The sequence below is a fragment of the Rhododendron vialii genome, chromosome 9a (genome assembly GCF_030253575.1).
Source record: "Rhododendron vialii isolate Sample 1 chromosome 9a, ASM3025357v1".
NCBI lineage: Eukaryota > Viridiplantae > Streptophyta > Magnoliopsida > Ericales > Ericaceae > Rhododendron > Rhododendron vialii.
The window spans coordinates 22223341-22511698 of NC_080565.1; the positions used below are offsets into that span (position 1 = coordinate 22223341).

The 288358-nt window shown below is 40.3% G+C and overlaps 9 protein-coding genes and 1 non-coding gene across 37 annotated transcripts; 6 read left to right on the forward strand and 4 right to left on the reverse strand.

The window, feature by feature from the left end:
- The first annotated feature begins 6974 nt into the window (after window positions 1–6974).
- Window positions 6975–48904, forward strand: LOC131301488 (protein MOR1-like). 5 transcript variants are annotated; one of them, XR_009191292.1, is made up of 13 exons: window positions 6975–7720; window positions 7898–7973; window positions 8658–8747; window positions 10953–11088; window positions 11926–12977; window positions 13094–13399; window positions 13631–13867; window positions 13947–14074; window positions 14164–14219; window positions 14301–20872; window positions 23308–24171; window positions 24346–24581; window positions 24667–24986. XR_009191292.1 is itself a non-coding variant. In XM_058327827.1 (13 exons), the coding sequence occupies exons 8-13, from the start codon at window positions 41810–41812 to the stop codon at window positions 48848–48850; spliced, it is 636 nt and encodes a 211-aa protein (XP_058183810.1). In that variant the 5' UTR covers window positions 12753–12977; window positions 13094–13399; window positions 13631–13867; window positions 13947–14074; window positions 14164–14219; window positions 14301–14411; window positions 40072–41344; window positions 41430–41809; the 3' UTR covers window positions 48851–48904. The 5 variants fall into 5 exon arrangements, 1 of the variants encoding a protein (XP_058183810.1); XR_009191293.1 differs by having other exon boundaries at window positions 23308–24084; window positions 24192–24581; XM_058327827.1 differs by lacking the exons at window positions 6975–7720; window positions 7898–7973; window positions 8658–8747; ... (2 more) ...; window positions 24346–24581; window positions 24667–24986 and adding exons at window positions 40072–41344; window positions 41430–41875; window positions 42102–42212; ... (2 more) ...; window positions 45405–45516; window positions 48702–48904 and having other exon boundaries at window positions 12753–12977; window positions 14301–14411.
- LOC131299700 (protein CHROMATIN REMODELING 19-like) lies at window positions 26832–35847 on the forward strand. The gene is given in 15 exon segments (XM_058325279.1): window positions 26832–26904; window positions 27485–27505; window positions 27508–27524; window positions 27629–27879; window positions 27957–28111; window positions 28114–28140; window positions 29391–29486; window positions 29489–29571; window positions 29680–29823; window positions 29937–30095; window positions 32615–32692; window positions 32812–32948; window positions 33980–34198; window positions 34586–34599; window positions 34602–35847. Coding segments are annotated over 15 exon segments (1626 nt in total). The 3' UTR covers window positions 34754–35847.
- Window positions 48905–48962: 58 nt separating the features above from the next.
- Window positions 48963–53103, forward strand: LOC131301486 (uncharacterized). 5 transcript variants are annotated; one of them, XM_058327823.1, is made up of 4 exons: window positions 48963–49146; window positions 49326–49373; window positions 50285–50498; window positions 51716–53103. In XM_058327823.1, the coding sequence occupies exon 4, from the start codon at window positions 51733–51735 to the stop codon at window positions 53089–53091; it is 1359 nt and encodes a 452-aa protein (XP_058183806.1). In that variant the 5' UTR covers window positions 48963–49146; window positions 49326–49373; window positions 50285–50498; window positions 51716–51732; the 3' UTR covers window positions 53092–53103. The 5 variants fall into 5 exon arrangements, with proteins under 5 accessions (XP_058183806.1, XP_058183804.1, XP_058183805.1 ...); XM_058327821.1 differs by having other exon boundaries at window positions 50285–50334; XM_058327822.1 differs by having other exon boundaries at window positions 50285–50325.
- Window positions 53104–59049: 5946 nt separating this feature from the next.
- Window positions 59050–103042, forward strand: LOC131301490 (uncharacterized). The gene is made up of 10 exons (XM_058327829.1): window positions 59050–59131; window positions 66379–66461; window positions 67188–67289; window positions 68877–68939; window positions 69090–69187; window positions 79688–79743; window positions 79847–79896; window positions 97276–97386; window positions 101309–101382; window positions 102302–103042. Exons 4-8 carry the CDS (start codon window positions 68903–68905, stop codon window positions 97344–97346), a joined length of 312 nt encoding a protein of 103 aa, XP_058183812.1. The 5' UTR covers window positions 59050–59131; window positions 66379–66461; window positions 67188–67289; window positions 68877–68902; the 3' UTR covers window positions 97347–97386; window positions 101309–101382; window positions 102302–103042.
- Window positions 103043–123846: 20804 nt separating this feature from the next.
- Window positions 123847–123954, reverse strand: LOC131302160 (small nucleolar RNA snoR100). The gene has a single exon (XR_009191634.1). It is a non-coding gene; the product is annotated as a small nucleolar RNA snoR100 (small nucleolar RNA).
- A 2185-nt stretch (window positions 123955–126139) lies between these two features.
- LOC131301489 (uncharacterized) lies at window positions 126140–129390 on the reverse strand. Of its 6 annotated transcripts, XR_009191297.1 has the most exons (5): window positions 128840–128958; window positions 127730–127798; window positions 127213–127298; window positions 127037–127120; window positions 126143–126905 (listed from the first exon to the last, which is right to left on the reverse strand). XR_009191297.1 is itself a non-coding variant. In XM_058327828.1 (3 exons), the coding sequence occupies exons 1-3, from the start codon at window positions 129080–129082 to the stop codon at window positions 127087–127089; spliced, it is 363 nt and encodes a 120-aa protein (XP_058183811.1). In that variant the 3' UTR covers window positions 126142–127086. The 6 variants fall into 6 exon arrangements, 1 of the variants encoding a protein (XP_058183811.1); XR_009191296.1 differs by having other exon boundaries at window positions 126140–127120; window positions 127213–127355; XR_009191294.1 differs by having other exon boundaries at window positions 126141–127120.
- A 601-nt stretch (window positions 129391–129991) lies between these two features.
- On the forward strand, window positions 129992–156864 carry LOC131301482 (protein ACCUMULATION AND REPLICATION OF CHLOROPLASTS 3, chloroplastic). 13 transcript variants are annotated; one of them, XM_058327809.1, is made up of 17 exons: window positions 129994–130545; window positions 132200–132258; window positions 136786–136850; window positions 144486–144620; window positions 146297–146345; window positions 147372–147484; window positions 147570–147641; window positions 148318–148428; window positions 150246–150427; window positions 151649–151930; window positions 152036–152124; window positions 152320–152669; window positions 152902–152994; window positions 153299–153403; window positions 153488–153634; window positions 154594–154760; window positions 156541–156864. In XM_058327809.1, exons 1-17 carry the CDS (start codon window positions 130211–130213, stop codon window positions 156611–156613), a joined length of 2427 nt encoding a protein of 808 aa, XP_058183792.1. In that variant the 5' UTR covers window positions 129994–130210; the 3' UTR covers window positions 156614–156864. The 13 variants fall into 13 exon arrangements, with proteins under 13 accessions (XP_058183797.1, XP_058183796.1, XP_058183792.1 ...); XM_058327808.1 differs by having other exon boundaries at window positions 129994–130539; window positions 132200–132252; window positions 152269–152669; XM_058327803.1 differs by having other exon boundaries at window positions 129995–130545; window positions 152269–152669.
- Window positions 137843–142251, reverse strand: LOC131301487 (uncharacterized). The gene has a single exon (XM_058327826.1). The coding sequence runs from the start codon at window positions 140774–140776 to the stop codon at window positions 139856–139858; it is 921 nt and encodes a 306-aa protein (XP_058183809.1). The 5' UTR covers window positions 140777–142251; the 3' UTR covers window positions 137843–139855.
- Window positions 156865–160432: 3568 nt separating the features above from the next.
- On the reverse strand, window positions 160433–169321 carry LOC131301425 (uncharacterized protein At4g15970-like). The gene is made up of 4 exons (XM_058327720.1): window positions 168934–169321; window positions 166645–167010; window positions 161226–161707; window positions 160433–160853 (listed from the first exon to the last, which is right to left on the reverse strand). The coding sequence occupies exons 1-4, from the start codon at window positions 169195–169197 to the stop codon at window positions 160790–160792; spliced, it is 1176 nt and encodes a 391-aa protein (XP_058183703.1). The 5' UTR covers window positions 169198–169321; the 3' UTR covers window positions 160433–160789.
- A 3181-nt stretch (window positions 169322–172502) lies between these two features.
- LOC131301260 (protein FAR1-RELATED SEQUENCE 9-like) lies at window positions 172503–176993 on the forward strand. 3 transcript variants are annotated; one of them, XR_009191219.1, is made up of 6 exons: window positions 172503–172588; window positions 172672–172732; window positions 172862–172916; window positions 174082–174174; window positions 176553–176617; window positions 176708–176993. XR_009191219.1 is itself a non-coding variant. In XM_058327445.1 (3 exons), coding segments are annotated over exons 1-3 (1203 nt in total). In that variant the 5' UTR covers window positions 175325–175339; the 3' UTR covers window positions 176710–176993. The 3 variants fall into 3 exon arrangements, 2 of the variants coding, with proteins under 2 accessions (XP_058183428.1, XP_058183427.1); XM_058327445.1 differs by lacking the exons at window positions 172503–172588; window positions 172672–172732; window positions 172862–172916; window positions 174082–174174 and adding an exon at window positions 175325–176475; XM_058327444.1 differs by lacking the exons at window positions 172503–172588; window positions 172672–172732; window positions 172862–172916; window positions 174082–174174 and adding an exon at window positions 175325–176475 and having other exon boundaries at window positions 176553–176993.
- The last annotated feature ends 111365 nt before the right edge of the window (window positions 176994–288358 follow it).

Consider the following 288358-nt stretch of genomic DNA (forward strand, 5'->3'; position numbering starts at 1 on the left):
TTTTAAAAAAATGTTTTTCAAAACAATTTCTGAAATTAATATTAAAGAAAATAATTCTGAAAATACTTTTTGAAATCAATCTCAATATCATCAAAATATTTTTGAAAACAATTCCTTATTTGTTAATCCTAAGTAATCCCACTTCCCCCCCTAGGATTATTTAGTACCCCCCATATAGGGATAAAATTAATCCTGGAATTAATAATCCTGACAGTCATTTCGGGAACCAAACGTGGGATAACTCAGGATTAGGTCCATTTAGTCCTATCCCAAGCAGTTAATTCGCGAATCAAACAAGGCGTATATTATACAATACATAGCTGTTGATATTGGAAAATTAACCCAAGGGTGAATCAGAGGCCATGAAACCAACACCCGACCAAGGATGGATTGAGATGTGTCTAGACTGGGTAGCTGATGTGTTTGGATAGGGTAGCTGCCCACTGCAATTTTCAAAATCTCAATTTGTAAAGTATGATTCGTTCATCGTATTTTACCTACGATACATACTAATCTTAATTAACATACTTGTTAAAAAAATTTAAATTGAATACAAATTCGCTCTAGTAAATAAATATTCTTAGCGTAACTCTGTGCCCGGTTGTGACTCTACATATAGCTATCTACCACCAAATTTTAGGTGAAATTACACTAAGACCTCTCATTTGTACATGTTTGGATAAAGATGAAGGGATCTCTATGTAATTTCACCCATATTTTACTGTTGGGTGATTTGCTCATCAATGGTGAAAATGGCCAAATGGGGTGTGAACTGTGAGTATTTTTTACTCTATTTTTTTCAGTTACCAGATGCATTTAGCTCTAGGTGGTCACCTCAGCATCAAGAAGAAAGGGGGTAATTAAGTCATTTCTCCAAAAAGTAAGAATCACAATCATGACCCACGAAAAGACCTAATCCAACCACTAGGGATAAAGAATCAAACCCTTAAATCGAGAATCCAAAAAAGTTGAGCTAATTAATTCTCTGTAATCACAACCAAATCATGGCAATGTGGTATACTATAATATTACTCCAAAAAATGCCCAATCAGAAGAATTATGCACTTAGGGCATTTTTAAGTGGCTTTATTCTTTTGTTTTTATTCAAAATTTTCAAAATTTTTAATTTTGCATTGATTTTTTGTGAATTATTGTATCATTGTGACAAGGAGAAATCTAAAAAGTAACAAATTAAAAGCGAAATCCAATTTTTTTAATAAAGACAAAAAAATTGGCCTTTTTTTTGTCTTTATTCAAAACAAATTTGGGTTTCAATTGTAATTTTTTAATTTTTCGATTTCTCTCGCTATCACGAAGCAATAATCCACAAAAAAAAATTGACGAAAACTAGCAAATGCGAAAAGAGATTGAATAAGGACAAAAAAAATCATCCAAATTGCTTACTTAGGCCAAAAAGGCCCAAAATGCCAAAAAGGGTGGTTTGTGTGTGTATTCCAGTCTCTCTTGATTGTGATTCTTATATTTCCTAATAATAATAACATGATGCTTTTTTGCATTCCAGCTGCAAATGTTTTTTTTTCTTAAGAGAGAGAAGGTGTGTTGCTTAAAAGGATTGGAATGGCCATGGCCATTCGTTTAATAACATACAAATTAAGTACAACGACGGCTTAACCATAAGCCCGTGACTGTTTTTCAATGAATCTTTTCTTTTTGTAAATTAACGCGCATGTTCGAACTATTTTACGTGCACTTCACTTCCATTTATCTTTGAGGGACTAATTAATTCCACCATCCATTTTTTTTATAACTCAGGTGTCCCGGCTAGCTCACGCGCTCCTCGACTAATTTTGGAGAACCGATCCCCCTGCTTATAGGCGGAGATCCTAATTAAAGACGAGAAAAAGTATTGTAAGGCCAAACCCTTAATCCCACCGTCCATAGAGGGAGCCTCGATTAAAGCCGTAAAAATTTTCGTATGGACTAACTCTACCATGTAAAGACATTTCGAATGAGGAATCTATATATGAGGCAATAATTATAATCCTCACGTCTCAGGCTTTTGAAATTTGTTGTGAGTCATCTCCTACACAGGCTCGGCCGGGGGTAAGCCCCACAAGCTGGCGGGCTTGGGTAACCCCTGGCATGGAGCAACCAAAAGACAAAAAAAAAAAATGTAAATATAAAAAATTATAAATCCAACAAAAAAAAATGGAGTACGTATAGTTTCCATCAAAAAAAAAAATTAGAAAGTTTCTTGGAATACAAATAACATCGTCATTTTTATGGGGATGAGTTTTTTCAAGAACTTGACATTTGAAACCAATATTGCTGAGAGAAGTAACAAAATCGATTGACAGCATTTGATTTTACAAGGTCTTATTCATTGAAAATATGATGGTTTAATTCCAAATGGTATGGGTTGTTTATTAAATTTTGTTGACTATACCGGTCATAGTTGCTTCGGCGGAGAGAAGCTTTTCAAAATTGAAGTTGATAAAAACTTACCTCACTTATGAGAGTGAATTAGATATGAGCTCGATTGAAAATGAGTACTTGGATAAATGAAAGTACAATAATTTAATTGAAGATTTTGTTTCAAAAAATACAAAGAGAAGTTATTTTCTCTGAATGAGATCGTGCTAATCATAAAATACTATAATCAGGGTTGCATTTTGATTTTGATTCGTTGATGTAATTCAAGCTTAAAGCACAACGTAACCCTATTTCTTGTAATTTTGTAATTTTTTTTTAATTTTTTATGACTTAATAATCAGTGGGCAACCAAACTTGAATGTCGGGGCCAACACTGCTCCTATATTAAGCCTAGTAACCCTTCTTCTTCTTTTTTAACAACAAAAAAAAACCCATTATTAATCATTGTAAAAGATACAAAGATTAAAAGGAGCAAGAGCAATGACAATATTAAGCCTTGTAATTAACTTGCTATAGTGGGGTAACCATGCATTTCAGAAATTTTCACAAATATTTTGTGTTCATCTCTGTATTGTTTCGAGGTTGAGGTTTTTTGTGTTTATCGGTGGTCGGCTAGCTGCTGGAAGAGATCGAAACATTGCAAATCTCATAACCAGACGATCTAGAAATTTTCAAAACATGAGCTAAAGTTAATTTAATTTGAAATTTTCAAAACATGAGCTAAAGTTAATTTAATTTCCCAAAAAAAAAAAAAATCAAAGTTGCTTTAATTGGAAAGATTAGCTAGAATATTATATTGCCGTAAAACAAAATCTTTTTTTTTTTTTATAGAGAGAGAGTTAAAATTCAAGAGGGAACATGCAAAAATTGATCGAAGGGGAAAATAATAAATTAGTGCCATGCCAGATCATTTCTTGTGTGAATAAAAAAGTCGATTAAATAAAATGCAAAATGACGAGGTAAAACACAATTAAACGTTCGTGTGTATTTGGGCGTTAATTGATTTTAGTTTGGTCGAAATTTCAAAAGTGCACTGAGCTTTAGAGTAAAAACAAAAGAATGGTTAGTTATGGGAAAGGTTCCAAAAATTAATGGAGGCTAATTCAAATTTTACTCAAGTATGAAAGAGGAAGAAGAGAAAAAGAAAGCAACCACACGACAGTAGTACGTACTTTGTAGTAGTAAATTAATTAAAAACAAAAGGCCAAGGAAATTAATTACTAGCACCTAAAAAAAAAAAAAAACAATTTTATTAATTACTACTTCGTTACAATCATATCCGAAATGATTATGCTTCAATGAGGTTTTGGATCATTCCCAAATTTGTTCGTCTCATGCATGGTCATTCATCTTAGAGCATCTTTATCAGAATGATGAATTTTTGTGGTATATATATATATTCTATCAGATCCTTCAAGTCATTAAACAATTGGTCAAACTAACAAACACATAAACAACGAAGAACAATTAAATTAATCGATCATGAAAGAAAATTAACGGCGAACCCAAGGCACACTTTTTTCCGTGGTTCCCCAACTCTATAGTTGAGGGCATTTGGTTTTTTACCGTGTATTATGTGAAGAGAGTACAAGAGTTACATCGGCTACTGCGGAAAGAAAGTAAGTATTTCTAACATCGGATTTAATTCACCAATTACCATAATACTCATGTCTAGGTTGAACCTGAATTGCGAGCGAAACTAAACCGAATCAAATCAGACTTTATAAACCCAACAATTTCTGATGAATTTTTAATTAGGTGAGTATCGATCTCATTTCATTGAGAGTTAAAAACCGTTAACAAATTAACTAAAGAAATTGTCACGTACGGTTCTCATCGTCCCTTTTATCTCAACGCACTCCAAATTGCCATTTATTAGTGGATCCTCCCCATATCATGTCAACCCAGTTAAAAAGTGCATTGTTTCCAGAAAGACAAATTATATAATTCAAAAACAAAAGATCCCTGGCCTAAATGCATGACATTTAGAATCTGGGAAAGTTAATTAAGCTAGCCTCTACGCAGATGGGTACGTACATAAGTGTTAGGTAGGAAGAAATTAAGTTTTTCAGTTACAAGAAAATTTGTCCACACTCGATCATTTAGAGCAACAAAGACTTCAAAAAATGAGCTGATCGAGCAAAAACAAACAGAGAGACCAGTATGTGACAACACAGCAGTACTCTGTTGCAACACCAAGACAATGTTTTGTTTGCTAAAAACCTAGACACTGAGCATTTTTTTTCAACAGTACTACTGATGCATGGCATCTCCTGCAGCCCCCACCCCCCCCCCCTCGGTTTTCCAATGATTACCCTAATACTTTTGTCCAAATTCCTTATTTGTCCTCTAACTAACTGATTCCCTAGTGTCAGTTTCTGGTCCCTATTGCATTTAAAGTGGTCAATTTTATTCCAATTCAACCGCTTTGAAATCATGCAATTGCCTAGTACAGGTGGTAAGGGAAATTACTCTCTCACTCTTCCGTGTTAAGAAAAAAATATTCCCTCCCGTGTTATCGACTCCTTCGGGGCCACTCCATATGGAGCATTTACTTTGGCTTCAAGTGGACACCCCTACTAGTGGGCGGTCGGCTTATGGTTCCCAGGGTTAGTTCTATTGCGCGTAAATTAACTAAGACACCTGGTTACAAAAAAAAAATTAATTTGAAAGTAGACCATTTCTGTTGCAGTTTCTCAAACATGTAAAAAAGTTGGTTTTGGGCTGGCCAGATTTTAGGGGAGAGAGCAATCTAACTGGGCTCTGGTCTTGATATGGTTTAGTTTGATGGGCTTGAAACGTTTGGCTTCTCTTCATTTATGAGAAAAACATTGGGCTGCTCCATGGACAGGCTTTTCTTTTTTTTTTTTAACGTATCTCTCTGACTCTCTCCACAGCAATACAGCATTTAGTACTACTATTTACAAATTCTGTTCAACCAAATTTTTAAAGGATGAAAAATAAAATTCAGTGAAAAAGACAATATTCCAGTAAAAGTAATTTGAGGTGTTCGTTGTACTGCTTGCAATTGAAGTGTTGGAATTTGTAAATACTAGTTTGAAAAGTGAACTTAATTAAGCTTGAATTAATGAACAAGAAATATTACGTTATTGGATCACTTTAGTTGATCTAATATGCAACACATTCCAATGATTTAACATAAGTTTTCATGATATTAGCATGTTACTGTAATTACTAATATGTATCATCTTGCGATTTATGAACTGACTTCGCCCAAAAACTTGTTGCGTAAAGAGGTTGCGATGAGAAACTACAAAATAAAGACTTGCAACGCCAAAGATGCTTGCGACTAGAGTGATTAAGTTCAAGTTGACCTTACTTTTCGAGTTTTCCATTTGTTTGTTCTTGAATATAAAAGAAAAGTAGATCTGATAGGGCATTACTTGTTAAGGACTCTGGTTTTTGAGAGAGAGAGGCGAACGAGAGAGAAGGAGAAGTCGTTGTCTTTTCTGGTGCAGTGATCCCCACCGCCCAATGACTTTACCAACATATCCCTGCACTAAAGGACGAAAAACAAGGAGAGGAAGAAGAAATTTGGGACACAGACGGAATTGTAGAAAAGTAACAAAACCCATTAAAGTAAATTTAAATTCGTGTGAACAGTGTAAAAAATAGAACAAAATTACAAGTATGCCCTCATTCTGCCCCAGCATATGTCGAGAATATTCCAAATCGAAGGACAAAATTAGAAAAATCAACCAAATTTGTCCAAATCGATATAAAGCATTAACATCTTCCTTTAGCCCAGAGGCAAGATTACTACCCAATCGGCCATAGGGCCTAGCCCAAAAGTCCACCACCTAAGGCCTGGCCCCAAGTCAAGTTATGTAATGGGAAAATAACGACCAATGACGTGTTTTTGATAATTAATATTCGTCAAGAACATTTTCAGCATTAATAAATGTTCTCAGCATATCCTTGACAGGATATTAATTATCAAAACACGTCATGGGTCATCATTTTCCCTTATTTTATAAGAGCAACTCCAACTAAGCTCTATAATGATCTAAACTCTATAGACAACTCATTCTCCCTAACTTTATTGTGGTATTGTTGTCAAAATAATATTTTTGGACCCATTTTTTCTTCATGTTAAAGACAACTCATTCACCTAATTTTTGATAATTTTCGGTATCATTTACTTTTTGTAATTATTTTTAGCTTTTTATTGTAATTTTAAAGACAAACTATTCGTCTCGACAAGAGAAATTAGAAAAGTATAAAAATGTGGATTGAAGTTAAAAATAATTTAGGTAAGACGACACTAAAAACTAAAAATGTGGATCTCCAAGAATTTTTTTCTATTAACTTAAAAAGTGATCTCCCTAAATTGTTTGTTCATGATTCTATCAGTTAACAATAAAAAACAATTTGAAAGGGTAATGTTAGTAGCAGTAAAAACTTACACAACGATATAATAAATAATTAAATACTACAGAACAACTACAGGATACTGTAGGATAGTGTTTCAAACCATTCAAAATTTAAATGCACAGGGACTCATTTAAGGAAGAGAGATCATCATTAATTATACCGAAACAATTGCCCCAACGGCCCAACGTCACACACCAACGTCTCTCTCTCTCTCTCTCTCTCTCTCTCTCTCATGCGGAGGACGAACAGAGCTGAAACAAACCCTTTGCGTGTTTTCCCGCCGCTGAAGACGGTGGCCAAGGCCGGAATCACGTGTTTGTACGTTACTGATTTTAATTTGGGGTGGGTTTGTTCGAGCTTGGGGACAGGTGCGGCCATGGTGGTTGAGGGCGTTCCAGAGGAGGGTTTCGTGGGTTAGCCGAAGACGAGGAAGTTGCAGTTGGGGCGGCGGCGGAGGGCGGCGGCGAATGGGCAGTTGTCGTTCGTGAGGCGTAGTGGAGGAGGGCGTCGAAGATGGGTTTGGGTAAGGAGGTGCCGTCGGCGACGGCCGTGGTGGTTTCTGTTTATTGGGACTCTGATGTTTCTGTTTCTGGGTTGTGTTAATGGCGCGGATTTGTAAACAGCAATAACGGGTTGACAAGGGTTCTTTTTCCATTCCATCACTCTAATCTTGTTGAATTCTTGATCTGAGAGAAAATCAGAGATGGGTTTTGTGAGTACTGTGATGGGTTTTTTTCGGATTTGTCTTGTTGGTCAAGGGACCTCGGTTCCATCAAGAGAATTCAATTCAGTCAATTACCGCCTAAAGAAAAAACCACGCAATGTATACACTACTTCATCCAAGCCGTGTATCGTCACCAAAATAGCGCAGCACGTGGAAGGTTCAACGCTCCATTCCTGTTTCCTGGGCAAGCCTGGGGATTCTCAATCGGTATCCTCTCTATTTCTACTTCGTGTTCTGCAATTTTCTAGGGTTTTGAATTTAGTTTCTAGTTTGGTTCCATTTATACGATTTTAACGTTGGTAATTTAGTTTCTAGTCTGGTTCTTGGGAATTTAGTTTCTAGTTTGTTTCTAGTTTGAATTCCGTTCCCTATGTGTTATGGCAGGTGATTCTTTATCGGTAGAAGATAGTTTTGGGTTGAATAGATGTTCTTGTTCGCCACAATACGAATACTAATTCAGGTTCCTTTATCGTTCGATTTTTTTGATTTTTTAGGGGTTTCCCTTGCTATTACCTAACAACCTGTGCTTCGTTTGATGGATATGCAGCATATGCTGATGGAGTACTTTCAAATTCTTTCTTTCAAATTGCTGGTTTATTGGCTTGAAAAATCTGCATAGTTTCTACGATTCCTTGTTAGGGGTGATTACTAGAACCCAATTTCGATGAACTTAACATGAGGCTATTACGTGAGGATATAATTAACCCTACTGTTCTTTTGGATTGAGAGATTATTGCAAGGCTCAATAATCTCGCAGGAGTGTTTGTCTCAATGATGTGCTATTGTTCTTACAATTCTCCCATGTGCTTGCTTGTTCGAGTCATGTATTAGGATTGGTTCTAGCTGGGAGTGATACTGGCTTGTCATGGTTTGCTTTATGGTTTTTCCCTATTGCATTTGGTTTGCCTAATATGAAGTCTCATCTATTTTTTGGTTTTTTTTTCTTCAAGTTTCAAGTATATGATTGTTAAGCACATTGCTATTGTGTCGTCGGCTATGGTGCTGTGCTTCTTCCTTTTTTGTCACCTGTCCTATTGTAATCTATTTATAGAGTATTATCTGTAGATTGTCATGCAGTGTCAATTTTTTTTTATTGTTCTTCTTCCTTCTTACCGTGTTTTCCGTTGCTTTGTGGGCAAGGCAGAAGTACAATTCAACTGTTGTAGCATCTGTTGCTGTCCTTGAGAGACGCTTATTGCTCCATTTATGTGTTCCCAAGGCTGTACGAACTGGGGTGAGTAATTTCTATGGTTTCAATCATGAGTATTAGGTGTGTTTCTTGTTCTCTATTTCTTCCAATAGCTGATCGATGAACCTTTGTTCCCTACTGAATGTCCGAGCTTTCGTCCAATTCCTACCTCATTCAGGTTCGATTAGTTCTTTCCAATCTATTTGGGATGAAATTTTGAGGTATTTTTTGGGATTTTTGTAATTCAGTGCATTGTTTGTGTCGTGGTTATGAAAATGGGGATCTGATTTTTCGATGTTATTTTTCCATTTCTGACCTAAATTTGTTATTCGTTGATTTTGCTACGAGGCTGGTTTGTAATTTTGATGGTTTTCTTCCTCGGTAATGTCGAAAGATCCTGCTTTCTTTGAAGAAACTGATATTTCTTGTTTCATGGATTGATGATTTTCGTAATTTGGTTAGAGTTGCTGTAAGTGGCGTGCACAGGATTTGTGTTAGGAGGGGCCCAAATCACGTGTATTTATTTTCATGTTGATAGTAAGAAATATATTTTATACGTATACTTTGCTATTTTAAGAAATGTTCTTCACTCAAGGAACTTGCAGGGGCCAATTCCATAGAAATTTTCCTGAAAATTAGTATAATAGGCGATAAATTTTTTGAATTTGTGCAGGGGCCCGGTCCCGCTAGCACCCCCTTGGGACCGCCCCTAGTTGCTGTGCTTCTGTTGGTTTTACCCATGTTTTGAGCGGTTAATTTTATGACCCATTGATGCTATTGTGCATTGAAAAATGCAGATGTTAAGTGTCCGTCTTTTTCTCTTCCTTTTTTTGTTTTGGTCTAAAATACGCATAGACAGTATGGTTCTGTGCCTATTCTTTTACAATATTTTTCTATTGGTAGTGTGTTGATAGTGAAAACGCTGAATCGAGTTCATAATTATTTAGGGCTCTATCATTGAAGAAATCAACTGCGAGTGCATATTTCCCTATTCCATTAAACAGAAAACCAATCTTGGCAAAGAATGATGCCAGGCCCTTAATGCGGACTTGATTGGGAGTACTTTACATACTTAAGGATGTCTTCAATAAATTTATTCGTATCCCAAAAAATAAAGAAAACATAGTTAAGTGTGTGATGTAGTATGCTTAAGGGTATGTATGTCATTTTGAGTCTTTTGTAGGAGAGGGTCTATAAATAGGAGTCTAGAGTGCTCATTAGGTAGCTTTTGATTATAAATAATATTGAATATATTGATTGAAACATAGTTTCTCTCCCTACCCTTTGGGGTTTATCCCCTTGAATGGGATTTTGCTCATTACGTTGAATCTTTGATTCCCCTTTGATATTTTGATTGCATCAGTGTGGCACTTGGTTGGAAAGTCAAGTTGATTTGGTTTGATAGCATTGTCTTGCTTGTGTTTAAGTTGTAGGTCTTGCCTACTTTTATGTTTTTAAGGGGTTACGTTGTTCCTTTTTTAGGAGACCATATGTTAGTGGATTTTGGGACAATGAGATAACACAACAAAGTTTTCTCTCAGTTATTTGGGGTTGGTTATGTGAGTCTGTTTAGGCTCACTCCGGTCTGTCCGTCCACCCTCTATCTTGTCTTCCTTTATGCCAATAATTCATGTCTGCATAGGATTTTGCATGTTTTTAAACGAGTTTTTAGTTGCCTAATAGAACTCTCCATTTACTGTGCTACTTACCGATCTTCCCTTCTTCTTTCATTGTGGAATTCCATGGTGCGGAATTGAGAATATATTCTGAATTCGCAAACTGCTTCAAATCTTATTCGCTTCTCATCCCAGGGGACTTTTAGATGTTCGGTCGGTAACGTTACGAGTTTAACGATGTCTGTCCATTGTACAAGATTACGACTCTATTTCATTCTCGAATCATTACAAAATGCCGTTTTCCAACGACTTATTAATACGAACTTTTAATTGGCGGTCTTATTGGAGTGTTGTTTTGGATGCTTTGGTTAAGATAAGCCAAACAATGCAATGCTTGTGGGCTCTAGCCTAATGGATACCCATAGACAAACCTCCAAACATTATATAGTTATATCTCGCATGCTTTCCTTAAGTATTAGACTTGATAGACACAATACTAGATAGTTCTGTGTAGTTTCCTTTTTGGCTTCCAATCTTATTATGTTTAACCTTGCATTTGACCAATGTTTTCCTTTATGGTTTCAAACTGTATCAGGTACTTGGAGTGAGCTCATGTATTTCTGTTGTAATGTAGGTGCTATCATGTTGTCGCTATTGACATTGATCCTCAAAAAGTGGAAATGGCATTAAGTAACGCAAAAGTCTACGGCATGGAAGATTATGTTGATTTCATTGTTGGAGACTTTATCCAACTTGCTCCTTCTCTAAAGGTATGCTTTTGCTCTCCTGGAATGAGAAAATATTGGAATTTAGAAGTAAAGGAAGTCAAGATGTTACTTATAAAAAAAAGAGTGTTTTTATTCTTTTACCTGGATGCATTCTAACAAGGCTTTTATTATGATGGTGAAAATTTGAGGTCAACAATATTTTCAGCACCTCTGCCCCCACCCATCTCTGAAAGACACAAATGAAAAAGCTTGTACCAATGCCATGAGCTCATTTTACTGTTCGGAGCATGGTGTTGTTTTCATGTTTCTGTATATTTAAAGCGAGTTCTTATCTCTATTTTGTGCACACACATATACAGGGATTGCTTAAGTTCTTCGATGTCGTGAGATATTTGATGGCATGTCACATCTGTAACTGTGTAAAATGAAGTGTTTTGGGTGGATCCGTCTAGAAGCAACCTGCCATAGTTTTGTTATCCTACTACTACCTATTGATTTCTCTATAAAAATCAGTTGAATAAAACAGTAAATGGTGTTCAAGAGAAATGGAAAAGAAAAAAAAAAGGCAGAGGAAAGGAGTGGACTATAGATGTTATACATGTGACACAATTGTTTGCTAACAGGTTGAGGGTTCGAAAGTCCTAAAAGTGAGCCCTGGAACACATACCTACCTTGTAAACAGAACTTTGAGCTGTGCAAAAATCTAACAAACATGGAGAAACTCAGCTTTATCATACCTGGGAGATGTAAGGCAGGGATGTTGTTAATCGAAGCTAAAAATTAGACCAAATTGGACTATCCTTTGACGTTTAATATTACTGCTTTTCCTCCTTTTCCTCCACGTAGATAGATTTTATATTCCAGTGTTTGTTTTGTTAGGGGCACGCAGTATTTCTCTCTCCACCATGGGGAGGTCCGTCATATAAAGCAACGAACAATTTTACCCTTGATTTATTGAAGCCAAAAGATGGGTACGTGCTGATGCCCATACGCTATCTTCACAATGGAGCCTGAGTAAAACGATACACTGTCCTTCATTTGTGCTGTATATTTAGACTGCTAATAAAGGATAAATTAGGGAAGTGGAACAGAGACCAAGGGCGTTGGCGCCTTAGGAACATCTGGCATTTAGACTAAACTGATTCAAAATGAAAGAAATTAATCTTGGGGATGGACTAGGAGAAAGGCCATGCGGCAACTTATGTGGAATGATAAGATCCATTGCTTTTAGTTTATGTAGGATGAAGCCATCAGTTGGGACTTAGGAGATTGCCATATGTTTTATTAATTGAAGGGGTGTGGATTGAGAGAAAAATACGCAGATAAGTTGAGTTGGGGAAGAGAGAGAGAGAGGACTTAGGAGATTGCCATATGTTTTATTAATTGAAGGGGTGTGGATTGAGAGAAAATACGCAGACAAGTCGAGTTGGGGAAGCGATTGAAGTGGGGCAGAGAGAGGAGTTAAGGACTTACGGGTATAACTACTTTACCACTGAGTATTTGATATCTTGTTCAACAGCTGACAAAGACAAGGAATTCTTTGAAGATAACCTGTTGGTCCAAGGAATTCTTTGAAGATAAGCTGTTGTCCAGTGCATTAGCTAATTTGCACGACCAGATGAAGACTTTGTCTTTGAAATTAGAGTCGTTAGAAGAAACTGTTAGAAATTGTAAGTTATTCATGTTTTGTTGTTTCACAAGAAATTTCATATACATTTCGAAAATAAGGAAGCTGGTGAGGTGGAAGCTTATCATTTTTCAGTAGGAACCAAAGATTTCTGCTCTGTACTTCTTTAATTCATGGTTAATATGTGTTTGAGTTATGAATGTAAGCGAAAAAGAGTTGAAAGAACTCAGCATTGAGAAAGATGAGGCGGAGAAATCCTTTAGAAACGAACAGTGCAAAGCTGCCAATCTTATCAACGAAAAAGGTAAGAATCTTCATGGCCATTTGTTGTAGAGACAGTTCACAATTTACTGAAGTTTTATGTGTACGAGATTCATTGCTTCTGTTGATGGTCTCTTTCTGGATTTGTGACTCTGGCAGCGTGTTGAAAAGAGAAGTTTACTGTTGGAAATTAATCAATGTGGGTGAAAAAAGAACGCGATAAAGGATTCAAACTATTGCATCTTGCCTCAAGTTGGTTAAGGAGAAGAAAGACCTTGGTTCTCAGTGTGTTTAAAAATAATATGATCAACCCCACAATATGACTTTGCATGTTACACAGAGACAAATGCACTTCAAGTGGTGAATAAGGAGTTAGACAATACGATCATTGAACTGCGAAAAAGTCAAGAATTTGCAATGTTACAGCATGCGAGGAATGCCTTTAGCAGAGGAGAGAATTCGGAGGTTGGAATCTGAAGCAGAATTGTTCTTTCTACGAAGTCTGAAATGGAATTGTTGCTTAACAAATCGGGGCGGGGGGGGGGGGGGGGGGGGGGTGGTTAATGGGGGAATTAAAACTTTATCAGAAAGTTCAAGATTTGAGAGTGAAATGTTAAATATATTAATCTACATGACTTTTTTTTGGTGATATGCTGATATGCTCAACAAAATTGTCGCTTTCTTTGAAACTTGCAGCAAGACTCGTTATTGAAAATTTCAGCATTGGAATCTGAGAGCAAAGATTCTACAGAAAAACTACAGGAAGAGGCGGAGGAAGTGGAAAGATTACAAGAAGAAGTTGATAAGCATGAGCAGCATCGAGATTCACTGGAGATGCAAGTTTGCCAACTTCAAACTATTCTAGAGGAGAAGGAACAACTTGTTCTGCGATCAAAGGACAGAGAGAAAGAGTTGGAAGATCAAAAAACAGAGGTTTCCAAGATTAGAATGACTGCATACTGAAATAATTTTTACCTCTAGCTCAGTGTACTGAATAAATTTACCTTTGCAGCTTCAGGCGGCACTGGTAGATGCTGAAAGTAAACTTTCTGAAGCAAGATGCATTAGGATTCGATGCTTGAAAGTAAGCAATTAGAATTGTCAAGACATTTGAAAGAACTATCTCAGAGAAATGATCAGGTGCCTCCCTTCTCCTTTTACCTTATATGATGTTCTAAAAGTGCTTGGACACGTTTCTTTTGATTAAAACTGGGAGGAGTTGTCATCAGGCCATTAATGATATCCGGAGGAAGTTTGAGGTTGAGAAACCGTTGAGAAAGAAAAGGTTTGGTCATAATCCTTGTCATTTACATCATCTGTTGGTCATTAATAATCTTGCTGACGTGGTAGCATTCTTGACGTTCAGGCTGATAAAGCTGTTCAAGAATTGGAAAGAAATTGTGACCAAAAGCTTGCAGAACACAAGGAGGAATCCCTGTTGTATTTGATGCATATACAGGAGGAACATGCTGCTTTGGTATGTATCCAACTGCAATGCTGGTTAAATGTAAATGGTTGATCATTATCTTCTATCTACTGTTTTAGCTTTTGACAGATTCAAATAGTTTCATAGACGATTCAAGCTACAGTTAAATGGCACTATTAATCATTGTACGTCTTATTGTTTACGAGATTAAATGTCAGAAGTTTTGTGTTTTAGATCTTTTAGAATTTCAACTTGTTCCAATGCTTCCAAAAGTTATTCTTCTTGTCACAAAATCACTCTTTTTCTTTCTCTAATTGCCTCAAACATGTATTCCAAGAGATGGTATATAAATTCCTTCTTCCTTTTAGCATTGCTTATACCAAGTGAAGCCATGGTTTTGTATATCAGAACATACATGAGCTTAGTGTTTACATACTGTCAGTTTATCACCTCTATATCAGCCAGAAAACATTAATGATTTTGACGGGACATTTTTGATGTTTTTGAGCTCGGTATTGCTCAAAAGTTGTTTCTAAGAACTTTTGAACAAAATTTTGCTGTTACGTACAGAAGTTTGACTTTTGTAATATCCATTTGGTAGATCACCCGTATCCAGTATGAGCATAGTACAAAGGAATTGAACCTTAAATCCAACCACAATGATGAGCTTGTTAGCGCATGTTTTTGATGATGAGATTTTTAATGAGTTATTACACAAAATGAATACATGATATTGCTAAACTCGTTGTATGTAAAAGTGTGGTTCAAAGGCTTTCAGAATTTCGGAATTGGATCTGATGCAGTGTCCAGATCTCACGTTTGGACGTCATCAGGTTCTGGTTCTTAGTTTTGGATCTCATGGACTTCATCAGAATTGGACCTCACCAAGTTCTGGTCCTTACTTTTGGATCTCATGGTGTCGTCCGTTTATGCAGTCCAGACTTACCTGTCCTCTGTTTTTACTCTGATGGATCTCACTTTTGGATCTTAAAGTGAAGTCCAATATTGAGGACCAGTTTTACATTACTCTGTTCTCACCCAACTCTCTCTCTCCTACTTTTCACATGGGTCCAAATCTTTTAACTTTGTTTTTTGGGCTATTTAATGACTCTTAAGACTTTGTATATCATCTGAGATTTGGTGTGGACAAATCTTTTTTGTTGGATTAACCTTGTTTCACAGGTATCAACCTTGAGTCGTTCAAGTTGAAAAAGGGGAACAGAGCATTTATTTTGAGAACGTTGAAGCTGTCTTTTAGAAGATTTACCAAGATTTGATTTTGGCTATATGTCAAGAAGTCTTCTCCAGGGATTGATACTAAGAGAGATACGCACCACGTATTCAATATTCAAAAGCACTCATTCAAAATATTCAAGTCTGAGATTTTCACTGTAGATTACCTTCTTCAGACGTTCAAGAGAGTTTAGCTTCCACCGTAGTATTCTTATATACTCTTTGTAGTGTTGAGCCACACTTGTATTTTTCATACAAAGGACTACACTTATTATCCCACCTTGTGAGTGAGAGAATCCAATCCACTGTGTTTTTCAGTTAGGATTTTGTTCCTCTAAAAAGTGTGGGTTGCAAAACACAAGGATTCCTTTAGTGGTGTATCTGGTCTGCGTGTACCAGAGAGATTTGAGATTGTCGTGAAAAAGCTTTGTTTGTGAAGGAGAGTTGGCTCCTGTGAAACCAATAGTGTTGTACGTACATAAGACATAGTGGATGCCAATGATAGTTCAAGGGAACTTCGTTGAAGAGTGGACTAAGCAGTTAGCTGAACCACTATAAAAATCTCTTGTCTCATATTCTTTTGCTCTTCAGTACTTCATTTCATTATTATTTCTAACAATTTCTATTGAAGGCAGAAAAATTAGGTTTCAACCTATTCACCCCCCTCTAGGTTGCTTTATCAATTGGTATCAGAGCGAGGAGCCTTCATTTAAAGGGTATAACAACCTGAAGGAGATCCTATGGCAACCAACAGTATGAATCAGATGGAGGAGGGAGCTGGAACTGGGAGACCACCACTATTTAGCGGGACTCACTACAGCTATTGGAAAAGTAGAATGAAGATCTTTATTGAATCCATTGAGTTCGATCTCTATGGACAATAGTAGAAGAAGGATACACAATGCTAACCGTTACAAATGAAGGTATCACTACTGAGAAACCCAAATCTAAGTGGAGTAATGATGAAAAGAATAAATATACTTTGAATTCGAGAGCTATGAATGCTTTGTTTTGTGGGCTTAGTCCCGATGAACAAACCAAGGTTTCTGTTTGTAAAACTGCCAAAGAAATTTGGAAGACTTTGGAAGTCACCAATGAAGGTACTAGTCAGGTGAAAGATTATAAAATTAGTACACTTTTGCACAAGTATGAGATGTTTAAAATGAAACCTGATGAATCCATATTGAAATGTATACTCGTTTACAAATATTGTGAATGGACTAACATCACTTGGTCGATGGTCGAGAAACTCCCTCTATGGAGATAGTGAGAAAGATTTTGCAGGCTCTACCGGCCAAGAAATGGAGACCTAAGGTCACAACAATAGAAGAAGCAAAAGACCTCAAGACTCTCTAGGTCGAGCAATTAATTGGATCACTCATTACTCATGAAATGGTACTAACAGAGGAGGAAGATGAGAAGCCCAAAAAAGGAATTGCACTGCAAGCTACAAGGATGAAGAATCTGAAGAAGACGAAGAAATGACGCTTCTAACCCGCAGATTCAAAAAATTCATAAAAAGAAAAGAAGTTAGGAGAACAGATCAAGGAGATAGAGAAAGAAAACCCAACAACAGAGAAGAGGAGAGAAGGTGCTTTGACTGTGATAAAGTTGGACATATAGCCGCCAACTGTCAAGTAGAACAAAATAAAGGAAAGAAGGCCTTTGCTGCTACTTGGGATGACGAGGATGATGAGTTGGATATCTCCGACTCCGAGGTAAACGAATTTGGATTTATTGCTTCTATTGATAATGAGCAAAATGATTACTTAGATGAGCATGTAACTGATGGTGATATTTACACGGCCTTTGAAAGTTTGTATAATGAATAAAAAAATATCAATTTAAAAAATAGTCACCTCAAAAAGAAAATTGTCTCTCTTGAAGAAGAAAATAGCATTTTAATCAACAAAATCTCTAGCCTTGAAAAAGATTTGAAACAAAAGAACATTGATTTGGAAAGATTTAACTTCAGTTCAAAAGATTTGACTACTCTTCTTGGAAATCAAAGGTTGTTTGGAGATCGAAGTGGCATCGGGTATAATACATCTTTTGTGACTAATTTAGTAAAGAAGAGAATTTCGAATTGTTTTACTCCTAGAGAATCGCTTCGTAATGTCGTGCTATTTTTGTTTTGATAAAGGTCACATTCAAATAAACTGTCCCAAAAGGAGAACTAATGTTCAAGGACCCAAATTAAGATGGGTACCAAAAGGAAGATGTTATTTTGCAGGAACTATGGGATTAAAAGTAAACATTTGCGATTCCATGTGGTACTTGGACAGTGGGTGCTCTAGACACGACTGGAGGAAAGGAAAGATTCTCACTCCTATCTAAGCACAATGGAGGGATTGTGACTTTTGGAGACAACAGGAAAGGTGAAATAGTAGGAAAAGGTACGATTGGTAATCCTAATAGTTCTTGTATTGAAAATGTGTATTTAGTTGATGGTTTGAAACATAGCCTTCTTAGTATTAGCCAACTTTGTGACAAGGGAAACTGAGGCCTCTTTTACTCAAATCACTGTGAAGTACAAGACATAAACACTAATGAGATTGTTTTCACTGGAAAAAGAACTAACAACACTTATGTTGTCAAAATGAGTGAGATTTCAAAAAATAGTGTTAAATGTCTTGCTAAGTTTTGAAAATGAAAGTTGGCTTTGGCATAGAAGACTAGGACATGCCAACATGAAACTCTTAAAACAGCTTTCTCAAAAGGACCTTGTCAAGGGAATTCCTAAGCTGGATTTTTCAAAAGATAGAGTTTGTGAAGCATGTCAGTTAGGGAAACAAGTTAAACGCTCTTTTAAATCTGTCAATATTGTTTCCACCTCTAAACCATTAGAACTAATTCACATGGATTTGGTTGGGCCCACAAGAACTACTAGCATTAGCGGTAAAAAATATTTTTTGACTATGGTAGATGATTTTTCACGTTTTACTTGGGTAAGTTTTCTTACTCATATAAATGAAGCTTTTAACCACTTTGTGAAGATCATTGCTAGAATTCAAAAAGAACAGGGACGTGAAATTCTCAAGATAAGAAGTGATCATGGAAGAGAGTTTGACTACTCAGAGTTTGAAAACTATTGTGACAAAAAGGGAATACAACACCGGTTCTCTGCTCCAAGGATTCCACAACAAAATGGAGTAGCGGAAAGAAAAAATAGATCACTTCAAGATATGGCCAGGACCATGCTCAAGGACAAAGGTCTGTCTTTTTACTTTTGGGCCGAAGCGGTAAACTCAGCATGTTACATAGGTAATCATGTTTTCTTAAGATCTATACTTCATAAAACTGCCTATGAATTATGGTATGGTAGAAAGCCTAATATTTCTTATTTTAGAGCTTTTGGATGCAAATGTTACATTTTAAATACCAATGACAATATAGGAAAATTTGATTCTAGATCTGATATTGGCATTTTCCTTGGTTATTCTTCATCTAGTAGAGCATATAGGGTTTTCAATAAAAGAACTCTAGTTGTTGAAGAATCTGCAAATGTCACATTTGATGAAATTGGTGAAGAAAATCATGGCATGCATAATATAGATAGATGATGATATCTTTCCTACTGTGATGCATGATAATAATAATAATAAAAGTGAGAAGTGCCCCAGATTACTATTGAATCATCCTAGTGAACAAATCATTGGGGACCCCCAATCTGGAATTACCACTAGATCACATGCTAATATTTGTTCGCATCTTGCTTTTGTTTCTCAAATTGAACCAAAGAATTTTGAACAAGCTGAAAAAGATGAATCTTGTATGCTAGCTATGCAAGAAGAGTTAAATCAGTTTGACAGAAAATAAAGTATGGCATTTAGTTCCTAGACCAGTTGATCACCCTATTATTGGCACTAAATGGATCTTCAAAAACAAGTCGGATGACAAAGGTATTATCACTAAAAATAAGGCTAGGCTTGTTGCTCAAGGATATAATCAAGAGGAAGGAATAGATTATGAGGAAACATTTGCACCTGTTGCACGATTAGAATCTAATCGCATGTTGTTAGCCTTTGCACGTTACAAGAACTTTTCCTTATATCAAATGGATGTCAAAAGTGCTTTCTTGAATGACTATGTGAATGAGGAGGTGTATGTTGAACAACCACCTGGTTTTTCTGATTCTCATTATCCTGATCATGTTTTTAGACTTGTTAAAGCCTTGTATGGACTCAAACAAGCCCCTAGAGCTTGGTATGAAAGGCTTAGTGGTTATCTTATGCAAAATGGATTTACTAGTGGCCTTGCGGATTCCACGTTATTTATTAAAAAAGGAAAAGATGATATACTGCTTGTTCAAATTTATGTTGATGATATTATCTTTGGATCTACTAACAATCACTTGTGTGAAGAATTTGCAAAGATTATGCAGACTGAGTTTGAAATGAGCATGATAGGGGAGTTGAAGTTCTTTCTAGGACTTCAAATCAAGCAAACTGATGGTGGTATATTCATCAATCAAGCTAAGTATACCAAAGAACTTCTAAAGAAATATGGTATGACTGATTGCAAAGAAAAGAAAATCCCAATGGAACAAGCTGTCAAGCTGGAAAAGATGAATCAGGTAAAAGTGTTGATAAAAAGACCTATTGAGGTATGATTGGAGGCTTACTCTATCTAATGGCTAGTAGACCTGATATTTTATTAAGTGTTGGAATTTGCGCTTGATTTCAAGAAAATCCTAAAGAATCGCACTTGAAAGCTGTTAAGAATATCTTGAAATATCTAAGAGGTGCTATTGATTTGGGATTATGGTTTTCTAAAGATACTACGTTCGATATTATTGCATACACTGATCCGGACTTTGCAGGTAGTAAAACTGACCGCAAAAGCACTAGCTGTACCTGTTTCTTTGCAGGACATTGCTTAGTGGCGTGGATGAGTAAAAAACAAAATTCAATTCCATCTCACTGTCCACTGCAGAAGCTGAATATATAGCCGCCGGAAGCTGTTGCACGCAAATTTTGTGGATGAAACAAGTCTTGAAAGACTATGGAATTGATGTTGGGACAGTTCCAATTCTTTGCGACAACACAAGTGCAATTAACGTTTCAAAAAATTTGGTCATGCATTCCCGAACCAAGCATATAGATATTCGGCACCACTTCTTGCGTGAACAGGTATCTCATGGTACAGTAAAATTAGAATATATTCGTACTGACGAGCAATTGGCAGGTATATTTATGAAGCCGCTCGGCGAGGAGCAATTTAACAAGCTTCGCAGACAATTGGGAATCGGAGACCTTCCAACCCAATAGCACATTTCTGTTAGTCCCTCTCTTACTTTTTCTCTCATCTCTGGTTTTAGTCATTTCATTTTTTTTCTTCATTTGTTGTTGTTCCTATTTTTTTCAATAAAAATACTCAAAACATTTTTTAATCCACAAAAAAAAAAAGAAAAAAAAAGGAGAGGGTTGTTTCTATTCCCATCTGTGTCTATACAGGCAAACTTGCTCTAGTTGTTTTGTTTGGTTCTGGACGTCAATTAAGGAGGTCCAACTTCGTCCAAAATAAATTGGTCCTCAGTTAAATCCCCTATCGTTACTTCGTTTCTCTCTCCTGTGCACCGATTTCACCGACTATATCTCTTGCTTTTCGTTACTTCGGACACTCTTGCTACTATTGGTGATCTCCATAGCCCCATCCTATTTTTCCAATTTCCTTGCTATCATGGTTCGAAACGAAAACCCCAATGTTAGAAGATCAAACCCTAAACCTGCTTTGAGGAGACGTCGATCAAACCCCAACCCCAACCCCAACCCCACCCCTTCGATTCCTCCTATTCGACCACGGCGATCAAAAAATGCAGCACCCTTTGATGAATTTCTGTTCAGAACCCTTACCCAGGCTAATCAATGGGAGGAATTTAAAGAGAGATCTTTTTGCACAGACCGTTTGGTTGCTCTTGCGCCCTCTTTCCGATCACATATTTCGGACCATTTGGATGCCCTAAATTGGGAAGGTATGCTTGACATTCCTACTACTGTTTATCCTTCACTAGTAGGCTACTTCTACTTGAATATGACCGTTGATGAGGAGAATGAAAACTTGGTTCTTCACCTATGTCAAAGGCGTTCACATCACCTTAGGTGTAGAGGAAATTGCAACTTTGTTTCACATTTCCACCATTGGTAAGCAAGTGATTTTACACTGTGGCAGGACACGTTGAAAAATATTGCTGATAAGGAGGATTATTATGGCACCCTTACTGGAAATCGACATCATCAGGGGATTCTTAAGTCAAAGACTTTATTGCCTGAGCTTTGCTTGCTCAATCATTTTATAATGGATAATTTGCTTCCTCAAGCAGGACATTTTGATGTAGTTACCCCTTTTCAAGCGTTTTTGCTTTACAATATGGTAAAACATGAACCCTTGTGTCTTCCTTACATCATCCTGAAAGAAATGGCTATTTGTCAGTCCAAAACAGAAAAGTTTACCGTATGGTGCTATGATTACAAGAATTTTTGAAGCTTATGCTATTAATTTGGGTGGTGAAGCCTCTACTATTCTAAAGGATCCAATTGACTCCTACACTGTTAAATGTATGAAACTTCTGGACGTCACTAAAGGAGAAGCAGAGGAACACGGAGAAGAACTACAAGAGGCCCCTATAGCGAATAGTGATGCTGCTGCTCATTCTCGGGCAGTTCATTTCACTGCTATGGGTGGCCAGACTCAGGGGGGAGCAACACCAACCATACTTTGGTTTTTCTCGCTTTAGTACAATGGGTGCTCAAAGAGATATTGGACCATCTCATCTTTCTCTTTCAGATCTCTGTCGCCGGCAAACTGAGTTAGTACACCAGTTTGAGCAATTTCGGTCGGACACTCTTGCTACTATTGGTGATCTCCATGGAAAAATGGATCAAGTGCTGCACTTCTTTCGATGTTATCCACATCCACCTCCTCCGCCTCACCCTTAGCCCTTCTTTATACCTTGCCCCTCTTGCTCCTTTTCTGGTTTTGATCATGTCACAGGGGGAGAAATAGAGGCATTATGATAGTGGGATAATTGTTTGGACCTACATTCCCTATGGGTTAGCTCTTTATCCTTGCTTAGTCTAAGTTTGTTATGTGGATCATTTTATTTACTTGATGGCTTGGGAATTATATTATGTTTATCATCCATATCATGTTTATTTTATGCCTTATTGTGTCATCATCAAAAAGGAGGGAGATTGTTATCGCATGTTTTTGATGATGAGATTTTTAATGAGTTATTACACAAAATGAATACATGATATTGCTAAACTCGTATGTAAAAGTGTGGTTCAAAGGCTTTCAGGATTTCACAATTGGATCTCATGCAGTGTCTGGATCTCAAGTTCTGGATCTCACGTTTGGACCTCATCAGGTTCTTAGTTTTGGATCTCATGGACTTCATCAGAATTGGACCTCACCAAGTTCTGGTCCTTACTTTTGGATCTCATGTTGTCGTCCATTTATGCAGTCCAGACTTACCTGTCCTCTCTGTTTTTAATCTGTTAAATCTCACTTTTGGATCTTAAAGTGAAGTCCAATATTGGGGACCAGTTTTACATTACTCTGTTCTCACCCAACTCTCTCTCTCCTACTTTTCACATGGGTCCATATCTTTTAACTTTATTTTTTGGGCTATTTAATGACTCTTAAGACTTTTTATATCATCTGAGATTTGGTGTGGACAAATCTTTTTTGTTGGATTAGCCTTGTTTCACAGGTATCAACCTTGAGCTGTTCAAAGTTGAAAAAGGGGAACAGATCATTTATTTTGAGAATGTTGAAGCTGTCTTTTAGAAGATTTACCAAGATTTGATTTTGGCTATATATCAAGAAGTCTTCTCCAGGGATTGATACTAAGAGAGATACGCACCACGTATTCAATATTCAAAAGCACTCGTTCAAAATATTCAAGTCTGAGATTTTCACTGTAGATTACCTTCTTCAGATGTTCAAAAGTGTTGCGCTTCCACTGTAGTATTCTTATATACTCTTTGTAGTGTTGAGCCACACTTGTATTTTTCATACAGAGCACTACACTTATTATCTCACCTTGTGAGTGAGAGAACCCAATCCACTGTGTTTTTCAGTTAGGATTTTGTTCCTCTAAAAAGTGTGGGTTGCAAAACACAAGGATTCCTTGAGTGGTGTTTCTGGTCTGTGTGTACGAGAGAGATTTGAGCTTGTCGTGAGAAAGCTTTGTTTGTGAAGGAGAGTTGGCTCCTGTGAAACCAATAGTGTTGTACTTACTGAAGACATAGTGGACACCAGTGATAGTTCAAGGGAACTTCATTGAACAGTGGACTAAGCAGTTAGCTGAACCACTATAAAAATCTCGTCTCATATTCTTTTGCTCTTCAGTACTTCATTTCATTATTATTTCTAACAATTTCTATTGAAGGCAGAAAAAATTAGGTTTCAACCTATTCACCCCCTCTAGGTTGCTTTATCAGAGCTAAAACGTGTTCAACTTCAAGCTGAAAATGAGTAGAGAGAGGTATATGTTGCTGCTGCAGTCTTGGCTATTCCTGCCAAGATCTGAATCAATTCTCATGCCAGGCTTGGAGTTCTAATCCAAATTTTGGTGTCCTTCTCCCACGCCAGAGTTTGGAAATATTCTCCAACTTTTGGCATGCCTCTGAGTCAGATGCTGATCCTCGAGCTGTTTTGTGCCTGTGGATGTTCTTTTGGATGGCAATTCTGTGCTGGTTTGGACTATCCATGTCTGTCATGGAACCAATTCCCCCCCATTTTTTAGGCCAGGATGGAGCCCTCCCCAATTCCTGCTACTTAAATGCTCAAATTCAACTAGACCCTATCACTGATTTTGCTGACGGATTGGATATTCATCACTGATTAATGCTCCTGGATTTATCTTTTGGGATCTTATATGCTTCATGCCTCCAACCACTATGTCTTTAAGCCATGTAGGATTCCTCTTAACTCCTGGATTAAAACTTTATATCAGAAAGTTCAAGATTTGAGAATAAAATGGTAAATATATTAATCTACATGGGTTTTTTTTTTGGTGATACGCCGATATGCTAAACAAAATTGTTGCTTTCTTTGAACCTTGCAGTAAGAATTGTTATTGAAAATTTCAGCATTGGAATCTGAGAGCAAAGATTCTGCAGAAAAACTACGGGAAGAGATACAGAAAATGTCGGAGGAAGTGGAAAGATTACCAGAAGAAGTTGATAAGCACGAGCAGCATCGAGATTCACTGGAGAAGCAAGTTGGCCAACTTCAAACTATTCTAGAGGAGAAGGAACAGCTTGTTCTGCGATCAAAGGACAGAGAGAGAGTTGGTAGAGCAAAAAACAGAGGTTTCCAAGATTAGAATGACCGCATACTGAAATAATTTTTACCTCTAGCTCAGTGTACTGAATAAATTTACCTTTGCAGCTTCAGGCTAGATGCTGAAAGTAAACTTTCTGAAGCAAAGATGCATTAGGTTCGATGCTTGAAAGTAAGCAATTAGAATTGTCAAGACATTTGAAAGAACTATCTCAGAGACATGATCAGGTGCCTCCCTTCTCCTTTTACGTTATATGATGTTCTAAAAGTGCTTGGACACGTTTCTTTTGATTAAAACTGGGAGGAGTTGTCATCAGGCCATTAATGATATCCAGAGGAAGTTTGAGGTTGAGAAACCGTTGAGAAAGAAAAGGTTTGGTCATAATCCTTGTCATTTACATCATCTGTTAGTCATTAATAATCTTGCTGACGTGGTAGCATTCTTGACCTTCAGGCTGATAAAGCTGTTCAAGAAATGGAAAGAAATTGTGACCAAAAGCTTGCAGAACACAAGGAGGAATCCCTGTTGTATTTGATGCATATACAGGAGGAACATGCTTCTTTGGTACGTATCCAACTGCAATGCTGGTTAAATGTAAATGGTCGATCATTATCTTCTATCTACTGTTTTAGCTTTTGACAGATTCAAATAGTCTCATAGACGATTCAAGCTACAGTTAAATGGCACTATCAATCATTGTACGTCTTATTGTTTACGAGATTAAATATCAGAAGTTTTGTGTTTTAGATCTTTTAGAATTTCAACTTGTTCCAATGCTTCCAAAAGTTATTCTTCTTGTCACAAAAATCACTCTTTTTCTTTCTCTAATTGCCTCAAACATGTATTCTAAGAGATGGTATATAAATTCCTTCTTCCTTTTAGCATTGCTTATACCAAGTGAAGCCATGATTTTGTATATCAGAACATACATGAGCTTAGTGTTTACATACTGTCAGTTTATCACCCCTATATCAGCCAGAAAAAATTAATGATTTTGACGGGACATTTTGATGTTTTTGAGCACGGTGTTGCTCAAAAGTTGTTTCTAAGAGCTTCTGAACAAAATTTTGCTGTTACGTACAGAAGTTTGACTTTCGTAATATCCATTTGGTAGATCACCCGTATCCAGTAGGAGCATAGTACAAAGGAATTGAACCTTAAATCCAACCTCAGTGATGAGCTAAAACGTGTTCAACTTCAAGCTGAAAATGAGTAGAGAGAGGTATATGTTGCTGCTGCAGTCTTGGCTATTCCTGCCAAGATCTGAATCAATTCTCATGCCAGGCTTGGAGTTCTAATCCAAATTTTGGTAACCTTCTCCCACACCAGAGTTTGGAAATATTCTCCAAGTTTTGCAAGCCTCTGAGTCAGATGCTGATCCTCGAGCTGTTTTCAAGATCTTGTTACGATGTATGCACCATGTGTATGTTATTTAATTCAGTGAAAATAGACTCATAGCTGGTTGACTGATTTAGTAAGAGTTTTTGGACTAGTGCTATTTGATGCTGAAGAGATGTAGTCCTCTAGACACATTATGTTGCTAGTGGACATGAAGAGTGCTCCATCTTCTCAGATTAAAACTTGAAAAAACTTGAAGAGAAAAGCCTTTGCTAACTTTTTAACAATCCTAGGAAATCATGCGGAAATCATAGTAGGAAGAGTGCAAGATTGAAGGATTTAGAGCAAGAAGGCTTGTGTTTGGCATCTCTGTTTTTGTTGTAAGATAGGTTGCATCAATATATATATATTTTTTGTTATTTTTTTTTTGCATGGTTGGGGGCCTTGTTTTATCTATGTAGCTGTTTGGGCGGTGTCCTAAACTTCATTCTATATCAATCTTTTGTTGTGATTAAACACTTGCCCCACCCCAAAGAAGAAAGTTTAAAGTTTTAGTCTTTATTTTATGTGGTTGAATCGTGGAGATTTGAGGATTAGTATAATAAACAATGCAGTATCGTGTAGTTTCAGTATCAAAGTTTGTATGGAACTCAAAAGTAACTACTACTCCAGAGAACAGTGGTGAGTGTCGTCCTGTAGGGATGAATGGCTAAGTTACGCTAATTCCAACTAATTCCGATATCTATTCAAGAAAAGATTGGAGTTTAAAAATTGGTACTCGTAACTGGTGAAAGCAAGTAAAATAGTAAATTGAGAATAAACTATAGAGAGAAGTTCTAAGGCTTCGAATCCACTTCCTCTGCAAAGTACAATTTCCTCTGGGTGGCCTTTGAGAGGAAATCAAGTTTCATCTAGTGATTTGGGATGAATTTTGTTGACCATTGAAAGAAGGGTTTGGGAAATGTTGGGCATCAATGGAGTGGGTCTGTGGAAGGCGATTAGGAGAGGGCGGGAATTCTTCCTTTGTCAGGCTTGTTGGGTGCGGTTCGGGACATGAGTTTTCCCACCATAAGCTATATGCTTACTAGTTGATGCTAATTGGCTTATCATGTTAGAATGGAGTGGGTCTGGAACTATTTTGACGTGTATACAACTGTATTGAGCTGTTGATTGATTTTTAGATATGCAGTCAACGCAGTGTTGATGATTCTACCCAGGTTTTTATGTGCAACTGAATCATTCGTTTTACTTTTCCATGCAGCCATATTGGCAGATGAGATGGGTCTGGTAAGACAATACAGGTAGTTGAGCTCTGTAGTCCGTGCTCAATTTTTTACTTTGTCAAACTTGTGTCTGGATTTTAGCGTCCATGAATTGAAGACTGCAATGTTGCTATTTTTAACAGGCTATAACATATTTAACCTTGCTGAAACACTTGGAAGGTGATCCAGGACCCCATTTAATTGTATGCCCTGCTTCTGTTTTGGAAAACTGGGAAAGAGAGCTGAAGAAGTGGTGTCCCTCATTTTCTGTACTCCAGTATCATGGGGCTGGGCGGGCAGCGTATTCAAAAGAATTGAGCTCTCTGGGCAAGACTGGATTTCCACCTCCATTTAATGTTATTCTCGCGTGTTATTCACTTTTTGAGCGATGCAGGTTTGCTTTGTCTTGTTTTTAAGCCTAAACTTTACTGTGTTCATTTGGCATTGTTCTCATTGTTATGATCTTTCCAGTGTTCAACAGAAAGATGACTGGAAAGTTTTGAAACGCTGGAATTGGAGTTGTGTGCTGATGGATGAGGCTCATGCGTTGAAAGATAAAAGCAGCTATAGGTGGAAAAACCTAATGTCCGTTGCCCGGAAAGCCAACCAGCGCCTGATGCTTACAGGGCCCCACTACAAAATGATTTACATGTATGCTTCTGGTGATAACCTTTCTTTAAGTTACTAAAGCCGGATATTGTGCAGTAACTAACTAACCAAAGACAAAGTAATGCTTGCTTTGCAGTTCGCAGTTCACTCTGAAATCTGATGTAATGAAGTAATTGTTGGCTTGTTGCTATGCATTTCTGTTATACAGGAACGTATATTGTGCACAAATAGCTTGTATTGGAGTTAGAGCTACAATAGAGTGACCATCATGTGTTGATACCAAATAGACATTATGGGAAATTTTTACAAGTTTGATCATTCATCTATTCCATTTAAATCAGTGCTACGAGTTTGTTCAATTATTTTTTAAATTCGATGTGTATGTGCAAAATGGTAGCTAAGTAATCAGCTTGTAGCCCTCATGTGTCTGACATTGTCAGTAAAAGCGTTATTCTGCAGCTGCCTCAGGTTATATTCCAATGTCTTCATTTCTTTTAGAATATTCATTCTCTTTTAGGTTTTAGAACCAAAATGAGGTACTACTACCTTTAATTGTTTGGTTCAAAGCTTTTTTCTTCTCTAATCTGTGCCATGTTTATTCAATAATCTGCTTTTTGGGTTGGTGTGCTGTGATTAGCATAGGGGGTGTAGAAACTTTATATCCATCTCAAAGCCAATTGGCAATGAGTGGAGAGGTCCCAGATGTTATTAAGTGATCACCCATTCCACTCCCAAGCAATGTGGGATTCTATTTCCTTAACATCCCCCCTCACGTGCAGCCGCATTTGAGGTCTGTCACGTGTGGCCACTTTTGGGTCCTATCATCGTGCAACCTTTTTGTTGGTCTGTCATCGTTGGGTGTGGATTGTTAATTTTTAAAATGTGGGGTGGAACGGGCCCCGCTTTGATACCATGTAGAAACTTTATATCCATCTCAAAGCCAATTGGCAATGAGTGGAGAGGTCCCAGATGTTATTAAGTGATCACCCATTCCACTCCCAAGCAATGTGGGATTCTATTTCCTTAACAGGGGGATCTCATCCTTGTCAATTGGTTGGCCCCCTAAAATACCTCGGCTTCCTTCATTAACTTTTAATGGTGTTTAGTGCAAAGGACCTGATTACATTTTGTGTTTGAGGATTCAGTATGCAAAATTGGAATGTGCGACCAAAGTGCCACAGATTGCATACTTTGGAGACCGATATTATTTATCCTTAAGTTATACATTGAATTTTGAAGTTCATTATTTCTGTTTATATGGTTATGGAATGCTTTGGTTCACTTGGATTGCAGGAGTATGGTCATTGTTGGAGTTTATGATGCCTGATCTATTTGACACTGGAGATGTAGACTTGAAAAAGCTTTTGAATTCGGGAGATACGGATTTGATTTCTTTATGAAGTCCATAATGGGCCCTTTTATTTTGAGACGTTTAAAAGCTGATGTAATGGAGCAACTAGTCCCAAAGATTCAAGAGGTATACAAGTCTCAAGCCAGAAGCCCTTCTCTCTATTATCAGTTTTGAACTAGACAATTCCTTTTTCTGTTTCACCTGTTATTAAAGAGCTAGAATATGTTGCTGCAGGTTAAGTACGTGGAAATGGTTAAGCAACAGGATGATGCTTATAAGGAAGCCATTGAGGAGTGTCGTGCTCGTACGTAGACTAATAATGGTACTAGCACTCTCCCTCAGCGTCAGATTTCCAACTATTTTGTCCAGTTTCATAAGGTGCCCCAGTTTTTTTTTTTATTTTTTTAAGTTGCATATTTGCTTTTAATTCTAAATTCTTTGGATCTGACTGCCCACTGTTCCGTCTGGTAATTGTGTTTCTTATATTCTAGATTGCAAACCATCCTTTACTGGTGAGGCGTATGTATACTGATGAAGATGTTGTCCGGTTTGCTAAAAAGTTGCATCCTATGGGTGTGTTTGGCTTTGAATGTACCTTGGACAGAGTAATTGAGGAGCTCAAGTGCTACAATGACTACTCTATTCACCGGGTATTTTCCTGACAATGCCTTTTTTTGGCCTTGTTCGTTTGACAGTCTTAATTAGCACATCTGACATTTTACTCCTATTTCGTTTCTTGGTCAAATGGTTGGAGGGCATTTTCAGATTTTCTAATCTATTTATCGTATGTACTTCAGATGGACCCTGTTCTTTTGATGCCTATTAAGGATGATTTAGTTCTTTCGGTGATTAGTAGTCGACAAAAACCGCCATAAAGGTGGTGTACTTTGAAGTCTGAACATCCACCAAAAAGCATAAGTATTTGTCGGAAGCTAGTATGTCACATATGAACTGCACAGAAGAAATATAAAACAGACAATCCTCTCGAGCCCAATAAATGGAGAAAGGAGCAACGATCTTTTCTTGCTACACCAAGGACGCTCCACGGCTTCGTGTTGGATCTTCTATCACATTGTCTTTATTTGGTCTTAAGAATGCATAATGCCGCCATCTGCTCTTTCTTTGTCCGGAATTCCTGGGGCAATATAAGCTTAAGAACACCAGAAGCTCTCCAACTAAAAAGTGCATGACCTAAACGGTTCCAAACATCGACTCAATCAGATTCTAAAGCTCCCTAGCCACTGTTCAATGTCGTAGAAGATTGGTGATACTCTGCCTATCCCTTTCGCCCATGTTGGTCCACCCAATCAGAAATATGTGCCTCATCCTTTGATTATTAATACTCCACCTGTAAGAATAGTCGCTCATATGCTGTGATCCAGGCAAAAACAGTGACCTTAGGAGGGGCTTCTTCTCCATATTGCCCTTCCAAAGCACAAGTTGGTTGTCCACCTGTGCATAAAGCTTGGTAGAATGAGCGCTCTGTTCTTTTTTGGGATTAGCCAGGATGTTTCCTTCCTCGACAACCTCCAGAAAAAGTATTGTTCATGTTGATTAATGATAGTGTCATAAATCATCACATTAAGGCCTCCATGGACTACATCTTCCATTCTTCTTTCGGAACCGAACATCCCCGTCCACTCCACGCAGCTAACCTATGTAGCCTAGATACAGACACGGACATAGATGTGGGACATGACAATTATTTTAAATTATTTTACCACTAAATAATTAGGTTAGTATTCCTATTGCCATATCAACCGATATATGCTTATACAAACACAAATGTTTTGTATTCCACTTTTGGCCCTATACTTTTGAAGTTATAATTATTTTACCCTTGTAAAAGCTTTGAAAATCATAAAAATCATGTGTCCCTATCATGTCACCATGTGTGTCCCTAGCGTGTTGGGTAGTGTACCCGACATGCCCCGCCATTAATAATTTGAAACTTAATTGACATGCTATGTGGCGTGTCCCATATGTGTCCCTAGCATGTCGTGTGTCCCCATAGTGTCCAAGAAAGATATGGGACTCTAGGAGTGTTGGTGCTTCATTGCTGCTAACTATACTAATAGTTGGATGAGGGTTTTCTATTGTGCAACACAAGTGTAGAAAACTTGACGATACCATTTCCCACTTTAAATAGGATACTTTTTGATATCATTTCTACGCTTGTGATGAACTAAGCCCCACTCCAAACGGCCCAACAACCCTACTAGCTTGGTCTTCCCAACCTGAACCATGTCTGTTAACCAACAACTGCCTTCATTCGAGCATTCCAATGGGTGTGGTATCTAGTGTATTAGTGCAGTGTGCTAAGAACTAACAAACAAATATGTGTTTTAAGTGCTCCAATGATTGTCTTATGTAGTGTGTTAGAGTGTATTAATTTTTGTGCGTGCTAGAAAGTGTGCCAAGTTTAGGGACCCTCTTAGCACACTCTAAACTCTAAAGGTGAGGGAGAGGAGAGACAGAGAGAGGGGGAGAGATGAGGGAGAAAAGACCATCATTGAGTTATAAATTTTTATATGCATCTAATTTACTCTAGCATACACTTTAACTACACCAACGTAGTACCTATTGAATCTCTAAACCAACACATGCCTAACACACATATATGGGTCCCACTTTTAATATATTCTATAAGATAATACACATTTTAGCACGCATTGTCTAAGAGCCCATTGGAGATGCTCTAATCTAACTATGAAGGAGGTGAGGAGTTCACCTCCTCTTCCAAGGTGCTGCTAATCTAACTATTTACCATTCTAACATTGTTGACTTCCACTGAAAAAGAAAATAACCTTCTTCATACCTATCTAAGCTATCTTCTCCGCCAAAAGCAACTTCCCCAATTCCTCAAATTCGACTTCTGTAGCATCGAGCAAACAAATCTCCTCTAAGAAGTGGAGCAACAATATTAAGACCAATTCTCCCAAAGACCTCCTTGTCATCTCTACTGGACCTAACCTGGTGGTCGTATTGGTCTAAGTGTATGGGTATATGATCAAATCATCGATAGGAATGTGCCCTTTTATCACAGTTGAGTTTCTAATGCTACTTTGCTACTATTATATTTTATGCTTGACTGGTTTTTAGAGAATTCAACTTCTAGTATTATTTACCTTATGTGACATTGAGATGTGTTCCAACTACCTCTTTGCAGCTTTTACTTCATCATGGTGTGTCTGATAAGAAGGGAGTTCTTTCAGATGAGCATGTTATGATTTCAGTAAAATGTCAGGTACTTTGTTTAGGTGATGTATTGAGGTTCAGAATACTTTGACAAAACAGCACTAGACGGGGGTAGCGTATGACATCTTGTGCTCACATTTTTTTTAATACTGTTTTTGTGTGTCATAGGAACTAGCCAATCTTCTACCATCACTAAAAGAAAGTGGGCATTGGGTTCTTATTTTCAGTCAATGGACATCCATGCTTGATATCTTGGAGAGGACTTTGGATGTAGTCCGGGTTACTTATAGGCGCCTTGATGGAAGGTACCATTGCTCCTACCTTTTGTGGCTATGTCTACTTCTTGGCTTGGCTGCAAATAGTCTTGGTGGTATAAGCCATATCAATTTGGCCAGTATAATGCTCCGATTTTGGAAATCTTTTTCCTTGCTAAGCAGACTGATGATATAACTATACCATCTGTTGACTTCATAATTACTTCGAAATGTTCATGTCTGATCTCTTAGGTAACCGTTGTATACTTGTCTCCATTTACGGCTTCTTTGTGATGAGACCATGTTTGAGAAAATGAATGAATGAATTGATTGTGCAGGGAAAAAAAAAAAATTATCAACTTTGACAGATTTGTTAGCCTTACAATTTCTACCAACCACTCCTACGTACACTCCTTCCGACCACTCCCCCACCACTCCTCTCTCACGTATGTGTAGCCCCCACACATTTAATTGTGGGATGGACCCAGCCCCACACATTTAATTGTGGGATGGGCCCAGCCCCACACATATGTGAGAGCGGAGTGGTCGGGTCGGTTAGTGGTCGGTAGGCGTGTCCGTAGCATTATTGTTATACTTTTCCTGCTGCAGCTTGTATAAGAAACACTAGTAGAGTCCAGTTGGTACTTTGTGGGCAGTATGGAGTGAAGGTGGTTCTTCTCTGAAAAATCGTTATCTAGATCAAAGTTTTGTTTCGATGTGTTGTTTTCAGCTTGCACAGAAACAGGAACATTTCAAAAGTGATCAAAGGAAATTGAAAATAAAAACAATGTTTAGAAACATGAACCTAAACCTATTCAAGTGTGGGAAAATCTGACAACTGAAGTAAAACTCATAAAAGCCTAATAGTTGATTTGCTAGTTTGGAAAAGGGAAAGTATATTGTCAAACAAAATTTCAAGTCTAGTTTGACAAAACTTTTGTTTTGCTACCTTTCATTATTTATCTTCGTTGTACTATGTTGTGTGTAAAATCACTAGAGTCGTTTTGGTCTCTTGGGAAGTAGAGTTCCTTGATCATTATGCATGCCGTAATATGTTCCTATTTTCCTTTTCTAAATTTCAGTACTCAGGTTACGGAGAGACAAACAATAGTAGATACATTCAATAATGACACATCAATATTCACATGCTTGTTGTCTACAAGAGCTGGAGGGCAGGGCTTGAACTTGATTGGAGCTGACACCGTTGACATCCACGACATGGATTTCAATCCACAGATTGACCAACAAGCTGAGGATCGATGTCATCGTATTGGTCAGACAAAAGAGGTTACGATGTATAGGTGGGGGACTCTCTCTCTCACTCTTAAAATTTCAATTTGGTATGTTGTTTCCATTTGTTAGGGAAAGAAACGTTTCAGAAATATTTTGAGAATGTATCCTGAACATAGTGGAAAGAATCCGAACTTGGGGACCTATGAAAGATTCATTGTCGTATATTTCTAATAGGTGAACCCAAACAAGTCAATATTCTGTAGAATTTCGACATGTTGTTGCATGTGTGGCTGGAGCCTTGGTATTTTGAGATTCCAGAGACTTTTTGTGTTGGTCTCCTAGGAAACAAAATTTTGGGCCGAATACAAATTTTTTTTTTTTTCCTATTTCCCTCTCTCTCGACCTCTTCCTCCAAGCAATTCATGATTTTACGGTGTTTTTTTATTCTTTTACAGGTTGGTGACCAAGGGTATGATGAGAATGTATATGAGATTGCAAAACAGAAATTAGTATTGGATGCTGCTGTGCTCAAATCCGGCGAGGAAGTGAAAACTGAAGGTGGAGATATGCCCGATAATAAGACCATGGGAGAGATATTGTCGTCACTGTTGCTAGGATCATAAGAGGGGCTGGAGAAAGGTATGTCGGAGTACAACTTTTACATGACTGTTATTGTTTCTATTAGTGAGGGCTATTGTCCTTCCCAGGGAAAAAAGAAGTAAGAATAGGTAGTCTTCTTGTTGTAATAGTTCGGTTTCTATGAGGGAACACTATTTACAGTTGATAGTGCTTTGTGGCTCTTGCAATGCCAATCAAATGACTCTAATGTAGGTTTTGATATTTTATATTGAAAAAAACAAATGACCATCATATAGACCTTGTTATAGTCCTCGTGAACATGGTTATGGGATAGTTCCAACGAATATAAGAAATACTATATCCTTGACTCCAAAACACAAAATCACAAAACATGTTTGGTAGTATCCTTGACTAGGAAACGTTTTTTAAGTTGTTTTTTGGAATTTTTTTTATAGACCTTGAAGGTGAGAATTTTATTTGTCATTGTTAGGAAACAAGTTTGGAAAAATATGTAAATTTGTCTACCGTCGTGTTTGGAAGTTGTGAAAGACAAGAAAATAGAAGAGAAAGTGAGGGAGATAAATTATGAGAAAAATGTTGACAAGGACCAAATTAGTGTAAAACTTTTTTTTAGGAATAATAAAAAAGGTTACAACAAAAACAAAACAAAATACAGTAAAAAACCAAAAATAACAAAAGTACAAAGAAAGAGGAAAATGGCTTGGGTGCAAACCCATCGATCTGCTCATGGAGTTGGGTGGAGAGTGAATGGATATTTGGAGTTACAAGCTTGTTCCTGTCATTGGATCACTAGATCTGCTATAGATGCCTTCACCGCTACCAGTGGAAAGCTTAGAATTCCGTCGCCAAACCGATTGAATTCAAGAGTTAAAACCTACCAGATCTAGGCCTCTGTAGTCCACAAATGATGGGGAGAGTGAAGATCTTATAACTAGGGGAAGAAAATTTCAACCATCTCACAACCATAGAGGTGGTAGGAGATGAGGAGTAGAGAAGAAAATGAGGAGGAAAGAGGTGGAAGGGCCGCCATGGGAGAGAGAAGAAACGAAGAGGAAGGCAGGTGGAGGAAAAGAAAAATGGGGGAAGAAAGCTCTCTCCTAGAGAGAAGCTCTCGAGAGCGATCTCTTGACTACAGTGACACTTAGAACCAAAACAATTCTTCCTAGCCCCAATTTTTTTCCAATACCCTTATTTTCAACAAATGTTAAAACCTTATTTTATTTTTTGCTCACATACTATCCACCACCAAATCCGCCCCTCAAACCTACTCTCTATGTTAATGATCTCCACCAACCAAACTTGCACTCCCAAACTTGACATCAAGCGTCCACGAGAGCATGAAAACAGAAAAATCTATGAGTTTCTCGATTGGTTTCTTTCATTTACAGAACATGTACCAGTGGTTTTGTTTGCGACAATATTTCACCATCGGAAAACTTTAGGTAGTCTGAAGTCTAAACAAAGTACGTTATGTGAGCCCCTCTCTCTAGAACTTTCTAAACCCTAGCCTGGCACTTCCCTCCTCTTCCTCTTCCTCTTCCTCTCCCTCCCCCTAGGGTTTCTACTAGGGATGACATTTGGGCCAGATATGGAAAATTCTGTACCTGATCTCCGAAACCGAAAGACTACCCAAATCTGCCCCGATACTCGAACGAGGAGAGAGGAATGAACCATAACCTAACCAAATGGGATTTGGGTAATCCCCGAACTGATTGGATAACTGAATTAAACTATAGATTTTAAGGGAGTAATCAATTAGAAATAAATAAAAAAATTGAAAAACATATTAACGTTGAGATTGTTATGGATTGGGGAATCGAAGCGGTCAGAGAGAGAGGATTGAGGTTACCGGCAGACCATTTGAGAGTGACGGTGTCAGTAAACATGGACCAAAATGCCAGTAACAGTGGCGAAGATAATGTTTTGCCGATGAACATGGACCGAAACCCCAAATAGGAAAAATCCACCACCACCACTAATATTAACTCCATTAACGCCCTCCCTTACAAGTGGCGATGTTAGTGCTTCTTCGGCCTTCATTTCAGTCACTCTAGAAAATTGATACTATAGAAGCTTTCTACTCTAAATGGGACGGCAAGAGGGGGGCTTGTCTTTTTCTCTTCTGCGGGACTCTCTCCCCTGCGTGGGACTCTCTCACCCCTTGTGAGTGTTGACTGTTGTTTCTCCTTAAGGATCTCTTCTACCATTTCTTAGACCAATCTCTATTCCTCCGTTCCATTGGAGGTTTTGATGAGGTCGAGGTGAAATTGTTGAAGAGGAGTGTTTTCTTCCACCTCTCCTTTCCAACCCTTGATCACACTTGTGTTCCCCAGGCGCTATGAAATGGGGGTCTTTCCTTCGCCTATCATACGTATCGGCTTGGCTTCATCCCGGACCAAGGAGGCATTCTGGCGGCGCGTGCGTGTAGCTAGGAAGGCCGTACGACTACAAGCCAAGCCAGAAGTGACTCGGTTCTATTCTCGTTGGGATTGGATATGGATGGTGAATCATTTCCTTAAAAGCGCTTCTCGGAGACTTTGGACATTTGCGGTAGTAATCAAGCCCAGGTTGTAGGACTTGGGAGTTTAGTCCTCTTTGTGGCTTCTATCTTCCCTCCATGGGGATGGATGCCCGTTTAGATGTTTTTCGTTGCTATCATTTCTAAAATCTTATCCTACCATTTGACCAAAAAAAACATCCATTATTCACTATTTAAGGAACTTAATTGGGTTTGAGTCTCATCTCTTTCTATCCCTCTTTGGAAAATTCTGTCCCTAGCCATCAGAATCTTGAAAATTGTGAATTGGTGAAACTTGATTCTTTATGTTGGAATATTAGGTCCTAAAAGCACATAACCAGTTTTGGTGTGGCAGACATGGCGGCAGGGCGGCGGAAGATAGGAGCACGGCGGTCAATGGTGGTGAGCATGGAGAAACATTTGGTTTAGAATTTGTTAGGTACGTATTTCGTTATTAGTTTAAAATTTTTAAATGGTGGGTGTGCAAGAAAATTTGGGCAAAAATTTTATTCTGTTCATATAGAATCACTAGAAATAATTCTATCCCCCTTCGGAATAAAAAAGCAAAAAACGAAGTGGATTTGTTTTAAAAGTTTTTCCTTCTTTATCTCTTTCCCTAATCTTCTTACAGCCCGTTTGTTGCAAGGATAAGCCACCCGGATAAGGGATAGGCTGGATAGGCTTATTCTAGGCCCATCCATTGTTTGTACAAGCCATCATGGACAGCTTATCCTGGTGGGATTACTCAGACACTTGCAATAGGATAAGGCAAGCCCACCCCTACCCCAGTCATAAGCTTATCCCCTTTTCTAATTACTTGGTTGTCCTTGTAACTAACAAACCAACAGTGGGCCTGTAGCTTCCAATCAAATGTTGCCCTGTAGCTTCAGTCCGGCGTTGCTAATTATTAAGACCATTTGAAAGATTGTTTTTTGTTTGACTTACTTCGTTTGTTTCAAAGTAAAATATTTTTCGATGTAAACAAAATTTTCATGTAAAATCATTTTTTTTTTCCTGGTGTTTGGTTGATAGTTGTAAAATGATGTATGTATGTATGTATGTACGTGTATATTCCATACATAATTTTGTCGTCTTTGATGAGAAAACACATGGTTAGGTCATATGTGGAAGAGATTGGGGTTAAAATACTGTAATTATTAGTTGAGCAGCGAAGCCAAGTTCGGAAAATGACTTACCACCTCTTCAAGCGGAAGAAATTGTCAACCATATGAAGTAAAATGTTTTACCTGGTAAAATATTTTCCTGTCTTTTGTACAACGTAAAACATTTTTTAATAAAATATTTTACGCCTAAACAAACGGAGCCTTAATTTATTCTATTTTACTCTATTATATACATTAAATATTAAAACGTATAAATAAACTTTGTGTTTAAACTTTGCCTTGTAACATATCCACTCAAACGAGGTTTAAACTAATCCCACTCCTAAACTAAGCATCCCTTGTAACATATTCACCTCTTATCCACTCTTCTTTTTTATTTATCCAAAACTTTATCCGTCTGACAAAGGTGCCATAAGATTTCTTTTGGCTTGGTTCAACTAGGCTGGATCCACTGGGCCTAACCAGAGGTGCAAAAGACTAAATTTTTTGTAACATCAAAATTGTTCTTTTAATGTCAAAATTTGTAATGTATACAATTATTGTACAACTACCAATTGGGGTTTGCTTAGTTTGTTACCCTTGTACATTTTCATAGGAGAGGTCAGAAATAATTTTTTATAGTAAAAATAGAAATATGATTATTAGAAATCTAATTCCTAGGAACTTTCTTCTTGAATAGGAATAGAAATATCATTGTTAGGAATTAAAGGAATAATTCCTAGGAATATAATTCCTGATGTGATTTCATTCTAGTGTTTGCATTAATTCAGTAATGTTATGCATGAAACAATTATTTTAAAAATTTATCAAAATCAATATTTCTTTTTTTTTGTTTTTGTTTTATTGATCGAATCAAGAATTTGATATCATCATGGGCTAAGGGAGGGATTTGATTCCCACTCAATCTTGGAATGAGATTATCATGGAATCAGGCCTTTTCTGTTTTTGATCATGTCACAGGGGGAGAAATAGAGGCATTATGATAGGGAGAAATAGAGGCATTATGATAGTGGGATAATTGTTTGGACCTACATTCCCTATGGGTTAGCTCTTTATCCTTGCTTAGTCTAAGTTTGTTAAGTGGATCTTTTTATTTACTTGAAGGCTTGGGAATTATATTATGTTTATCATCCATATCATGTTTATTTTATGCCTCATTGTGACATCATCAAAAAGGAGGGAGATTGTTCGCGCATGTTTTTGATGATGAGATTTTTAATGAGTTATTACACAAAATGAATACATGATATTGCTAAACTCGTATGTAAAAGTGTGGTTCAAAGGCTGTCAGGATTCCGCAATTGGATCTCATGCAGTGTCTGGATCTCATGTTTGGATCTCATCAGGTTCTGGTTCTTAGTTTTGGATCTCATGGACTTCATCAGAATTGGACCTCACCAAGTTCTGGTCCTTACTTTTGGATCTCATGGTGTCGTCTGTTTATGTAGTCTAGACTTACCTGTCCTCTCTGTTTTTACTCTGTTGGATCTCACTTTGGGATCTTAAAGTGAAGTCCAATATTGGGGACCAGTTTTACATTACTCTGTTCTCACCCAACTCCCTCTCTCTCCTACTTTTCACATGGGTCCATATCTTTTAACTTTATTTTTTGGGCTATTTAATGACTTTTAAGACTTTGTATATCATTTGAGATTTGGCGTGGACAAATCTTTTTTGTTGGATTAGCCTTGTTTCACAGGTATCAACCTTGAGCCGTTCAAAGTTGAAAAAGGGGAACAGAGCATTTATTTTGAGAACGTTGATGCTATCTTTTCGAAGATTTACCAAGATTTGCTTTTGGCTATATATCAAGAAGTCTTCTCCAGGGATTGATACTAAGAGAGATACGCACCTCATATTCAATATTCAAAAGCACTCGTTCAAAATATTCAAGTCTGAGATTTTCACTGTAGATTACCTTCTTCAGATGTTTAAAAGTTTTGAGCTTCCACTGTAGTATTCTTATATACTCTTTGTAGTGTTGAGCCACACTTGTATTTTTCATACAGAGCACTACACTTATTATCCCACCTTGTGAGTGAGAGAACCCAATCCACTGTGTTTTTCAGTTAGGATTTTGTTCCTCTAAAAAGTGTGGGTTGCAAAACACAAGGATTCCTCGAGTGGTGTATCTGGTCTGCGTGTACGAGAGAGATTTGAGCTTCTTGTGAGAAAGCTTTGTTTGTGAAGGAGAGTTGGCTCCTGTGAAACCAATAGTGTTGTACGTACTGAAGACATAATGGATACCAGTGATAGTTCAATGGAACTTCATTGAAGAGTGGACTAAGCAGTTAGCTGAACCACTATAAAAATCTTTTGTCTCATATTCTTTTGCTCTTCAGTACTTCATTTCATTATTATTTCTAACAATTTCTATTGAAGGCAGAAAAAATTAGGTTTCAACCTATTCACCCCCTCTAGGTTGCTTTGTGAGAGCTAAAACGTGTTCAACTTCAAGCTGAAAATGAGTAGAGAGAGGTATATGTTGCTGCTGCAGTCTTGGCTATTCCTGCCAAGATCTGAATCAATTCTGCCAGGCTTGGAGTTCTAATCCAAATTTTGGTAACCTTCTCCCACGCCAGAGTTTGGAAATATTCTCTAACTTTTGGCATGCCTCTGAGTCAGATGCTGATCCTCGAGCTGTTTTGTGCCTGTGGATGTTCTTTTGGATGGCAATTCTGTGCTGGTTTGGACTATCCATGCCTGTCATGGAACCAATTCCCCCCCATTTTTTAGGCCAGGATGGAGCCCTCCCCAATTCCTGCTACTTAAATGCTCAAATTCAACTAGACCCTATCACTGATTTTGCTGACGGATTGGATATTCATCACTGATTAATGCTCCTGGATTTATCTTTTGGGATCTTATATGCTTCATGCCTCCAACCACTATGTCTTTAAGCCATGTAGGATTCCTCTTAACTCCTGGATTAAAACTTTATATCAGAAAGTTCAAGATTTGAGAGTAAAATGGTAAATATATTAATCTACATGGGTTTTTTTTTTGGTGATATGCCGATATGCTAAACAAAATTGTTGCTTTCTTTGAACCTTGCAGCAAGAATTGTTATTGAAAATTTCAGCATAGGAATCTGAGAGCAAAGATTCTGCAGAAAAACTACGGGAAGAGATACAGAAAATGTCGGAGGAAGTGGAAAGATTACCAGAAGAAGTTGATAAGCACGAGCAGCATCGAGATTCACTGGAGAAGCAAGTTGGCCAACTTCAAACTATTCTAGAGGAGAAGGAACAGCTTGTTCTGCGATCAAAGGACAGAGAGAGAGTTGGTAGAGCAAAAAACAGAGGTTTCCAAGATTAGAATGACCGCATACTGAAATAATTTTTACCTCTAGCTCAGTGTACTGAATAAATTTACCTTTGCAGCTTCAGGCTAGATGCTGAAAGTAAACTTTCTGAAGCAAAGATGCATTAGGTTCGATGCTTGAAAGTAAGCAATTAGAATTGTCAAGACATTTGAAAGAACTATCTCAGAGAAATGATCAGGTGCCTCTCTTCTCCTTTTACGTTATATGATGTTCTAAAAGTGCTTGGACACGTTTCTTTTGATTAAAACTGGGAGGAGTTGTCATCAGGCCATTAATGATATCCGGAGGAAGTTTGAGGTTGAGAAACTGTTGAGAAAGAAAAGGTTTGGTCACAATCCTTGTCATTTATATCATCTGTTGGTCATTAATAATCTTGCTAACGTGGTAGCATTTTTGACCTTCAGGCTGATAAAGCTGTTCAAGAAATGGAAAGAAATTGTGACCAAAAGCTTGCAAAACACAAGGAGGAATCCCAACAGTATTTGATGCATATACAGGAGGAACATGCTGCTTTGGTATGTATCCAACTGCAATGCTGGTTAAATGTAAATGGTCAATCATTATCTTCTATCTACCGTTTTAGCTTTTGATATATTCAAATTGTCTCATAGACGATTCAAGCTACAGTTAAATGGCACTATCAATCATTGTACGTCTTATTGTTTACGAGATTAAATATCAGAAGTTTTGTGTTTTAGATCTTCTGGAATTTCAACTTGTTCCAATGCTTCCAAAAGTTATTCTTCTTGTCACAAAATCACTCTTTTTCTTTCTCTAATTGCCTCAAACTTGTATTTCAAAAGATGGTATTTAAATTCCTTCTTCTTTTGAGCATTGCTTATACCAAGTGAAGCCATGATTTTGTATATCAGAACATACATGAGCTTAGTGTTTACATATTGTCAGTTTGTCACCCCTATATCAGCCAGAAAACATTAATGATTTTGACGGGACATTTTTGATGTTTTTGAGCACGGTGTTGCTCAAAAGTTGTTTCTAAAAACTTTTGAACAAAATTTTGCTGTTACGTACAGAAGTTTGACTTTCGTAATATCCATTTGGTAGATCACCCGTATCTAGTAGGAGCATAGTACAAAGGAATTGAACCTTAAATCCAACCATAGTGATGAGCTAAAATGTTTTCATCTTTTAGCTGAAAATGAGTAGAGAGAGGTATATGTTGCTGCTGCAGTCTTGGCTATTCCTGCCAAAATCTGAATCAATTCCCATGCCAGGCTTGGAGTTCTAATCCAAATTTTGGTAACCTGCTCCCACACCAGAGTTTGGAAATATTCTCCAAGTTTTGGCATGCCTCTGAGTGAGATGCTAATCCTCTAGCTGTTTTTTGACTTTGGATGTTCTATTGGATGGCAATTCTGTGCTGGTTTGGACTATCCATGCCTGTTATGGAACCAATTCACAACCCCCCACCCCCATGCCCATTTTTTAGGCCAGGATGGAGCTCTCCTCAATTTCTACTACTTCAATGCTCAAATTGAACTGGACCCTTATCACTGATTTTGCTGACGGATTGGATATTCATCACTGATTAATGCTCTTGGATTTATCGTTTGGGATCTTATATGCATCATGCCTCCAACCACTATGTCTTTAAGCCATGTAGGATTCCTCTCAACTACTACATTGCCTACTTCTTCCAACCTTAAGATGCAGTCACTCAAGGGAGTATCATTTTCAATTTCTTGTTGGATGTAATCTCTTTTTCTGTTTTCTATCTTTTTGCCATATTCTATGCCCTCATTTTCCTTTTGAGGCTTGGATATGACTCTAAATACCCTCTATCTTGTTGCGGATCATCAAAATTTGATCGGGAACTATGAGATTAAGATTTGAGGGTTTTTTTAGAGGGTTTTTTTTAGAGGTTTCCGGAACCGCTTTGTATATATATATATACGAGGTGGTTCCAGGGACCCTTAAAAAAACCCTCCAAATCTTAATCTCATAGTTCCCGATCAAATTTTGATGATCCGAGCCGCTCAAGGTGTTCAGAACGTGATTTTATGGGTGCCTGTGAGAAACTGGAAAAAAAACTAACCGGGAAGGGCTTGATTTGAGCAATTTTTTATTGAACCGTTCAATAAAGTTCAATAAAAAACTGTTTGGATGAAATCCTTCCTGGTTTTTTTTTTTTGCTGATTTCTCACAGGCACCCTTAAAATCACGTTCTGATTACATTGAGCAGCTCGGATCATCAAAAATTCGATCGGGAACTTGGGGGGGGTTTAAGGGTTTTTTTAAGGGTCTTCGGAACCACCCCGATATATATATATAGAATTACCTATAGGGTCTCTTTGTTTGGAAGATAATTATTAGCACAATCCAATTAATATCAGAGGCTAAATGATTTATGTCTCTGCAAATAAGAAATACTTGATACTCTAAATATTTTTCTCTATGAAACCACTATTGTCCGAGCTGAACCAAAATTCTCAAAGACTGAGCATGTGGTGTCATGCGAAGCACGTTGAATTACACTAATTTCAGTAAACAAATTCATTCAAATGCATACAAATACAGTTGTATGTTTGTGTGATTCCCTTTTAAGCTTTGCAGTGATGTATCGTGCTAAAGTATTTACCAGCACAGGTAGCAATTAGTCAAGCCCTCGAGTTTTGAAAAATATTATAGTTTGTCTGTATTAAGCTTTCAAGAGTTACTCCCTCCGTCCCATAGTCTTGGTCCAGTATTCCATTAGAACGAAAGGGAGAGATTGGTTGTCCGCAGGTTTAAATTTGTAGAGTCACATGTAGGTGCTTTTGAGTGTGTACATTGATGGTGTCTTCTAAATTCTATTTCATTTATCCAATCTAAAGTTGAGATATTCTTAATTGTATGCTTTCAACAGAATGATCTAATGAAGTATTTCAGAGAGGATTTGCATCGAAGGCTTCTGAGCACAGACTTCAAGATGCAGGTTAATGGAATTGAGATGTTGCAAAAGGTGATTTTTCAGCTAACACTCGGGGTTACTTGGATTTACTCTCAAGTTTGATTATGCAATTGGCATGTTTAACTTAAACTTATGCAGACTTTCCGGGCACTTCTTGATATACTTCTGAGGTGGTTTGTTCTATGGTTTTGTGAATCTAACACGTCATGCCTACTCAAGGTATAGAATTGATTAGTGTTTTTTTGGTTTTACATGTCCATTCGTATTCTATTCTAGTGATGCATTTGGTACTAAGTTTGGTTATTGTGTTTCCGGGAAAAATGATCAGGTACTCGAATTTCTTCCCGAACTTTTTGACATGTTGCGGATTGAGTGGTACACATTGATTGTGTCAAAAGCTGCCATTTTTCTTCCTTGTTTGGTTGAGAAGGTACTTGCAACTTTACCCACGGCTAACTTGCTTTCAGTTTTACTTGTTGGTATATAAAGTATTGTTCCTATTGCTGTGTTTTAGTTTTCATTTAGCTTGGTGTTTTTCTGAGCTTTAATTTCTTCTTTTGCTATAGTATAAAATGCGAGAATTAGCAAAACAAGTAATTCATTCATATTCAGTAGCAAAAACTTTCCCTTATGTCTTGGAGGGTTTCCCTTATAGAAACAACCGATCCCGGATTGAGAGTGTCGATCTTGTTGGATTCTTGATTGATAGCCATGGAGCAGAGGTAAATATGTTATGCTATCTGATCTTTTGTTTTTCATTGAAACGTACTTTGTTTTAAATAATTCTTTTCTGCAGGTTAGTGGAAAGGTGAAATCCTTGCAGGTTGTTGCAAGCCTAACTCCAAAACAAGGTGGTGAAATTCGAAAAGCTGCTTTAAATACATTGGCTACAGGTTATAAGATTCTTGGTGAGTTATAGCTTTCTACAGTAGACTGATTTGGTGTTTGGTTATCTTGGATACATAGGACTGGAAGCTTTCAAATTCGAATCAAACTTGGCTATTTTGCATGCTAGGGATTATTTCGTATTTCCTTTTATGTTTGTTTATAGTTTTGTTATTCCCTTGGTAAGAACAAAAGTTCATACTAATTTTGGCAAGACCTGCCATTTTGTACAAGATATCCATTGACAAGTCTGACAGGGGGTGGTTTTATTCTTTTTTCGCAAGTGATGACATATGGAGATATTTTGGGAAGTTGATAGATGCTCAAAGGAGCATGTTAGATGATCTATAATACAAATTGCGACGGTGTGGGAGCCCACATAAAATCTGTAACGCCCCGAATTTTGAGTACGTTAAATAGACAATTTCATTAAAAGACTAAATAAAGTCTGGCTCAATATTACATCATAATCTTAACAAAAGTACTTTTATTCAACAAGGGGGAAACTAGGGTTTCTATCTACTGCTCCGCTTGTTCCTCCATCCTAGCCAGTTCCTCGGCTCCAAAGGCTTCCAAGGTGTAGAGTTCACCCTGTTCGTCTATAAAATCTGACACATTATACCAGTGTCGCCACCAATATAATATGTCAGGGTCACCAAAAGGTAACACCGTGAGCTACAAAAGCTCAATAGAGTAACCCATACCCACTAACCCTTAACTTACGAGCAAACGATCATAAATTCAATGCTTTGCACATAGTTCATACATATTCGACAAAACAGTTAACAATGACACATCCGCATTCACTATTCAACTAACGTTGGTGTCCATGATTTTCCGAGTTTCTCCTACGCGACTCCTCGTAGACCATGTCACCAATTTTCACATTTCATAACCCTATCAACATTTTCAAAATCGTTTTTAACACACCCAATCTCGGTTCCGCCGTTCCAGTCTCCCGAGTATCCTCACAATGGTTCCGCCGAACCGGGTTCCCATTGGCACACTTTGCATTGGCTCCTCTCCGCGAATAACCAAGCCACGCACCCAACCTCGGTTCCGCCGTTCCGGTCTCCCGAGTATCCTCACAATGGTTCCGCCGCACCGGGTTTCCATTGGCACACAAAACACACACCACACAATGGGCTACCACGTCCGGCTACATTGCGGTTTCCAAAACATTACTCTCTTTCAAAACACGCCTTTTCATTAACCATACCCTAGGTGTCATGTATTTACTTTCTCGATTTTCGTGTCTCGTTTTCATGCAACAACTCCACGGTAGGACTTTTCACATTTGTAATCATAAATAATTTATTGTAATCTTGAAACTAAACTAGCAAGATTATCCAACTCTATATTACAAATCATGCTCAAATCATCACTTAATGCATAACGCCACATGTACGGACGCCCTTGGAGTGATAATCACTTATGCTTTACAACAAGACAAGTAATACAAATAATTCATAATACATGCTCATAACCATCTAAAGATCAAAATACGAATACTTCTATCAACGATAAAGTCTTATCTTTTGAAAAACCGTTCTTTCTTCTTTTGTGGGAAATTCAAAACAACACATGTTTACTAGAGTAAAAGTTGATTATTCCAACAAGTTCATCCTTCCATTAGCGAGAATAAGTTTACAAATTTTCATGCATTTCAAACTTATAGGGGATAGATAACCTTATATACGGAAATTCTACTTATACTTCCAACATACGGTTCTACGTTATACTTGGAGTTGGTGGACAAAGGGACTCTACCTTTCTTCTTGGCGGTAGTGGCGACTACGGAGAGAATGTGTACGTCGGTCATGGGTTGTCAAGAAGTACCTAGGTTGAGTGTGAGAAGGGCTAAAGAAGTAGCTTGTGTAAGTGTCCAAAACACATCACTCACCTCACTCCATCTCTCTCTCTCTCCTTCGGCCTCTCTCTCTCTCTCTCTCGCCCTCTCTCTCTCTCGGCCCATCTCTCTCTCTCTCTCTCTCTCTCTCTCTCTCTCTCTCTCTCTCCTTCGGCCTCTCTCTATCTACATATATGGTTATCTGTGGGTAAAAATAAATAGTTTAAGGTCTAGGTAGTCTTAAGTCTATTTGGAAGAGAAAAAGTCATGGGGAGTTTTCAAGTGACTACTCAATGGAGGGAAATTTCCTAGAAAGTGTACTTATGCAAGTATAGGCTCATATAGGCATGCTAACATAGCTTATGAAGTACATATATACATGCATATAAGTATATATATATGCATCTAGGAAAGTAACTCTAGGATAATTAGACTTAGGGCTATACCTTAGGCTTGCATGCATGACATGCATAAAGATTGCCACCTTTGGAAGTAAAATGATGGCCATGACTTGTCTTGTCCAAGTCATACATTCATTGGCAAGTCAAAAGTCCATTAACCAAGGGATAATAATTCCCCTAGCATTTATTAACCAATGGTTAAAGGAATAATGATGGTAGGTATGGGCTTGAATGACCATTCATGGATATAATGATTACCCCTAAAGGTCTAACTAAGAGTTCAATTAGGTTTGGGAGGGGTTCATAAGGGTCAAAGATGGTCAAAAAGGTCTAATTAGGGTTAGGAAAATGTAACTAGGTGAATTGGTAGTCCGGTTCCTCCAACCAATCGGTTGGAAACTAACTTTACTAGCCATGTAGGGCTTTTAATCAAGAAATGAAATTTAAAGGACTAAAATCCAATTATGACGGATTATAGAGATTAAAAAGGAATATTTAAAGTAATATTAAGTAATTAAAAAAAATTCCGATAAATAAATGAAATTTTTATTCATTAAAAATTCTGAGTCGTTACAAAATCCCTCCATAAATCTTAACCGTTGGATTTAATACACATTTTTCTACATAAATCTCCGCCCTTTATTCAACCCTTGGCATTTTGGTAAATACTTTACATTTTCTAGAATAAATGGTACGAGGCATGATTTTTTCAGTTTTTCTTCAATTTTGGTAATGATTTAATGAATTCTAAATGCAATTTTGACAAGGATTGTCGTTGAATGCTATGAATTTTTGGTAATGAATGCTGGTAAAACAGAGCACTTACGAAAAACCTCTCTCACGAAGAATTTTTCAGTTTTCAAAATATGGTCTCTCTCTCTCTCTCTCTCTCTCTCTCTCTCTCTCTCTCTCTCTCTCATCTCAGATCTCCCCCAACCCTCCTCCCTCCCAATGGCAGGCAGCCCCCAATCCCCTAACGTCTACATTGAGCAGAAGGAGTCGTCCAGCGGCAACGCCCAACACATCGCCACCTTCAAGGAGTATCGGGCCAAGATTGAATCCGAGCTCATACCAACTGCTGTCTCCAGCGACTCCAAGGTGTTTTAACACACAAAACTGAAGGCACGTCTCTCTCTCTCTCTCTCTCTCTCTCTCTCTCTCTCTCACACACACACACACACACACACACACACACAAACACACACAAGGTCTCTCTCTCTCTCTCTCTCTCTTTGATCTCTCCCATCTTCTAATCTTTGTTCTTGTTGTACGATTTCTGAGCCAAACATCAGTTTTCTATTTATTTTTTTGGGATTTGATTCGATTTTTTACCCAGTGAAGTCGATTGGGACACCACAAATCAAAGGGGACACTACCAACCGAAGTTGCCACTGAATCTGCAGGTAATCGGAATTTTGAACTTCGAATCTATCCAATCCTGTCGTCCGAATAGGCTTTATTCACTTGCCTCTAATCCTGTCTTTGCATGTATGTAGTCCTATTTGTTTTCGATTTTAGTCCTTCAGTCAAATGGGGAATGGGGCTTCTGTGTTGAATGATCTAATCTTGTCCTTGCTTGTAGATTTGAAATCATTGGGATTCTAGGTTCTTGATCTTTCATGCACGTATGGTGTTCACCAATTTCACCCTCTGTTTTTGTTTTTTCCCCTTTATCAAGAACATTTGATTGTGGCCATTGTTTCAGTCATTGAACATGTAAGCTATATGTTCTGAAATCGTGCTATGTTGTTTGGTAATGGGTGTCTCTATCATATTTGTTTTTAGATGATGGTGTTTTCTTCTCTTTCGGTATTTTAGAGAAAATCAAACTCGGAATACAAAACTGAATTTTATTAATGCACACTTGGGAAATGTAATTGAAATTTGGTGGACTCTCTTCAAGCTTAGTGAGGGAAAAAAATATTGGGAAAGAGAATACTACCTTTGCCTCCTCCCTCTCCTCCCCTCCCTCTGAAAATCAAATGATGTTAATAGTGGAAAGAGAACACTATTTTATCCCCCTTCACGCAAAGGTAATTTTCATAATTGCATTGTTTTTGGAGATGAGTTAGGAGGGTTTGAAATTAACCGGTGGCATTGTTCGTGCTTATCTATTGTTTGGTTAAGTGCTTATGTTGCATATGGGTGGGTCTCTTAGATTGATTTTCAAGGAATGATCATGTGACTGTGTTGTCTTTCTCCATTCCAGATCTGCATTTTGTGTTCCCTAAACTAGAGGCTGACCAATAGTGAAGTAGTCGTCATCTGACCAATAGGCTCGGACATCGATCGGCCATAGAACCAGTTTTTGATGAGTGATAGGTCGCCCCAAGTTCTATTCCTTTCTCGATTAAAGAAGAAAAAGGAAGGGGGGGGGGGGGGGGGGGGGAATCTATGACTTGTGTTTTTTTTTAATTTTTTAATGCAAACCTGTATTTCTTCCTTTCTTACGTTTTTTCTCTGTGCTCTGTTTTCTTTTTGTCCTTTTGACTGACCTTTCTTTCTCCTTTTTGTGATGACTCAAATTGTTTGATTTCTCAGGTTCACTTTTATCCTACCAAGGAAGGGGCCATATCAATGTGGTAAAATAGGTGGAAAGACATGTCTGATTAAAATAGGTCGAAAGACGAAGAGTTGGTTGAGTTCAAAAAAGATGAATGATGAAAAAATGGTGGAAGATCCCTTAGCTTATTTCCATATTCCTTCCAAAATTGTTTTGTACAGATAATTCTTGAACAGTTATGTGATTCTGAAGGTCACACTCTCTTTCTCACACTCACAAGCATGGATGCACTGTTTAACTGAATCAATTCATGTGGTAAATGGGTGAAATCCCTTGGTTTGAGCATCTAAATTGGTTGTTTGTTTAGATTTTAGTGATTTATTTGTGTCAGTTATTCCTAATCTTAATTTTCTATTTCATGCTTTTCTATATTCCTAATCTTATTTGGTTGGTTGTGATCGATCTTTTGTTTTGGTTCCTCCTTTCATGTAGAATTTAAAATTGGAGCAAACTAGGTCGTGTGTTATTTGCTAAGTTCTAGCATTACCATGACTAGCAAAGTGGGCTGTGTGTTATTTGTTTCGTTACTTACATCTTCGTTATATTATAGGGAACTTAAATTCTCGAGGTTGGTGATGAGGATATGACAAATACTGTGGGGTTTTCAGAAACTACTGGCGTTACTATAAGGTATAATAAAACTCTTCAGTTGCAAAAGTTTGTTTTTAGTTGATCACTGAAACTTGATTGGACATGATGACATGATGTACTCCTATTTCTTTGTTGGGCTTCTCTGTAAGAGTTTGAATGTAAATGATCCTTGAAATAGTGAGGGAGTCTTTGAGTTATTTGTTTTGTTTGTACTATCTTTACTTTATTTCATTGATTTCCACTACTTTGAAGTCTAACATCTATAAGTGAGTATTCTTACACTCGCCCTTACTATATCAACCCCTAAAATGAATGCAACGTGAACGCTATCAATGCAAGAGAAAGTCCTTCTCTCTTGGATTCCCCTGAGTTTGTAACCATGGCTGAAGGTACTATATCTTTTGCAGATGGATTAGGGATCAAAGCTGTTGATTCTCATGAAATATGTAGGAAGAACAGTGGTCCTTCACCCACACAACCAAATCATCCAGAACACGTCCAACTGAATCTCAGTTCGTCGTCCCCACTTGGAGTTGAGACTATAGCATGGGATCAAGAAAGAAGCTCTATCCCACATGTTGATTTCACTACTCCATCCAAAAACTCTCCTCGCAAACTACTGGAGCTATACCCCATTGCTCCAAATCCCAGTAACCCTAACTCTTCATTACCGGAAAACCCTAAACAATTCATACCACAATCTTCAGTCTATGGTGTACATAGCCCCAAGTCGTAGAGCCCAGCAAGGAAGTTACAAGAAGTCTTTCAACAAGTGAGTAATCGGCTGGAGTTTGATGAGTGAATTTCACGAATCGTAGGAATTCTTCATGCTGAGATGCAACAATCTGGAGTCAAAATCAACTGCTCAGCCCTAGAAGATAAGTTGAAGCAATTAAAGGAGTATCACGAGTCCTCATCCGCCGTGAACGGTGCAGATCAAACCCTAAATGTGGGTTTCACCTCCATGCTCGTCCCAAAAGAGAGCTTGGAAATCCTGAAAGGGGGTTTCTCTAATGCAGCTCAAAAACCCAAATTGGAGGGTTCTCGGAAACCAACGGAGAGTACTGCCAAAAAAACAAGGGATTCTTCTCTTGGATCCCATCCAGTAAAGGATCAGCCTAGCACCTCTGTGATTCCTTCTCGGATAGGTGTTGTCAAACCACAAGGGAAACCTAGAAATTGGGCATCTCTTCTCCAATCTCAAGGCCCTGCGCATGAATTGAAACTTGAATTTTTCCCAGATTTGCACGAAGGGAAACATGTGGCTGTTGAAATTGATGAGGAATTGGTCGACGATGGGAATTGGAACAACTATCTCATGGGGTATTTGAAATACTGTATTTCCTTGACGGTAAGATGCCCTACAAACTTCTTAATCACACTGCTTATGAACACTGGAGAGACAAGGGTCTCGGTTAAACCTGATGTGTCAGGGTTTACCCTTTTTCAATTTCGCGATGAAACCTCTAAGTGTGCTGTTCTTGAAAATGGACCATGTTTCTTTTCGCAGAAATTTTTAGTCCTTAAAAACTGGCATAGAACGATGAAACCTGTGAAAGAACAACCTTCAAAAATTCCAGCGTGGGTCAAAATTTATTATTTACCTTTTGAGCTATGGAATAAGGAATGTCTGAGTAGGATTGCTAGCACTATAGGCCGCCCCATTCATGTAGATCAAGCTACAGCAAAAAAATCGAAATCCTCTAGTGCTCGAATATGCATTAAGATTGATGTCAATCTTGAACTTCTGGAGGATGTTGCCATTACAGTCGCTGGAGAAACTGTTGTGGTTAGTGTAGAATACCAAGTCCTTCCACCAATTTGTGAGTTTTGTAAGGTGTTTGGGTATACTTCCCATCAATGCTCCAAGTCATCGGTGGCTAAACCTAAACCAGTGGTTACTGAGGTATGGCAGCAGGTTGGGAAAGGCAGAAACAAAGTTGTTCCAATTCCTAATATTGTGGAAGCTTCATCTGTTAACCAAGAAGGGGAGTTAACTGAGCTCTCTTTGGTTGGGGGTCCTTCTGCTATAACCTCAATAGGTTCCTCTGAAGCTTCAGTGAATGACATTATAATTACAAACGTGGAGAAGGCTGGTAGCATGTTGTGTACCCTTCCAGTTAAAAATCATGATCCAGGAGACCCTTCCTTGTTACTTATCCAAAAAAAAACACTCTATGGTGGAGGCAGCTAGTGACGTGGTTAATGAAAGGGATCATTCTGATGATTCACCATTTACTCCAGTCTTGTCTAAAAAAGCTGCTAAGAAGGCAGCCAAAGCTGCAAAAATGAAGAACCTCTCAAGCTCCAAAGGGAAGTCCTAGTCCTTTTACGTTTCAGTTAATAAATAGTTTTATATTATCTGCTATTTCTTTTGTCTATTTCTATTAATTTTATGCCTAGTTCTACTTTAAGCTATGGGTTTTGGAATATCCGTGGGTTGAACGATCCAATCAAACAAAAGGAAGCAAATTTTTTTGTTCAGAATAATAAGTTGTCCTTAGTGGGACTCATTGAACACAAAATTAAAGAACCTAGAGCAGAGAGGATTGTCAAATACGTATTTCCTAACTGGCACTTCACTCACAACTACACTCATGCTCCAATAGGGAGAATTTTGGTTTGTTGTAACCCCCGAGACATCTCTATTAAGGTTTTAGACTTGAATAGCCAGTTTCTCCATTGTGAGATCCACACTCATGCTGATGATCATGTCTTCTTGGCCACTTTTGTCTATGGCTCTAATAACTACTCCCTCTGTCCCAAAATGCTTGTCCGCTCCCCAAAACGGAGTGTTAAAAATAATGCAATTTTTTCAAGAAAAAATTCTAACTTTTTTCACAAATTAAAATACTCATTGATATCTAGTAAGTTGTTAAAAAACTTTTGATTTTTTTTTTGCAAAAATTGTATTATTTTTAACACTCCGTTTTGCGGACCGGACAAGCATTTTGGGACGGAGGGAGTATCTTTTTTTGAAAGGCGAATAGGCAGGATCTTTGGAGTAGCCTTCAAAATCACAAATGCCTGCTCCTTGGATTGTTCTTGGTGATTTCAATGCCATTAGACGGCCCGGTGAAATTTATGGTGGACTAACTCATTGGCCCCCATACATGAATGACTTTAATGATTGTCTTTACTCTATTGAATTGGAGGACCTTAGGTACTCTGGTTGCTTCTTCACTTGGGCAAATAAACAAGATGCTACCAACTATGTGTCTAAGATTGACAGAATCCTTGTCAATGAGGAGTGGATCAAAACATTCAGCTGCTCTTCTGCTCATTTTCATACCCCTGGAATATCATGTCAATCCCCTGGTGTAGTTTTCCTGACTCCCTCTCCTAGACCTGTTCCTAAACCTTTCAATTTTTTTTGATTTCCTGGCTGATCATCCTCTGTTCATCTCAACAACTCAGAAAGTGTGGAGGAAAATCATCATTGGAAATCACATGTATTGCGTTTGTGAAAAGCTTAAACTACTTCAAAAGGAGTTCAAGAATCTTAACTCCCATGAATTTAGTGCCATTTCTAGCAGAGTTCAAGAATCCACACTTCATCTTAAGTCCATTCAAAAAGATCTGAATATTAACCCTGATAATCCTATCTACCAGACCGAGGAAAGAGAGTTGTACAAACAATTTCTTGTCCTTGCTAGGGCTGAGGAAACTTTTGCAAGGCAAAAGTCGAGGATTCAATGGCTCAAACTTGGTGATCAGTGCACTTCTTTTTTAAATCTGTTAGTAAAAACAGAAACAAGAGCAAGCTCACCAGTCTTGTTCTGGATGATGGTTCCACCACTCAGGATATAGATGCGATCAAATCCGCTTTTGTTACTTACTACTCCAATCTCTTTGGTACATCGCACAATCCAGAAAATGTAAACCAATCAAGAATTGGACATCTTATTACTAAAAGACTGTCTTCGAATGAGAGTTCCAATATGGTTGCTGAGGTCACGGACATTGAAATTAAGAACACTTTCTTGTCTCTTAATTTTCAAAAAGCTCCTGGTCCTGATGGGTATAATGCAGGGTTTTTTTAAGAAGGCTTGGCTTATAGTTGGGCATAAAGTAACTCCTGCAGTTAGAGCTTTTTTTTTTAGATCAGGACAGCTTTTGAGAAAAGCAAACTCCACTCTAAGAGCACTTGTTCCTAAGATTCCTAATCCTTCCAAGGTTAGTGATTTTAGGCCTATCTCTTGCTGCAATACCATATACAAATGCGTTGCTAAATAAGAAAATCCAATCTGCTCTTCCCCTCCTTATAGATCCGGTTCAATCTGGATTTGTCAAAGGGAGGAGAATAGCAGACAACATTTTTATCACTCAGAGCTGATGAGAGCCTACCATAAATCCTCTCCCTCACCTAGATGTGCAATGAAGGTGGATATCATGAAAGCTTATGACAATGTTAGATGGGAGTTTTTGTGGGCTGTTCTTACTGCAATGAATTTTCACCCCAAAATGAATAAGTGGCTCTAGGCTTGTGTTACCTTTGCAAACTATTCCCTTAGTATCAATGGTGAAGTAACTGGCTTTATTCATGGTCTAAAAGGTCTTAGGCTGGGAGACCCTTCCTACCTATTTGTAATTGTTATGGAAGTCTTGACCAGTCTCCTAAAGGAGAAATCTACATTCTCCGACTTTCATTTTCATTGGAGGTGTGAGCAAAACAAACTGATTAATCTTTGTTTTGCTGATGATCTCATGATATTTTGTAAGGGGGATACCAGCTCTATTAAGCACATACAGAGTGCTTTGAATGAATTTGAAGCTTAATCTGGTTTATCCCCCAGTCCAAGCAAAAGCAACATATTCTTCTCTGGTGTTCAACCTAGCACCAGATTAGTAATTTTGAATCTTCTTATATTCAAGGAAGGTAATTTACCTATGAGATACTTGGGGGTTCCAATTCTTTCCACTAAATTAAATCACACTGATTGTAAGAGCATGGTGGATAAGATCACTGTCAGAACCAAATCTTGGACAAATAGGGATCTTACTTATGCTAGTAGAGTCCAACTAATTACAAATGTCCTCTTTTCCATGCAAACATATTGGTCTTCATTGTTTATCTTTCCCAAAAAGGTAATCAAGGATATTGAGTCCATTCTCAGGGCCTTCCTGTGGTCTGGTCCTGACCTCAAAAAATCAGGTGCTAAATTCTCTTGGGAGCATCTGTGCTCTCCCAAGAATGAAGGTGGTTTAGGTTTTAAGTCATTACAAATCTGGAATAAAGCTGCCATTGCCAAGCATATCTGGTTTCTCATCTCAGGAGGTGAACAATCCATGTGGTGTTAATGGCTTAAGTCCTATTTACTCAAGGGTAGGAACTTCTGGTGTGTTGAAATGCCCAGTAGCCTGTCCTGGGTTTGGAGGAAACTCCTGAATCTTAGACCTATTGTCCAGCCCTTCATCAAGTACATTGTTGGGAATGGGCAGTCCACTTCACTTTGGTATGACAATTGGCACCCTCTCTGCCCTGTCATCCAAAAATATGGCTCTAGGATTACTTATGACTCTGGTTACCCCAATGACTCTACTATGTCCCATATCATTCATGACTCTACATGGAACTTCCCCATCACTCAAACACTGGAACTTAATGAGATTAGGAATAATCTTCCTCCTCTTGTGACTTCCAATCTAGAGAAGTTGGTATGGTTTCCTGCTCATGTGCCAAAATGCAGTGTTATCTCTTGGCTAGCTATTCTTAATAGACTTTACACTGAAGATAGACTTGTACTTTTTGGAATGAAGTCTATTTCTTGTTGTAGTCTTTGTCTTGATAATAAGAGTCATGACCATTTGTTTTTTAATTGCTCTTATTCCACCCAAGTTTCGAATGCCATTATAACCAAGTTGAATGAAACATGGTCCCCTCGGACTTGGGCTAATTGGAATGACCTTCTATCTACAGTTAAGGGCAAATCTCTGAGATCCACCAGAATTAAGTTAGCTTTCACTGTCACTGTTTATTATATTTGGATGGAAAGGAATCTGCGGAAATTCCAAAACATAACTTGTTTTGTTGCTGTAACTGTGCATAAGATTTGTTTGGTCATGAAGTCCAGATTGTTACTCTTGGGTAAACTTCCCCAAGGTTCTCTTGCTGGTTGTTTTGTCAATGAATGGGGTCTCACATAACTTTACAATATCAGGTAGCTGGCTCTTTCATGCTGTTTCAGACTGCCATTATTAGGTTGCTGGCTCATTGGTTTGTGTTGCTATTACTTCTATATAGCAGATTGTGCAGGTGCATGTACAGAGTTATAGGCTGTAAATCTGCCATGCCGAGGGCTAAAGCTGTGAGTTGGTTTGGTATTACTCCTATTTTAAAAGAAGGCAACTAGAATGAAGAAGGTGTTGTAGAGCGTGTATGCCGTATCCCCTTGGTGTGCAGGTGGGCATGTCACAGGTTGTGTATGTCAAGAGGAGTCCATTCCTTGGTTTTCCACAAGAGATGTTTTCGGTTACTACTACTATATAGCAGTTATATATCTTAATCCCATGGGCTCAAGTAATGTGGCATTCCATCCAGAAGTTGTGTGGTGGTGTGGCTGGCTTCTAGTACTGTGATGGCATTAGTTTAAGTCCCATATTCCATATTTACTTTAGCTGTGTGCGAGAGGTATCCCCCGTGAGCCGTGTGATTGTAGCCCCTTTTCTTTCAAGAGGAGATAATAATTTGTGCGGGCATCATGTGAGAAATAGCAGAGGGAGATGGTGGAACCTTCACTTTCCAAGTCTGGTGTGAAAAAGAAGAGAGGGAGGTTAGATTTCGAGGGAGTCTAGATGGTGAGATCTTAAACAGACTTGGAATGTAATTCTTTTGCTTTTCTGTTATCTAGCTTGCGAGGCACTCGTTTGGTACTTTTTTTTCCCGGACACTATCATTTACAGGTTGTGTATGCTCATGGACATCAATTTTGGACATAATCTTTGGATGTAATTACCAGTGGCTGGCTGTTATTGGGTGTGTGAGACCCTCATTGCATATCCTTTGAATTTGTGAAAATCAGTTTGCGCACTCGCCAAAACAAGTCATTTGGTGTTCGTTGCAGCGTATAATGGTTCAGTTGTTGTGCTCTTTGTTTTGGTGGTTCAATTATTGTGCTCTCTGATTGGTTGTTTTCACATCTGTTATTCATCTTGATTTGTTGTCCCATTTTGGATGCTAACATGTATTGCTATCTACTGTAGAGACCATAATTCTGAGCTTCTGATGGGGAGACCTTTCATTCCTTGAGCAATTGCGACGGCGGATGGCCCCATGGACTGGAATAAAGCTTTTTGATATCATTCAACATGGCTCCCCTGAGCAGGTCTGTTTTTTATCTCACCCCTCGCATCTATGTTGCTTTATTGGATGACTTTATTGAGCTTCATTTTTCATTTTTCACATCATTGATGTTTTCTCCTGATTCCTTTTGTTTGGAATATGTGGATCTTAAAAGGGTGGCGTTGTTGCTTTATTGGATGTCTTTGATGAGCGCTGGTTTTCCATTCCGCGAGCAATTTCTTTTTCTATCCCTTTTAAGTATGGTATTCTTTGGTCTGAACACATACCAATATACAAAACTCTATGACAAATTCTTGGAGGATCTCCTTATCATTTATGTTAGCAATCTTGCATTGACTATAGCCTTGATTAGAGATTGAGTTTTTGGTAGTTGTTTGGTTGACTCAGATTTCATTGTGGCTCGTCTTTCGAAGCATTTTTTTTTACTCTTAAGTTTTGTTTCTTGTTTTCTCTCAACCCCAAGTTTTTATGCATGGGGTTATTACGCAGCCTATTGAAGGTGTGAAATTTATCTGCACTGTGCTGGTTCAAGCAACCAGCAATCTTGAAGACTTCAATGGATGACATTGTGAAAGATGTTGATAGACTGGTTTCATGCTTAGCTAATAAGGTGATAGTTGTTCAATGTTCCTAGTTATGCCATTTCTTATTTCATATCAACTCGGTTGGCTTCTTTATGTTACATCTTTCAAAGTCCAAATTGCATTATACTGCATGATATCTTCTGCATGTTGCCAAGACATTTGACTTTAGTATCGGAGGAGCCTCTGCAAGGTCTTGTAACTATGTTCTGAACACATTAATGCAGGTAATTTATTGTCGTTTATCTGCATATTCTGTCGTCACTGAGCTTTTGCATGAAAGGGTTCCCCGCATGGATGATGGCAGCCAACTTCTCAAAGCATTGAATGTTTTGATGTTGAAAATCCTGGTAAGTATTGCTTCGTGAATCATCTTTGTGGCATAATGTTCATTGCCGTCTGTTCAATACTTCAATCATAAGACCGATCACACTTTTCCAAATGCAAAACAGACACTGTTGTTTGTTGTCCTGATTAATCTTTTATGCCCCTTGGACCCCTCGAGGTGGCCATCATCGGAGACAAAAGAGTCCTTGGCTAATAGAAATACCAAGTTCTTGGATTTGGTTGTCAAATGGCTTATTAAACTCACGAAAGTAAGTTTCTTATTTGACTTTTTTTTTGGCCTTCCGTCATTATACTAATTTAAGTATTTGTATCTAAGTACTTTATTAGTTTCTTATGGCGGAGCTTTAGTTATGTAGATGGTCCGCAAACGTTAGTACAAGTGTGTGTCGAAGTGTCAGGTTTTTTACTATTCCCTCCGTCCCAATTTAAGTGTTCACTACGGTTCTGCGTGTCATTTTCAATGGCTTACATCTCTCAACATATATTATATTTTATGTTTTTAAAATCAGTCTTATAGAAATAATTGAGATCTATCAAACAAGATTCATGTTGCAGATTTTTAGTAATATACATTGAGAGATATAAGCAATTGAAAATGACACGCAAAATCGTAGTGGACACTTAAATTGGGACGGAGGGGGTAATTCCTATGTGTAAGGACATGGGGATAGAATGTGATACATTTATGGATGTCTTTTATTTCTAGTGTAAATAGTTTAATAAAGTGCCCTCAGGAGTGCTGCTAGTTATTAGAATATGGGGTCAGCTGATCCCATCAAATTTGATTATATTCGATTCATTATTGAAAATAATGGGTTGGATTTCACACGTGACCACATCGAGATAAACAAACAAGTTCGTAAAATAGTCTTGGACTCAATCTTGTCCTTTCTTATCATTCAAGGTAAATCTAACCTTATGGTTTAGTGCTTTCTTTTAGTAAGCAAAAAAAAATTATTGAGATTCAAGGTTTAGTTTAGTTTTTTATTTTTTTTTATTTTATAGATTTGGGAGAAGTTGAATTGAGCGGAAAGGGAACAGTTTTTATTTATAAGTAAATTACAAGAAGGGGTTGGTGTAATGCAATTCAACGTTATTTGAAAGTGAACAACTTTTTTTTTTTTTTTAAAAGTAATTTCCAATAAGGGGTTGGTGTGTTGCAATTCAACTTGGTCAGCTATAAAAATTAGATGACCCCATTGGACAAAAGTCCTTGAGCAGCCATGGGGTGCCTTGGGGCATTTAATGCATAATTATATTATGGTTTCTTGTTTCATAAATTGTTATAGAGCAAACAAGAATTATCAGATGATGAATGGTGAGATAAGAAAAGTGAAGGATAAAAGTGGAACATAAAATACAAGCGAAAACTAACCTAAGGATTTCCTTTTTATATAGAGTAATGAAATAATCAAAGGGAAAATAGGATTTTTTAGGGCTTATGATGATGTGTGTAGATGTAAAAAGGCCATGCTGCCATTGTCCTATTTGCATACTCATTCATCATCTCCACTGTTATATCTACACAACATCATAAGCCCTAAAAGATCCTCTTTCCCTTAGATTATTTCATAACTACCCTGTATGAAAAGAAAATCCTCTGGATGATTTCACTTGTATTTTATGTTACAGGTTGTGTGTAACCTTGTACTACGATAGTTATATGTCATGTTTTGCGATTGTATAATAATAATTGGGTAAAGAACGCTTGTGTCTGGTGAGATGGAGAATTCTCAACAATACTAGCTGTAATTCGGAGTTGTAATTTAGAGGATTTGATTCTCAAAGAAGGACCAGAGACAGTAATCAAAAGTAATCTTACCTTGCATATAAAGGGTCTCTGGCTTGCTATCTAGAGCCACATTCTCAATGTGTTCTTGTCTTCATCTCCTTCTTTTTGCATGTTATAGTTTTGATTATCATCATTTGCAATTTATTTGATGTACGTGTATTGGTGAGATTGCTACGGTGGCTCATTCACTTCAACCAGGATTCTTGGAAACTGATTAAGGCGCATTGGTGTGGGTGGTAAGTACAACTGTTTTTTGTCGCTTGGTTCTTGGAATTGATACGGTCAGTTTTGTGAAGTACTGGAGTAATCTCTTTGTTTCCTCATCCAGTTAGTAATATTCTTGTCCTCTCATAAATAGAGAAGCTTGTGTTGTTGTATAGTGTGATAGGGATCACAATATACTTGGTGTGGAAAGTCATAATATTATTGGCGAGAACTATGTTGATATGAAGCAGAAGTTGTGAAAATCCTTTGATTACTGATGGAGCCTAATTCAGCTATACATCAATCTATTTCGTGCAAAGAAATGGATGCCTTAGTAAAAAATTTGATTTTGGCCTTGTCGAAGATTGTTATTAACTCCATAGTTTAGCACTTTAGCTATTTGAGATTATTACTGCAAGAGAATATAGCTATCATTAGTACAGATACACACACACTCAAACACACACACACACACAGACGTGCAGTTCTAAAACTGTTGGAGCCTAATTTAGCTATATATCAGTCTATTGTGTGACAAGAAAGGGATGCCCATGTAAAGCCTTTGGTTTGGCCTTGTCGAAGATTGTTATTACTTCTTCTGTCCAGATTTAATAGTCCTTTTTTGGAGTTCGTGTTATTTTTCAATCGATTATATCTTCCAATTTATAATGTTTTACATGATTTCGAAAATATTGTATTATAGAACTAGTCGAGATCTATCAAATAAGATCCATATTCGACATGAAATTCATTATGGATTCAAAGATATAACCCATTTTTTAGCCGGTTAGAATAGAACTAGGGATAATTAAATCCGGACGGAGGGAGTAATTCCGTAGTTTAGCTGTTTGAGAGTAATGGTGCAAGACATGTAGCTATGATTCGTACAACAAACCCACCCCCCCACAGAGACATGCAGTTCCGCTTGCAATTTGGGAGTTAGTTACGTAATCAGAAAGGTAATTGATAATGCCACGACACAAAATTCTAGTGCCACGACTTTTACAGTGGTCTGACGTATTTATCCTTGAAATTGAATGGGAAGCTGACACATACACATCCCTTCTCTCTTCAGTGACCTCTCTCTCTTTCGTACATATCTCTTCTCTCTTCCTGTAACTGTTTGAATTCAGTACCACAACCCCCCTTCTTGATTGACCAAGAAGACCCAGCAAAGCCAATTGATACTGTCGGCGTCAGCGGTGAACCACCCTCCCATCTCTATGCTTATCACAAACCCTCCACAAGTCGTTCGCGCGCTTCTACTCCGCCGGAATCTGCAGTGTTGATAACCCCGCCTCGATCTGCCCGTAGTCCAAAATTGAAGAGGCTCTGAATTCTGGTGTCTCTTTCATCCTTTGTTTCCTGCAATGTAGAGAGCATGTGGTCGATTGAAACAGGGTCTGGTCTCATCATCACCGGAGCAGCTCCGATGTTGAACCGTTAATTGAATAGATCTGAAATGTATTTATCGGTTGGAAATCCTAATCATGGGTAGTAATCCACGCTTAAAGTCGAATAGATATTAGAAATTAATTTTCCGAATACTCAATGTAATGGTTTGTGTCAGTTCTCGAATGCCACTTCAGTTGTGAAGAAATGTGTTTTACTCCCAAAAGTTTGGGTTGGAGCTTGGAGGTTGAGCCTAGGCCATGGCTGAGAAAATTAATGAAAAGAGAGGAGCAAGGTTTAATTTCCTCGTGACGGGAAATTTCTGGTTTGAGGATAAAAAGGGCAAATAGCAATACTGTGTCGTGGCACTAAAGAAACCTATCGTGGCATTAGGGCCTTCCATCAGAAAAGTATGGTATGTTTTCTATTGGATTACAGACATAATCAGAGCATATTTAGAGGTAGCTTTAGAACTAAGATGTTTTATCAAGACTAAATATTGCTTATGGTAACTGTAGATGGCTGAAACGTTTTATATTTCCCTTGCCATGGTGTGATTTCTATGGTCTTGGCTAGATGTTTTTTTTGTTGGAATTTGAGTTAAAAATTTTCCTTTAATTTGTCTTTGATTTTATAAGTTGTGTATTATTTTTTCTTTCTTGTTGGTGGCACTAGGGACTTCTCTAGTACTTAGGCCTGATCTAGGAGTCAACAATGTATTGGAAGTGGCGCACACCGGGTTATGAATAGATGATGCCATGGCTTGTTACTGTAGTTTAGTTTTGCTTCCTTTAATTTTTGCTTAGTTGCTCTGCACATGATGAATATTTTCTAGATCATTCTTCTACTATCCAGTTGCTCAGTTGTTTTGCTTTAAATTTTGCTTGCTTGTATTGGGGACATTATGAACAATGCTTGCTACCGTCCCACAGTACTTTGTTGCTCTTGTTACCTATGTTGGATCTTTTCTTTTCATGGTATGTTAATGTTCCAAATATTTAAGTCGTCGTAGATTTTATAGTGACTCTTCTCATATTTTACTACATTTTAGATGCCATTCGATAGAAAACAAACTTATGCTTAACACTATCATGATGACTTACATTACAAGTGCATTTGGAAAGCGATATGGTGCCCCTTGTATGAATTTATTGTGGCATTATGTGTGTGCCTACATTACACGGACACGGGTACGTGAATCAGGTGCGGATATATATATATATATATATACAGTCCGGTTCCAGTGAGGGATCCCGCACTTTCTTACGGTGCGGGACTCCCTTTTCCCATTGAATTTCGATGATCCGAGCCGCTCAAAGTGATCAGAACGTGATTTTAAGGGTCCCCGCGAGAAATCAGAAAAAAAAAATGACCGGGAAGGGCTTCATCGAAGCAGTTCTCATTGAACGGTTCAAAAAAAAACTGCTCGGATGAAACCCTTCCCGATCATTTTTTTTGCTGATTTCTCGCGAGGACCCTTGAAATTACGTTCTGCACACATTGAACGGTTCGGATTTTCAAAATTTGATCAGGAAATGAGAGTCCCGCATTTTAACAAAGTGAGGGATCCCTCACTTAATCCGTGGTGTGTGTGTGTGTATATGTATATATATATATGTATGTATATATATATATGTATGTATGTATGTGTGTGTGTGTGTGTGTGTGCGCGCAAGGGTCGGACACCTCAAAGTTGAAAATAGAGGATTCAGGGATATGTATCTAAATTTGGACACGGGTTGCGGGGATCCGGTGAATATTTATATATAATTATAGCAATAAATGTAAATATATCTCATAAAAATATCCTTTTCTTTATACAATACTTATTTAGGTGTAAGTTATCTCATAGAAAAATAAAAAAAAATTCATATATCAAATTTTAATGGGCCAAAAATATATAAAAGCAAAAACCTTGTAAAAAGTTTTGGTACAAGCCAAAAAAAGTAAAAGATGCAACACTACACATTCTTATTTGTGTCCCAAGTCCATATAAGTGGCCCAAGACCCAAAAATAAAAGAGTAGGCAGGCCCAAGTCGTGTAAAAAGAGAAAAAAAAACCCTAAAGTGGTTTCGGTAGCCCATACTCTCTCTCCTCTTCTTCTTCCTGATATCAAATTGAAGCAGGTCACGACTCACGCAATAGCAGCAACAAGTTCTCTCTCTCCTTTTCTTCTTCTTCTTGATCCTCCTTTTCTTCTTCTTCTTCCACCTCCTCCTCTTCTTCTTCTTCCTAATTTGTCCGATTTTTTTTGGCCGAATCTGGAGTGAATTCTACACCCGTATCCGTGTCGTGTCCTGTCAACCTCGGTACTTACCCCAATATTGAGGATCCATGTAACATAGGGGGTAGCGATGAGTGATAAGATAAGGATGTGTAGTTTTAATGAGCAGGTACAACTTATCCTTATAAACAAGGACTACAAGAGTTGTCTATGTTACCCACGTGTGTTCTTTTTGGAATAATTTCATTTTTTTCTGTTGGCCCTTGACAGTCCTACGGAATTGGCGGTGTTGGCATTGCTTGCCTGCCATTGGGACCTTCTCTCTTCATTCATTCAACATCCAAAATCTGTTATCACTCTTCACAGTATATGAAGGTACCTTTTACTTTGTGGAGTATCTATTTATATGACATTACTGTTGGAAATTTACAAAATTTCGGGTGAATGAAACCGAGATTTTGGAGGGTCTTCCGAGGCAACCGGTCCCGGGTTTGTTGTATCTGGACGCCCCATAATCAATAGACGTATTGATGTGTGGGATTTCGTAACTCCCGTAACCCCTGCCCATGATGGTGTATTCAATCCCGTAACCTCCCTAGTCATTACCAGAATTGATTGGCAGAATTCATTGGAGAATTCATGGCTCTACATTCATCATCCAGGAGTTATTCAGCCCTCCTCCACCCTATAAATTGAAGCATCACGTTTTGGAGGAGCACAAGCAATTCCACAATCCTCTTGCATATTCTGAAATTCGGTTTTTTGAGAGAGAAAGGCAGACGATAGTCAGTTCGCCAAGGCGGTCGACGGCGGTGTTCCGACGGCTTGCGGTTTAGCTGAGCCAACCTTGGGAGGAAGACGCCGAACACGAACCTACAACACCGACGATAGGCGGCGAATCTTTCTTAAGGAGACTGTGGTATCACACAGGACTCGGTTTGTTTTTGTTTTCTGGAAAATTGTTTCGTATCTCGACTGTTCCATTCTGTTTTATAATTGTATTATGCCTCGATTATGTAATTGTTATAGTATCAATGAAATTGTTCTCTAGAATTATATGTTATGCCGAAATTTTCCCAACAAGTCCTCAATCGAAACAAATTAAGCTGAAAATAGTATAGGAAAGGTAGTTTGTGTTGTGGCTTATTTCAGATGACGACATTCATTGCAGAGCCAGTAATGGGGGCAGGTGTGATAATACCTCCCCCTTCAACGTACTTTGAGAAAGTGTTGCAGAAGTTTCCATTTTATATGGTAACCAATTCTGCCCTGGATAAGTGACGAAGGGGTGTCTTCTTGGCCGACACATTCTGTTGGAATTCTCGTTTAACATTTCCTTTCATTTTTCCTGAGCTTATATGCCGTGTATTAATTTTTCTTCCTCTTTGGTGGTACTGTGGCTTGTTCAAAAGGTCAACTTCCCTCTTAGGCACCACTCTTCAAGCACTCATTACTAACTTCCATCGTACTTGGGACTTCTCTAGCAGTCAAAAATGCATTGGAAGTGGCCCACACCAGCTTTAGGAACGATCGTACCATTGCTTGTCATTCTTTAGTTATGCTTTTGCTTGCTTTATTTTGCACAACATGAACAGCTCATTACGAAGATTCTAAGTATCATTCTCTAACTTTCCAGTGTTAAGCATATTCTTCAAGTGATCAGAGACAACATGGACATGTCTCTTGCTAGATCATCCTTGGATTTGGTTTTTTTCCACAGTATGTCAATCTTGCAACCCTTTAACTTGATGCATATTAAAGAGTTTCATGTCATATTTCACTTCATTTTAGACGAGGTTTGATATTTCACTTCATGTTTAATGCAATTTGGCTTGGTTATTTACAAGCACTATAATATTGACCTTCTTTCGCATTTTGAAAGAGACGCTTTGGCTCTCGTACAAATTTTTAGCATTTTGTGTGTGGTAGTCGCTCACAATATTTGATTTTCCGTTGAGTTTAGAAGAACCTAACACTAAGCCTCAATCCCCAAACAAAATCTACAGAAAAAAAGTTGTGTAGCTTTAATGAAAATGTACGACTTACTCTTTGTGAACAAAGATTACAAGAGTTTTCTGTTAGACCTGGATAGTCTTCACTTGCATGTGCCCCATTTGCAAAAATTTGATTGGCATTGCTTGCCAGCTGTTAGGGACTTATCCTTTGATTCATTCGGCATCCAAAAGCTATTATCACTTATTCACAGTATTAAGGTACCTTTTATGTGTGCACTATGTATTCAAATGAAATTACCTACTCAATTGATAAAGCTGGAAGTACTCTACTAGAAATGCAGTCTGTATTGCTAACAATTGTGTCATGGCTTATTTCTGGTTGTTGCATTTAATCCAAAGTGTGTAATATGATCAATCATTTGTTTATTTTCAATAGAAACTAGAACTTGTGCCCACGGCTTCTAAATAGTATTAACTTCCACATCCATAGTCTCCTCTTTGGAAGCTGGGTGCCAAGCCCTAGAGATGGACAAAAGAAATGAGGGAAAGCCTGGAGAAGCAAGGGCTCTTTTGAGGCGTTCCGTTAGGGAAGGTGGGTGTGTCTCTCAGCTTTTCTTCTGAGCACTTTGCTTACTATTTTCCCCATTGTGTCTCAATCAATTGTTGCTTTCTTGTCTAGCCTTATTTATTGTGCTTTAACACTTAATGTTTTTAGTGCATTGTTTGGTTTCCCTGATGGAGAGGATATAGAGAAATACAAGAAATTTCTGCTACAAAAACTCTGTGTATATGCATTGTGGATGCCTATTTTAAGACATGAGAAACACAAAAGAAGGTGGGATCTCCGTGTCAAACACAGTCACACATGGATACTCTTCTGAAACTTATCCAAAGTCATTTATTATTTTATCATTTCCGTTAGAACCGGACAAGTATCGAAAACTTATGGGACAAGTGTGACTCCCATCACTTGGACATGCCACCACATTACATGTTTGGAAAAGCCGTGAGACGCAATGATAACATGAAACCGATAAATACTCACTCTGGTTAATCTCTTCATCTCTTCTTCTATTGTGAAATTTTGGAAATCTTAGGTCTCAAAACATTATTGCGAAAGAAATGTGTATAATGGGTGTCAAGCTTGGAGAGGATGGTATGAAATGTTTTGCTAATTTGATATAGTTGAACATTACCTAGTTGAGAGAGATGAAAAACTAGACCGTTTATATTTCATGATATTAAAACTTTAAGCGCTCATAATCTTGACTATTATTTATTTCAACACTGCATGTGAAACTTGTAGACAACTTTTCTTGGGGTCAAAGAAAATTATGTATTTGAGCAAGAAAGTTGTTTTTAGCTTTGAAGAATCACAAAAGTTAGGTTAGTTATTTCAGGTTTCATTAGGAGCTTGGCCCAATACTATCACAGTACTTTCTTTTGATAAAATCAACTATTATTTTATTTTTACTTCTAAAAGTGAAGCACCTTCTTTTTGTTTTTTGTTTTTTATTTAATTGGACAGTTTGTTTTGAGTTTTAGCAATGGAACCACTTCCGCAGATGTGCTATGTATGCTCTTGCGTAATGCTTTTCTTCTGCTCAGTTGTATACATCATGGCTTAGAAAACTCACCATTTGGTGTCGTGAGTTGTGTGAAGTTTTAAAGAATTGAACTAGCAGTAATATCTTTGATTTGCAGTCATTGCACGACTCCTAGTAGTAGTAGACTTATGGCAAATGAGAAGCAAACCATTAAGCTATCAAAAAAATAAAGAAGCATAAAAGTAGTACAATTTCTCGAGTTTTAGTTTCTTTTTGGTGCTGTCATTTTAGTTTTAGTCTCTTTTCTTCCTCTCTTTTTTTAAATCTTTTTTCCCCTGCTTTATCAACTGTTTTATTTATTTATCTAGATATTTGTTTGTTTTGTCTATATTTTAATGTCTTCCAATCCGTTTTTTGTTTGAAAAGTGAGGTGTGGTTGCTTTTAACCTTATTCCTCTATGTGTGTCTCTCATTATTGCTTTATAGATATTATAGGCTCAATTGTCTTAAGTTAGTTACATTCGAACAAAGATTTGCTTTCTTGGATTTTGATCTACAAAGTTATGTCTTGTTGTTTACTCATAATCAATTTTAGTGTTGACGTTTCAACATATCTGTTGCATCATTTCTAGGTCCGAGGTAGCAGAACAAAGTGGTGATGTCTCACGATGTGTATCTGGACCAGTTTTTACTAGGTACTGTCGATTTCCTTCATTTTGTTGTTCAATTTATGTGCTCTTTGTTTTGGTTGTTTCTACAGCTGTTATTCATCTTGATCTGTTGTCCCATTTTGGATGCTAACATGTATGTTTATCTACTGTTGGGACCATAATTCTGAGCTTCAGATGGGAGGCCTTCCATTCCCCGAGCAATTGCGATGATAGATGGCCCCATGGACTGGAATGAAGCTCTTGATACCATTCAGCATGGCTCCCTTAAACAGGTCTGTTGTTTGGCTCACCCCTCACATCTCTGTTGCTTTATTGGATGACTTGATTGAGCTCACTTTTCACATCATTGATGTTTTTTGTTGATTCCTTTTGTTGATGTTGGGTACAAGTGGATCTTAAGAGGGTGGTGGTGTTGCTTTATTGAATGTCTTTATTGAACTCTGGTTTTTCATTCCCCAAGCAATTTCTTTTTCTATCCTTTTTAAGTATGGTATTCTTTGGTCCGAACACATACTACTATACAAAACTCTATGATGAATACTTGGTGGATCTCCTTATCGTTTGTGTTATCAATCATGCATTGACCGTATCTTTGATTAGAGATTGAGTTTTTGGCAGTTGTTTGGTTTACTTGACTTTCATTGTAGAGACCCATGTCTAAGTTTATTTATTAAATATTTTCTTAATGTGATATGTGTTGTTTTAAATACTTGTGAATTTTACAAGCCATGGATTTTTGTTTTTTTTTTGTTTTGTGGATATAGTTGTGCATGTACATGTGTAGACATTCATTTGACCATGCTTGAATTCGTGGGCCTTTGATCGAGTGTTTTGAGACTTGAGAGACTCTCATGTGTTGTGTAATTAGTTTTAAAAATTTTTTAGAGCTAATTACTTGTTTAATTGTTAGTTTGAGGGGCTCTAGTGCAATGGTTTATAAAATGCAAGTATTAGGATAGAATCTAGACACCTGAGGGGGGAGAGTGTCATTTCTTTACACTTAAAACCCTTTTTTTTTTTTGCGCCGGAGAACCGATTGTGTTCTCTCTCTCTCTCTCTCTCACACACACACACACACACACACACACAAGCACACGCACACGCACAAGCAAACCCAAATCATCTTACATCCTTAATTTTGGTATTTTCTATCTACATTAGTAAAACTTGGAGGGATCAAGGGATTTCAAGCTTGTGGGTTTTCAATCATCATCATCTCACTCATCTCTCTCTTGTGCTAAACATTTGACGTAGGATTTTCTACTAGCTACTTTAAAAATGCAAGTAGTGTGTTTGAAAATTAATTATTGGTGAAAGTACACGGAGACCCCCTCAACTATGCATTTTTCCTTCAGAGATCCCTTTATGTTTAAAATCATCCATACAGACCCCTCAACTCTGCTAATGGAATGAGGGGAAATGACGATTCTACCACTAAAAACTTGCTCACACTAACCCCCTCATCTATAAAAATTGTCCACACTGACCCCTTCATTATAACCGTATTTTTAACAGAATGGTGTTAATTGGTTAACGGTTATAATTGAGGGGCCTGTATGAGAGATTTTAAATGTTAGGGGGTCGTTGTGAGAAAAAGTAATAGTTGAGAAGGTCTTTGTGTACTTTCACCGTAATTATTTTCACGTGTCTAAGTAGTATGTTGATCTATGAAAAAAAAAAGGCCCTAATTTGAGTGATTGTGGAAACAACATATTTTTACTTGTAGATTGAAATTGATGGATCTAGTGTTTGATTGGGAGTGGTGGGACTTATTATACCTTGGGTATCTATGGTTTCTATTATTGGATTATGTTTAATTTGGTTGATAATGGATACTAGTTTTGGTTACATGGATGAATTATTTGTATTTTGTGAAGAACACACTTTTATTTTATTTTATTTGAGATATGGATGTATCTCTTGTTAACATTATTGATAAGTTGTTGTAGAGTGGGGTTGTTAAGTATAGACATTTATATTCCTATGTTTAGTGCTTCTTGGATTTGGAAATAAGGGTTAAGATTTTTGTTGATACAAGTTGTTTTTACTCATTGAAATTGATTTGGGATTTGATACTTGTTATTTGGGCTAGTGAACCATGTATTGGTGGTCGACTTGGCCATTTTATACTCGTGTAGCCAAAAATATATGGATATGAATTTATCCGTCAGTGTATAGTTTGTAAACCCGCGCTAGATAAGGTGCCCCATAGGCCTTTGAGTTAGTAGTCCATAAATTTGGATGATTTAAGGACCTGATCAGTCGCCTAGGATTGGTACTCAACTGTGATAACTTGGACCTCGATCTCATGTGCTCTTATTTTCTCATACTTAGTTTAATATTTTGACTTGTTTTGCGTTTGAAGAATTTTGGTTTCATCTTTTCGGCTCGATTATATTCATTATAAATTGTGTGTAGCTAGTATGAAATTCGAGTTTAGTAAATAGGGGTATTTGGGTACGAGCATTCATATTTTCAAAAATGTTACTTGCATCTTTTAGTTTCTAGTAGATTATGTGTGGGCCGTCGTGCTCACCCCCCTAACTTACAGGTTTGAAGGGCAAGGATACACTTTGATGCACACGGTGATGGAGACAGTGGTGAGATATCTTTTGTGCTTTGACGAATTGATCTGTGTGATATTTTGTTGGACCTCTGAAGGCCACCTTTTGACTACATGTGTATATTTGGGTTAAATACCGAGACACCCCTCGAACTATTCTTGTTTGTCTCGCTCACGCCCTCATAGAATTTTGCCTATGGCCACCCCCCTGAGAAAAGTTTTTTTGTCCCATAGACCCCTTCTGTCAGTGTTCCGTCCAAAACTGTTAGAATTTTGCCCTAATTTTTTTGAAATGTGAGAAAATGTTCCAATTTTGCCCTCCCCTTATTGTCCCTCGTACTCCCTCTCCTTCTCTATGAAACCCTAACACTAAAATACGCCACAACCTCCGCCACTGGCCACCACCACCACCACGTCCTCACCACCACGTCCTTCATCGCCGTCGACCCATCGCCACCCACAACCACCATCATCGTCGACATCCATGGCTGCTACAAGAACTCCTCTTCCCGACCACCACACCACCACCAAACGTCGCCATCACCATCTCTTCTAATTCCAATTTCAGTCTCTCTCTCCCAACTCCACCTTCTCTGCACCTCTTCCCGACCACCACCGCCACCACCAATCGCCCCGACAAACAGATGATAGCCTCGAGGGGTGTCTAGAAACCTTTAACATTACTTGTACCAGGACAATGGTGCTCCAAGTGTCGTCAAAGTCGTAAAAGGGGGACTACTGTAGACATCATATTTTGGGCTTCCCAGATTAGTTTACTTACGGTATTTGATTCCCCAATGATGAATAAGATCAAGAACACCCCAAGAATGTTAGTGTGTTTGAGCTTTGAACGGATAAATCCCTCTTGAACCCTTTAAACCAGAGCCAAAAATCCTCAGCCAAATCCTACTTGCATACACTGGTCCCACACTGGCGTGCGCTGGTTCATTGCCACGTGTCAGTCATTGGTCAGCTTTGACCGTTGACCAGGCAGGGACCCGCGCACGCAAGTCAACAACCAACGTATGCCGGTCAAAGGTAGTCCCATCACCTTTATACAGCCACGTTCACAGGACTTTTGTGGCACCCCAGTGGCCTGTACATTCGTCTGAGAAGCAATCTTGGACAGATGATGTTCCCCTCTCTCACAACCAACCCCCATCACCTTGTCATGGGCATTTAATAAGGAGAGCCTTCTTGGCCAAGGCTAACCAGCCCATTCAGTTGGTTACACCCCTCTCTCTTCTCCTATATATACCCCCTCTCTTCACCCATGCAAAGGGTTACCAAGTGCTAAGTCCCTAGTTACAAGTTTATAACTCTCCAAGTCTTTTGTTCATCTCTTCCTTGCTAAGGGAAGATATAAACAAACAACACAACACTCATCTGCCCATATACATTCTCCATCCACCCATCAAACCACAAGCTCAAGCTCAAACTCCTTCTAAACTCAAAACCAAAGGTATACTACCTTTGATAATTCTCTGTTCTGATCCCTAAGGGGGGCTGGCAGGGTCAAGGCTGGTAATTAATACCAGTCCTGGCCTAAAAGCTGGCAAGGTTTCAAAAATCGTGCGTGGTTAGAACTGGCACACGCTAGTCCTAAGTACGCGTACGCCAATCATGGTTGTATGTGCAGTACTGGCGTGGGGATAAGTGTCTAACTATTTTTGTCTTTCTTTCCATTAATCCATGTGAAGCATGCTAAGAACCAGTTTACTGCTTTCCATAGTTAGAACTGCTAGTTTTACTTTCTCAATCTTCGTTTCTGCTACTTTGGAATGCCTCTGGGTCTTTCTGAATATGTCTCAAAACCCAGAAAGTGCAAAGCCAAGCACTGGACAAGAGGTTACAACTGGCATACGGTAGCATTCTACCAGTGTGCGCCAGTCAAACTTAGTCCAGTGGTTGGTCCTTTCATGGCAAACTAGGCCTTGGCCTCTACTTTGTTCCCCACACTATTTTATGGGGTGTATTATTCTTTTGTGGCTTCGTAGCCCATTTTATCTGCTTATAACTGTATATTTCTTGTGTATAAATTGTTTTGGTTTGTCCTGGGTATGCACTGGTCATTTCCAGAGTCCAAAGGGTTGAAAATAAGAATTGTGGGCTTAGGCTTACTGGTGTACGTTAGTCATGAAGTGGCGTGTGCAAGTGGGATGAGTATGCAGTGACTTGATCAGTGCATGCTGGTTTCTTCTTGCGCATATCACTCCAGGAGAATGTCCTTCAATCTGTTTAAGGCTCCCACAGGAGTCTGTTTTCATCCTATACTAATTGTTTCAATAAAGTGAGTATGCCATTTGTCACATCCTGCCAGCATGCTACAGTTTTGATCCCTTTTTAACTATTCCCCCGACTTAATTGGCTAAAAATAGATTAAAAAGAGAGAATCAAACGTTTTGCAAATGCTTGAGTAGAGACCGATCTCTGGATTGGGCGAGAGGGGTGCCTTAAAAAACCCTTCCCCTCTCGTAACTTAGCTCCCAAACTTCAGATATCAAAAGGTGACGACAGACTGGTCTACAAAACCTTTTCCAATCAAAACGTAGCAAACGTTTCAAGTTCAGTTCCTTGGGTGGTTTACTGCAAAACCTGAGTTGCAAAACCTGAGTGGCGACTCTGAATCGAAGCGTTTCGCCACACTTTCCAAAAAAGGTGCACCCGATTTTATAAAACAAGGTTTTTCTGCTTTTTTGCAAACACCTCCTTTCCTCTGTTTTCCTCACGTCTTCCTTATCCGGTCTCTCTGTCGTCTTGTTTCTCTCTCTCTCTCTCCCCTTCGTGGGCTCAGATCCAGTCCAGTCAAGTTAAAACTTGTTTAGTCCAGTTTAGGGCCAAGATTGAGCCAACTCAGGTGCTCCCAAATCAAGGGCTGGGATCCTCCTACCCACACCTCACGTCCATCTCCTCCTCATCTCTCTCTCTCTCTTTCTCTCTTTATCCTCCTCTCCATCCATCCACTACATTCACTAACCCAAAAAAACCCACTTCAGAAAAATGTCGATCACCGCAACCACAATCCTCCTCTCCATCTTCACCATCTTTTCCATTGCCTCCGTCACCCACCACGCCGCTCCGGCTCCGGCGGCGGACTGCTCCATCGTGATATTAAACCTTGTCAACTGCTGCTCCTGGCTTTGCTCTGCCGCCGACCACGCTGCTCTGGCGCCAGCGTCGAATTAAGGCCTTCAAGAACACCACCCAATCGGGTGTCACATTTAATGTCACTAAGGGCCTTGGATTTGCCCTCCGGGTGCCACGTCTCCGCTCCTTCTATCACCAAGGCCTTGAAATCCTTTTTTTTTTGGTTGGTGACTGTAGTGGGGAGAGAGAGAGAGAGAGAGAGAGAGGAGGAGGAGAAGGAGGAGATGGACGGGAGGTGTGGGTGGGAGGATCTCAGCCCTTGATTTGGGAGCAGCTGAGGTGGCTCAATCTTGGCCCTAAACTAGACCAAAGAGGTTTTAACCTGACTAGACTGGATTGGAGCCCCCCTCCCTTTGTGTATGCGCCGAACGAGAGCCCCTCCATTGGTGGTCCTCTTTCAGCTTCCAATGTTTGTGTTGCTAGGTTTCAGTTCTCTTTCGTATTATAGAGCCTCAAATTTTCTGACGAGATATAGAAGATACATTGTTTTTTTTTGGCCATTCTCCTTGTTAGGCTGGTTTATGTTACAAATAGGACTATATGTGTTTGTTAAAAGGTACGATCGAAACACTTGTGTTTGTTTTACTAGGGTTTCACATCAGATTTGGACTCAAATTTAGGATATCAAAAAGTGACCCAAATTTCATGTTCTTTGGCCTCCGGTCTGGTAAGATCTGCTTCTGTTTCTTTGAATTCCTTTCGTCTCTTGCTGATCTTTCAGTGATTTTGTTTGTAAATGAAGGAAAAAGTTTTTGTTGTTTCAATGGAACGAAGCAAGGTATTCGAACAAGGTAGTTGAAGCTGTTCCAACGGGAATTCTCCCACTCGAACACCGCTGGAGATTATGTGAGACAACTTAGAAATTTCGGGGCAACGTTTTCTTTTGAGAGCTGCTTTTCCCACCCCCTCTGACACAGCCCCCCTCCCGACCCCACCCCCTCCTTCCCGTTTTTCCCCCTCCCCCCGCGCTCCTTCTTTTTCTTTTCTTCTTTTTTTTTCTAATTTTCAATTTTTCCTTTATTTGCTTTCTTCCCCATTTTTCCTCCTCTTTTTTTTTTTTGTTAACTAAAATTCTATTTTCAATTAACCACCATAATACCATATTTAAGATCAACGCTCTGCGCCCAAGCTAATATATTTCTATGCTTTCAAAAATCTATATAAAAAAATGAATATATATAAGTACAACATTAACCAGCTCAACAAGCACCCTAAGACTCCTTATTTAGTTTAGAGCTCTTAGGGTGCCCATTGAAAAGTCTTAGAGCCAAAAATTTATTAGAACCATTTAGGATGAAATGATTAGAAAAATAACATCTTTACACTGATTCAAACGGATTGAAAATTAAAACACTTATTTTTTTAAACCGTTTATATATTAAAAACTATAGTTAAAAATTAATCTAACTATTTTTTTCCTTTTTTATCTATATATATATATATATATTAAAAAAATATAGTTAAAAAAAATATTTCAATTTTCAATCCATTTAAACAGGTGCAAAGATGTTATTTTTCTAAACATTTCATCTTAAATGGTCGTAGTAAATTTTAGAATATACTTATTTTTTTTAACTATTTTTTAATATATAAACGGTGTAAAACAATAAGTGTTTCAATTTTCAATCCGTTTGAATCGGTTCAAAGATGTTATTTTTCTGATCATTTCATCCTAAATGGTCGTAGTAAATTTTTTGCTCTAAGGCCATTCAACGAGCATCCTAAAACTCCTTATTCAGTTTAGAGCTCTTAGGATGCCCATTGAAAGACCTTAGAGCAAAAAATTTATTACGACCATTTAGGATGAAATAATTAGAAAAATAACATCTTTGAACCGATTCAAACGGATTGAAAATTGAAACACTTATGTTTTTACACCATTTATATATTAAAAAAATAAGTGTAAAAAAATAAATATTTTAACTTTCAATCCGTTTGAACCGGTACAAATATGTTATTTTTCTGATCATTTTATCCTAAATGGTCGTAGTAAATTTTTGGCTCTAAGGCCATTCAACAAGCATCCTAAAACTCCTTATTTAGTTTAAAGTTCTTAGGATGCCCATTGAAAGGTCTAAGAGCCAAAAATTTACTACGACCATTTAGGATGAAATAATTAGAAAAATAACATCTTTGAACCGATTCAAACGGATTGAAAATTGAAACACTTATTTTTTTACACCGTTTATATATTAAAAAAATAGTTAAAAAATAAGTGTAAAAAAATAAATGTTTCAATTTTCAATCCGTTTGAACTGGTAAAAAGATGTTATTTTTCTAATCATTTCATCCTAAATGGTCGTAGTAAATTTTTGGCTCTAAGGCCATTCAACGAGCATTTTAGAATTCCTTATTTAGTTTAGAGCTCTTAGGATGCCCATTGAAAAGTCTTAGAGCTAAAATTTTATTACGACCATTTAGGATGAAATAATTAGAAAAATAACATTTTTGAACGGATTCAAACGGATTGAAAATTGAAACACTTATTTTTTTACACCGTTTATATATTAAAAAAATAATACTCCCTCCGTCCCTTATTTATAGTCCGGTATTCCATTTTGGGCTGTCCCTTAATAAGTGTCCATTTTGTAAAATTAGTGGGTAAAAGTTGGTGAATTGTCTATTTTGTCCTTAAAAGTATATTCCATTTTAAAAAGTAAGTGAGTAAAAGTGTAATGATGATGGGTAAGTAGGGAAAGTGGAGGAAAAAGTTGATGTGAAAAGTATAATGATGATGTCTTTTTAATAAGTTGGAATTACGAAGCAGGACACTTAAAAAGGGACGGAGGGAGTAAGTGTAAAAAAATAAATGTTTCAATTTTCAATCCGTTTGAACCTGTACAAAGATGTTATTTTTCTAATCATTTCATCTTAAATGGTTGTAATAAATTTTTGGCTTCAAGACCTTTCAATGGACACCCTAAGAGAATCCTGAAACTAAATAATGAATCATAAGGTGCTCGTTGAAAGGCCTTAGAGCAAAAAATTCATTATGACCATTTAGAATAAAATGATCAAAAAAATACGATCTTCACCCCAATCAAATTAAATTGAAAATTGAAGCACTTAATTCTTGAATTATATTTTTTAATATAGAAATAGTGTATTTATAGAAATTAAATAAATAAGATAAAAGTAATTAAATAAAGAAAGAAATTAAAAACTGTGAGGGGTGTAGTGCCGGAAAATGGAGGTGGGGCCGGGAGGGGTGTGGTGTCAGGGGAGGGGAAATAGCAATTTACTTTTCTTTTTCTTTCTATTTGATGAGGTATGGCTATTTTTCCTTTATTGTCTATATATTTCTTTCTTTCTTCTTTAATGATCTTCTCAATACCAATTTTTGCCCACTGCAGCAAACAAGGCAGAGTTCTAACTATTTTTTTGGTCCATTACTTGGAAGTTGAGTTTTAATTTTTTAATTTTGTTATTGAATGTTGTAGGTTCACTCCCTATTTTGTTTTCTTGAATTTATCTATGTTCATAATCAAACCAAATTGTTTTACAATTTCTTTATCCATGAAAGAACAGAGGGTCCCTAATTAGGAAAAAGTTTTGGGGTTGGATGCTCCTTTCAAACGTGAATTTGTGGAATCCTCAGTGGTATGCTCAAAACTCTCATTGGAATTAGATTTTTAATATTTCCATCATTCACCACGGCACTCGAAAGGAGGGACTAGGTAGATAATACTTGATAACTTGCACTTAAGATGACATCTAGTCAATTCATTAGCCTTTTTATTGCTGGTCAGTTATAATTTCTAGTAGTAGTTTCAGATCAAAGGAGAAGGATCTCCATATGGTTTTCATAGACTTAGAAAAGGCTTATGATAGGATGCCTAGAGACATCATGTGGTGGGTTCTAAAGAGAAAGGGAGGGAGACCAAAGGGTATACTGAGGTGATTAGAGACATGTATGATGGTATCGTCACTACCATTAGATTTGCAATAGGGGAAATGAGTGAATTTTCAATCACAGTAGGATTGTATCAAGGGTCAGCTTTGAGTCCGTACCTCTTTACCTCAGTTATGGATGAATTGACTAGATAGTTTCAGAAGGAAATCCCATGGTGTATGTTGTTTGTAGATGATATTGTCCTTGTACATGAAACTGCTAAAAGTGTTAATACGAAATTAGAAATTTGGAGGGAAGCATTAGAGTCAGAGTTTTCGGATAACTAGGTGGTGTGCAAGTTTAATGGTACCAGTGCGCATAAAGAAAGAGTGATGATCCAAGACCAGGAGATACCAAAGAGTGATCATTTTAGGTATTTAGGTTCAATTATTAGTAAAGATGGAGAGATTGCCGATGATGTGACCCATAGGATCCAAGTGGGGTGGCTCAAGTGGAGGAGCGCTATTGGTATACTTTGTGACAAGAGGGTACCTACAAAATTGAAGGAAAAATGCTGTAGAATTGTCATAATACCAACGATGCTTTACGGAATAGAATGTTGGTCTATTAAGAAACAAGTGAGCAAGATGAGTGTAGCGAAAATGAGAATGTTGAGGTGGATGTTTGGTAAGACTAGGCAAGACAGGATTAGAAATGAAACGATTCGTGAGATGGTAGGTGTAGTATAGAGGAAAAGTTGAGTGAAAATAGGCTAAGGTGGTTTGGACATGTCTACCGTAGACCTGGAGATGAAGTAGTTAAGAGAGCGGATATGATAGTTTTGGGTAGCAACACTACGGGGAGGGGAAGACCAAAATTGACATTAGATGTTGTTGTGTGCAAAAATATGAGTTTAATGGGTTTGAGTGAACGAGTGGCCCTTGACAGAGCTCAATGGAGAAAAAAGATTCATGTAGCCAACCCCAATTGATTGAGACATAAGGCTCGGTTTGATTTTAGTTTCAGATGGATGTTAAGACAACTTTCCTAAACATAGGCATATCCAAGAGGGTGGATTTGAATTTTTTCTTCTTTTTTTTTGTCTTTATTCTTCTGTTCCCTCAATATTTGGTTCATGCCCTTTGATTAGAATGTGAAGTCCTCATTTGTATGTTTGTATTCATATTGCTGCATGTTAGATTTTCAACGCAACCCAATTTTCATTTTTAGGACAAGACCATCGTGGAGAGTAGTAGTGCTTATGGTAGAGCCCAAATGGCTCGTGAGTAAGTGAAATGGCCTCACCTATTGCCCTTTCCTCTTTTATTTTCACGTTTTAGTGGTAGAATTGATATAATGCTATGACTATGTTACAATATTATATTGCAGTGAAGTTACAGTGGATGATGGTGATGCAATCTTCGTCTCTCCTTTGCAAGGTAATCCGGACTAATTGTTGTTGATATTGTTGGCCTCTTTAAAAGGCCTATAAAACTTGCAAGTTCAACAAATTGGTTTGTGTGCGTGTATGTGATCTTATTGGACAATTGGAGGTCATATGTTATGTTGAGCTTGATTTTTGTTTCATTCTATTAGTATTCAATTCTTTCTTTTGTTCAGTCTAGGAGGGTGTAATATTTTTTCTCCAACATTGTGGTTCTTTAAATTGTTATATATGCCGAGACTTTTCTTTCTTTTGGGATGTTATGCATTTGAAAACTTACCCATTCTAATTCTGTTATGCATGCTACAAATTCTTCCAAAGTTATTATGGTCCATCTGAAAACTTACCCATTCTAATTCTGTTATCCATGTGTTCAAAACAAGAGGCTTGGAGGTGGATAGAACGTATTTCCAAAGTACGTAAGTGGGGTGAAATTATGTATCATTTTCAATTGCAATGCGCTGTGTCAAAATGAATTGGGTTGGATGGAGTTTGTTTTTAATTTAGTAATAATAATAGCCAACACTCCAAAATTAAAAAGAGAGAACCGACTGATGCAGATTGGTTCTCGTATTGATTTTGTGTTTGTGTTAAGAATAGTTAACTTTGTTGCCAATGCTTTAACTAAGTTTGCAAGAGGTTCTCTTTCTCGTTACAATTTCCCTCTCTCAACCGACTGATGCGGTCTACATTAGTTACATCAAATTGTGTTTGTAGTTGCTTAAGACAAGAATTTCAGTCATGTTATTAACAAGAGAGAACCAAATTGGTCTTGGAATATGTTTTGTGATGTTTTAAGGACTGTCCTTTTGCTATTTCGGAACACCGGAAGAGAAAGAATGTATTTTTTGAGTTGGATTGATGAATTGGATGGATCATATGTGAAGCTTATTTAAAAAGGCTTACTTTTGTGAATAGATAACAATAATACAACATCGTTGGTTGTGGCTACATGAAGATGAGACCTACTCCTTCTGAAAGGCTTGTTCCAATCTCAAACAACAGGTATGGTATTCGTGTTGAGCATGAGACAACCCATCTATGGTACTCGTGCTAAGTGTATGTTTTCGTGGGAAGCACGTGCCTTGTCCCTAGTAGGTCTATAATACTTATAGCTAGAGTTTGGGTTAGGGAGTAGTGGGTTAGCGTGGGATTTTGCGGCAGATCGAGTTCGGATTTGGTTACTCTTTTATTATTGTCATTATATCTTAAACATTAGTTTTGACATGGAAAAATGACTGGCAGGTGGAGGACCGGAGGCTTTATTACCACCTTCATGGTCTACAGTCTCCAAATTACATATACATGGTAACTCCATATAAAAATCACAAGAACATGGTGACCATGAAGAATTCCCTTTTACCCTTCAAATGGTACGTCGTCGTTTTCCCTTAAGGGGTGAATATTCCAAAAGTCCCTCTCTCTCTTTCCCACCTCCTCCACCGTTCTTTATCCCAAATCTCCGACTAAGGCTCCCATACCCCAAAGCAATATTGAGGCATCATTAGGGCTGTAAATGAACTGAGTCGTTCATGAACTGTTTGAGGCTTGATTCGGTAAAGGCTCGTTCGAGTTCGATTCATCTACTAAATGAACCGAACTTGAACATCAATTTTAGGCTCGTTTCATAAATGAGCCGAACATGAACGTATCAGTATTCGGCTCGATTAGGCTCGCGAACCTGAAGTATATGGATATCATGGGGATTTTATATAGTTACATAGTGAAAATTTTAAAACTTGTATAAATCTAAACGTTTACAATTACTAAAACCTTACTTATGTCTATATGTTTTTATCATTTTAGATGTATATGAACATATTTATGTACATATTAAAAATTTTATTTGCAGCTTTAGACTTGTATGAGAGCATAAGTATATGATATTATTGAATCGTTAAGGCTCGTGAACAAACTCAAGTTCGACCCAAACCTAGGCAAGTTCGGTTCGAGTTCAGCTCGTCTTAATTTTCATTGAGTTCGGCTTGAGCTCGAGTTTGCTAAAAAACTTAATGAACGAATCTGAACATTCTAATAGTCGGATCGATTCGGCTTGTTTAACGCCCTAGGCATCATGTCCCTGTTTTTTTTTTAAAACCATTGGATCTCCTCTTTTAATCTTCATCCTTTGATTCATTCCTCTCTCTCCTGTTTACCTACAAACATCAGTTAAATTTTTTTGAAAACCCACCAGTTAAAATTTTAGCAATCTCTCACATGAACTCAGGGGCTCTGCTATCTGTTGGGGACAGCAGCCCCTACCCACACCTTAGAACAGTGTCATTTTAAGAGACTCGTGGTTTGGGCGTGGAAACATATAAATTTTCTCTTTTATGGTTGTCTTAGGGTTCTCATTGAAAGTCTTAAAATCAAAAATTACTTATGACTCTTAAGGATAAAATGATCAAAAAAATAAGATCTTCGCACCGATTCAAACGGATTGAAAATTGGAATGCTTAATTTTTTTAGACTTTTATATATTACTCCCTCCGTCTCTTTTTTTGTGTCCAGTATTGCATTTTGGGTTGTTCCTTAATAAGTGTCCATTTTGTAAAGTTAGGGGGGTAAAAGTTGGTGTATTGTCTATTTTGTCCCTAAAAATAGATTTTATTTTGAAAAGTTAGTGAGTAAAAGTGTAATGATGATGGGTAAGTAGGAAAAGTGGAGGAAAAAGTTAATGTGAAAGGTGTAATGATAATGTCTTTTTAATAAGTTGGAGTTACGAAGCAGGACACTTAAAAAAGGACGGAGGGAGTAAAAAATATAGTTAAAAAATTAAGTGTTCCAATTTTCAGGACATTCGGACCAATGCGAAGATCTTATTTTTTTGGTCATTTTATCCTAAAGGTTCATAATTAATATTTGTCTCTAGGGCTTTATAATTAAATATCTGCTCTTCATTCCTATGATTCTTTTAGGGCTCTTATTGAAAATCCTACGATCAAAAATTAATTATGATCCTTTAGGATAAAATGATCAAAAAAATAAGATCTTCGCACCGGTCCAAACGTATTGAAATTTGGAACACTTAATTTGTTAACCATATTTTTTAATGTATAAACTGGCTAAAAAATTAAGTGTTTCAATTTTCAATCTGTTTAAACCGGTACGAAGATCTTATTTTTCTAATCATTTTATTTTAAAGGGTCATAATTAATTTTTGACTCTAAAGCTTTTAATGAGAATCCTAAGAAAACCGTAAAGGAGAAAATTTCCATGTAAAATCTCAGTGCCTCAAAACCTCACCGTTTTGAGGTGTGGGTAGGAAAAACTGAAGACATTGTGGTTAAAGCTGCTGTTGTATCATTTGGATGTAAAATGCAGCTGCTGCCTTTTTTAAATCTGGCTCACGTAAATTACAGCCTTTTTCGATATTTGGTGTACTGCCTTTTTGTTAATAGATGTCATGCTTTGGTGGCTATTTTTTTCTTATCAATGTTGATAAAATCTATGCCTTGGAGGATCTTCTTTGTTTTGATAAATGTTGAAGAATTTTATGCCCATTAATTGTGAAATCTGTTTGTGAAATGGAGGGATACCTACCATTTTAGTGGGATGCCATAAAACTGGAAGTGTTTACCATGTCAATGTGCATACTTACCACGAATACTGGATATACATAACTAAAACTGAAAATTCTTACTACAGACTTTGGAAAAAACAAATAGCAACTGCAGGTACTTACCATGTCAATAAGCATACTTACCACGAATACTTGATGTTTAGAACTGTAACGATCCGGATTTTTGACCCAATTTTTTTCCTAAATATAATATTATTAGAATTATTTTCCTTAATGCAATTCCTTTTTTTTTTTTAAATACAATTATGCATGCAATATATACATGTTTTCTTTTTAAATTTTTCCTACACACAAATTACATGCATGCATAAATACAAACTCCTTCCATCTCTCCGTCTCCTACTCAGTCTCTACTTCCTCCCTAACCCTAAAATCAAGCCAAATTCGTCCATTCCAAATCTCATGAACCCAACCCCATTAAATTTACTCTTATTCTCTTTCACCAAAATTCTCCTATAAATACCCCACCCCATTGACCCACGAAATTTACACCACAATATTCCCCACGCCCCACCAGTTCAAAAGAGAGAGAAAATCAAGTTTCAATCCATGGAGTTTTAGAGAGAGAGAAAGTAGGTTTCGTACCAAGACCCAACCAAAACTCAATCTGACTATTCCAATCTATTCCTTCTACTTCTAGCATCACCAAGCATCGTCCAATTTGATTCCAAAGTCTCCTGATCAAAAAAATCGAAGTCTTCTTTCCCAAAATTCAAGATTCATTTTTAAATCAATTCGATCCGATTAAAGGTACTATAATCCTATCCAACCTCTTCTCTAAGTATATTAAGTGTTTATATGTTTAACCCTATGTCCCGAACGGAAAAAAAATATAGTTCAATGCGCGTTTTCTGCCGTATTCACCAATTTGATATTATTTTTGAGTCCGACACTTTATTTGTAATTATTTGCGACGAAGATGACCTTTTGATATTTATTTTACAATCCGTCTGATATTATTATTATAAAAAACTACTGACTTGATATTATTTTCTTACAATATAATATTAACGTATTAATTATATCAGTTTAATTTATCTAGTAGATTGGGTTGATTTTAAATGTTTTGAAATAACTTTGCGACCTTCCAATCTTCATTTTTGACCCCCGGACTATTTTTTCTAGACTTTTCACACCTCAAAGATCATAACTTGTTAAGATCATATTTTTTTATTTAATTATCTATTTATTAAATTATTTATTCGTTATCTATCAAAGTTTACAAACGAAAAATCTTTGCGACCTTCCAAACAATGTTTTAACACCCAAACTAATTTTTCCTAGACTTTTTGCATCTCAAAGATGATATCTTGTTAAATTGATATTTTTTTATTTAATTTACTATTTATTGTTATTTCTAAAGTGTTTCCGATCAAAAATTCTTTGCGACCTTATAAACGTTATTATAAATGCCCGAGTAATTTTATTTCGACTCTCTATATTCTGAAGATGAAATTTTGTTAACCGTAACATATTTTAATTTGTAAATTATTTATTATCTATTTACTTCACTTTCGGCCACTTTATTTAACGTCTTTATTTAAATAAATCCCGTGACCCTCCGAACCCAACTTTTGACACTCCACTGGTTGCGTAGGATCTTTAGGACTCTTATTTAGGTCATGATAAATATTTCAATATTTTAATCTAATTAATGTATTTAAATTGGTTTTTAATTAATCTATTATCTTAGAATTAATTAATAAGAGTCCAGAAAATTTTCCTTTTAAATTATTTTAAAACTCTTACTTTATTATTGACATTGTGACCATACAAGATTAAGGGCAACGACCCATTCATAAAAAGTTGCATGATTTCATTATCTATTTATTGTTTTAATTATTATTGATTAATTGCATATTGTGCCGATACTTGACTTTGATGCTAGAGTGGACCCTAGAGACATGGGGTGGTATTGCGAAATAGAATTCATCTAGACGATGCTAGATAATGGATAGACTAGAAAGTTTTTATTTTTAGATTGCCTGCAGGCGTGATTTTAAATTGTGTGATGAAAATGAAACTGGCGGGTGTCCAGTGATAAATTGATGAAAAGAAAACTGATGAAAATGAAACTGGCGGGTGTCCAGTGATAAAAACACCAGTGATAAATTATGTGATGAAAATGAAACTGGCGGATGTCCAGTGATAAAAAAATTGGCGGGTGTCCAGTGATAAATTATGTGATGAAAATAAAACTGGCGGGTGTCCAATGATAAAAACACCAGTGATAAATTTTGTGATGAAAATGAAACTGGCGGATGTCCAGTGATGATTGTGAAGTGATTTGTGAGGTGGTATATAAGATAGGCGAACCCTAGTTGTGATTCAGGCATGATAAGCTGTTACCCAAATTATGCAACCTAGAGGGGGGGTGAATAGGATTGCTAGTAATAATTACCAATAAAAATTTATCTCTAACAATATATGCAAACAATAAGTATGCAATCAAAATAGAGAGATAGAGAGATAGAACCCGTTTATAGTGGTTCGGTCCGGATTTGTCCACGGTCCGGCCCTACTCCACTTCTCCTCAAGCAATTACTTGAAGGTTAGACTAATCTTTAAAAGATTACAACTTGTAAGTCTTGCGGGTGCTTACAAGAACCGAATGCCTCTAGCTTTCCCGAGGAGCTAGCACAACCGCAAGAATTTTCTCCGAAAACTTCTCAAAAACAATAACACCCAAATTCCAACCCGAATTTGGTCTTCTAAGCTTTCAAGTGTTTGACTCAAACACTCACTTAGGAAATACAAGTATGTGAAGAAGGTATGAAAATTATCGCTCACGACTTGTACAAATTTTCTCTCAAGAATAATATGAAAGTGGAAGAACAATGAGAATTTTTGGCTTTGATCTTTTGAGAATTTGCTCTTGCAATAATATGGAATGTTGTAGCTTGTGTATGTTCTCATTAATGAGTTCTTGATGCCTTATATAGCCATCCATATGCTTCCTAGCCGTTGGAAACTAGCCGTTGGAAACTAGCCGTTTGAAACTAGCCGTTGGAAACTAGCCGTTGGAAACTAGCCGTTTGATAGAGTGGTCATCCGGGTGGTCGTCCGGTTGTCACAGCTTTCTGTTCAGACAGCCGGCTTGTCAGCCGGTTCGTCAACCTGTGGCTCACAATTTCATCTAAATAAACCGTTAAAGCATGTATTGAGCTCAATAAAGTCTTTGTAAATATAAATCATGAATCCAAGAGACTTTATGCTATATTTCAAGGTCACGAAAATATTTAATTCGGGAATCGACTTTTCGATAATTTTGTATTTGCCGAATAAAAAAATCATTGAATTAATCATCAAAATAATTAATAGAGATGCATATAAATTTTCACAAATTATAATGCATACATTTTTCAACAATCTCCCCCTTTTTGATGATGACACAAAATGATAGTTTTTATTCAAGTAGGAGTTATGCCAATCTCCCCCTTAATACATGCACCAAAGCAGTTATCTACGATCAACGAGTAATAGCAATAATCATCAGATCATAGCAAGCAATTTTTTAAATTTGCCCAAAATGGCAAGATAGATCAATTAAAACTTGGCTTTTTCTCCCCCTGTGACATCATAAAAAAAAACTAAAAAGAGAAAAACAATAGGGCCATGGTTCCAGCACCATGCCGCTCTTGCCCTGTAGCACTCTATCTTCGTTCATTGAGAGCTTGGCGTCCTTGATTTTCGTATTCTCGAATAATGGCTGCTACAACGGCAGCTATAATGCCAATCCAATACCACAGAGTATCCACATTTACATTCCATCCGAACCATGGTGGTATTCTCATGGTAAGTAACGCACACAGCAGAATGAAGATAAAGAGTTGCATCCAAATGGTTTGGATAAACAACCTGAACTCTGCTCGTTCGGCATCTCTTTCGTAAAACTCAAATGGTAACCCTTGCGGTATGTTTGCCATTGCTTGATGAGAGATTTAGGCCGAGAGAGAAGGAAAGATAGATAGATGAAGAGATAGAGAGAGTGTTGTGGAATTTATAGAGTATGAGAGAAGTGTTTGGAATGCTGCGCCGAATTGTTTGAAATGCTGCGCCGAAAGAGAGATAGATGAAGAGATAGAGATAGGATAGGGGATGCGGTAGAGATGCGGCGCCGAAAGAGGATAAGAATAGGGGAAGAAAATTGTGTTCGGGTGTTTATTGTTGTGTCCCCTTAATACATGCTCCCCCTAAAAGAGAGCTTTTTAAAGAATGCGAGGGGTATTACCGAGAATGATTATCCCTGCAAGCTTAGAGACAAGAAATTCATATCGGCGAAGTATATAAGAGACAATTTAAGCACTAAGCCATGAAGTTCATACAAACTAAGTGTAACAGACTTAATAAATCAGAGTTAGCAACGCAAAAGCTTGAATAAGTCTCAACCTCACGGTTGTCCGGTTGGACATCCGCTTGGACATCCGACTGACAAATGCAGGTTAAGTCCAGAAATCGTTTAAGAGGAGTAACATTAAAGACCATAAAACTGATTTTCTTCATACCAAACACAGGAAAATGAAACATATGATAAAATGTTTGGAGGGTGATTTCTTTATCAAGATCATTTGTACTCTCCATCAAGTATGATATTTACGAATTCAATCAACTCAACATTGAATCCAAAAAAAAACTTTTGACATCAAGAACACAAAATTTTTTCATAAAAGATTAGACATGCCGAGTTCTCGTCGAATGAAACAAAATTGTTCTTCACCAAGGGGTTTTGTGAAAATGTCCGCCAATTGCTTGTCGGTACTAATAAAGTTAAGTTCAATATCCCCTTTTTGAACATGATCTCTTATAAAATGATGTCTAATCTCAATATGTTTTGTTCGAGAATGTTGAATTGGATTCTTGGTTAAGCTAATTGCACTAGTATTATCACATTTAATAGGAATATGATCATATTGCAAATTGAAATCCTCCATTTGTTGTTTGATCCACAATATTTGGGCACAACAACTTCCGGCCGCTACATATTCCGCCTCGGCGGTAGATAGAGCTACGGAATTTTGTTTCTTGCTATGCCAAGACACTAGAGAGTGCCCTAGAAATTGGCAAGTCCCACTTGTACTTTTACGATCAACTTTGAAACCTCCAAAATCCGCATCCGAATAACCAATTAAATCAAATGCAACTCCACGTGGATAAAACAATCCTAAGTCATGAGAACCGGCAACATATTTAAAAATATGTTTAATAGCTTTTAAATGCGATTCTTTAGGACATGATTGAAATCTAGCACACATGCAGACACTAAACATTATATCAGGTCTACTTGCCGTGAGATAAAGTAATGAGCCGATCATACCTCGATACATCTTTTCATTGACGGCCTTACCATTCTCATCTTTGTCTAGCTTAGTTGATATGCTCATTGGTGTGCTCATTGGCTTTGATCCTTCCATGCCAAACTTCTTAATAAGTTTTTTCGCATACTTGGCTTGGTTGATTATGATCCCCTCATTAGTTTGCTTGATTTGAAGTCCGAGGAAGAAGTTAAGCTCCCCCATCATACTCATTTCAAACTCACCTTGCATACACTTAGCAAACTCTTTGCACATATTATCATTAGTGGCACCAAAGACAATATCATCAACATATATTTGAATAATGAGCATATCTTTACCTTTGCCTTTAATGAAAAGAGTAGTATCAATTTTTCCACGAGTAAAGCCATTGTCAAGCAAGAATGAGCTAAGTCTATCATACCATGCACGTGGTGCTTGCTTCAAACCATATAGAGCTTTTGAGAGTTTAAAAACATGATCGGGGTATACATGATCTTCAAAGCCGGGAGGTTGTTTGACATAAACTTCCTCATTTATGAACCCATTCAAAAATGCACTTTTCACATCCATTTGATAAAGCTTGAAATTTTTGAAAGATGCAAAGGCAAGCAATATGCGAATAGCCTCTAATCTAGCTACCGGTGCAAAAGTTTCTTCAAAATCAATACCTTCTTCTTGATTATAACCTTGAGCAACAAGTCTAGCTTTATTCCTAACAATATTTCCGGATTCATCTAGCTTGTTACGAAAAACCCATTTAGTACCTATAATAGAGTGATCAAGAGGCTTAGGTACTAATGCCCAAACTTTATTCCTTTCAAATTGATTTAACTCATCTTGCATGGCCAAAATCCAATTTTCATCATCTTGAGCTTCCGGAAAGTTTTTAGGCTCAATTTGATAAACAAAAGCTTGATTTTCACAAAAATTTCTATGAGACGAGCGAGTGGTTACCCCTTTCGAAACTTCTCCAAGAATCAAGTCTTTTGGATGGTTTTGCACGAATCTCCAATCCTTGGAAAGATCTTGGTTGTCTCCCATGGCATCTTGAGGTTGATTAATAACTTCATCTTCTTTGATTTGAGAGCTTTCTACTTGAGTATCACCATCAACTTTTTCTTGAATTGTCAAGTCATGAATCTCATGTGTAATTTCTAAGTCATCATTATCAACAACATCCTTAGTAGCACAAGGATTAGATTCATCAAAGGAAACGTGAATAGATTCTTCAACAAGATTAGTGCGCTTATTATAAATTCTATATGCTTTGCTAGTAAGAGAGTAACCAATAAAGATGCCTTCATCCGATTTTGAATCAAATTTACCCAAGTCATCTTTTCCATTGTTTAATACATAACATTTACAACCGAAGGCATGAAAGTAATTAATGTTGGGTATTCTACCATTCCAAAGCTCATAAGGAGTTTTCTTGAGGATAGGCCTAATTAAAACTCGATTCAAAATATAGCATGAGGTATTAACGGCTTCTGCCCAAAAATATTTTGGCAAAGAGTTTTCACAAAGCATAGTGCGGGCCATTTCTTCCAAAGTACGATTCTTTCTCTCAACTACTCCATTTTGTTGAGGAGTACGAGGTACAGAAAAGTTATGACCAATACCATGTTCATCACAAAACTTTTCATATAAAGAATTGTCAAGTTCTTTTCCATGATCCGTACGAATGTTAGAAATAACAAATCCTTTTTCATTTTGAACTCTTCTACAAAGTTTAGTGAAATTAGGATAAGCCTCATTCTTATGAGCTAGGAACATCACCCATGTATATCTAGAGAAATCATCAACAACAACAAGACAATAATAGTTTCCACAAAGACTTGGAGAGCGAGTTGGTCCAAACAAATCCATATGAAGTAATTGCAAAGGTCTAGTAGTTGAAACAACATTTTTGGACTTAAAAGAAACCTTGGTTTGTTTTCCTTGTTGGCAAGGACCACAAAGTCTATCTTTTTCAAATTTGATTTTAGGAAGACCTTTTACCAAATTTTTTCTAGAGAGTTTTGAAATAGCATCCATACTTGCATGTCCTAGGCGCCTATGCCAAAGCCAACTATTTTCACTCAAAGCGGAAAAACATTTTATATCACAATTACTTAAATCATTGAGATTAAAAACATATACATTTTCAAGTCTTTGTCCAACGAAGAGTGTCTTGTTGCTTTTGACATTTTCAATGATACATTTGGATTTTTCAAAGATAACACGATTTCCTCTATCACATAATTGACTTATGCTAAGAAGATTGTGTTTTAAACCACTAACAAGTAAAACATCTTCAATAATAGGAGAATTACCTATATCACCGATTCCTATGATTTTGCCTTTGTTGTTGTCTCCAAATGTGACATGTCCACCATCTTTAGACGAAAGAGAATTGAAAGCCCTCTTGTCACCGGTCATGTGTCTTGAACATCCACTATCAAGGTACCAACTTCCTTCCTTGAGAGAACTTTTAAAGCATACCTACAATAGCACATCAATTCTTGACTTTTGGTACCCAAATCATCTTGGGTCCTTGAAGGTTAGCATTGATACGGTTCTTAGGAACCCAGACCTTTTTTGCATTAGAAGATGAGTATCCTTTCATAGGACAAGTAGGAGAAATATGACCAATTTTACCACAATAATGACATGTCAATTTAGAATGGCTAGAAGGAGGAACATCTTTTTCAAAAAGATTTTTGTGTTGAGTGGGATTATAACCAATTCCGGCCTTGTGAAAAGAAACCATTTGTTTTCCAAGAAGAATGTCTAAACTTTCTTTTCCATTAGTGAGTTTTGAAAGAGAATTAGTTAAATCATCAATTTGTTTTTCTAAAGATTCGTTTTTGGAAGTATCCTTCAAATACTCTTTTTCTTTTTCCAAAGAGGTTCTTAAACTTTCATTTTCTTCCTCCAAAATATCTTTCTCTTCAATTAAATCATCTATTTCTAGTGAAAGATCTTTAGCAACCTTTTTAAGAAATTTGTTTTTAGAAACAACCTTTTCAAATTCTACTTTCAACTCTTTATAGGCAATAAATAATTCATCAAAGGAATAGGATGAGTCGAGATCTACCTCGTTTTCTTCGATGGCCATGAAACACAAGTTAGCGACCTCTTGTTGCTCATCGTCCTCATCGGAGCTACTATCGTCACTATTGTCCCATGCGGCCATCATAGCTCTCTTTTTGTCCTTCTTTGAATATTTTTTTGCATATGGACATTCACTTTTGATGTGGCCGGGCTTCTTGCACTCGTAGCAAATGATTGGATCCTTTTTACTATTTTCTTCTTTGCCTCCATCTTTTCTTGAAAATCCTCTGCCTTTGTGAGATGCTCTATTTTTGAGGAGTTTCTTGAACGTTTTTGTGATGAGCGCCATTTCATCATCCTCACTTTCGTTGCTTGAATCCTCCTTGCTTTTTGATTTGCTTGTTGTACTTTTGAAGGCAAGATCCTTAACTTTCTTCTCTTTTTCACCCTTGAGGTTGTGATGCATTTCCTCCGTCATGAGAGATCCCATGAGCTTGTCCATCGTGTATGTTGAGAAATCTTTGGATTGTAGGATGATGGAGGTGGTAGTGTCCCAATTGGTTGGCATGGAACGGAGCACCTTCCTTGTCATTTCGGATTGACTGTAAATCTTTCCAAGAGCTTTTAAACCGTTAGTAATACTAGCAAATCTAGCAAACATTTGAGATATAGATTCATCCGGTTTCATTTTGAAGAGCTCATAGCTATGCACAAGAATATCAATTTTGGACTCCTTAACTTGACTATCTCCTTCATGTGACATTTCTAACTTATCCCATATTTCTTTAGCCGATTCACATGCGGAAACACAATCATATTCATTGGGAGTAATAGCACAAAAAAGAAGGTTCATAGCTCTATAGTTCTTTTCTATTGAAGCCTTTTCCAAATGACTCCACTCATAATCTGGTTTAGGCATAGTCTCTTCTCCAACTTTCTTAGTAGGAATAATGAGACCATTTTTGATAATTTTCCATAGATCATAATCCGTGGATTGAATAAAGATCATCATTCTATTTTTCCAATGAGAGTAATTTTCTCCGGTGAACAAGGGAGGTCTATTGGACGATTGACCTTCGATACAAGAAACATTACTAGTGGTTGCCATGGATCTTAACTCTTAGATGGTTAAATCTACAAACAAGAGCCGAGGCTCTGATACCAATTGTTACCCAAATTATGCAACCTAGAGGGGGGGTGAATAGGATTGCTAGTAATAATTACCAATAAAAATTTATCTCTAACAATATATGCAAACAATAAGTATGCAATCAAAATAGAGAGATAGAGAGATAGAACCCGTTTATAGTGGTTCGGTCCGGATTTGTCCACGGTCCGGCCCTACTCCACTTCTCCTCAAGCAATTACTTGAAGGTTAGACTAATCTTTAAAAGATTACAACTTGTAAGTCTTGCGGGTGCTTACAAGAACCGAATGCCTCTAGCTTTCCCGAGGAGCTAGCACAACCGCAAGAATTTTCTCCGAAAACTTCTCAAAAACAATAACACCCAAATTCCAACCCGAATTTGGTCTTCTAAGCTTTCAAGTGTTTGACTCAAACACTCACTTAGGAAATACAAGTATGTGAAGAAGGTATGAAAATTATCGCTCACGACTTGTACAAATTTTCTCTCAAGAATAATATGAAAGTGGAAGAACAATGAGAATTTTTGGCTTTGATCTTTTGAGAATTTGCTCTTGCAATAATATGGAATGTTGTAGCTTGTGTATGTTCTCATTAATGAGTTCTTGATGCCTTATATAGCCATCCATATGCTTCCTAGCCGTTGGAAACTAGCCGTTGGAAACTAGCCGTTGGAAACTAGCCGTTTGATAGAGTGGTCATCCGGGTGGTCGTCCGGTTGTCACAGCTTTCTGTTCAGACAGCCGGCTTGTCAGCCGGTTCGTCAACCTGTGGCTCACAATTTCATCTAAATAAACCATTAAAGCATGTATTGAGCTCAATAAAGTCTTTGTAAATATAAATCATGAATCCAAGAGACTTTATGCTATATTTCAAGGTCACGAAAATATTTAATTCGGGAATCGACTTTTCGATAATTTTGTATTTGCCGAATAAAAATATCATTGAATTAATCATCAAAATAATTAATAGAGATGCATATAAATTTTCACAAATTATAATGCATACATTTTTCAACATAAGCTTTTCCCTTGTTGTAGTTATTGGGATGCATACTCGGTACATAACTTAGGTGCATCTGCGACAGCAAAGGGAAGTGATCTCATGGGACCGAGCATGGCTAGCGGTTGGGGAGGAAAGATCTTGCGGAGAGATCTTAGATTTCACATGAGGTTATGGATAGTAATGAACTAGCTTATGTGGAGAATATTTGTTTGGCTTCTTCGATTCAATATTATCTTGTTACCTGCTAATTGTAAAGTAAGAGGGGTGGTTGGGTTGGATTATTCTACTGGGTGATTTATCACTCACGGATACGTCTGTATCCTGGCAAATCGTTTGCTTCGGCGATCAATTTGCCAGTGGGCGCAGGATTTAATGGAGAGGATTCAAAGATGGTGCAGTTCGACACGGAAAGAATATCATGAACGAAGATCGTGTATGCCTCGAATTTGTATCAAGCCTAGAGTTAGCTCTGAAATTAATGTATTTTGAATCAGTAAATTTATCTTGTGACTGTAATAGCTAAACTTTATTTTTTAAAAATTAAATTTATTTAGCAAATTTTCTTAAGATTTTATTTTATATTGCTTTCGGAAAGTCGGGGCTTTACAATAACTAAAAAACTATATATTTTTACCACAAATGAGAAAAAACAAATAGCAATTGAAGATACATACTTAACTACCACGATTACTGGATGGACTTAACTAAAACTGAACATTTTTACCACAAACTTGGGAAGAAATAAATAGGGACTGAAGGTTACGATTACATTCTTATGGTAAGTATTACCCTAAACAGTGGTATGTAGTTCCCTACAAGATAGTAATCATGGCCAAAAGAAACTATACAATGAATTTTTTTACTTAGATCAAATCATTGTGTTTAAGAGCAAATAATCACAACTAAAATTAGTTTCTTATTGTGGATAACTTACTTGTTTAGCTTCTTCAACTTATTGTCTTTGAAAGTTACTGAGCTTCTTCAATAGTCATATCTTGAGAGTAGGAAGGAGATTCACAGGAGAGTTGAAAAACTTGGTAGAGTATATTTTGCTGGATAAGATTGGAGATTTTAAGGTAAGTATGAAGAAACCTAATACGATTAATGCTATAATTTGAGGTAGGTGAGCATGAAAATTCACTAAATAAGTGGTTCAATTATAGTCATTGTTTTGTTTCAACAGAGTAAGTATTGGCAAATAATGAGGCAAGTATTACCAAAAACCATGGTAAAACTTGTGTCATGTAGTAATACTTCATCGTATGAATATCCACGATTTTGCGGCCCTATTGTGTGGTAAGTAATACACTCATTATGGGTGGGTAAACATTTATGAATCTTAATTAATGCACTATAACAGTATAATGAGGTAGTTCATAAGATACCTACCACAATAAATTATTTTATGATTAATTGAATGAGAGTGTATTACCTTTTTAATTAATAAAAATAAATGATTAATTGAATGAGTTATTTCAATTAAACAAATTAGGCAATTCACTTTAATCAACTGTATCAATCCTTATTGGTCATTTCTACCAACAACATTCTTAACTATCCCATCTGCTAATTATGCCATGGTGATCGAATCAAGGGGTTCAATCACTTGATTAAACTCTTTTAGTCCATTGTATCGATGATCAATGATCATTGTCAATCACATATACTATTAATTATTATATCTGTATTCATCCTTACTGATTGATCAGTATCTAGTTACATGACTCATAACTACCAATCGTATCAATGCTCAATGATCATATAGCAATCAATTCACTTATCTAATTGTATTGATGCTCATTAACTTTTCTTAAAAAAGTATTAAGTAAATTTGTACGTTATCAATTGATTGATAACTTAGAAATAATTTAATCGTATATATTAACAATATTAATTGAAAATTAGTAGCGTATATTTATAATAAAAAATATTAAGTAATTTTTGTAAGTTATTCTAAACAATAAATGAATAATTATTTTCACAATAATATTTATCAATTGATTGATACTTAAAAGTAATTTAATCGTATATATTAACAATATTAATTGGAAATTAGTAGCATATATTTATAATAAAATATTAAGAAATTTTTGTAAATTATTCTAAACAATAAATGAATAATTATTTTCACAATAATATTTGTAAATTACTTTTTACTTAGAAAATAATTTAATGGAATATATTAACAACATTATTTTAAAATTTAGGCAATTTTTTCGCTTATATTTTAGTTTCAAAATATTGTTATAAAAATATTGGCTTACAAATTAAATATTATTTAATTATTTTTATATTTTCACCCAACATTTAGTTGTCTATTACACAAATGATTAGCAAAAAGATAAAAAGTAGGGTGAATAGAACTTTTTAACGTTTAAAAAAAAATCTTGCCAAAAAGTACATTTTTCCGTAAAAAATGTACAAACATGCTACCTGGAGAACTTAGAGAGAGAAAGGCCAAAAAAAAAAGTTGGAGTGTAGCCTTTAGTTGTGGTAAGTATAAAATATTTTGTGGTAAGTGTCAGCATAAGAAATAGTAAAAAGAACTAGTGTTCATGGTAATTATAATAATGTTTTTTGACTCAAAACGTACAAAACCACCTTACTTTTTGAGGTGGTTTTGATCCAATGACTAAAATTAGCTTAAAATTTGATCTAAAGATCCATATTAAATAAGATCATACCCCAGTACCACACTGGGACATCATAAAAAAAAAGTTGCAAATCTCCAGGAAACCATAGCTTTCTCTGTCTCTGCGTGTGACTTCGCCCAAATCCTCTCTCTGTTTGGTCCTCGCATTTGAAGTTTTTGCACCCTTCGAACAACAAGTACGGCAACAATCGAAGGAGTTACAACGACAACGATCAGCAGTCAAAGTTTTTACAGTCGCCTACGGCAACAATCGAACAACGGCTTTAGTTAAATCGGTTTCCTTACTTGCATCTAGCGTTTGGTCAACACTGTAGTGTTAGGTATTGGGTAATTTCATGGAATTTCGTTTCGATTCAAGAAAAAGAATGGATATCCAAAAACGCTGTTCGAACACATCTCTTTGTTTATTGATCTTGTTCATGTTCATCTACTCTCTTAGACTATTTGTGTATTGTAAGTACAAAATCTTTGTTGTGAAATCTATAGATATCCAATTTCCACTTTATTGAACATGTGTACATTGTTTTGCTGCTATATTTTTTGAACTTGTTAATTTTCACTTTCAGTCTTCTAATTGCGAGTCTCTGATTTTTCTGGTATTATACTTTTTAGCTATTTAAGAATCTTCTTTGGCTTTAGCGGAGCTCTTTATGTCATTCCAGATTCTAGATTGTGTATCGGGCCATCAGCAATCGAAGGAGTCGAAAACGGCAATCAGCTGTACGAGTCATAGACGCGTACGAAAAAAATCGAACAATTGTTTTAGGTTTCAGGTAAATCGTTTTCCTTACCTACATATTGTGTTTTGCATTCTCAACTTGAATCGTGTTCCAAAGTAACCCATCTGGTTTTTCGTTGTTTTCAAAAACTGAAACTGCATGATCCATTGAATGGGTTTCAAGGCGCGTAACGTATTTTAACTGTTGTGTCCTATACTTGCAACAAATCTGCACTTTTTGGACTACTAGTTGGCATCTGAAGGAAATTAGGACTAGTTTTTCAAAATGACGCCTGTAAATATTTCTGTCAATATAACTTCCTTGTCATTCTAGGAAATTAGGTCGGCATTGAAATTGGGGAAAACTAATGTTTGTTTTGTATGAAAATGGAAAAGGTGAATCTAGGTTGTGGAAATTCTAGCTTGTGTTGATTAGGCTGTGGTTGGATGCGTAAAAAGTTATCTTTTTGGCCAAGTAAAAATTGGCTTTAAATATCTATATGTAGCTTACTTCTGCATACATATTTGCTTTGCTTTTTATCCTCCCCTGATTTGGATAAGAACATATATATCCTACTTCTATTATTACCAATCAGTTTGTATGCAAATATGTACATCACTGTAATTGTAACTTTTGCTTGGGTTGACCACAATTTTTGTGCACAACCACTATGTAATAAGGTTTGATCATGTCATCAAGTCTTAATTTGAATCAGTTGACACTTGAAAATGGTTATGTTTTTTGTATCAGCTGAAAGGTTTATGTTGTGTCAGTTGTGTTTTGTTTCTGTAACTAGGCCTGTTAAATGAACCAAATTGCTTGAGTTCAACTTGCTTCGGTTTGTTTAAGATTGGCTTGTCTAGCAAAAAGGCCAAGCATTAACACAGGTTTTGGGCTCATTAGAGATTCATATCAGTTTTGAACAATCTGCTATTGGACTTGATAAAGTATAAATGAACCATATTCTTGGACATTTAGCACCACCAAGTGGTTTGTTGAATAAGTAACTACTTGGAGTTTCTCCCTCAATACTTGGAGTTGAAAATTGGTGAAAGCTAATGTTTGTTTTGTATGAAAATGGAAAGGGTGAATCTAGGTTGTCAAAATTCTTTTTTTTTGATCCGCGTTGTCAAAATTCTAGCTTGTGTTGATTCAATTATGTTGGGATGTGTAAAAAGGTTATCTTTTTGACCAAGTAGAAACTGGGCTCACCCTTTTGAAGTTTTTGAGAAAGAACCCTGGGATTTTTGGGTGACTTTAAGCTTAAGAAAATTAAGATAGTTATGGTGGGTTCTTTGCTGAATAATGTGGATGTTTGAATTTTTCTATTGCAAATGGCAAACACAGCCTTGATTAATCTAATGGTTGTTTTGTATGAAATGGAAAGAATCAATCTAGGCTGTCGAAATTGTAGCTTGTATTGCTAAGGGTGTGTTTCGATGTATAACCATTTTGGTCAAGTAGAAACTAGGCTCACCCTTTTGACTTTGTAAGTAGTAGAGGTTTTAATTGGGAATGCTAATAATGTGCTATAAAACGTATATATCTTGGGCCTCAGCCTCTTTTTTACCTTTAGGATACATATGAACAAAGTCATCTTATTAATGGTCGCTAACTTGGTGACAAAAAAGTTACCGACACAAGTTTAAATCAACTCTCCATTACACCACTTTCATTCCCGACTGATACAAATAGGATGTTGGCAAACTTGAGGGAGAGTCGATGTAACTATCCAGGACACCACTTTCATGGTTTTTCCCAAATTCCCCATACCAAAGACGAAATACCCAACAAATATACATATAAATACCGTGAAGGAAGACATTTAGATAGTTTGGATAGTATCGCATGTTTGGGTTCGTGATTATGTGAGAGGTAGAACTACCGTTATTTATATTACAAAGACGGGATATAAGATGGAAAGTCAGAAAATTGAGTGGACTACATTGAGTATTCTAAACGACCAATCTTGTTTTTAAACTGAACCAAGTCGTATATCCTGATAGAACTTTGTCCCATTTTAAGGGCACATGTGGATGGAAAGTTAGGGGTAGCCATCTCCTATTCAACCTAAACCTTGTCTGAGCCATCTCCTATTCACCCTCATATCTCTGCATCCATTCATTCCCCACGAAAACTTAACCAAATCCCATTACCCCAAACCCCCCTCCTCAACAACCTTTCTTTCTCTCCTCCCTCGCTCTCCGCAAACACGGTTTCATCGGGCGCCACAGCCACCCTCCTCCAAATCCCCTGAACAGGGGAGACTCAGTTCAATTGAGATCAACAATGTGTTTGTTTCGAATCCGGAATTGTTTCTTGGTGGACCCATTTTGATCCACGGTGTTCTTGGGCTTTCTCTTTGTCACTCGTTAATGAAACCGATCTAGATTGGTAAATTATTCAGCCATCCGTCTGTAATTCCACTACGTGTCATGAAGGGATGAAGGGAAATATGAGAGGTGTCCTTAGGGATGAAGGGAAATATTAGAGGTGTCCTTGATAGCACCACGCCACTTACTTTCCCTATCTCTCTCTCTCTCTCTCGATGGATCGATTGCTTGATTCCGACTTTGCACTATCTCAATCGCAGAGCAGATGTTTCCGTCCGAGATTTGTTCGCTTTTGCTCACCTAGGTTCGTAGCTCCATCCAGCGCTCAAATTGACAGTTCGTGCTCCTCCTGAGAAGGTTTGGCTCCATTTTCGGTGGCTTTTTCCGATGCATGTTCTTTGCTACGGTTTGCATGGTGTTTGGTTTGGCTAATGTGGCTACGATTTTTTTTTTTTGGGTTTTTTGGTTGTCAGTTGGAGGTTCCGTGAATGCATATTCTAGGGACTAGGGATAGGGTTTCGGTTGGGTTTGTTCATGGTTTTTCTCTTCTCCATTTGTGTTGCGTGTGTGCTTTTGTGATGTTACTGTGGCTTCGGTAGCTTTGGGAGATGTAGCCTGTTCATTTTTTCTTACATTTAGGGTTTTGCGATTTTGACTTATTCAGAGTTAGTATTTTTAGTTTTTGGGGGTTTTCCCCTTCTTCATTTGTTGTTTTTTTGCTCATAAGGGATTTTTGCTGAGTAGATTTTGCTTGCCACATGTATAATCATCTTCTGATGGCCACAGTAGCTATGGCTTGAAGCGACAACATGGTTGCTTGCGATTATGAGTTTTAATGTTTTATAGAGTCCAAGTTGCGTGATGTATTTGACCAAAACCCCCCTTCTTCACATGTATATATGTGGTTTGGATAAATTTTCTCTGCTGCTGCAAAGTTGTCTGATGAGGTGTTAGTTTGATTCATTAATCTAACTTGTCCTTAAATAGACTTTCCCTCATCCCCCAAATTTTGTGAGAGTAATTTACCTGTTATACAGAGCAATTCCATGAAACTTTGTACTTGGTAATTTCTGTTTTCATTCTTCTCCCATTTGTGCATGACTTCTGGTGAGATAAATGAACTGAACTGTAAGCAATTTTTTATGTTATTTTCTATCTTATGTGTTAAGGCCAAGCTTAGGGAAGTTGCTTCATTGGAGGGACATGTTAATTTGGAATCGTATGGCAATTACTTTAACGTTAAAATCATGACATAATCATCCGGTTAAGATCGATCTAAACCATCATATTATGTATACGATTCAACATGTTATGGATAAAATTCACAAAAAGCCTATTCCTTCTGGTCCTAGGGATTCTGTGCTTGAAAGAACTTTCTCAAACAGGTCATATAGTGGTGCATAAAAATATACATTCATTTCTTCTTCTTCTTCTTTCACTTCTTCCTTTAAAATGAGGCTAAATTTGCATTTGGAATCAAGGAGGTAATCAGTGAAAAAGTTCCATCCATTCACATTTTACGTTTTTGACTTTGTAAAGAAGTAACTTGGGATTCATAGTTCATTACACGTTATGCACTGGCAGCACAGCAGTATCTAAGCTTTATATGCTTTTAAACAGCAATAAGTTTGTAATGATTACAGCATGGCCCAACAGAATGCTTGCTGAATACCATCGAGGCATGTGCAATCAGTGTCTAGCCGGATATGGGAAAGAGGTAAGCTTTTCTCTACATTTGGGATTCACTTGGTGCATTACAAGTAATATTGATGTGTGAAACATTACAATCCTGTCAATGGTGAAAGGAATTCGGAAAAAAATCTCATTGCTCTATATCTAATTGCAGTAGCTTGTGGGGTTTATTTTATCCTTATGGAAATGTACACATATCTCCTTTGCAAGTCTCTTGATATTGTCCACCTTTATTAATTAGGATGCTTTCATGTATCCATGCATAACCTTCAATGAAGCTATATATAGATGAGACATAATTGTTGCTTGATATCGGGATAGCTTTTCTATGTGGAACGCTGGAAATGATTTGCCTAGAGTCGCTCACATCGATATATGATTTGCCTTTCTATGTAAACATATGTATATTTTTAGACACAGAACAGTCTGTCGATGCAAACTTATGTATGTGCACTTAGGTTGGACATTTCATGATGTCTGGTAGGATGGTAATATGTTTTAATGTTTGTTATCAACACTAACTAAAACTGTATTTGTGGCTGGATGCTAATTTAAAAATCCTCTTACTCTGCTTATTGATAGTAACTGTATTCTTGTCAAAAAAAGAAGAAGATGGTAACTGTATTTGTGCCTAAAAGAACGTCTTCAAAATTGCCCCATTTAATCAAGCTAACTGCAGAATAGGGCATGGTGATATTGACTACGATCAAACGGAACAATCTCCCTTCCTCCTTTTCCTTATCTAAGATTCTAGCTTGTAGGTTGCCCCCTTAAGTCATATTTAGGCTTGTTGTCAAATTTGAAAAGGCCAAGGGACATTCATGAGTTGAAATGATCTTCAAAAATGGCATTGGTGGAGTCTGCTCTTTGTTACAGTTGATTCGTTTACTACAACAGCTGGACCAAAAATTTAGACATTGATTTTGAGCTTATCTTTCGTGTAGATAAATTCGCAAAAGAAGAAAACAGGTGTCATTGCTCCAAAACGGTTTGTGCAGCAAGTGAGGAAACAGAGAGAGGTTTTATGAGGGTACATGCATCAAGTATGATGTTAACATTGTTGAGTATTTTTTTCCTTTATTTGAGGCGCGATTCAATCCCCTTACTTGTTCTGTTGTTTTTTAAATGAGCCTGTGAAAGCAAAGTTATGATGGAAATTCAGTGGTTCTGTAGCATTTTATTTTCTACCATGCAAGTACAACACGTGCCAAGTTATAGCTTGATGCAGACGAGTGTTTTCGAGTCGTGTATTGGTTTTTACTTCCATACATGTGTTGTAAATAACTGGAAATAAGTAGAAATTGTAAGCTCATACTTTTATGGTTTGTTTTCCTTGTAATTTTTGGCATGAGAAAGGTCAAACCAGCAAATTTGTATCAGCCTAGCTTTCAAAAATACTCAACACCATTCAATTCAACGGGCATGACGGACGTGCCTTGCACCCTAGTTGTAATAAAAGAACGAAGATGGCTTGCCAAGCCATGCCGTGAAAATACAAAATTGCCCTCGTAAGGTTTGTCCTCCGATTTGCTGAGCTTGGGGTAGTTTAGGTATTGCATGTCTTCTTTCCACAACAAGAAAAGTAAAGCTTCCTTTTCCATAATTTGAGGGAGGAAGTGTCCTCACATTACTGTTGGTGCTGCTGTAAATATATCCAATACATCAAGACAATCTCTCTCTCTTTCTCTCTCTCTCACCGTGAACATCTCAGAGGCTCCACAAGCACGAGATTAATGAGAATTAGTGCACGTCGGCTCTTGTCAAGCATATCATAGCCCCCTTTGAGATCTCTCTCTCTCTCTCCATATATGAAGAAGTGAGTGTGTGTACGAATGTAGATACATACATACATGCATGGATTAGGCAATGGAGTTTGCGATTTGCTATTTATTCTAATTTGTTTGATTTGCGGTTAATTGCATGGAATGAATTGTTGTGATGTGATCAAGAATATATGATTTATTTTCTAATGCAGATTTGATATGTGAATTTGATTCAATTCGTTTGATTTCTGACGGTATTTGTTTGAATTTGAGTATGAAATTTCATTTAGTGAATTTTAAGGCATGTATTGTGATGTGGTTTTAAGTTCATCCCATTATAGCACTTAAAAGAGGTTCATATATTGAGGACTGTTTTCCGGATTGATGATCTTTATAGTCTATTGTAAATTGAGTTGGTGTATTGATAAGCGACCAAGATTGTATAATCTTGGAGCTTAAAGTCCTTCACTTTGTAGCGTTTTTGCATATAAGATATCGTTTTTATTTGATTTTGCATGAAAGGTTGCTTTTTGATAGTTTCAGGTAAATATGTGGAACTAAGGCGGTTTTTGTCGCCATGGATCGCTCTCGGAAGCATCCAACTATCCAAGGCCGCGTGGCGGCTCCCCACCAAGTTCCGTCGGGTGATTAATTGAGTGGCAAGAAGTGCTCGGGTCGACGGACGACTGTTCGGACCAAGTGCAGGCCAAAATCTGATTTCTAGAGACCCAATATTGGTACTGGGAAAAGACCAGTACTAGTACCCACTTGTTAAAGTTTTGATTTCTTAGCATTTTGAAGACCCAGTACCGGTACTGGGAGTTGGCCAGTACCGGTACTGCCTGCAGAAAATATCTACATTTTGTTTACTTTTCCAACTTTCCATTTATGGAGTACTTGCCACTTTTGGCATGTTTTTGGATATTTTTAGAGAGAGAAAGATGTTTTAGTATAAATACCCCACTCCTCTCTTTATGTAACAAACACCTACCCTAACTTTATGTCTTTAACTTTCCTAGAACTCCATTAATGCTCTCCAAGCTTTCTTAAGCGATTTCATTCAAGAACACTTGTAAGTTTTAGTTATTTGTTAATTTCCCAAGTATTAAAGTTGTAGCTACGGTTTGGATCCTTAGTAATATCAAGTTTATTTCAGTTTTCATCGGTTAAATCTCATGTCTCTTTTTAGCTTTATTTCTAGTCTTTTCAATATGTGTAGTAGTCACTTAGGCTTGGTCATGGGGATGAAATTCTTCCCATGGCTTAGTTGTTTTGATGTTTTTCTTTTATAACTTGATCATGGCCTTAACAAGGAAAAGGTTTAATCTCTAATTTTCGCCCAAACCAAAGGGCTAATACTTTCTTTGACCATGTGTTTTCCGGAGTTTTAGCCTTTGGTTAGCACTTGGGGCTTTTAACGCTCCCGGCGTTTGATTTAAATGTCTTCCAAATGAGATTAAATCATTTCCGGGTTAATGCCTTGATTATGCTCGGCTTTTAACGTTGAGTATTTCGGGTTAAGTTTGTCTATGCCTTAACTTGGGATTGTTAGAAAGAAACAGTCAAATCAGCTAAGTCATCGGGCGTTTTTAGCCCCTAGACCTTGCCGCCTGTTTTTACCAAGCTCAAACTACTTCTCTAGTCTTTTACAATAGTTTTCAATTCACCAAAGCAAAACTGACAGTTGGCTGTCTTAAACGCTGAGAACCTTACATAAATCCTACAATCCGAATTAGCTATTTTTGACTCCCTGTGGTACGATCCCGGTCTTCCTGGTTTATTGCTACCGACGATCGAGCCCTACGCTTGGGGTTTCCGACCTTATTCCGAAGGGAAGGTTATTATGGTTAAGCATTTGGCGTCGTTGCCGGGGACTTCTTATTATAGCTTATTTGGAGGATCGACAAACCATTGTAAGTACTCCATTTATTTTTCTTTGAGTAATTTGAACTCAACTTAGCGGATACCTCTAACTGAGCCACCAATTCGACTTGAGGTGTAACGAAGCTAATTTTAGCATTAATTGTCTTTTTACTGTTTTTATTGCTTTTATAGCCGTGGCGGTGGCATAACCCCATGAGACTGTTGTGAGAACGAGGTGGTGGCATAGCCCCTTTAGTTTGTTAACTAGATTTGTGCAGGGCATATGCTAAATGTCTATCGTAGCCCCTCTTCAAATCGGCTACATAAGTCTGCTATCCGGAACCCGTCTTCCATGCGGGTTAATGCCTTGATTATGCTCGACTTTTAACGTTGAGTATTCCTGGTTAAGTTTGTCTATGCCTTAACTTGGGATTGTTAGAAAGAAACAGTCAAATCAGCTAAGTCATCGGGCGTTTTTAGCCCCTAGACCTTGCCGCCTGTTTTTACCAAGCTCAAACTACTTCTCTAGTCTTTTACAATAGTTTTCAATTCACCAAAGCAAAACTGACAGTTGGCCGTCTTAAACGCCGAGAACCTTACATAAATCCTACAATCCGAATTAGCTATTTTTGATTCCCTGTGGTACGATCCCGGTCTTACCGGTTTATTGCTACCGACGATCGAGCCCTACGCTTGGGGTTTCCGACCTTATTCCGAAGGCAAGGTTATTACGGTTAAGCATTTGGCGTCGTTGCCGGGGACTTTTTATTATAGCTTATTTGGAGGATCGACAAACCATTGTAAGTACTCCATTTATTTTTCTTTGTGTAATTTGAACTCAACTTAGCGGATACCTCTAATTGAGCCACCAATTCGACTTGAGGTGTAACGAAGCTAATTTTAGCATTAGTTGTCTTTTTACTATTTTTATTGCTTTTATAGCCGTGGCGGTGGCATAACCCCACGAGACTGTTGTGAGAACGAGGCGGTGGCATAGCCCCTTTAGTCTGTTAACTAGATTTGTGCAGGGCATATGCTAAATGTCTATCGTAGCCCCTCTTCAAATCGGCTACATAAGTCTGCTGTCCGGAACCCGTCTTCCATGCGGGCCAAAATGATAATACCCGCTCTTGGAGGCACGAATCACTTCGTAAGGTCCTTCCGGAGGCACGAATCACTTCGTAAGGTCCTTCCCACTTGGGCGTGAACTTGGGGGTTTTCAAGTCTCTCATCACCGTTGTAGTTGCTTTCCAAACCAAATCCCTAACTTTGAACACCTGCGAAACCACACCCTTGTTATAGTAGCGTGCCACGGACTCCCAGTACTTCTCATGAGTGAAGGACGCGGCGATTCTTCTTTCTTCTAAGGCTTCCAAGTCTGCCATCCTTCCCTCTGTGGAGTCCTCCATTGCGAGAATCATTCATGTGGAGGGGACACTCAGTTTCCGCTGGCAAGACTATTTCCGCTCCATAGACTAAACTGAAGGGACTAGCGCAGATAGATTTCCTTTTCGAAGTTCGATAAGCCCAAAGGGCTACTGGTAGATGATCCGCCCAAGTACCTCCGCGTTCGTCCAACAGCTTGCTCAAGATTCGTATGAAGGTTTTGTTTGTCACTTCCGCTTGCCCATTGCCCTTTGGGTAGTAGGCGCTAGAAGTACGGTGATCTACCGCGTATTCATCGAGGTGGCCTTCTACATGATAGTTGATGAAAGGAGTGCCGTTATCCGATAGAATCATCTTTGGTATGCCAAACTTGCAGATGATGTTCTCCTTAATGAACATTGACACCGCGTCTCCTGTAGCCCTCTTCAACGGGGTTCCCTCAACCCATTTAGTGCAGACCTCAGTGGCTGCCAGGATCCATCTGTTCTTCCGTGAAGCTGGCCTAATTGGCCCAACCAAGTCCATGGCCCATGTATGAAAAGGATGCGGAGCGCGGATTGAACGCAATTCCACGGAAGGAGCGTGAACCAGATTTCCAAATTTTTGGCAGGCTTGGCACTTTTGTACATGTCGCTTGCAGTCGCCTTTCATAGTGGGCTAAAAGTACCCCAAATGGACTAGGTATTCATAGAGCTTTCTCCACCCCTGGTGCTCTGTTCCATGTGTCTTCTTCAATACTTCCTCTGCCTCCTCTTTGTTTACGCACCTTTGCGGCATTCTGTCAAAGGTCCTTCTGAACAAAAGCCCGCTCTCGAGGAAGAATCGCAGTGCCCCGCACATGACCCTTGTGGCTTCCGTGCGCTCTGTAGGCAGAGATCCTTCCCATAGGTAATCGATGTAATCCTGCCTCCAATCTAACTCTTGATCACTGGCACACACCATCAAGCATTCCGGTTTAACCGCGTATAAGGAGCACCATGTGCAGTTCTTCAAAAGCATATCAGCATCCTTCTTCATGCTAGGCCAATAGTATCCTTGCCTCTGGATCCTTCTGTACAGAGCTATCTCATTTTCCGCGTAGTTGTCGTCGTGGATTTGGTTCAGCTTCTCTTTTGCTTCTTCTGGACCAACGCACCATGCTAGCCATCCTTGAGGGGTACGGTGATATAGTTCTCCGCGCAAAATTACGAATTTGGAGAGCTCCGTGGTGGACATGATTCCGGCACCAGTGGTTAACTGTATCTTGATGGCTCCACGCCAGTCTTCGGTCGGTTTAGAGCAGTCTTCTATTACGGATGGCTCGAACCTCTTCACAATTTCAATGTAAGCCTTTTCTTCTTCAAATTCTGTCCTTGCCCCCAGCGTTGCAAGGGCGTCCGGAAATCGATTTTCCGATCTAGGTTTATGAATGATGCCGACACTCTTGAAAAGACTCATCAATTTCTGGACCGTTGTTCGGTACGGTGCCAGCGTCAGTTGCTTTAATGCATAGATCCCTTCCGTTTGCAGAACTACCAGCTTTGAGTCTCCCGCCACTCTCAAGTGTTTGATTCCCTTTTCTTTTGCTGCTAACAGACCCAAGATCAACGCTTCATACTCCGCCTCATTGTTAGAGCAAGAAAAACTTTAACTTGTAGGCCAAATGACATTTCTCTCCTTCATTGCTCTATAAAACTATTCCCGCGCCACTTGATCCACTTCCCACGGCCCCATCGAAGCTAAGCGTCTAGCACGTATCATCCGCTCTGGCCGCGAGAGCGTCGAAACCATCCCCAGGTAGGGATTCTTCAAGTGGTTCGTATTGTCCACTCGAAAACTATGTTAAAAGATCTATGAGAGCCTGGCACTTGATAGCTTTTGGGGTGATACATGAAATATCAAACTCTGCTAAAGCTAACAACCATCGTGCGACCCTACTCGTGAGTGCCAAACGGGATAAGAAATACCTTATCGGATCGCATTTGGTGATTATCTGTATGGGAAATGATAGGAAGTAATGCCTAAGCTTCTGTGTTGTGAAAACAAGAGCCAGACAGTGCCGCTCGATGGCCATGTATCTTTCTTCCACTCCCTGAACCTTCTCGCTAATGTAATAGACTAGGTGCTCCATCCCATCTATTTCTTGCACCAGCAGGGCCCCAATGGATCTCGGGGTAGAGGTCAAATAAAGGATCAATAGTTTTCCCGCAATCCAAGCCACCATTATTTAAGGAGAGGTTAAAGGTGCCTTGATTTTTTGGAAAGCGTGTTGATGACCTTGCTTCCATTCAAATCTCGCGTTGCCTTTCAGTAGGTCCGTGAATGGTGCCGCAATTTCCGTCGATGCAGGGATGAAGCGCCGCAGATAAGAGACTTTTCCCAAGAAATGTTTGAGTGTTTTTTGGGAGTGGGGCCGGGGCATCTCCGTGATGGACTTGATCTTGGCCCCATCCGCGTCAATGTCGTGTTGATGTACGAGGAATCCCAGGAACTTTCCCATTGTCACACCGAACGCACACTTGAGGGGGAGGTTGAATTTCCGGCACCTACTAAATACGGCGGCTAAGTCCGTGAGGTGGTCTTCCCGCTCCTTCGACTTCACCACCAGATCGTCCACATAATCTTCGATTATCTTATGCATTAGGTCATGAAAAATTGCGGTCATTACCCGCTGATATGTTGCTCCTGCGTTCTTCAGCCCAAAAGGCATCACTATGTAGTAGAAATTTCCTAGCGGCGTCCGGAATGCTGTCTTTTCTGCATCTTCTGGTGCCATCTTTATCTAATTATACCCGCTGAAACCATCCATGAAGGAGAACATCTGGTGGCCTGAAGTGACATCCACTAATGTATCGATGTGCGGGAGAGGGAATTCATCTTTTGGGCACGCTTTGTTAAGGTCACGGAAATCAACGCATACTCATTTGACCATTCTTCTTTTTCACGGGAACACTGTTTGCTAACCACTCGGGATATTGTATCGGGAGGATAAAGCTCACCTTTCTCAAATTTTCAATTTCCTCCTTGATTTGCCCCTCCAAATCGGGTGGTACTTTCACTGGGACTGCTTTGCTGGCTGTGAGTTTGGGAAGACGTCCAAATGGTGCGTTACCAGTTCTGGGTCTAGGCCTGGCATTTCTTCATAGTGCCATGCAAAGACATCGGAATTATCGCGCAACAGTGAAATCAGTCTTGCGTGGAATTCTCGGCTCAGCATCTTACTTATGAATATCGGTTGATGGGGGGCAACTCCATCGTTTAGGTCGATTTCTTCCAACACCTCCTATTGTGGCTTGGGTTCGTCCTGCATACACTCTGGGACGAGTTTGGATTTCTGGATGAGTTCCTTCTCTAGTGCGGCACATGTTCAGTCGAGGCCATCGGTTTCATGATCAACCACTGCCCCGGTGGACCGTCATAAGTAGTATACTATCTTGCCCCCCTCCTTCAGCTTCATGATCTTTTTGGGGGCAGCGGCTTCTACCGCTGATGGGCCTCTTTCACGTGGTTCTTGCTTCTCCTCCTTGATATCTTTCCATATCGGTATCTTTACCCCGCGTGGCTTAGCAGTGATTGTTTGAACTACCTCTCCTAACTCCAAAAAGAACACTACGTCTAAAAGTGGGCCTTGTGAGTATCAAAAGGGCTTTCTGAAGCGCGAATAGTAACTTTCTTTCCGGCCCAAACTCCCTTTAAGCACTGGTGGTAACTCGACGGTACGACTGCGTATTTATGCATCCAACTTCGGCCGAGGATGATATGATAATTTGGGTCTACGTTGATGAGATGAAACTTAGTGGCCGAGCGGATTGGCCCCACCTCTAAATCTACCGCAACGTATCCCAAGGACTGTCTCTTATTTCCTCCGAATCCTGTGATAGCAATTGGTGACTCCACTATCCGGTTGTTTTGGATTCCCAACTTTTTGAATGTTGACAGAGGCATGAGGTTTATTGAGGCTCCACCGTCGAGAAAAGTCTGTTTCAATTCTGTCTCATTAACACGGGACGTGACATATAACGGACGGTTATGAGGGTACAGGACTCTTCTGTCTGCATCCAAAAAAGTGACGGAGTTGGATTCATCACAGATTGTCCGTGGAACAGATCCATCCACAGACATGCATGATTCTTGGAGGACCTCCGCAATATTGATGATCGCTTTGGTAATGTCTAGCCTTGCGGTTGGGGTGATACCAAAACCGTCAAAGAATGCGCGGAATTTCGTGCTATTTTGCAGCATTTTGGCCAAAGTATTAGGATCAGGTGTCACGGTTGGCGTCGTTCCGTCTCCAAATTCTTCCATGATCTCGTAGCAGGAGACCATATAGGCCCATGCTTCCTCATTCTCTTCTAGATAGTAGCAGCCATCTGCATCATTTTCATCTTCATACATGAACGGGTAACATTCCGCCATGTTGACTTCTCTGTCGCGGTTTTCGTGAGCCAGGTATGGGTCCACGCGGATATCGCATCATCCTATACGCAGCTCGTTAGCGCTCTGTTTTCTCTTGAATAATCTCTTCAGTGACCATCAATCATTGGTCGAGTGCTTCATGTGGCGGTGGTACATGTAGTATCGCGGGTTTTCGCGGTCTTCTCGTGTGGGCTCATACTCGACCGGGGGGAGCTCTAACTCTTCGTCGGCCACCCATGCATTTACCAATGCTTTTACTTCGTCCATACTGCAAGGGTAATCTGGCGCTAGCGTGAGTTTGCGCTCCCTTCGCTTTCTTCCGCCAGCGGCTTGTTGGACTCGCGGTGCGTTTGCGACAGTAACAATGGCGCCCGCTGTTTTGCCCTTCCAAGTATCCTTCGTGAGTGGCTTGACCACGTGACGAATGTTGTCCGCAGACTCCAATAGGGCAGAGAAGGTTCCCAATTTCAAATTAACGAGCAACATCTTGAACTCGTCCATCATTCCTCCGATACAGATTTCGACAAGTTGACCCTTTTTGACTAATTCAGTACAGTCAACCACGCAGTCCTGAAATTGCTTAATATAGTCCACCACATCTTCGCCATTCGTCTGAACTTCCTTTGTCAAGCTAATCACTGTTACTGGGGGTGTGCACGGGTTAGACGGGTCGGGTTCGGCCCCGACCCCGACCCGACTAGTCGGTTAACACTTTTTTGGCACCCGAACCCGAACCGAATGAGGGGAGATACCCGTCCGTGTAACCGATTTTTTTGGTCGAGTCGGGTCGGGTCGGGCGGGTCCGACCAAAACCGAAGTAAACTACATGAATTCATTGCCTTTTTGGTCGGGTCGGGTCGGGTAAGAAAAAACAGCACCCCGAGCCCCGAACCGAAAACTGATTTTTTTGGAAAAGTGTACCCGTACCCGACCAAACCATATGTTCGGCCCCGTCCGAAACCCCTCGGGTCGGGTCGGGTCCGTCGGGCTTCGGTTTTTTTGCACACCCCTAACTGTTACCTTATCTCGGACCTGGAAGAACTTAGCGTAGAAGCTATTCACCATTTCTTCCCAAGTGGTGATCGAGTAAGGCTCCAGGTTGACGTACCACATGTACGCGCGGGAAATAAGGGACTTTGAAAACTTACAGAGGCGCAAGTTGGAGTCCAACGCGTGGGCCCCAAGGGATTCTATAAAATGGACCACGTGTTCTTGAGCGCTGCCTTCCTTGCCGTCGAACTTTATGAACTTTGGAGGGGTGTACCCTTCTGGGTAAGGTAGCGATAGGATTGCTACAGGGTACGGGGGGCAAACGTCGGGGCTTGGAAGAGAAGGTAAGATTGTCTTTGCTTTTTCTTTCTTGAGGAGGGCCTGCACTTCAGCCAAAGTAATGAATTGTCCCGGGGACGGAGTACTGGCCTCAACGACAGCTGGCTCCTTTCTGCTTGCTTCACTTGCCTTCTATTGGGCCAATAAGGCTTGTACTTCTGCCATCGTGATGTAAGGCCTTGTAGAAGGTGTACCGGTGCTGTCCACAACGGGTTGTTTTCCGTGTGTTCCAATGGGATTTCTAGCAATTCCCCCCACGAGCACACCGCGCAAAGGATGCGGGTAAGACAGGGGAATCTGTGGCTATACTATCTGACTATTACTGCCCCCAGCATGGATCTGCGGGGGTTCGTCATCTTGGTTGATCGTAGCCTTTGGGAGAGCTGTCGAAATAAGCTCTGCAAGGCCCGTGAAGGCCGCAAAGATCTACTTCTGCGTTTCGAGGAACTGCTGTTGTCTATTCTGAAAAGCTCTCAGCGTTTGTGTGGTCGTACCCGCACTATTGGTCTCTCCTACTTCTTCGAGTGTCGGTATGATGTTATCTGGTGCCGCCATTGCTCTTCGACGCGATGGTTCAACATACTCCTTGGAATGAGTGCTAACCATAAACCAAAAGACACGTCCCCAGTAGAGTCGCCTGATGTAGGTTTGTGTTAACACGGGAGAACTGCTTTCGTGTCAATCTAGCGTGAGCTGGAGAGGTTCGATTGGTCGATGGTCAGTGAGAGGAAAAGAGGGTTAATCTTGTGGGGTGACGGAGAGAGCAACAGGTACAGAAGAGACAAAGGCGGCGTGTAACTTGTTTCTTTTCGCGTGGCTGACGTCTGGCTTTTCACAGATTGAATGAGTGAGGTCACCTTTCTTTGGGGAAGAATGTCCTCCTTCCTCAAATTCAGTGCTCACACACTCTTTCTCCAGAAAAAGTCAGCTCTGCTTTAATCAAGAAGAATGTCAGGGGTATTTATAGGGCACCCGGGCCTAGGTCAGGCCCAGGACGGTGCTCCTATGAAACCCCAACACGTGTCCCTTCGGTACCTCTGGGTTTTAGAGAATCTCATCCTCCCGCGGACTCTTTTCCGCGGGAGAACTCGATTCTTCGCGATGAAACCTCCATCCTAAGCCACCAAGCCACAAGAAATCCCTCTATTCCCGTGGGAGCGAGGTCGCGACCCGCGGCGATCGTGTCCCTCCCTCGGGGCTCCTTCTGTACCCCGCCTCGCGGTCCGAAGAACGACACTCCATGGACTCTTCAATCGAATTTGTCTTCGCAGTTGGTAGACTTCATTTGATCCGCCGGGAGAGGGTTACCCGTGGTCATTTGTTCTTGATGTCATCTCAGGATTTACTCCTCTTTTTTTCGCGAAGGAGATGGGCTTCTGCTGGGGCTGCACCTTCCGCAAACGCTTTTCGCGGGATCGACCTTTCCATCTTTGTACACGTGTTCTTTTCTGATTGGGTAGTCAAACCTCCTTCTTCAGAACAAAGTTTGACTGAAGTCATTTTCCCGCACAGACTATACCGCCATGTGTCCGCCGCTAAATGGGGGAGATGGGCTTCTGCTGGGGCTGCACCTTCCGCAAACGCTTTTCGCGGGATCGACCTTTCCATCTTTGTACACGTGTTCTTTTCTGATTGGGTAGTCAAACCTCCTTCTTCAGAACAAAGTTTGACTGAAGTCATTTTCCCGCACAGACTATACCGCCATGTGTCCGCCGCTAAATGGGGGTTCGAATAGTCTTCTCTGGTCAAAGGTTAGTGATTTTGACCATACCTACAATATAAAGAAGGGTTTGTACCAAAAAAGTATAGAGGATGGGTTGGAATGCATAATTCCTCAAAAATTGAGGAATAGAGGAAGATTTGGAATTATGGAGTATGGGTTGGAGGTGCTCTTAGTCAACATATAAGTCCAACAAGATGACTCTATGGTCTCCCTTGCTGAACCACCCACGGATGTGGGATCTGGGAACGCTACCAAGCGTCCACTACCAAACACACTGCCAAGCGGCAAACAACACCATTTGATCATGTAAAAGGGACGTTGGGACTGTTAGATGCTGTGTGTTGGTTTTATTGCTTGTTTGGTTTGCCTCAACACATTATACTTATTTTTTATTTCTATGGGGCTCATTACGGGTCTTGCAAATATGATTCAAACAACAAATTATTCTTAAAATAATTTTTTATGGGTTCTTGAAAAAAATTAACTCAATCTAATATCGGTTTGGGCTATTTCAGAATTCGTAGGACGCCATATGAAAGTCCTAGAGTCAAAAACTAATTATAACCTTTTAGAATAATATGATAAAAAAAATAAAATCTTGTCACCGGTTCAAACGAATTGAAAATTGGAACACTAAATTTTTTCACCATATTTTTTAATATATAACAGTCTAAAAAATTGGAGCACTAAATTTTTTCACCATATTTTTTAGACTGTTATATATTAAAAAATATGGTGAACAAATTTAGTACTCCAATTTTCAATTTGTTTGAACCGGTGCGAAGATCTTATTTTTTTGATCATATTATTCTAGAAGGTCATAATTAATATTTGACTCTAAGGCTTTCATAGGGTGCCCTACGAATTCTGAAACTCCCTACGAATTCTAAAACAACCCTTACAGATATCGGATTGAGCTATTTTTTCAGAACCCATAGGAAATATTTTAAAAATAACTTGTGGTTTGAATCATTTTTTTAGAATTCGTAATGAGGCCCACACAAAAAATCATACTTGTTATGGAATGCCAACCAAATAAACAAGGAATTAAAACCAACACAACAGCCCTTTTTTAGGTCCAAAAACGGTGCTATTTTTCCCACTCAAAACGACATAGTTTTGCATAGTATTGATGACGCTCCTTTTTTGGTCAAAATGGCATCGTTTTGAGGTGCTTGGTAGGGTGTTAGGCAGGGTGTGCTTGATAGTGTCCCTGGATCCACGGAGGGGATCATTGCCCTAGCGGCAACAGATAATTTAGCTTTTCCTTTTCTCATTGTTTTGTTGTATGTTTTGAACTTTTGACGTGCACTTCTATCAAAAATCAAAACTCAACTGACTTTCCATATGCCATTTCAACTCTATATCAATGACAATAATAGTAACATGACGAATCTGTCACGTCCAACACATGTGCCTTAATACTAGTAATCTTAGAAAGTTGATCAACTAGTAATAATTGTGAATTTTTTTAAAGAAAAAAATACTCTAGTAATCATTTTATTGGCATTTTCTGAAAAACGCCGACTTAACTTTTTACCGGCGCTTTTTAAATGCCTTAAACATACAACAATGCCAGCATTCCCAACGTTTGAAGAAACACTGCAGAAACCTTTACCGATGTTTATCGTACTCCATCCGTCCCCTTTTAAAGTTCAGTATTCCATTTTGGGCCGTCCCTTAATAAGTGTCCATTTTGTAAAGTTAGTGGGTAAAAGTTGGTGCATTTTCCATTTTGTCCCTAAAAGTAGATTCCATTTTGAAAAGTAAGTGAGTAAAATTGTAATGATGGTGTAGCGACCCTGATTTTTGGTAAATAAAAATTTCGTTAAATATTTAAATTTTATTTTAATTACTTGGATTTGCTACAAAAAAAATTCTTTTTTAATTTTTATAATCCGTCATAATTAGACTTAAGTCCTTAAAAATATTCTTCTTGACTAAGAGTCCTACGTGGCAATTAGAGTTAGCTCCCAACCGATTAGTTGGAGGAACCGGATCACCGATTCACCTAGTTACAATTTCCTAACCCTAGATGAACCTTTTTTGACCGTCTTTGAACCTTATGAAACCCTCCGAACCCTATTGAACCATTAGACCATAGGAGTAATCATTTTATTCCTATGTTTAGTCATTTCAAACCCTAATTATGACCAATATTCCTTTACCCCTTGGTCCATAATTGTTAGGGGAATTTTTGTCCCTTGGTTAATAGACCTTTGACTTGCCAATAAGCATGACAAGACAAGTCATACAAAGAATCCCATCATTTTGCTTCCAAGTGAAGCAAGGCTAGCTTTGCCATGCATGCACACCTATGTTCTAGTCTTAAACCTAATAATCCTAGACTTACTTTCCTAGATTTTCTTAGATGAATATAGACACGAGAGAGAGAGAGAGAGAGAGAGAGAGAGAGAGAGAGAGAGGCCAACTGGGAGAGGGAGGTGGAGTGTGTGATTGTGTTTTGGACACTTACACAAGCAACCTTAATAGCCCTAAGCCTATTTACTACATGCCAACCCATTCTAGTCTTCCAAAGTACAAAGCTAGCCATGATTATATTCTTTCTTGCAAGCAACCTTCCCATAGACTTGACAAGTCCAAAACCCTTCATGACGACCTAAGATTTGGCCTAAATTGGAAATGACAAGTCATGGAAGGCATGGCATGATTGAAAGGCATAAAATGACCACTCAATGGAACAAATCCATGGGAGAGAGAGAGAGAGAGATATGGCCGGCCATATGGAGGGAGAGAGAGCCAAGACTTTTGCCTATAAATAGCAAGCTCACCTCAAGTTTCAACTCACACCTTCACTTCTTGCTCTCACTTCTCTCTAGAAACCATTTCTGTTTTTCCAGGCAGCTTACTGCCCTTTGAAAATCCTCGGTTTTCTCCCTCTTAGGTTAGTTTTTAGAGCTAACTTCCTTCGGAAAAGTTGTAGAGAACTTCGAGACCTTCAAGTTAGACCCAAGAACCACCCTAATCGGTGAAGAAATGACAAAGATATTGGCATCCGAAGTTCAGTAAAAATCTCGGATTTCCATTTCCAGACAGCATACTGTCTCCTCCTTTATCACCATTTTTCTCCTACCTAAAGTAGTTTCTAGGATCAACTTCCTTCACGAAAGTTGTAGAGCACTTCGAGGGCTTCGATTTTGACCCAAGAACGATCATATTCGGCCAAATATTGACCGAGTTACTGCCATCCAAAGTTTGGTCCAAATTTGCGAGTTTCACCACCGTAGAAAACTTCCAACTAGCTTATTCGGCCCCGACTAGTTTCGGATCAAGGTAGATTATTCTTACCCCTAACTCTAAGTTTATCCTTACTCACTTACTTACTTATTCCAAGTAAAACGTATGTTGTTTGATCTTTAAGAAAGAATGGTTTTCGAAAGTTAAAACGTTACCATGTGAATCGAAGTATTCGTATTTTGATATTCCAAGGAGTATGAGCTTGCATACATAAATCGAATGTGTTACTTGTGGTATATTATAGAATTGGATGATCTTGTTAGAATGTTTCATGCTTACTTTTGTCCTACCGCGGAGTCTTTGCATGTAAACGAGACACGAGAACCGAGAAAGTAGAAACATGGCACCTAGGGTGTGATTAATGAAAGGAAATGTTTTCCGAGGAAGGAAATATTTTTGAAACTACATTATGACCAGTTTTGGTGGCATAATGTGAGTTGGGTGTGTGTGTTCTAATGGGAATCCGGAAAAAGCGGAACCATTGTGAGGTTGTGTGTGTTCCAATGGAGATCCGGAATAGCGGAACCATTATGAGGTTGTGTGCGTTCCCATGGGAACCCGGACTGGCGGAACCATGGTGAGGTAGGGCTTGGTTATCCGCGGAGAGGAGCCAATGCAAGATGTTGTGTGCCAATGAGAACCCGGTGCGGCGGAACCATTGTGAGGATACTCGGGAGACCGGAACGGCGGAACCGAGGTTGGGTGTGTTAAACAAATGGTTTTTGAAAGATGGATTGGTATGTGAAAATGTTGACACGGTCTACGACGAGTCGCGTAGGAGAAACACGGAAATCTTGGACACCAACGATAGATGATTAACGAATATGGATGTGTCATTGTTAGCTGTATATACATGTATCATGTGGAAATCGATGATTGTATAACCTGTTGTTTGTAAGTTATGGGTTAGCGGGTATGGGTTTGTTCTGCTGAGCTTTTGTAGCTCATGGTGTTACATTTGGTGACCCTGACATATTATATCGGTGGCGACGCTGGTATAATTTGTCAGACTTTGTAGATGATCAAGGTGAGCAGTACACTTTGGAGACCTTTGGAGCTGAAGAGCTGGCTCAGATGGAGGAGCAGGCGGAGCTGTAGTTAGGAACCTTAGTTCCCTTCCCTTGTGTAATAAAAGTACTCTCATGAGAGTTATGTTGTAATAATGAGTCAGACTCACCTTGTTTTTGTAATAAAATGTTTTCTTTAACGTACCCAACATTGGGGGCATTACAGATGGTGTCTCCATAGAGGGTAAGTAGGGAAAGTAGAGGTAAAAATTGATTTGAAAAGTGTAATGATGATGTTTTCTTAATAAATTGGAGTTACAAAGCGGGACACTTAAAAAGGGAAAGAGGGAGTACCTTTTATGGGATTTTAAAAATGTCGGGAAAGCAAATTTTTTTGTAGTGAAAATTTTACATTGAGGGAAGATTTTGTAATTGATCCCCTATATCCTTCAACTTTTTATACTTTATAGAAAAATCTTGGAGGGATCCATCATCTTTTTTAGAGATTTGGTCTCTAAATTTACTTTTGGATTTCCAAAAATGGAGACCCCACCTTCATTTTAGAGGCCAAATCTCTAAAAAGGACGATGTGTCCCTCCAAGATTCTCTCATAAAGTACAAAAAGTTAAAGACAATGAGTGATAAATTACAGAAAAATTTCTCTACATAGAGATTTCAAACATTATAGAACTTGGTAGAAGTTGCTCTAACAGCCTAAGGTTTCTTAAATGGCTTGGGATCCTCTTCCCCTTAATTTCTTTTATCCATGTCAGTACGTATTTTGTGGAGTATTGAACAAATTAATTGGTCTTTTTTCTTCTTGTTTTGTTGACAAAACCATGAGTTATTTGGTTTTATGTCATTGTTTGTGGTTCCTTCAAATGTGTAAATGTTATTGGCGTTTTTCGGATTCCAACAAATCATTTATGCTTGTAATCGATGCACAATTATGTATTTTTCTATTTGGGTATGAGGGTAGAGTATCTAAGTGGTTTTAGATATTCCACTCTTTGATTGCTACACAAGGAAGAAGTTCGCATTTCGTGCCATGCGCCGTCGATCAATCCGGAGAGGTTTAATTCATGCATTTCATTTGCTTGATTTTTGTGCATTTCATTATTGCATCAAGTCGAATATTTTTTTCAGCATCACATAAATTTTGTGGATCCAAGATTGCATAGATTAATCTTGTTTTATTAATCTTGACTTTGGTGCTTTAGACCTTATTCTAATTAAGACATTCAGGCATGAAATGGATTTTTGTTGATGGTGGAATTTTTCCTAAGGCATTGAAAAGTTGTGTGTGTTTCTTGGTTTAAAACAACAAAAAAAATCGGCTAAGGCAATAAGGGAACAAAACGTCAGCGCTTGCTAGCGCTCGCGGCGTGCTTCCTAGCTTTGCCTGCGCTAGACACACGCCTGCAAGGGGAGGGGGCGCTCCAGAGGTACTCTTCATGTGTACTTCATTTTTGAATTAATTTTAATTACCCGGATGAGTAGCGCTTGCATGGCGCTTCCAGAGCGCAGGAGCACTAACGCGCTCCTGATGGCGCCCCCCGAGCAAGCGAGCGCTCTTCCTTTCTAGCCTTCTGATTGGTTAGGCTTATGTCATCGTCCTTGCACATATAAATATATCTTATTCTCCCATTTAGGGTACAACTTTGACCAGCCTTTTTATAGAGAGAGAAAAATCATACCTCTCTTATTTCATGTGATTTGGTGCATTTGAGACGATTTAATTCATTATTTGATCAACTCTTTTCAATTTAGGGTGATACTCTAATATCTAATGTATATGCTCTAAATTGTTTTCATGTCCAAAAGCTTCATCACATCATATCAAACACATGGGCTTTTCTTACACTTGGATGTTTTAAACATAGTGTTTAATCATCTTTTGTCAATCTAGAAAAATACTCTAATAATCATGTTTTCTCTCTAGTTTGATTTGTTTTTCAAAATCCTTCACATTTTCTATATGCATACATTGTTGCTTATCATTCTACAGGGCTGGATGATTCCGGAGCCAGCTTGACTCTGAGATTGAGGCATTGGACTTGTGGTGGCTATGGAATCAAGAAGGGGCTTGGGGAGCTACATCAAACAGCGGAGTTAGGTGTCACAAGGGGCTTGTGGGTAGTTCCTAATTTGTGATTTCTTTGTAAACCTTTTGATATATAGCATTTTGGTAGATTACACCGTGATTTTATGTTTAGGGTGAGTTTACCCTAAGTAGTTTTCACGTATATCCTCGCGTTTGAGTTCTTTTGTTTTATTGCTATTGTCTCTTTAGTTGCTAAATTGATTAAATAGCATGGAACTTGTTTAATGGATTAAAATTGGAGGTTGCATAAATTTTTAATTGATCATCCTATTCACCCCCCTCTAGGACTCTTTTAGTGCTTAATATAATTTCAAAATGAAAAGTAGTTTGTATCTTTTTTCCCTTGGCTTGACATGTTTCTCAGTTATTCTGGATGGTTGGCGTTGTTAGCATTCTTAATTGGTTTAACAGTGTATTCAAGATGCTATGAATTAAGGTTAAATTAAACAAATTCACAATTAGACCAAAACAAAATTTGCATCTGTTAAATCATACTTATATGTTAGCAAACTTAAAGATAGATACTGTCACAAACTAGTCTTCACAAATACATATATAACATAAGGAAAAATATTACTCCCTCCGTCCCTTATTTTGTGTCCAGTATTCCATTTTGGGCTGTCCCTTAATAAGTGTCCATTTTGTAAAGTTAGTGGGTAAAAATTGGTGTATTATCTATTTTGTCCCTAAAAGTAAATTCTATTTTGAAAAGTAAGTGAGTAAAAGTGTAATGATGATGGGTAAGTATGGAAAGTAGAGGAAAAAGTTGATGTGAAAGGTATAATGATGATGTCTTTTTAATAAGTTGGAGTTACGAAGCAGGACACTTAAAAAGAGACAGAAGGAGTAATAATTATATCTCTCCATGAAGTTGTCACATATGTTCAATTAAGTCGTTACGAAGAACTTGATGTGCATTACTATCTCTAATTTCTAAATCGCGAGACATGGAGTATTAGAAGTAATTGTTCGTTCCAAGGTGTCATAATCAAAATTTGTGTAGACATTTAGCTCATCTTAAATGATCATATTATGCAAAATAATACAAGACCCCAAAATCTTGCGGGCCACTAACAATTGCAAAACGAGATTGAACAATCCTAAAAAAGCCTGTTCCACATCATTTCTTGCTGAATCTTACATCCTAAAGAAGTGGTGTTTTTTTGACTCCTTGGGAGAAGAAACGGTTTGAACCAATATTGCCCATGGAGGATATATATATACCATCGGCAAAATAATATCTAAAATTATAGTTCTGTCAGTTGATAGAGTAATTAGTCGGTGTGGCTCGCTTTTGTGCAAGTTCATCAAATTAATAAAGAAGAATGGTCTAAGACATTGAGATCATTGTGAGACTGCGGCATTCCAAATCCACAAATCCTAAGAAGCAATGGCCTCAAGAATTATTCTAGGTTTTTTTTTAATATGACTACAATATTGATCATGCCAGGCCTTTGGACAATTCTTCCACTTCCAATGCAAACAGTATAAAGTTCCTAACATGCCAAGAAATTCACGAGCTTCCCCCATAGCGAGTAGTCTACTGATATTATTAGCATTTGGTAATCTTAGATCCTCATTTCCGAATACTTCAATAATTGATTGACAATAAGTCTTAAAGCTTAAAATGGCTGTACTTTCTCCTATTTTCACATAATCATCAATTTCATCGGCTGGCATTGTAATGACCCACATTTTTCTAGAATAAACTCCTGTATTTTATACACTTCCAGGCCCCATTTCTTACATATACAAATTTACATCACCAAAATAAAACAAAAAGACTCCAAATAGATAATCCTCTAAATACTTCAAAAATATTAACTCTTCCAAAACTCTCCAAATAATTCTTAAATGTTCTAATTCAACCTCCACTAATCCGGCTCCACACCTGAAAAATAAATTACTTGGGAAGTATACGATACAATAGAATAACAATGCCCATATTCAAGTTGAATCAATAAACGATAATCAACTACCCAGTCGAAACAAACAATCACAAGGGACATCATACCACGTCCTCTTAAGTACATGATCAATGACCCTCCTCAATACCTTCCTAATCGAGTCTCGACGAACCCATTCAGGATATTGGACATGCTATTGGTAAGGTCACTCGATCCCTGTACTGAACAGTTCTATAGCACTTAGCCATCAATATCATAATCAATAACAATTATTTCACTTCTCAACAATATTTCATAGAATTGAACAAATATCACGAGATAATCAAGAGAAATACAAAATGAGAATTTAGAAAGGATTCCGGAAGTAGAAAGCATATCGTATTATTCGTATACTCTCAGGATTACCTCAAATTATGATCGCCACCGTAGAACATCTAGATCTCGTCGCCATGAACCTCATCCTACAATTTGATCACTATCGGACTAAGTCTCCTTGATGATCTCCTTGATCAGCACCTACTATGAAAGCCTAATATTTCTTGGCCAGAAGGCCACTGGTTATCTTGCCCAATGCTATGGTCACGCCAAGTATACTTATACAAGGAATATCGCCAACTAAGGCCAAACCCATTTATTTCTATTGAATTTTATGTTTCCTAGCTCCACTGTCCATATATTAATGCCTTATCTCCTCTTAATTTCATTGCCCTACATACACCACAATAATACACCCATGCACCCCACGTAAATAATGCAAGAAAATGGGAAAAAAAATATGCTCTATCAAGACATGATTTAAATCTACTACCCAACTACTTGTTCTATCCATTCTTAAATTTGCCGACAACTTTGTAAAGATAATAGTAATAATAATATTGTTTTAACTCACTTTATATCCCTCAGTACATCCCAAGAATTTAGGAAAAATAGGTGATTTTAGCTTTATTTTGGCTACCTTTACTAAAAATTACTGCTTTAAAATTACGGGGTGTTACAATTAATCTACCCACCTTACAAAAAAAAATCGTCCTCAAAATTGTATGGTTAATAACACAAAACTATTTTCTTCAATAAAGAAAATACGGGATATTATAGACATTCCATATGCATTTTAGGTGCAGAAGTCATATTTTGTATTGGGGACAATCCAAGAACATGGCATGCATCTAGCTTTTGAACAAAACAAGGATCATGTTTAAACTGCTCTGAGAATCTACTTTAACTACTCTGAATAAAATAAGAACATGGAAGGCATCGGCTAGCATTTTCATGGCATGGTGTGTGGAAGGAAGAAAATGGGAAAAAATTGGAGGTAAAATGAAATAATTGCTTTGAGAATCTGTTTTAGCAAGATTTGGGTGAAACATACGTGGTTTTGCCATTGGGAGGAGTGATGAGCCAATATTATCGTGATTCCACTGGATTATCATTCTAACAATTACAAAATTCAAATGCATTGGTGAGTCCAAGCCTCACGTGAGCCAAGCTCGTGAGCCCCACCTACATATTCAGGTGTCGTACATGCACGTGCCTTGTAAAGTCGCCATGCAAACCGATCTTCTTTTGGACACAAATTTGAGTTCAAAATCAAAGTACATAGTTTCACTAAAAGAACAACAACAACAACAAAATTCATGTAGTCCCCTCAATCATTGTGGGTATGGGAGGGGAGGATTGGAGACAGACTTAACCTTTGGTAATATGCACAAAGTGGATGCTCTCGGAATACCACTAAAACAGTGGCCCTCTGTACTTGTTTTGCTGCAGAACCATGCTCCCAAATTAAAGCCAAATGACATCAGAAAGGGCAGGCCTAGAGACCCGATTCAATTTATGTGCACATTACCATACTTTCTTCATTGATAGTTTCACTAAAAGAAATTCAAAAAATATATGGGATGTCTCAATAGTATTAAAATAATATATGAAATATTTTGGCACTATTGGAGATTTCAAAAAAAAAAATTTTTTTTTTAAGTCGGCTCATGTGCACAACAAGTGATACTCTATTGCCTCCAAAACTCGTGTTTCTTACTAAAACATCGAAGTTCGATTTTGAAGGTCTCGATTGACCAAAAATATCGATGCAAATTAACTCAATGGCGCTATTGGTTTCTTTATAAGATAATCATAAATTTAATGAACAAAAATTCAACTATGGAGCCCGTGAGGGTCTTGGCTCAAAAAATACTTTCAGAATTCCCTAGCATTAGAAACTAAAAAACTGCATTATTAAGCATAAAGCAAGATTACAAACATATAGTTACGTCCCTTGGGACCAAGTTATTGCATCCTTTCTTCATTCCTTTTTAAATGTCCACTACGGTTCTGTATGCCATTCTTAATTGTCTATATGTCATAATGTATATTGTTAAAATTATACAATATGAATCTTTTTTGATATATTTCAATTTTATCAATAAGATATTGATTTTGAAAATATAAAATATAATATACGTCGAAAGATATAACCCACAGAAAATAGCATGCAGAATTGTAATGGACATTTAAAAAGGGATAGATGGAATATTTCTTAGGTCTAATTGGTCTGTTACTAAATCTTAGGATTAGGATTCTTATTATTCAAGCCTTTTAGAGAGAAAAGGAAATTTTAAATAAAAAAGAGAGAAAAAGAAACAGCAGGAACATGTGACACTATTTGGTGTACACCGACCATATGTATGCACAAAATTGGTCGAACCAACCTCTGGGTTCTGCATTAATCATCGAAGTCGTTTAATTTGTTTTAAAAAAATTATTAGGGTCACTTTAAAAAATCAGCTAAGAATAAGTTTGATCAAGTGTATCATCCGAGGTTGCTAGTTGTAGAAGTTATGGTCTAGATAAGTTTTTGCATTCAACAAAAGGTTTGAAGTTATTCAGCTACTTGCATGACTTTGGCTACAGGGTTTTTTATACAATTGCCAAAGGATTAGACATATCAAAAGGTAGAGTTTATTCTAGTTAGACAAAGCAAAAGTCCTTGGTTTGTCAATTGTAGGGGTGTTATTCGGTCAATTCGGTTCGGTTCGGGTGGTTTTGTCGGAAACCGATCGGGTTCGGGGTATGTAATTCCGGGACCGATCCCGACCGGTATTAATTTCGGTTCGGTTCGATCGGTTCGGGGTGGATTCGGTCCGGTCGGGGAATTCGGTCTTGTCAACGAAGGAAATCAAACGAAATGGACCAGAGAGAGAGGAATCACAAATGGACTAGACCCAAAAAGGAAATTATGGCCTTGTTAACGACAAAGCTGTCAACTTGTTGAGGAGAGTCCAAGCAGTTGCCCATGTCGATGCAATCTGTACGTACAACACCGATTCATAAATGGAGCTGTGCACCCTTTGCTCTATCTCGTTCTTCTTCCTCCTCTCCACTGTTTTGCAAATAGGAGAGAGAGGCCTCACACAAGAAAATTGATGCAAACGAGAAAACACAGAGAGTAGGGGTGTTACGAGGGGGGAGAGGAGCTCTGGAGCTGGGCTGCCGGCTGCGTGATCTCTGATTCTCTAAGATGAGATGGGATGAGAGTTGGAGATAAGAGGGGATTTAGGATTTTCAATAGACGGTCAAGATTTAAATGAACGGTCAAGATTAATCTAAAATATATAAAAATATATAAAAACACATAATCGGTCGGTTCGGTCTGATTTCGGTTCAGGGTGTTTCAGTCTGTTCGGGGTGTTCGGTCCTATTGGTTCGGTTCGGTCCGGTCGGTCCAAATTTTAACAAAACCGAGACCGAACCGAAATAAGTTCGGTCGGTTCGGTCCACCCCGAACCCAAAATTTTTTGCTGCTACCCCGACCGAAGACCGAACGAACGGTCGGTTTTTTCGGTCTTTTTCGGTCCGGTCGGGTTCGTAACACCCCTAGTCAATTGTTCATGCCAAAAGGTTGCAAAGACTTGGAGCTGGTGGAAGGTGAGATGAAACTTGTTGTGTTTTGTGTGGCAAGTGTTCGATCTGTATTTCCATAATTGTGTGAGGATTGATGTGAGAAATGTGATATTAAATGTTGTAAGTAAAAATTAGAGTATCGTAGTATTTTGAAGTTTTCAGTCGTAGACCAATTGCCACTAGAAAAGTGCCTGGTAAATTTGTCATTGCAGGTGCTTCATTTTCTAAAAATATTCAAAATACATGTTAAGACCATTTGAATCCATCCACAAGTTTTTAACTCAGAATATATTCAGGCTATGATAAAATATGGATGCCCTTTGAATAATCCAACCACAAATACCAATAAATACTTACAATACAAATATGATTATGATAGTCAAACCAATGATGTATTTGCACACAACTGCAAAATATGTAACAACTTGTAGACAATCACTTCAAACTAAAATAGCAAACAGATAGAAAGTAGATCCCTATCGTGTACCACCAATATTGTGCCTCACAAATTTTGGCAGAACGTCAATTTCAATCATGGCAGCTTCATGCTACTTGTGTATTGAACACACAATTTAGGCCTCAGCATAAAGAAATGTAAAGGAGAAGACTGTTGTGTCAAGGGACAAAGGAGCTCATTTCCTAGATGGAAGAATATAGTAATCGGGAAACCCTTGTAGTTGTTAAGTGGCATCAAAGCTCCTTTTTTTTTTAGTATTTATATATCTATCAAAACAAGACTCTAAATTCTCTAATAAAACCTGGTTACAGGAATAGGATGAAATCAAGACGACATACATTTATCTCCATCTTTCCGGGCTCTCACTGACTTCTTTGGCGATGAGTCTCCAACTCCGAATGAGAGTTTGAGGCCTCCGAATGAGTAGGAACTATGCTCAACCTGAAGACTATAAAATACCTATCATCCATGGGGACACATGAAACCATGACATTAGCTTGTGAGCCGACATACTTATGCAATTAAGTTGCTTAATAAGCAATCAACTAAACACTTTGGATGTGACATTATTTTTATAAAAATGTAAGTACCTGCACAAAGTCCATGTAATCCATCCAGTAGAGATGATCACCGGACAAAATTAGTATGTGCTCCACGTTTTTCTTCTTGGCATCCTATTAAAATCATCAATACCACAATTAGTTATTTTCAAGTTCCAAAGATTAAAAACAGATTGATAGTGAATGATTATAAGCTTAGCACACACCTTAAATACCCATGTAAAATATAATCAGCTACTCCTTGTAACCACTTTTTTCCCGCTTCTCCTGGTGTTTGAGTGGCAGCCAAAACCTATTCCCAATCAAAGATCTCCATGATTGATCAAGAAGTTTCTCCAAATATTGTCATCTAAATTAGAAGTGTAATCGGTGATCTTAAAAACTGATTGACTATTAATATGAATAGTATGAATAGGATCCTTGATATATTTATACTTCTTGTACAGTGACTCATGCTCATCTAAATCCTTTCACCTCCATAAAATCATCCCCAAAGGTGCTGCGTTTCCAAAGTTATAAGTGCGAGCAAGGTCATGAGTAATTGTTGCATTATATGTTAAAAAGCACATTGGATACTTAATACTTCAACACTAATCAAAGAGAATATGCAACATTCATCCCCAAAAACGAAAGACCAAGACCAAAGCAATTAATTAGTCAATGTGTGACCCCAAATTTTCAACAAAAAATTGGAGGCCCTAAAATTTTAGATAAAAATCTCACCTTTGACCCTGGATTTCTGTACAAGATCCAATGAATTAGTGAACCCCTGTCCCTCTTCGTCTTCCATCACTGAAGCAAAGAAGAAAAATAGTACACAACAAAGATATTTCGAACTTAATCACAAATTACAACAAAATAATCATGAAAGTGGATGAAATCTAATTAAAAACCGTAACTTTTGTTACTACAAATTACTTAACGAACATACACCTCAAAGTACTTAATGAAAAAGAAAACATACATAAGAAAGTAAATTATTAGATCAATTACTTTTTTTTGAAAGGCTTATCAAATCATTTACACGTTGATCTCTTCGCCAAAATTTATCTTCTAGAACTAAAAATTCCATTTTTGGTCACCACAAAAAAGTTAGAGAACTACGTTCTCTCAGATCTGCGTAAATTAAACATTTCAATGTAATTTTAATTTTCGACAAAATTTTCTCAAAATTTCAAAAACAGTGAAACTCTAACGTAAAGCTTCAAAAACTAAATCGCTATTATTATGGGTATTGGGACAATAGATTTAGGGGAGAGGGTGAGCAGTGGATTCGAGAGAGAGAGAGAGAGAGAGAGAGAGAGAGAGAGAGAGAGAGAGAGAGAGAGAGAGAGAGACCAAACCACATATTTGGTTTTAATTGTCTCTGGCTACCAAAATCACCACCACCATTGCCACCGCCATCGCCCTCTTTCTCTCTCTGATCCGCTAATTGCCAACTCATAAAAATTAGCACTAACAAAGACATGCAAAGCGTACAAATCGGATATAAAAAAAAGAAGCAAATCAGAAGAGATACTCCATGATTTCCAAACAATGAAACCTAAATGCGAGAAATCATCAAAACACTACATGTTAGAGAACATGCTGACCCATCTTAAAGTTACAAAAGCACTCATGCAACTCGAATTGAATACGGAAAAGAGATGGAAAATTAAAAACATAGGGCCTGCATAAGTTTCCAAACACAAATCAAACACAAAAACTATAAAATCAGAAAACCCAAAGAACAAAGCGTCGTACACCATATTGAACCAAACTACGCAAACCACTTAGTAAAAGTAGAGGTGAACGAAAATCATTTATTGAAATGAGAGAACCCAAATATCTTACAGATGAAGGATTCGCCACAAACATCGTATGTAGCTTAACAACCTTCATCAAATCTCTGAGACCCAAATCTTCCCAATGGCAAAACCCTAGAAAATAACTTGTGTCTGCACACATGAACAAATCTGCGAAGAGAAAGACTAAAAAATAAGATCGGCGATGGAGATACATAGAGAACGTAGAAGCAACGCCCCCTCCGACTGGATCGTCGTCAGCGAAGTCCCAAACCGCCTGAAACTCCGTCATCGTCGAACTCAAAATCACCTGAAACTCTTGAATCTTGGGCTACAACAGAGATGCAAAGTGGAGTTTTTTTTAGGATTGAAGGCCGATTACAGAGAGGTGCAGAGAGACTCTCTCTCTCTCTCTCTCTCTCTCACCAGAGGAAATAAAGACCAGCCTAGATATACATTATACATAGCTCCAGCCTCCACCCAAACATAAATGTTCACCCCCTTTTGCCACAGAACCCTGTAAGACCCAACAAACAAACACGTAGCGCAATAAATCCAAGCAGTGAAATTACCATTTCACCTAACAAAAAAACAACAAGAAGCCAACACTAAAAGGGCAAAATCGTCCATCCATAAAATGGCAAGCGAAACACGTTCTTCTTATAGAGGAGGAGGAAAATCACCTAAAACTCTTGAATCTTGGGCTACAAAAGAGATGCAAAGTGGAGTTTTTTTTAGGATTGAAGGCTGATTACAGAGAGGTGCGAAGAGACTCTCTCTCTCTCCAACCAGAGGAAATAAAGACCAGCCCAGATATACATTATACACGCTCCAGCCTCCACCCAAACATAAATATTCACCCCCCTTTGCCACATAACCCCATAAGACCCAACAAACAAACACAAGAATAAATTCTTTACACCGCCGGTATAAACATTTGTTTCCTCCAAATCAATTGTATTGCGCCACGTCGTTATGTTTTATTAATTGGGACCACTGTTTTGACACGTGTCGCAATGTAATTAATTTGGAGGAAACAAATATTTACACCGGCGGTGTAAAAAATTTATTCTCAACAAACACACGTAGCGCAGTAAATCCAAGCAGTGAAATTACCACTTCACCTAACAAAAAAACAAGAAGAAGCCAACTAAAAGGGCAAAATCGTCCATCCATAAAATGGCAAGCGAAACACGTTCTTCTTGTAGAGGAGGAGGATAAGGAAAAAGAAAGAAAAACAATGGTCATGATATTTTTGCAAAATCCACGAGCTATTAACGCAACCTGATCTCTCCCCTGTGCAACACCCAAAACCCTCCCCACATCCAATTTTTCTCTGCTTCCACTCGTCTTCCCAATTCCTGCAAATCAAATCCCTAAAGCTCATTACCCAATGCATTCTCCGTAGAAAAACCACCCCATGGAGCTTCACATCTCTACCGGTCTCCACAAATTCCCTTACCCCTCCTTGCACCCTCACTCCCCCAAACGGTTATTCTTCACCTCTCACCTGTTCCACGGATTCAATTTCCCAACCCGATTGAAACCCAACTCGAGGACTCTCCGTTTCGCATTGTGTTCCGAGAAAGATTCCTCGCCGAACGGGAGTCCGTTCCGCGAGAATCGAGAGGAGGGTGGGAGGAGTTCGCGCGAGGATTCTGGGTTCGTTGAAGTGATCGGAATCGGGAGCAGAAAAGATGCCGTCCTCGACTTCTGCTTGGACTCGCCTTCTCTTTGGCCGTCTTTGAGGTTCTGGTATGCTCTTTTCTAAAACATCTCCGTGGTCGCGTATGTATTTGTGTTCCTTTAGTAATTTCTCTTTCTTTTCTAGAATTGTAGTAGTTAATAAGCCGAGAGGCCTTTGACCTAACGGCATTAGGGGGTGCACTTATGTGCTAGGAGCAGTGTTCTAAAAGTTGCTAGGCGCCAGTCGGGCGGAAGAGGGGCGCGCCTAGCGCCTGCCGACTGGCTCCCTAGGCGGCCAACTAGTCCGTGCCTAGGCCGATAAAAAGCCTATTTTTATATAGGCATTGGACCCCGCCTAACAACTAGGTGCCGACTAGTCGGCTGCCTAGACCAATTTTTAGAACATATCGATTTTTAGAACAGAAGCGAGGAGAAAGGAGGTCAGGAGTTTACCTCATCCTCCGAGGTGTTAATCTTACTATCCATCAGCAGAGAATGGTGATGGAGAGTCAAAATTGTAAATTGCAAACAGTATATGTTGTGCATGTTCAGTGAATTTATTTGTATGCTTGTTTTTGGGGGTGGCGACTTTGAAGAGTAATGAACATATTATGTTAAAATGCAGACTCTAGTGTTTTGATCACTATAAAGCACAATTTTCTAGAAGGGAGTCGTAGCAGTTAGTTATATGTTATCATATAACAAATTGGGTATCGATAATCTTTGGAATTTTGAGTTTGCGTATCTGTAATTTAAATAGTAATTTGCCCTGTTTTTTTAAGTATCGGGGTACTTTTGGATTATTTGGTGGGTTTTTTTTTTTTTTTTGGTTTCGGGTGGGTGGGGAAAGTAACATACAATGACCATGCTATACAAAATGGTAACTTTTGTAATGGTCCTAATGGAGTAAAATGCTTTCATTGGTTTCATGTAAACATGAAGGTAAATCAAAATAACCAGCATAATATGCATAGGATACCAAATGGATCTCCATCACTTCCTGATATTTGTGTTGTGGCAAAATTTCTTTGTCTGCTTTTAGAGGCTAAATGCCCAATGCAAAATCGGTTTGTCCGCTTTGAGAGGCTAGAGGGCCATTTTGCACCTCCGGAATCACCAGCCAGTGAGCATCATTGTTTCCACTCTGAGAACTATCTTCCTCTCTACTGGTGTGTCGTTTTCTGAATTATCGATCTCTACAGAAATGCTATTTTCCCCAAGCCTCATGCACAAGGAGTTAGGACATTGTGTGCTACCATAGAAATGGACAAAGCTGTGTCAAAGTTTGATAAGAGAGATAGATCAAGCTAATGAAGTTCATGTCCGAGGTTAGTTAAAGTGATGAACACCCTTTCAGTGACATTCTGGGTCATGAGCCTAATCAGCAGTCCAGCTTTGAGAAAGTAAATAGTTGGTGTACAGATTTTAAGTTTTATGGTAGACATTTATGTATCTGTTGAATTGTTCGCAAAATGCAAAGAAAGATGTGTTTGGCTGCTAGTGTTGAAGGAGAACAAGTTGGACACATGATGAGTGAGGTATTCTAGGGAAAGCCTATATAGTGATCAAAGTATCAATGCCCCATTTTTCTTCTTTATTATTTGCCAACCTTAAAATCTATTGCCCAAGCCTAATACTTACCTTAAATATGATTTTAGACTGAGATCTAAGCCAACCCTCTTATGTGTCTATTGTTGTAAATCAAGTTATTCCTATATTGCAGGGATATTTTCTTTGAAGATTCATTAAAGGTGCAATTACAACAACGCTACCCTGGTAAAGGTTAGCTGTCTGTGTTAGCAGCTTTACTGACGTTAATGGTTATTTCTCATTGTCCATTATTCTCGATTTTGCCTTCTTTTTACCTGTCATGTGATGTGTTAAAGCATCCAACTCCAAACCAATTGGCAAGGTGTGGAGAGGCCATCCAGGCTTATATACTAGTTTTGGAGGAAATAAATAATCGATGTGGGACAAACTCCAACACTCACCCGCACGTGCGACCCCCGACTCCCACGTGGAGAGGTAAACAATGGATTCAGAACACGTGGATCACAACGAAAGAAAGTGCAACTATAGCACAAACAAAGGAGAAAAACCTCCAAAACCCTAGCTCTGATACCATGTTAAAGTATCCAACTCCAAACCAATTGGCAATGAGTGGAGAGGCTGCCCAGGCTCATATACTAGTTTTGGAGGAAATAACTCTGCCAGGTTCGTGCTTAGAGTCTTATCTTTATTTTCCAGCTGGTCCCAAGCCCGGATAAAGGAGGAGGGTTGTGCGTTAGGTGGCTGACAGCCAGCACGTAAAAAAACCCGTCAGATCTTTATGACATGAATTCAAATATGATTACGAGACATGCTAGGGCGTTCCCTTTAAGCGACGCGTTGTGCCTGCCTTTGGGTGCTTCGAAAAATGAGCAAGGGGCGCTACACCGGCGCCTGGGTGTGGTGATAAGTGAGCAAGGGTTCTCGCGCGTGCTTGGACGAGCACGGGTAAAGAAGCTAGCCCAGGACTATAGGATTCGTTTAGCAACTTGGAATATAGGGAGATTAACGGGTAAGACTAGGGAGCTAGTTGACACCATGCTTAGGAGGAGGATTAGTATAACTTGCCTTCAGGAGACTAAGTGGGTAGGGGAGAAAGCTAGAGAGATAGAGGACACAGGTTATAAGCTTTACTATACGGGTAAGGATAGACATAGAAATGGGGTAGGTATCGTAGTAGATAAACACCTGAAAGATTCGGTAGTAACGGTAACGAGAAAAGGAGATCGGATTATTTTAGTTAAACTTGTGATCGGAGAGAGTATAGTTAATAGTATTAGTGCTTACGCACCACAAGTAGGCTTGGATGATCTTATTAAAGAGCAATTCTAGGAGCAAATGGATGATGTGGCTCAAGGGATACCTTTTGGGGAGAAGCTATTTATAGGAGGCGATTTCAATGGTCATGTGGGAGCTCATAAGCAAGGGTATGAGAAGGTACATGGTGGCTTTGGATTTGGTGACCTTAATGAAGGTGGTAGGAGGATTTTAGATTTCGCGGTAGCTTTTGACCTTATAGTTGGGAATACTCTCTATAGGAAGCGAGAGGAGCATTTAATTACTTTTAAGAGTGGAGCCAATAGAAGCCAAATCGACTATTTTCTTGCTCGAGGTGCAGACCGCTTGACATGTAAGGATTGTAAGGTTATTCCCGGAGAGTGTCTAGTAGCACAACATAGACTTTTGGTGTTAGATATTTGTCTCAAGGGGAATAATATAAGGAGAAAGGAAATTAGATGCCCACGGACTAAATGGTGGGGCCTAAGAGGGGAGAAACTAGAGGTATTCAAGGAAAGAATGTCTCAAGAAATACGGTAGGGAGTGGAAGGCGATAGTGACAATATGTGGAATACGATAGCTGACGGTATTAGAAGAATATCGAAAGAAGTTCTTGGCGAGTCGAAGGGAAAATGTCCAATTTCTAAGGAGACATGGTAGTGGAATGACGAGGTTCAAACCATGGTAAAAGCAAAGAAGGAGTGCTTTAAAAAGTGGCAAAAGGACCGGAATGTGAAAAATTTTCAGGGCTATAAGCAAGTTAGCAAGGAAGCTAAGAAAGCCGTTAGGGTTGCTAAGTTGAAAGCCTATGAGAATTTCTACGCTAGACTCGATAGTAAAGATGGAGAAAAGATTATTTACAAATTTGCTAAGCTACGAGAAAGGAAAGGTAGAGACGTTTCTCAAGTTAAGTGTATAAAATATATTGATTCGTTGGTGTTGGTGAAAGACGAGGCGATCAAGGATAGATGGAAGCCGTATTTCGATAAGTTGTTAAACGAGAAACATGAAGGAGGCTTTGGTGGGGAGGAAGTGTATGTACCTGGTGAGAACATAGAATATGAGTTTTATCGAAGAATACAAAAGTTCGAAGTGGTTAAAGCTTTGAAAAGGATGAAACCGGGTAAGGCCCTAGGACCAGATGGTATCCCTATTGAAGTGTGGAAAAGTCTAGGTGACTTGGGGGTGACTTGGTTGACGAAGTTGTTCAACAAGATTATTATGACTAAGAATATGCCCGACGAATGGAGAAGGAGCACCTTAGTACCTATCTATAAGAATAAGCTGCAACAACTATAGAGGTATTAAATTGATGAGTCATACGATGAAGTTGTGGGAAAGAGTTATTGAGCATCGCTTGAGGATGGTGACTACGGTGTCAGAGAAACAGTTTGGGTTCATGCCAGGAAGATCAACCATGGAAGCTATCTACCTATTAAGGAGATTGGTAGAAAAAATACAGAGCAAAGAAGATAGATCTCTATATGGTTTTCATAGACTTAGAAAAGGCTTATGATAGGGTGCCTAGGGACATCATATGGTGGGTTCTGGAGAGAAAATGAGTGACCAAAGGGTATATCGAGGTGATTAGAGACATGTATGAAGGTGCCGTCACTATCGTTAGATCACCAGTAGGGGAAACGAGTGAATTTCCTATCACCGTAGGATTGCATCAAGGGTCAGCCCTGAGCCCATACCTCTTTGCCTTAGTTATGGATGAATTGACTAGACAATTTCAAGAGGATATTCCATGGTGTATGATGTTTGCAGATGACATTGTCCTCGTAGATGAAACCACTAGAGGTGTTAATACGAAACTAGAAATTTGGAGAGAAGCATTAGAGTCAAAAGGGTTTTCGGATAAGTAGGAATAAAACTGAGTATATGGTGTGCAAGTTTAGTGGTACCAATATTGCGCATGAAGAAAGAGTGATGATCCAAGACGAGGAGATACCAAAGAGTGATCATTTTAGGTATTTAGGCTCAATTATTAGTAGAGATGGAGAGATTGCTGATGATGTGACCCATAGGATCCAAGTGGGGTGGCTCAAGTGGAGAAGCGCTACTGGTGTACTATGTGACAAGAGGGTACCCACAAAATTGAAGGGAAAATTCTATGGAACTGCCATAAGACCAGCGATGCTTTATGGGACAGAATGTTGGCCTATTAAGAAACAACATGTGAGCAAAATGAGTGTAGCAGAAATGAGAATGTTGAGGTGGATGTGTGGTAAGACTAGACGAGACAAGATTAGAAATGAAAAAGTTCGTGAGATGGTAGGTGTAGCACCTATAAAAGAGAAGTTGAGGGAAAATAAGCTAAGGTGGTTTGGACATATCTACCGTAGACCAGAAGATGCAGTAGTTAAAAGAGTGGATAGGATAGCTCTAGGTAGCAATGTTACGGGGAGGGGTAGACCTAAATTGACATTAGATGCTGTAGCGCGCAAAGATATGAGTATAATGGGTCTGTGTGAGCAAGTGGCCCTTGACAGAGTTCAATGGAGGAAACGGATTCATGTAGCCAACCCCAAGTGATTGGGATGTAAGGCTCGGTTTGGTTTGGTTTGGTTTGGGACAAACTCCAACATGATGCATTACATCATTGAAGTCATCCTGATTAGCAATTGTGGAAAAATGTGTGCATGACTGCATATATATTGATAAACAGCTTGGCTTGTTGATGGACTTCATGTCTATTTTGATATTATATTCTTTCTCGGATTTTGCTATCCACATGGTTAGATGATAAACTTGTAGGCTTTATATATATGCCGGTTCCGCTAACACTTATTTTGACACTTAAAAAATCGGAGCCCCATGTGAATAATTGGAGCTGTTCAATTTGTTTAAAACATGTTTCAAGAGTTTCAATAAAAACTAACTCATTCAGATATCGGTAAGGGCTTGATCAATTCATTTAGTTTCTATCTTGTCAAATTTAGGGACAAATACCGATCAAACCCTTACCGATATCCAAGAGTTTATTTTTCACAGAAACTCTTAAAAATATGTTTTAATCAAATTTAACGGCTCCGATCATTTACGTAGGACTCTGTGGGACTCCACAATGAGTTTCACACAAGTTGAGTGTCATTTTATGTGTCTAAGTATGTGTTAGCGGAACATATACATTAATACATATATTATAGTATATGTATGCATGTAACTTCTCTCTTCTTCTTTTGTTAAATCTCTGTTAGCCTTTTACGGGTCAGGATTGAGTAGTATCTTGGTTTATTTTTGTATGTCGGGATGGGATCAGACATCAGCAGAATGATTATGTGAGCAGTATAGGCTCTGCTCATAAAAGCTGTGAAAAGAGATGGTAACATATTCAAGTGGTCACCTATTCATGTGATCATTTGATTTTACCATTGGGTAGGTCTAGGTATTTCCATTGACGTCTTTCTGTGGCTTATTGCTTCTCCTACATCCTTTCCTGAATTTGTTCTTAATACCAATCTGTGTTACTGTTTGCAGATGTTACACTAGGCATTTTGGAAGCTCCGTCAGTGTTGCTGTCTTGCTCCAAAGCAATTATCCTTGTTTGTACATTCCTTGCCTTTTACTCTAGTAGTTACGAGATTTTCTTTCTAATAGATACTATAAAGTGAGTGTTCATAACCCACCAAGCATGATGTACGGTTGTTCTTAAAGGGAATAATTTGACCTTTTTGTGTAGTTTGTGATGCAACAAAAAATACCCATAGATAATGTAGAGAGAGAAACTCTCAAATGGGATACAAAAGAGACTAGCTCTTGATAATATTTGTTCAAAATGATAAAAAGTTGCAAAAGAAAGGACTCCAACACCTATATATAGACTCAATACAAAAGACATAAATAGCCTTACTACATACTACATCATACTCCCCTACTAAAAAGAAACTTGTCCTCAAATTACGGTAGTGTCTTCCGGCAAATAGGGCACCAAGTGTTGCACATTGAATGTGTTGGTGATGCTCAAGTGAGAGGGTAAGCGGACTTGATAAGCGTTGTCATTGATCTTCCGCAAGACTTCACAAGGACCCACTTTCCGATCGTTCAACCTCATGTAAGCACCGTGAGGATGCCTATCCTTGCTCAAGATAACCCAAACAAGATCCCCTTCTTTGAACAAAACCTCCCTTTTGTGTGCATCAACGACCGCCTTATACTTCGCATGAGACTTCTCAATGTTGAGCTTAACTTGAGAGTGGATATTCTTCATAAACGTAGCCATATCTTCCGCCTTGGAGTGTTCCTTCTTAGGGGTTGGCAAAGGAACGAAGTCAACCACACTGGAAGGTTTCAACCCGTAAATCGCTTCAAATGGGGAAGTGTGGAGGTGCGGTTTGGAGAAGAATTGTAAGCAAACTCCGCCAATGGAAGAATTCCATCCCAACTTTTTGGATGTTCACCAACTAAGCATCGCAACAAATTCCCAAGACTCCGGTTTACCAGTTCCGTTTGACCATCGGTTTGAGGGTGAAAAGAAGTACTAAAGCATAAGTTGGTGCCAATCTTCCTCCACAAGGTCCTCCAAAAGTGGGCAAGAAACTTAGCATCTCTATCGGAGACAATAGAAGTAGGGACGCCATGCAACTTGTAGACCTCCTTGAAATAGAGATTGGCAATGTTAGTCGCATCCATAGTCTTCTTACAAGGTATGAAATGAGCCATTTTTGAAAACCGATCCACTACCACCATGATAGAATCACTCCGCCTTTGCATAGGAGGAAGCCCCAAGATAAAATCCTTACTCACGCATTTCCAAGGACTTTCCAGCACAGGTAAAGGCAAATACAATCCCGCATTAGTGGCTGTTCCCTTACTCCGTTGGCAAGTTTGGCATCTTTGCACATAGCCCCCCCACATCTTTACTCATTCCCGGCCAATAGTATGCATCTTGAAGCAATGCTAAAGTCTTATCCTTGCCAAAATGACCCAACTTGTGACTTTCGGCCAATAATTGCTCACTTAAAGAGCATGTAGGGACACACAATTTAAGTTCTTTGAAGAGAAATCCATCCTTCAACATGAAACATGGATCGACAACCTTATTACCCATTTGCAAAGCATCGATTAGCTTACTAAAATAAGGATCTTCGGCATAGAAAGTGCGAAATTCTTCAAACCCAACAACCTTGTTCTTCATTTCCACCAAGAGAGCCACTCTTCTACTCAAACCATCGGCCACTTTGTTGAGAATCCCCGATTTGTGCCTCAAAGATAACGTGAATTGTTGTAGATAAGCCACCCACTTGGCATGCCGTTTATTGAGGTGTTGTTGGCTATTGATGTACTTAAGAGCAATGTTATGAATACCGTACCGGTCAGGGTACCGGTTTTCCCACTGGTACGATACGTACCTGTACCGGTCAAATATCAGGTACCGTTTCGGATTGATCGCTATTAGTGTTATTTTCCTACTTAAAAGAATTTATAGTATAATATACACTTTTTTAAAATAATAAAAAATAAAAAAATCCGGTATTTTCCCGGTACCATCCTGTATTTGACCGGTACCGTCCAGTATTTGCCCGGTACCGTCCGGTATTGTCCGGTTCTTGAAGAAAAAAATAAATTTAAAAGTAATCCGGTACCGCCCAGTACCGACCGGTATGTCCGGTACCGACCGGTATTTGAGCCGGAACAAAATTAGAGGTACAGGATACCGGATTCTGTCAAAAACGGTACGTACCGGTCGGTACGGAACCGGTATTGATAACATTGCTTAAGAGCTTCATGATCGGTGTTGAGGACAAATTCAGTGTAGGCAAGGTAGTAACTCCAATGCTTGATGGCTTGGACAATGGCATAGAATTCCAAGTCATAAGTAGAGTACTTGAGTTTAGCACCGTTCAACTTCTCGCTAAAGAAAGCAACAGGTTGACCACCTTGGCTTAAGACTCCACCAATTCCCACTCCCGAAGCATCACAATCAAGTTCAAAAGTTTTGTCAAAGTTGGGTAAGGCCAAGATAGGAGCTTCCGTAAGCTTGAACTTCAACAATTTAAAACTCTCGGCGGCTTCTTGGGACCATATAAACACCCTTTGCTTGAGACAATCGGTAAGAGGAGCCGCGATACTACTAAAGTTGGCAATGAACCTCCGGTAGAAGGTAGCTAACCCATGAAAACTCCACAATGGCCTTAATCTTGTCTTCATCCATGTGAACCCCCTTTGAAGACACAATATACCCCAAAAATACCATCTTATCAACAGCAAAACTACACTTCTTCAAGTCCCATAAAACTTCTCTTTTCTCAAGATTTCAAAGACATGTTGGAGGTGGGATGAGTGATCTTCAAAACACCGACTATACACCAATATATCATCAATCATCAAAGTACACAACTACACATATACCTAAGAGAGGTTGAAGCATTTGAGTCATTACCCGCATAAAAGTGCTTGGAGCATTGGTAAGACCAAAAGGCATCACAAGCCATTCAAAGAGGCCATGAGGGGTCTTGAAAGCCGTTTTCCATTCATCTCCCGGGCGAACTCGAATTTGATGATAACCACTTCTTAGATCAATCTTTGAGAAGACCTTTGAACCGGCAAGTCAATCCAACATATCATCTAGCCTTGGAATGGGAAAGCGGTACTTGATAGTGATCTTGTTGATAGCTTTACTATCCACACACATCCTCCACGAACCATCCTTCTTCGGAGTCAAAAGAGCCGGCACCACACAAGGGCTAAGGCTTGCCCTTATGTAGTCTTTCTCTAGAAGATCCTTAACTCGCCTTTGAATCTCTTCCCTCTCCCTTGGAGACATTCTATATGCAGGCTTGTTCGGAAGGGGCGCCCCGGTTACCAAGTCGATACAATGTTGAATATCTCGCAAAGGAGGCAAGTCGGGAGGCAACTCTTGAGGAAACACATCAACATACTCCTTCAAAAGTTTAGAAATCGCCTCGGGAACATCTGACACACCCATATCCGCCATAGGAACCAACATTAGAACATACCCGGTTTCATGATTTTCCTTGAGAAATCCTTTAGAAGCAAGCAACGTAGTGGGAGGAGGCTTCGTAGTCACCTTCTCCTTCATAGGTAACAAAGTGAATTGTCGCTTCTCCTTAAGGACAGTGTAGGTATTCTTCTTTCCATCATGGATGGAATGCCTATCATATTGCCATAGGCGACCAAGTAGTATATGACAAGCATCCATAGGAACCACATCGCACCAAACTTCATCAAAGTACTTTTGCCGAATGGAGAAAGATACCAAGCACCTTTTAGTCACCCTGATTTCATTACCCTTCTTGAACCAAGAAAGGGTATAAGGATGGGGATGCTCCTCCACTTTGCGTTGTAACTTGTCCACCACCTCTTGAGAGACTACATTCTCACAACTTCCGCTATCAATAATCATGTTGCAAACTCTACCACCAACATTGCAAGTGGTGTAAAAGATATTGGTACGCAACCAATCTTCATTACCAACATCCTTAGGAGTAAGGAGAGTTTTTTTTATCATCAACGCATAGCCTTCTTCTTCCTCATTATCACCTCCAATTTCTTCACATATTTCTTCGTTATAAACGGGAATATCATCCTTACAACCTTGTTCCGTAACCACCTCAATGAAAAGTGCCTTGTTACGACCTCCGGAAGTCTTACGACAATCCGAAGACTTGTGACCCGGTTCCCCACACTTGAAGCACTTGAAACCCCCACTTTGGAATTGATTTCGAGCCCCCGAAGCACCGGATTGAGACTAATTTTGAGCGGATGTTGAAACTTTATCTGCTCGGTTTTGAGTACCAACTCCGGAAGAAGCACCTTGGCCACCACTAGAGGAAGAACCACCTCTAGCATAAGAGTAAAATGGCTGCCCGGACTTGGAACCGCCTTGATATTGTTGCCCGGATCTCGAAAACTTCCTCTTTTCTTGCTTTTGGCCACCAAGGCCCGATTGTAAGCTTCCGAATCCGTCCACAAAGTTTGCATAGCGAGGGCATCTTGGATTGTGATTGTCAACCCACTTATGTACCTTGCAACCATTTGATCTTCACTTTCATTCAAATCAACTCTAGCAACAAGTTGATGGAAAGCCTCCTTGTACTCATCAACACTTCCAACTTGTTTGAGATTATGCAAATTCTTATAGAGATTTTGTATATAGTTGAATGGCAAGAATTGTTCATTGAGTTTCTTCTTCATTTTCTCCCATTCTCTAATCTTTCCCTTTCCTCTTCGTAGCCTAGTTCCTTGCAATTGCTCCCACCAAGCAGAAGCTCTTTCTTTGAGGCGGATAGCCACTAACTTCACCTTCTTCTCCTCGGAGACGTCTCCATAATCAAACACTCTTTCAACTGTATTAATCCAATCAACAAACTCATCCGGGTTAAGACTTCCATTGAACTCGGGGAGTTCAATCTTGATGTTCTTCTCCCACCTATAAGGAGAGTGAGTGGAAGTGGCCTACGCCAATTCGGATCACCAAAAGGATTGTCAAAGTGACTTTGAGAGTCCTTGGACCCTCCACTACCCGTGCGCGACACTTGCAAGCCTTGCACCATCGCCGTTAGGGTAGCAACTTGTTGTCTCAACTCTTGAATCTTATGGTTTTGGTTGCCAAACTCATTCTCTTCACCATTGTTCACCACAAAGCCTCTACCTCTGCTTCCTCTTCTACTTCTAGCCCAATAAGCCATTACAACACCACAATCAACTTCAAACAAGTCAATCAACCCCAAATAATGAAAACCCAGTCAACTTAGTCACCAATTTCAACAGAACAACCCCCAAAACACTTAATCAACAGTAATCATACTCAAATTGACATCTACGGAGCAATCTAGCAACAACCCAGCAAAGAAAATAGGGATTCGACACTTACCCACCATAGATCTGGTCCAAAATCAGCAAAAAATGGGTTGAAATCAGTCTGAAAACCCTCAAAACCCATAGATCTGACTTGAAATCACTGTAGCAGGCTCGAAATCACTGTAGCAGCTCCGAAATCACTGTAGCAGCTCCAAAATGGTCCGAAACAGGCAGATCTGGTTTTGAAACTTCGATTTGAGTTCTGAAATGACAGATTCAAACTCGAACATGGCTGGGTCTTGCTCGAAATGCTCTGAATCGAGCTTGAACAGTCCCGAAATGGCTGATTTTTGTTCGAACAGGTCAGATCCGAAGTTGTTTGGTTCAATTCAGGGCTGAATAGGGTCGAAATCGAAGTATAAGGTGTTGGGTTGGATAGATCTGAGGATTTGGAGTGAGTTGGGGGCTCCGGCGAGATTTCCGATGCCGTTTTAGGTTTCCGGCGAGGTTTAGGTTTCCGGTGAAGTCTCCGGCAAGATGAACAGTGGGGATCGAGCCTAGAAGCTCTGATACCAAATGATGCAACCAAAGATACTCATAGATAATGTAGAGAGAGAAACTCCCAAATGGGATACAAAAGAGACTAGCTCTTGATAATATTTGTTCAAAATGATAAAAAGTTGCAAAAGAAAGGACTCCAACACCTATATATAGACTCAATACAAAAAGACATAAATATCATTACTACATACTACATCAGTTTGTTTTGATTAGGAATGTAGCCATACAAATTCTTCCATTTTCTTGAGCTTTTAGAACAGTTCTCACGTTTGGGGTTTTGCAGTTTTGTCAAGTTTTTGCATAGCTTTGACTTGTTCGGGTGGCATCCCCTTGGTGTGGCTTGGCACGTTTTATTCATCAAGAAAAGAGAAAAATAAAAAAGAATGACATAATGACATCGACTAGTAACCGGTGATCTAATGCATAAGGATATCGACATATCAACCTTTAAACCTACAAATAAGAATTTCTGAAAATCTTTGTTTAGGATATGCCCTGGGAAAAAAAATGTAGGATTTCTGATGTGTTGTTTTTTTTGGGTAAATACTTCTGATGTGTTGTTGACTTCACTCTAAATAAATACTTAAATAGAGCTTAAAAATCGTGCTAAGGAGTTTAAGGGTGTTAAAGCATCCATCCATCCATGCTCATGCATTTGTCTTGGAGAGAGAAGATAATTAACCGATGAGGGACAAGCTCTAACACTCTCCCGGACATGCGTATCCTAATGAGCACATGAAGAGGTAAACTAATTATCCATAACATAGGGATCACCACGAATCAAAGTGCGCACACTCGACAAGAAAATTAATAAAAATTATCCCTATGAATCAAAGTGCACACACTCGACAAGAAAATTAAAAAAATTGTTTTCTCCAAAAAGCCTTCAAAAGTCTATCTCCAGTACCATGTTAAACCGTCCAACTCACAACCAATTCGCTATGAGTGGAGAGGCTGATGTAGGACAACAAAGGAAGTTTATGAATTGGTATTGAATGGAAGTTTTAGGGTTAGGGCTTAACAAAACAAGAGAAATGCAACCAAATAGAGTTTTTTTTCGTGCTTGTGAACAGTACACGGGAACAGTAACAGGGGCTGTAGTAAACAGAAAACAGGAATGAAAGAGAAAAAAGAAGTTAGAAGTAAGCTCTAGGAACCACTTCTAGAGGGTTTAGGCATCACTCCTAGGATTTGATTGCATCACACAACCAAAAAGAAGCTTCGAAAGCTCTGCAATTTCTCATAAAATCAAGTCCCCTTTATTGAGTCATAAAATCCTTATAAACTACTGGCTAGAGACTTTATAATTTAAATAAGGAACTAATATAAACTTTTAAGTTTTAACTACTAAAATCGATCTAAAACTAAATTAAGACACCATGACAATACCAAATCAATGACTTGACGCACCCCAACAGGAGGTTCCTACAACTATGGCCCTATATTCACGTCAAAGTATATAACCGTAGATGGAAATTTCATCAAACCATGTGCAAGCACGTGTAGAATTCTGGAGAAGCCAAGCAGACTATTGATTTTAAATTTGCGTTGCACCAACTCATTCTATCATTGATGTACCATTCCTTTAAGACACCCCTAAACTAAATTTTAGTCACTTGTTTTGTCCAAGTTATAACTTCCATCTTTAGGTCTCGCTTGTTTATCTCCAGCATTGGTTATTCCCTGTGATTGCTATTGACAAACTGATAAATCCCTTATCTTTTTGAAGTTTAAAATTCAAATTGTCTGCAAAAATGAGTATCTGACAATTGCAGTCACAATTTTTTATCCGTAGAATTTTGTGCATTAATATATATACATGCATGAAAATCATTGCATATCCCCGTTTTGTTTAGGTGGCTACTGCAGGTTATGGTGCAGATCATATTAGAGCAGTTGATATACTTAAGACAGTGAAATCTACAAACAGATTAGTTGTTGGTATCATTCTCAAGCCCTTCAGCTTTGAAGGACGAAGGCGCCAAGATGAGGTAAACTGATTTCTCACACTCCTCTATCATCAGGATATTAAGGAAAGCATATAAGAAGAATCCATCAATTTTTTCTTGATCTTTATTCTTGTCATCATTCTATGAGTGGACATTGTATGATGTATTACATGAATTTCAGCCATGGGTTTCAGTCTGTGTCATTTCATTATTTAGGCATGTTACACTTAACCATAAAGTTTTGTGGATAGGTATTTGGATTTGAAATACAGACACAGAATTCCCAATATAAGTTAGAAACAAAATGGATACCCTTTGTGCTGGTAGGATCATTACTTTGTGTTTAGATAGCATGGCTGTATAAGTGAGCAGTTCCAAAGAGTTATGATGCCTTGGTAATAGCTTGGTTATAGTAGAAGCCTAGAAGGCCTGCACCTTTGAAAGCCTGAATGATTATCCACTTTTAAGAAACTATTTGGGTCTGAAATAGAAGGATAGAAGTTCCCATGTTAGTACCCTTTGAGTACTTTAATTTTCAATCAAATTGCTCAAATTTGATTTTTCATGTTGTGGCAATACTGTAAGAGCCTAAGATGTACTGTTGTCCAGATTTGGAGCAGGTTACATGGCAAGAAAGAAATTTGAGATGCTTTGAAAGGGTTGAAATGCCTTTGTCTAGGATCAAGAGTTTTTTGGTGAATAGTTTGTATAGTTGGGAAAAGAGAGAATGTTCTCCTTCTCTTGACCAATTTCTAGATTGGTTTGAGCTTTTTCATTCTCATGGGAGTGTATAGGGCCTTTTTGTCTTGTGGCCTTTTTTTTTTGCAATCGGGTGGCATTCCCTTATAGCCTTCTTTTTAATATATTTATTTACTTATCAAAAAAAGAAAATTTTTTGGAGCAGGTTACTGTTCAATGTGCTCATGTTACCGTACTTAGAACTCCTTTGGTCGTTTCAGTAGTTTAAGATCTCTTTTATGTTTGTTTACAAACAGGGTGAGATACTTTGAGTTTGATCTAAGGGTTAGAATTTTTTTTTTTGGGCAAGGTAAAATTTTATTAAAACAAACCACATTACACAAGACAGGGCATATCCCAGTCAAACAAAACCATACAAATGGACATCAATCAAAGCTTGAAAACAGAACATTACAAAACAAAGGAAAGGAACCAACAACACAAAATTACATGCTATCAAAAACTTTAGCTGGCACATTCCATCGAGAACAAAGAGCCATGTTAGGGCCTGACTTCTTGACTCCTCGCCAAGAGCTAACACATGCACGGATATCAGTTCGCACTTTGATCTCCAACTGTTGAACAGAGCTCCAAAAGCTTTTGAAGATTCTGCCATTCCTTTCACCCCAATCATGGTAAAGGAGAGCAGCCAAAGCAAGTTTTGATAATGAGCACGAAAACTGAGGGCCATTGTTAACTTGAAACATCCAGTCCATGATTTGGGGCAGTCCATTGAAGGGACATTGAAACTTCAGGTCCTTTTGCAATGATTTCCAAAGTTGAGAAGAGAAAGAGCAGTGAAAGAAAGCATTAAATATAGAAAGCATTAAATATATGCCCCTCTCTGTGGAAGATATTATAGTTGCTTTGGGTCTTTCCTCTTTCTCTTCTTGGTCCTCTTTATATGATTTCTTACTGCATTCGTTGTCATTGTTGTAACTTCTAATTTCAATTTTTCCATCAATTAACTTTATTTGCAGGTCAAGGATTTGATACAAAACCTACAGGATCACACCAATTTCTGTATCGGTGAGCAATGTCTTGCTTTCTTTTGGTTGAATATTTGAATATCTGGTACTCCTTTAAAATAACTAACATAGATTACACCTTTTGTAACTCTTATTGTTCTTCAAAGATTCTTTGGACATTTGTGATGTTTAGACTTCTATTGGATTAAAAGAATCAAACACTATTGTCCACACAAAATGTGTAGACCTGTTCATCATCTTAATCATTTTTCCCTGGCTTGTGGTTTGACTTGATGAAAAGAGATAGATAGACTGCCTGTGCAATACTTGTATTCTCTTCACGTTCCGGTTCAAATCTAATGAGATGAGACTTGTGTTCAACTTTGGCTACGTTGTGTTTTATTGTATTCTTCTTCTTGGCCCTTTAAGAAAGAGATGTTTCTAATTTGCTTTGTCTGGTTTTAGACCCATCATTTGTCTTCTTATGAAGGATAAGGCCCTTTGACATTTAACCGGCTCCCAGTATTGTTATGCTATTGTAGTGTTAGTTTTGAGGATACCATATGTTTCAGCCTTTCAGGTGTACTTATGGCTCCAGGGGAAGTATGGTCATTAAACCTCCCTTTGTAAAGATTTTGGAATTTCACTGCCAAATTTGTCTTAGTTTGATTGCAATATAGGTCACAAGTTTTATTTTCTGGGCGTTTAGTCCAAATTATGTACACTCTTTATTGGTAGCAAGTAGCCAGTTTTTCCCTGATTGATTCCTTTATGCTCTCTAGATCAAATTAGTATCAACTTTATTTGTGTTATGATTGGATACACTTGCACCATTTGCATGTTTTCAGTCCTCCCCAATATGAGTATGTGGAAACAGAAAGTATAATTATAGAAATGCCGTGCAACCTTTTTTGCCCATTTGAAATGGCTTTGATGTGGCTTACTCAGTGACTTAGTAACTGTCTGTCACTAAAACTTTGTAACATTATGTAGTTTTAATAATAGAAGTTTACGTTTACTAGTTTATTGTTGCTACAGATATTGTTAACCTTCATGGGTTATGGTGTGCTGTTTCTTTTTCCTACAGTGGTCGATGCAGATGTACTGCTAGAAAAAGAACTAGTGACATTAGATGAGGCATTAAAGACTGCAAACACAGCCGTTTTGATGGCCATAAATGGGCTGTCTATTCTTACATCTGTAAGTTTACCTAAAGGCCATCCTCTGTGGCTCCCAAATTTTTATTGCCCATGTAGCCTTGTCCTTACTATTGGTACATTGACAGGAAAGCCAAAAGAAGCTTCTGGACTCCCAACACGATAATGTGAAAGAACTCAATGTTTCAGACATAATGAAAGTGAGGTTACTTTTTGACCTTGGTTTGTGAGACTTGTTAATTGTCTTTGAATCACTTGTTCTTGCATTTCCCTTTAGTTTGTTGTGTGGGTCCTGCGTCTTGTTCCTAAGTGCTATTGATCACTTTTAAAGGGTTTGGCATCAACAACAAAAAAGATGTGTTATCTTTTCAATCCGTGGGTTGTTTGATTGGAGTGAAATGCAGTAGCTTTCTGGGACAAGTTTCGTGATATTGATTCTCTCTGGGGTAGAGTGTGTTATTTGTCTTCCTTTCGCGTTGGTTTCCCCTCCCTTTAGAGATACACCACTGTTTTGTATCTGTAGGGTTTGGAGGGTCATGTAATTTGTTGTTATGGGTTTAGTTTTGCTTTGCTTCTTTCCATTGTATTGGCTTTTCTTTAATGGACTTGTCATGCTTTTTTTATTGTTCCTTTTTTTGTATCTGTTTTAAATACTTTTAATGATTTTTTTCTTGCCAATCAAAAAGCAAAAAGAAAGTCATCTGTAATGCTTTTTTGCTTGTATTACGTCTTCTTATGTCCCAGTCTTCAAATCTATTCTGGAAGGACTGGACCCGTTAGTGTTTCTCTATATGTGTAATTTTCTATAAATTGCACTTGCTTGCTTACTTTTCTGTTTTTCACTTTCTCTTGATTTCTGAATGACTAATTTTGCAGATTCTGGATAGTTACAGAGAAGCAAAAATTGGATTTGGAGCTGGTCACAACATGAAAACATCAATTATGCGAGCTGTGTATGACTGCCCCTTCCTTGGTGTAGGTTTAAAGGTGTGAACAGATTTATTATAGGTGTATAGTTTGGTTTGTTTCTCTGTTAGCTGAACAACTCATTTGTAAAGCCTAATTTTGTTATTTCTTCTCAACTTGAGCCAGAAGAATAAAAATCTCCATATAGATTTTGATGTTCATATATCATCCTCTCAATCTTTCAGCTTTATGCAATTCAGCCTTTCATTTGGCCAACCAGCTGAAAATATTTCATTTGTAGCACCATTAAGCATGCCATGACCACCCACATCAACCTACTATGCACTTGACTGATGTTAAAGCATCCAACTCAAAATCTATTGGCAATGGGTTGGAGAGGCTGCCGAGGTTGATATACCTGTTTTGGAGTTAATAGTTGACGGATGTGAATTAAGCTCTAACTTCTGCGCACGTGCGACTCCAGACTCACATGGTGGAGAAATAAATAAAGCATCCATTATATCGGGATCACAACAAAATAAGTTCGATTATCCCTCAAACATAAGGGGAAAAGATTAAAAAAGTCTTGCACAAAAGCCTAAGATAGACTGGCTTTGCTACTATACCAAAGCATCCAAGTCAAAACTAATTGGCAATGAGTGTGCCGCCCATGGTCTCCAGTTAATGATTAACCAATGTGTTCAAGCTCTAAAAGCTACATAGGATCAAACTCACCCGTCGTCCTCTCCACCTAGTAGCCCACCACCAGCAAATTCCACTCAAGCCCTCCATCCCCTTGCCCGACTGCAACCCTCTTCTCCCCTTTCTTCCAACTGGCCCCATCTCTGTTTGTGATATTTTTTTCCAGGAAATTGGAGCTTCTTACATGCTGAGTATCCTTCAATCATGAAAATAAGGTGAGAGAAGTTGCAGATACAGTCCACAATAGTGGCAGGAGGTCAAGATTTGGTTCTGATATGTGGTTCCTGGAACGGGTGGTGAAGCACTGCTATTAAATTAGAGTGGACAAGCTTCTCTCTGCTTTTGATGATTATGGCAAAGTTAATTGTTACACCAACCAATTGCACGTCCTAGACACTGATGGCTCTTCAAGCATTTCTTCGGGGTGGCTTCGTCACGGTTAATGCCAGCACCATGGATTGCTATTCTCTTTGGGTAAAACCAGGGAGTGTAGGAGTCTCATTAACTTCGAGGATATGTGCATCGTATGTCATTTGCACAAGGTTATACTTGCTGGTTTACATATATCTGAATATTTGTGCAATATACATATAATGAAACTGGAACAGAGGACTGAAGATGGAGTGAGTGAAAAATAAGTAGGCGTTTTTGGTTTGGAATCTTTGGATTAACTTTTGTTTTTTCCAGTGGTAAATGGGACATTGATTTGAGTTGGACATATTTTCAAATAAATGAGATAAGGTGTTATGTAGGGGGGAGAGAATGTGGGGAGAGAGTGGAAGGACACAAGTGATTAGGAGGCGTGTGAACTGCCAGCGGTTTATGGTGGTGTCTACAGAGAAGGAGAGGATAATATTACCCCATTGCGCTTTTGACTATAAAGGGAGATGAATGTGAGTTTTGGATGGAAAACATGTTAAAATTTAAGTTGATAATATTAGAAACTCTCTTTTGATACGTCCCTTTGTTTTTGTGATAAGTCTCTCTCTCTCTCTCTCTCTCTCTCTCTCTCTCTCTCTCTCACTTACACAAGCACATCAAGTTCTCTTTCCTTGCGGCTTTTGTAATTTATAATTTGTAGTATTCTGCTATTTTCGTGGTACGCAGTTTAGGATGTTAATCTCTTCAAATGTGTGAGTGGTTTTTATGAAACACTGTTCTAAAGTAGGTGCACTTATACTGTCTTTTGTTCTTAGGATTTGGATGGCGTTGTTATCTGCATCCTCTCAAGCTCAGCTGTTATTGACAGAAGTGATGTGAATGCTTTTTTGCATACTTTTCGCCAAACTACTGAATGCATGGGAGGAATTATAATATCTTTAGTTCATGAACCCAATATGGAGCCCAACCTAATAATGGCAACAGTTCTTACCATAGGGTAAGAGTTCTATTGAACAGTATAGTCCACTTAATTTCGCTGCTCTTGTTTGACAGTCTTCCAGACAATTATGTTGAATACGCAATTAAAAGTTCACATCTTCTTGGTTCGTGAAGGCTGACGGTGAGGGTTGTAACAGACAATTTGATCCTTGAATGACTTCAAACCAAGCAGAAACATAAAAAGAAAATCCAAATTTTATAACTGGAGGGCACTTTTTTTTTTTTCCTTTTTATGTGCTAATTATTGGTGTTACCTTACTCAGTTTCATGTAGTTATATACAGAAGTTGAGGAACTCCTTTTCAAAAGAGATGGTGCTAGCTTTTATGCTAGGTCATTGTGTATGAGCATGTGTTCGAATAATCGAATTTAAGATGGCAACCTCACCATGACAAATTCAAGGGTCTACATCGATTACCACCACATATTTGAGATTTATGTTGTTTCTATCAAATTGTCTGAAACATTGCCTGCTTAATGGAAAAAGGAAGTGGGATACGGTAAGCTATTGAAAGTGGTCTTTAGTCTTTCTAGGGAGACATACACTGTTATTGCTGGAGCTTCTGCATATTATGTACGAGTCACTCTAGTGTGGAGTTAGTAATGATGTTGAATGTTCTTTTTTTAGGTTTTTAGTCTGTTAATCTATAATGAAAAAAGAGATTGGAAGTAAAGGAATGCGCCCATGAAAATGACTTTCTACATGCTGGGAAGAAAGGCAACCTAATAATCTTGAAAACAAAATCCCCCTCAACCTTGGAGGATGGACCTAAATACATATAGCTACAAGAACAACTAACACTCTGAGAAGCTAAAAGAAAGCTATGCAACATCAAGGATTCAAGAATAAGCATGGGCTAAGTAGATCTTGCTGGAATCCTACTGGGCATGTTTCTTGGAGTAGGAGCGAAAGCTTTTCCATGGCCTCAGCCTTAGGAAGTTTCTCATCCAACTTATTTTTTGTCTGATATTGCCCATTACTTGAAGTTTCTCAATCTGCCTCAGGATGCTCCTCTTTTTGTTGGTAGTGTGAAATCCTTCTTCCTGCCTATAAGTTTGTGTTTCCACGGAAGGGGGTTTGACAACCAAGACATGCATTAACCAGACATCAGGTGTAACTATTGTGTGCTAATACATAAAGCGCAGGGTATGCATGAATATTACTTAGCTGATAGTTTATCCCGTTCTTGACCCTCGTGAATATTTCATGCAAATTGCAGTCACACCAGACATCAGGTTTCTCAAGAAAGTAGCATTTTCTCTAGACTGGCGCAGCATTTTCCTTTTATCGTCAATCTTTTAAGGAGAAACCGTCCACAATCTCCTGAGGGTGAGGAAAGTTATTTTCCTGAGGATCCATCTTTTTCTGAAGCAAACAATACAGATTCTGGCGAAATGCAGAATGAAATTCCTGCACATAGTACATGTGAAGATTTTGGCATTTACTCCACTGAACTGCAGACCGTATTGAGCAACAATGGCGTTGAAACGTATTATTTGAGGTCTATTATTTCTTCCCTTTTGATTCAGTGCATATCATGATTACTTGTGTTGTCCTTAATGTTATGCATTGCTCACAAGATTCTGAATTAATCTTTATGTTATAGGGGTTTTGACAGTAGCTTTGAAAAAAAGGATGTTGAATACTCAGAGACCACAACTGATTCTTCCGATTTTGATGACCTAAACGTGGGAGGTAGTTTCATATTAGAAACAAATATGATCCTATGAGTGTCGTGCAATGAGTTCTTTGCTTTTTACTCATTTGGAACATTTCATGTGTGAAAAGTGCATCTGAAGTTTTAGCTGGTTAATGAATGTGAATAAATGCATTACCTAGGAGTGCCTGCTTTTCAAAGGGAGCCACTTATTCCGCGAAACTTGGGACCAGGATTTCGGATTTCAGAAGAATGGACCAATCAAGGAGCCAATGACTGCAGAGCCATATCAACGCTTGATAATTTAAGAATCTACAAACTTCCGGTTGGTGTAAAACCCTCAGAAGAGTTAAAGAATTGTCTCAATCTGTCAAATACGATTCATCACCAAGAGAAATCAGGTAAGGAAGACATGATGGCCCAAACTCAGGCTCCTCCAAGGATGTCTTGGGATGCATTAACTGATGCAGGTTTCGAAGCGGTTTCAGAATTTTATGATAGTGCTTCAGCCATATTCAAGGGAACTGACACTGATGTTTGTAAGAAGCAAGGAGTTCTTTCTGCTCGTGCATCATCTATGCTGGTTAGTAGTATTTCTTCTTCTGGTGTATTGACGTACAAACCAGTAATGAGGCTTTCAAACTTTTAAGGGATGTTTCATGCACTATTCTCATTGCTTAGTTTTCACAAAATTTCTATGGGCTTTACTTAGGAGCTCTTTGTTCATTTAAGTCGTTGCTTTGTCAAGTGATTGTATTACATACATAATCTAATTTGAACTGGACTTTTTTCAATAACTGGGATTTGTGTAACAGCTGAATCAGACAATCACCTCCATGGAATGGATTTCATGGCCAGGGGCTATTAGACAGTGTCGACTTTCAGTAAGGTTCCTAGAATGGGTAAAAGTAAGTCACGAAGATTTGAAGTTAAAATGTAGGTAACTTGCGCGGTACATCAATTTGGAAAAAGGTACTTTCAAATAGTTACTCTAGGTTCTCGTCAGCTATCGATTCACTTTTTTTTTCTTTTTTTCCAAATTAGTTACTCTGTGCAAGTAAATAGTTACTGGGTGTGTATGTGTGGTGGTGGGGCGTGGGGGGTAGGGGTCATAGCATGTGAATGACTTCTATTTGTCATTCTGCTGTTGTTGAATCGAGACTGTTCACTTTTAATGCTTTCTTTGGTGCTGATTGTGTGCTTTTCTTGCAGGAAGCTGAACGAGAATCACAACAGAAGTGGAACCCTATAGTGGAAATAAGTTATAGAGGAGGAAAATATAAAGGGCGTTGCCAGGGAGGTCTGCCAGAAGGGAAGGTACTTTGCTGTAGCTCTGGTACATTAGTGAAAGCATCGTTTCCAGGTTTTTCTAGTTATTCATGTACGATAATTAAAAGCTAGAATTCTCAGGGTCGACTCTCTTTAAGGAATGGGAGCATTTATGAGGGAATGTGGCGCTATGGTAAGCGATCAGGTCTAGGTACATTCAAATTCAGCAACGGGGATGCTTTCCAGGGATCATGGAGGGACGACGTCATGCATGGAAAGGTATCCGTTGTTCCAGCATGTCGGTATTTTCTTACTTGAGATACTGTCTTGAAGTTCATTGTTCTAAAAATCACTAGCTGCTAGTCAGGCGGAAGAGAGGCCCCTAGTGCTTAGGCCGATTTCATCGGGGCCTTGAGATTAGTTGGTTTTTCTATTTTTCCAATTATCTGCCCACCTCCCCCAAAGTTTGAGTAAGAATGACACGAACACAAGAATAGGAAGAAAAAAATTAAGACCAAAAGTAGCAACAAAGAAGTAACTAGTAACAAATAACAAATAACAAGTCAAATACAAAGTTCAATATTCGATGTTCAAAGTTCAAAACTGAATAAAATTAAGTACTTTACACATAAAATCGACATATGATATATATTTTGTCTTCGTGAATATAGCACTTAACCCCTGTATTTTTTGATATTACCCAATTAACCCTAGAAGTTTTAAAAATTATGAAATAGACCTGTCAACTAGTCACCACCTAGACCTAGCCGACTAATCCCCGGCTAGCCAATTTATCCCCAACTAATCCCGGACTAACGTTCAAATCACATGTACCCTAAAATCTAGGCATTGGGTGGTCACCTAGAGCCAGCCGACTTTTAGAATACTGTGAAAAGTAACATCAAGATGCCAATGCAAATTTCTTCTCTTCACATTTATGAGTTTTTTCGCCCAAGACAAACATGTTCTGCATGGCTAAACTTTTATTACAACTTTCAATTCCTCACTAATCAGCTTTGTGTCAAAATGTTCTTGGAGTACAACTTGCCTTGGCTTCCAACATTGACATTTAAACTAGTAGTAAAATGTTTCACTTGTATTTATAAAGATTTTTTTACCAACCAAATTTAAAAGTAAGCTGCAGGAGAAGCTAATAGTTTATTTTGACTCCCAAGAATTATATCAAAAGGATAACTTGTGGTAAACCCTGGGATCGTCACCTTCGCATAATCATGTAGGGTTGGCTTTACTTCTGCACTGGGGATAGATGGTTTGTTAACTTTTGGAAAGGGAAGGCAAATGGTGAAGGGCGGTTCTACTCAAAACTTGGTGAAATCTTTTTTGGCCATTTTAAGGATGGATATCGAGACGGCCACTTTCTTTGCATCGATGTTGATGGATCAAGGTTCGTTCAATTTGTCAGTTTTTTTCTATTTGTGTCATTTTTGTGGTTTTTAAGTTTTGGCACTGCACATATGTGTTTTGAAATGTTAACATCCTGCAAGGATAATAGAAAATAATATTGGGCTCATTTCCTAGCACTACATGAGGTGTTTAATGAAAAACTACACGTAAATCACTGCCCGGTAGCTTTTGGGGCCTAACAATGTGGCCCAAAATGCTTATGCCCAAGTTACAACTACTAGTCCACATGGTTTATCATATACCAAAGATCACCGATGCAAAATTCTGATGTGGGACGCATTATTACACTCTTCTCACCTTTTTGGCCATGCACCATCATGAGAGGTTGAGCGCTATAGACACCACGGTATCTCACGCGTCTTTTCCTAATCATCAAAGTCACCATAGCATTTTATGGGTCTTTTCCTGGTGACCACGCAAGGTCCTGCTACAACTTGATTGCTTGTATAGATTGTTCTGATACCACTTTAAATGCCCCATCTAAAAACCACTGGCTTAATTTGGTGGAGCCTAGCAACTTGGCCCAAAATGCTTTAAGTACCAACAATAGTAGTTCATATAGTTTTTCATATACCCAAGAATCAAAATCACCCATGAATCACCCATGTAAACGGCAACTAGGATACAAAATTGTGTGGTGCCCAAGTTCCTACAATTTGTTGGTGCATAACTCATTTGGTGGTTTTATTAAGTCTGCTTTAATTGTATGTTTGTATAATTGTCTTTTTCTTCATTTTATAACGAAAAGAGTTGAATTAATGAGGGAACAAATCACTAGAAAGTTTGAAATAAAGATTCCTACGATGATAAAATTGACACGTTTAACTTTTGAAAGCTTTTGATCAAATTTTCAGCAGCAGCATGGTGCGTCAACTGTTGGATCAAATGATGTTTTCATGCATTACATTAGTTTTTACGTTAACATGTGAACATAGTATTGCTTATAAATGTGTGTGCGTGTGTGGCTCGTGTGGTATCCAAAGGCCACCACAAAATTCCCCTAGCTTTTCGGTGCTCTTCATATTAATCATTTGGTAATATCTGGAGTTAAAATTAGGAGGAACACCATCTGAATTAGGAGGAACACCATCTTTTATCTGCCCTAATCTAGTGAACAACCTTATTTGTATGTGGATATCACAGCATGTCTTTTACTCAACATTTCACATCTAAAACTTGACACAAGATGAAATGCAGTACTTGGTGACACCTTTGTTTTTGGTAGACTATTTTTTTTTTGGGCTTACTCAACTGACGGCTTATTATCCCCATTACTATGGTCAGAGTTAGGGTATTAGTATGTGTATTGAACATCAGCAAAGGGTTCCCATGACAATAACACTGTGGGAGACATTGTTTGATCGGCTGTGAGTGTTGGATTAGACTATATATTCAAGGGGACCACATCCGGTGTTTGGTTGAAAGTTTTATGACCCACAGTAGATGTCCATTGGATATATAATCTCACAAAGTGTGACATATATAAGATAATGAGGGGTGTAGTTTTATTAATCCATTCACTATTAATGTGGTGGGATTATACATCCTCTCACCATTAGCCCCATCAAACAAACGGGCCCTATAGGTCTTCAATACCTTCCCACAGTTCAACCTTTTGTGTCATTCAAATATCTCCCATCCAAATTTTAAGTGTCTCAGGAATTTTCTGCTCAGTTTCTCTATATCTCGCATCATCTTTGTCTGTCAACGTGTAGCTTTTGTGTTAATCAATTTTTCTTTGGAATTTTGATGTTTTACAGGTATGTTGAGAATTGGGATGAAGGTGTTCTTGTAAGTCGGAAGCAGCTGGACACTGATGCTGATTCCATATAAACCACTTTTACTTGTTTGTTGTGTAAGTTCGTAGCTTCACTCCAAAAGTAATTCTCTCTCTCAATACGAGTTTTTGTAGGTAAGAGAAGAAATTTTCTGTAGAAAATGCTCCGTCTATACATATATTGATGCAGCATACATTCGTTTCTATTTTGTGTGATTCCCCCATGCTATTAACTTTGCGATTTGACATCCAATTATTTTGGACTCGCATGTCTTTTTCCATTGATTTTTGTCCAGTATTTCGACTACAACTGTCTTATTTCGCATTGATTTCCTTATATCTACTGACATATTTGTTAAATCCACGATGCATTATTTTAGTGCCACGACATTCAATGACTGATTATACCCTCCTCGGTCCAAGATGAGGAACTGTCAATGGCTGATCCATATCAAATTCTTGTATCCTCACGAAAAACAAGCCACCGCAGTGAGCAGCAACCTTCCAACCCCTTTAATCTTGATTCTCTCCACCCAAATGCAAATATTGATAGCTCATCTCCCTCACCCCTACATCATTTGCACATACATAATACGGGCATAGAGCAATACAAAAATTGGTCTTTTTAAAGAAAAAATAAAGGGCGTTATCCGTTTTAGTGTTCTCTGTGTGTGTGTGTGTGTGTGTGTGTGATATCAGCATGTTCCACATCACCCCTGTTGAATTGAGGGCAAACACCGGCGCAGCCACCAAAAGTAGAATGATGTTGATCTAGTTGCAAGCGGCTGTGCTGAACGGGAAAGCTGGGTCTGCATATGATAATGGTATTGGTAATTTGGTATCAACTAAAAATGGGGATCAACCTCAAGCCATCTCCCAATAGCTCTACTGATCAGACATAGGAAAAATAAAGAACTACAACCAGAGACAGAGATCGCAGGTTCAGCAGACTCCGCACAAAAGAGAGATGGGGAGGGGGGTGGGGGGTGGTGTTTAAAATTGTAAAACTGCACAAAAGATCGTGGCATTATCACCACCCATGTTTGAATGTAACATTCTGGGTAACTCACTACTAGTATTATTCATCGTGGCATTATCACCACCCATGCTTGAATGTAACATTCTGGGTAACTCACTATTAGTATTATTCACGAGAGACATCAATGTTGTCACATCAGCTTTTGATTATCCATTTAAAAAGTTAATGTTAGCAATGTAGTAGTTCACAATGGCATAATAAAAATTAGATAATCAGAACTTGTCCCATCACCTTTTCAAATTACAAAAACAAAACTAGAAACTGTGAACATAGAAAATAGTTTTTAAACTAATAAAAGTTAAATTGAAAGTAGTTTTTGAAAAAAAATTTCTAAAAAAAATAGCTTTTGTGTAACTACAATTTTTTTAAAAATAGTTTTATATATAAAAAAAGGTTTTAACAAATCAGTTTTCAAAACAAAACTGTGTTTCCAAAAAAAGGAGAGTTTTTTTTGGTATAAACACTATTTTTCAAAAACAGTTAAAAATAATACTCCCTCCGTCCCTTATTTTGTGTCCAGTATTCCATTTTGGGCTGTCCCTTAATAAGTGTCCATTTTGTAAAGTTAGTGGGTAAAAATTGGTGTATTGTCTATTTTGTCCCTAAAAGTAGATTCCATTTTGAAAAATAAGTGAGTAAAAGTGTAATAATGATGGGTAAGTATGGAAAGTGGAGGAAAAAGTTGATGTAAAAGGTATAATGATGATGTCTTTTTAATAAATTGGAGTTACGAAGCAGGACATTTAAAAAGGGACGGAGAGAGTATAATTTTTAGGAAAAAATTGTTTTTTTCTTAAACATTTTAGAGAGAGATAGAGAGAGAACATTTTTTGTGTAATGATAGGTGTATTTGATTGAGAATATGAGGGGTTCACTAAATTTGATTATTGGCAAAAGATTGCTAATTTTGGTTATCCAAAGCCTAAAATTTAATTATTTCTAAGGAAGTTGTTAAATTTGATTATAGCATTATGAGCCATATTTTGCACCAACATTGTTAATTTTAGAAACCTATTGTGGGATACTCTTAAGTAAATGGTGTCCATTTTTCAGACTTGCAAAGATGTGGTTTATCATTCCATGCGGCTCCACAACTGTTTCACCCTGCTGATTGTTTAGCTTTACTAATTTCAATTTATCTAGTAATTTCATAGGGTAGATGAACTCATCTGACTAAAATAGTACGATAACAAATACCAAAGAGAATAAATTATATATACCGGTGGTGTAAACATTTGTTTTCTTCAAATCAATTATATTGCACTAAATCACCATATTTTATTAATTGAGAAACGGATGATGATTAATGATTAATTGATTTGGAAGAAACAAATGTTTACACCAACGGTGTAAATAATTTAATCTCAATACCATTTCTCCTCAAGTATTGTATATACACCATGAATATTGCACACCCCTGCTTACAGAATTTATCATCAGATGGTATTTAGGCTCTGTTTGTTTCGCCATAAAATGTTTCTACAAAGGAAAATATTTTCCAAGTAAAGCAATTTTGCTGAAACTTTTCTTGTTCCTTTCGATTTTTGGTGTTTGGTTGACAATCGAAAAATATTGTTAAGGACAAAGGTTTAAATCAATTTAACTTGTAAGAAGAGCTGTGTTCTCAGCCTTCTCATGAACATTTATGATTATAAGCCTGTACAAGTATGTAGAAAGAGAAGCATAGAGACAGAGAGGTTGGGAGTATAAAGAAGTAAAGAACACTGTTCCCATTCCCAACGTAGAGAGAGACTATGTTGCACGTAGGAACGGGACAGGTTGGGACCGGATCCACCCCAACATCCATTCCCTCCCCAAACTGGGAACAGAAATCTCCACGGGAATCAAATATCCGATCTAAAAATTAAAAATGGGACTTGCCACTCAAGGGAGTTTGACATGAGAGGTCAACAGTAGATTCCGGAGAATTAAAAAGTCGGTGCTGGACATTCCTCTGGCAACGCCGGCGATTCTTGCCATGGCAGGGCCTTTGCCGGAGAAAACGGCTTTCCTTCTCTCGGACTTGCCTCCACTATTGCAAAAGCACCAGGCTTCACCCAAAATTGAGAATCCCCATCTCCCTTGTGACTCCGAAAAGATTTGAGATCCAGAGTCAGCTCTCTCTCTCTCTCTCTCTCTCGGGGTAGCTCTAGCTTTCCTAGTCCTAGGTGTGCATGAAACATGAATGTATAAGCAGTAAAATTGGTAGCTCTAGTTATGTTGTTAATATGAAAAATTATGGGAACCTGTTTCTTCTTGTTTCTGGGCTTTCTTGCTGAGAGGTACCTTAGTCTCGATCAAAAAAACCTTCTTATGTCGAAGCAAACGGGGCCTTAGTCTCGATCAAACAAACTTCCAACTAAACTTAGGAGATGTGATGCTCTTAGATTTACCATCGAATTTCATATTTAACTTCGTACAAACAAAAAGGGACCTAAAAATCTGGCAAGAGATGAGAAGTGGTGCAAGCATTCGATTAAATAAACCCTAAGCAAAGCCAAAAGTGATCTATTCTCTCCCGCTTTTTTTTTTAAAGCAGAAAATGACGTCTTCGTACAAACCTTTCATTTGTTTCTCATTTTCCTGGCAAAAAAAACGAACTGAAATAAATCTCTAGCTTAGTAGCTTTTCCACTTCACTTGATACCTTCTTTCTTTTCCTTTTTCACAAGTTCAAAATACAAAATACTTTCCTCAAAAAAAAAAATACTCTGTACACACCTTAGAATTCAAGCAAAATGACCACTCTTTGGATAATGGAATTTTCAAGGAAAAAGGAAAAGTAATTGGGAAATGATGTTGGTTTTACATAAAAAGATACATGAGCCAGCCAAACAAAACAAAAAGCAACATCTTATTGATTTTTTTATGGCCTACCAAACTTACAAACATATATTTTGATAAACGCATGTTGCTTTTTTTTTTTTTTTTTTTTTGTGGGTAAGTGAATGCCTATTGATTTTCGTTTCGTCTTCCCATCCTTATCCATCAATCACCTAAGTACAAACATTATTATCATACATGGAGATACAACTAACATCTAGCCTACTCCAGGTTGGGGAAAGGGAGCTGCTAAGGGCATGGACAAGCACACCCGCAAAGGGTGTTACACATTGTAGTATGCTACAATGAGAGGTTTTCTATAGGCTTCCAAGTGAAGAAAAAAAAACCTGGAGATACATGTACAGAGGATTTCAATCTTCCTTTGCTGGTTCAACACTCTTCTGGGGTGAATTGTAATGGTGGCTTTGAACAAGGCTGTATAGAAAGTAGCCATAGAACATCAAGACCTGTTAGGCATTAAATATACGGAACAGGAACAGTAACAAACGACGCATGTATTGGCATATACAGCTAAATCAGGATAAATCACGTTATACCAAAGGTCTTTTCTTTTTGGGCTGTTCTTTACTTCAGTTCCCTCAAGTTTCAAATGTGTCTTCTTTCTGTTTGAAATGCTAATTGAAGTTGTGAAAAAATCCTAAATAGGCTTAAAAGTTCGTCACATGACTGAGTCTTTTTGCTTTTTCAGTTTGGAATATTGGGTCAAATGACGCAAGGACCACACTCAAACCGGGAAAAAAATGGGGACCAAATAAAATTTTCTAAAGCTACACTAAAATGATGTACCTGCAGTTCTGAGGAACCCTCCAGGATGATATAGATGATATCTTCAAGCTCGGTGCCAAAGACATATATTGTTTCCAGTCCTCGAGCATGATTCTGAGATCATGAATCTTGTTGCCCAGACCAAAACAACAATTTGCATGCATTGTACAAACTCGATTCAAATCTTTGCTTGGTTCGCAAAATCCACCAAAGTTAGCCGTATTCAAGAATCTCATCTTTAATTCTAAATCGATGACGAAAGCATCAAATTTGATAATGTTAAGGACATCTTGGTCATGGTATCCTGGATACACTTCACGTGAGTTGTACCAGAACTTGTAAAATTCCATGGACCGGTTATTGGACCTGACAAAGTTAAATCCCCCATTTGGTCTGTTCTCCAAATCATAGGAGCTGCCCAAGAAATGATCACATGCAATTTGAAAATCTGCATCTGAATAAAACAGGGGAAATGGGTCCCTAAACCACATGATATCAGCATCCTGGAGAAGGAAAACCAACGAAATGGTATTGAATAGGAGGGAGAAAAAAATTCTGAAAGGCTGACTGGACTGGATTAAATACAAAAGGAAGTTACCAAAGCCAGGTAATTTGACATGAAGCAAAGAAAATCAACTGTCACTTCAAACCGCTCAACTGTTTTCCTAAAACTTTTTGACCCTAATATGAATTCTCATGCGTAGAATCCGAGTTCCCTAAAAAATCTATAAAAATGATTTCCCATATAAATTCAACAATGACCGTTAGAATAGAGTTGGACTAAATCCCACATTGGTTGCTTATGTTATGTAACTAGTCACCACATAATATAAATAAAGCTTACGTGTGTTAGGGTTGGTTAACACTCTACACACTTTTATTATTCTTCCAAACATCATGGTATCAGAGCATGATCCTAACCTTAGTCTGCCACCATAACCTTTTTCTCGTCCACCAGTCATCGCCGTCCACCACCCGCCGCTGTCCACCATCCATCATCAACCATCATAGTCGAAACCCTAGCCTCCTCTACTGCCGACATCAGATCCTCATCCTCCTCTACTGCCGACATCAGAACCTCCAAACCCTAGACCTCCACAGTCGAAAACCCAATCTCCAAAAGCCAGCCCAGTCCACCGCCAGCCATCGCCACCCACCACCGGCCATCGCCGACGCTCGCCAACCTCCAGCGACCCTTCTCCAGGTCATACTGATCTCCGGTGATCTGCTGGATCTTCTTCGAAATCCTCCACAATCGAAACCCCAACCTCCAAGCGCTAGCCCAGTTCACCGCCGGCCATCGCCACCCACCGTCGATCCTCGCAGATCTCCGGCGACCACTCGCCAAACACCGGCGAACCTCCTCCAGGTCATATCTACCTCCGGTGAGACCCTAGATCTGCTGGATTTTCTTCAAAAACCACTGGGTCTTCTCTTGCTTGATTTATCTGCATGACCTTGAGGTAGATCAGTGATTTTTCAGTCCGTATGTCTTCTGTTCATACTCTAGTTATTGTATTGCAAGCCTTATGAGTATCTGTTTGGTGGGTTTCTGGTTTTGTGGCTTAATCGATACCTATTTATGTTGCTATATGTTCGAGATCAGAGTTGTCTTCTGCCTTTAAGTTATTTTATGCAGAAATAAAGACTCAGTTTGATACTTGCATTCGTATTTTTCGTTCTGATAATGCACATGAATATTTTTATAATGCTCTTTCTCGCTTTTTTGGTGATCATGGGATAATTCACCAATCTTCTTGCGCTCAAACCCCACAACAAAATGGGGTTGCCGAACGCAAGATCCGACACTTATCTGAAGTTATGCGTGCCATGTTAATCCAAATGCAGGTCCCTAAGTGTTACTGGAGTGATGCTGTTCTTACAGCCTGTTACTTGATTAACCGTATGCCCTCCACTGTTCTTGGTGGTCAAATACCGCACAAGGTTTTATTTTCTGGTTGGCCTCTCCACTCATTACCCCCTCGGGTATTCGGGTGCACATGCTATGTTCATGCGCGCTAGATCCTGACCGGGACAAACTTGTTCCCCGCTCAATCCGGTGTATCTTTTTCAGGTATTCCCGTACTCAGAAAGGGTATAAGTGTTACTCACCCTCTCTTCGTCGTTACTTTGTGTGTGCTGATGTTACCTTTAATGAGTCATTGTCTTTCTTTTCGGGGACCCCTAAGTCTATGTCCTATCGAAGTCTGAGTATGTTATTCCTATAGATGTTCCTCTTGTTCCTGTGCCACCCTTGCAGGTATATGTTCGTCAACGGAAAAGATTACTAGCCCCATCAGTGCCTGCCGCCACGCCTCCTCCGTCCCCAGATCCTGCTTCACCACCACCACCACCACCACCACCACCTCCACCCCTACCTCCCCCATCACCTGGTCTTCCTATTGATCTTCGCAAAGGTATTCGGTCTTGCACTACTCATCCTATTGCTCAGTTTGTTTCCTATACTCATCTGTCTCCGTCTCTTCGTGCTTTTACAACTTCTGTTTCGTCTATTTTTGTTCCTGACACTGTTCAGGAGACCTTATCTGTTACTGAGTGGCGGACAGCTATGGAGGCTGAGATGTCTGCTCTCCATGACAATGACACTTGGGAGTTGGTTTCTCTTCCGCCAGGAAAGTCTACCGTTGGATGTCGGTGGGTATTTACCGTCAAGTATCTGAAGTTATGCGTGCCATGTTAATCCAAATGCAGGTCCCTAAGTGTTACTGGAGTGATGCTGTTCTTACAGCCTGTTACTTGATTAACCGTATGCCCTCCACTGTTCTTGGTGGTCAAATACCGCACAAGGTTTTATTTTCTGGTTGGCCTCTCCACTCATTACCCCCTCGGGTATTCGGGTGCACATGCTATGTTCATGCGCGCTAGATCCTGACCGGGACAAACTTGTTCCCCGCTCAATCCGGTGTATCTTTTTCAGGTATTCCCGTACTCAGAAAGGGTATAAGTGTTACTCACCCTCTCTTCGTCGTTACTTTGTGTGTGCTGATGTTACCTTTAATGAGTCATTGTCTTTCTTTTCGGGGACCCCTAAGTCTATGTCCTATCGAAGTCTGAGTATGTTATTCCTATAGATGTTCCTCTTGTTCCTGTGCCACCCTTGCAGGTATATGTTCGTCAACGGAAAAGATTACTAGCCCCATCAGTGCCTGCCGCCACGCCTCCTCCGTCCCCAGATCCTGCTTCACCACCACCACCACCACCACCACCACCTCCACCCCTACCTCCCCCATCACCTGGTCTTCCTATTGATCTTCGCAAAGGTATTCGGTCTTGCACTACTCATCCTATTGCTCAGTTTGTTTCCTATACTCATCTGTCTCCGTCTCTTCGTGCTTTTACAACTTCTGTTTCGTCTATTTTTGTTCCTGACACTGTTCAGGAGACCTTATCTGTTACTGAGTGGCGGACAGCTATGGAGGCTGAGATGTCTGCTCTCCATGACAATGACACTTGGGAGTTGGTTTCTCTTCCGCCAGGAAAGTCTACCGTTGGATGTCGGTGGGTATTTACCGTCAAGTATCATCCGGATGGCACCGTCGAACGGTACAAGGCCCGTCTTGTGGCCAAACGCTATACCCAGACATATGGAGTTGATTATGCTGAGACTTTCTCTCCGGTGTCTAAGATTAACTCTGTTCGCATTCTTATCTCTCTGGCCGCCAATCTTGGTTGGCCCTTGTTTCAATTGGATGTCAAGAATGCCTTTCTACATGGTGATCTGCTCGAGGAGGTATAGATGGAGCAACCTCCTGGGTTTGTTGCTCAGGGAGAGCGTTCTCAGGTGTGTCGCCTTTGCAAAGCCTTCTATGGTCTTAAGCAGTCACCTCGAGCTTGGTTTGGCAGGTTTAGTGATGTTGTGTTGCAGTTTGGTATGCATCGCTCCCATTCTGATCATTCTGTCTTCTCTATTCAGTCAGATCGGGGGAAAATAGTGTTGATTGTGCATGTGGATGATATCATTATTACTAGGGATGATCCGAAAGGTATTGATGAGTTAAAACAGTTTTTACAGCGTCAGTTTCACACCAAAGATTTGGGTAAGCTTCGATATTTCTTGGGTATTGAGGTAGCAAGATTCAAGGACGGGATCAGTTTGTCCCAAAGAAAGCATGCACTAGATATTCTAGAGGAGACTGGTTTATTGGGAGCAAAGCCTGTAGAGACCCCCTATGGATCCAAATGTCAAATTGTGTGTTGATAGGGGGAGATATTTCCTCATCTAAACCGTTATCACCGCTTGGTAGGCAAGCTGAATTATCTCACCAATACACGGCCTGATATCTCATTTGCTATCAGTATAGCAAGTTAGTTCATGTCAGCTCCTCGTCTTCCACGTTGGGAGGCTTGTCTTCGTATTGTAAAGTATCTCAAGGCTCATCCTGGATGTGGCCTCTTTTATCGTTCAAATGGTCATTTGCGTGTTGAAGCCTTTACTGATACTGATTGGGCAGGATCACCATCTGATAGGCGATCCACAACTGGGTACTGTACTTTTGTTGGTGGAAATTTAGTTACCTGGAAGAGCAAGAAACAAACTATGGTTGCTCGGTCTAGTGCTGAAGCAAAATATCGTGCCATGGCTCATACTACTTGCGAGGTTGTTTGGTTGAGAGCTTTGCTCGAAGAGTTGGGGTTTGGCGTACAATTGCATATTCCTATGTATTGTGATAATCAAGCATCGATACACATCGCTTCAAATCCAATATTTCATGAGAGAACCAAACATATCGAGGTAGATTGTCATATTGTTCGAGAGAAGATAGATAGTGGCGTGTTGGCTACCCCTTTCATGTCTACAGGAGCTCAGTTGGCAGATATCTTCACCAAACCTTTATTTAAACCACGTTTAGAGTTGTTATGTAACAAGCTGGGATTTTGTGATATTTATTCTCTAGCTTGAGGGGGAGTGTTAGAATAGAGTTGTACTAAATCCCGCATTGGTTGCTTATGTTATGTAACTAGTCACCACATAATATAACTAAAGCTTACGTGTGTTAGGGTTGGTTAACACTCTACACACTTTTATTATTCTTCCAAACATCAGGCAATAAAAAGAACCATAACCAGAATAAATAAATGTGATTTCGAGATGAATAAGCTTTTGTACACAGTTCACACCTATCACAATCTGTCTTTGTTATGCTTCTTACTTCTTAACAAAAAAAAGTATGGGGTGAAGTGATATGGTGTCACAAATAACGTGTTACATCAGTAAAGGTTACAGTAGAAGACCCCAACGTACTTTCTTAAATGCCCACAATCATGGCGTCAAAGATATTAACTTAACATGGACTGATACTGGTCAACCTAGAAGATCCAGATAGTTTAACAGGAAATAGTACAAGACGGAAAGAAGGAATAAGAACCTCCAAGATAAGCTGAAAGAGATAATTGTGTTTGAGAGAGAGAGAGAGAGTACCGTGAAAACAAAGTTGTATCCCATTTCAAGAACAGACCGCAGGAAATCGATCCTTCTCCACATCATCTTCAAGTAGTCAGGGGTCATAAAATAGGCCTCCCGAGAAAAGTCGACCCCTTCAGTGACAAGGGCAAAGCAATGGATGTGGACAACCAAACACCGGGAAAATGCTTTCTCATCCAAGGCAATAATCACTAAATGCTTCAGAAGTTTACGAGTGCCATCTCCAATCCTAAAGCTCTCAAGAAACAGGTCAACAATCGAATTTGGAGCTGCCCAAGCTTCGTTTAAAGTAGTTAAAATAACTGTTCCATCTTTCATGGCAGCATTCTTTAACACTCTTTCAAGCTTGTACTCGTCACTACCCTATGATAACTCAATACGAAGAAGAAATTCGCCAAAAATGTTAACAAGCACAAAAGAAAATAGAGAAAAGTAGAAATCATGCATAAAAGAGAAATGCCAATGAATATATATATGATTTATCACCATGCCTCTACCATACATATCCTCAAAACTTATGAGAGAGGATCAAAAGCGTTCATTCAACATAAGTTGAACGCAAACATGCTTTTGAAAACATATGAGAAGGAACATCAAACGGAAAAACCTTAAAGTTGATCCTATTCTTTTAAAAAGGGAAAATTTTGTTCAAGCTAAAACCAAATCAAACTGTCTTGTTGAAAACTCCAACTTATGAATCTCGTAAGCTCCCTTATGAATGGGCAAGAAAATTCCATCCCACTTCACTTAGAGAAACTCAACTCTCACGGTTGACCACTCACAAGAAACCTGTTAGCAACCTCTCCAACCTACCACTGAGACATCAATAGATATCTCCGACATCATAAAAGCAAGCAAATTAGAGACACTACTTCCAATCAAAATCAACCTAGGGCTATCTCTTCCAAGTAGAAAGTTCCCTTTCAATTGCATCCACTGCCCTACCCCATACCATCTTAAGCATTAAAAAAGGATCCGCAAGGAAACCCCAAATAGGTAGCCAACCATCACTAACATCTTGAAACTTAAGACGGAACATCCATATTATCCACCTCCCCCAGAAAGCGCAAGGTAACCGCACTTTCAACCTACAAATAAAATGAATTCTTCAAACTTCTTCAAAACAATACAGGACAGCTCATAGGTCCACCCCATCCCCTATTTCACACCCATGAGTAAAGTCTCCCTCTTAAAAACCCTAGCCATCTTCCAACTAAGAGCCTCCAAGACAGTTAAAAGAATACGATTGGAAAAAGTGATTCAGCTCACTCAGCCTCCTAGAATCCAGAAGAAAAACCCCTTTAGGTATACCGCTTATTTAATAACTACTACAGAAACACAGAACATCAACCAATTCCCCCATAGACCACCAAATCCCATCTTCTACGTTACTCGAAAGACAAGTGGCAAAAAACATGATCATATGTTTTTTCCAAGTCCAACCTACGCGACTCTTCAATCAAGGACCAACTACTTCGCCTAAAATCCTTACTATCATCTGCAAATCACTTTCTGGGGTTTAAGGCATGGAAAATTAAACGATGCACCATTTACCAAAAAATTTAAACGATGCACTAAAGCTCCTCTGAAAATCCCCAAACTCCCACTAGCACTTCTGATCAATTTACAATCTCAAAGAGCAACAAAAGAACTACAATTAGCATTGAAAAGAACATCACATCTACGAGAAAAACATAACTAGAGATTTCAACAACAGAAACTAAACAAAAGTTGGTTAGAAAAGTGTAAAATTGGATGCAAACTTGTGCGCCATGATTCGCAAAGATCAAACGCACAAAACGCAAACTTGTTTTGGGAACCAGAGGTTTATGTATAGGACCATAGGCTGCTTGTCAAACTAAAATGGAATTTGTATCAGAATGGGGATTTCAAATCACTCCTGTTAAAGAATGATTCTTCAAATCCATAATAACGGAGCTCTCGAAAACAACATCAAAACGCTCAGGTAAACTGCCAAAAGCCTAAATTTGAGCTAAAGTGTCAACAAAAAACCTACATTTACGGTTTAGGTTCGAAACGTCTATTTCGGGGCCAATCCATCAAGGGCTTTTCTCTTGCTTTAAGGGCGGTGGGATTGGTCCCAGGATTAGTTGAGGTGCACGAAGGCTAGTCCGGGCAGCTGAGTTATTTAACTCAAAAAGAACCTACATTTACTATCTACAGTAATCCAAACGGACTCTAACATTTTTCCAGCTAATTATGATTGAGAGGCGATTAATATGGTGTAATCGAATTTGCCCCCAAAAAAATGGCGTTTGAACTTACAGAGGTAGAGATATCGGGAAACGAGGGAATGACATGGCGAAGGGGAGAGGATGTTTGTATGATCCGGGCTAAGTTGGCGGCTTTGAAGAGGACGAAGCAGGAGAGAGAGGCGGCGAGGACGAAGCAAACGGCGACGATGGAGCGGCGGAGGAAGGCGGATTCGGGCAGCATGTCGCCGCCGATGGAATCACCGGCGGTGGAACGTGATCGCCGCCGGTGGAATGCCAGTCGTCGGTATCCTCCCGATGGTGGGTTCAATCTCATCGACGATGGATCGGACCATGCTCGTATAGAGAGAGAGAGAGAGAGAGAGTGAGTGGTTGAGTGAACAGATTATTACTATTTGAGATTAATTAAAAACATTTGTCCGTTAATTTACATACAAAAAACGTTGTACCATGTTGATGTTGTGAATGTGTGGGCGCTTTTTCTTGTGTGTTTTGGGAACCCTTTTGTGGACATTAGTATTATTTTGTAGTACTACAAGTAAAAATTTTGGAGGATAAAGTTAGAGCCCACCTCGGGTAAATCCATGCAAGTCTTCGGGTTTGGATACTTCACCTTGGGGCAACAAAAGAAAAACTTGTTTTTTGTACCTCTGTTCAGTTGGTTATCAGTTGTCATTATATGATTTGTTCTGTCATTCAATTATCTATAGATGTCGTATAACGTATATTAATGAACTGATTTGGTTTTTCGATTGAAAAAAAAAAACTAAAAATGCAGATCGTTGGTTTCTGCACTAGTATTTTAATTCTCCTACACACTTTAACCACAAGCTAACTACACTATTGGGGGCACAAAATATAAAAGTGTTAGTTAACTAAATTAATTTCTGACCTAATCTGCCTCTTAATCCCACCATTGGAGATGACCTTGGTTTAATTGGTTACAGTGCCAGAGGTACCATGGGGCTGGGGCCGGTGGAGCCAGGGCCACGCCCATTTTTTTTAAAAATCATTAATTTTTAGGTGGGTCAAACTCTGACGTCTTCTCTGTCACCATAAATAAGTCTTTAATGATTTCTAAGGTTTCAATCTATACTAGGAATTTGTTGGCAATGACGATTATAAAAACCACTTTGGAACAAAATGGACGAGGGTTTTCTCTCTGACTCTTCAGTTATATAGTACATCGAAAGGGAATTGTAATGAAATTTAGTTCTAAATCAATCTTAGATGATTTTCAAGATTTGAAAGAACATTATGTACCACTTTGATAGATTGTGAAATTGCTTTTGTTTTATTTTGATGGACGGTCAATTTTGAAAAATATGTTTTTTCTTTCTCTTTAACTATGTAATGCAAGGATATTGGTAGTTTTTTTAGAGAGATGCTAAGCATACAACAAAACCTCTTTAACTATGCAAGAGCAAGTTTATCAGCACATGTAAACTACCTTTGGCCTCGTTCGGCTAAATAAGCTAACTAGCTTATTTTTTTGTTTTTATTCAATTTTTTTTCGTATTTGTTAGTTTTTTGTTAATTTTTTGGAGATTATTTCATCGTCATGACGAGAGGAATCTAAAAAGTAAAAAATTATGATCGAAATTCAATTTTTTTTGAATAAAGACAAACTTATTGGCTTATTTTTGTCTTTATTAAAAAAATTAGGTTTCGATCGTAATTTTTTACCTTTTAGATTCCTCTTGTCATGATGATGCAATAATTTCCAAAAAATTAACGAAAAACTAACAAATACGAAAAAAAATTGAATAAAGACAAAAAAAAAAAACCAATTGGCTTATATAGCCATTTTAGATCACCAAAAGGGAGAAAAGTACTTTGTAGTAGCATCGGTAAACAAGGAGGTAAACTGCCTCCAGCTACAGTTCCAAGGTAAAAGAAGCGTACGACTGTTCATAAGCTATCCAATTTTTTATTGTATTCTCTCTCCCGCCCTCCCTCTCTCTCTCTCTCTCTATATTAATATTTTAATAAAAAATAGATAAAATAGATTGTATTGGTGTAGTGTTAGAAAAATATGAGTATGTAAAATGAAAAATGCACACTGTTCAAGAGGTTTTTTAGCAAATGACTAATAAACTTGCTCTAAAGATGTTGTAAGATTTTAGTGGGCCCAATGCTAAAGATGTTATAAGATTTTGTTGTAAGCTTAACATTTTTTAATTTTTTTTTACTTGTTTGTTGGATAAAGAATGGGAAAATATGTGATGGTTGAAATTTTTTCTGGTTATAACTCAGCCCCCAGATTTTTTAATCCTACCTCCGCCAAGTTAGCCGCTGTACACACGGTTATTGCGTTTAAGCACTGTCCAATCTCCATTCTCCTTTCTTTGACGGGAGAACATCTCCCCGGTCATTTTCAATTATTGGAGAGTTCTGCTTAGTTATTTGTAAGCTCATTGTAAAGTCATTTTGATCTATTCTTATACTTCCTCCATCCCATTTTAAATATTATCTACATGAATTTGTGCATTTTAAAATTTTAAAAAATATATTTCTATATATTATTTTTTTATTTGTACACCAAATTAAAGTATTCAATAAAAAATAATAATATATAAAAACGGTCTTGCTATTGTCAGCTCACTGGGCTGACGATAAGTACACTAGAATACAAGGAAAATACGTATTTCTGTGTATTTTTTGCACCATTTAATACACATTCACACACTTATTGTCAACCCATTGGGCTAATTTTAGAATTTTCCATATAAAAATATATTTCAATCTGGTTCTTATCCACACCACTTACCATCCACATCTCTCATTTTTTGATCAAATTTTGATGATCCGAACCGTTTATATATTTAAAACGTGATTTTAGGGGTCTTCGCAAGAAATCAGCTCAAAAAATATCGAGCATGGCTTGATCCGTATAGATTTTCATAAAACAGTTTCTTTCAGTATTTATGAAAAACTACTCAGATTAAGCCCTTCCCGGTCCTTTTTTTGCTGATTTCTCACTAGTACCCTTAAAATCACATTTTAAACATATTGAACGGTTTGGATCATCAAAATTTAAACATATTGTTTGTTTCACATGCGGATCTTTTAAAATGCGGACCCCCCATTTCCCGATCGAATTTCGATGATCCGAACCGCTCAATGTATTCAAAATATGATTTTAAGGGTATTCGGGAGAAATCGGCAAAAAAAATGACTATGAATGACTTGATTTGAGTAGTTTTTATTTGATCCGTTTAATAAAAAACTATTCGGATGAAGCTCTTTCCAGTCTTTATTTTTTGCCGATTTCTCTTCAAATACTCTTAAAATCACATTCTGATCACATTGAGCGGCTCGAATCATCGAAATTCGATAAGAAAAGACGAAAAATGGAGAGGTAACTAAAATGCGGGGGTCCTTGGGAGAAAATGACTGTATTATATATATATATATATATATATATATATATATATATATATATATATATATATATATATATATATATATACAGTTCTTTTCACATCCGGTCGCTCGGATTTTCTTAAAGTTCGGATTTGGGTCTTAGCCGTTGGATGCCCCCACTCCAATCCAACGGCTGTGGAAAGAAAGGAGAAATAAAAGGGATTTTCCACCCTTCCAGCCCATTCGCCCCCTTCAGCGTTTCTTCCACAGCCAGAGAGAGAAAGAGAAAAAGGGAGGCGACTCTGTACGAACGACTCGATCGAAGACGACGACGACCCAAGGTCTCTTTTTCTCTCTCCCTCTCTCTCTCTCTTTCGTTTTCTGTGATTATCAAAACCCGCTAATTTCTGTGATTTGTACACAGAGGCGACGACATACGAGCGACCTGATCCAAGTGAAGACGACGAATGACGACCCAAGCTAAGGTGTCTCTCTCTCTCTCTCTCTCTCTCTCTCTCTCTCTCTCTCGTTCTCTTTCTATCTCTCTCGTTTTCTATGATTGTCAAAACCCTAATTGTGATTTTAGGGCTAACTTCTGTGATTTGTACACAAAGGTGACTATATACGAGCGAAGACATACGAAAATTCAAAGCTGAGATCAGGCCTAAGGTCTCTCTCTCGTTGTTGTTGTCTGTGAATTTTTTGCATTTTTCGGGATATACGAGCGAATGATTCTGTTTTGGCAATATGGGGAAAAAAAAAGTTTTTGAAGATTTCCTCACTGATGTTGGAAGTTGGAACTGTTTCTTTTAAATCAAAGATGATAATTAATTTGTGCTAGGGCAATTAAATTGGTTACTATTTGTACTAGTTGAAAACAAAACGATTATTTGGACTGGTTTTCGTGGGTCAATTATGCTGATTTTTTTGTTGTTGTTGTAGGTGGACAAATTCAAGTAGTGCTCTGAACAGCACTGGAATGCAGCGGCTTCACGTGCCTCTTGAACGTAACCCTAATTTGTCAATGAAACTCTTGTCCTGCAAAACAGACAAGGAGTGAGTGCACCTTTGCCTCTCGTGGCAAAGGCCCTCCGATGCCTTTGTTAGTATCACGTACTAGCAATCAAACCCTAATTATCAGTAGGAAAACAATAAGAATGCAGTGTATTGCGTACCTTTTACCTCTAGGTTTACCTTATATTTATAGATTCATGGATGCTTGCTGCCCAAGTATCCATATTGCCCTAGGTTTCCTACCTCGTATAGGAAAACTAGGATCTCTTGGATTCTCGTTCCCTTATCAATTTATTTTCTTAATCCTTGTAGGATTCTTTCCATATCAAGCCGAACATCCCATACTCGTTGGGTATCTTTCTTAGATCCTATATTCTTGGGATCCATCCTTTAACGGAATACCAGTGATTCTGGACCCTTCTAGAATGTTCCCTCTAATAGGACTTCTCTCTTTGTTCGGCCATGAGATGGCCGAACAGACGGCCTGGACCAGTTACTTCTCATGTAACTGGTCCTAAGGAAACAATTTGGACTATATCCTTTCTAAGGAGCTCTCCTCCTGTTCGGCTCTCTCTTGCCGAACAAGTTTCTTGAACAGTGGCATCTCATGTCATTTTCCTTGTATTTGGTCCAATAACGTCTCGTGTTATTGCACCGAGAATCGTACAACCTCTCTGGACCATTGACTTCTCATGTCACTGGTCCATAGCGCGTTGACCTTTTCTTTGACCGTGCTCGGGCTTGTTTTGGACCTGTTCGGGAATACCTCCCTACAGTTGTAATCTTTGAGATAATGTCTGCCATTGGTTGCCATTGGCAGGTTACCCATAAGTAGCTCACAATTTGAGAAAATGGAAGAACAAGATCGAACCAATGTTGATCCAACCTCCTTGTTTCGAGCACCACCACCGAGGTTTCTCTCTCCCTCTCTCAAAAATTTGTTGCATATTATAGCATAAATGGAGACACATAGACTGATATTTTTGTTGTAAATGTTTGTTTGCATGTTAGTAATTGTTTTTTATTTTGATTTTTAGAATGCAATCTTTGGATGACATAGCAGTATCACCGTCACCATCCCAACCGTGTCAATCATCTGTGAATTCTTGTCAAGAAATTTACACTCCTCAAGTTAAAAATGAAGTGATACCGAAAATTGACCAACAATTTCTCAAATTAGACGACGTTTGAGAATTTTACAACGAATATGCTAGACAAGCTGGATTTAGTGTCCGAATCAATTCTAGTAGGTTGGGTGAGAATGGTAAAGTAATGAGGAAAAAGTACGTTTGTTTTAAAGAAGGTGAGAGGAGAAATTCTAAGGCCGCTAAACGGCGTCGGGGTTTAACTAGAGAGAAATGTGGTGCAAAACTTGGTGTCGTGAGAAAAGGTGAAGTGTTTGTTGTATCAAAATTTGTTGAGGGTCATAATCATGAGCTTACAACGCCAAGAAAGGTACATTTTTTAAAATCTCATCGCCGAGTATCAACCGCACAAAAAGCTTTAACGCAACAATTATCTGCTGCTAATGTGCCAACCTGCCAACAAATGAGTATTTTTGAGTTACAAGCGGGGGTATTGAAAATGTTGGATTTTTAGCACGAGATCTTTACAATGATAAAAGAGATAGGAAGAATGTAGTACATGGTCATGACGCGAATATTTTGTATGAGCATTTCGAGATGGAACAACAAAAGAATTCGGGCTTTAGGTTCACATTTGAGAGAGATGACAAGGATAGAATGACTCATTGTTTTTGGGCGGATGCGACCTCTAGAAAGTTATATCAATATTTTGGGGACATGGTAGTGTTTGATACTACGTACTACACAAACAAATATTCCTTGATATTTGCACCTATATTGGGGGTCAACCACCACAGGCAGACAACACTTCTTGGGTGTGCGTTGTTGAGTGATGAAAAAACTGATTCGTTTGTGTGGCTCTTCAATGAATGGTTAAAAGCAATGCCAGGTGAACCATCCAAAATGATCATAACTGATCAAGATCCGGCGATGACAAGAGCAATTGCTTCTGCCCTTCCAAGTACATTTCATTGATATTGTATTTGGCATATTATGAGCAAATTTTTTGAAAAATTGGGTGCACTATCATATAAGGAACATTATGATGAGTTGAAGAATTGTATATGGAATTCTGAAACACCTGGAGAGTTTGATGCAAGATGGGCAACTATTATAGGAAACTCTAAGTTGTCTAGTAATAAATGGTTGCAAGACATGTATGAAATTCGTGATAGATGGGTTCCCACACATACGAACCACATGTTTTCTGCCCACATGACTAGTAGTCAACGGGCTGAAATTTCTCATTCGTTTTTCAAGAGGTATGTGTCCAAAGAAAATTCAATGATGGATTTTGTGACGCGATTCAATAGGGCACTTGCCAAAGTCCGACATAATGAATTGGATTTGGACCATAAAGATGTAAATGAAAAGCCTCTTTTGAAAACTTCGTGGGCAATGGAAAGGAAAATGAGTGAAATATATACATGGAGCATATTTGAGAGGTTTCAAGAGGAAATCTTTCAAATTAATGCGTATGTGATTACGTTCATACACGAGAATGAACATTGGTGTTTGTGGAATGTTCAGAGAGAAGAAACGGAAGGTGCGAGAACCCATGAGATTTCGGTGGATAAGTCATCCAACTGTGTGAGTTGTAGCTGTAAGATGTTTGAATTCGATGGAATTCCATGTCGGCACCTGTTGGCGTACCTTTTTAGAATGCAAATTAGGGAACTCCCTAGTGAATACATCTTGCATAGGTGGACGAAAACAGCAAAAACGGGCAGGGTGATGGATGACTTAGGTAGTGGTGTAAAAGAAATATGTAACAGTTCACTTCTTGTGAGGCGACAAGGTCTCTTCCAACTTGCTTGTACAGTTATCGATGATGCTGTATTAGATGAAGAAGAAAGTGAAGTTGTGCAAGAAGCTTTGGATTCTAGTCAAAAGAAGATTGCATTGATGAGGAGTTCTCGCCAAGATGGTTCAACGAGTCGTATCCAAGTGCCTTCTTCTCTCGGAAGCCAACATAATTTGAAAGAACCACTTCAAGTTAGGGCTAAGGGTTGTGGTAAGCGTTTGAAAGAAGGAAAAGAGAAGGCCATCAAGAAGGTGAGGAAATGTAATGGTTGTGGGTTAACGGGGCAGTCGCATGACAAAAGGAATTGTCCAAAGCTTATGAACATGTAAGTGTATGTTAATTTGTACTATGAATTTCATTGTTTATACGTGGAATACATCTTAATTATTTTTTTTTCATTAGGTGTTCACAGGATGTTAGGTTGAGTGATGACGAGGACGATGAAGAGGATGACATTGACGATGAGTGTAAGTGTTTGTGGTACATCTAAGTTTAATTCCTTAGTTGTTCTTGTCTTTTGTTTCGTCTATTGATGTCATTACCTATTTGGGTTGTAGGATGGATTGGTGCTTCCACATGAATTTCCTTACACATATGGACATTTGTCGTACCTTCCAACAATGTTGTAGAGGGTTGATTTTTCAGGGTTTGGACATTATATAATTTCCTAAGTTTACTGTTGATTGTGGAAATGTTTGGTCTTTGTGGAGCAATGTAAGCATTTGGAAATGTTTGGTCTTCGTCAACGTTATATAATTTCAAGTACTTTTCTTGAGGTGAGAAGCAAAATAGAACATTAGTTCTGAAGGTTGTATCGTTCTTATTGATTCGATTTTTTTGGAGGATAATGGGTATAGTTGCAGTAGTATATATCAGAAGAGGTTGTGGTGTAAACGTGGTGAATGGATTTATTTCTTTTCTACAATTTTAGTTAGTAATTGTTCAAATTGAGTTTCAGAACTCTTAAGCCATTATTGTAATGTTCAATATTCACTAAGTTGAACTTCTTCCTTCATTTGATTTTTTTAGGTAGTGGAATAACTAATTAAGTTTTTTGGCTTTATATGTGTGCCTTGTAAATAAGAACCTCTTAGTTCATATAAAGAAGTTTTATTTGTTTGTCAACATGATTCTGTAATAGATAATTATGTAAATTGGGTTTGATAGAACGTTTAATAATTTTTTTTTTTATAAAAAAATTATTTTTTGGGGCAGTTCAAAGTGCCTCTACAAAAACTTAACCATGGTTTGAAGAACTTAGAAGTGCCCCATCAAGATAGTTCTTGTGGTTGGATATGTCCCAAAAGCTTTAGCGGCACCGATACACACGGCGCTTGATGGATATGCCACAAAAGTTGAACTGCCTTAACAGAGCACCTGTTGGGGCATTTCCGAATGCCTTGAAAACTGAGTTTTGCTGTAGTGTATGCTTCAAACTTCAAAGTACTTCATTCACCAAAAAAAAAACTAAAAGAAGACATCCAGATGCAAAGGCTAGCCTACTTCCAAAACTGTTGGGGTGTTTACAACAACACATTGATTGAAGAGAAACCAAAACAAAGGCTAACCCACTTCCAACTTCCAAACTGCACAATCTCAACAGTGATACCAACGAATATAGATTACACTATGTTTACAAAAAATACCAACGAATATAGATTACATTCACTTAAGAAGTGCAATGATAACCACTTAAATTAGCCACAGTGATTCAATGACTTCAGCACATGCATCATTCTTCACTACTTTATTTTTCACTACTTTCACCTCTGGTGCAACATGTGGGTTGGGTTCGTGACACCCAATTGGATAGCACCACTCCCAGAACTCGCATTTTTCTTTATCCTTTGAATCTTTTGGACACCTATAGTAGAGCCTTCCAGGATTCTTTTCTGACTCTGAAATGTGCACAGCAGCTCTCAACCCATAACAACATGTCTTGTTTTGAAATATAGGGTGATGAGATTGAATGGTACTCCAGTTGCTTGAACTGGACATGACTGCTTTAACACAATTATTGCACACACTCACACAATGTCTACACATAGTCACAGTCACACAATGTCTACACACACTCACACAAATGTCCAATACAACTAAAAACGAGAAGTAACTCATATAAAAAATTGAGAGATGTGATTTTGGCTCAGAAAATTTTCATCATAGCCAAATAAAGTGCCTCAAATGAATGAAATGTTCAAGACACCACTTTTTTAAGGCACTAAGGCAGCGCAACATTAGTTGCCAACTGACCATCTAATGTTTCCAGGCCTAAATACACATTGCATGTTAATTTATCATCATAGCCAACAAATAGGGGCAAACTCTCCCAATGACTCAGAAAATTTTCATCATAACCAAATAAAGTGGCTCAGATAAATAAAATGTTCAAAAGACCACATTTTTAAGGCACTAAGACGGCAACATTAGTTGCCAATTGACCATCTAATGTTTCCAAGCCTCAGTACACATTATATATATATATATGTATATCAGTCCTTTTCATGTCCAGTCGCCCGAATTTTCTTATGGTCCAGATTTGTGTCTTAGCTGTTGGATTGGATAGAGGAGATCCAACGGCTGTGGAAATAAAAAGGATTTTCCCCCCTCCAGCTCAATTTCTTTGTTTCGTTCCGGCCAGAGGGAAATAGAAAAGGAGGCAACGATATACGAACAACCGAAGCTGAAAACAAAGACAACGAACGATCAGAGCTACGATCAGCCCTAATGTCCAACACAGCTACAACTACAAGTAACTCATATAATAAAATTTATATAGGCAGTTTTGGCTCACAAAATTTCATCATAGCCAAATAAAGTGGCTCAGATAAATGAAATGTTCAAGATACCACATTTTTAAGGCACTAAGGCAGCAACATTAGTTGCCAATTGACCATCTAATATTTCCAGGCCTAAGTACACATTGCATGTTAATTTATGCAAGGCATTAAAGCGACAACATTAGTTGCCAATTGACCATCTAATGTTTCCAGGCCTACGTATGTAGGGAGGTATTCCCGAGCAGATGCATTTAGTTACCGAACACGTGATGTTTGGGAACACGTGGTAAATACAACTGGACTTATCGCCGGGCAGTATGAAGAACAGAGATATGGAACAATGACTTGTGAAGTCCTTGGTCCATGCAATCTGTTCGGCTGAATAAAGGCCAATGACATGACAAGTCACTGGTATAAACTATCTGTTCGGCAGATAGGAGACATTTTTGATTACGTTTGGACCAAGTTACATGTGAAGTCCCTGGTCCAGGTAGTCTGTTCGGCCATGAGACAGCCGAACAAAGAAGCAGCTCCAATCGAGAGTAAGAGCAGAGGGAACATTCTGGAAGAGTCCAGAAACAATAGTATTCCGTTTAGGAATAAGATCCCGAGAATATAGGATCCGAGAAAGATACCCAACGAGTATGGGATGTTCGGCTCTTAATGGAAAAGAATCCTAAAAGGACTCTTTTCCATAAACTAATAAAGGAAACGAGAATCCTTGATATCCTGGGTTTCCTATACGAGTTAGGAATTCTGTAGCAACAGGAATGCTTGGGCAACAAGCATACGAAAATCTATAAATATGAGATAAACCTAGAGGCAAAAGGTACGCAATACATTGCATTATTATTGCTTTCCTACTGATAATTAGGGTTGAGTTTTCTAGTACGTGATACTAACAAAGGCATCGGAGGGCCTTTGCCACGAGAGGCAAAGGTGCACTCACCCCCTGTCTATTTTGCAGATTAGGGTTCAGACGACGAGCTAGGGTTCCGGTGAAGAGGCACGAATAAGCCGTTGCAATCCTGTTGATCCGAAGCATCAATTGTTTTCATCCCCCTACAATTGGCGCCGTCTGTGGGAAACGAAAGAATTCCCTTTTGAAATACGACCATGGTGGAAGTAACTCCAGCAACACCGCATGAACCAAAAGATGTGTTAGATGGAGGAAGGGACAAATCACCACCTGGGGCTCCGAGAAAGCCCCAGGTTGGGCACAGGAGGGACACGAGTAAGGACCGCCCCCTTACCGTGCATCATAACTCCAAAAATAGAGGAGATGGAAAGACGGCTTCGAGATCCACGAGAAGGAGTAAATCCCATCAAAGGGATGAATCGATCGCGCACTCCAGGAGTGTGCACCATAGCGACGACGTTCTTGATAGGAAGAGGCAAGAAGTCGAGGAGTATGCTCGTCTGATTAAAAAACGAGAGCATGAGATCAGAGAATTGGAAAGAATTAGGGAGCATCCGGAGGATTCTGGACTGTCTCGAAGAAATTCTAGAGGCAGTAGGTATGCTATGGTACAATACAGAAAAGCTCCTTCACGAGGAAGAAGGAGCAGAAGCAGGAGCAGAAGTCCTGTTATAGGGCATCATGAGGCTTCTCCACGAAAAAGGGGAAGAAAAAGTAGAAGCCGAACACCAGAGAGAAGGACTTCTTCACGAAAAAGGAGGAGCAGAGACCGAAGTTCTACCCCCGAGGAAGAGGATACGAGAAAGCATCATCGAGACAGGTACGAGAGGCCTGATGCTGACTAGGTCAAGGCTTCGGCCCACAAGTCAAAGGAGCAAGAGGATGGGACAGTGACTGCACGAGAAGCAGCACGCAAGGCTCTGAGTAATATTGCAGCCTCCCCCTTTACAAAGAGGCTACAAGAAGCAAGGTTGCCGAGCAGAGTGAAGCACGGTGCATTCGTACTTTACGAGACAAATACGGATCCCGTAGCTCACATACAACATTATCAACAGGCCATGTTTATGCATGAGGGGGATGATTCCATCTTGTGCAAGATGTTTCCCTCCAGTCTTGGCAAGGTAGCTTTATCCTGGTTTCATAAGTTGGCCCCACGATCCATACGAGGATGGAGGCAGCTAGCAGAGGAATTCACTGCTCGGTTCTTAACGAGCAGAAAGGCCCCAAAGACTTTTGAGAGTCTTTCCACCATGAAGCAGGAGGAGAACGAGCAAATTAGAGATTATGCAAGAAGTACTGGGAAACTTTCAACGAGATTGAAAGTTGCAGTGAGGAGTACGCGATTGCTACCTTCAAGACTGGTTTGCCTGTTCGGGGAGAGCTGCGCCGATCATTGAATAAACATCCAGTAGCCACTTTGGCTAAATTGATGGAACGAATAGAGCAACATGCCAGAATGGAGGATGACATACTCCGTGAGGATGGCAGGACAGTTGCCGAACAGCCAAAGGCATCTGCCAAAAAAGTGGATAAGCCAGAGCCCAAGACTTATAGAGAGAGAAGGGAATATGGGCAGGCTAAGAAAGAGCCATACAAGGACAAGCAAGCTCCTGACCCCAAGTCCTTCTTTTCTATCACTACGGTTTGGAAGGAGCCAATTTACAGGATTCTTTATCGAATAAAGAATCAGCCATATTTTAAATGGCCCCCAAGTCTAGGTGGAGACAAAGATGCAAAACGTGCTACGAATCAGCACTGCAGTTATCACAAAGATTGGGGCCATATGACCGAGGACTGTGAGATATTTAAGAGGCACCTTGATGATTTGGTCTCTCGGGGCTATCTCAAGGAGTTTATCCAGGAGGACCCTAAAGAGAAAGGGAAGGCTATGGAGCTGGGTTACGAGCAAATCCCTAAAGGCGTGATCCATATGATACATGGGTTGGCTGCACCTTATACGAGGAGTGAGGTGAGGCTGTTGCAAAGACAGGTCAAACACGATCAGCACGTGATGCGATTGGGACACAAGAGAGGGCGAGAGACTGATGTATGCAATGAGAGCTTGGCATTCAGTGATGACGACTTGGGAGAGGTCCAAATACCCCATAACGATGCATTGGTCGTAACCCTCCAAGTTGGGGAATATGACATCGAAAGAATTCTAGTGGACTCGGGGAGTTGTACAGAGGTATTGTACTATGATGCATTCAAAAAGATGGGGCTGGCCCAATCAGACTTAAAACAGTCTACAACGCCTCTTATTGGGTTCGGTGCAGGAGCAGTCTGGCCCCTTGGGAAGGTGACGTTACCTGTTCGGGCCGGATCAGTAGTGTTGAGAACGGACTTTTTGGTGGTCGATGTCCCATCTTCCTACAACGCGATTATAGGGAGGACGTGGTTGCACAAAATGAGAGCAGTCTCCTCGACTTATCACCAGATGGTGAAATTCCCAGGTTCAAATGGGATTGAAGTCCTTAAAGGAAACCAAAAGGTGGCACAGCAATGCTTGATTTCCATCATCAAAATTGCCCCAAAGGTCCACCATGTTCACACATTAGAAGTACCAGATCAACCAACCATCGAGGATGTTGGAAGAAGCCCGGCTGAAAAAGTGGTTGAGGGCCTGGAGAAGATTCAGATCAACGAGATTGATCCTGAAAGATATTTTTTAATTGGGGAATCACTGCCAGCAGATGAAAAGGCCGAATCGGTAAAGTTCCTAAAAGACTATATGGATGTTTTTGCATGGGTGCCTGAGGAAATGCCTGGGGTGGATGCAGATGTGATCTGTCACCATTTAAACATTGATCCTCTGCATAAGCCGATCATTCAGAAGAAACGAAGGGCAGCCGTGCAGCATGTAGATGCAGTGATTGAGGAGGTCGATCGATTACTGGAGGCCAAGGCAATACGTGAAGTCTATTACCCGGAGTGGTTATCCAACACCGTTGTGGTAAAGAAGAAGAACGGGAAGTGGCGTGTCTGTGTAGACTTCACGGACCTGAACAAAGCGTGTCCTAAGGACAGTTTTCCGTTGCCCAGGATTGACCAATTGGTTGATGCAACCTCTGGTTACGAGCGAATGAGTTTTCTTGATGCATATCGAGGATATCACCAGATTGCTATGTTTGAACCTGATCAAGAGAAGACTTCGTTCATCACACCACGAGGGTTATACTGTTACAGTGTCATGCCGTTTGGGCTGAGGAATGCTGGGGCTACATACCAAAGACTTGCAACCATTATGTTCAAGAAGCTCATCAGGAAGACTTTGGAAGTATACATAGATGATATGGTGGTAAAGAGTCGAGAAAAGGGAGGGCATATTTCTGATCTAAAGGAAGTGTTCGAAATCCTGAGGAAGTATAAACTAAAACTCAACGCCTCGAAGTGTGCGTTTAGAGTTGGTTCAGGAAAATTCCTGGGCCATTTGGTAACTTTGAGAGGGATAGAGGCAAATCCCGATCAGATTGATGCCTTACAGAGACTACAGAGTCCCAAAACCACCAAGGAAGTCCAGAGGCTGACTGGAATGGCAGCAGCACTTAACAGATTCATCAGCAGGTCAAGCGACAAATGCAGACCCTTTTTTCAGCTATTGAAAAAGAGGGAGGGATTTGAATGGGGAGCAGAATGTGAGCAAGCTTTCCAGGACCTGAAGAAATACCTGGCCGAGCCCCCACTGTTGTCAACTCCACAGCCTGGTGAGTCTTTAATTCTGTACTTAGCTGTTTCCGAGCATGCAGTAAGTGCAGTCTTGTTGAGGGATTTGGGGATCGAGCAAATCCCCATTTATTATATTAGCAAGACATTGTTGGATGCAGAGACGAGATATCTGCCTTTAGAAAAACTTGTCCTGGCACTTAGGACAGCAACCAGGAAATTGCCACACTACTTCCAAAGCCATAAGGTTGTGGTTTATACTGAGTGTCCATTAAAATCACTGCTTCGAAAGGCAGATTTTTCGGGAAGGATCTCGACGTGGTCCGTGGAGTTAAGTCAGTATGATCTCGAGTATCAGCCACGCACAGCAATTAAAGGCCAGGTGTTGGCTGATTTTGTGGCAGAATTTTCCCCTACTGTTGCTCCCTTGCCTCCTACGAGAAAGGAACAGGCAGCTAAGACATCATCCTTGAAGGATCAACCCGTAGCCGAACAGGATCCCAAAGAATGGAAGTTATTCGTTGATGGATCAGCGTGTAATACTGGTTCTGGAATTGGAATTGTCCTCTTTCCTCCTCAAGGAGTTCTGATTGAACTCTCTGTTCGGCTTGGATTCAGTGCGTCGAATAATGTGGCTGAATATGAAGCACTCTTGGCTGGATTAAGAAGTGCAAAGACCCTTAAAGCAGAACGGGTCAGGGTGTATTGTGATTCCCAGCTTGTTGTGAATCAGCTGTCCGGCGAGTACGAGACTCGAAATTAAAAGATGGTGGCCTACGTGCAGGCAGCCAAGGACTTGCTTGATACCTTCGAGAGGGTATATATTGAGCAAATAAGTTCAGGACAGAATGCTCATGCGGATTCCTTAGCTTGGTTGGCTGCAGCTGTACCAACTGAGTTCAAAAGAAGGGTGGCAGTAGAATATCTAAATGAGCCGAGCATTGGGAGGAGTATAGACTTAGTCTTGGACGTGAACCAAGGACCAAGTTGGATGGACCCAATCATGGAGTACTTACGAGACGAGATACTCCCTTCCGACAAAAAGGAGGCCCACAAGATAAGGGTCAAATCTGCTAGGTTTTGGCTGTCCCCAGAGGGAAAGTTGTATAGGAAATCTTTTACAGGTCCCTATTTGCTATGTGTACATCCTGAGATGGTACAGAAGTTCCTTCATGAGATCCACGAGGGAACATGTGGGAGCCATGCTGAAGGGAGATCCATTGCCCACTGAGCAATTACTCAAGGCTACTGGTGGCCACACATGCAAGAAGATGCAAAAGTGTATGTAAAGATTTGTGAGAAGTGTCAAAAATTCTCACCAATGATTCGAACACTCGCCGAAGATCTGGTGCCTTTGACAAGTCCCTGGCCTTTTGCTCAATGGGGGATGGATATCGTGGGTCCATTGCACAAAGCAACTAGGAATCGAAAATTCCTGCTTGTTGCAACTGACTATTTTACAAAGTGGATTGAGGCAGAACCACTGGCCAAAATCACTGAGCCTATGATAGAAAGGTTCGTGTGGAAAAGCATCATCACTCGTTTTGGGGTCCCTTATTCATTGATCACAGACAATGGATCCCAATTCCAGAAGAAATTCAAGGCTTTTTGTGCCCAATATGGAATAAGAAATTTTTATTCCACCCCAGCCTACCCTCAGAGTAATGGGCAAGCAGAGGCGTCTAATAAAACTATCCTTGATGGAATCAAGAAAAGACTTGACAAAGCTAAGGGAAAATGGCCAGACGAGTTGTCATTGGTCCTGTGGGCTCATCGAACAACGCCTAGGAGGTCTACGGGAGAGACCCCCTATTCATTGGCCTATGGAACAGAGGCTGTCATACCTCTAGAGGTAGGCCTGCCGACCAACAGGACAGTTTTGGTTGAAAGTGGAGGCAATGACAGGGCTCTTGAAATCGAGCTTGACCTCGCCGAGGAGAGGAGAGAAAAAGCCTTGGTTCATCTTGCTTCTTACCAAGAACAGCTGATGAAAAGCTACAACAAGCATGTTCATCCTCGAGAATTTGGTGTTGGGGACCTCGTGCTACGAAAAGTGCTCGGCAACACCAAGGTGGCCAACGAAGGCAAGCTGGGGGCCAACTGGGAGGGCCCATATAGAGTAACTGAGATTGTAGGCATAGGAGCCTATCGATTGGCAGATTTGGATGGTGATCCAATTCCAAGGCCTTGGAATGTTCATAATCTACGAAAGTTCTTTGTTTAAAAGTATTAAAATCTGTCTTAGATTTGCATTACGTGATTGTGTGGGAATTACGAATATAATTCCCTTGTTCTAGTTTTGACTATTTTAGTTGCAAGGGGTACGAATAATACCCTCTTGAGTTTTGCAGATTATGAATACAATCGCTTCTTAGTATAACTGTTGTGGTATTTGTTTTTAATACGAACTGCGAGTTTAGTTTCCCTCATTCGTATTGGGGAGCAGGGTATACAGTTATACAGTTCAGTACGTGAAACTGAAGCACAAGTATGAAACACTTGTAAGATTTTCAAACCTTTAAGTACGTGAAACTTAAACACAAACACTTGTGTGATGTTCTAAGTACGTGATACTTAGGCGTTTTTGTGTGAGTACGTGATACTTAACAAGTATGAAACACTTGTATGGATTTTTAAAGTACGAGAAAACTTAAACGTTATCCAACACACGAGTAGTTCTAAGTACGTGATACTTAGAGGTTTTTGTGTGAGTACGTGAAACATAACGAATACAAGTATGAATACACTTGTATGTACTAAAAAGCAGTACGAGATACTGGGAAACAAATGTTTTTAAAGTACGTGAAACTTAAACTTCAGAACAGGAAATCATGTGTAAGTACGAAATACTTCTGCAAACGAATGATGGTTAACAGTACAAAATACTTAGACTAAATTGCATCCGAACAGATGCAGCAAACAGGAAAGCCGAGCAAAACATTAAAGTTATGCCACGAAGGGCCGAATACCTGTGTTAACAAAGTATTTAACTGTACTGGTGCCTCACAGGGCCAAAATATGCTTATGGTCACGCAGGACCAGCAACCAAAACAGTTCATATACTTACCAAATCAATCCACATTCTGGACCTCTGAAGTATCAGTGTTGATCTCAGTATCAGCACCACCCTCGACTACATTCTCTTCCAAGTTAATGGGCTCAATAGGTACATCCCGAGCAGGAGCTTCAGTAGGGTCCACATCCGTGGGGATATCTTCCTCAGCATTGGCAAATTCTTCAATTTGCCGTTCAAAGTCTTCCTCTGGATGTCCTGCTGGCTCTGGAATGTCTTCGATGTTCTGAACACGGGTGCTAGGCAGCTCGTTGTCAACCCAGAAGGGTGAATCCTTAGCAACCCCTAGTTTTGTCAGACAGGTTTCCCAGCTGGCAATCCAGACCTGGTCCTGTATAGCTGGCATCTGTTCCACGTAACTAGCAGTTGTGGCATCATAGCCCTTCTGGTAGCCGTCTTCATATGATGCTTTCTTGGTGCTGTCAATCTCAGATAAGGCCTGGTTTAAGCTCTCTTCGGCAATTTGCAGCTTGCCCTTAGCACCATTAAAATCCGCCCTGGCTTTGTTTCTTTCTCTTTCAAGACGAGCAACTGTTCGAAGAAGTCGAGTGTTGTCATTTAGCAATCTGATTTGTTCGGCCTCAGCTTCTTGGTACTTTTGCCCCAGGGTTACCATTTTTTGAATGAACTGGCAACAACACCGAGTGGTAAGTGACAAGTGTAGCAGTATATGATATGTGGTATACGAAATATACATTAAGACTTATATGAAAAGATTGAGTCACATTACCTTAATTCCACTGACGAGACCAGTGGATACTAGCCGGTCAGGTGTAGATCCAGATTCTTTTTGCATATCCACAGGGAGCAGCAACCCTTGAGCTAGGGCAAGTGCTGTTTCTGATGAACTAGCACTGTCCCCAACGTGAACAGGACGGTCACCCCTAGGGAATGAAGGAGTCCATGTTTGGGGCAGCACTTGAGCAGTTGGTGACACAGGGAGATTGGTTTCTGTATCAGCTTGTGAAACAGAACCAGCAGGGTCCTCAGACCTAGGTCGTTTGTCCCGATGAACGTTAGCAGCATCAAGGGGAGCATCCTCTTCACGAGGAGAAGAGGACGATCTTACTGATCCCCCTCTGTTGCGACGAGATCGTGGGGGCGGGGCGCCAGTTGATGCTACCCTACTGGTAGCACCACGTCCCAGTGTGGAGACAGTAAGTAAAGAGCTCAGGTTAAGAGGTTGACGGGTCATTGTACCTGGTGATCGAGAATAACCGGATGAGGGAGACTGGCTGGTATCATGATTTAGAACCAATTGTTCGGGTTGTTGCTGTTCAGAAACTGGTCCACGAGTAGATCTTCTGAGTCTTAAACGAGGAAGCGGCACACCTTCCGAAATGGGAACTTCACCAGGTTGACCAGCAACAGTAACCCCAGCTTGAAGTCTTGAAATGCGTTGTTGCGGAACAGTTGATGTGGACATAGAAGCAGTACTGGTGCTGGGATGGGCAAGTCTTCTATCAATGACCCCTCTGTATGAAGGGTCGTATCCCAGCAGTACGTCAGCGTCTCGACCCCGACCAGCTGTTCAGGTACCTGGTTCTCCTGTGTATTTTAAGATCTTGTTTATGTCCTTTGTTCGGACGTAGCTCGGCTCACGTCTAGGACGTTTGTTAACGTTCTCAGCTGCAAGATTAGAGTTTTAAAACCAACATTAAGCACATTGAAAGCTACGAGAAAGCAGTAAATGAAGAAATTGCAAAAGATGAAAAGTAAGAGCATACGTGGATAACCCCATATGTGGGGGCAATGGAGCCTTAGCACTTGGCCATCTTCCCCTAAAGGCTCGAATGCTTCAGTCACATAGAGGAAGTCGATCTCGTGGTCACGAGCAGAATCTGGCAGATTGAGCATGAAGCGCTTTTCTGCCCTTCTAACTTTGAAATAGTAGGTATTATAGTCAGGGTTTAGTACAATACTGTACCACCACTGAATATCCCAAATTCCTAACTGGGTCCCCAGAATCCTATTCAAAGCTATTACACCCATTATCAGCCTAAAGACGTTTGTTGATACTTGCATGGGGGTGAGACGATACCAGTTTAGGATCTGGCGGAGTAGTGGGTGAAGGGGAAATCGGACTCCACCTTCGACGATGGCCACGATAGGGATGCACATTCTATCCCAGGAGCCACCATCCCTATCTGCTCCTAAAGGGGCGAGATCGAGCCCCACATTATCAGGGATGCTATACTCAGACCTAAATGCCGCCATGGCAGTTGGGGTTTCACAGAGTTTCCTAAATTTACTGGGTCTAGGAGGATGGTCATTATCATCAGCCATGAGTATATTCGGAAAAGAAGAAAACAAAACTGGAAATGGGAACAAATAGAAACCCTAGAAACAACCCACGAATCTGAGAGAGGGATCTCAGAGGGAAACCTAAGTAGACGAAATGAAGTAAGAACGAGAATCTTACAAGAATAATGTGACGATTCCCTGGAGTGCAATTGAATTTGCAGATGGCGGCGATGGCGGATGGCGGGATGTTTTTTCCTGGTTTCTAGACAGAGAGGGAGCGAGTTTTGGAGTTTTTGGGTGGTGAAATCCAAAATAAACCCTTTCTGGGGTTTAGATGCCAGAGACGGAGACGAAACGTCTCGTCTCACACCGTTACCTTTTAAGTAACGGGATAAAGGGATCAAGATAACGTCGTATTGACGTCGTTAAGATAAAACGTCAGTTCACATTTAATGCAAAAGCGTACGATATGCGCCACGTGGAATCATTACCTCGAGATGGTATAATGACAGAGGCGCCAAAAGGCATCAATGAGATATTGAAATTGTGACTGCACGGGATCAAAAGAGTTTGGTCTAGATAGAATTTTGTTTCTAAGCATCATATATTGCCCCCGAACAGTGGTAAATACATGAAGCTGGGGAGCAATTGTAGGGAGGTATTCCCGAGCAGATGCATTTAGTTACCGAACACGTGATGTTTGGGAACACGTGGTAAATACGACTGGACTTATCGCCGGGCAGTATGAAGAATAGCGATATGGAACAATGACTTGTGAAGTCCTTGGTCCATGCAATCTGTTCGGCTGAATAAAGGCCAATGACATGACAAGTCACTGGTATAAACTATCTGTTTGGCAGATAGGAGACATTTTTGATTACGTTTGGACCAAGTTACATGTGAAGTCCCTGGTCCAGGTAGTCTGTTCGGCCATGAGACAGCCGAACAAAGAAGGAGCTCCAATCGAGAGTAAGAGCAGAGGGAACATTCTGGAAGAGTCCAGAAACAATAGTATTCCGTTTAGGAATAAGATCCCGAGAATATAGGATCCGAGAAAGATACCCAACGAGTATGGGATGTTCGGCTCTTAATGGAAAAGAATCCTAAAAGGACTCTTTTCCATAAACTGATAAAGAAAACGAGAATCCTTGATATCCTGGGTTTCCTATACAAGTTAGGAATTCTGTAGCAACAGGAATGCTTGGGCAACAAGCATACGAAAATCTATAAATATGAAATAAACCTAAAGGCAAAAGGTACGCAATACATTGCATTATTATTGCTTTCCTACTGATAATTAGGGTTGAGTTTTCTAGTACGTGATACTAACAAAGGCATCGGAGGGCCTTTGCCACGAGAGGCAAAGGTGCACTCACCCCCTGTCTATTTTGCAGATTAGGGTTCAGACGACGAGCTAGGGTTCTGGTGAAGAGGTGTAGGTGGATAAATTCAAGTAGTGCTTTGAACAGCACTGGAATGCAGCGGCTCCACGTGCCTCTTGAACGTAGCCCTAATTCGTCAGAGAAACCCTTATCCTGCAAAACAGACAAGGAGTGAGCGCACCTTTGCCTCTCGTGGCAAAGGCCCTCCGATGCCTTTGTTAGTATTTCGTACTAATGATCAAACCCTAATTATCAGTAGGAAAGCAATAAGATTGCAGTGTATTGCGTACCTTTTACCTCTAGGCTTGCTCTGTTTATATAGACATTCGGATGCTTGGTGCCCAAGCATCCCTATTGCCATAGGATTCCCAGCTCGTATAGGAAACCCAGGATATCAAGGATTCTCGTTTCCTTTATCAATTTATGGAAAAGAGTCCTTTCAGGAGTCTTTTCCATTACTGACCGAACATCCCATTCTCATTGGGTATCTTTCTCAGACCCTATATTCTCGGGATCTTATTCCTTAACGGAATACCACTGTTTCTGGACTCTTCCAGAATGTTCCCTCTATTTCATCATCTGACAGGACCTCTTTCCTTGTTCGGCTGTCTCATAGCCGAACAAATGGTCTGGACCAGTTACTTCACATGTAACTGGTCCTAAGGAAACAATTTGGACCATATCCTTTCTAAGGAGCTCTCCTTCTGTTCGGCTTTTCTCTTGCCGAACAATGTATCTGAACAGTGGCATCACATGTCACTTTCCTTGTATCTGGTCCAATAACGTCTCATGTTATTGTACCAAGAATCGTACAACCTCTCTGGACCATTGACTTCTCATATCAGTGGTCCACAGTGCGTTGACCCTTTGTTGACCGTGCTCGGGCTCATTTTGCACCTGTTCGGGAATACCTCCCTACAATTGCTCCCCAGCTTCACTTATTATTTTTTACTCAGATGATGTGTGAAGCTTCTCTTCCGAGCAAATTCATTCTGCTCCTGCACCTTACATATTGGAGCAACTTATCATCATTTTACCATGACGAAAATACCTTTTTAGGCCTGTTTTCAGGCTTTCAGCCCTAATCTTTACACGTGTCAATGTTTATTTTGTTCACATTTAATGCGGACAGGCGTGTTTTTTTTTTTTTTTTTTGGGGAACGGAACACTCAAACGCCGTCTGGGGTGACGTTTCACTTACGCCACCCTGGCTGTAGGGTATTTTTGGGTTTTCGTCCCATTTTTCAAAACACCCCAATCTTTCCCTTAGACTCCCTCTGCAGAAGAAAAGACTGTTCAAGCGTTCCCCCGCCATTGAAGCTCTGTTCATCGTCTCAAGACCCCTTCTTTTAAGGATTCCATCGACTATTCTCGTAAGTCATCATTTCCTCTTCTTACAACTCCATTTCTCAAGTGGATTGTTTTCAACCGCAGTTTAGGGTTTCATTGTCCCCATTGCTTTGCACTTCATAGAATTCCAAAATCCTATCTGGTAATGGGTAGATTTCGAAGGCACTGTAATACTCCTCAAGCCATGGCTAGTTTCAGATCTCGATATGGGATTCCTGACGATGTAGCCACTGTATTGGCTCCTGAGGATGCCCTTCGTGAGAGTTTCGATTTCGACACTCTTCACATTCCTGTAGTAGCCATTGTTGAGGGCGGGGTTAGATTCCCCTTGGCTCCTCTGCTTCGCCAAGTTTTGGCGTATTATAAACTTTCCCCAATGCAAGTCTCTGCCAACTTCTTCCGAGTAGTTATGGGCATCAACACCATAAATCAGATGTTAGGGACCTCTCTAGGTTTATACGACATTCATCACCTATACAGTATCTCTAGAACCGGGGATGCCCTCACATATTATTTAAAGAGTAGGGATTCTAGGAAGAAGCTTGTCCTTGAACTCCCTGACTCTGCTCGAGGGGATGACGACGACTTCCTGATTGTCACGGGCAACTTCGAACCCAGAGATGAGGACGGCCAAGTGATTGGTTTTCACGCTCCTCATGTATTCGGGAGCCCACGTTAGTGCTTTCCCCTAATTTCAAATTCTTGTCCTTTTTCATAGGAAAAGCTTTTTCATGCTTTCTAATTATTTATGCTTTGCTCGGCTGCAGCTCCAAACATTAACCGGGGTTATAATATCATAACCCCTAAAGTGCACGTAGCTGATATCAAGCGAGCACTTGCTTTCAACGGCGAAGGGACTTACCTTGCTGGCCGAGCAAGAGCGGCTCAGGTTCTGCTGAGTTACAAAGCGTCATACGGGGGGTTTATTGATCGGCGTACCCGAGCAGCGGACAACCTTGCAGCGGCTGGTCCTTCAAGACCTGTTCCCGAAGAAAGGCGTTCTCGGACACCTCCAATCTCCGACGAACCAATTCCCCTTGCCGAAGAAGCCTCCAGTCCCACATCAAGTTCTTCTTCCAGCGGTTACACGTCTTCACCTCCAACAATGAACCAGCCAATTGATTTAGGGAGTCTTCTCACCATACCTGGTCGAGGTCGTGGCGCTGCTTGGGGCCAAGGTGGCCAAGGTCGTGGCCGCCGTACTCAGACTCAGACTGATGCTCCTCCTGGCTTTTCCCCAGAAGAAATCGAGGCCATCCACAGAGAGAAACGTCTACGGGTGGAACAGCCTCAAGAAAGACCCCCACCTTCCTCCTCGTCTCCTGCTCCAATATGGGCTCCCTCCTTCTCTCATGGGAACCGAGCTATCACTGCTCGGGACACTGTCGAGACCGAAGGAACTGCCCTTGCATTGTCCCAGGCCTTTTTGTTGCCTGGGGACATGCAAAAAGAAGTTGCAATGTCTCCAGACAATCTTCTCAGTTCCTTCATGTCCCACAACGCCAAGGTAAAATTCCTTTTTGTGATCATAGTGTACACAGAACTTAACAGTTATGTTTATCACAATTGTTTTGAATGTTTCCAGGTGATGCAAAAAATGGTGGCCATGGCTCGAAAACTTAGCCAATCAGAGCCCCAATGAGTAAAACTTGTCAGTGAAAACTCCAAGCTCCAACGTACCATCATCAGGCTGGAGAGAGAAAGGAACCAGGCCCAGGGGGTTGCAGATGGCCTGAAAGGACAGTTGAAGGGGACTGAGGACAGTCTTGCCCAGACTTTGAAGGAGCTCGAGACGTCCCAGAATGAAGCCAAGGCTGCTTTTGAAAAGGGATATAACGAAGGAATCAAAGTTGCCACAGAGAGCTACACAAACCAGATGCCTGGAATTCAGGATCAAGTTTGGGTGGCGTCCTGGAGGGCCTGCCTTGAAAAAGCAGAGATTCCTGAGTCATCTCCACTTTGGACCAACATTGAGCTTCCAAGCGCAGCAGCTGGTGATCAGGAGGAGGATATTGCAGAGGAGATGATTGATGAACAGGTGGTGAACGTGTCGGCTGAGCAACCTGTTCCTGAAGTGGAGCCTCAGATTGATATGACCAATCCTGGCCAGAAGGAAGCCAGTGGTGGTCCTATTGAAGATGAAAATCCCACAGAAGAGCTGGCTGCTCCAGTAGTTCCTACAATTACTCCTGCAGCTGTCCAAGATCTCACAGAAGATGAATGAGCTCTGTCGCTCTGTACATTTGTTTTTGAATTACTCCTGTCAAGATACCTTGTCCACATGTTTCTGACATGGATGTTTTAAGATGTTTAAGTATTTCGAACTTAAATCGTTTCACGTATTTAAAAGTTTCACGTACTTTTATGCATATATTCGTATGCTTCCAAGTTTGTGCATATTTTCGTATGCTGTGGGCTGTTGGTGCATATACTCGTTATGCTTTTATGCATGTATTTGTATGCACCATATGGGTTCTCGTACTTTGTATGCATATCTGTCCAAGTTTCTCGTACTTCAATTTCATACAATTGTTTCTCATACTTTAAGTCTCACGTACTTAGAACAATTCTCAAGTTTGTCATACTTGCGTTCTAACAAGTGTCACGTACTTTAAGTCTCACGTACTTAGTTGCGTTCTAACAAGTGTCACGTACTTTAAGTCTCACGTACTTAGAACAATTCTCAAGTTTTTCGTACTTGCGTTCTAACAAGTGTCACGTACTTTAAGTCTCACGTACTTAGAACAATTCTCAAGTTTTTCGTACTTGCGTTCTAACAAGTGTCACATACTTTAGTATATATCCTATACCCTGCTCCCCAATACGAATGAGGGAAACCAATGTCGTGATTCGTATTTAAAACAAATACCAAGAAAACAGCAGTTTAGACAAAAAACGTAACTTCATTCATAAACTGTAAAACCCAAGAGGGTGTTACTCGTATTCCTTGTAAAAATAAAAAAAAAACTAGAACACAAGAGAGTTTTATTCGTAACTCCCACACAATCACGATGTGCATAAAGAAAAATTATATAAAAAACTTTCTTAGATTATGGACATTCCAAGGTCTTGGCACTGGGTTCCCATCCAAGTCTGCCAATCGATAAGCCCCAATGCCTGCGATTTCTGTAACTCGATATGGGCCCTCCCAATTTGCCCCTAGCTTTCCCTCATTAGTCACTTTAGTATTGCCGAGCACTTTTCGTAGCACAAGGTCTCCAACACCAAAATCTCGTGGGTGTACATTCTTGTTATAACCTTTGATGAGCTGCTCTTGGTATGAGGCCAAGTGCACCAAGGCCCGTTCTCGTCGTTCCTCGGCAAAGTCTAGCTCAATCTCCAAGGCTCTGTCATTTCCTCCACTTTCAACCAAAATGGTCCTGTTGGTCGGCAGACCTATTTCTAATGGAATAACAGCCTCCGTTCCATATGCTAATGAATAGGGGGTCTCTCCCGTAGACCTCCTAGGCGTTGTTCGGTATGCCCATAGGACCAATGGCAATTCATCGGGCCATTTCCCCTTTGCTTTATCCAAACGTTTCTTAATCCCATCAAGGATTGTTTTGTTTGAAGCCTCTGCTTGTCCGTTGCTTTGAGGGTAAGCTGGAGTTGAATAATAATTTCTTATCCCATACTGGGCACAGAAAGTTTTGAATTTCTTCTGAAATTGCGACCCATTGTCTGTAATCAACGAATAGGGTACCCCAAAGCGAGTTATGATGCTTTTCCACACAAACCTTTCTATCATAGGTTCAGTAATCTTGGCCAACGGCTCAGCCTCAATCCATTTAGTGAAGTAATCTGTTGCAACTAATAGGAATTTTCGATTCCCAGTTGCTTTGTGTAGTGGACCCACTATGTCCATTCCCCATTGAGCAAACGGCCAGGGACTTGTCAGCGGCACCAGGTCCTCGGCTGGTGTTCGAATCATTGGTGAAAATTTCTGACACTTCTCACAAATTTTTACGTACACCTTAGCATCTTCTTGCATGTACGGCCACCAATACCCTTGGGTGATTGCTCGGTGGGCTATGGACCGACCACCAGCATGGCTTCCACAAGTCCCCTCGTGAATTTCGTGGAGGAACTTTTGCACCATCTCAGGATGCACACAAAGCAAGTAGGGTCCTGTAAAAGACTTCCTATATAGTTTTCCCTCTGGGGATAACCAGAACCGAGCAGATTTGGTCCTGATTTTATGTGCCTCCTTTTTGTCCAAAGGGAGTACTTCATCTCGTAAAAACTCCACTATTGGGTCCATCCAACTTGGTCCTTGGTTCACGTCCAAGACCATCTCTACACTTCTGCCAATGCTCGGCTCAGCCAAATACCCTACGGCTATTTTTCTTTTAAACTCAGATGGCACAGCTGCGGCTAACCATGCCAATGAATCTGCATGAGCATTCTTCCCAGAACTTATCTGTTCAATATACACCCTTTCGAAGGTATCAAGTAGATCTCTGGTCACCTGTACATATGCCGCCATCTTCTCGCTCCGGGTTTCATATTGCCCGGACAGTTGATGGACCACGAGTTGTGAATCAGAATACACCCTAACTCGTTCAGCTTTTAGGGTTTTTGCACTTCTCAAACCAGCTAAGAGTGCCTCATACTCTGCCACATTATTTGATGCATTGAACCCTAGCCGAACAGATAATTCTAACATTGACCCTTCAGGGGGTAAAAGCACAACTCCAATACCTGAACCGGTGTTGCAAGCTGACCCATCAACAAACAGCTTCCATTCCAGGGGATCTTGTTCGGCTAACGCCTGTTTCTTCGTTACAGGAGACTTTGCTTCACACTCCTTTCTCGTAGGAGGCAGAGGTGCAACCGTAGGTGAGAACTCTGCCACAAAATCTGCCAACACCTGGCCTTTGATTGCTGTGCGCGGCTGATAGTCGATTTCATATTGGCTCAACTCAACGGACCAAGTTGAGATCCTTCCCGAGAAATCTGCCTTTCGGAGCAGTGATTTTAATGGGAACTCGGTGTAGACCACAACTTTATGGCTCTGGAAATAATGTGGCAATTTTCTAGTTGCTGTCCTTAGTGCTAGGACCAATTTCTCGAGGGGCAAATACCTTGTTTCGGCATCTAACAAAGTTTTGCTCACATAATAAACTGGGATTTGCTCGGATCCCTTATCTCTTAAAAGTACTGCACTTACAGCATGCTCAGAAACAGCTAAGTATAAAATCAGAGACTCACCTGTTTCTGGAGTCGAAAGAAGGGGAGGAGAGGCCAAATACCCCTTTAGATCCTGAAAGGCTTGTTCACATTCTGCTCCCCACTCGAACCCTTCCCTTTTCTTCAATAACTGAAAGAAAGGTCTGCACTTGTCACTTGATCGGCTAATAAATCGATTAAGAGCTGCTGCCATCCCAGTTAAACGTTGGACTTCTTTCGTTGTCCGAGGACTTTCCAGATTCTGTAAGGCTTTTATCTGGTCGGGATTTGCCTCTATTCCCCTTAGAGTTACAAGATGGCCCAAAAACTTTCCAGAGCCGACTCCAAACGCACACTTCGAGGCGTTGAGTTTCAACTTGTATTTCCTCAAAATCTCGAAAGCTTCTCTCAAATCTGCAATATGGCCTTGCCCAGACTTACTTTTCACCACCGTGTCATCTATGTAAACCTCCATAGTTTTGCCGAGCAATTTTCTGAACATGATGGTTGCCAGTCTCTGATACGTTGCCCCTGCATTCTTCAATCCAAAAGGCATGACATTATAACAGTACAACCCTCGTGGTGTAATAAAAGACATCTTCTCCTGATCCGGCCCAAACATTGCAATTTGATGGTATCCTCGATATGCATCGAGAAAACTCATCCGTCCATATCCCGCTGTTGCATCAACCAACTGGTCAATCCTTGGAAGAGGAAAACTGTCTTTAGGACACGCCTTGTTTAAATCTGTGAAGTCAACACATACGCGCCATTTTCCGTTCTTTTTCTTGACGACAACGGTATTTGATAGCCACTCTGGATAATAAACTTCCCTTATTGCCCTGGCTTCCAACAAGTGATCCACTTCTTCAATTACAGCGTCAACGTGCTGTACGGCTGCCCTTCGTTTCTTTTGAATGACCGGTTTATGCTGTGGATCTATATTCAAATGATGGCAGATTACATCTGCATTCACCCCAGGCATCTCCTCTGGTGTCCAAGCAAATACATCGACATAAGTTTTCAAAAAACTAATCAGTTCGTTCTCTTCCTCTTCTGGCAATGATTCCCCAATTAGAAAGTACCTATCTGGATCAGTCTCTTTGATCAGTGTTTTTTTCAAATCCTCAACCACCCTTTCGGTGGGGTCTTTTCCAATATCCTCAATGGTCGGCAGATCCGGAATTTCCACAGTATTAACATGGTGGGCATTATGGACCCTTTTTATGATGGATACCAAACATTGTTGAGCTACCTTTTGGTTACCTTTAATGTGCTCAATCCCATTTGACCCTGGGAACTTCACCATCTGATGGAAAGTTGAAGAGACTGCCCTCATCTTGTGCAATCATGTTCTCCCTATAATCACGTTATAGGAAGATGGTACATCCACCACTAGGAAGTCGGTTCGTAGCACCACTGTCCCAGCCCGAACAGGCAGAGTTACCTTGCCTAAGGGCCAAACTGCTCCTGCTCCAAATCCGACCAATGGAGTCACTGATTGTACCAAATCTTGTTGTGTGAGTCCCAGTTTCTTAAATGCATCATAGTATAGCACTTCGGTGCAACTCCCTGAATCTACCAGGATTCTTTCCATATCATATTCCCCAACTCGTAGGGTTATGACCAAAGCATCATTATGTGGTACCTGGACTCCTCCCAGATCTTCATCAGTAAAAACTATGCCCTCGTTACTTGCCCTTTCGTTGCGCCCTCTTTTCTTTCCCAACTGCATTACATGTTGGTCATGTTTCACTTGTCTCTGAAGCAATCTCACCTCATTTCTCGTATAAGGTTCGGCTAATCCATGTATCATATGGATTACCCCTTTTGGAATCTGTTCGTAATCCAATTCCATTGCCTTGTCTTTATCCTTGGAATCCTCTTGGATAAACTCTTTAAGGTAACCTCGTGAGACCAAATCATCAAGATGTCGTTTAAACATCTCACAGTCCTCTGTCATGTGACCCCAATCCTTGTGGTAACTGCAGTGCTGATTCGTAGCACGTTTTGCATCTTTATTCCCACCAAGAGTTGGGGGCCATTTAAAATATGGTTGATTCTTTATTCGATAAAGAATCCTGTAAATGGGCTCTTTCCAAACCGTGTTTATTGAAAAGAATGACTTGGGATCCGGGGCTTGCTTATCCTTGTACTGCTCTTTCTTTGCCTGCCCATAATCTTTCCTTTCACGATAAGTTTTGGGCTCTGGTTTGTCAGCTTTCTTTATAGGCTCCTTTACTTGCTCGGCGGCCAACTTTCCATCCTCTCGTAGGATGTCATCCTCGTTCCTGGCGTGCTGCTCAATCCTCTCCATTAGTTTTGCCAATGTCTGCACGGGACTCATGTTTAGAGACTTACGCAGTTCCCCCCGAACAGGTAAACCCGTTTTGAACGTGGCTATTGCGTACTCTTCACTACATCCTTCAATTTCGTTGAAGGTTTCCCAGTACTTTTTTGCATAAGTCCTGATCGGCTCGTCCTCTCCTTGTTTCATAAAAGAAAGACTCTCAAAGGTTTTGGGAGCTTTCCTGCTCGTCAAGAACCGTGCAGTGAATTCCTCGGCCAACTGCACCCATGTTCGGATGGAGCGTGAGCCCAATTTGTGGAACCAGGACAGAGCAACCTTCCCCAAACTTGACGGGAACATCTTGCACATGATTGCATCATCCCCTTCATGCATGAACATCGCTTGCTGGTAATGCTGTATATGGGCCACGGGATCAGCATCTGTCTCGTAGAGGATGAATGTCCCGTGCTTTACCCTGGTCGGCAATCTAGCCTCCTGTAACTTTTTTGCAAAAGGGGAGGATGCTATATTCTGCAGTGCTTTCCGTGCTGCTTCCCGTGCAGTCATGGCTTCATCCTCCGGTCCTTTCTTGGACCTAATTCGTTCCCAATCGGAATCAGGCCTCTCGTACCTGTCCCTATGATGTTTTCTACTCCCTTCTTCTTCGGGGGTAGAACTCCGATCTCTGCTTCTCCTCTTTCTTGGAGATACCCTCCTTCGTTCGGGTGTTCGGATTTTGCTCCTCCCTTTTCGTGGAGAAGTTTTACGTCGCCTCGGGGTCAGACTTCTGCTTCTGCTCCTCCTTCCTCGCGAAGGAGCCTTTTGATACTGCACCAGAGCGTATTCACTACCTCTAGAATTTCTTCGAGATAGTCCAGAGTCCTCCGGATGTTCTCTGATTTTCTCTAATTCTCTGATCTCATGTTCTCGTTTTTTGATCAAACGAGCATACTCCTCGATTTCTTGTCTCTTCTTATCAAGAACGTCTTCGCTACGGTATATACTCCTGGAGTGTGCAATCGATTCATCCCCTCGATGGGATTTAGTCCTTCTCGTGGACTTCGATGCCGTCTCTCCATCTCTATTTCTGGAGTTGCCATGGATAGTAAGGGGGTGGCCCTTACTCGTGGTCCTTCTGTGTCCTCCTTCGGGCTTTCTCGGAGCCCCGGGTGGAGACTTATCCCCTCCTCCAATTAGCACATCCTTCGGGTCGTGTGGCGTTGCTGGCTCTACTTCCACCATGGTCGTATTTCAAAGGGAACTCTTTCGTTTCCCACAGACGGCGCCAATTGTAGGTGGATAAATTCAAGTAGTGCTTTGAACAGCACTGGAATGCAGCGGCTCCACGTGCCTCTTGAACGTAACCCTAATTCGTCAGAGAAACCCTTATCCTGCAAAACAGACAAGGAGTGAGCGCACCTTTGCCTCTCGTGGCAAAGGCCCTCCGATGCCTTTGTTAGTATTTCGTACTAATGATCAAACCCTAATTATCAGTAGGAAAGCAATAAGATTGCAGTGTATTGCGTACCTTTTACCTCTAGGCTTGCTCTGTTTATATAGACATTCGGATGCTTGGTGCCCAAGCATCCCTATTGCCATAGGATTCCCAGCTCGTATAGGAAACCCAGGATATCAAGGATTCTCGTTTCCTTTATCAATTTATGGAAAAGAGTCCTTTCAGGAGTCTTTTCCATTACTGACCGAACATCCCATTCTCATTGGGTATCTTTCTCAGACCCTATATTCTCGGGATCTTATTCCTTAACGGAATACCACTGTTTCTGGACTCTTCCAGAATGTTCCCTCTATTTCATCATCTGACAGGACCTCTTTCCTTGTTCGGCTGTCTCATAGCCGAACAAATGGTCTGGACCAGTTACTTCACATGTAACTGGTCCTAAGGAAACAATTTGGACCATATCCTTTCTAAGGAGCTCTCCTTCTGTTCGGCTTTTCTCTTGCCGAACAATGTATCTGAACAGTGGCATCACATGTCACTTTCCTTGTATCTGGTCCAATAACGTCTCATGTTATTGTACCGAGAATCGTACAACCTCTCTGGACCATTGACTTCTCATATCAGTGGTCCACAGTGCGTTGACCCTTTGTTGACCGTGCTCGGGCTCATTTTGCACCTGTTCGGGAATACCTCCCTACAAGAGGCACGAATAAGCCGTTGCAATCCTGTTGATCCGAAGCATCAATTGTTTTCATCCCCCTACAACGTACACTTTGCATGTTAATTTATCATCATATCCAACAAATAGGGGCAAACAAATCTGGAAATAGGGGCAAACTTTCCCAACGGCTCAGAAAATGTTCATTATAGCCAAATAAAGCGGCTCAGATAAATGAAATGTTCAAAACATCACATTTTTAAGTCACTAAGGCGGCAGCATTAGTTGCCAATTGACCATATAATGTTTCCAGGCCTAAATACACATTGCATGCTCATTTATCATCATAGCCAACAAATAGGGGCAAACTCATAGAAAATTCGGACCATAAGAAAATCCAGGCAACTGGACCTGAAAACAACTGATATACAGCAAATCACAGTTCAAAATGATATACTGATAACACCAAACAAACACCACTTCAAAATTATCCGGCCAAAATCAGCATAAGTAACACACAAAACCAGTCCAAATAGCAATTGATCATAAGAAAATCCACCGGCTCAGACACAAATCCGGGCCATAAATGCCCCAAATCGGATATCATACATACAACCCAAAAATAATGTTAGGGTTTCAAAAATCATTCAATCAGTAGAAATCAGCCTTCCCGATATCAAAAGAAATCACCACACAAAAAAATCACAGAAATCAGCCCCTATTCTTCATTTAAGGTTTCGAACATCGAAGATCTTCTTTTAGAGTTTCGAAAATCATAGGGAACGAGAGAGAGAGAATGAGAGAGAGATTGAGAGACCTTAAGGCCGATCGTAGCTCTGATCGTTCGTCGTTGGCCATCCCAAGATTGATCGAAACCACATAAAAAATCACACAAATGAGTTCTAAAATCACAGAGAACTCTGTGTGTGTGTGTGTGTGTGTGTGTGTGTGAGAGAGAGAGAGAGAGAGAGAGAGAGAGAGAGAGAGAGAGAGAGAGAGAGAGACCTTACGTTCGTCGTCTTCGATCGAGTCGTTCGTACACAGTCGCCTCCCTTTTTCTCTTTCTCTCTCTGGCCGTGGAAGAAACGCTGAAGGGGGCGAATGGGCTGGAAGGGTGGAAAATCCCGTTTATTTCTCCTTTCTTTCCATAGCCGTTGGATTGGAGTGGGGGCATCCAACGGCTAAGACCCAAATCCGGACTTTAAGAAAATCCGGGCGACCGGATGTGAAAAGAACATATATATATATATATATATATATATATATATATATATATATATAGATATATATATATACATATATATATATATATATATATATATATATATATATATATTAGTGCTTGTCCGTGCCTACGGCACTACCTCGATTGAAATTGATTTGTCCCCTTCCGCTAGATTCGAACCATGAGCAAACGCTGAGAGGGGCGAGGGGGTCTCGATTGTGGAGAGCTTGAAAGGCGGGTCAGTGTTGTTGTGAGTGGTGAAGGATAGTGACGGAGAAAAGGGCGCATGAGAAGAAGAGAGATGGTCTGGGTGAGATAGTGTTTGTGTGGGACAGAGAGAGAGGAGAATTCTCCTGCAGTAGGGTTTCAAATTTGAAAGTGGGTATAATTTTGATCGGTGGCAATTCTGTAATTAAACAAAAGAGGCTGGACAATTTAATAAAAGGGAAATTTCACTTCAACCATTGGATCAATTCAATCTCAACCATTGCAACAACTTGTCCCCACACCATTGTGTTTTATAATAGATATATAAATATATATGTATGTATGTATGTATGTATACTAATACATGTCTGTGCCTGAAGGCACGGCTCGAACGATCAGCTCACGCAAATAAACGCAAATAAATACTGGACATCGAATGATCAACTCATGCCTGTGCCTGAAGGCATGACACAATTGTTCATGCCTGAAGGCACTACGCAACACATTTCGAATACAACTAAAATGAATTCTCCTTCTCTATTGCTGACCTCCACCGCCAATGAATTATCCTTCTCTACCTTCTATCAAGTCAATTGTCTGTCCCTAAAGGCACGATGCAACACGTTTTGAATACATGGAAAATAAATTACCCTTCATCACTACTGACCAACTCTGTCAATGAACCCAACTTCTCAAAGAAGCCTTTTTTTTTTTCTAAAAATGCTTCGAACATGATCCCAAAATCATACAACAGTTTATAAAGTAAAAAAAAAATGGTCCCACCGCCTTAGAAGAAGATCGAAATAGATACCTCAAAACTGACAATACCGACGCTCAACCTCTATCAATTAACCCAACTTCTCTAAGAAGCCGTTTTTTCTAAAATGCTTCGAACATGATCCCAAAATCATACAATAGTCTACAAAGTTAAAAAAAAGATCCTGCAGCCTAATGTACACACCCCAATTTAGCTTAACGATTATTTCAAATCCCACATTGGGGATCATCCCGATGATGATATGGATACAGTGATTGCTGATTAACTTCTCAAGAACCTTAGGATTTATGGTGAGAACTTCTAGCCACTTAGAGGACCCAATCCAGAACCAAATAACCTTTCAAAAAGAAATACCGAATCCTATGAGAATCTTTCTATCAGCCGTAACATTGATCTCACAGCCTCAACATCATGTCTTCACCCGTGAAGCCTATTGTTTGAAAATCTCCCTGAGAGATTGATCACTCGGCCGCCAGGTCTATCCCTTTGGCCGCAACATCAATTCCTTGGCCGCCAGATCCGTTAATCGGCCGCTAGATCGTCTATTTTTCAGATTCTAGAACGTTCTGTCAATCGTTTGATACGTTCATGAAACCCTAGTAGCCAAATTCCTATGCGTTCGGGCAACGCAAAGAGATTACCATGAGGAGTTAGAGTTGCCCTATAATTCCAATTTCAATCATGCAATGTGATTGGTTGGGGCGATGTCATCCGGTGCCTATATAAAGGAGCCCTTAGGGCTCCGAAAATACAACAATTGATACACTCAATCACTTTCAAAAGCCAACGAAACTCTGCAAATATACTCTCTCACATCCCTTCTTCAAAAGCCCCAACCTCCCGAAGGTAGCCATAATCCGACGATCAAACCCTGAAGTTCAAACCCTAAACCTAGGGGTTCAAGGAGCAAAATCAGTCAATCACACTTAATCCGAAGCAATCAAGCCACTAAGGGATCAAGGTGGTGAGGCCCAGGAAACTCTGGTCCAATTTATTTTCTGTTTTTATGTTTAATCATAACTCTCTGATTTTATGTTAGTCGTAAAGTTTGGTGTGAGAAAGAACATCGGCTTGGTCTTCGATCCATTGGCCGATACATCAAACCAAGAGGATCTCTCGGCCGTGACATCTATTCACCAGCCACAAGATCTATTCCCCTGGGACAGTTTGTTTTATTCTGCTTATTCTTATGCATGTTTCAATTACTGTCTTGGCTCACCATTAACTATTTAAAGGCTAATAAACAGACTATGTGTTAGAGTTAAATAGTGCATGTATTAATCTCTTGTCGAACAACTATGGGCCAGTCTCACGACTGGGGCAGAGAGGGGTGCCTAACATCTTCCCCTTATTGTACCTTTGGCTCCCGTACCCAGAATCTCCATTTGTTTTTCCTAGTTTTTATAAACTAAGTGGCGACTCTGTTTTGATGATAACCACTATCGTGTGGCGATGTTCCTAACTATGGGAATATCCATGATCTTGGTTTATGAAGCAAACAACCAAACAAACAGCAATGATCAATTTGTATGGCGATGCCCCGCTTCCGGGAGGTGTCTACAGTTTTTAGCGCTCTGCTGGGGACTTAAGAGCCATAACCAGAAAGTTCGACATAAGACTAACACATGTTTTATTTAATTCATTTATCATATGCATCGAGCGGGCAACCTCGTTGAGTTCACCTAATATCCCGGCATGTCACGGGTTATGTTAGGGGTTCTAGCAAACTCCACAGTCACTTGTACCTAGTGGTATATCAAAAAGGAAGTCACCCGATTGCCGCCTATGATGGGCTGGCAAAAGGATTGGTGCCCTTTGACATTGGAGTACCCTTGAGACTATCCAAACCTTACATGTGTTAGAAAGCCATAGAATTTATCAAAATAAGACAGGAACCTACAGGTTAGGAATCTACTTGCATTTGCTTGTAAAAGTTTTTTCTCACACCCATTGTATATTTGTATGTTGTAAAGTTTTCTTTTGCAGGATAAACCTTAGAGGCCTCTTAAAACCAAACAGAAGAAGGTAAGTTAAACGAATCTAACTAAAAAAAAAAAATTCAAGTAAAAATGGCCACATCACCATTCATGTTCGATTCGCACTTTCAAGTTGTCACCAAGCTGTCTGGCCCACCCCACTCTGCTGCCAAGAATTTCGACCCATCCGAATACATCACTCCGATAGATCAACAAAACCTATAGTAACTATCATTGAAGACGATCATGTCATGTTGGCAAGAACAGTCTATGAGGAAGAAGTTGAAGGCATAATTGAAGAGGAAGGGCTTCGCAGAGTCCCAATCTATTTCTATGACCCTTTTGCACCTACCGACGACTATTGGCCAATCGATGAGGTCAACAACTCTGAAACTGAAGAAGCAAAGGAAGAAGAGTCTACTGACAATGATCCACTCGATGAAATATCACTAAACCTACTATTTGATGAGGGGGTCACCAACAATGAAATAAGGGTGATCCACCCCATCACAGATAGCTTTGGTAATTGGTTGGGATTTGTTGGCACACGAAGAGTTGACAACAGCGACGAAGCAGAGATCGAAGCTCAACTGGAGGAGATAACAGCAATAGCAAACCAAATGGCCCTTCAAGACTTGCAGGGTGACAATGATGAAAGTGCGAATCAAGATGACAATGAGGTGCTAATGATCAACCTTGGTGATGAAAAAGACTACTCTGAGCTGATTGTGGATGTTGAAAAAGGGGCTTACCCAAATTGGACAGTGGAATACGCTCTAAAATACAAAATAAAAAATGTTGACTCTGATCCTAGTTCCAATTCCAATTCCGACTCCGAGTCAACCCAGTTTGAGTTTAGTATTTCATCTTTTCAAACAACTGAGTCTAGCAAGGAAAACCTGGTCAAAACACCGAGGCATGATATTTATTTTGAATTTGACTCTGAAATGTCTCTTGACAATTTTAGCAATGAGAAGGAAGATTTAGAGTATTTTAATTTGCCTATGATTAACTGTGTGGATTCTGATAATCCAATTTTTGAGGAAGAAATTCCAAAAGAAATTCTAGAATTCATCGAGAGAGAAGAAGAGAGGCACGCTAAACCTTTTTCTGAGGAAATAATCACAACAAACATAGGCTCTGAAAACGAGCCCAAATTGATTTAAATTGGTGCAACACTATCTTCTCAAGAAAATGAAAAACTAATCTTTTTGCTAAAAGAATACAAAGATGTTTTTGCCTGGTCTTACAAGGACATGCCTGGAATAGACCCTGAAATTGTTCAGCACAAAATTCCCTTCCATCCTGATGCAAACCCAGTTAAACAAAAACTAAGACGTATGCGCCCCAATTGGGTTTTAAAGATAAAATAAGAAGGCACTAAGCAAATCGACTCCGATTTTCTCATTGTCACCGAATATCCTCAGTGGTAGCCAATATCGTTCCAGTACCGAATAAAACTGAGGGAATTAGGGTCTGTGTAGAATTTCGAGATCTCATCAAAGCAAGTCCAAAGGATGACTTTCCATTGCCACAAATAGACAAGCTTGTGGACAATACCGCAGGGCATGCACTGTTATCTTTCATGGACGGGTTTTCTGGGTATAATCAGATTCTGATGTCTCCTGAAGACAAAGAGAAAACCACCTTCACTACGCCATGGGAAACCTACTGCTACCGAGTAATGCCATTTAGTTTGAAGAGCGCTGGAGTCACTTACCAAAGGATAGCGACAACATTGCTGCACGACATGATGCTTAAAGAAGTTGAGGTATATGTCGACGATATGATAGTCAAATCGAAGGAAAGGGAATGACACTATGAAGCACTTCAGAAGTTCTTTGAGTAGATTAGGCAATACAAGCTACGTCTTAATCCTCAAAAATGCACTTTTGGGGTAACAGCTAGTAAAATGCTAGGATTTCTTATCACTCAAAGAGGAAACGAGGTAGACCCTTCCAAGATACAAGCTATCATAGAGATATCACCACCAAGGACAGAAAAGGAAGTAAGGAGCTTTCTAGGGAAAGTGCAATTCATTAACAGATTCATTTCCAAACTCACAGCCACCTGCGAACCTCTCTTCAAGCTTCTGAAGAAAGGTGATAATTTTGAGTGGAGTCAAGACTGTCAGGAAGCATTCGAGGCAATCAAAGAGTATCTTCAGAATCCGCTTGTGCTATCACCACCCATCCCTGAGAAGCCATTGATTCTGTATCTCTCAGTAACAAACACATCCATTGGATGCATGCTAGCACAAGAAAACGATGCCAAAGTAGAGTGTGCCATATACTACCTCAGCAAGAAGATGATGGACTACGAAACAAGATATACTCCCTTAGAGAAAACCTGCTAGGGGCTAGTATGGGCCACGAAGAAATTAGGGCACTACCTATTAGCATATCTGGTAGTACTGGTTTCTCGTTTAGGTTCAATCAAATATCTTTTCGAGAATCTAGCACTTATTGGTAAGCTGGCTAGGTGGTTATTGCTGCTAGCAAAATTCGATCTCAAATACATGACAAGGAAATCAGTAAAAGGAAGGGTTGTAGCAGAGTTCTTGGCAAACCACCCCGTGACAAAGGCCGAGGCAGAGGACTTCATGTTCCCTGACGAAGACATCTTGTGTCTTCTAGACAACACCTGGCAGCTTTACTTCAAACAATCAAGCAGAGTACGAAGCCTACATTGCTGAAATGGAGGCAGCCCTAGAACTAGGGGCAAAAAGGGTGGAAGTCACTAGAGATTCAAACCTGGTGGTGTCCCAAGCAAGAGGAGACTGGAAGGTCGAAGAAGACACGCTAAAGCTATACCACTCTATGCTGGAAGATCTAATTCCACAATTTGACTCAGTCATCTTCACACACACTCCACGAGTTAGCAATAGATTTGTAGACGCACTAGCAACACTGGCCTTTATGGTCGAGATACCCTTGGGATTCACAATGCAGCCTCTCATGATCAAGCAGAAGGTCAAACCAGCATGCAAATGCACCTTCACTGAAGAAGGTGAGGACAATGGAAAATCGAGGTATGAAGACGTGAAGAGATTCCTAGAAGAGGGAGAGTATCCCTCTGAAGCCACCTCAAAGGACAAAGATGGCTTTGCGGAAATTTGCCACCCAATTTGTAGTCTGCAGAGGAGCATTGTATCGAAGAGCACACCTAGGCCCCAATCAACTTTGCGTCACCATAGAAGAAAGCCGTTAGGTAATGGAGGAAATACACGAAGGAATCTGTGGACAGCACATGAATGGAGCAACAATGGCAAAGAAAATCATGTGTCAAGGATACTACTGGACTACAATGGAGGCCGACTGTGCTGACTATGTCCGTCGATGCTACAAATGCCAAACTCACACTGATCCCATGCGTGTCGCCCCCCCCCCCCCCCCCCCCCCCCCACGGAATTATATAACATGACATCCCCTTGGCCATTCTACACTTGGGGGATAGATGTCATTGGGAGTATAAATCCAAAGGGAAAATACAAGCAACAGTCCATTCTAGTGGCCATTGACTATTTCACCAAATGGGTGGAAGCAGTTTCTTATGCTACCCTCAAAACCACCAATGTGGCCAAGTTTATCCGCACTAATATCATCTATCGGTATGGTATACCTCGCGAGTTCATCTGCGACAACGGATCACACTTCAAAGGGGCAACAAAGAAGCATTTTGCTGAGTTTGGGATACAAAATCATCGGTCATCTACTTATCGACCTCAAACTAATGGAGCAGTTGAGGCTGCAAACAAGAACATCAAGAGGATTCTGCGAAAGACTACCGACATCTACACAGACTGGCCAGAAATGCTACCTCTGGCACTATGGGGGATGGACGCTGTCTTGCCTATCGAACTAGAGTTACCTTAGCTAAGGGTTCTGGCTTAGATTGGAATGATCAAAGAAAACTGGGTTCAAAACTGCTACGAGGAGTTGGCATTGCTAGATGAAAGAAGGCTAAAGGTATTATACCATGTGCAAGGGTATCAACGCCACAATGCACGAGCATTCAATAAGAAGGTGAAGCCACAAGATATTAAGGTGGGGGATATGGTGGTCAAAGCAATTCGTCGTCACATTTTGGATCCAAGGGGCAAGTTTAGACCACATTAGGGAGGACCCTACTCTGTCAAACGCATATGGTTTGGAGGAGCAGCATACATCGTAAACTTGGATGGGATGGAATTCGCAACACCAATCAACATCGACAAGCTGAGGAAGTATTACCCCTGAGAGATGCTTGTTGGGTTGAAAACCACAAGGGTAGACGAACCCAAGCAAAAATTAAGGCTGCCTGCTCGGTCGAAAATCCGCAAAGGCGGCTTAGGCAAAAACTAAGGTATAAATAAAGCGCTCGCTAGACTGAAAACCTGCAAGGGTGGTTTAGGCAAAATCAAGAGCATAAAAGGAGAGGAAAATACTCGAGTGAACCCTAGCCAAAAACAAAAACAAAACAAATCTTTGTGGAACTACATTTATGGCCTGATTCCCTCCATGGGATACATAGGCAGTCTCCAGATTGAGATTCGGTCACCGCAATCACTATCACTTCCAAATTTCTAGGACTATCCTAAAGCATATTCATTATCAAACCATGGCAAAGGCGTCCTAATAAAGCAACCAATGTTTTATTATTTCCAAAGGAAAAGGGAAAGCAAGCTTGAACAATTCTCAATCTATGAAAGCTAGAATCAAGCAAAGAAAATCTTTCGAAAAGCATAAGCAATTTGTCAATCTCTAGGTCTTCCTTCTCTTCGTGCTTTTGTCTTCCAAAAGGTCTTTCTTCAACCAACGCTTATACGAACCTGATAGCTTGTCAGCAAAGCTCTCAGATACATCTTGCATCACCCGATTCGGCCAAAGACGAAGCACATTGCAACGAAAGTTGGCATCATGGGCCTTAGAAACGGCATATTCAGGATCACCCAAGACTTTGGTTTGTTCTACCCCAAACTGTCTTTGAAAGCGAGTAGGAAAGTAGAAGGTGACTTGAGTGATACCAATCACTGCTACACCAAAATGGTTCATGGTACTTGCAGTCATGCTCGCAACGCCATACCAAGGGCAAACTCATTGAATCCGATCGCCCTTGCGAGTCTCCATCCATGCCTTCCAAGTAGCCTCAGTTGGGAACTGTCTAGTTACACGATGCTCCGTCCAGTGATCTAAATTATAAGGAAGTCATTCTGGCGCATCCCATACCCTTAGCTTTGCAAATAACCATCCCTAGAAAAGAAGGGAAAATTGTGAGTGTGAGAACACATGAATCAAAACAAAAGAGTGATGAGCAAAAAAAAAAAAAAAAAACAACTTGGCAATTGTAACGCCCCCAATTTTGGGTACGTTAAAAAGACAATTTCATTGAAACTTCAAAAATAGAGTCTAGCTCATTATTACATAACAACCTCCATAAGAGTATTTTTATTACAGCTCCGCCTGCTCCTCCATCCTTGCCAGCTCTTCGGCTCCGAAAGCCTCCAGGGTGCATAGCTTACCCTGTTCATCTACAAAGTCTGACACATTATACCGACGTCGCCATCAGTATAATATGTCAGGGTCACCAAAGGTAACACCATGAGCTATGAAAGCTCAGCAGAACAAACCCATACCCACAAACCCATATCTTACAAACAAAAAATCATATACAACAGATAGAAATAATAGCACACCCACATTCGCTATTCAAACTATCGTTGGTGTCTATGATTTTCTGAGTTTCTCCTACGCGACTCATCGTAGACCGTGTCACCATTTTTCATATACCAACCAACATTTCAAAAATCATTTTTACACACACCCAACCTCGGTTCCGTTGTTCCGGGTTCCCGAGTATCCTCACAATGGTTTCGCCGCACCGGGTTCTCATTGGCACAAAAACTTGCATTGGCTCCTCTCCGCAGATAACCAAGCCATATTACCAATAAGGCTACCACGTCCAGCTCCATTGGCAATCTTCACAATGGGCTACCAAGTCCGGCCACATTGTGGTTTTCACAATCCACGCAATGGGTTACCAAGTCCGGCCACATTACTAGTTTTCATACACACAACAGGCTACCAAGTCCGGCCACGTTGCGGTCTTCACAATCCACACGATGGGCTACCAAGTCCAGCCACATCTTGGGTTTCCATACACACAATGGGCTACCAAGTCTGGCCACATTGCGGTTTCAAAACATATCTCATCATTATCCACACCCTAGGTGTCATGTTTCTACTTTCTCGATTTTTGTGTCACGTTTTCATGCATAGACTCCACAGTAGGACTTTTCACATACGAAATCATAAATCATTCATTGTAATCTTGAAACTAAACTAGCAAGATCATCCAACTCTATATTGTTAATCATGCTCAATCAATACTTAAAGCATAACGCCACATGTACGGACGCCTTTGGAGTGAAAATCACTTATGCTTTATCACACCACAAGTAATACAAGCAATTCATATATGCATGCTCATAATCATCTTAAAGATCAAAATACAAATACTTCTAAACAAACGATAAGTTCTATCTTTCGAAATCCGTTAAGGATAATCTACTTATACTTAAGGAAGTGAGTAGAGGTATTCTACTTATACGTTGAGTTAGTGGACAAGGGACTCTACCTTAGCTTTTGGTGGTAGGGCGGCTACGGAAAGTACGTCGGTGATCGAGCGGAGTAACTTCCTACGGAATGCTTATGGTAGCTTCGAAAGAGAAAGGTTTCTCTTGAAACTAGATCTTGACTAAACTACTTAAACTTTTTTTGGATCGAAGGGTGGTTGAGGGGCGGTTTAGTGGCGGTCTTGGATGAGTTTCTTGAAGAACACAAAAAGAATTCAAGAACACCAAGAACAAGGAAGAACAAAGCAAGAACATTAGAAATTCTAGAGAGAGAAGTAGAAGAATGGAAGGTGTGAGTTGAATGCTGAGAAAGAGGTACTATTTATAGAAAAAGTCTTGGCTATTACCCAATGGATAAAATTTTTCCTAGCATTTATTGTCCAATGGATAAAGATTTTCCTATTAAACTATTCTAATAAACACATGGTACTTTATAATAAAATAAGTATACCTATATATATATATATATATATGTACAAAAAAATCTAGGTAGATTTCCAATATCCAATAAAAAATTACAAGATCAAGATTTTCTATTAAAATAATCCAATTTTGCACATGTTCTTATTAAAATATTGGATTTTGTACTTGGACAAATCTAGGGTATTTATATAATATAGTATATATGTCCAATATTTAAATATGGAAGTACCAAGTATCAAATTAAATAAAAAGGCTAAGATTCTCCCATTAAAATAATCATAAAGTACTAGTACTATAATATTACTAAAAGTACTTAGAATCTAGGATCTAGATTTACCCCAATATTTTAATGCACAAAAATCACATGGAAAATCCAAATTTTGATTATTTAATAGATCCTTGTACCTTGTTGGAAGATTAGTGCCATTATCCAATGGATAACAATTCCCCTAGTAGTTATTAACCAATGGGCAATAGTTTTCCTAGCGGTTAATAACAAATGGATAGTGGGATGGGATGATATCTAATAAATAATGCATATTTGTCCTTTGCCCAAGAGAATATACACCAATATATTACTATATCTTGTACTAATCAAATATTCTAATGAATGGCCTATTGTCCAATGGACAAATATTACCCTAACATTTATTGGCCAATGGATAAAGGTTAAAGGTCCAAAGGGTTCCACTAGGGTTTGAAAGGTTCAAAAAGGCTCATCTAGGGTTAGAAGAACATAACTAAGTGAATTGGTAGTTAGGTCCCTCTAACTAATCGGTTGGAAACTAATTTGATTTGCCACGAAGGACTAGAATCAACTGACGAAGGATTAATAACAGAGCAAAAGATTTTGTTTCATATAACAAAAGCTTTTTACATCACAAGGTGGATCATCCCACATTTTCTAAACGACTATACATCGGTTTCCTGTCGGACTAACCTATGCAGGAAGAAAAACAGAAAAACAGGAAAGAAGGATCAGAGGATGCTGAATCCTCTGATGGTTTGAACACCAGAGATCAGCTGCAAAAAAGGAAAAGGCACCCTCGGGGTGACGTGTACCAAAGAAGCACTGCGGTGCAGAAGAGACACCACATGGCCCAGAAAAATCATCATACCGCGTACAAGCGCCACCCTGGGAATTCCACGTGACGAAAGCAATCCACCCATGCGAGGGTCTCTAATCAAGTATCAAGACAAGATCGAAAACATCGCGGACTCCCTCCGTGATCGCTGACCGTACGTCACCCATAGCCCGAACTCAACAAGAATAAAGGAGAGAGGAGGCTGCGTAATCCCCGGTGAAACCTTCGGTAAAGAAGGGAAACGAGGAAAGGAAAGAGAAGAGGAGAAATTAAAATTAAACGCCGAAGGCTCAGCTTTTATAGCACTCTGTAAATGAGGCGATTACTCGGTCGGCTCATCGATAACACGGCCGATACATCAATTGTTCGGCTGCAAGATCAATCTCCTGGCCCCCTAATCAATCTCCTACAGCTACAACCCATCCTGCTTGGTGCACCAAATTCAAGCAAGAATGAGGTTTTGGGTCCGCGACCAACAAAACCAGTAATTAAACTTGTCTTGGGGGCATGCCCAAGCGTAAGAAAACCCTTTCTCTATCACAACGAAGCTCACAATTACCGGTTGCTTAACCATCAAGGATAGTCAGCCCCGAATTCTCAAAGTTACCATCCCCAACAATTTATCAACTTAGCAGCTCTAAGCCCATTATCTCAGCAGCTCTACACTCGCTATCTCACATCTCAGCGGCTCTACGCCCGCATTCACTATCAATCAACGGCTCTATGCCCATATTCGCTACCCAGCAACTTCACATCCATCAATCATTTCAGCAACTCTACGGCTCTAACTATTCAGCAGCTTTACGCTCGCTATCTCAACAGTTTTATGCTCAACAGCTCTACGCTCATTCACTCAGCGGCTTTACGCCTATGACCACCTCAGCAGCTCTACGTTTGCTATCTCAGCAGCTCTAAAGCTCACTAACACCATGCATACTATTGTCAAGCTTACCATCATATTCAGCAGCTCTACGCTCGCCACCTCAGCGGCTCTAAGCCCATCATCTCAGTGGCTCTACGCCCACTATTCAACGACTCTAAGTCAACTATCTCAGCGGCTCTACGTCCACCACTCAGTGGCTCCAAGCCCACAAACTCGGCAACTCCAAGCCCATTATCTTAACGGCTCTACACCCATATTCATCACCTTAGTGGCTCTACGCCCACTATCTCAGTGGCTCTATGCCCACTATCACAATGGCTCCATGCCCACCATTTCAACTGGCTCTACGCCGTAACAATTCTCAACAGGCTCTACGCCACACCATCAACAAGATATCATCTATTCTCAAGCTCTATGATTGAATGCTCAAAATCCAATGTTTTGAATGCTCAAAGCTCTTCAAATGCCCAACCGTTGTGTACTGGATGCTCAAGTTCTACACTTGAATGCTCAAGCTCTACGTTTAAATGCCCAACCACTGTGTACTAGATGCTTAAAGCATGTACTTTGAATGCTCGGATTCTGCCGTCCGAATGCTCGAGCTCTATGCTTCGCTCAAGTCCAGAACTTGAAAGAAGCTCCATGCTTAAATCAAACACACACACAAAGGCCCGTGCATATATTGCATAATCACATCGAGTCTGCATAACCATCAGCATCATTATATCTGCTTACATCTAACAATCATCACAAATACATATTTTGCATCTCTCTTTCACTCATAAAATAGGTCAATCATGTAGTCAACCGGCACTACGCCTCGGTTTTATTGATTGGTCCAGCGCCTCGATCCTTTGGCCCTACGCCAAAAATTTATGATGAGAAAGCTCCATTCACAGACCTTCAGAATGCAACCGACTCTACACCTCGATTCTATCACCTTAAGCTCTAAGCTCTCGACTACAACCGGCTCCGCCTATCACCTTAAGCTCTAGGCTCTGTTTCCTCAGGCTCTCGCCTCATGACTGCAATCGGCTCCGTGCCTCGGTTCCCTCATCTCAATGCTCCATGCTCCAGTTACTAGCCTCGTGCCCCCATATCTCAAAACCGGCATCTAACTCATCTCCAGAAGATGGCTTGGGTTCCACCCCATATCTCAAAACCAGCGTCCGATTCATCCCCAGTCAATGGTTTGGATTCCACCCAATTACATTTATTCGATCAAGCTCATTCGCAAGGATAAGTTACTTTACCGAGCTCCCCTCAGTCAAAGTAAGGATGATCGAGAAAAGCAAATGACTCATCCGCTGTGTATTGATCTACCCCAAAATACTAAGGATGCTCTCCACAAAAATTTCCCCGGCAGCCCCGCGCTCCTTCAACTATTTTCCGCCAAAATCCTAGCATTGCCCAAGTACGTTGCATTACCAGCTTTTAAAGCCCAAATGTACGTCTTTTGTTTCTAACCCTCCAAACTTTTTATTTTTCTTTATTGCCCTCCGAACTACTGTTGGTCTGAATTTCCATTGTGGAATACGTAGGCAGCCTCCCGGCCCAACCACAACTAAAACCTTTTTCAAAAAACCCTTGGAATAGTGGTTGGACCAAATTGAGTTGTTTTTACGGCTTTGACTCTTACTTAAACATGTCTCGCGATCCGTCTAAGTTCAGTCAAAGAGGGGCATCTGTAGACACCCCAATTTGGCCTAACGATTATTTCAAGTCCCACCTTAGGGACCATCCCGATGATGATATGGATACAGTGATTGCTAATTGACTTCTTGTGAACCTTAGGACTTATGGTGAGAACTTCTAGCCACTTAGAGGACCCAATCTAGAGCCAAATAACCTTTCAGACAGAAATACCGAATCCTATGAGAATCTTTCTATCGGCCATAACATTGATCTCACGGCCTTAGCATCATTTCTTCACCCGTAAAACCTATTGCTTGAAAATCTCCCTGAGAGATCAATCACTATGTCGCCAGGTCTATCCCTCGGCCGCAACATCAATTCCTCGGCCACCAGATCCTTTAATCGGCGGCCAGATCGTCTATTTTCCAGATTCTAGAACGTTCTGTCAATCGTTTGATATGTTCACGAAACCCTAGCAACCAAATTCCGATGCGTTCGGGCTACACAAAGAGATTACCATGAGGAGTTAGAGTTGCCCTATAATTCCAATTTCAATCGTGCAATGTGATTAGTTGGAGCGATGTCATCCGGTGCCTATATAAAGGACCCTTAGGGCTCCGAAAATACAACAATTGATACACTCAATCACTCCTAAAAGCCAACGAAACTCTGCAAATATACTCTCTCACATCCCCTCTTCAAAAGCCCCAACCTCCCGAAGGTAGCCGTAATCCGACGATCAAACCCCGAAGTTCAAACCCTAAACCTAGGGTTTCGAGGAGCAAAATCAGTCAATCACACTCAATCCGAAGCAATCAAGCCATCGAGGGATCAAGGTGGTGAGGCCCAGGGGTCTCTGGTCCAATTTATTTTCTGTTTTTATGTTTAATCATAACTCTCTGATTTTATGTTAGTCGTAAAGTTTGGTGTGATGAAGAATATCGGCTGGGTCTTCGATCCATCGGTCGATACATCAAACCAAGAGGATTTCTCGGCTGTGACATCTATTCACCGGCCACGAGATCCATTTCCCTGGGACAGTTTGTTTTATTCTGCTTATTCTGATGTATGTTTCAATTACTGTATTGGCTCACCATTAACTGTTTAAAGGCTAATAAATAGACTATGTGTTAGAGTTAAATAGTGCATGTATTAATCTTATGTCGAACAACTATGGGCCACTCTCACGACTGGGCAGAGAGGGATGCCTAACACCTTCCCCTTATTGTACCTTTGGCTCCCGTACGCAAAATCTCCATTTGTTTTTCCTAGTTTTTATAAACTAGGTGGCGACTTTGTTTTGATGATAACCGCTATCGTGTGGCGATGTTCCTAGCCATGGGAATATCCACGATCTTGGTTTATGAAGCAAACAACCAAACAAACAGCGATGATCAATCTGTATGGCGATGCCTCGCTTCTAGGAGGTGTCTACACCTAAGATATGAACGACCAGAAAAAACGGTCCGGCCACCTGAGAAGAAGATCAAAATAGATACCTCAGAACTGGCAATACCGATGCTCGGCCTCATACTTGATCGAGTATTCTCCAAGAGAAATCGTGAACAAAAATAACATATATTCACCTACATATGAATTACAAGTTCGAAAAAATAATTAGAGGAGACAGTCAACAACTTCAATGGTTACAAATGACATGCAAAAGTTTCAAAGAGCTTAAGAAGTTTCATATATGCGTGCTTTGTGTGTGTGTGTGTGTGTGTGTGTGTGTGTGTGTGTGAGAGGATATGGAAGATTTCTCTTCGATCCAACTCTGATTTTGTTAACAGATTTTGTAATCAATTCTTATAGTTCTTTAAGGAATTAAATCAAACATCCAGATTAACATAAAGAAACTAAGCGAAGAATCCGAAAATAAACTTTTCATAAATAATGGATAAAGTATCTGCCAAGTCAACCATAATCTTGTCTCCCACTTCAGCCCAACACCACATTTGAGTTGATTTTAACCTTGGTAGTTGCTTACTTCAGCCCAACAACACATTTGAGTTGAGTTTAAACTTGGTATTTGCTTAAAATCTTGCCACTGATATGGAAGTTTCAAGTTAAGAAAAAGTAGTAGAAACTTGAAGATATGGAAGTATGAAACTCTTAGAACTCGTTCTCTAAAAATACAAAAAATGTAGAGTAGCAAATTTATGCATGATTCAAAGAACCTAATGGCTTTAATCACTAACCCACAGAGAGTTCATTATTCTACCAACTTCAAACATTTGAATTTCCGATCAAATCTCATATTCTGCTATATTGTAGGTGGACAAATTTAAGTAGTGCTTTGATCAGCACTAGATTGTAACGGCCTCTCGCGCCTCTTGACCGGAACCCTAATTTGTCGTCGTAACCCCTGATCTGCAAAACAGACAAGGAGTGAGCGCACCTTTGCCTCTCGTGGCAAAGGCCCTCCGATGCCTTTGTTAGTATCTCGTACTGATAATAAACCCTAAATATCGATAGGAAGTCACGTATGAATGCAATGTATTGCGTACCTTTTACCTCTAGGTTTACCTTATATTTATAGATTCATGGATGCCTGCTGCCCCAAGTATCCATGTTGCCCTAGGTTTCCTACCTCGTATAGGAAATCCAGGATATCTTGGATTCTCGTCCCCTTATCAATTTATTACTTTAATCCTTGTAGGACTCTTTTCCATATCAAGCCGAACATCCCATACTCGTTGGGTATCTTTCTCAGATACTATATTCTTAGGATCTCATTCCTTACGGGACATGACTATTCTGGAATCTTCCAGAATACTCCCTCTGCTCTTGCTCTTGATTGGAGCTCTTTCTCTGTTCGGCTGTATCATAACCGAACAGTCTGCTTGGACCAGCTACTTCACATGTAACTTGGTCCAATGTAATCGGAATGTCTCTATCTGCCGAACAGTCAGTTTACACCCATGACTTATCATGTCATTGGCCCTTATCGTTGTTCAATGCACTGACCGGCGATCAGTCATGTTCAATTTCTCACGTGTTCTTATACACCACCTGTTCGGCAACTAGATGTACCTGTTCGGGAATACCTCCCTACAATTGCTCCCCAGCTTTACCTATTTTCCACTGTTCGGGGGTAATGGGTGAAGCTTTTTAGAGACAAACGTTTAGACCCGAACTTCCTCTAATACCGAGCAATCATAGTATTCAATACTTATTTGATGCTCTTTGGCGCCTTTGCCATTATATCATTTTCGAGGTAAAAACTCCACGTGGCACGTTTCGTATGCCTATCATTAATTTCGAACTGATGTTCTATCGAACGGTGTCAGAACGGCGCTTGCTTTCCGTTACTTTAACTTGTAACGGCGTAGGAGAAGATGCTTCATCTCCGTTTCTTTCTCTTAAATCCCTAAGAGGGATTTCTTTTTGATTTTTATCCAAAACTCAAAGCTTTGTCTTGTCTTCTTCAAAAGTCAGGCGAAAAAACTCTCTTTCTTCCGCCATAGCCGCCGCTTGCAACTCGCTCGTGTCACAGGAATCTTTTCATTTAAACTCGTAAGATCTCTATTTCTTCTGCTTAGGTTTCCTACTAAGATTTCTCCTTTTCCATTTGTTTCCATCTGAGATCTCGTTTCTCAGATTTTGGATCACTCCTAGGGTTTCGATTCGTACCCATTTCCAGTTGTTCTTTTTCTTTGAGTATACTCATGGTGGATGCACATGATCCCAAGCCCAGCAAATTTAGGAAACTCTGTGACACCCCTGCTGCCATGGCGGCATTTAGAGCAAAATATAACATTCCTGAAAATGTAGGACTTGAACTTGCTCCATTAGGATCGGATAGAGATGCTGGCTCTTGGGACAGGATGTGTATCTCAATTGTAGCTATCGTTGAGGGCGGAGTCCATTTCCCCCTACATCCATTACTCCGGCAGATTCTGAACTGGTATCGTCTTACTCCCATGCAAGTTTCAACCAATGTTTTCAGGCTGATAATGGGGATTATAGCCCTAAATGGGATTCTAGGGACCCAATTAGGAATCTGGGATATCCAATGGTGGTATAGTATAGTACTAAACCCCGAGTACAATACTTACTACTTCAAGGTTAGGAGGGCAGACAAACGCCTCGTACTTAATCTGCCAAATTGTGCTCGTGACCACGAGATCGACTTCCTCTATGTAACTGGAGCATTCGAGCCTTTAGGGGAAAATGGCCAAGTGGTGGGGCTCCGTTGCCCCCACATATGGGGCTATCCACGTATGCTCTTGCTTTTAATCTTTTGCAATTCTTTGTTCATTGCTTTCTCGTAGCCTTTCTATGTGTCTAATTTTGGTTTTTCAATTTCGATCTTGCAGCTGAAAACGCTAACAAGCGTCCTAGACGTGTACCGAGCAACATCCGAACAGAGGACATCAACATCATTTTAAAGTATACAGGAGAGCCTGGTACCCGATCAGCAGGTCAAGGCCGAAACGCTGATGTGCTTTTGGGATACGACCCTTCGTATAGAGGTGTCATTGACAGGAGACTTGCCCACCCCAGCACTAGTGCCGCTTCCACTTCAACTGCTCCCCCACCAAGGATCCTAAGAGCTAATGCTGGAGTGACAGTAGCCGGGCAGCTGGGTGAAGTTCCTATTTCTGAAGGAGTCCCACTACCACGCTTGACACTCCATAGATCCTCTCAAAGTCAAACTGCCCCTCAACATCAGCCCGAACGTCTTTCCTCTAGTCGTATTACTAGCCAATCGTCTTCATCAGGTTATACTCCATCTCCTCCCAACTTTGATACTATGACTCGTCAACCTCTGAATCTCAGCACCCTTCTCACCGTCTCTACTCGGGGACGAGGTGCTAACCATAAGGCGGCCTCAACCCCCCCCCCCCCCCCCCCCCCCCCACGATCTTGTCGCACTAGGGGGGGATCAATACGATCATCTTCTTTTCCTCGGGAACACGATAGTTCCCTTGAGGCAATTGATGCTCACCGGGACAAACGTCCCAGGAGTGATGAAGTTGGAGACGCTTCTGCCCAAGCCGCAGCCTCACTCCAACAACCACCTTCACCGAGCACTCAGATGCTTCCTCAGAGCTGGACCCCACAACTCATTAGGGGTGATCGGCCTGTCCACGTAGGAGATAGCGCCAGTTCCTCAGAAACAGCACTTGCACTTGCTCAAGGTCTGCTTCTTCCCGTTGATATGCAGAAAGGAAATGAAGCTGCACCTGATCGGCTTGTCTCTACTGGTCTCATTAGCGGGATCAAGGTATAGCGTTCTCGTCACTTTTAAACATACTTCATGTTCTTTTTGTTTTCTCACAGTATCATCTCGTTGATTTCCTTGCAGTTTATTCAAAAAATGATTACGCTGGGCCAGAAATTTCAGGACGCTGACACCGAACGGATCACGCTTTTGAACAACAACACCAGGTTGCTCCGCACCATAACCAGACTAGAGAGGGAGAGAGACAAAGCCAAGGCCGACTTTCAAGAGGCTAAAGACAAATTTGGGACTACCGAAGACAACCTTCACCAAGCTTTGGTAGAAATAGAGAAAACCAAAACAACTGCTCACGAGGACGGCTATCAGAAAGGGTTTGATGCTGCTACTGCCAGTTACGTGGAACAGATGCCGGCTATACAAGACAAGATCTGGAGTTCCAGCTGGGAGGCTTGTCTGACGAAGGTTGGCATTGCTGAAGACTCAATCCTTTGGGTGGAGAATGATCTGCCGAGCAAATAAGCTTCAAGCATTGTAGATGATTTGGAGGAAGACGTGGATCAACAAATTGAAGACTTTGCCGAAGCTGATGAGGAGACCCCTGCTGACAACCGTGGTACCACTGTTGAAGATTTACCTGTTTGTGACATAACTAATGAACCTATCATCCTGGAGGAGAATCCAGATGGTGCCGTGACCGGGACCAGTTCCGACGTTCCTCGTGAAACTCCTCCAGAGGTCCAAAATGTGGACTGATTTGGTAATCTGGTTTGTCATGAACTGTTTTTATTGTTTTGGGAAAGTTTGGTTGGTCCTGCGCGACCGTAAGTTTTTGGCCCTGCGTGGCACTTATACTGTTTGACATTTTGCATGACACAGGTATTCGGCCCCTTGTGGCATAACTATATCATTTGCTCGGCTCCCCTCGTTTTTGCATTTAGAAACAAATGCTCTAAGTATCTCGTACTTGTGAACTGCAATTAAGTTTCACGTACTTATGAATTCCTAAGTATCTCGTACTTCTCTCTTTTTTATATCTTTTAAGTTTCACGTACTTAAAAATCCATACAAGTGTTTCATACTTGTAAACGTTCTAAGTGTCTCGTACTTTGTTTAAGTTTCTCGTACTTATGCATGTATTCGTATGCTTTCAAGTGTTTTCGTACTTGAACAGTTTTTGCATATTCTCATATGCGTCTCAACATGTAATTTTTGCTTGGTTGCATGCCTAAGTTTTCTCGTACTTGAAGCAATCAAAGTTTGCATATCTCGTATGTTTTGGACATATGCTTAAGTTTATTCGTACTTTAAGCAGGCTACATTCCTCGTATGTATAAAAGCAAAGAAAAAAGTTGGGACCATTCTCTGCTTCCCAATATGAAGGATGGTTGACAAAGAAATGGCAGGCTTCATATTCGAGTAACCCTCAAAATAAAACTTTAAAGAACATGCCTTTATTCAGAAGTGGAGTTTGAAAAATTCAAAACTCAAGGGGGCGTTACTCGTACCCCTTGCAACTAATAAAACACAAGAGAGTTTTATTCGTAACTCTCACACAATCACGATGTGAATAAAAATGTACTTAAACATAATCAAATAAAGAACTTTCTCAAATTGTGGACATTCCAAGGCCTTGGCACCGGGTTCCCGTCCAGATCTGTCAATCGATAAGCCCCAATGCCCACGATCTCAGTAACTCGATATGGGCCTTCCCAATTGGCTCCTAACTTTCCCTCATTGGCTACTTTAGTGTTGCCGAGCACCTTTCGTAGCACAAGGTCTCCAACACTAAACTCTTGTGGATGTACATGTTTGTTGTAGCTTTTGATTAGCTGCTCTTGGTACGAGGCCAAGTGCACCAGGGCCCACTCTCGTCGTTCCTCGGCAAGGTCTAATTCAATTTCCAGGGCTTTGTCATTTCCTCCACTTTCAACCAAAGTGGTCCGTTGGTCGGCAGTCCTATTTCCAATGGAATAACAGCCTCTGTTCCATATGCTAATGAATAGGGGGTCTCTCCCGTAGACCTCCTAGGCGTTGTTCGGTATGCCCATAGAACCAATGGTAATTCATCAGGCCACTTCCCCTTTGCTTTGTCTAACCTCTTCTTAATCCCATCAAGAATTGTTTTGTTGGAAGCCTCTGCCTGTCCGTTACTTTGAGGGTAGGCTGGAGTCGAGTAATAATTCCTTATTCCATACTGAGCACAGAATGCTTTAAATTTCTTCTAAAATTGTGATCCATTGTCTGTAATTAATGAGTATGGGACCCCAAAACGAGTAATGATGCTCTTCCACACGAACCGTTCTATCATAGGTTCGGTGATTTTGGCCAATGGTTCTGCCTCAATCCACTTAGTGAAATAGTTTGTTGCAACTAACAAGAATTTTCGATTCCCAGTTGCTTTGTGTAGTGGACCCACGATGTCCATTCCCCATTGAGCAAACGGCCAGGGACTTGTCAAAGGCACCAGATCCTCGGCTGGTGTTCGAATCATTGGCGAAAACTTCTGACACTTCTCACAAATTTTAACGTATACCTTAGCATCTTCTTTCATGTACGGCCACTAAAAACCTTGGGTGATTGCTCGATGGGCTATGGACCTGCCCCCAGCATGGCTTCCACACGTTCCCTTGTGAATCTCATGGAGGAACTTTTGCACCATTTCAGGATGCACACAAAGTAAATAGGGTCCTGTAAAAGACTTCTTATATAATTTTCCCTCTGGGGATAACCAAAACCGAGCAGATTTGGTCCTTATTTTATGCGCCTCCTTTTTGTCTGAAGGGAGTGTTTCATCTCGTAAAAACTCCACAATTGGGTCCATCCAACTTGGTCCCTGGTTCACGTCCAAGACCATCTCCACGCTTTTCCCAATGCTCAGCTCAGTCAGATACTCTACGGCTATCTTTCTTTTAAACTCAGTTGGTACAGCTGCGGCTAACCATGCTAATGAATCTGCGTGAGCATTCTTTCCAGAACTTATCTGCTCAATATACACCCTTTCAAAGGTATCAAGCAGATCTCTGGTTGCCTGTACATAGGCCGCCATCTTCTCACTCCGGGATTCATATTGCCCGGACAGTTGATGGACTACAAGTTGTGAATCACAGTATACCCTAACAAGTTTTGCTTTTAGGGTTTTTGCACATCTCAAGCCAGCTAAAAGTGCCTCGTACTCTGCCACGTTATTTGATGCATTGAACCCTAGCCGAACAGATAGTTCTAACATTGACCCTTCAGGGGGTAAAAGCACAACCCCGATTCCTGATCCAGTGTTGCAAGCTGATCCATCAACGAACAGCTTCCATTCCTGGGGATCTTGTTCGGCTGGAGCCTGTTTCTTCGTTACAGGTGGTTTTGCTTCCTGCTCCTTTCTCGTAGGAGGCATAGGTGCTACTGTGGGTGAGAATTCTGCCACAAAATCAGCCAACACTTGGCCTTTGATTGCTGTGCGCGGCAGATAATTAATATCATATTGGCTAAGCTCAACGGACCAAGTTGAGATCCTTCCCGAGAAGTCTGCTTTTCGTAGCAGCGATTTTAATGGAAATTCAGTATAGACTATAACTTCATGGCTCTGGAAATAATGCGGCAATTTTCTGGTTGTTGTCCTTAATGCCAGGATTAATTTCTCGAGGGGCAAATACCTTGTTTCAGCATCCAATAACGTTTTGCTCACATAATAAACAGGGATTTGCTCGAATCCTTTATTTCTTAAGAGGACTGCACTCACAGCATGCTCAGAAATGGCTAAGTATAAAACTAGGGACTCACCTGGTTCTGGAGTTGAAAGAAGGGGATGAGAAGCCAAATATCCCTTCAGATCCTGGAAGGCTTGTTCACACTCTGCTCCCCATTTGAATCCTTCCCTTTTCTTTAACAGCTGAAAGAAAGGTCTGCACTTGTCTCTTGACCGGCTAATAAATCGATTAAGAGCCGCTGCCATCCCAGTCAACCGTTGGACGTCTTTCGTTGTCCGAGGACTCTGCAGATTCTGTAGGGCCTTTATCTGGTCGGGTTTCGCCTCAATCCCTCTTATGGTTACAAGGTGGCCCAAAAAATTTTCAGAACCGACTCCAAACGCACACTTCGAGGCGTTGAGTTTCAGTTTGTATTTCCTCAAGATTTCAAAAGCCTCCTTCAAATCTGCTATATGGCCTTGCCCAGTTTTACTTTTCACTACCATATCGTCTGTGTAAACCTCCATAGTTTTGCCGAGCAGTTTTTTGAACATGATGGTTGCCAATCTTTGATATGTTGCTCCTGCATTCTTTAATCCAAAGGGCATGTCATTGTAGCAGTACAACCCTTGCGGTGTAATAAAAGAAGTCTTCTCTTGATCAGGCCCGAACATGGCAATTTGATGATATCCTCGATATGCATCGAGAAAACTCATTCGTTCGTATCTTGCAGTTGCATCAACTAGCTGGTCTATCCTTGGAAGAGGGAAACTGTCCTTTGGGCATGACTTGTTTAAATCTGTGAAGTCTACACAAACACGCCATTTTCCATTCTTCTTTTTTACAACAACAGTATTGGATAGCCATTCTGGATAGTAAACTTCCCTTATTGCCTTGGCTTCCAATAAACGGTCTACTTCTTCAATTACTGCGTCAACGTGCTGTATGGCTGCCTTCTTTTCTTTTGAATGATCGGCTTATGCTGTGGATTTACATTCAAATGATGGCAAATAACGTCTGCATTCACACTAGGCATTTCTTCTGGTGTCCAGGCAAATACGTCAACGTAAATTTTCAGGAAACTTATCAATTCAGTCTCTTCCTTTGCTGGCAGCGATTCCCCAATCAAAAAATACCTATCTGGATCAATCTCGTTGATTTGTGTTTTCTTCAAACCCTCAACTACCCTGTCGGTTGGGTCCTTTCTGATATCCTCAATGGTCGGCTGATCTGGAATTTCCACTGTATTGACATGGTGGGCGTTATGGATTCTTTTTATGATGGATACCAAACATTGTTGAGCTACCTTTTGGTTACCCTTGATCTGTTCAATCCCATTGGATCCTAGGAACTTTACCATTTGATGGAAAGTAGAAGAGACTGCCCTCATTTTGTGTAACCATGTTCTCCCTATAATCAAGTTATAGGAGGACGGTACATCCACCACCAGGAAGTCAGTTCGTAGTACCACTGTCCCAGCCCGAACAGGTGAAGTTACCTTTCCTAATGGCCAAACTGCTCCTACTCCAAATCCAACCAAAGGGGTTACTGATTGTACCAAATCTTCTTGAGTTAGTCCCAGCTTCTTGAATGCATCGTAGTATAGTACTTCGGTGCAACTCCCTGAGTCTACCAAGATTCTTTCCATATCATATTCCCCAACTCGTAGGGTTATGACTAAAGCATCATTGTGAGGTACCTGGACTCCTCCCAGATCTTCATCTGTAAAAACTATGCCCTCGTTGGATGCTTCTTCGTTACGCCCTCTTTTCTTTCCCAACTGCATCACGTGTTGTTCATGTTTAATCTGTCTCTGAAGCAATCTCACCTCATTTCTCGTATAAGGTTCGGCTAATCCATGTATCATATGGATTACTCCCTTTAGATTCTGCTCGTAATCCAACTCCATTGCTTTTTCTTTATCCTTGGAATCTTCTTGGATAAATTCTTTGAGATAACCTCGTGAGACCAAATCATCAATATGCCTTTTAAACATCTCACAATCTTCAGTCATGTGGCCCCAATCCTTATGGTAGCTGCAGTGCTAATTCGTAGCACGTTTTGCATCTTTATTCCCACCTAAAGTTGGAGGCCATTTGAAATAAGGTTGATTCTTTATTCGATAAAGAATCCTGTAAATTGGCTCTTTCCAGACCGTATTTATTGAGAAGAATGACTTGGGATCCGGAGCTTGTTTGTCCTTGTACGGCTCTTTCTTTGCTTGCCCATAATCTTTCCTTTCTCGATAAGTTTTGGGCTCTGGCTTGTCTGCTTTCTTTATAGGCCCCTTTACTTGTTCGGCGGCCAACTTACCATCCTCCCGAAGAATATCATCCTCGTTTCTGGCGTGCTGCTCAATTCGCTCCATCAATTTTGCCAGTGTCTGCACTGGACTCATGTTTAGGGACTTACGCAGTTCCCCCTGAACAGGCAAACCTGTCTTGAACGTGGCTATCGCGTATTCCTCGCTGCAACCTTCAATCTCGTTGAAGGTTTCCCAGTATTTTTTTGCATATTTCCTGATCGGCTCGTCCTCGCCTTGCTTCATAAAGGAAAGGCTTTCAAAAGTTTTTGGAGCTTTCCTGGTCGTCAAAAACCGTGCAGCGAATTCTTCGGCCAACTGCACCCATGTTCGGATGGAACGTGAACCCAACCTATGAAACCAAGACAAAGCTACCTTCCCTAAACTTGACGGGAACATTTTGCATATAATTGCATCATCCCCTTCATGCATAAACATTGCCTGCTGGTAATGCTGTATATGTGCCACGGGATCAGCATCTGTCTCGTAGAGGATGAACGTTCTGTGTTTCACTCTGGTCGGCAACTTAGCCTCCTGTAACTTTCTTGCAAAAGGGGAGGATGCTATATTCTTAAGTGCTTTCCGTGCTGCCTCTCATGCAGTCATGGTTTCATCCTCTAGTCCTTTCTTTTCATTGGGTCTAGTTCTTTCCCAATCGAAATCAGGTCTTTCGTACCTGTCCCTATGATGTTTCCTATTCCCTTCCTCCTCAGGGGTAGAACTTCGACCTCTGTTTCTCCTCTTTCTTGGAGAAACCCTCATTCGATCCGGTGTTCGGGTCCTGCTCCTCTCTTTTCGTGGAGAAGCTTTATGTCGCCTTGGGATTGGACTTCTACTTCTGCTCCTTCTTCCTCATGAAGGAGCTTTTCGGTATTGTATCATAGCATACCCACTGCCTCCAGAATTTCTTCGAGACAGTCCGGAATCCTCCGGATGTTCCCTGATTCTCTCTAGTTCTCTGATCTCATGTTCTCGTTTTTTAATCAGACAAGCATACTCCTCAATTTCTTGCCTCTTTTTATCGAGAATTTCTTCTCTACGGTGCACACTCCTAGAGTGTGCAACCGATTCATCCCTTCGATGGGATTTATTCCTTCTCGTGGATCTCGAAGCCGTCTCTCCCTCTCTATTTTTATCGTGGACGGTAAGGGGGCGGCCTTTACTCGTGGTCCTCCTGTGTCCACCCTCGGGCTTTCTCGGAGCCCCAGGTGGAGATTTATCCTTTCCTCCATCTAACACATCCTTTGGGTCGTGCGGTGTTGCTGGATCTACTTCCACCATGTGGTCGTGGGTTCGATTCCCACAGACGGCGCCAATTGTAGGTGGACAAATTTAAGTAGTGCTTTGATCAGCACTAGATTGTAACGGCCTCTCGCGCCTCTTGACCGGAACCCTAATTTGTCGTCGGAACCCCTGATCTGCAAAACAGACAAGGAGTGAGCGCACCTTTGCCTCTCGTGGCAAAGGCCCTCCGATGCCTTTGTTAGTATCTCGTACTGATAATAAACCCTAAATATCGATAGGAAGTCACGTATGAATGCAATGTATTGCGTACCTTTTACCTCTAGGTTTACCTTATATTTATAGATTCATGGATGCTTGCTGCCCAAGTATCCATGTTGCCCTAGGTTTCCTACCTCGTATAGGAAATCTAGGATATCTTGGATTCTCGTTCCCTTATCAGTTTATTACTTTAATCCTTGTAGGACTCTTTTCCATATCAAGCCGAACATCCCATACTCGTTGGGTATATTTTTCAGATCCTATATTCTTAGGATCTCATTCCTTACGGGACATGACTATTCTGGAATCTTCCAGAATACTCCCTCTGCTCTTGCTCTTGATTGGAGCTCTTTCTCTGTTCGGCTGTATCATAACCGAACAGTCTGCTTGGACCAGCTACTTCACATGTAACTTGGTCCAATGTAATCGGAATGTCTCTATCTGCCGAACAGTCAGTTTTCACCCATGACTTCTCATGTCATTGGCCCTTATCGCTGTTCAATGCACTGACCGGCGATCAATCATGTTCAATTTCTCACGTGTTCTTATACACCACCTGTTCGGCAACTAGATGTACCTGTTCGGGAATACCTCCCTACATATATCAAGCTCTTACCAAATCCCACACGACCGCACCCCATCATTTGACATTAGTTTGCCCACCAGGCCACCACTAGATGAAGCAGATGAAGCAAACAAAAAAATGAGAGAGAGAGAGAGAGAGAGAGAGAGAGAGATTAATGAAAAATTGGAGAAATACCTTGCTTACATTATTGATGCTCGTTGTCGTGATATCGACAAACTGGAAGAGATCTCATATTGTACGTTATGGCACGATTCAACAATTGGACTCATAACATCCTATTACTATTACAAAACCAAAACGGGAAAGAGAAAAGAAAAATGTTGAAAGCAATAAACAAAACACAGAGTAGATCGATCTTCAAACCCTATATAAATCAAATTAGAGTTCAACTCAAGAATCAAACACAATAACAGCAATACGTGAAAAAAAAAACAGGAGGAGGAAATAACTCACCAAAGAGTGGTTGGGGATTGAAGAAAGGAGCTTTCGCACTGCATATTCTTTGGAGAGAGAGAGAGAGAGAGAGAGAGAGAGAGAGAGAAGCATGAACAAAGTGTGTTTGAAATTTGAAACGAGAGAAAGGGACCTTGGGACCCTACAGCGCCCCCTAGCGCGCTGTAAGTTGCAGTGCTTGATCTTGTACGTCCGTCTCAGTAATCATTGGTCTAGATTTTTCTAAAAAAATTTCCAAAAAAAAATTTAATTTTTCCCTGAAAAAGTTTTTCTAAAATCTGGACTGTCCAAAACAGTTTTGGACAGTGAGATGCAGCACTACAAGGTGTAGCGCTTTAGAGGCACTGCACCAACCCGCCTTCCGAGAGAAAGAGCTATCTTTGGAAACCAAAACTGATACACCGCTTCTTCTTCTTTTTTCTTTTTTGGCTGTGTCCATAATTGATGGCTTAATGGCAGCAAACTAATCATATATATTTAGTGTTTGGGTGACATTTCAAATCCTAAAAGAAATCCTAGCCGTTGGATTGTTAAGGGTGAGAAGGAAAGAAGAGACCGAATCTCAATAGAATACGAGAAAATCATGCACCAAATTTTGATTTGTCGTCAGTACTTACAGTAATCATGTACCAAATTTTGATCCCCAAAATCACTCATGTTAAGGCAACAGATTAAGATACATTCTGTGTTCCCTGTCTACGGTCTTTTTTTTTTATAAATCGTAGGAAAAGGGATTGAGTCTCTTGTATGAGAACTGAAAAAAATCATTGAAGTAGCACATCAGAATAGGAGCATAGACCTTCGAAGTAGCACTAAGAATAGAACTTACTTCACTATCAATGTCTCGATGATGTCTGCAATGATCAGAAGTTGGAATCGATACATGGAAAACAAAGACAAAGTCAACCAAAATAAAATAAAAAACGTATGTCTTATAGGTTTCCTTTAATTCTTCTTCCATTATTTTCAAATATATTGCTACCTAAATAGAAAGTATAATCAAAATTTAAATCTTATGTAAGTGGAATTCACGTCTAATTCCAATTATATCATTAAAATTGATTTGTTTATCTAGGTAAACAATCCTTTCCAATTTGCTAGGATAATTCACGTCTAAATCTTCCTGTGATTTCGAGCAAATAGAATTATAATAAATAGTTGTACAATCCTTTCCATATATATCGTTAGCTCATCTACCCGTAGATCTTAGTTGTAGAAAAAATATATATCGATCATAGGGTCCAAAATAGAAAATATAGGGGATTTGAAAATCGCTCTCCAATATTATATAGATATACACACATACACACTAGCCTTCTTGTGAGGACTCCCTTACACAAGTTATGTAAGGACTTCTAATAAGGGTCGTTGGATCATATTTTCAACCATTGAAAATACGATCCAGCGGCCCTTATTAGAAGTCCTTATATAGCTTATGTAAGGGAGTCCTTATAGGAAGTAGACTGTGTGTCTACTTGCTAAGTTAAGGACCTCATGACTTTGACATTGTTCCCAATCAAATTTTGATGATCCAAACTGGTTAATGTGTTTAAAACGTGATTTTAAGAGTAGATGTGGAAAATCGGCAAAAAATATGACCGAGAAGGACTTGATCCGAGCAATTTTTCATAAAAACGCTATAAATGCATTTTTATGAAAAACTGTTCGGATCAAATCCTTCTCGGTCAAATTTTTTGCCGATTTCTCTCGTGTACTTTTAAAATTCACATTTTGCACACATTGAACGGTTCGGATCATCAAATTTTGATCGGGAAAGGGGGCGCCCTTAGTAAAAGCTTTGTGTTAAATTTTTTCACACCAAATTTCTTCACACCAACGGCACTGATTGGTCCATAATGATTAGCCATTTTTAATTTTGTAGGTAATATATTTGATATCCTCCATCTTTTTGAACCCTAAAATTTCTTCACACCATCGGCACTGTCTATATGATTAGCCATTTTTAATAATTTTGTATTTGTTCTTTTTCCTAATTTGAGTTTCTTACAGAAGAAGAGTTTTTAAACTGTGGAGGGACTTTGAAATACAGAGTTGCGTAAAAAACACCCCTTATATGCACATGCCATTTCTAAGCTTTGTTAACCGAAAGGGGCCGGTACACATGTAAATGAAGCACTCAATTATAACTGCTGGGTTTTCTCCGTGCCATTAAACTCCACTTGGACCACTTCAAAGACACACTCCACTCTGCAAAAATCTAGATCTAAAACTAATTGCTATGGAGGAAGTTGAACAGGTAGAATTAATTTGGGAATTTTACGTCAATGTATTTTTTCCCCATGTCGATGTATTTAATGAACATGAGCCCCTTTTGGGTTTTTTTAATCCCTGTTTTAAAATTTAGGTACATGAGATCCCCATTGTTTTGGTGATCATAACCTTAAATTGTTGCATTACATATACTAGAGGCTGGGGCACATGCGATGCGTGTGCAAGTCAGATTTTCACAACATTTTTGTAAAGATATTTCCCGTCTTCCCTTTTTGAAGCTTCATCACAAAAGTGATTGACACTCTTACCCCTTAAATTTCTCTTACGTACTCCATTGTTTCCTCACGTGCAACCAAACTACTAGGATAAAAAAGTAAAATTACTCTAGCCCCAACTGCCAACCCCCACGTTACCATCATCCTCTTCTCCTCAAACAAGCATGATATCTTTCTATAAATATCATCTATTACTGGGTTATTCCTATTTGTTACAGTATTCAATGACGGTAATCTCCGACACCCACAATGCAAACCTCATTCACAAGGTAATTCCCCCTTCTTCATTTGTTTGTACTCTACTCTTTGTAATTTTCTCAAGCATTGTTGTCTTTTACATAATTGTACTTACATCTATCTATACAACAAAAAACCGTGATTCTCTTTTCACCTATTATTGAAGTTTACCAAATTTACCTTACTTAAACTAACGAAATAAAAAATTACAGAATCCACAACACTTCTTCTCACCTATTATTGACTTTTTCTTATGAAAAGAACTATGATTGCTTTCATTTTTGTATGAAAAAAATTACAAAACTTACATTACTTACTAATCAATGCCCGATTTGGTAACACGTGATGAATGTGCAATTTTGTCAAAATTTTGACAGAATATGCACAATAGTTGTCCTCTTATTATTTATTTGATTGAATTTTGACAAATTTGCACACGTATCGCGTGTGCCCCTGCTTCTAGCACACTCTTTGTTATTTAACAATTTATACACACACACACACACACCCGGAAGGGCTTGATTTGAGCAGTTTTTATTTGAACCGTTCGATAAAATACAAACAAAAACTGCTCGGATCAAGCCCTTTCCAGTCTTTTTTTTTTGCTGATTTCTACCATGTACACTTAAAATCACGTTCTGAACACATTGAGCGGCTCGGATCATTGCAAATTGGTCGGAAAAGGGACGTCATTGCCGTAATACGGTATGGGCCCTTATAAGAAATTTTGTGTATATATATACACACGTGTCATTTGTTATTACAGTATATAAACAATTCGATTGAATTTTCATGAGTTCAATTGTTGCTTATCTGTCACAATAGGTTAATCCCAGAGGTCGGGGCACACGTGATACGTGTGCAAGTCAGATTTTGTCAAAGTTTGCACAAATTTTTTTCGATTAATGCGTTTGTTCGATTTTTCACAAATTTTGTTCAAATCCGACTTGCACACGCATCGCTTGTGCCCCGGCCTCTATTATTATTATTATTATTATTATTATTATAAGGGAGAGCACCAATTTGGTGTCTCCCATTTTTGAAGCCCCATCAAATATAATGTTCATGTTGTCCCTCTAAAAATTAAGTATTTATGACTATTTTAACTTGCCATTAAATTATTACTATATGCAAAATAGTAATCAATTTAAAAAATACTTATCGTAACCACCTCCCCATGATCTCCACTCATCCTCAAAATGCACACACACGTACTGTGTGCCCCACCTTCTACTAATTATAATTGGTCAACTTTAGCTTTGTAGTAACTAGCGTTGTTCAAAAAAAATCACATTGGTGTTTTTTTCTATTTCCGTGTATCAAACTAACACATCACTAATTGATAGAAACGATAGTTTAAGGAAAAATAAACATAAATGTAATTTTCTTTTTTGCCCAGCGCATTATTAAACAGACAAAATACTAGTTGATAAAAAATAAAGTGTAAGGAAAAAAAACACCGATATATGTATTAAAAAAATAAGTAGAGGTGACAAAAATTTAAGACATTTTGCAAATTAAAATATGGAGTATCAATTTGTAACAAAAAAATTACTACCGATGACAAATATGAAATATTGGAATCTTGACTAACATAGATGCTCGAACAAACTACACAACTGAACGCATTCTCTACTATACTGGTAGAAAAACTAGCATGTTTAAAAAAAATGTATTTTTTGGAAGGCCCACTATAGCATGTTTCTAATTCCACTAGTATACTTCTAAAGTTCTTAACCCCTTTAGTCCACTAATAATTTCAATGACAAAATTACCCTATGTAAAAGAAATAAGGGCCTTGTTTTTTTTGTTTTTTTCGATCTTGTTGCAACCATGTAACCACCATCACCACACCCACCACCACCACCTCCGCCACCACGTACCCACCACCACCACACCAACATATAACGTTATGTGTGACAAAAATTTATATTTTCTTTTTTCTATTCTTGTTTTAAACCCTTCCCTTCTTGAACCCACTGTCCCTTAACATATAACGTTATCTGTCCTATAGACACCCCAATCAGAGCCTCGAAGATTCTTTAAATTTCCCCGATGATGAAATAAAGAAATGATACCTTTGAGAGCTTGAATGTGGACTTCCATAGCCCAAAAAGCCAGAAAAGACCAAAAAGCCAGAAAAGCCCAAAAAGCCCGCCAAAGACCAATTTTGGACCTAGACACCGCACGGGATACTTACTAAACCATACGGCGTAGTAAATTTTACTACACCGCACGTGGTCTTGAGGTATACCGCACGTTGTTTCTAGGAAAAGTTCTGACTTGCTCATAAAGTTGTCGGCCACGCTTGTTGGAACCATAACTGAAAAACGACTAAGCAGAGAATATAACTTCTAGCCGACCTAGATGCCACCTCCCCCATTTGTATTGATATTCCTTGGCTCTTACCTATAAATCTCCCCCCCCCCCCCCCCCCCCCCCCCCCCCATTTTAGATGAAAGGTACCTCTCCAAGTCTTGAGAAAGTTACTCTGACATTCTTTCTCTCTCTACAAAAACTCTATTCTTCTTTCCCTCCAAAGCTCAGTACACTTCTAGCTTTGGAACTCCACCACTCTAAAGCTCCAAACTTATACGCATCCAAGCTCAAAGCTGAAGGTATAAAAATAAGTTTCCTTGGGCGAAGCCTAGTCTTAGCCCTGACGGGAGATTTCTGCAGTCACACTTAACCAATTTGTGTTAAGTGTTGACTTAAAAACCATTTTTAAAAAGTAAAACAAAACAAAAATCAGTGACTGTACTAGAAATACTACACCGTGCGTTATTGTGATACACCGCACGATGTAATGGGATCCGACATGCGATGTTATTTTGTTCACCATTCATTTTATTTTGTTCATCTTGATCATATCTATCCACTGTTGGCTACGTTAATGTTACTGAGAGATCGTTGCAGGTGCATTTCAGAATGAAACTTCATTTAAAAACCATGTCTTTTGTCTTCTAAAAGAGGTTTCTTTATGATCATTCTCAATGATCAAGTGCATCAAAAAGGGTTTGCAAACTGATTTATGGAAAAATCAATAAAAATGACATAAAGAAAGTTGTTTGGATCAATGGTTTGCTTCATCTTGAAAATACATAGCTGTCCTAAAATATGCCTGAAGCTACACTATACGATGTATTGAGGAACAACATACAATGTAGTCATTTATACCATGTGAGGTTCTGAGTAATAGTAGTGGGTTGTCAGTGAGAAGGTATACCGCACTGTCTACCAGAAAACTATGTGAGGTATCTTGGTACACCGTGCGGTGTTGTTTGTGATTGAGGCAGACTTTTGTTGTACTGTCATTTTATTTCTGCACATCATTCATTTGCTGTCTACTGTACAGTAAGCACCACGGGCACGCCAATGTAATATATTCAATCTCATGTCCGTTTTCCTTATTTGTTTTCTTAGAGTTTAGTCTTCCAAATGATATTCAATGTTTTTCTCCTTTGAAAATGCTAAGTAGAGACCGTGTTTTTTTACTAGGCGAATGGGGTGCTTTTTTTAACAAAACCTTCCCCATTCGTAACGTGGCTCTTGAACCCAAAGTCTTAACGTTTTCGCTAGGCCAAAAGCCTTCTTTTCAAATCAAACCCTCGATTTCTCGGATCATCCATCTCAAAAATCTGGGTGACGACTCTCGAGCGCACCGGTCGGGGAAACCATAGCGGCGACTCTGCTGGGGATTGCTATAGTTATTCAAAACTTTGGAATTTACTTTTATCTTTCAAAGAATTGAATAATTAAGAGGGCCTAGCTTGAAAGGCATTTTCAAAGGGGAGTTTTTAATATCTTTTGGAAAATTAAGCTTTTATCATCATGTACACTTTGCACCGCACAGCCTCGCTATTGTGTTCTGACAATCTTGCCCATCTCACCAATGACAAGCACTCCCAAGATGCCTAGCAACCCTCGACCATGATGAGCCATCATGTCGTTCGACCATTGTCTTGCCATACACTTAACAATGGAACGTACATCTTGACTCTAGTCCGGGGAACCCTGCTAAACGAAAGCCGGCCTTCTGCACTTCTATATAACTGTAGAACCTTCCAAATTAGGACAGGAGCCTATGATTAGGACTTATGTGATATACCCTGTTTATGTGCATATTTTTCCTGTACATACATACCATTCATTCATAATCGCATTCATGCTGGCTAGAGGGTATGACTCTACTGTGGCGCTTTGTTCTCGCCATTTTCAAAAGGTTGCTAACACCCGATGAAGAGTCGTGTCCCTCGAGGATGCAAGTTGTTTAAAATCATTTGATCCTTTAAAAAGTTGACAGTTGGGAAAGATCAAATTTTACTAAAATTATGACTCATTGTGCTCAAATCAAAGAGAAAAAAATTTCAACAAAGAAAAATGATCAAAATGAACAATGGCGCGGTATTTGATGGATAGTTTCATTTTGGCCAAAAAGCGACGTGCCGCTCTTGCCATTCTCATTATAATACCGCGTCTTTATCACTTTTGAGGACAATGAAGCCAAAAGTGTGGTTCAATTCAGCATTTCCTGAGGCCCCAATAAAGCAAGGGATATCTCAATAAAGAGAATTCTGAGGATTGTTGCAACCTAAAAATATAAAACCTTTTTTTTTCTCCGGTCGGTCTAGGAGACTATAAATCCATGGAGTATGTAATACCTCTAGTGTTTGTCGTGCCCGAACGACTCCCCTAGTCCAGAACTAGCCTTAAGTGCGCATGTATCCGGATTCCGGTAATCATATTGCTTTATATCGGATGGTCAAGGTAAGGAGATTGGCTCTGATTTCCCAATAGGCTGAATTTAACCTGCCTAACAGTTTCTACCCTGATTATCGAAAATCTTCTGTACAAATGCCTTAAGTGAGGTCTGGGTCACGGTAGGTCCTTGAATTAGCTTCTAGGAGGTATGTTGACGATAGAGCGATTTTCCATGATATGTTTTTGAGTCGCTCCTTTTTGCTTTACTGCCAGTTCTAATACATTGGATGACCGCGAGAAGAGGTTGTACCCAATTGGTTCCATCCGAAGACTGGTTCACACAGACACCTTGGAAGAAACCCAGTTGTTTGAGGTAAAGGTGTTACAGGAAGGACAGTTGTTGGTAGAATTATTGCAAGAACCATCAGTAGCAAGAAATGAAATACTGCCCGAAGATCCTTTGCCAATGGCCGAACAAAGGGATGGGATGGACAAAATTAGGAAAAACATGGCGAATTTAGACACCCAGCTCAAGCAGTCCATTGCTAATGTCAATGCTCACTCAAAGCTTCTGTCACTGCAATGCAGAAAGACATGCTCATGATGATGGATAGCATGCAAGACATCAGTGATCAGCTACAAGCTAAACCACCCCCACAGCTTAAACACCTTCATGGAGAAACACTAGTCGCGGATCCTAATTTGGCTGTCCTCATCGCCAAAATCAGCAAGCTTGAGGAGTCTATCCAGAAAACCAAAAAGCTTGGGAAGGGAGAGATAGACATGAAAAAGCTGTGTTTATTTCCGAATGCCAAGCTACCCGAAAAATTTAAAGGTATGAATTTTGAGAAATTTGATGGCAGCGCTGATCTTAAGGCACACCTTCAAGGGTATGTTGAACTTCTCACTATGTGAGGGATTGAGAAGGAGGCAATGGCTCAATTGTTTCATGAATCTCTAACCGGTCCCGCACTACAATGGTTTCTTACCCTAGAACCATCAAAGATAAGGACCTGGGAGGATATTGGGATGGCTTTCATTACTCAGTATGATTTCAATGTAGACCTGAAAATGACTACAAAGGAGCTGGAAAACACCAAGATGGGTGACCAAGAAAGCTTTGCTGACTATGTGAAGTGCTGGAGATCTAAGGCTGCTCAGATGCAGAATAAGCCGAATCTGAAGGAACAAATCCGGATCATTACAAAGAATTTACCTAGTGCCTTTGCACTGCATATGGTCCTCTCTCAAGCATCTCCAAACATTGAGACCTTCTATGACTCTGGACTGGCTATGGAAAAAGCTTTGAGGGATGACACCTTAGAGAAGAAAGAAGCATGTTCAAAATCCAAAAGGGCATACTCTGGAAACAACAATGTTCTTTTCGAAAATGACAACACCTACCAAGTCGGAACCTTTTTTGCTAAACCGGCAGAAGTGAACCAAATCATTGAAAAACCAAAACCCCAAACCCGAACCCGAACCTTATCTCAATTCAGTACCCCTAGATCTGCCTTGCTCAAGAAGCTTGTTGAGTTCAAGGTTCTGAAAGTGCTCACACTACCACAAACTCTCCCATCAAACCTCAATTGCATTGTCCACTGTGAGTATTACCAAATGCCTAGTCATACCATAGATAATTGCATCCGCCTCCGCCATGAGATTCAGAACCTGATCGATAATAAAATCATCGAAGTCCCTCCACCAGATAATCCGAATACCATCTCAAACCCTTTACCACCACATAGCAACACCTTCTGCTTTAACCAAACCACTCTTACAAATGATTCAACCCCTCAGAACTTTGACCCTACCCTTTGCATCATTCCTGATATCGAACCAAAACCGGCCGTTGAAATCCCCAAACAACTCACCGTTCGAATTCTTCAAGAGTGGGAAGGTATGTGGGAAAACTTGATCTCTGATTGGGAAAAGTTTGAAGCTACCAATTTCCAAAGTATGGCTGACTTGCCATTTGAACCTGAATGGATGGTTGATTGGGAAAATGTTCGAGCCGACCCTCTTGACGGACTCTCTTTGTACATGATGTTTGAGAACCAAAGTGAAAACTCTGAAATCCCTCAAGAGGCTCCTAAATGGGAATGGGATCCGATCCCAAGTGCGTATCAACTTTTGGCTATGGATGATCCTTTGGACACATTCTCTTTACCCATGATGTTTGCTGAAGAATATCTAACTGAAAGGGTCACTTGTGATTGACTAGAACTTACTCCACTCTGCCCTGATTTCACCTATTTCAATGACTCTATCATTGATAATCTATATGATAACCTGAACCTCAACCCATGGTATTGGGATTCGAAACCTGGAAGGAGGTTGCAAGCAATGAGTTTGATCCGCTGGACTACATCATAGATGAACCTGAACCAGAACTAGCAATCACCTTCCCTAATGATGCCAATGTCTTCATGTTGCAGTTTGGATCCCTCATGAACTTATGGGAGAATGAGCCGCAACCAATTTTATGGGAAATGGAGGCAAGACCAAACCCATGGACAGATTCTGAAGTTGTCAACATGCAGGTTAGGAATGAAGAGTGGACTGTAAATCGGGCAATGATGGAGGCAGAACAATGGAAACCTAAGGAACTTAAGAGGACCTGATCATTGCTGATTTGGCTGAAAATTTCCAAGGAACCACCATCGGGTGTAAGCGTAAAGCCCCCGCTGACTTGTGGAGTGAGGAACAACAATTTCGCCAAATTGACCACTTAACAAGGAGTGGTCGTGTTTACCAACCCCTTAACTTTCAAACTGGAGAATCGTCTAACCCTGTAGCTCCACCAACCAAAGACCATTCCCACCTCTTTGTCTCACCAACCAAAAACCTTTTCCATCCCTTTGCTCCACTAGCTAAAGAACCGTCCCACATTGAGAAAAATCCCATTGCCCCTGAAGAAATGATAAAGCGACAACTCAAACAGACCCAAGCCAAAATGTCTGTCTGGGATGTGCTTGTCCATTCCACTCGTCATCATGAGGGACTTATCCAAACCTTTTCCCACCTAAAAGTTCTTTCTGAGATAACTCTAGATGAGCTTGTAGCGCTTATCAAGATAATCCCAATCAAGCACACTATCACCTTCACTGACCGCTACCTACCCGCTGAAGGGACTGGTCACAACAAGCCACTGCATGTCACTCTAAAATGCCAAGGCATATGGGTTCCGGTAGTCCTAATTGACAATGGCTCTGCAATTAATGTTTGTCCACTCTGCGTTGCTTATTGTCTGGGATACAAGAACAAGGATTTCTTCCCATCCGATGTCAAAGTTCGGGCCTATGATAACACCCGTCGAGATGTGATTGGTACTCTCATGCTCCCTATAACGTTTGGGTCTTATCAAACTGAGGTGGAATTCCATGTGCTAGGTATCCCTGATTCCTTCAATCTGCTACTCGGAAGGCCTTGGATGCATCGCCTTGATATCATGGTTGTACCTTCCACTCTCCACCAGAAAATTGGTCTGGGACTTAAACGGGAATGCTCACCATTCATGGGGACTCTGGAAGTCACAACATGGCAAAAAAAAACATTGAACATTGCTTTTGTTTTCCAAATCAAACTAGAACATGTTTTAGGCCCCTGTTTGGGCATTTTATTTCTGCTAAGTAAACTTCTGCTTTGTCTTCAAGACTATGCTTATTCAATGATTTAATTCCTAAATTGCAATTGCCATACACTATAGTCTCTTTGCCAAACAAAGGAAAATTCAAGAAATTAAGTTCTTTGTGTCCCTGACAAAAGGGAAAGAAAGAATGAACTTTAGTTGCTTAAGAAACTAGGTTTTTGTCAAAACTTAGAAAGAAGATGCTATCTCCGTGAGAACACTTAGGGTTAGCTATACCCATCATGAAAGTACACTATCTCCGTCAGAATTCTTCTCCAAAACACAGAAACACTCTCAAGAAAAATGCTCGTTGGATAACCTAAGAACCCAAGCAAAGTAAGAGCAAAGCCTGCTAGGACAAGAAACTCCAAAAGCACAGTCTAGGCAAAAATTAAGACATTTAAAGAAAAGCTCTCTAGGAACTCAACTTCCATCAGGTAACCTAGGTAAAATTTAGAGCATGTAAGAGGAAAAACCAAGAGTGGGAACCCAACCTCAAAGGTGGTGATTTTGGAACTACGTAAAAGGCCTAATTCCCTAGTTGGGATACGTAGGCAATCTCACATTGAGATGCGGCCCAAGCATTTGGAGAGAAGGAAAAACATCAACAGATTTGTACCAATGATAGGCATAGCTAACCCTACATATTGAGCTCGCAAAAGATGAGTATGCTTTTCTCAAGGAATTGGCAACGGTAAAAGACATGAGAATTATTGTTCATCCCCTTTAACCTGAAGTCATTTACACAATAAACAAGATATCTTAAAAGATTCCCAAATTTGGCAATAAGGCTATAGGACATGACAAAAGCAAAAAACAGAAAATCAAAACCAAGCATAAGCAGGAAGAGAAAATAGGATGCCACTTGGCCAAAACAAAATCTACCAAAGAATTGATACATCGGCCGCAACATCGATTCTTCAGCCGACTAATCGATTCGTCGACCAGTATTTCATGTCACACAGATTATTGTCTAATCAGCAAATACTTGTTCAAAAAGCCATGTTCTGATTTTCACATGCATTGAGGGGCACAAACAGCGTTTCTCATTTCATGAACAAAAGCTTGATTACAAAATCATTGCTGTGGTTGATTTCACTTTACAATTTCTGCTTGTCTCTTTGCTAACTATGAACAGGAAAAGAGAAAACCCTAAAGCTCATCACAACGGTGTCTCCGAGACAATCTCAAAGATATGGACAAGGACTGCTCACTAGCTCCCACAACCTCTCCACTAGCAGTTGGAACCCGCTCGGCCTCAAGCTGCAAGAAAAAGGACACAAATACTCAGGTTCAAGAAAGGATACAAAGCAAAGGAACATATGGAATGATCATACCTCAAAGATTTGACGGCGCTGTCTCCGAATCAAAGCCTCTGCACTCTGATAGGCACTTAACCATTCCTGTACAATCTCAGCAGACACCTGTACAAATAACCAAGTATTTCAAACACTGGAACACAAGATATGTAGGGAGGTATTCCCGAACAGATAAAGTAATAACCAAGCACGTGATACGAGAGATCACGGGTTAAACACGATAAAATAAACCACCATGAGCGGTGATCGGCGATATGGACGAATGGCATGAGAGGTCATTGGTGTAAACTGATTGTTCGGCAGAAAGAGACATACCGTTATATTGGTCCAAAATAGTTAAACAAGGACCAAGTTACATGTGAAGTAGCTGGTCCAGGCAGTCTATTCGGCTATGAGAGAGCCGAACAAGGAAAGAGCTCCAATCAAAGAGTAAAAGCAGAGGGAATACTCTAGAAGATTCCAGAGTAGTCATGCCCATAAAGAATGAGATCCCGAGGAAATAGGATCTAGAATAGATACCCAATGAAAGTAGGATGTTCGGCCAACTAAGGAAAAGAGTCCTAAAAAGGACTAAGGTAATGAACTGATAAGGGAACGAGAATCCAAGATATTCAGGTTTCCTGTACGAGGTAGGAAACCTATTGCAACACGAAAACTTGGGTGGCAAGCATCCATGAATCTATAAATATGAGGTAAACATAGAGATAATGGTACGCAAGACATTGCACTCGTACGTGACTTCCTATTGATATTTAGGGTTTATTGCCAGTACGTGATACTAACTTTGGCATCGGAGGGCCTTTGCCACGAGAGGCAAAGATGCACTCATCCCCTGTCTGTTTTGCAGATTAGGGTACTAATGACGAATTAGGGTTCCGGTGAAAAGGCACGAATAAGCTGTTGCAATCCAAGGCGATTCGAAGCATCAATTGTTTTCATCCCCCTACAATTGGCACTGTCTGTGGGAAACGAACGATTTGAAAAACGACCATGGTGGAAATAGATCCAGCAACACCACACGATCCGAAAAATTTGCTAGACAGAGGTGAAGATAAATCTCCGCCCGGGGCTCCGAGAAAGCCCGAAGGCGGACATTGGAGGACCACGAGTAAGTACCGCTCCCTTACTGTTCATGACAACTCTTGGAACAGAGAGGGAGGGACAGCTTCGAGATCCACGAGAAGGAGTAAATCCAACCGAAGGGATGAATCAGTCGCACACTCCAAGAGTATGCACCATAGCGAAGATGTTCTCGATAAAAAGAGGCAAGAAATCGAGGAGTATGGTCGTCTGATTAAAAAATGAGAGCATGAGATCAGGGAGTTAAAGGGAATCAGGGAACACCCGGAGGATTCCGAACTGTCTCGAAGAGATTCCAGAGGCAACGGGTATGCTATGATAAAATACAGAAAAGCTCATTCATAAGGAAGAAGGAGCAGAAGCAGAAGTCCAACCCCAAGGCGACACAAAGCTTCTCCACAAAAAAAGAGGAGCAGAAACAAGAGCCGAACACCGGAACGAAGAAGGACTTCTCCAAAAAGAAGGAGAAGTAGGGGCCGAAGTTCTACCCATGAGGAAGAAGGGACTAGGAAGCATCATAGGGACAGGTACGAAAGACCTGATTCCGATTGGGAAAGGATTAGACCCAACAAAACCAAAGGACTAGAAGATGAAACCATGACTGTACGAGAAGCAGCACGGAAGGCCCTGAGTAATATAGCAGCCTCCCCATTTGCAAAGAGGCTACAAGAGGCTAGGTTGCCGAGCGGAGTGAAGCATGATACGTTCATACTTTACGAGACAAACACAGACCCCATAGCTCACATACAGCACTACCAGCAGGCTATGTTCATGCATGATGGGGATGATGCCATCTTGTGCAAAATGTTCCCTTCGAGTCTCAGGAAGGTGGCCCTATCTTGGTTCCATAAATTGGCCCCACAATCCATACGAGGATGGAGGCAGTTGGCCGAGGCGTTCACTGCCCGGTTCTTGACAAGCAGAAGAGCCCCGAAAATGTTCGAAAGCCTTTCCACTATGAAACAAGCGGAAAGCAAGCCGATCAGAGATTACGCTAAAAAGTACTGGGAGACTTTCAACGAGATTGAGAGCTGCAGTGAAGAATATGCGATTGCAACCTTCAAGACTGGCTTGCCTGTTCGGGGAGAGTTGCGCCGGTCTTTGAATATGCATCCAGTAGCAACGTTGGCCAAACTAATGGAGCGAATTGAACAACACACCAGAATGGAGGATGACATACTCCGGGAGGATGGCAGGATTGTTCCCGAACAGACAAAGGCACCTGTAAAGAAAGTGGATAAGCCAGAGCCCAAGACTTACAGAGAAAGAAAGGAGTACGGGCAGACTAAGAAAGAATCGTACAAGGATAAGCAAGCTCTTGACCCTAAATCTTTCTTTTCTATCACTACGGTTTGGAAAGAACCAATTTACAGGATTCTTTATCGAATAAAGAATCAGCCATACTTCAAATGGCCCCCAAGTCTAGGCAGGGATAAAGACTCAAAACGTGCTACGAATCAGCACTACAGCTACCATAAGGATTAGGGCCATATGACTGAAGATTGTGAAATGTACAAAAGACACCTTGACGATTTGGTCTCTCGGGGCTATCTCAAGGAATTTATCCAAGAAGATCCCAAGGACAAAGGGAAAGCCATGGATCTAGAATATGAGCAGAATCCTAAAGGGGTAATCCACATGATACATGGGTTGGCCACACCTTATACGAGAAATGAGATCAGGCTATTACAAAGGCAAGTCAGGCACAATCAGCACGTGATGCGATTGGATAACAAGAGGAGGCGAGAGAGTGATGTGTGCAATGAAAGCATAGCATTCACAGATGATGATCTGGGAGAGGTCCAAATACCCCACAACGATGCTTTGGTCATAACCCTACGAGTTGGGGAATATGACATCGAGAGGATTCTAGTTGACTCAGGAAGTTGTACAGAGGTAATGTACTATGATGCGTTCAAGAAGCTGGGGCTGACCCAAACAGACTTAGAACAATCTACAACACCCCTGATTGGGTTCGGTGCAGGAGCAGTTTGGCCTCTTGGAAAAGTAACGTTACCTATTCGGGTTGGATCAGTGATGTTGAAAACAGATTTCTTAGTTGTCGATGTTCCTTCTTCCTATAACGCGATTATAGGGAGAACATGGCTGCACAAAATGAGAGCGGTCTCCTCGACTTATCACCAGATGGTGAAATTCCCAAGATCGAATGGGGTTGAAGTAATTAGAGGCAATCAGAAAATGGCCCAACAATGCCTAATTTCCATCATTAAAAGAGCCCCAAAGGCCCACCACGTTCATACATTAGAAGTACCAGATCAACCAACTATCGAGGATGTTAGAAGAAGTCCGGCAGAAAAGGTGATTGAAGGCATGGAGAAGATTCAGATCAACGAGACTGATCTTGAAAGATATTTCTTAATCGGAGAATCATTGCCAGCAGACGAAAAGGCTGAATTGATAAGATTTCTGAAGGAATATGTTGATGTATTTGCGTGGGTGCCAGAAGAAATGCTCGGAGTAGATGCAGGTGTGATTTGTCACCATCTAAATGTTGATCCTCAGCATAAGCCGGTCATTCAGAAAAAATGGAGAGCAACCGTGGAGCATGTGGATGCTGTAATTGAAGAGGTTGATCGTTTGCTGGAGGCAAAAGCAATACGTGAAGTTTACTACCCAGAGTGGTTATCCAATACCGTGGTGGTAAAGAAAAAGAATGGGAAGTGGCGTGTTTGCGTAGACTTCACAGACCTAAACAAGGCATGTCCAAAAGACATTTTTCCTCTTCCAAGGATAGACCAGTTGGTTGACGCAACTGCTGGTTACGAATGAATGAGTTTCCTCGACGCATATCGAGGATATCATCAGATTGCTATGTTTGGGCCTGATCAAGAGAAGACTTCTTTCTTACACCGCGAGGGTTGTACTGCTATAGCATCATGCCATTTGGGCTAAGAAATGCTGGGGCAATGTACCAAAGACTTGCAACCATCATGTTCAAAAAGCTCTTTGGCAAGACTATGGAGGTTTACATAGATGATATGGTAGTGAAAAGTCAAGATAAACAGGGACACATAGCGGATTTAAAAGAAGCTTTCGAGATCCTAAGGGAGTACAAACTGAAACTCAACGCCTCGAAATGTGCGTTTGGAGTTGGTTCAGGAAAGTTCCTAGGCCATTTGGTGACTATGAGAGGGATTGAGGCTAACCCTGATCAAATTGCAGCCCTACAAAGGCTACAAAGTCCCAAAACCATTAAGGAAGTCCAGAGGTTGACTGGAATGGCTGCAGCACTTAATAAATTTATCAGCAGGTCGAGTGACAAGTGCAGACTTTTTTCAATTATTGAAAAAGAGGGAGGGATTCGAATGGGTAGCAGAATGCGAACAGGCCTTCCAGAACCTGAAGAAGTATCTGGCCGAGCCCCCACTTTTGTCAACTCCACAGCCAGGTGAGTCTTTAGTTTTGTACTTAGCTGTTTCTGAGCATGCAGTTAGTGCAGTCCTGTTAAGGGATTTGAGAATCGAGCAAATCCCTATTTATTATGTTACCAAGACACTGCTGAATGCAGAGACGAGATATCTGCCCTTAGAGAAACTTGTCCTGGCACTTAGGACAGCCACAAGGAAATTGCCACACTACTTCCAAAGCCACAAGGTTGTGGTTTATACTGAGTTTCCATTGAAATCACTGCTACGAAAAACAGACTTCTCGGGAAGGATCTCGACATGGTCCGTCGAGTTAAGCCAGTACGATATCAATTATCAGCCGCATACAGCAATTAAAGGCCAAGTGTTGGCTGATTTTGTGGCAGAGTTTTCTCCTGCAGTAGCTCCCCTACCTCCTACGAGAAAGGAACAGGAGACTAAAACATCACCCACGAGGAAACAAGTTTCAGCCGAACAGGACCCCACGGAATGAAAGCTATTCGTTGACGGATCAGCATGTAATACTGGATCAGGAATCGGGGTAGTCCTTTTTCCTCCTGAAGGAGTAATGATCGAACTATCTGTTCGGCTTGGTTTCAGTGCATCAAATAATGTGGCAGAGTACGAGGCACTCTTAGCTGGCTTGAGAAGTGCAAAAACCCTAAAAGCAAAACGGGTTAGGGTGTATTGTCATTCACAGCTTATGGTCAATCAACTGTCCGGGGAATACGAAACCCGGAGTGAAAAGATGGCAGCCTACATACAGGTAGCCAAAGACCTGCTTGATACCTTCGAGAGGGTATATATTGAACAGATAAGTTCTGGATAAAATGCCCATGCAGATTCATTAGCTTGGTTGGCTGCAGCAGTATCAGCTGAGTTTAAAAGGAAGGTGGCAGTAGAGTATCTGAGTGAGCCGAGCATTGGGCAAAGTGTGGAATTGGTCTTGGACGTAAACCAAGGACCAAGTTGGATGGACCCAATTGTAGAGTTTTTACGAGACGAAATACTCCCTTCTGATAAAAAGGAAGCTCATAAGATTAAAACTAAGTCTGCAAGGCTTTGGCTGTCCTCAGAGGGTAAGTTGTATAGAAAATCCTTCACGGGCCTGTATTTGCTATGCGTACATCCCGAGATGGTGCAGAGATTTCTTCATGAAATTCATGAGGGAACATGTGGGAGTCATGCTGGAGGAAGATCCATCGCCCACCGAGCAATTACCCAAGGCTACTGGTGGCCACACATGCAGGAAGATGCAAAGGTGTATGTGAAAATTTGTGAGAAATGTCAAAAATTCTCACCGATGATTCGAACACCAGCCGAGGATCTGGTGCCTTTGACAAGTCCTTGGCCGTTCGCTCAATGGGGAATGGACATCGTGGATCCACTACACAAAGCAATTGGGAATCGAAAATTCCAGCCAGTTGCAACAGACTATTTTACTAAGTGGATTGAGGCAGAACCACTGGCAAAAATCACTGAACCGATGATAGAAAAGTTCGTGTGGAAGAGCATCATCACTCGCTTTGGGGTCCCTTATTCATTGATTACAGACAATGGATCCCAATTTCAGAAGAAATTCAACGCATTTTGTGTCTAGTACGAAATACGGAATTATTATTCAACCCCAGCTTACCCTCAGAGTAATGGGCAGGCAGAGGCGTCTAATAAGACTATCCTTGACGGGATCAAGAAGAGGCTGGACAAAGCCAAAGGGAAGTGGCCTGACGAGTTACCACTAGTGCTGTGGGCTCACCGAACAACGCCTAGAAGGTCTACGAGAAGACCCCCTATTCATTGGCATATGGAACAGAGGCTGTCATGCCTTTGGAAGTTGGTCTTCCAACCAATAGGACCGCACTGGTTGATAGTTGGGGGAATGATAGGGCCCTCGAAATTGAGCTTGATCTTGCCGAGGAAAGGAGGGAAAAGGCCCTGGTGCATCTGGCTTCTTACCAAGAACAGCTGATGAAAAGCTATAACAAACACGTTCACCCTCGAGAATTTGGTGTTGGGGACCTCGTACTACGGAAGGTGCTCAGCAACACCAAGGTTGCCAACGAAGGCAAACTGGGGGCCAACTGGGAAGGCCCATATCGAGTAACCAAGATTGTGGGCATAGGGGCCTATAGATTGGTTGACCTGGATGGTAATCCAATACAAAGGCCTTGGAATGTCTATAATCTACGAAAATTCTTTGTTTAGAAGCATTGAGTTCTGTTTTAAATTGCACTACGTGATTGTGTGGGAATTACGAATAAAATTCCCTTGTTCTAGTTTTTGATTTTATTATTTTTATTGCAAGGGGTACGAATAACATCCCCTTAAGTTTAAGTTTATGAATAAAGTCAAGCTTTTTGGAATTCTCATTTTCAAATATGAAAAATGGAGTTTGATATTATTTTCCTTTTTTCATATTGGGGAGCAAGGAACTGGCACCAATGCCGTGTATGAGATACTTAAGTGCGAAAAACTTACAAAATTCTAAGTACAAACATACTTAGTAGAATCCAAGTACAAAATACTTGGGCAACGGACATAACGAGATATGTCTAAGATACTTTTGACTAAGTATGGCTTAAAACATAACGAGTATATGTTAGCTAAAATAAACTAAGTACGAAGAAACTTATATGGGCCAATTCAAATATTGACAAAGTACGAATATACTTGGTCACGGATTGATAAGTATGACAAACACTTAACGTTCATACGGACACATGCAAAAGTATACGAAAATATCCATAAAAGTTGCTTAAAACACATTGTTATACCGAGAAGGGGCCCAGTACCTGTGTTATCAAACGTTTGAATGTACTAAATGCCTCGCAGGGCCATTGCTTACGGTCACACAGGACCAACAAAGTTTTTCAAAATATTAAAAGCTCATGGCGCAATATTTACCTACTAGTTCAAATTTTGGACCTCTGAGGAAGTTCCATCTAGAACTTCTGTATTAACTTCAGCGGTAGCACCACCTTCAACTACATTCTGCTCCAGGTTAACAGGTTCATTGGCTGAATCTCGGACAGGTGACTGAACTGGATAAGCATCACGAATGCCAGTTGGCGTATCCTCTCCAGCATCAGCAAATTCTTCAATCTGTTGCTCAAAATCGTCTTCTGGATGCTCTAATGGATCAGGAATGCCATGAGCACGGCTGCACGGCAGGTCATTGTCCTCCCAGAGAGGCGAATCTTCCGCAACCCCCACTTTGGTCGGGCATGCCTCCCAGCTTGCACCCCATATTTGATCTTGAATTGCAGGCATCTGTTCCACATAGCTGGAGGTGGCAGCGTCAAAGCCTTTCTGATATCCCTCCTCGTAGGCTAACTTCTTGGAACTATCAATCTCAGACAAAGCATGGTTGAGACTCTCCTCAGATGTTTCAAGCTTCGCCCTCAAGCCTGCTGCCTCCATTTTTGCTTTGTCTCTTTCTTTCTCCAGCCTTGTTATGGTTTGAAGTAGTCTGGCGTTATCCCTCAAAAGCCTGTTGCGTTCAGGCTCAATCTCTTAGAGTTTTTCGCCCATAGCAACCATTTTTTGGATAAACTGGCAGACACCGAATAGTAAATAACGGGTAAAGCAATACACGTTATATGGTATATGAACTATACACAACAACTCATATGCAACTAGAAGTAAACAGTCACATTACCTTGATACCACTGACTAGACCAGTGGAAACAAGCCGATCAGGAGAGGCAGCTGTTTCCTTTTGCATATCAACGGGCAACAGAAGGCCTTGAGCAAGAGCCAGAGCAATCTTCGAGGAGCTCGCACTATTCCCAATGTTGACAGGACGATCTCCCCTAATTAGTCGAGGGGCCCAGACCTGAGGAGTAGTTTAAGGGTTGGGAGATACAAGGGGGTGTTCGGCAGTTTCAGTTTGCCCGGCAGGACCAGTTTGATCATCTTCCCTTGGACGTTTATCTCGATGAACGTCACTAGCCTCTACAGCAGTCTCCACCTCTTGAGGAGAAGAGGAAGATCGAGCAAAACCCCCCCTGGTATGACGGGGTGGTGGAGGAGCCAGCCCAGTATAGGATCCCCGGCCAGCACCACGCCCTCTGGCTGAAACGGTAAGGAGAGAGCTTAAAATTAAAGGCTGACAAGTCATAATACCTGAGTTTGGAGGAGATGGAGAGTATCCAGAAGAAGATGATTGGCTGGTGTCGCGATTGGAAACTAGCTGTTCGGGCTGACGTTGAGGAACAACCTGTCTTTGAGAGGATCTTCGGAGTCTCAAACGAGGTAATGGGACGCCTTCTGAGATAGAGACCACACCTGGCAGCCGAGCAATTGTCACTCCAGTGTTGGATCTTAAATTCCTTGGCTGGGGAGCGGGCGAAGTCGAGGCAGCACTAGAACTTGGGATGGCAAGTCTCTTGTCTATAACACCCCTGTAAGCAGGTTCATATCCCAGCAGTACGTCAGCGTTGCAACCCCGACCAGCTGTTGTGGTGCCTGGTTCACCTGTATATCTCAGAATCCTATTAATCTCCGTTGTTCGGACGTAACTTGGCTCTCGTATGGGACGCTTGTTAGCATTATCCGCTGCCAAAAGATTTGGCATAACAAAGGTTAGCAAATGCAGAGGAAAGAAGCAAAACGAAAATCCGAATAGATTAAAGAATATCAAGAGCATACGTGGGTAGCCCCAAACATGGGGACAATGGAGGCCCACCACTTAGCCATCTTCCCCTATTGGCTCGAAAGCTCCGGTAACGTAGAGGAAGTCAATCTCGTGATCACGAGCAGAATCAGGGAAGTTTAGCACGAGATGTTTTTCTGCTCTTCTAACCTTGAAATAATATGTGTTGTAATCAGGGTTTAACACTATACTGTACCACCACTGGATGTCCCAAATCCCCAGTTGAGTCCCCAGGATTCTATTCAGGGCTATAACCCCCATTATCAGCCTAAAGACGTTGGTCGAAACTTGCATAGGGGTAAAGCGGTACTAATTTAGAATTTGGCGAAGTAATGGGTGAAGGGGGAAACGAACTTCACCCTCAACAATGGCTACGATAGGGATACACATTCTGTCCCACGAACCACCGTCCCTATCTGCACCTAAAGGAGCGAGTTCAAGCCCCACGTTATCTGGGACATTATATTCAACCCTAAATGCCGCCATGGCTGTAAGGGTCTCACAAAGTTTCCTAAACTTACTAGGTTTTGGAAGGTTTTCATCCACCATAGACACAGAAGAAATGAATAAATCCAAAAGTGGGTTCGATTTGAAACCCTAAAACAAAGGATTAATCTGGGAGCAAATCTCAGAATAAAGAAACGAAGATAAGAATCTTACGAAACTGTTGCAGCGGTTGCCTGAGATGCAATAGAGTTGCAGACGGCGGCGATGGCAGAAGAAAGAGAAGAAAGCTCTTGTCTGGTTGAAGAGAGAGAGAGAGAGAGAGAGAGACAAAATGGGATACGGATCAATTGGGTAAAAAACCCAAAGAAACCTTTTTGGGTATTAAATTGAGAGACGGAGATGAAACGGCGTAAGAAACGTCTCTCTTACGCCGTTTCATGAAAAGTAACGGCAAGTAATATCGTTCTAAACGTCGTTTAGACAAAGCATCAGTTCATATTAAATATAAAAGCGTACGAAACGCGCCACATGGAGTCATAGCCTCAAGATGGTATAAAGACGAAGGCGCCAAAGCCGTCAATGGATATGAATTACCATGTGAACATAGGACGCAAGGACCTCGGCTCCAAGATGATTTCTAGCTTTACCCATTGCTCCCAAACGGTGGCAACAAGCAAAGCTGGGGAGCAATTGTGGGGACCTATTCCCGAACAGATAAAGTAATAACCAAGCACGTGATACGAGAGATCACAGGTTAAACACGATAAAACAAACCACCATGAGCGGTGATCGGCGATATGGACGAATGGCATGAAAGGTCATTGGTGTAAACTGACTGTTCGATAGAAAGAGACATACCGTTATATTGGTCCAAAATAGTTAAACAAGGACCAAGTTACATGTGAAGTAGCTGGTCCAGGTAGTCTGTTCAGCTACAAGAGAGCCGAACAAGGAAAGAGCTCCAATCAAAGAGTAAGAGCAAAGGGAATACTCTAGAAGATTTCAGAGTAGTCATGCCCCGTAAAGAATGAGATCCCGAGGAAATAGGATCTAGAATAGATACCCAATGAAAGTAGGATGTTCGGCCAGCTAAGGAAAAGAGTCCTAAAAAGGACTAAGGTAATGAACTGATAAGGGAACGAGAATCCAAGATATTCAGGTTTCCTATACAAGGTAGGAAACCTATTGCAACACGTATACTTATGTGGCAAGCATCCATGAATCTATAAATATGAGGTAAACATAGAGATAAAGGTACGCAAGACATTGCACTCGTACGTGACTTCCTATTGATATTTAGGGTTTATTGCCAGTACGTGATACTAACTTTGGCATGAGAGGGCCTTTGCCATGAGAGGCAAAGGTGTACTCATCCCCTATCTGTTTTGCAGATTAGGGTACTAACGACGAATTAGGGTTCCGGTGAAAAGGCACGAATAAGCCGTTGCAATCCAAGGTGATTCAAAGCATCAATTGTTTTCATCCCCCTACATGATACAACGACAAAGCGAAATCAAAAATAAAGTGATACCTCGGGAACCCCAGCTGGTAGTGTGTAAAACTGGGTCAAATAAGGGGCAAGCACCAAGCGCTCCTCTTCTCCATCATCAGAGTGGAAGGAGACAAAGGAAGGGGCCTGTGGCCAAACAGGAGCAACAGGAGGAGCTGCAGTAGCTAGAGCCAAGAAAAGACAACAGTACTCCATGTAGTCACCTACCTGGAGAAGCAAGCCAGCCCAATCTCTGATCTGAGCATTCTTCAAATCTTCCTTGGACATTGAGGAAGTAGATCTCATTGACGTCGGAGGTGAAGAAGGAACAAACTAAAGCGCCTCAGCGAGTGGGCGACACTGGCTAGCCACTCGATCACCTAAGTACCAGGCACGACAAAAGGGACCCTCAAGCAAGCTGCGAGTACGGTCCAAAACTCTGGAGCGTGCGAGAGGAGCGTCTTCAGGTACGCTACTCCAAGGGTCGAACCGCACCTAAAAATGAGGTTGAATCAGCCATGAATACAAGGATATGGAAATCTAAGGACAAGGAATACAAAGGAAGAAAAGAGTTACCTGATCAACCGTCAATCAGTCCAAAACTCGCCGCCACTCGGGAAGGCTCAAAACTGGTGACCGAGGCTTCCGTTGGCCCACTAACCATCGCCCGTAGTGAGGAACACAACCTGCATCCTCATGCTTGGTGTCAGGAGGAAATTGGAGGAGGTGCTCGAAAGCCCATAGCTGGAAAAATGGGTTAAACGAACAGGTTCAGTACCAGGAGAAATCAAAGTGAGAAAGAAGAAAAAGGAATATACCTCAAGCACTCGATATTGACCGCCAAGGATAAAATTCTTGTCCCGCGAACAAGCTCGAAGATTGCCATACAAAGTGGCCAAGGCAAATACACCCCAATTATGCTCTCTAACGGCTTCCAAATGCAGCAAAGGGGCCAAAAACTATGTATGCACCGAGCTATCCTTATTGGCAAACAATGTCTGCCCAAGAAGGTAGAGGAGAAAGGCCTGTGTCAGTTGCTCGATGCTCACCTAAGTGAGGATGTCAGCCTTCATGAATATCTTGCTCAGCCAGGATACGTCAAGGTGGCCCCGTGAGTGAAGAGGAGGCACCTTGCCCAAAAACCACTCTAAAGCCCCTACCCGCTCCCAAAGCTTGGGATCAACCCAAAGAGGAGCTCCACCTACTCGCAGGCCAATCAAAAGAGAGAAATCGCCTGGTGTGATCATCATCTCACCAGCAGAAGGAAAATGGAATGTGTTGGTGGTATCCCACCATCTCTCAACTAGTGAGGTCATCAGCGACCAGTCTATCTTCGGAAGATTGAGACCCAAAATGAATGTCTCAAAGCTAGCAGCACATACTAACTCCTGAGCCTGCTCCGGCAGCGTCACAAACCACTTGTGCACCTCCTTGCCTCCACCACGAGCCTCCAGTCTCCTATTTCTCTGCCAAAGACAAAAAGGGAGTAAATCTCATGATTGCATAAACAGATAAAAGCTAAGGGCATAAAACTAAACGTTTAAAAGCATGCATTGCCTAAATCAGGGGCATGATTATCTTAATCTCTCCAAAAACAATTTCAACCCAATCACGGGTCTTTCTCGTTCATGCCCCTAGCTAAATGGGATTTCATCCCATGAATAAAAATTCATTTTTGGTCATACAAATTGAACTCCAAACTAAAGTAAACCTTTTACTTTCAGGAAGCTTACCGGAACATTGAGAGCACTCAAATGATGCTCGGGTTCTCTACGAACAACCTCGGCCTTTGGGACACCAACAGGAGGGCGGTACTGCAAGAAACCGCCAAAATCCAATCTACGCGAAGGGAGAACGTAGGTAATGGCGTCAAATGGACCAAGCTCCTTGACCGCCTCCTCGTCAAAACAAGGATACTCACACCTACATGGAGGATGTGAGGAAGAACCCACAACAGACGGTGGAACATAGGTAGAAGAAGACGGTGCTTCCGAGGAAGCCATTTCCAGTCAAGGAGAAGAGGAAGAATACAGCAAAAGAGGAGAGAGAGGAGAGGAGGACGGTGGTGGACGAAGGCAATGACAACGGTGAATGACGCCGGTGACCGAAAGAGATGAACGAAGAAGTTTCGGACGAAAGAATAGAAGTGGAGGAGAAAAGATTAAATGAACCGAGAGATCAATTAAATCGAACTTAAATCGATTTCCTGACTGTTGGCGTTCCCACGGTCGAGTCATCGATTCCTCGGCCGAGACATTGATTTTTCGGCCGCTGAATCTATTTCCTGGCCCCTGATCAAATCTCTTACAGCAGCATCAGATTTTGCTCAATGCACCAACTCAAGCCTTTACGAAGTTTTGGGGTCCTTAACAAAACACTGATGGACGTTGATTAAATCAACCTTGGGAGCATGCCCAAGCATAAAGAAGCTCTCTCTCTGTAACAGCAAGCTCACAACAATTGGTTACTTGGCCACTGAAGAGTATCAAACCAAAACCATCATCTCAAAAGCCCTGTGCCCAAGTCACTCAGCGGCTCTACGCCAGCAATTGCTTCACGCCCATAATCTCACTGCTTCAAGTTCCTCCACTTCAGCAGTCCCATTCCACCATCTTAGTAGCTTCACTACCTTTCAGTCATTTTATGCTTAACAGCTCTATGCTTATTCACTCACCGGCTCTACGCCTATGACCACCTCAGCAGCTCTAAGCTCGCTATCTCAGCAGCTCTAAAGCTCGCTATTAGCCAACACCAAACTCAACAACACCATGCTTATTATTGTCAAGCTTACCATCATATCCAGCAGTTCTATGCTTACTCACTCAGCGGCTCCAAGCCCATCATCTCAGCGGCTTTACGCTTACTACCTCAGCGGCTCCAAGCCCATCATCTCAACGGCTCTATGCCCACTACCTCAGCGTCTCCAAGCCCATCATCTCATCAGCTCTACGCCCACTACCTCAGAGGCTCTAAGCCCATCATCTTAGCGGCTCTATGCCCACTACATCAGCGGCTTTAAGCCCATAATCTCAGCGGCTCTAAGCCCATAATCTCAGCGGCTCCAAGCCCATCATCTCAGCGGTTCTACGCCCACTACTCAGCGGCTCCAAGCACATTATTTCAGCAGCTCCAAGCCCATTCTCTCGGCGGCTCTACACCCGCTATGCCGTAACAATCCTCAACTAGCTCTACACCACCCCAACCAATAAGATATCATCTGTTCTCAAGCTCTACGCTTGAATGCTTAAAATCAAACATTTAAAATGCTCAAAGCTCTTCAAAAGCCCAACCACTGTGTACTGGATGCTCAAGCGCTACGCTTGAATGCCCAACCACTACGAACTGGATTCTCAAAGCCTGTACTTTGAATGCTCGGATTCAACCCTCCGAATGCTCGAGCTCTATGATCTGAATGCTCAAGTCCAAAATTTGAAAGAAGCTCTATGCTTAAATCAAACACACACGCACGGGCCTGTGCACATATTGCATCAATCGCATTGAGTCTGCATAACAATCAGCATCATTATATCTGCTTACATCTAACAATCATCATTATCACATATACAATCCTGTAGTCAACTAGCTCTATGCCTCGGTTTTATTGATTGGTCCAGCGCCTTGATCTTTTGGCTCTACGCCAAAAATTTATGATGGGAAAGCTCCTTGCACAAACCTTCAGAATGCAACCGGCTCTACGCATCGGTTCTATCTCTACAAACTCTACGCTCTGACTCCTTAGGCTCTCACCTTACGAATGCAACTGGCTCTACGCCTCAGTTCTATCGCCTTAAGCTTCAAGCTCCAACTCTTCAGGCTCTCGCCTTATGATTTCAACCGGCTCCACGCCTCGGTTCCCTCATCTCAACACTCCGTGCTCCAGTTACTGGCCTTGTGCCCCCCATATCTCAAAATCGACATCTAACTCGTTTCCAGAAGATGGCTTGGGTTCCATCCCATATCTCAAAAACATGGCGTCCAATTCATCCCCAATAGATGGTTAGGATTCCACCCCAATTACATCTATTCCATCAAGCTCATTTGCAAGAATAAAGTTACTCTATCGAGCTCCCTTCAGTCAAGGTAAGGATGATCAAGAAAAGCAAATGACTCACCCGCTGTGTATTGATCTACCCCAAAATACTAAGGATGCTCTCCGCAAAATTTCCCCCAGCAGCCCCGCGCTCCTTCAGCTATTCTTTGCCAGAATCCTGGCATTACCCAGGTACGTTGCACTACGGCTTTTTAAGCTCGAAGGTACGTCTTCTTTTTCTAACCCTCCAAACTTTTTATTTTCTCTTTATTGCCTCTAAACTACGATTGGTCTGAATTTCCCTTGTGGAATACGTAGGCAGCCTCCCGGCCCAACCATAACTAAAACCTTTTTCAAAAACCCCTTGGAATAGTGGTTGGACCAAATTGAGTTGCTTTTACAGCTTTGACTCTTACTTAAACATGTCTCGCGATCTGTCTAAGTTTTGTCAAAAAGCGGCATCTGTAGACACCCCAATTTGGCCTATCGATTATTTCAAGTCCCACCTTGGGGATCATCCCGATGATGATATGGATACAATGATTGCTGATTGACTTCTCGTGAACCTTAGGACTTATGTTGAGAACATCTAGCCACTTAAAGGACCCAATCCAGAGCCAAATAGCCTTTCAAATAGAAATACAAAATCCTATGAGAATCTTTCTATCGACCGTAACATTGATCTCACGGCCTCAACATCATTTCTTCACCCGTGAAGCCTGTTGCTTGAAAATCTCCTTGAGAGATTGATTAGCCGGCCGCCAGGTCTATCCCTCAGCCGCAACATCATTTCCTCGGCCGCCAAATCTATTGCTCTCCTGCCAGATCGTCTATTTTTCAGATTCTAGAACGTTCTGTCAATTGTTTGATCCGATCACAAAACCCTAGCACCTTTTTTCCGATACGTTCAGGCCACACAGCAAATTACGTTTAGAGGTTTCTGAACCCAAGAATTTCTTTTTGATTTACGCCATTTGATTGGCTGAAGTGAGTCATCAATTGCCTATATAAAGGGGCCTTTGGGTTCCAAAATTATACACATAATACACCCTCTCTAGCCACGAAATTCTGCCATTATACTCTCTCAACTCCCCACTACAAAAGCCCTAACTTTCCAAAGGCAGCCGCTAATCTGACGATCAAACCCCAAAGTTCAAACCCTAAACCTAGGGTTTCGAGGAGCAAAATCAGTCAATCACACTCAATCCGAAGCAATCAAGCAACTGAGGGATCAAGGTGGTGAGGCCCAGGGGCCTATGGTTTGATCTCTTTTATGTTTTTGTATTATAATCATAGCATTTTGATCTTCTGTTAGTCGTAAAGTCTGTTGTAAGGAATAACATCAGCTGGATCTTCGATCCATCGGCCGGTAAATCAAACCAGGAGGATCTCTCGGCCGTGACATCCATTCATCAGCCGCGAGATCCATCTCCCTGGGACAGTTTCTTTTATCTGCTTTCTGATACATGATTTGCTTATTGTTCTGCTCACCATTAACTGCTTAAAGGCTAATTAATCAGTTTGCGTGTTTAGAATTATATAAAACATGAATTAATTATATGTTGAACAACTATGGGCCAGTCTCACGACTGGGCAGAGAGGAGTGCCTAACACCTTCCCCTTACTGTACTTTTGGCTCCTGTACTCGAAATCTCTATCTATTTTTCCTAGTTTTTATAAACTAGGTGGCGACTCTGTGTTGATGATAACCGCTATCGTGTGGCGATGTTCCTAGCTATGGGAATATCCACAATCTTGGTTTATGAAGCAAGCAACCAAACAAACTGCGATGATCAATTTGTATGGCAACGTCCCGCTTTCGGGAGGTGTCTACAATTCCAAAGCAACAGTAAAGCATGTTAAGCTAAACTAATAATTTTACATGCAAAACAGTTTATCAATTTTTATCATGCACCACAGTGATTTATTACACAATAAAAACAAGAAATAACTAGCATCCCTAACCCCACGAGGACCAGCGTGTGCAACCCATGATAGGAGCGCGCGTGAGTGGGTCCTGTGCACGTAGGAAGGCTAATCACTCGGGTCTTGTAACCCTGCTAGCTTTAGGACCAGGACTGGTATTGATTACCAGCCTTGGCCCTGCCAGCCCCCCTCAGGTAACAAAACAGTAAGCAAGAAGTAAAAATTACACCTTTGCTTGTGTAATTTGAAAATGGTTTGAACGAGAAGGTAGTGGTGGCAAAATGAGTGTACGGAAGTTGATTGAGTGATGAGGTATCAGGTGAATTACGGGTTTATGCTTGAAAATGGTTAAAAATGGTTAACCTTAGGATTATTGTAACCTTTTTAAACTTGATTTTTGGTAACCCTTTAAATGGAAGAGTAAAGGGGTATGTATAAGGGGTTGGAAGGAGTGAGGTTGGTGGCAAACAAGGTGATACAACCAAACAACAAGGCTGGTTGTGGTTGCTTGGTGGTGAAGGAGGTTGAAAAAGGTGATTGGAAAAGTTGTGAGGGTGCACCCCAAGCCTGCAATACACTGTTCTGGCGACGAAAATAGGGTTCTACAGCCCTGTAAACCCCCTGATGATTATAAAATCCAGCTGGAAAAAGGTGATAAGGATAGGAGTTGACTAGCGCGCGTGGTAACCAGTCAGGCGCGCAAGTGTGCCACTTACCCCTGCGCTGGTCAACAGTCAAAGCTTTGACCTTTGACTAACACCTGACAAGTGGACTAACGCACGTGGGAGCCAGTGCAACGCACGCTGGTCAAAACCAAGGTTAGGGTTTTGATTTAGGGTTTTGGGGTTCAAAAGGGGTTCTAAGCACTCCAAGTTCAAACCTTTCCATTCTCAAGACTATTTTTTATCTGATTCATCATCGGAGAACCAAGAAACCGAAAAACAAAGTAAATCAATTGGGAGATCCAGATTGAGGTGTCTACACACCGTTCAGTCACTGTCAGCATGATTGAAGACCTCGAACTACTCCATCTCCACCATCACTTCCATCCCTAGAGTTAGCACCATCGGAAGCGTTATTCGCAGCATCGGAACGATCATCAGAAGCATTGGGATTGTCATCGCTGTCCTCCGCGGTCCTGTCTGTTGGCCTTCTCCAAACTCTAGGTCAAGTTCGTCATTCTTCGCCCCAAAGGCGGCATCATGAAGGATGGATGTCGCTCGATGAAGGGAGCGAATGGTAGATAGAAGCGTCACAATGTGATCATTGAGATGGTCTATCTCTTGACAGAGAATCATCATCGCAGTCTCCAAGGCTATGACACGAGCAGTAAGGTCAGCCATTGTTGGAAGAAAAAAATGACATTTCTTTGGAAAACAAAAGAAGAATTCAAAGGGATTTGGAGAGATTTTTTATAGTGGTGCATGGAATGAGGCACCACCCCTGCTTTTAAAGAAGGCAACGGCAATGGAGAGGCAAGCCTACAATTAATGGCCGCACCTAAATAAGAAACTGTCTCCAAAAAACGAAGAGTTTGTCGTTTTCGTACCAAAAATTTAATTTATAAAACCAAGGAATTAACTATTATTCCGAAGAACAGTGGTTAAGTCCAGGATCATCCGCAAGGAGTAAAAAGCTTAGTTGCAGTAGCTTCAATTAATTTCTAATTTAATTCGGAAAGTAAAGAGAACTTGAATTTTGATTGGGATTGATTAAACTAAAACTAAACTAGAAAGCAAATTAAAAGAGTTGTAAACTGATTAGACAAGGGACTAGGGTTTCTGATTCAGTCTCTCCTTGTAACGCAATTGTTTCAAAACCTAGGGTTCATATTCAACATTCATCCAGATCACCGTAGGGTAGCAATTCCTATCGATTATCCCCAAAAATATAATCAAGATTCGTAATCCATATAGGCTATCTCAACACGGCATTGATCATCTCATTGGGTTTAACCACAGCACGACCCGTCTCACGTCGTATAATCTATCTCAAAGCCTAGCTCGAAACATTCAAAACCATTGTATGACAGTGCTTGAAACCATGGATACAAACACATTCAAATGTCAGAAAAATATTAAACTTCATAAAAAGTTATGAGTCGACCAAGTCACACAATCAAGTTGAATATAAAACCTTAAGAAACTAACAACTACGCTACTTGGAGAGACCTCATCATCGCCCTAGCCAAATGGTTTAGCTCACTCATGGAGTGAGAACAAATAATCGTGAAACAAATAAACTCCATTCAACAATAAACCAAAAGTTTGCAGAGAATAAAAGATTAAACCCTGAAGCTTGTTTTCTTCTTCCGTCGTATTGCTATTGCTCTGGCCGAGGCAAGATGAACAGCCACACAACTCAATTGCTTTCTAGTATGCGTGAGAAAAAGATATCTACCTCTCGAACCCTTTTTTCTCTCTTTTATAAGTGCCGAGAAACCATGAGAAAAAGGGGCCTAACTTGTCAACTACTGGGCCCATCATCTCTCACGTGCAAACCCAAAAGTCAATAGCTGGCCCATGTCACTTCACACACTTCTTGATTTTAAATTATTCAATTGCCTTTCACTTGCACCACATGCAAATCCACAACAGTATATTGCTCCGAATTTAGATTATGTTGGAATTTTATTGGGTGCTTCTCGTCATCCAATATAAGTTTGCTCTCGTCTCTGGATCAATTAGATTAGCATAGACTTTGCGAAATATGATTTTTTTGCTTTTAGCTCCGAGAATCCTGTAATGCAATTAACAAGTGTGAAACCCCAAGCAATGCGCTAATCGGACATAACAAGTCTAAGTTAGGGAGCGTAAATAGACATATTTATACTTTAGTCCCCCCTGGACTCGCCTCATTTTAGTCCTCCGGGACTCATCTCGCTTTTAGTCGCTTTGGTCCCCCTGGGACTCCTCTCACTTTTTAGTCTTGTTGGACCCCGGGGGACTCGTCTCATTTCAGCCCTTCAAGGACTCGTCTCGCTTTTTAGTCACTTTGGTCCCTCCGGGACTCGTCTCATTTTAGTCCTCCGGGACTCGTCTCTTTTTAGTCCTCCAAGACTCGTCTCATTTTGGTCCTCCAGGACTCATCTTGCTTGAGTCCTTTGGGATTCGTCTCGCTTTAGCCCTTCAGGGACTCGTCTTAGGGAATTTCATGACACTCGGCACTACACACGCTCAATCTTCTCAAGTTTACTACCTACTTTTGCAATTGACTCGCTTTACTTGCATGATTCAAATTGAACTACTTTGGTCTGATCCCTACAAACGGGGTACGTAGGTAGCTCCACGAGCATGACCACTATTGTTATTTGCGTGCATTTTGGTCTTCATTTAAAGACTTTAAAGCAACGGATTGGGATGCCTATTCTTTAAGCGTCACTCATACCAATTGATGGTTTTTGAGTTCTGTTAAAGATGGACTACTGTAGACACCCTAATCAGGACCTCGAAGGTTCAATAAATTTCCCCGATGATGAAATAAAGAAACAATACCTTTGAGAGCTTAAATGTGGACTCTCATAGCCCAAAAAGCCAGAAAATCCCAAAAAGCCCGTAAAAGCCCAGAACTGGACCTGGACACCACAAGGGATACTTATTAAATCGTACGGTGTAGTAAATTTTACTACATTACACGTGGTCTTGAGGTATACAGCACGATGTTTCTAGGAAAAGTTCTGATTGGCTCAGAAAGTTGTCGGCCACGCTTGTTGGAGCCATAACTGAAAATGGCTTAGCGGAGAATATAACTTCTAGCCAGCCTAAAAGCCACCTCCCTCATTTGCATTGATATTCCTTGGCTCTTGCCTATAAATACAAGCCCCGACCCCCCCCCCCCCCCCCCCCCCCCCCCCCCCATTTTAGATGAAAGGTACCCCTCCAAGTCTTGAGAAAGTTACTCTGACATTCTCTTGACATTCTTTCTCTCTCTACAAAAACTCCATTCTTCTTCCCCTCCAAAGCTCAGTACACTACTAGCTTTGGAACTCCACCACTCTAAATTTCCAAACTTATACCCATTCAAACTCAAAACCGAAGGTATAAAAGCAAGTTTCCTTGGGCTAAGCCTAGTCTTAGCTCTGAGGGGAGCTTTCTGCAGTCACACTTAACCTATTTGTGTTAAGTATTACTTAAAAACCATTTTCAAAAAGCAAAACAAAACAAAACAAAAATCAGTGACTGTACTAGAAACACTACACCATGCGGTGTTGTGATACACCGCGTGATGTAGGGGGATCCGACATGCGGTGTTATTCTGTTCATCATTTGTTTTATTTTGTTCGTCTTGATCATATATATCCACCGTTGGCTATGCTAATATTACTGAGAGATCGTTGCAAGTGCATTTCAGAATGAAGCTTCATTTAAAAACCACGTCTTTTGTCTTTTAAAAGAGGTTTCTTTATGATCATTCTCAATGATCAAGTGCATCAAAAGGGATTACAAACTAATTTATGGAAAAATCAATAAAAATGATATAAAGAAAGCTGTTCGGATCAATGGTTTGCTTCATCTTGAAAATACTGTGGGCAGCGTGCCCGGAAAAAATAGGGCGGATCGATGAGCGTGCTTTTTTTGGTAGACGAGCGCTCAATTCAGAGTCACCACTTGGGTTTGAAGGTCCGACACCCAAGGAACCGATCTAGAAACGCTCGCTGCACTGTTTATTTTTGAAAAAGGTGAAGGTACCAGTCCGTCATAACCATATTTGGGTTCGGGAGCCAGGTTACGAGAGGGGAAGGGTTTTAAGGCACCCCTCTCGCCTAATCCGGAGATCGGTCTCTACTTAGGCATTTGCGAAAACGTTTGCGATTCTGTTTGATTAATCAATTCTTTAGCTATTTAGGGCGGGGAACAGTTTAATGGGGATTAAAGCTATAACAGTTTGCAAGATGTGAATGATAGCATGGATTAGCAGTTAGTATCGGATGAGATTAGACTGCTGTGGGAATTTAAATCAAAAAGGGAGACCCCTGTTTTAGAGTGACGTGCGCAGGAAGAAACCAGTACGCACTGAACAAGTCACTACAGGTTGTTCACTCCTGCGCGCGTAACTCTAAGATATGCGCGCGCCAGTGAGCTCAAACCCACAGCTCTTATTCTCAAACCCTCTGGGCTCTAGAATGACCAATGCACACCCAGGACAAATCAAGCAATTTATAGGCAGCATAATATACAGTTATAAGCAGTTTAAAGGCTGAAAAGCCCTACAAATTAATAAAACACCCCATAAACAGTGTGGGGACAAAATAATGGCCTAAAACCAAGTTACCCGTGCAAGGCCACTCACTGGTCAAAGGCAGACTATCGTGTGAGTACAACACTCTGTCGCACGAGGATGCGCTCTGGCGCGCGATGGTGCGCTCCGACGCGCGATGGTCTAAGCCTTTTAACCAGTGTGTGGTTTACATATTTCTGGGTTCTGAGACATGTCCAGAATGATCCCAGGGGTACTCCAAAACAGTAGAAATGCAAATTAACTACAAAGCTAACAGTTTATACTAAGGAAAGCAATAAACTGGTTTTTTACATGCTTGTAGAGTGATCTATATACAAAATATAACATAAAACAGTAGGACACCAATCCCCACGAGAACCATCGCGCGATGACTAAGACAGTCGCGCGCATGAGTGGGTCCATCGCGTGTTGGTTCCTACCTCGACGGTTTTTGAAACCTTGCCAGCTTTAAGACCAAGACATGTATTGATTACCAGCCTTGGCCCTGCCAGCCCCCCTCAGGGATCAGAACAAAAAACAGTAGGTATGCTATACCTAAATTGAGTTTTAAATGAGCTTGAGCTTTGAGGTTTGAAGTTGAAAGTAGGATTTGAGTGAGAACAAGCTATGTTCTTGGGTGCCTTTGTATCTTTTTAGTTTGCTTAAAAGAGTACAAAGTTGCAACCCTTTTTAGTATGAATTTTTGTAACCCTTTGAAAGAGGAACAAAGAGGGATATTTATAGGGAGAGAGGGAGGTAAATCTGGTTGGTGCAAGGAGAGCAGCTCTGCCAAACCATGAGACTGGCTGAAGTTTGCTTGGTGGCTAAGCTTCCCAGCTCATAAAGGTGATGGGGACATCTTGGACCATCACGCGATGGAGTTAGTCTGGCGCGCGATGGTGCGCCCTGGCGCGCGATGGTCAACGGTCAAGCTTTGACTGTTGACCACCACCTGGCAGTTTGACCATTGCGCAATGGTTTTAGTCTGGCATGTGATGGTGCGCCCCGGCGCGGGATGGTTGCACCCTAGCGCGTACCACCTACTCACGCGTTGGTCAACGGTCAAGCTTTGACCATTGTGCAACACTTGTCAAGTTGATCTATGCGCGCAGGCTTCAAATCAGTGAGCGTCAGTAGGGTTTTTGGCTTTTGAAGTGGCCTAGGATTGGGTTAGGTTCAAAAGGGGTGTCAAACACTCAAAGCTCAAACACTTATCATTCTCGGGGTGTTCTTGATCCAATTCATCATCGGGGAATCAAATACCGTAAGTAAACTAATCTGGAGGCCCAGATTGGGGTGTCTACAGTAACCCCTCTTTGACGGCACTTGAAGCACCATCGACTTGGTACAAGTAACATCAAAGATTTCTAGACACCCCTCAAGGCAATCCAGAACAAAGCATACTAGCAAAGTAGACAAGTAAACTTAAGGAACCTAATTAGTGGAATGGACAAACAGTCCATTGCCGGGGATGGAGGTAGAAGTGGACAAGTGAGTCGCCGCTTGTTGATCGAATTTGGACAGGACAGGCTGTCGCTGTAGATTTTGGACGGGATAGGCTGTCATTACTGTGGATCAAGCTATCCTCGACACAAAGCGTTCCAACAAACACGGGTAGGTCGTGTCAGGCAAGTTGAATTCCATCTGTTGGGAATCAGAGCCAATCTCCTTATTAAAGACCATTCGAGACAGAGCAATAAGGCTGCGGGAAGGTGCACGTGAAGCTAGATTGATGTAAAAGTAGTTGTTCAGGGCAGGCCGAGGCGGACTCTCCTGGGGAATAACTAGTTGCGAATAGATGGACCATTGAACGATATTCTGCTCGTCGTTGGGGCCTAAAAGGATGAATTCTGATCGTCGTTGATGAAGTGGATGCAGGCGATATTCTGATCGCCGTTGAAGTTGTGAACTCGAACAATATTTTGATCGTCGTTGACGGATTGAAAGGACGATATGGCTGACCGTCATTGATGATATGGCTGACCATCGTTGAGGGATTAACCGCTGTTGAGGATTAATCGGACGATATGACTGATCGTCGTTGATAATATGGCTGATCATCGTTGAGGGATTAACCACTGTTGAGGATTAATCAGACGATATGACTGATCGTCATTGATGATATGGCTGACCATCGGGAATGACTGAGTCGGACGATATGGCTGACCGTCGTTGATGATATGGCTGACTAGGGCTGTAAACGAACCGAATCGAGCCGAACCCTGTTAAGTTTGGCTCGGATTCGTTAAGGTATGAGTTCGGCTCGGGTTCGGCTCGAGTTCGATTCGAGCCTGAACAACTTGGCTCGAGTTCGGCTCGCTAAAATTTTTTGAGGCTCAGGTTCGAATCGGTTGGGTTCGTTAAGATACTAGTCTGGCTTGAGTTCGGCTTGGATTTGGCTCGGGTTCGATTTGAACTTGAACAACTTGGCTCGAGTTTGGCTCGTTTAACTCAAATGAATCGAGCTGAGCCGAATCTAAGCTCGAATTGAGCTCGTCAAGACTCAGGTTTGATTTGGCTCAGCTCATTAAACTCAAGCGAACCCAAACTCTCTCATTGATCATATAGAATTTGGGAGAAAAATAAGTATTGAATTATATATACAACCTTAAAAAATTTTACATTTACAAATAGACCCCTATTTAATTATTAATTAAATTTAATTATAGGTTCGCGAACCTAACCGAGCCGAATACCATTAGGCTCCGGTTCGGCTCATTTACAGAACGAGCCTAGAATTGAGGTTCAGGTTCAGTTCGTTTAGCAGACGAATCGAACTCAAACGAGCTCTTACCGAACCGAGCCTCGAACAGTTCGCGAATGGCTCAGTTCATTTACAGCCCTATGGCTGACCATCGGTCATTGATGATATGGCTGACCATCGGGAATGACTGAGTCGGACGATATAGCTGACCGTCGTTGATGATATGGCTAACCATCGGGAATGACTGAGTCGGACGATATGGCTAACTGTCGTTGATGATATGGCTGACCATCGGGAATGATTGAGTCGGACGGTATGGCTAACTGTCGTTGATGATATGGCTGACCATCGGGAATGATTGAGTCGGACGATATGGCTTACCGTCGTTGATGATATGGCTGACCATCGGGAATAATTGAGTCGGACGATATGGCTGACCATCGTTGATGATATGGCTGACCATCGTGAATGACTGAGTCGGACGATATGGCTGACCGTTGTTGAATGACTAAGTCGGACGATATGGCTGACCGTCGTTGATGATATGGCTGACCATCGTTGATTTGGAGGAAGATCAGTGTGCAGAATGATCAAACCGTTGAGAAACTGGACAGGACCGGCTGTTGTTGACTTGGAGAAGGAAAGATCAGTGTGCAGAATGATCAAACCGTTGAGAAATTTGACAGGACCGGTTGTCGTTGATTTGGATGGGCGGATCATCAGTCTAAATGATCGAGCCGTTGAGCATTGGACAGGACCGGCTGTCGTTGATTTGGTTCCGCAAGAGATTGCATCGCAGCCCTTTGGTAGACAAATCGCATGATGGCTACCATTCTGGCATAACTCCCACAAACTGGCCATCTTCCTGTTTTCAATAGTTGATATACACAATACGCAAAGATGTATACTAACAAATTGCACAAATTGAAAATGCAGACCCTAGCTAAGGGCGGCTCCTAGGAAGACAACGATGCTTAAGGACTATCATTGAGCCTCATTACTTTATTGTCTTTTGCTTCTGAGATGCGCACCCAGACAGATAGACGCTTATGCGGACTGGCGGGCCTCAGTTGACATTTAGCGGTGGCATTAGACCTGCGTGCCCTTCCTTGATGCTTGGGCGGACAAGCCCTATAGATATGCTTTGTTTAGCCTTGGCCAACATGCTCTTGCAGTTGACGAGATTCTACTGCTTGTAGATTATAAAAGCTAGGGTAGCAATGTAAATTGCATTTTCCAGTTTATTGACATGTGAACCATCTGCTAATATCTAATTTGCATTGATAATTGAACGAAGTTGACACACAGACACACATATATGTACAGACTTGCCTAGCTCAAACGAAAAGGGAAAAAGATCCCCAGGATTCAACACGGACCCTTAGACACATGGAAAATAATGAAATTTTGGGCATTAACGCGCCAAAACTCACAATAGCCCTTCAAACTGGTGAAATTGACGCTTATGTAAGGTCAAATAGATGTACATCGACCTGTACAAACTGACAAAAATTGGGAAAAGCATCCCGAAATGACAATGGATTGAAAAACTAGAAAAATGCCACAAAGACGGACATAAGACGCAAATGAAGACACATATAGGCCCGAACTGAAACCGACACCCCCGTGCAATCACATTAGGTCTGTATGGTATGAAAAAAAAAACTTGGCAAAAACCCCTTGAACAGGACTCGAAGGCAGTAGCTGACTGCCATTGTTTGTTGCTTGAATTGAATACGTGCGCATTGAACAAGCACGCGTGAGTATCGAACTAGCACGCGTGACTGCAAAGCTGCTGCAGCTGCTCAAACTAGACTTCGCTGAACTTAGAATAAACTGTGATCCGTTAGGCCTCGCCAGCATTTCGTTTTGTTTTTTATGCTTAAAATCTTTAAGGGCTTTGCTCAACTTTGAAATTGAAGTAGTAGTTTGCAATAAAATTGAAAGATGAAAGGTTTTCCCCCTTCTTTCTGCACAAGTGAAGCTTGTCTTGTTCTTGACCCTTCTCGACCCTTGGTGTGCACCAAAAATGTCAATCATGGACCATGTTGATAGAATATGACCGAGTCTCGAAGAGAGACTGCCTACATATCCCACATTCTGGGGAATCAGGTCAAAACGTAGTTCAAGTTAAGGTTCACTCGTGTGTTTTACCTCTCCTTTTACGCTCTAACTTTTGCCTAGAACCGCCCATTCAGGTTTTTGCTCTAGCGAGCTTTCAAATACTGCCTTTATTTTTGCCTAGACCTCCTTCACAGGTTCTCGGTCTAGCAGGCTGCTTTAACTTTTGCTTGGAACTGCCCACCCTTAGGGTTTTCAGCCCAACGAGCTTCTCTCAGGGAAAAGGCTTTTGAATTTGATCGAGGCTGACCAAGTTATTGAATTGTTGCCACCGAGGTCGATGAAATGGCCGCAACCCCAGATGAAATGGCGTCGATCATGCAAGGTCCATAGTGCTTCAGTTTACATGCTTCGGCCCATGCCAATTTTGAACTTTCTAACTTGTGCTTGGCGGAACGCCGTTCCTGCAAAATTGAACATAGTATGTGGCGCTGGACCTTTTGAGCTTTTGTTTTTTGGCTTGGCATCCGATAGCAGGGGAATTTGATGTTCCTTTATCTCGGGATCAACGTCGGGCGTGTCTTTGTTAGACCATGCCAAGACGTCGATGAACTCTTTGAGCTTGTTTGACCGAGCACAATGCTCCTCTGGGGACTGTGTTGAACCAGTTTTGAACCTTTTGGGGCTCTACTTCATCTTTCAAGTTTATTTGAAAACTATTATTTCAATTAATAGGCTGAGCATGCCTTTCGTCCTCCCTTTCGGCGAGGGAACACATTTCCTTGGGGATGATCCCATCGAAATCCATCCCTTTGTCATTAGGGTCGACACAGTTTATTCAAAAGCCAGCGAAGTATGTAGAAGTAAGATAATGCATATCATAAGAAGGCCCCTCGGGGTTGCCAAGTACAACAAAAGACTCGAATAGAAGCTACGACATGGAGGGCCAAGAGGCACAACCTCCGACTCAGAGCTAGACTTAAACGACTTGACAGACATTGTGTCAGACTCAAACTCAAAAGCGTCAATGCAAAATAGACGCGACTTTAAAAATGCAACTTTTATAGTTACCCTTGGCTTCCTCACAGAAAGGTGGAATCTAGAGGATATCAGGCCTAAGCGACAGCACTTCGGCTTCCTCAGCTTCTTCGACCAAACCTACTCGATGCTCCCATGAACAATGGATCTCAGCCCGTCAGTCCGCTCCTTTGTAAGCTCCTCATTACTGTCAATCCAGGTGTTGGCAGTGAAGACCCCAATTGTCCAATCTACAGCCATCATGTTAATCTTTGGTTCGGATGGGATGGATACGATTGGTTTGGGCTGGCTTTCTAGGATGATATAGTGGCTAGGATTGAATATGGTGGCGCTAGGGTTGATTTAAGTGGAGGTGATAGATATCTGACCAACCATAGGGTCAGAGTTGTGTTGAGGCAAGGAGTTAGAAATGGCGTTGGGCTTTGGTGGTACTAGAACCGTGTCATTGTCAATGAGATCTTGAATCTCATGTCGCAAGCGGAAACAGGCATTGGTGAGATGGCCAGGCATTTGGTGGAAAGCACAATAGGCGTTAGGGTTGCAGCCAACAGATAGGACTTTTGGTAAGGGAGTTGGAGTCAAAGGTTTGAGGTGCCCTAACTTGACAAGTTTTTCCATCATTGCAGATAGAGGTGCCTCAAAGGTAGAGAAACTCCGAGGTTGGTTTTGGCGGGTTTTGCGACTGGGACGAAGGTCAGCGGAACCTTTGCTTGATTTACAACTACATTGCGTTACACCATCGAAAGAATGCACTCTTTTGCCTTTGAGGTTGATTTCATCACCGTGGATGTCTCCCTCTTCAGCATTGGCTTTGAAAAAGGATCCAGCATCCTCTTTCGGGTGAGTTCCAGCCTCATGAAATTCAGCCAGGTTTTTGAACATGTCTGCCGAGCACAGCTTGATTCCAACCGCTGGAAGGCGGTAAGCTTGAGAAGATTCTTTGGCTAGCCCCATATCCGGTTGTGGGGCTATGGCGGTAAAGAGGTTAACCAGCCCTTGGACGAGAGTCATCTGCCAGTCCATTTTGTGACCTATTTCTTCTACATCCTTTTTCAACTCAGCCAGCTCAATTTGTGCCGCCATTTCGGATTCAAAAGTGACAGTGAAATAGCCCCGGCAAACGTTCCCGAGTAGGCTTGGCTCTTCCCTTCAGTGAGATGGCCTAAAGCTTTGGACAGCAAAGTAAACGAGAACTCAGTGAGGTTCCTGCAGCAATTAGAATGTAATGCACATGTTGCCATCATCGGTGTCCTCCTAGACTTTACAACTAAAGACGGGTTTGTCTCCTGTCTCATGATGTTCGGACGCTACCAGAATCCTCGGAAATCTTTTTGAGGGTGTATCCTTTGAATAGATTGACTAATCCTAAGAGATGTCAAAACAAACTAAGCCTTTGTCTATTCCGTTCTTGAAGTTTCCACTTGGAATTTGGAACAACTCGGTATTGATGACATGGCACCTTAACTTTGAACACCGCGGTGTATAGTGACTTCGCACTTCAACCTGGATAGTGGCAGTGACACGACATCCTTACTTTGTGGTTCCTTATTTTCAGTTGAAACTTCAATCGGGCATGAACCAAGGACTTAAAAAGGTTTGATTTTCAAAAGTCTCACTGATCTAAGGACTTTGAAAATTAGCAACGTGCACCATCAAGATGCACAACTCTTCATCGGGCCATGGAAGCGTCCTAATAAGCATAAGACAGACTCGAAAGAGAGACAACCTAGAAGCCGCCCTAAACATGCTCCTACGCAAAACGGTATGTATGTACAATGCATGCGATAGGAAAAGCAGTAACACATAGACAGTATATGGGGTTAAATGCAAGTAGATCACCAACGTTAGTTTGGGTAGCGAATGTGGATGTGTCATTGTTAACTATTTTGTTAAATATGCATGTACTATGTGAAAATCGTTCATTTTTATGATCTACTGTTTGTAAGTTAAGAGTTAGTAGGTATGAATTATTCTATCTGTAGCTCATGGTGTTACCTTTGGTGACCCTGACATATTATACTGAGGGCGACGCTGTTATAATGTGTCAGACTTTATAGATGATTAGGGTGAACTATACACCTTAGAGGCTTTCGGAGCCGAATAGCTGGCAAGAATGGAGGAGCAGGCGGAGCTATAGTTAAAAACCCTAGTTATCATTCCCTTGTGTAATAAAAGTACTCTCATGAGAGTTATGATGTAATAATGAGCCAAACTCAATTTAAGTTTTCAATAAAAACATTTATTTAACGTACCCAATATTCGAGGCGTTACAATAATTCCTCTTATTTGAAAATACCCCTCTACAAGTGCTTCCTATCTTTGCCCATTATGTTGCTCAGCAATGATGGGACAAAGCTTTTTCAATGCTTTGGTCGAGTATGTGCTCAGATGCCCGTATGCTCCTTTGTCTCAGCATTTCGATGCACTCGAAGGGTTAAATTAAAAAGATTCCTTATGCCACGTGGAAAGTATATTCCGTCAATATTAATTGTGAATCGACGTTTCTGTTCTATGATATAATTGCTTGAGAGCTTGTAGGGTGCAAACACGACCTTCATTTTTCTCATCTCTTCTGTTTCTTTTCTTATTTTTCTACAGACAAAGTAGGAGGATATATGTAGAAATGTCTTGGCTTTAACAATTCAGTTATATTTTTGTTTAGAAGGATGAATCTAGAAAGTAATATATATATATATATATATATATAAAATTATATTTATTAAAAAATTTGACTATCTTTATTTAAAAATAAAAATGTCTTGGCTTTAGTATATTTTTGTCTCACAACGATGAATCTGAAAAGTAAAAAAATTTACATGTAATTAAAATTATAAAAAAAAATTGACTATAGACAAAAAATATCCTATAACATACATATTTTTTTGGATTATTTGGTCTTTATTTAAAATTAAAATTAGTCTGATTCTTATTTTTTTAACTAATTCTTTTTGTCATGATGAATTAATAAACACAAAAATGATTCCAAAAATACTAAATAATGCAAGACAAAAAGTAAATAAGACAAAAACAATAATCCAGCAGGATTATTGAGCCAAAATATCACATACTATTTTTTGTGGATAAAGTATATGTTTTTCAATAAATGATATGTGAAATAAGAGCGCAACAAAGGAAAGTCTTGACGTTATCAGTCCTAGTGCAAAACCACATTCTCTTACGCATAAGCGTTAGGAGCTTAATCAACACCTATTTCTGGAAGTCCTGCACGTTCAGTGGAGCTTCATCAACACCTGCTTCCGAGAACATTCGTGATCGCGTTATTTTGGCAACCAATGAGTTTTCTTATGAAATTTTCCAGAGTATTTTAAGTAGCGCTGCAAAAAAAATGGAGGAGACTTGTAAAGAACTAACAAAGGCTATTAACCGAACGGTAGTCGCATGGGAAAAACAAACATTAGTTACTACGGTACCACCACACCACAGTTTGGTACTTCTAATTCTATTCTAGAAATGAATAGACCTATAAATATATAGTCATCCAATCAGCCCTATTTGCCCACCCTACATTCTATCAAGGTTCTACTTCAAGCGGCTCGCAACAAGCCCGATGACCCGCCTCGCTAAGTGTTCGGCTCCGAAATGGCTCAAGGACTGAGCGGGCGTGCCAAGACTTGTCGCGTCTAACATAAAGGGCTGAGCGTCCCTATTCTGACTTCTAGATCTGAGAGGGCGATAGTGCTGCAACCTAAGGGCTGGATTGCAGTGAAGGTCCGTGGTTTTGCCTCTTCGTACGAGGACTTAATAATTTCCTAACCGTGTAGGAAAGAAAGTAACAACGTAGAATTACTTTACTATATCGTAATAATAAAGTAAGGGATGAAGAGAGATATGAATAACTTTATTATGTTTCGTAATAATAAAGTTGGGGTACAAGAGAGATAGAAACCCAAATTACTTGGTGAAGTAATTGAGTGAGTGTGAGAAAATAGAGATAGTTGCTTCGCGGGGAAGGCTTTGGTTTTAAGCGTTGAGCTTGATTGGTGTGAGAACCCTTTTTTCTTCTTGTCTTTTAGTATTTATAGGCCAAAGGTCTTCGATTTTCTGCATGTAAAGGGCTTGTTGTCATCTTCTCATGGCGCCATGTGTCTTTTGCAACTTCCCCTTCATGAGATCATGGGATAATGGGTAGTTATTGGAAGTTACAAAACATCATGGGCAAATAGTGCACTGATCCAGATCTGGGCCGAGTTTCCCGCCTTCGCCACGAGCTGACATGTGTCCCGAATAGGCCTCAGATGTTGCCACCTGTCCCAGGTAACTACCCATTAACATATTTAGTGGGATCATGGGTAGTTATTGGAGATAAATAATAATTACCCATGGATTAATTCCAAATCATGGGCAGTTGAGCATTTAGTGGGCCATTTCCATTTCCTATTTCCATGGGCGTCAGAGAATAATGGGCCATTTGACTTGTCAAATGGCCATGTGGCAATTATCCCCACTAACTAACTTCCCCTTTCTTCGTGAAATTCCACCAGCTTGTACTCGGTGTAAAATTGGGCCTTTCAAGCAATATAAAAAGGCCTTTTTGTAATGCCAAATATTATTTTTTCAATCATGGGCTTTATTTGGACCATGAACACCCATAGCCCATAATTAAATAATTATGAACCCATGGCCAAATTGGACAAAAATTAGCTTGGGCCACCAATAACTCTTCATTTCGCGGCCCAATTTAATTAAAAGATATTTAAATGGCCTTCCAACGCTTGCCCAGGACTGGGTGCCAAAAACGGGTGTAAACAATGCCCCCCATGCCTTGATCTTGTTCAAGATCTAGGCTTGTAAATTAGGACAAAGTATAGTTTTTGGCATAACCAAACGAGTCCTTGTCCCTGGGTTTGAAAAGAAAACAAAAAGATAATTAGGCTCACTTAGCTTAAAAAATCCCTTAACGAAATTAAACTTAAAAGATAATCAGGCCATAATTAGGCCTAACAACTTTTTAAGTTCCAAAGTACGTCTCTTAATTAGGTTTGAACTCTCCATTTTGAATCTCAACAATTTTCGAGATAAACAACCCCCCTAGGGAGTCCTGCTGGCAGCAACAATTATCACCATTTTAGGCCTAAGGGACACGTGTCATCACCCCAGGCCTTGCATTGGCTGTCATGCAGCTTTCCAAGCCATCAGGACTCTTTGCGTCAATCAAGAGTCCAACCTTTGAGTTGCCTCTTCAATCTTGATCAAAGAGATAGAGAGAAAAAGGGAAAAAACAACGGCATCGATTGTGCCGCCATCCACAAATCTCTATTCTTGCTTTTCATCCTCTCTCTACATCTTCTCTGCTTCCTCTCCTCTTGCACGGACGAAGTCCAGAAAAAGCCCTAAACCGCCATTCTTTCACTCAAGTCTTCTGATCTTCACCAGATATGGCGACCCACGAAGCTAATGCTCCTCCTCCAAATCCCAACAGTCTTGCCATCCAAATCCGCAAGATTATTGACGAAGAATACATAGCGATTGCCAATGACGTCTTGGTCATTGCAAATGCTGATCGAGTTGGGTTGGGGCCTGCGTTTCAATTAGGGTTTCCTTCCCAACTTGCACCGATGTACCCATTGGCTGAGGAAGTCCTTCCTTTTGAATCTCCGTCCCTTGACTGGAATCGTTTCAGCTCTGATATTCCCAATCGCCTTTGGCACAGACCTGACGCCAAGTACATAGAGTGGCTTGATCGAATGTTTGAAGCCAAGGGAGATCTGTGGAAGCAAATAAGGATCCGAGACGCCATTCTGCTCAGCCGATCACTTATTGACATGGACAAAAATCTCTTCCCGGCTATTTCTCAATTCTGGTCAGTTACCACAAACTCATTCCATTTTAAGGTAGGCCTCATGAGTCCCACTCTTCAGGACCTGGCTTTCCTGACAGGCCTCCGTCCCCATGGGACAGAGGCCAATTACTTTTTATCACAAAAAACTCCTTACTTCGAGTATAAAGAACCCTTGTCTTTTGCCCCTTTCATTAACCATTATGCCAAGAAGGGACCTGTTGAGGATAGTGCACATGTGGCCTTCCTCCTGTATTGGTTAAATAAGTTTATCTTCTATGTTTCCGCGAATAGAGTCACCAAGGACTTTATAGACTTGGCATGTGCCCTAGCTTCTGGGCAGAAGCTGGCACTAGGCCCTTTGGTCTTAGCCCATCTTTACCGTGGTATGAAGGAACTAATAAGCAACAAATTTATCTTTGCCCCTGGACCCCTGTGGGTCATGACCTTATGGTTATGGTCCTACTTTCCTAAACTTGCCCCACCCATGAACAAAAAGTCAGAACACACCTGCTATGGCCTTCATTATACTGATGCTCGTGGCCCTAGATACGCCTTCGGGACCTACTTCAAATTCTTCTACCATGAACTCACTGGGATGGGAAAGAACTGGCTGCCTTTTGTTAGGGACACGGTGCCCTAGTGGCTGAAACAAGAAGCCTCAAATCCGGGTGATGACTTTGACGACCATTTCGAGATTTGGAGCAGCTTTCTGATTTCCAGGGACCTCATGTATGGCATGGCCTATACTCCTACCAATTATAAGTGTGGAGTTGAGTACTATAATGCAGCCCAATTTGCCAGGCAGTTCGGCCTTTGTCAACTCACTCCATTACCTCCATACTAGTCCTTGAATGAGGACTTCACTGACAGGCCAGTGGTTCAACCAAAGGACTTAAAAAGGGTCAGGAACATTCTCCCTGAGCTTAGGAAGGCCTTTGCCCTTCATACCTATACTGAACGCACTGACAAAGGAGCCAAATTTGATAGCTGGTGGGGAGGTTACACAAGAATGCATTTCGTCAAACCCTACCTGGAGGTCTTGGCCACACTTCTGCCGCAATCTACTGGAGTTCCTGAACCTGGCATTACCATGCCCTTGCAACAGATCAGTCCTTCTCCATCCTTGACCATGAAAAGAAAAGGTAAGACCCACACCTTTGCTGTTGCGAATTTCTTGAATTCTATCAATATTTGGGCTAATCTCTTCCTTGTCTCCAGGCCCAGAGAGTATCCCTGATGAACCCCTTGCTGATACTGCCCCACAGAAACCCAAAAGGACTAAAATGCTCGCTCGCAAGCAGGCGCCAGAGGTAAAACTCCTTTAGCATCTCTCTATTCGTTCCGTACATTACTTATGCCTTAAATCTCCTCACAGGCCTCTCAAACCACTGTGGCTGGTAGGACAAGGAGTAATGCCAAAAACAGTTCTCCTGAGTCTGACCCTTTGGAGAAGGTTTGTACTCTTCCTGGCTCTGCCCTTGGTTTTATTGAAACATTTTGCCAAATCCCCTTCCTCTTGATAGGCCACCTTCAAGATCAAGGAAGGGCAAGCTGATTCTGCTCCTACCAAGAAGATGTTGAGGAAGAAAAAACCTACTCCAACTGACTCTGAACATACCATGTCTGCCACAGAGGGCAATCCCATTGTAAGGATGTATTGTGACATGTCCTCTTCAGCATTTATGGCCCCTTACTACCATCTAATCCCTCTTGTTTTTAATCCCAAAGAAATTGATGATTACTTTGAAGAAGAGACAGAGATGGAAGACAAAGGGCTAGGTATGCCTCACCAAGAACCTGAACACGAAGCATCCTTTAGGACTCCAGAGAAGCCCAACTCTCCAGCAACCAAACCGATCCCCTCAACTGATCTTCCTATCGAACCTGAATTTGTCATCGTAACAGAGGAAGAAGAAGAAGAAGATCTAGATACTTTGTTTCAGTCTACTCAGGACTTGTTGAAGGCAGCCAATTCTGGTACCTTAGGTAGTGGTCTTAGATCAACGTCCCAATCTCAATTTACACCAGATGAAATTGGTGAGGCCAAAACAGCTCTTAGGATGGCCCTTCTACAGAACTTCAAGGCTATTGTCCATCCAACTCGAGCCTTGAATATAAAGAAGGCCATGGAAGTGCTGGTGAAGTCCCAGGCCTTGGGTACGGAGGAGACCTCCCTTCAGTATTTCCAGAAAGAATTTCCTACCATGATCAAGTCCCATGATTCTTCCACCCACGAGCTTAACAATGTTAATGCCAAGTTGACAGAATTGGATCTGGTTGATATGGAGCTTACCAAATTCAGTTCTGAATGGAATCAGCTGAAGGAAGATATCAAGGTCAATGAAGCAAGCATCACTGCCACCTCCAATGAAATTCAAGATCTCAAAACCCAATTGGCACAAGCTGAAGGCCGAATGGAAGACTTTCGGAAGGAATCCAAAATCCTGGCCCAACATCATGAAGAACTGAAGGCTGGATCAAAAAGCCAGAAAATGAAGCTAAATCTCCTGGTTGAAGAAGTCCCAGGCCTTCGTGGGCAGCGGGATACACTTGAAGCTCAGCTTGCCAACCTTGACACCTCGTGGGCAAACCTCAAAAGCAGTCTTGAAGGCCTTCTATAGGTCTTGACCTCAAAAACTTTCACTTTTGAACTTTGGTTTGTAATAATTAGTTTATCTACTTCTTGCCTGGCCTGGAACTTTCCTTTAATTGGCCAAGGCAATGGTTTGGTTTGATGATAGCGGGTCTGAACTTGAGGCCTTTATGAATTTTGCATAGTAGGAATTACGGCCTCTATTCAAGCCTTGCCATAAAATCTCACTATGGTTTGTTAGATTGAATTTTCCCAAAGTCTCTCATCTCCCACATAGTAGGATAGTGATGCTTTAGGTACTTTCCATTTGTTAAATGCTTAAACAGACCACCATTTAGGTCCATAAGAAGATAGACATTACCTCTAAGGACTTGAGCAATCTGGTAAGGTCCTTCCCAGGTTGGAGACCATTTGCCATATCTTGGGTTCTTTTCCCCTAAGGGGAAGACTGCCTTCCAAACCAAGTCACCCTCAGTAAAGCTCTTTCTCCTTACATGTTTGTCATAAGATCTAGCGACTCTTCTTTTTTGAACCAACATATGATCAAGGGCTGCAAGCCTAACCTCGTCCAAGTCCTCAAGCTCCATCAGCATGGCCTGAGTATAATCTGCAGGAGTGAGGCCATTTTGATATGCTATTCTTGCTGACTTTACTGCTACCTCCATTGGTAGGACTGGATCATGCCCATATACCAACATATAAGGAGTTATATTGGTGGCTTCCTTCTTTGAGGTTCTGTGGGCCCATAAGGCCTCAGAAAGCAATTCGTGCCAGGCCCTTGGATTATCTTCCACCGTTTTCTCTATAATGTTAACAAGAGTCCTGTTGGTAGACTCAGCTTGGCCATTTCCTTGTCCGTAATAAGGAGTAGAGTTGGAGATAATAATATGTTGCTGTGCAACAAAGTTGACTACTTGTTCTCCCATAAATATTGTACCCCTATCTGCAACCAAGTGTTCAGGTAGTCCAAACCTATGGATGATTCTTTCCTTGATCACCTTGATTACCTCTTGTTGATCCACAGACTTTAATGGTACTGCTTCTGCCCACTTGGTAAAATAATCTGTGGCTACCAAGATGTAAGCATGATTTCCTGAAGAGGGCGGATAAATTTTCCCAATTACATCAAGGGCCCAACCTCTAAATGGCCATGGTTTGACCACAGCATGATAATCAGCAGCAGGAACATGCTAGATTGGGCCATGAGCTTGGCATGGTTGACATCCTTTAGAAAAATGAATACAATCCTCTAAAATGGTTGGGCAATAGTATCCATACCTTCTGATTAGCCATCTCATCTTTATCCCTGAGTGATGAGCTCCATAGATTCCTTCGTGGACTTCACTCATGACCCTCATGGCCTCGGAGTGCCCTAAACACCTTAAAAGTAAATCATCCTCCAAGCTTTTCTTGTATAATTCATCGCCCACGAGGATATAGCTCATAGCCCTTCTTCTTACCTTCCTAGAGGTTCTGTGATGAGGCCTCTTTAGGAAGGAAATAATAGGTGTATGCCAATCATTTTCTGGTTCATCATCTGATTCTTCACCTGTGAAGTCAGAAGTAAATACCTCCAGTCCTAGACCTCTCCTTCTAACAGAAGGTAACAACCTCTTTTGGACTGTGATGATCTTGTGGATTGTTTCTGGGGCTAGCTTCAGACCTATTGTTGAGGCCTGAGCCAAGCTGTTGGCTTCAGTGTTCATACTCCTTGCAACGTGTTTGACAGTTACATTATCAAAATCTTGAATTAATTGCACTGCTGCCTTATAATAAGGAGCCAAGTCCTCACTATAGCATTTGAACGTTCCCGCCAAGTGATTGATTACAAGGTTTGAATCCCCAATAATTTTTACTTCTCTGGCCTCTAAATCTCTTAGGATTTCAAGGCCTATAACAACTGCTTCGTATTCAGCTTGGTTATTTGTACATGGGAAATCAAATTGAAAGGACAATTCAGTCCTCAAGCCTTGAGGAGAAATAATAATTACTCCACAGCCTGAGACCTGCTGAGTCCTTGATCCGTCAAAGAGCAGTGTCCAAGGAGTAAGTGACATCTCAAGGGCGTTCAGACTTATCTCAGACTCGTCGCCGATATCCACGCATGGATGATCAGCAAGAAAATCCGCTAAGGCCTGGCCCTTTACAGCCTTTTGAGGAACGTATTGAAAACTAAACTCCATTAGAGCTAAAGACCATTTACCGATTCGGCCTCTCATGATTGGCCGAGAAAGCAAGTATTTAACTAGGTCTGTTTTACTCATAATGTAAACCAAAACAGGAAGCATGTAGTGCCTCAATTTTATTGCTGAAAAGTACAAGGCAAGACAAATCTTTTCAATAGGAGTGTACCTCCTTTCACAAGGAGTCAACAACCTACTCAAGTAATAAACCACATGTTCCTTTCCTTGAGCGTTATCTTGAGCCAAAAGGCCTCCAATAGAACCTTCAGCTACTGAGATGTAGAGCTTCAACGGCCTGTTCTTGATGGGAGGCATAAGGACTAGAGCCGTTGCTAAATAGCCTTTGATCTCATCAAAGGCCTTTTGATGGTTGGCCTCCCAAACAAAATCGTCATGGTCCTTCAGCTTCAAGAGTGGAGAAAAGACTTGAACCCTTCGAGCTAGGTTTGAGATAAACCTTCTCAAGAAGTTGAACGAACCCAAGAGCTTCTGCAACTCCTTCTTGGTGGTAGGAGGCTTCGCTTCCATGATTGCTTTGGCCTTGTTCTTGTCAACCTCAATCCCTCTGTTGTGGATCAAGAATCCAAAGAACTTGCCTGCGGAGACTCCGAAGGCACATTTCAAGGGGTTTACTTTCAAATCAAATTGTTGCATTCTCAAGAAAGACTTCCTCAAGTGTTCCAAATGTTCATCATAGGACTGAGACTTGACCACGATATCATCAATGTAGATCTCCATGAAATGGCCAATGAAATCATGAAATATGGCATTCATTGCTCGCTGGAATGAAGCACCAGCATTCTTTAGGCCGAAGGGCCTTACGATCCACTCAAAGGTTCCTAGGGCTCCAGGACACCTAAAAGCGGTCTTAGCCGTATCGGCCTCGTCGATAAAGATCTAATTGTAACCAGAATGCCCGTCCATGAAGGACAAGACCTTGTGACCAGAAGCTCCATCCACCAACTGATCTACGACTGGCATTGGATACGCGTCCTTTGGGGAAGCCAAGTTCAAGTTTCTAAAGTCTACACACACTCTGACCTTGCCGTTCTTCTTAAGGACTGGCACAATATTAGAGAGCCAAGTAACATACCTGACTGTGCGTATGAATCCAGCATTGAAAAGGTGTTCGATCTCATCTTTGACCTGTAAGTAGACCTCATTGGACATCCTCCTTGGCGGTTGTTTGAAAGGTTTGAATTCTGGTTGTATAGGCAACTTGTGCTCCACTAGGTCTCTGGACAGACCTGGCAGCTCTTCGTAAGTCCAAGCAAAACAGGACTTGAATTCCCTTAAGAGCTGGATGAATTTTTCCTTCACGTCCTCTGGCAAAAGTTGACTAATATATACAAGTTTGGGATTCTCTGAATTTCCCAAATTAACTTCTTCTAAAGGATCTTGCACGTCAGCCTTTAAATCATCCAACTTGGCTGGAGCTGCTTCAAGGTCTTCCAGGCGGATTTCATCAAGATCCTCAACCAGGTTTTCGTCTTCGTTGATTACTTCGGCCGCACAGGCCGAAAAATCTTCCTCAGACTCTTGACTTCCCATCGGTCTCTTCTCTAGTAAATAGGCTTCAAACTTTGACAACGTGGTCTGAAGGGCCACATGTTTCTCCGCTTCTGAAGGGCTTACTGACATTGAGAAGGGTGTTTGGATGAAGCTATAATCGGCCTGCTTGACTCCGTAATCATTGGACCGATTAATTCTTGAAAAAGTGCCTTCACTTCTTCAGCTGACTTCTTGTTATGAATGGGGGCTATTCTGTGGCAGCCATACTTGTCAAGGCCTGCCACCTTCATTGGATCAACCCCTTCATCATACAGGTGGGCCTCAGCATGGTTAGTAAAGGCCTTGAATGGTCTACGATCAGCCCATATTACCTCCACGTCATCTTGATTCCAAAAAATAAGACATTGGTGAAGGGTTGAGGGGACCGCTAGACAGGAATGAATCCAATCTCTCCCTAGTAGAACATTGAAGGAAGAGTATGAATTGACAACAAAGAAAGGTGTTGTTAAGGTTTTGGACCCTATCGTTAAGTTCATGATCAAAATACCTTGGCATGCTGTCTCCTTCCCAGTGAAGTCAGTCAAGGTGGCGTTGCACGAAACCAGGTCTTGATCAGTCTTCCCGAGCCTCTGCATCATGGCCTTAGGAATGAGATTGGCTGCTGAACCATTGTCTACCAGGATACGGTTCACTAGCATCCCATCAAGGCAACCAGCAATGTACAAGGGCTTGATGTGTTTGTTCATCGTAGGACTCGGCCTCTCAAAGATCACGCTAGCAGCACGATCTTCATTCTTCTCTTCGGTCTCGTCCTTCAGCACGATCACTGAAGGCCCATTCAGTCCTACAGAGAAGGACTCATTTAAAATCTCCGCTGTCTGCCCCATCTCTACAACATCTCCCTCCATGGCTGTTGGAGTGTTGTCCTTGGCTTCCAGATCTGCTGGTAAGAACACGACCATGTTGCATTGCATGTTATGACCCTGTCCAGGCACAAACACCTTAGTCTGTGGATTCAACTTGGACTTACCCCCCGAGTCTGGTTTTCTAAGTTCAAGGGCTGTCTTCTGGAGCAAAGTAACTTGTCTCGGTGGAGGCTGAATCCTAGCCTCCTTAAGAGTTCTTTCCAGGAGAGGTTGTTTCTTGAATACCATTGCCTGCTTTGGAGGTGGTTTGGTAACAGCCTCTTTGTACGTCTTCTTGAACGGGATTTGCTTCTGGGGTAAAGTCCTTGGAGGAGGCTCAAAGATAACCTCTTCCATAGTCCTTTCCAGAGGCTTGTATACTCTTTTAGCCTTAGGTTTTTCGACCATAGGCTCTTCCACTAGGATCTCCATCTTCGTCTTCCCCTTTGGATCATCTCCATTCATGAGGTCATCTTCATTCATGGGATTGTCAAATAGGTTTACTTCTTCCTCAGCCCTTCTTGCAGCCTGCCTAAATCATTGGCAGCGCCTCTTCTGAGATCTGGACAAAGGTGGAGGTTCAAAGGGAAACTTTGGATGTTCAACCCTATGCCACTCATCTGGAGGAGTGACTGGAGGTTTCACAGCCCTTGATTTATCCCTGGAAGGAGCAGATATCCTCAAGTTGACGAGCTCATCTTCAATTTCAACTAACCCTGGCTGAATTCGGTTGAACACAAATTCGCGTACAACCCTTCTCCCTTTAGACCTGCGTGGCTCCTTAGGACTTGGCTCAGCCCTTCCCACAATAATGCTTTTTAGGACTGGCTTGCTAGGACTGGCATGATGTCCACACTCTATACACACCATGGAACAAGTTGGTTTCTCTGGTTTTTTCACTCCCGAAGGTCTGGACAACCAAGAGTTCAGTTTTTCGAACCTTCTAACCCGCTCAGTCCTGACATCACCCTCATCATAATAAAGATCCCAATACCTGCCTGGGCTGGATTTATAGACTGCTCTGGAAGGGCCTTCCAAACTTATCCTCTGCCTAGGAACAGTCCTAGGCATGTCCCTCATGTTGACGGAGCCCATATTTGTACTCAGCCCTGAAGGAAAGGGATTGCCATCCACCCCCATGGGCTGCTTGTCTTTCTCAGGGAATTTGAACTCTCCCCGCTCAATTTTGTCCTGGATATCATTTCTAAATACTATGCAGTTATTAGTAGTATGACTCCAAGAATTGTGATACTTACAATACTCTTTGCCCTTCAGTTCTTCCGGAGTTGGAATCTTGTGACCAAAAGGCAATTTGAGCAGCTTGTCAGCTAGGAGTTGATCAAAGATAGCTTCAGCCCTACCCACGTCGAATGTATAAGTCTTGGTTGACTTATTAAAAGTGCTCTGGGCTGGCTGCTTCGTGGGCTCCATCTTGACAAAGGCCTTGCAAACTTATGGCTTTTTGTTGATGATTTCAGCCACTGCTACGTCTGGGTCTGCCTCTGCTTCCATTGCAGCAACCTCGTAATTAAGGTCGCGGTAATACGTCCCTTTGGATGCCGTCTTCCTGTCCTGCTCTTCCGCCAAGAACTTTTCATAATGAGAAGCCTTATAAGATAATTCGAACAGGTCTCTGAACTCCGTTCCATAAAACTTCTACTTCATTTCAAAGCCCAGGCCATTTAGTGCTATACGCACATATTCGGCCTCAGGAAGGACTATCTTGCATTTGAATCGAGCAGTTTTGAAACGTAAGAGGTAGGACTCCACAAACTTTAGATGGGTTTGACGATAGCATGACAAGTCCGCCAACGTGACTTCTGGTTCTACCCTGTAGAACTGCTGGTGGAACATCTCCTCCAACTGTGCCCAGGTCTGCACCGAGTTAGATGGCAAGTTGATGTACCAAGTGAAGGCTGTCCCAGTAAGAGAATTGGGAAAAAGCCTTAACTTCAGTGCATCAATGGTCCCAGCTTTTCCACATTGAACGTGAAACCTGGCAATGTGCTCCACCGTCGACTGCATGCTCTCACCATTGAAGGTCTAAAATTTTGGGACTCTATAACCCTTTGAGAAAGGTGTATTGTCCACCTCCTTGGTATGAGGCTTCCTATACACTGGCCTTCCCAAAGGTCTGAAACCAGGTCCTAACTGCTCCTGGAGCAGGTTCAAGACTTGATCCCTTCCCATGACTAGGTCTAGCTCAGGAGGCGGCTGTGGGTGCGCCTCTTGTGCTTGCTGGTTCTAGGCTGGACTTGCCCCCCGAGTGTCAGAGCTTTGAGGAGTATGTGCTCCTTTGTCCTTTCCAGAGCCCTGGCCTCCTTGCAAAGGCCTTCTGTCCGTCTTGTCGGACTTGTCACCTTTGATCGTTATTCGGAGGCGTCGAAGCTCCTCCAACCACGACTCCCTTCTCTTTTTGCCCCCCGAGTGCAAGGCTATTAGACGAAGTGGCATGGTAAAATGTCTGAGGAGGGGGAGGAACCCCCAATAAGCCAGCTTGGTCTTGACCATTGCCAAAGACACCAAACTGTGGAAAGCCCTGCTGCTGAGGAGCGAGCGGTAGCCTCTCTATAAGCGTAGCAACCATTTTATTGACTGCTATGGTTAGAGGTTCCAAGGACTGAGTGAACAATTGCGAGATTGACTGCGTAACGTTGTTTGAGATCTCACGTCCTGCCATGAACATATAATTTTTGACGCTGTCGGTAGCGTCGCTAAGATCTTGGGCGCTGATCTGAGGACCAGCTTCCTCGAGTAATGGCACGTCGACTGCCATTCCCTCAGGACTCTATGGTGGATCCGGGATGGGTGGATCCAGTTGTTGCTGCGACTTCCTGACCATGATAAAACCCTTAGACGATTAGGGTCCCACCGGGCATGCCAAAAAGATGTTCGACTCCGAAATGGCTCAAGGACTGAGCAGGCGTGCCAAGACTTGTCGCGTCTAACGTAAAGGGCTGAGCGTCCCTGTTCTGACTTCTAGATCTGAGAGGGCGATAGTGCTGCAACCTAAGGGCTGGATTGCAGTGAAGGTCCGTGGTTTTGCCTCTTCGTGCGAGGACTTAATAATTTCCTAGCCGTGTAGGAAAGAAAGTGACAACGTAGAATTACTTTACTATATCGTAATAATAAAGTAAGGGATGAAGAGAGATATGAATAACTTTATTATGTTTCGTAATAATAAAGTTTGGGTACAAGAGAGATAGAAACCCGAATTACTTGGTGAAGTAATTGAGTGAGGGTGAGAAAATAGAGATAGTTGCTTCGCTGGGAAGGCTTTGGTTTTAAGCGTTGAGCTTGATTGGTGTGAGAACCCTTTTTTCTTCTTGTCTTCTAGTATTTATAAGCCAAGGGTCTTCGATTTTCTGCATGTAAAGGGCTTGTTGTCCTCTTCTCATGGCGCCATGTGTCTTTTGCAACTTCCCCTTTATGAGATCATGGGGTAATGGGTAGTTATTGGAAGTTACAAAAGATCATGAGCAAATAGTGCACTAGTCCGGATTTGGGCCAAGTTTCCCGCCTTCGCCACGAGCTGACATGTGTCCCGAATAGGCCTCAGATGTTGCCACCTGTCCCAGGTAACTACCCATTAACATATTTAGTGGGATCATGGGTAGTTATTGGAGATAAATAATAATTACCCATGGGTTAATTCCAGATCATGGGCAGTTGAGCATTTAGTGGGCCATTTCCATTTCCTATTTCCATGGGCGTCAGAGAATAATGGGCCATTTGACTTGTCAAATGGCCATGTGGCAAATATCCCCACTAACTAACTTCCCCTTTCTTCGTGAAATTCCACCAGCTTGTACTCAGTGTAAAATTGGGCCTTTCAAGCAATATAAAAAGGCCTTTTTGTAATGCCAAATATTATTTTTTCAATCATGGGCTTTATTTGGACCATGAATACCCATAGCCCATAATTAAATAATTATAAACCCATGGCCAAATTGGACGAAAATTAGCTTGGGCCGCCAATAACTCTTCATTTCGCGGCCCAATTTAATTAAAAGATAATTAAATGGCCTTCCAACGCTTGCCCAAGACTGGGTGCCAAAAACGTGTGTAAACACTAAGTTTAGCAATGTTCAGGGTTTCTAGCCAGAGGCAGGCACAGGGAGGCCAGGGTCCAAAAATTTGGCCTCAAAGCCCTCAAGAATGGCAGGAAAAATGTGGTTACTAATAGGGTTAAATATTTACTTGTCCCTTAAACTAACCAACTTTTGTTTACTTACCCCTCCAACTACCAATTGAACACACTTTCCCCTCGAACTATCAATTTGTTACTCCATCCATCCAATTCACTAACGGAAAACTCAAATCCTAAAGGAGGAACTACCTATTCAACAAGGTCAGCTTTTTCACAAGAGAACCCAACTCTCTTTGTTGATATTCTTCCACATGGTACTTGTAAAGTCTGGCTGTACAATCTGTTCTCAAAGTTTGGAACGATTAGAGAATCTTTCATCCCCAACAAGAATAGCAAAATCACTGGCCAAAGTTTTTGTTTCGTAACGTTTGTGTCAACAATGAGGCAACGCAAGCAATAGCAAAGACTAATGGATCTTGGGTATGGGGTCACAAACTGATAGTCAAAAAGGCGAGATTCTTGCAGGAGCGAGATGATGTCCCAAGGTAGTTCCAACAACAGAGTAGCGTACAATTGCATAGCCTCTCTCTCTCTCTCTCTCTCTCTCTCTCTCTCTCTCTCTCTCTCTCTCTCTCTCTCCTACGTTCATTCTGTAAAAAGGGGATGAAGGTGTTTTGGTTGCATGCATCAGGTAAAAGGGTTTCACTTGGAATTCCAGATTACCCTTGTTGTGCCCCTATTTTGCCGCCAAAACCACACTTTGGTATAAGGGGTTAAGTTTTCCCTAGTGAATTGGATGGAAGTGAGGGATTGGATGGATGGAGTAACAAATTGGTTCGAGAGGAAAGTGTGTTCAATTGATAGTTGGAGGGAGAAGTAAACAAAAGTTAGTTAGTTTAAAGGGTAAGTAGATATTTAACGGCCCAAAGGGTTCCATAGGTTCCCAGACAACTTTAGAAACCAACTCAGCAACAAGTCCATGTTGCGAATAGGGATCAAATTATTTACTGCTCCCTCCATCCCTTTTTTAGAGTCCAGTATTCAATTATAGGCTATCCCTTAATAAGTGTTTATTTTGTAAAGTTAGCGGGTAAAAGTTGGTAAATTTTTCATTTTGCCTCTAAAGTATATTCCATTTTGAAAAGTTAGTAAGTAAAAATATAATGATGATGTTTTC

Excerpts from the sequence above, each read along its gene's own strand:
- LOC131301425 (XM_058327720.1), bottom strand. The coding sequence starts at position 169,197 with ATGAGATTGAACCCACCATCGGGAGGATACCGACGACTGGCATTCCAC. Across the intron at positions 167,011-168,933 it reads TTCCCGATATCTCTACCTCT|GGTAGTGACGAGTACAAGCT; the intron begins GTAAGTTCAAAC and ends GAGTTATCATAG. Across the intron at positions 161,708-166,644 it reads GATACAACTTTGTTTTCACG|GATGCTGATATCATGTGGTT; the intron begins GTACTCTCTCTC and ends TTCCTTCTCCAG.
- LOC131301487 (XM_058327826.1), bottom strand. The coding sequence starts at position 140,776 with ATGATAAAAAAAACTCTCCTTACTCCTAAGGATGTTGGTAATGAAGAT.
- LOC131301486 (XM_058327821.1), top strand. Across the intron at positions 50,335-51,715 it reads ATATCAATGTGGTAAAATAG|GAATTCTTCATGCTGAGATG; the intron begins GTGGAAAGACAT and ends CACGAATCGTAG.
- LOC131301489 (XM_058327828.1), bottom strand. The coding sequence starts at position 129,082 with ATGACGGAGTTTCAGGCGGTTTGGGACTTCGCTGACGACGATCCAGTC. Across the intron at positions 127,299-128,839 it reads TTGTGGCGAATCCTTCATCT|GTTTTGGCTGCCACTCAAAC; the intron begins GTAAGATATTTG and ends GATTGGGAATAG. Across the intron at positions 127,121-127,212 it reads ATTTTACATGGGTATTTAAG|GATGCCAAGAAGAAAAACGT; the intron begins GTGTGTGCTAAG and ends TGATTTTAATAG.
- LOC131301488 (XM_058327827.1), top strand. The coding sequence starts at position 41,810 with ATGCTTGAAAGTAAGCAATTAGAATTGTCAAGACATTTGAAAGAACTA. Across the intron at positions 41,876-42,101 it reads TATCTCAGAGAAATGATCAG|GCTGATAAAGCTGTTCAAGA; the intron begins GTGCCTCTCTTC and ends TTTGACCTTCAG. Across the intron at positions 42,213-44,563 it reads AGGAGGAACATGCTGCTTTG|AATGATCTAATGAAGTATTT; the intron begins GTATGTATCCAA and ends TGCTTTCAACAG.
- LOC131301260 (XM_058327444.1), top strand. The coding sequence starts at position 175,340 with ATGAGCAAATTTTTTGAAAAATTGGGTGCACTATCATATAAGGAACAT. Across the intron at positions 176,476-176,552 it reads TGTCCAAAGCTTATGAACAT|GTGTTCACAGGATGTTAGGT; the intron begins GTAAGTGTATGT and ends TTTTTTCATTAG.
- LOC131301482 (XM_058327803.1), top strand. The coding sequence starts at position 130,211 with ATGGAGCTTCACATCTCTACCGGTCTCCACAAATTCCCTTACCCCTCC. Across the intron at positions 147,485-147,569 it reads GGCTGTCTATTCTTACATCT|GAAAGCCAAAAGAAGCTTCT; the intron begins GTAAGTTTACCT and ends GTACATTGACAG. Across the intron at positions 152,670-152,901 it reads CTCGTGCATCATCTATGCTG|CTGAATCAGACAATCACCTC; the intron begins GTTAGTAGTATT and ends TTTGTGTAACAG.
- LOC131301490 (XM_058327829.1), top strand. The coding sequence starts at position 68,903 with ATGTCTCACGATGTGTATCTGGACCAGTTTTTACTAG. Across the intron at positions 79,744-79,846 it reads AGAGCCCAAATGGCTCGTGA|TGAAGTTACAGTGGATGATG; the intron begins GTAAGTGAAATG and ends ATTATATTGCAG. Across the intron at positions 79,897-97,275 it reads CTTCGTCTCTCCTTTGCAAG|ATTCTAGATTGTGTATCGGG; the intron begins GTAATCCGGACT and ends ATGTCATTCCAG.